Source organism: Schistocerca gregaria, chromosome 1, assembly GCF_023897955.1.
Source record: "Schistocerca gregaria isolate iqSchGreg1 chromosome 1, iqSchGreg1.2, whole genome shotgun sequence".
NCBI classification, from domain to species: Eukaryota; Metazoa; Arthropoda; class Insecta; order Orthoptera; family Acrididae; genus Schistocerca; species Schistocerca gregaria.
In genome coordinates, this window is record NC_064920.1 from 355,809,288 (window position 1) to 356,078,021 (window position 268,734).

General features: G+C 39.1%; 1 protein-coding gene across 1 annotated transcript; it reads right to left on the reverse strand.

The window, feature by feature from the left end:
• Positions 1 to 72,261: 72,261 nt before the first annotated feature.
• On the reverse strand, positions 72,262 to 219,260 carry LOC126345604 (U2 snRNP-associated SURP motif-containing protein). The gene is made up of 22 exons (XM_050002114.1): positions 219,091 to 219,260; positions 218,820 to 218,936; positions 208,000 to 208,090; positions 201,113 to 201,311; positions 195,295 to 195,377; positions 188,418 to 188,500; positions 188,155 to 188,320; positions 183,830 to 183,993; positions 174,392 to 174,460; positions 159,407 to 159,450; positions 119,586 to 119,690; positions 119,382 to 119,497; positions 116,616 to 116,724; positions 116,078 to 116,240; positions 115,765 to 115,844; positions 111,639 to 111,828; positions 107,723 to 107,915; positions 98,969 to 99,263; positions 96,674 to 96,827; positions 93,826 to 94,016; positions 90,460 to 90,531; positions 72,262 to 72,972 (listed from the first exon to the last, which is right to left on the reverse strand). Exons 1-22 carry the CDS (start codon positions 219,112 to 219,114, stop codon positions 72,678 to 72,680), a joined length of 3,003 nt encoding a protein of 1,000 aa, XP_049858071.1. The 5' UTR covers positions 219,115 to 219,260; the 3' UTR covers positions 72,262 to 72,677.
• Positions 219,261 to 268,734: the final 49,474 nt, after the last annotated feature.

Consider the following 268,734-nt stretch of genomic DNA (forward strand, 5'->3'; position numbering starts at 1 on the left):
CAGTAATGTATGATATCATTGTTTGTTATTTTTTGTAGCTACATAGGTAGCCTTCTAAACTAAAACAGCTCCAAGTGACTTGATAATATAAGATTAAATGCTAAGATAAATACAATCCATCAGTTCTTCCATAGTTTTGAGCTTTTCTGTGTTGCACGAAAGTGTTCCTTCATGATAGTAACCCAACTGAAATACATTTCATGTGAGATTCATTCCAAGAATAAAGGTGAAAATGCTTTGGTGAGTCAGATTGTGCATGTTTTGTAACTTCTTACCCGTATAGCATGAAAATTCCATCCTGTCAACAATCTTGTTAGACTGCACATTTTCAGGTTTCTAGCCATACTGACAGTTTTCTGATCACACTGTTTTGATAACTGGTCAGGGCACACTGAGGTGACAAAAGACATGGGATAGCGACATGCACATATACAGATGGTGGTAGTATCACATGCAGAAGATATAAAAGGCCAGTGCACTGGTGGAGGTGTTGTTTGTACTCAGGTGATTCATGTGAAAATGTTCCTGATGTGATTATGGCCACATGACTGGAATAAACAGACTTAGAATGCAGAATGCTTGTTTGAGCTATATGCATGGGGTAATTCCATTTCAGAAATTGTTGTGGAATTAAATATGCTGAGATCCACAGTAACAAGAGTGTGTCGAGGATACCAAATTCCAGGCATTACCTCTCCCTACACACAATGCAGTGGCTGACAGGCTTTACTTAACAACTGAGAGCAGTGGTGTTTATGTAGAGCTGTCGGTGCTAACAGACAAGCAACACTGCTTGAAATAACTGCAAAAATCAGTGTGGGGCATATGACAAACATATCCATTAGGACAGTGCAGTGAAATTTGATATTAAAAGGCTATGACAACAGTGACGTGAGTGCCTTTGCTAACAGCACAACATTGCCTGCAACACCTCTCCTGGTCTCATGCCTACATCGGTTGGACCCTATATGACTGGAAAACTGTGGCCTGATCAGATGAGTCCTAATAGGTGGTAAGAGCTGATGGTATGGGTTGAGTGTGGTGAAGACCCCTTGAAACCATGGACCCAATTTGTCAATAAGGCACTGTGCAAGCTGGTGGTGGCTCCATAATGAAATGGACTGTGTTTACATGAAATGGACTGGGTCCTCTGGTCCAACTGGACCAAACATTGACTGGAAATGTTTGTGTTCGGCTTCTTGGAGACTATTTACAGCCTTTTGTGGGTGTCATGTTCCCAAAAAAGATGGAATTTTTATGGATGACAATGCACTGTCATCGGGCCACAATTGTTCGCAATTTGTTTGAAGAGCCTGCTGGCAATTCAAATGATTAATTTGGTCACCCAGATCACCCGATATGATTCCCATTGAACATTTACGGGACATAACTGAGGGATCAGTTCGTGCACAAAATCCTGCACCAGCAACATTTTTGCAACTGTGAATGGCTGTAGGGGCAGTGTGGCTCATTATTTCTACAGGGGACTTGCAACGACTTGTTGACTCTTTATGTCATGTCAAGTTGCTGCACTACACTAGGCAGGGGGAGGTCTGACACAATATTAGAAAGTATCTTACAGATTTTCTCACCTCATTGTATTTTCTTCTTGCCATTTGGTGATATTATTTATACTTGCTACATGGATCTCGACAGACTGTTATTGTTGCAACTATAAATAAACACAGAATGAGGTAGTCATGCTATGAGTTTCAGAAAGGTTGTTACATTGTTTTTGATAAGAAGAGGATTGTCTGTCCTCCAGTTCAGGCTGATCGTCTCCTGAATTATATGTGTGTGTTAATGGGGAAAAGTGGGTGCTTTGCTTTGAGTGATCGCTACATAGAGTTCCTAAACCAATTAGCAGCAACAATGCTCTGGACTGTGCCTGACAAACTAGGTTACCATATAGTGTATGGATGCTTGCCAGCAAGTTAGCATTTATAATGCTCAGGAATTGGAAATTGACAATATTGTGTGTCTTTTTGAACCGCCTTCATGAGTGTAATGGGGTCTAGTATCGTCATTGGGTCCATATGGATTTCTTGTTCCAGTGCTGTGTTTACAGCTGATTCATCTAAATAAATTCAGAGAAAACTGGTCTCAAAGGAAAATGACAGAGTATGTTTTGATAGGGCTTTTAATAAAATTTGAATGTCAAAATGGCAATATCCAGTGCCAATATTTTTATTTTATATCATATTTTTTCACAATTTTTGATAAATACTTGAAGTTGTTCTTTTGAAAGTCTAGTAGAGCATAATTTTACTTTCAATGTGTGAAGGAACCTTACTACCTTTTGAACTTTCATCATGTTCAGTCTTTGACTGTGGGAAGCAAGTATATGTGGGACAGAAGAAGTAGTCTGATTGCACTATTGAGGGTGGGCGGTCTGAATGGAATAACAGGATTTCTGACATGAATAAATAGCACACTAGTTGTGGTTAAAAACAATTTTTAGTGCAACTCATGTGCTATTTCTTCACATCAGCATTCTTCAGAAAAAGTTGCTGGAAATTATGAACAAAAATGTAAATGGCAAGATTGGTCTTTGTGGTGGGCGTAGACTTGTGAGGGGAAATAACTACGTAATCAGCTCTTCGCACTACCAACAGAAACTGCAACATTTAGTTTCACCATGCAATTTGAACACTATAACTGTTAGGTCACTGGTGTTGGCAGAAATGAAAAAAACAGGGAGGTATCCTAAACAGATCCGATATGTGACAAAACTGAATGATGGACCCATTGGACACCTTGTATTGTCACTTACTTGCAGTTAGCATTATTAGTGAAGTGGTTGTTGCCAAGCATGAACGTGCATCATTTTCCTTTCAGTTCTTGCTCTAAGGGGGATAGGCAGGCTGCAAACTTGTTGATTTACAGAATATTGAATAATAAATCAATACTTAAATATCCGGATCTAAAAGCAGCATATTTACAATGTGCAGCCGATATTTTTATAAGCTGGTATGTTGAAATTTTTTTCGGCGATATATCAGTACTTGTTTCTGATATATGGAGAGCCGATAATGATACTCTTCTTCTTTTTTTTTAAAACTATCAATATAGTGGATTCCCAATGTTTTTAAAAATATCAACAGTCCTAGCTTTGACACCAGAAAGTCTCTCCTTCATTAATTTTATGAAAGCTGAAAAAATGGGAAATTGTTGGTCATCTAGCCAGTGTTTAGTGATTATCAGATCAGTCAATGTCACCTCTTTTTTTTAAACTATCAATATAGTGGATTCCCAATGTTTTTAAAAATATCAACAGTCCCAGCTTTGACACCAGTAAGTCTCTCCTTCATTAATTTTATGAAAGCTGAAAAAATTGGAAATTGTTGGTCATCTAGCCAGTGTTTAGTGATTATCAGATCAGTCAATGTCACCTCTTAATATCAGGATGCAAAATTGCTTTTGGAAGCGCGTAATTAGATCAGGATTGTTTTATAAAATTGTTTCATAATAATATAAATGTAATTAATAACTTTTGGTATAAACTGCCCAAAAATGTTTTGCATCCTCTGCATATCAATGAATAGACTTAGGAAGAAATGAAAAACAAGCCGTATGAAATTAAAAAAGTGACTTTACTGTGGAACAATAACAAAATAATATCCAAAATTTAGTTCAGAAGCATATATCATTACACATCTGTGTAAAAAAAGAAAAATATTGTCAGGTAACTGAAAATATCACTGCTCTCTGTACTGTGCACTGTAATACACTGGAATGCTTGCCATGCTGTCCCAAGGTGGTCAAGACCTTGCTGCTCGAGCCTCTCCTGCTTCTTGGCAATTGTCCTCCAGAAGTCATACTGTGTGCCAGAACGATTCCTGCCATGACAAATTCCAAATTTCAGCTGGTCCCAGGCATGCTCAGTTGGATTTACATCAGCAGGTAGTGGAAGTGATGAGAGGTAACTGATGTCTGTTCACAGTGATATGACTGGCCCACATTCGTGCAGAACTTACGGGACTGCATGTCTGAAATGTACAATTACATGTCTGAAATGTACAATTACACTCGATTATCTATGCTTTCTTCTACAATGATCATTTGGCTTCGAACAAATCCTGCACTCAACACCATTAATGCAGGTTCTGTTACAGGTTTTTTCTTCACCTACATTCTTCACACAGCAAGGTTCTGGGAAATATGTACTGCTGTTTCCAACAATTACAGGCGAAAGTGATTGTGTCCCAATGGTTCTATACTGTGTGAGTTGAACTGGCCTCCATTTGCTTAAAAAAATGCAGCATGCAGTCCTGTTGCATTCTCCTTGGAGTAGTACCTGTTAGCCACAGTTTGCAGGCAGTGATAACTTGCGGGTGCTGTTGATTACAGATTATCACTACAAGTCTGATCTTCAGTGTTTTACAGTAGCAGTTGAATGTTCAGACGAATTTTCTATTGTGTACACCATTTCAGTGGGCAAATTCCTGTGCTGTCAAATCTTCTTGCTGTAAAGTAACAATGAGTGTAGGGTCTAAGGTTGAAATGACTTTGTGGCATGTCGACAGAATGGACAGTGTGCACAAGCCGCATTTTCTGCTGACGATTGGAATCACAACCCCATTCCACTGAACTGCTGTGCGAATACTGGTTTACTTTCACCTCTGTTAAACAGAAGGCTGAAAGCAGTGATCATTGCACTCCTTCTCTAGCTATGTGCTCACCCAAATGGCAGCTTTCTAAGGCCGACTGGAGGCTCTACTCCTCCCTGGCGACCTTCGACAAACGACATTTCTCCAGTTGTGATGAACAAGTAGAATACCATATGAACGCTATCCTCACCACTGCAGAACATTCCATTCCTCGCACTTCATCTTTACAACACTGTTTCCTGGTTCCTTAGTGATTGAGGCATGCCACGATGCAATTTGCATGCGGAAACATGCTCGCTGTATTTTTAACCATCATCCTACGATGACGAACTGTATTTGTTACAAAGAGTTGGAAGTGCAGAGTCATCATGTTCTTTGGAATATTAAAACAGCTAGGTGGATTTCATTTACTAGTTCTTTTAACAGTTCCACTCCCTCTTCCATCATGTGGGACAACCTCCGACAGCTCTGAGGACCAAGGTTCATTCCCTGATTTCTGGCATGACAGTAGCAGGTAATGTCATGGTGGACACTATTGCTATCTCCAACATCTTGTGCCGCTATGTTGGGGAGGTTTCAAGCTCCACCCCCTATCACCCCGCCTTCCTTCATCAAAAACGAGTGGACAAGACTGGGCGATACCCAAATCTTCTCAGAATTATGAGTGCTGCAACTCCTCTTTTACTATGAGGGAGCTAGATCATGCTCTCACTTCACCCCGATCCTCAACTGCAGGGCCAGACAATGTTCACATTCAGATGTTGCAGTATCTATCTCTTGCAGGCAAGCACTTTCTGTTGTGGTTGGCAGGAGACCCAACACCGTGTTACTAGAGGAGGCCGAAAGGCACGCAATTTAGCTCACGCAGGCTGGCGTGAGGTCTGGAACAGGACAAGGAAATTAGAATGCAGAAACAAAGGACGTACCTGGTGGAATACTTAACTTTAATCCATTAAGGACGAACGTCGCTCATGACATTACATAATTCACAGTATCAATAGTCACTGATAATGGCGCCTTGCTAGGTCATAGCAAATAACGTAGCTGAAGGCTTTTGCTAACTATCATCTCGGCAAATGAGAGCGTAGAAGTCAGTGAACCATCACTAGCAAAGTCGGCTGTACAACTGAGGCGAGTGCTAAGAAGTCTCTCTAGACCTGCCGTGTGGCGGCGCTCGGTCTGCAATCACTGATAGTGGCAACACGCGGGTCCGACATATACTAACGGACCGCAGCCGATTTAAAGGCTACCACATAGCAAGTGTGGTGTCTGGTGGTGACACCACATTTTCTCCTTCGTACGTACAATTGCATCTGGGCAGAGAGCACTTTTACCAGGTGCTAGCATGAAGCCACTTGTTATAACCATACCTAACCCCAGGAAGGACAAAGACCTTTCTTCTCACCATTGCCCCATTTCTCTTACCAGCTGGTATGATGGCTCAAGTCTCACAATTTACTAACCACTGCACAATGTGGATTTCAAGCACACCATTGTGCAGTTGAACATCTTGTCACTTTGTCGAGCCATGTCATGAACGGTTTTCTTCGGAAATACCATATTGTGTCCATGTTTTTTTATTTGGAGAAAGCCTATGACAAGTGCTGAAGAAATGATATCCTCCATAGTTTCTACAAGTGGGGCTTGTGAGGCTGCCTGCCCCATTTTCTTCAGGAATTTTTAAAAGACCGAGTTTTCAAGGTACAAGTGAGTTCTGCCTAGTCAGACCCTGTTATCCAGGAAAATGGTGTGCCTCAGGGTTCCGTCCTGAGCATCATCCTCTTTGCTATTGCCATTAATCTTATTATGACCTATCCCCACAGGGCATATTCGTCTCCCTTTTGGTTGACGATTTTTCCATCTATTCTCCACAGACTTTTCTCCTCAGCATTGTCTCAATTATCTTTACTTGTGGAGCATCAACATTAGCTTTTGCTTTTCCACTGACAAAACCATTTGTATGAATTTCTGGTGGCACAATTGGTTTCTTCCAGCACCTTTACATCTTGAACCTATTGCTCTTCCATTCATTGAACCTATTACCAGGGGGTCCTGCTTGATAAGAAACTTTTTTGTCCTCCCACATGTCTTACCTGGCTGCCTTACATCTCCTCAGTGGTACTTCCTGGGGAGCGGATCAGACCATCTTCCCGTGTTTGTATGGGCCCCTTGTCTATTCGAAACTAGACTATGGGAGTTTCATTCACACATCTGTCCATTTTATACCGTCTCAATGCAGGCCATCATCATGGCATCCGTTTGGCCAGTGGCAGCTTTTACACTAGCCCAGTCGAGAGTCCGTATGCAGAAGCTGCCAAACCACCGCTGTCATAGCACAATGATTTTCTCCTCAGTAGATATGCATGCCATTTGCCTGCCGTGCCTAGCCACCCACCTTATGCCTCCTTCTTCAATGACTCCTTTGATCGCCATTGTGGGATGTGTCTCTCTTTTCTGTTACCGCCTGGCTATTGCTCTGGTAGCTTAACTTCATGCTATCTGCCACTTTCCCAGTGGGTGTGAATCCTACACCAGCTTGGCTTCGTGTGGCGGCAAATGTTCACTTTGGACAGCATTCGCTTCCTAAGGACACTACCCCAGAATCGCTCTATCGCCATAAGTTTCTTGACCTTCGCACAGAACTACGCAATAGTACCTTTGTGTACACTGATGGCTCTCAGACTGATCATAGTTTTTGGTGTGCCTTCATCAATGGCACCCACTATTTTCAGTATCGGCTGCCGAAACACTGCTCAGTATTTACAGCGGAGCCCTTTGCTCTTTATCTGGCCATGCAGTACATCCGGCGACACAGGCTTTTCAGTTGTGTCATTTGCTCTGACTCTCTTAATGTTCTTCAGAGCTTTTGTGTGCTCTACAACATACATTCGTTCGTGCAACAGATCCAGGAAAGCTTTCACGATCGCGGTGGTCTGACAGGAAACGAGGCCACTGATGCTACTGCCAAGGCTGCAGTCCTCGTACCTAGGCTTGCTAGTTCTTCCATTCCCTCCAATGATCACTATGTTGCAGTCTGTCAGCATGTGGTGTTACTCTGGCATCACCACTGGTCTTCCCTTCATGGGAACAAGCTCCAGGGAATTAAACCCCTCTCATCGGCTTGGCTGACGTCCTCTCACCATGAGGAGATCATTTTAGCTAGGTTGCATATTGGCACGGTTTTTTTAGCCATTGCCATTTGTTAAGTGGTGATCTACACCACTTTGTACTCATTTGGTAGTTCACCATTTCCAGACAGAATGCTTTATTTTTCAACCAGTTATGTTCTAATTTATGTTTGCCATCTGAGTTATTGGCTGTTTTAGTGACTGATGCACGAGCTGTCGGCCGCATTTTACTTTTTATCTTTGTAGCAATATGACAAAGGACATTTAATCTTTATTTCAGGACCTCTGTTGTCTCTATGGTGTATTTTATGGACCTTTCTCCAAGTCTCCGCTTTGAGCTGTCTTTCCTTCTGTTGATTGGGCATACCATGGAGTCGCTTTTAAAACATTTTTGAGTGGATTATATGTCCATTAATACGTCATTTCCTTATTTGCTCTTCATTTCTAACCAGTGCTCTTATATGTGAAACATGCATTATAATGTGCATGCCTTATATTTTGTGACTGTGATCTTCATGTGATGTCCTACTGATTTGTTCAACAATCTAGAAAATTTACTAGTGATAGGGTGATGGCCTTGTTGTGTCCACAGTGTTCTACACAGCTGCAATAGTCTTTGGGTTTTCTCAATAGTGAGCGCTCCAGGAGGCTTGGTACAGATTGTCTGGGCTTAGCTTTACTGAAACGGTAGGAGCTGGTGGGTGGGGGGTGGGAGTGTCCTAGAGCAGCTGTAAACTCTGGAAGTGCTTTACCAGCATCATTTGGCACAATCACAGAATGCTCACACTGATGATCTCCAGCACTCGCATTGGAGGCAATGGGGAATTCAGAAGTTGGCCATAGGAAACAAAAGGAACAATTATTTGGCTGAAATGCGAGCTGGCTAGCAGGTGAGGGGTTACACACAATACCATGGGTGTTTCAGTTAGTCGTAGAAACAGTGAGGAAACATAGGAGGCATTAATTTGATGACAGACTGTGAACATTCATTCCCTCTGTACGTTGCAGAATAATCTATATGCCACAATCTAATTTGTCGGTCAGCACCCAGACACACTAGAGTGAGGTCTTATTTAAACCTATCTGTCATTCATCATGGATTTCAAACAGTGCGTATAATTCTGTTTCAGATTTCTAAAAACTACAAAATGAACACATGAAATGTTGAAATTGATGTATTGCAATAATGCTGTGACTCTGAAGACTGCTTACAAGCGATATGAGCATTTTAATAGTGAAAATGAGTTGGTAGATGATGAGCAACATTGCGGACAACTATTAACCTCAAAAACAGAAGAAAGCTTGCAGAAACTGATAAAAATTGTTCATTCAAACAGGTGAATAACTATTCAAGAGCTTACCGAAAAACTTAGCTTGTCATACAAGTTTTGCAAAGTATTTTAACCGATATTTTGCAAAAGAGATTTGTTCACAGATTTTTGAGTGATGAACAGAAGGAAAATTGTGTGTCAGTTTGCACCGAGTTGAAGGATAATTCTTCATTCAGATGCAGATGAAAACTGAGTGTTCTCACTGAAAAACATGTGAATCTCCTTGCCTTAAAAAGGAGCGCCAGTCAAAATCATATCAAAGTCATGATAATTGTTTGCTCAAAAGGCAACACCTGTAAAAATCAAATTTTATAAGGGCATACTTCAAAGTTTGCGAAACAATGTACAAAGAAAGAGACCAGAAAAATGGGCCAGTGGAAACCATCTTCATCACAACAGTGCGCTATGTCACCCCTCGGTTTTTATTCATGAGTTTTCAGCCAGAAAGTGTTCCTCTCTGTCCATATCCCCCTTAAACACCAGATTTGGCACCATGCAACATCTAACTCTTCTCAAAAATTAAAACTGTGCTGAAAGGATAATGTTTTGATCATTTCTGACATTGAGAGGTCCATGACAGAGCAGCTGATTGCCCTTCCAAAAAAGGCCCTTCAGTCAGGCTTTCAATGTTGAGATAAGTGCATTGCTAACCAAGGACATTACTTTGAAGGAGATTAAATCAAATTCCGTGTAAGTTTATTACTTTGTTTCTAATAAAATTATTCACTGTTATTTATATGTAATTTGTTTATAATAAAATTATTCACTGTTATAGAGAGAGAGAGAGAGAGAGAGAGAGAGAGAGAGAGAGAGAGGGAAACATTCCACGTGGGAAAAATATATCTAAACACAAAGTTGTAAATAAAATAGAAAGAAACTTCCACATGGGAAAAATATATTAAAAACAAAGATTCCAAGACTTACCAAGCGGGAAAGCGCCGGTAGACAGGCACAATAAAGAAAACACACAAACAAACACACAGAATTTCTAGCTTTTGCAATCGACGGTTGCTTCTTCAGTAAAGAGGGAAGGAGAGGGAAAGACAAAAGGATGTGGGTTTTAAGGGAGAGGGTAAGGAGTCATTCCAATCCCGGGAGCGGAAAGACTTACCTTAGGGGGAAAAAAGGACAGGTGTACACTCACACACACACATATCCATCCGCAGATACACAGACACAAGCAGACATTTGTAAAACAACCAAAATAAAATGTTCAAACATATGTATGTTCTGTATTTTAATTTAAAAAAACCTACCTGTTACCAACTGTTCGTCTAAAATTGTGAGCCATATGCTTGTGACTATTACAGTGCCATCTATCACAAAGCGAAAAAGTGGTCCAACTAAAACATTCATATTTCTTTACATACTACACGAATATGTAATAAAAAATTGGGGTTCCTGTTTAAAAAAAACATAGTTGATAGCCGTTTGACCTATGGCAGCGCCATCTAGCGAGCCAACCGTAGCACCATTTGGTTTCCCCCTTCAAGCTAGACAAGTTTCGTTTTTTGTAGTTTTTTCATTTGACAGTTAGTTCGTGAAATATTTGGCCTGGTCACGATCAGTGGACCACCCTGTGTGTGTGTGTGTGTGTGTGTGAACTGCAATGGTGCAATGGTGTGAGCAAGGTTGCCCTACAGTAAGGTGGATGGTGCTGTGAAGAGCCTGAAGAATCAGTAGAGAGAACAAGGAGTTTCTGGGTGCCGTGAATTGTTCCATCTTGCCACAAAAATGTGGGGGACAGCAGGGAGGATTTTAAGCAGAGGTAGGATAGTTCAGCTGATAACATGTTGAGGTACAGACTACTCACAAGTCACCACAAGAGGTAGCTAAATGATGATAATACAACATTTGTACACTATAACTTTTAAGAGCCAGAGCTTGGCCTTCCACAGGTACTGTGAAGTACGGAAATAATGAAACAAATTTTAACTCTTCAAGCAGTGTAGTCTATGTTGTCATGCTTGTGGTAACTTCTCAATACATTAGGTGCCTCTCACAAACATGACTTCAAGTTCTATTGAATGTTGGAACAACTTCCCAGTGAGCTATCTTGCACTACCACAGGGTGTAAGGTTAACCATTGCCTAGTCTCATTGTTGGAAGGCAGAAATCGTACTAACCATTTTAATATTGAATTAAGGAAAAATAGACATATTCTGAAGACAATCACAATGAAGTACTGCTGGAGGCAGACATATAACACTCATTCCTGCATGAACAGCATATGATAGGAGTATTTTTTGACATTCACAAGTCTTGTGATACGTCTTGTGGGTATCACGTAATTATGAATGTGGCTGTCATGCTCTCTTCCCAGTTTATTGAGATCTTTTGTGGTAAAGTGCTATTTTAGGTGTAAAGCTGAAAATAAACCTTAAAATTTCCCTCAGTAGACTGGTGTTTATTATGAAGAGCGGATATTAAGTGTCATATGGTTTACATTAGGTATAAATAATGTGTCTTACACAGCTGCAAGGCCTGTGCTATGTCCTCTGTTTGTGGAATACTAAATTTTCTATTCCTCCTCCATCTTCACAACTGCAATCCCTTTAACTGCTGGGAGAATAAGTGAGCAAACCATCTGTTTTTCATATGAAACTATATGTACACTGTCTTAGGAAAAAAATTAAACACACACATGGTCAGATGTGAGTGTAACAATGCACATTATGCACCATTGGCAGGTATGTAAAGGAATGCAATTGCAATTCTCTGTGACAGGTAGAACGACCGCCAGAGTGCATTAGTGTTGTTAGTGTTTACTGTTGTTGCATATAAACGGTATGGACAGCACCTGACATTGACTGATCATTGAAGGACACTGAGATGCTGCATACTCTCTGAGAAAGCTTTATCGGCATCTGACAGAGTTTGGGTCTCATTGATGGTCTACAGTAGGCCAGCTGGTTGAATCCTATATTACTGAGATTTGTGGGGCATTTGGGTGTAACTTGGGCCTGATGATGTACTGTAAGGGAATGTAAGAGCAAGCATACACTTCGTCGAGGTTCCAGTCAGTCATGTCTGACCACCACAAGGAGGAATCACTGTATTGTGCACTAAGCATTTCATAACCCTTCACATCTGTGCCTGCCATCAGAGAACAAGTAATGAACTCCATGCAATATTCTGCATCATCCTGCACCCTTTGGTCAGAGACAAGCAACATCTGGAATTACCATCTCATGCACAGGCTGCTGTTAATATCACTACACAAATGATTGTGTTTGGAGAGGGGGGGGGGGGCAGGGGTGCATGTACTGCTGATGGATGGCATCACATTGTGTTGTGTGATGAATCACATTTTTGCACTACTCAGGATGATCATTATTGGAGTCTGTGGTAGCAATGTGAAGAGAAGGCACATTCCTCCAATGTTTTTGGAGAGGCACAGCGATGTTATTCATGGTCTGATGGTGTGAAGAGCCAACAGGGAGTGACTTCAGTTCATGGCTGGTAATTAATGAGGGAATTCTGATGGCATTAATGTGAATAACAGACATAGTTCATCCTCGAGTATTAACTCTCATGCGCAATATGGTGGTGCCATTTTTCAACAGGACAATGCTCGTCCACACATGGAACATTACTCTATAAATAAAATAAAATAAAAAAAGACAAGGTACATTGATAACTATTGCTTTGTTATTGCATTTGAAGTACTCCCGTGTCCAGCCAGATCCCTGGCTGTGTGCTTGATAGAACATGTTTGGCACCAGCTCTGACATCAATGCTGTCCTAGTGCCAGTTTCCATGATATCAAGGACCAGTTACAACAGCTGTGGGCCAGCTTGCCTCAGAAGAGGATACAATGGCTTTATGCCACCCTTCCCAACCAAATCCGTGCATGCATCCAGGTCAGAGGGGATTTTACCTTTTACTGATAACTGGGCTCAAACTGCCAAATTCTTTGTGAGTCTGACTTAAATTCGTGATAACTGAAATAACATCACATATTGCATTGATTGACTGTTCCATCATTTTTTGGTAAAATATTTTATACATTATGAATTATAACACACACTACACTGATGTAATATTCTACATCAGAATATTACACTAGTGTTGTTCGTGTTTTCATTCATAACATCAAATATCATCTCAACCTGCGAAGTTTAATTTTGTTTCATCCGCACCTTTTGGGTGCTTCACTTTTTGTCAGACAGTGTATATTTTTTAACATTCTGTTTTCCATCTATCACATTTACAAGTGAGGCATGCCATTCTCAGTTTTAAGGAATCAGGGAAGTTCCTAGGTCTCTTATTTGTTAAACTCACATGGCAGCCCACTCTGAAGGATTTAATGGTAAGTTGGCTCAGCCATGAATGATTAAAATGTGTAAAATGAAAGAAGAGATAGGCTAATAGATTGTGCTTATTGCAATTTACAAGAGCTTCATCCGGCCATGATTGGGCTATGGTTGTGTTATTTATGGATCAGTGTGACCACTGTATCTTATGCTCAACTCTTTGAACTATAAGGTTATTAGATTAGTTACTGGCACTTACCGGACAAGTCGCATATCTAGTCTACCTGCAGAAGGAGAGTCACGACTAACTGTATTGCATATGCTACTTATTGTGCAAAATCCTTAAGCTCTGAACACTACTACGATTAACTGGATTTGCTTCTGATGCTCATGCATGTATGTTCGTGAGCTACAAAGCCAAGTTCAACTGGAGTGGCATGTGATATGTATTGCAGACATGATTGAGCAGACACCACAGTTATTGATAAGGTCCAGGTTGGTTCCAAATTTCATTTACACTTCTGGCCATTAAAATTGTTGGACCATGAAGGCAGCAAACATCAAACATCAAGTGGGAATAATGCCATGTGCCTTTACTTAAAAACACATTTGATACAGTTCTGCATTATCATTTAGTAAGCAAAAAATGAGCTTGCAGAGTACTGGATCCAGTTTGTGGCTGGAGTCAAGACTTTGTAGCAGAAATAACTCTGCACATTATTCTTCACAGAACAAAATTGACAGATGTAATTTTGGGAGTACCCAATGGATGTTATAAGACAATTATGGTTGACAGTGTACATAAATGGTGTGTTGGATATGGTTTGATGTTCCATGAGGATGTTAGTGGAAGACAATGTATTCTATAGGAAGAAAGCAATGCCAAAAGACTTTACTTAAATACACCAAGACCTGCTGAGTATCAGTGATTGTGCAGAGACTGTAAGTCGACTCTGTAAATAAATGTACCATGTTGTGCATAGTTGTGGACAGGCACAGTTAAAAGATTCTTACATAAACCTTTCGGCCACAGCCTTCATCAGCAACAGAGAACCAAGCACCATTCATTCAAACAAGCAAGCAAACACACCTCATGCACACATGACCGCCATCTCTAGCATCTCAGGCCAGAATGCAACTATCATATTAGATGGAAGTGGCAGTCTGGAGCGGGTGGGGAAGGGGATCGGCTATTAGTATGTGGATCAGGAGAGAGGCGAACACTGTCTGGTGGAATGTGTAGGGACTAGAATGCCAACAAGCATTGGTGTGGGAAGGGGGTGAGGAAAAAAGGAGGGGAGCAGGGAAATAGGGTGGGTACAGAGGTGCTGGAAACTGTTGGGTGGAGGGTGTGAGGACGGTATGTTACCATAGGTTGAGGCCAGGATAGTTACAGGAGGAGAGAATGTGTTGTAAGAATAATTCCCATCTGTGCATTTCAGAAAAGTTGTTAAAGGAGGGAAGGATCCAGATGGCTCGAGCAGTGAAGCAGCCATTGTAATCAGGTATGTTGTGTTCAACTGCCTGTTGTGCCAAGGGTGGTCTACTTTGCTCTTTGCTAAGTCTGGTGGTGACAGTTCATGTGTGCTAGCTTGTGTGCACAAATGTTGTGTGTTTATCTTTTGCTGATTAAGGCTGTGGCCAGAAACTTCATGCAAATGCCATTTAACTGTGCCTATCTGCAACTTAATGTGTCTTCTTCATGGCAAATAGTAATCTATCTTATGCTACATTGTTGGTATTGCTACCTGGAGTTTCCATTGTTTCATCTTGTGTGTAAGTAGATTAAGAGATCCAGCTCTTCATTACACTGTTTGTGACAAATCACCGGAACCAGCAACAACTGAAAAATACCTTAGAGTAGTCATCCAGCAGTGATTGAGCAGTGCTGCTGCATGGTGATAGCTGTCAGTGCAGTACAGAGTGGTGCTCTCACTGCTGGAGTACTGATTATCCTTCATGTTTTACTGTCCTTGTTGTATATCGATAAAACGCATAACGCTGTAGATTAATTTGGAACTACACTATTGAATTTGCATGTAAAATTCCACTTTTAAAATATCATAAAATCTTTTCCCGTTTTGCCTTTCTCCCTCTCCCTCTCCCTCTCCCTCTCCCTATGATCTTCGTTTCATTTTCCTGTTTTATTTGTATAATTTCTCCTTTCGTTGATTAAATCTAATATCTTGTGTTATCCAAAGGTTTTCTTTGAAGTTTTTCTGTTGCCTGATGATTCCTATTTTCACTTTCGGTATTTCATTATCACAACTACCCATTTGTGTTCTGTTGTACTCCTTTCCCTTGTTTAAAGTAGGCATCTATAGTGCCTTTTGAGCCACTAAACAACGTCTTGTTCTTGTAATTTACCCTGGTCCCTTCTCATTAATTTTTTACCTTTCTGCAATTCTTTTCAGTTTTAACCTACAGTTCATAACCAGAAAATTATGGCCAGAGTCCGCATCTTCGTCTAGAAATGTTGTGCTGTTGAAAACCTGGTTCCAAAATCTCTGTATTACCATTATGCAATGTATATGAAACCTTCCACTGTCTCCAGGTGTTATCCACATATACAACCGTCTTTCTAGATTCTCAAACCAAGAGTTAACAGTGATAACACTGTGCTCTGTGCAGAGTTGTACCACACTGCTCCCACTTTCATTCTGTTACCCCAGTTGTGTTATTATTTTTCCCTTTCTTCTTTTACCCACTACTGAATCACAGGATACAATATTTTTGTATTTTATGACCTGCACAATTTTAAATTTCTGAATGTATAAAACTGGTTCCTAAGAAACCTTGCCATTACGGAACCATGCCAATTTTAGTCAAAAACTGTCTAACAGAGATGGCTGTGTGCACAAGTGCATTGTTGTGGAGGAAGAACCAGTCTCCTGTCTGCCATAAATCAGGCCTTTTTGACAAACACTGTTGTGCAATCTTTGACAGTTGATCTATTATCTGTAAAGCTCGCAAATTTTTTCAATATTTTCATTGATTTGAACAGTTGATGGACGTCCAGGACGAGGTTTGCATCAACCTACATGTCACCATTTTTAAAAGGAGCAAATCACTCACACGCTTGAGTTTTTCCCATACAGTCATCTCGGTAAACTTTTTCAACATTAAAACAATTTCAGCAGCATTTTTGTCATGCAGAAAACAAAATTTCACAGCTGCATGTTGTTTCCTTAACCTTGACATCATAAGAAATGAAACAAGAACAAAACAGCACTAACAAAAACAGTAATTGCAGATGATAACTACGCAGGTGGCATTGAACTGGCCATGAGTTCTGCTATACATACCTAGTAGTAGAAACATGTACTACACAAGCTCCACCCATGACAGTGTTATTCTGGTATTTTTTGGGTATCCCCTTATAAGTCAAATGATTTGTGTAAGTCAAGAAATACAGCGTCTACCTGGTTGCCTTGATCCTTAGCTTTCAGTATGTCCTGTGAGAAAAGAGTGCTTTGGGTTTTCAGAACCAATTCTGTTCTGTTCGAGGTACCTCATTGTGTTTTAGTTCATAATCTTCTAAGATTATACAGCAGATGGATGTCAGTATTGTTACAGGTGGATGTCAATGTTATTGGACAATAATTTTGTGGATCACTTTTGCTACTCTTAATCTAGATGAGTTTGACCTGCACTTTCTTCCATCTACTGGGCACAGATTATTGTGCAAAGGATGTATGGTATATTTTAATTAAACAGGGGCCAACACCTTTGAGAATCCTATAGAGAATGTGATAGGGATTCCACCGGACTCTGTGGCCTTGCTCAGTTTTAGCAATTTCAGTTTTTGCTCAACATCACTGACACTATATCTATTTTGCTGATCTCTGCAGTGTTGTAAAAATTCCCGGAGAAGCACTCCTTTATCATTCTTTGTAATCAAACATTAGAAATTGTTCAGCACATCTGATTTTACTTTCATACCCTCAATTTCAGTTCCTGCATCATCCAAGAGTGTCTTGCTTTCAACATTGGTGTCTCTGACAGTCTTTACATATTTCTTTGGGTTTGTGAGAAATTTTCTTCTAAGATTATGCAACAGCAGTCTCTGAAAGCTCTGCATATTCTTCCTTTGACAGATAAATACTAAATACTCTCTATCTTTCGCCCAATGCTTTTTTTTTATACTTATTGTACGGTATCCTCTGTTTCTTTACAGAGACTGTGTGCCATGAAGGATCCCTCCCATCATAAGCTCTTCTTTCTAGGTACATATTTATTGAGTGCTTGGTCAACTACTTTTCTAAACTTGAACCACAATTCCTCTAAAAGCTCATGCCCAGAGCTAAAGGTTTTGAATTCAGGACCAATTGTGTTAAAAGCGAGATCAATAGTTGGCCTATGAAGCCTAAAACCATACTGTTCTTCCTTAATGGCGGTTCGACATATGTTCTTTCTCTGCTTCAAGTACTAACATCCAGATTTTTTTGTCCTTGTCACAGCAATATTTCACCTGTCTAGTGCATGCATTTCTTGATTTTACCCTTTTTTTAAATAATGGGGTAATGAATATTTCCAGATGCTGTGTTGCTACGTTTTCTATGTTCAATTGTAGCGGCTGCAGTTAATTTCAAGTATGCATAACTTCTTCATGCATAGAATGAGCATTTCAACTCATATGGCTGTGTTTTTTATCACTGAACAGACCAATCCTGGCACAAAACATGTCCCCACACAAATCACACTGAACGGTTGGAAATTGATGGGGGTTGATGGAGATTTCTTGCTTGTCACTTGGCCTCTTTATATCTGCATTTTTCTCCATCTAACAAGTTGACAGCAGTGGTTGTAGTGTTCCTCCACAGAAAGTGGTTCACAGCATGTTCTTCCCATGTTTGTATATTTATACCAGCTGTCTTCATGATGTGTTTCAGCTGGACTTAAAACGTTTAACAGAGGTTCCAAGACATTTCCTACCAGACCAGAGATTGCCATAAAAGATTTGGCAAGGAATCAGTATCACCCATGTGATGAAAATTGGGTGTTCCATGCATAGTTTTGAATTGTAGTCCATGTACGATCTGTATCCTGATGCATGTATGTCACCTTTACCTCGTAAATAATTTTTGAGTGCCATTCCTGAAGTTGATTATTTTCATGCTCCTGCTATGCAGTGCCATGGTTCTGTGCCATTGGGCATTGTCACCTTGTTGTGATGTCGGGTGCTGGAAGAGAGCTTCAGTCACTCTGAGCTATTAAATGACTTAACAATTTTGCGTCAGCTCTTCTGTTTTATTTGCACAATGTTTTTTTTCCTGTACAACTTCAGTTGCAATACAGGGTGAAGAGATCTATCTTATTTCATAGCTCAGGACAGACTGTTACAAACATTGAAATGCATACCTTCACTACATGTTAAAAGCCTCATCTCCAGTTGTACAGAGAATAACTTTAAGTTTGTTCTTACAATGTATCTACTTTTCCCTTTAATTATAAGGTATGACACATCTATTTTATATCTCATCAGTTCATCGATCTCAGATTAAAAGACAAGGTATATTGATAACTATTGCCTTGTTGTTGCATTTATTCAAATCATTTATATGCTAGTGCTATCTCTTGTGAGGTAATGTATCTCTCTTATATTACATTCGCTGCTCACTTGTTGATCAATCTGTTAGTGCACTCTCTCCAGAAATAATTACATTTTCAAAGAAGGCACCAGACAATTTTCTCTTGGAGTACTGTGTGATCTTTATGTGTAAGTTAGTTCATCGTACCTACCTTCATTTAGGGGGTGGTTTCCGTGCTTGTGACATGGCTAACACATGTATCACTACCACATATATCATCTGAAACAGTTAACTGTATGTGCACCTTGCCATTGTAGAATAGAAGTTGTAATTATCACAATGTGGTTTCTGGAAAAGAACAGTGTCAGTGATAGAAACATATAAATGTGGAAACAGGGTCAATAGAATAGATACTCCAGTTGGAGAAAAAAAACAATAAAATTAAGAATGATGATTAAACAAGAAAATTAAGAATGATGATTTTGTTAAGTGTTCACATATTCACTTTAAAAAAATCTAGGTGTGAACTGTTTTTCAATCTACAAATAATACATATCAAAACAAAACTATCATTCTGGGTCCAACTTATGATGCCTTAAAGTGAAAAAGGGTGGAACGCATCTGGGAGAAATAAAGTGCAGTGCAACAAGAAAAGGTGAGTTTTGTTTACAAAACAAATAATTAAGAATGAGTTTATTATGATCAGGAAGAAAGAAGATAGAATTCCCAAAGACAGAATCCCATATCATCCCTAACCCAGGATTCCCTCTCTGATTGGTTCTTCACTGAGATGCTAGGAGATGAAGTGTGGTCAGCATACCCTACAGAATCGGCTTCTCTTGCCTTCACCCGCACAAGCCCTGAAAACTAATCTTAGCATACCTGTATTGTAAGTGTGATGGTTTGGTGTAACAACACATTAATAATTTGTTAAGCAGTCTTTGTCTCTGCCCCCCTACGTTGCTACTAGCTTTCAGCAGATAATCTGCCTTACAAAAAGTCATAGAAACTCAACCATAGTATACGAAAAGTAAACAATTCTCCTTAAACTTAATGTACATTATATGTCATGTATATGCCACTTCTGTCTTGTCATATACAATCAACTGTAATGGGTTCTTTATTATTTTATCTGTTTCTTATATTTACAAGAGAATTACATAAGTTTCTCTCTGGCATCATTCAGTGATTAAAATTAGGGTAAGACAGTGAGAGATACATTCGAGTTAAAGATCACAGGATAGCAAGAGTAAAGAAAACTGCTCCGGAGAAAAAGAATTGTGAAGTATTGGAACAGTTAACTTCGGTATCTGACGTATGGCAGCCCACTGATTCTGTAAAGCCCACAGATTTTCCTGTAAATTTACATTTCTGTACCATATCAATATTGATAAGCACTTTTCTAAACAAGCCTTAGGATCTATTAAGTATACAGCTTTTGGATGTGGAAGATCTAATATCTATCAACCGTATATGGTCTGGTGTATTTTAAAAAAGCACCTCCCAAAGCCCCACCATCTAGCCGCAAGGCGCATGGCCACAGAGGAGCATTCCTCTCATGACTCAGTACCACCCAGGACTGGAGCAACTGGACTACCTCTCATTGTACCCTGAAATGAGAAATATGCTACCCATTAGCCACCCTCTCCCCCACATTGGTATTCCATTGCCCACTGAACCTGTACAATACAATATACTCGCCCATCCATACACAATTCCTGCTCCCAACCCTGTGCCTCATGTCTCATATCCCTGTAATAGACCTAGATACAAGGCCTCTCCCATACATCCTCTCTCCACCACCTACTCCCTGCACCATCTATCCCATCAAAGGCAGGGTTACCTGTAAGACCAGTCATGTGATCTACAAGCTAAGGTGCAACCACTGTACTGCATTCTATGTATTCAACCCTCCAGTTGGTTTGCAACAGAGTGCCATTCCTCTCTTCTGCCTCTTATAACTTTTGTCATGTTTTATTTCATCACTTTTTATTACTGTAATGCCTCTTATACCTTATAAGCCCATTATAGACTTTAACTATTGTATCTCTCTTTACTTTAAGTTGTTCAATTAATGATTGAAGAATATGTGTGTGCCTACAGTAGCGATATCTAATGAACTTTCAGCACAAACATCTTATGGCTACTGTACGGCTGTCTGTTCTGAAGAGTAGTGCTGCTAACAAGATAGCTCTTGCATATGCTGTTATTTATATATATTTGATGATGCTGATGCTAATTTTGAGTTTAACATTTGACAGTGCCACTGTAGCTGCAATACATTAGGACATGTTTTTATAAAACAGGTATGCCTCTTCATACTTAAAGCATACAAATGTACATGTATGTCAGTAGTACTTTTCATTATGGTCTATTTTATTGTTTTAAGCTGTAGACAATCTGCTAGTGTATTTATGTTTTCACGTATTTTGTTGCAGATCTGAAGATGGTCATTACAGACTGAAACCAGTAGTCTAATGACATAAAATTTGCGATCATAGACATAAAGTAAAGAAAATTTATTCTTTATTTTGTTCTAAAATTTCTACCTGTTCTCATATGCCTGAGGTTTGACTAACTAACATCATAGGTTCATTGCGTACCTTGTTGAACTGTTCATTCTTTCCATTTCTTACCAGGCTACAGTGTTTATTTAGTTTATTGTGTAATAACATGGAATTCTCCCATGTTGTCTATGAGATATTTCTTCACACACATGCCAAAGGTTGCTTTGGTCAACTATTTTTCTTTTCTCCGCTTTTGATACTAATTAGTACTCATTCATTTTATTTTTTCTTAGTTGTGTGCCCACTTGTATTGTCTAAGCAGAAGCATGTTTTCTTTAATTATTGTGAAGATTCACAAATGCTCTCTCCTTTTTGTACCACTCATTTGTGTCCTGCACTAGTGATCCAAAATGACTTAAATTTCATCCGCACATATATAAAATGAGAGCGCACTATATTAGATGTTCTATGCTTAACTACTACCTAAACTACACTTTCACTCCTCATGAATATCTTTCATCTGCCTAAGAGGATAAAAGTGGGATTTGTAAGAATCTCGTGTTACATCACAACATGGCCTAATCCTCTCGACTGAAGAGTGATGACAGTTGCCTCAGTGCTGTTTAAGTGGCCTTTCTCAAGAACTGTAATGTTGTCACGTAGTCCTCCCATTTGATGTTCAAGATGTATCTCATTTTTTGTTGGTGGGAGCAGGAAAAGTGCCACAAATGAAATTCTGGTTAAAGTAGATCGCATCATGCAAGGAAGTGACCCACCCAGTAAGATCTTGGAACTATACTCCATGGCTCAAATTAAATGAGGTGTGCAGGTTCTAGAACTGCAACTGATACAGACTCTCATAGACTCAAACTGCCATTGAGAACTGCATCTTCATAGCTAGTCCATGTGTCATGACCTCATCCATCTCCACGGGATCATTGAGAACCACAAAAAGGAGGTTGTTCTTCCATCGATTTTGCTGTTGGGCCAAAAAACATGGGTTTCCTTTATCCTCCAGTATGACAATAAAAAGGGATGAAAGGTACACCATTAGTAATCATCAGTAGTATTCAACACCCACTGCTGGATAAAAAGGTTGCACTACTGTCTTCAGCTATGTCCATCTTAGAATGAAATTTTCACTCTATAGCGGAGTGTGCGCTGATATGAAACTTCCTGGCAGATTAAAACTGTGTGCCGGACCGAGACTCGAACTTGGGACCTTTGCCTTTCCTGGGGTACTGGCGGAATTAAAGCTGTGAGGATGGGGCGTGAGTCATGCTTGGGTAGCTCGGATGGTAGAGCACTTGCCCGCAAAAGGCAAAGGTCCTGAGTTCGAGTCTCAGTCTGGCACACAGTATTAATCTGCCAGGAAGTTTCATGTTCATCTTAGTTTCTGCTGGACGTGTTAAACATTATCTAACCACTGTCAATTGGGTTGTGATGTTGGTCTTTCCTTATCTCTTGGAATTCAGCATGTTAGTTTCATGATGAATGATGAAACAGTTTCAAGATTTCATCACAAAAGCCTCTATGTGTATTTGTTACTACTCAGTATCCATTACATGTTCCAAATTCCTTCAAAGAGATACTGAATTAGTATGTCTGCATGTTTGGTAGTGCAGTATGGGAGTTTAGCATGTAAGACTTTTTTTATATGGTGGTGGGAGGGGAGCAGCTATCCTCCTCCTTAGCTCCTCCCTTGTTATGCCCTTGCAAGTCTTGTATGTTAATTACAATACCATGTTACTCACTCTTTCCTCTACAATCTTGAACCCTCACTTCTGCTCCCAAATACTCAAAACTCATTTCTCTACTTTTTTATGATTTCATGCTGCCTGCAACTGTCAATTTGTAGTTTATTTTCCACATTACTGCACAATTATCGATGTAGACCATTTTCTAGTATTTATATGCATTTGTATGCTGTGCGATCATCAGAAACCTGCGATAGTAAATATTGCCATACTGGTCTCTTGTACATGTTGCATTATGATCAAACAGCTAACAAACAAATCTTTAAAATGGCACGAGGACAAAATTGTGCAACAGTGTATAAAGTAAATTAAACACTGACAATTGTAGGTGGCATAGAATAATTCTCAAAATTCTTTGTACACTCCTGGAAATGGAAAACAGAACACATTGACACCGGTGTGTCAGACCCACCATACTTGCTCCGGACACTGCGAGAGGGCTGTACAAGCAATGATCACACGCACGGCACAGTGGATACACCAGGAACCGCGGTGTTGGCCGTCGAATGGCGCTAGCTGCGCAGCATTTGTGCACCGCTGCCGTCAGTGTCAGCCAGTTTGCCGTGGCATACGGAGCTCCATCGCAGTCTTTAACACTGGTAGCATGCCGCGACAGCATGGACATGAACCGTATGTGCAGTTGACGGACTTTGAGTGAGGGCGTATAGTGGGCATGCGGGAGGCCAGGTGGATGTACCGCCGAATTGCTCAACACGTGGGGCGTGAGGTCTCCACAGTACATCGATGTTGTTGCCAGTGGTCGGCGGAAGGTGCACGTGCCCGTCGACCTGGGACCGGACCGCAGCGACGCACGGATGCACGCCAAGACCGTAGGATCCTACGCAGTGCCGTAGGGGACCGCACCGCCACTTCCCAGCAAATTAGGGACACTGTTGCTCCTGGGGTATCGGCGAGGACCATTCGCAACCGTCTCCATGAAGCTGGGCTACAGTCCCGCACACCGTTAGGCCGTCTTCCGCTCACGCCCCAACATCGTGCAGCCCGCCTTCAGTGGTGTCGCGACAGGCGTGAATGGAGGGACGAATGGAGACGTGTCGTCTTCAGCGATGAGAGTCGCTTCTGCCTTGGTGCCAATGATGGTCGTATGCGTGTTTGGCGCCGTGCAGGTGAGCACCACAATCTGGACTGCATACGACCGAGGCACACAGGGCCAACACCCGGCATCATGGTGTGGGGAGCGATCTCCTACACTGGCCGTACACCTCTGGTGATCGTCGAGGGGACACTGAATAGTGCACGGTACATCCAAACCGTCATCGAACCCATCGTTCTACCATGCCTAGACCGGCAAGGGAACTTGCTGTTCCAACAGGACAATGCACGTCCGCATGTATCGCGTGCCACCCAACGTGCTCTAGAAGGTGTAAGTCAACTACCCTGGCCAGCAAGATCTCCGGATCTGTCCCCCATTGAGCATGTTTGGGACTGGATGAAGCGTCGTCTCACGCGGTCTGCACGTCCAGCACGAACGCTGGTCCAACTGAGGCGCCAGGTGGAAATGGCATGGCAAGCCGTTCCACAGGACTACATCCAGCATCTCTACGATCGTCTCCATGGGAGAATAGCAGTGTGCATTGCTGCGAAATGTGGATATACACTGTACTAGTGCCGACATTATGCATGCTCTGTTGCCTGTGTCTATGTGCCTGTGGTTCTGTCAGTGTGATCATGTGATGTATCTGACCCCAGGAATGTGTCAATAAAGTTTCCCCTTCCTGGGACAATGAATTCACGGTGTTCTTATTTCAATTTCCAGGAGTGTAACTGTGGATCCTGATTCAAAGAAAATTATTTCTGTGTGTTTATTGTCCTGCTAGTGCTTCTATGTGTTCAAGTGTGACACACACACACACACACACACACACACACACACACACACACACACACAGATATATTCCAACCAGTATTAACAGAGATGTCACTATTTTTCTGTAGCTCACAAAAAATGATCACATTATAAAGATGTCAGAGAGGTGCTTCATCTACTCGAAGCATGCTGTCTGTAAAACTCACAAAAAGATTCAGTAGTGAACCAAGTGAAACATAGTCATAGCTTTGCAAACACAGTATTTCCTCAGCACTTGACTGGTAGAACTACTATGCAACAAGTGATTGTGACACAGTTTCTCTTTCATGTATGTGTGCATCTTGTTAATATGAATCAGAAAATCTCCTGCCATGTATTCACACCACAAGCAATTTCCAGTGGTTGTTCCTGTAAACAAAAGACTCCAATCTTTAATAATTTATTAACAATTAATTAATTAATCTGTAAAGTAATGGAAAAATAATAATGTTAAAAGAGAACATTTTCATCTGAAAATTATCTATACTTCCTGCAAGCAACATGTAACAACAAACTCCCCAGCTCGTGGTCTAGTGGCTAGCATTGCTGCCTCTGGATCACAGGGTATTGGGTCCAATTCCTGCCAAGCTGGGGATTTTCTCTGCCTGGGGACTGGCTCTTTGTGTTGTCCTCATCATCATTCGTAGAAGCAGCTAGATTGGACTGTGTAAAGAGTGACAATTTGTACAGGTGCTGATGACCACACAGCTGAGTGCCCCACAAACCGATCATGATCATCATTTTAACAACGCAGTTCACAAAATCTCTCTGATTTTTCATCTCTTTCCCTGCAACACTTGTGTAAACTAAAGCCGAACTCAATAGTGAGGTCAATACTGATAAGCATGCGTCCAAGCATGGACTTTTATGGTAGCATTAATTAGCTGTGATGATATCAGACATATTCTTGTTGGAGAAAAGAGAAGATCTAAATCAGGCTATCTGTGATTGCAAGCTTGATGTACTACAGTGCAACAACTTAACTGGCACAATTCAACAATGGAAAATCCAGGATGGAATGTAATAATATTATGAAAAGGATAATTGCTACTTACCATACAGTGGAGATGGTGAGTTGATGATAGGCACAATAGAAAAACTGTTAGAAAATGAGCTTTCAGCCATTGAGGCCTTTGTCGGACATAAGAACATACACACACTCACACAAATGCAACTCACACAAATGCAACTCACACAATGTGGTCATGGTGCGTGTGTGTGTGTGTGTGTGTGTGTGTGTGTGTGTGTGAGAGAGAGAGAGAGAGAGAGAGAGAGAGAGAGAGAGAGAGAGAGAGAGAGAGTTCTATCTCTGACAAAGGCCTGGTTGACCAAAAGCTCATTTTCTGACAGTCTTTTTGTTGTGTTTGTCTGTGCCTAAACTGGCATGACACAAATTTGCATGAGGGCACAGCAGTAGAGTTTAAAAGTATAGGAGCTGCTGAATACATAAACTTACTGGAGCAATATACAGCTCATTTCTGAACAAACCAAGCACATCTATCAATAACTTTTTTCCCAGTTTGAAACACCTCATCCCAAAAACTATAAAATAATACTCAAAAATGAGTGGTAATGTGTCATGCACCATAGGAACTTTGAGCTAATTAATTTCAGCTACCTAATATGGTACATAAATAGGGACAGGACAAATATATTTTATATAATAGTCAATTTCAGTGTTATTTTCTGACAACTTATTTATCACATTTGTTTTTTGTTTTCCATTGTTACACTGAAAATGAAAGTTTACAGATCAGGTGCCAGTATTTTATGTTTACCACACATTACACACATCATTTAGTTATATTGTTGGTAAGTAAAAGAAAGCGGAAAGCAAGGGGAAACTACAGCCGTAATTTTTCCCGAGGGCATGCAGCTTTACTGTATGGTTACATGATGATGGCGTACTCTTGAGTAAAATATTCCGGAGGTAAAATAGTCCCCCATTTGGATCTCTGGATCTCCGGGCAGGGACTACTCAAAAGGATGTTGTTATCAGGAGAAAGAAAACTGGCATTCTATGGATCTGAGTGTGGAATGTCAGATCCCTTAATCGAGCAGGTAGGTTAGAAAATTTAAAAAGGGAAATGGGTAGGTTAAAGTCAGATATTGTGAGAATTAGTGAAGTTCGGTGGCATAGGGGTAATGCAGGAGTAGGATTAATAATGAATAAAAAAATAGGAGTGCGGGTAAGCTACTACAAACAGCATAGTGAACAAATTATTGTGGCCAAGATAGATGCGAAGCCCACACCTACTACAGTAGTACAAGTTTATATGCCAACTAGCTCTGCAGATGATGAATAAATTGATGAAATGTATGATGAGATAAAAGAAATTATTCAGATAGTGAAGGGAGACGAAAATTTAATAGTCATGGGTGACTGGAATTTGAGTGTAGGAAAAGGGAGAGAAGGAAACATAGTAGGTGAATATGGATTGGGGGTAAGAAATGAAAGAGAAAGCTGTCTGTTAGAATTTTGCACAGAGCATAACTTAATCATAGCTAACACTTGGTTCAAGAATCATAAAAGAAGGTTGTATACATGGAAGAATCCCGGAGATACTAAAATGGTATCAGATAGATTATATAGTGGTAAGACAGAGATTTAGGAACCAGGTTTTAAATTGTAAGACATTTCCAGGCGCAGATGTGGACTCTGACAACAATCTATTGGTTATGAACTGCAGATTAAAATTGAAGAAACTGCAAAAAGGTGGGAATTTAAGGAGATGAGACCTGGATAAACTGACTAAACCAGAGGTTGTACAGAGTTTCAGGGAGTGCATAAGGGAACATTTGACAGCAGTGGGGGAAAGAAGTACAGTAGAAGAAGAATGGGTAGCTCTGAGGGATGAAGTAGTGAAGGCAGCAGAGGATCAAGTAGGTAAAAAGATGAGGGCTAGTAGAAATCCTTGGGTAACAGAAGAAATATTGAATTTTATTGATGAAAGGAGAAAACATAAAAACGCAGTAAATGAAGCAGGCAAAAAGGAATACAAAAATCTCAAAAATGAGATTGACAGCAAGTGCAAAATGGCTAAGCAGGCATGGCTAGAGGACAAATGTAAGGCTGTAGAAGCTTATCTCACTAGGGGTAAGATAGATACTGCCTACAGGAAATTTAAAGAGACCTTTGGAGAAAAGAGAGCCACTTGTATGAATATCAAGAGCTCAGATGGAAATCCAGTCTTAACCAAAGAAGGAAAGGCAGAAAGGTGGAAGGAGTATATAGAGGGTCTATACAAGGGTGATGTACTTGAGGACAATATTATAGAAATGGAAGAGAATGTAGATGAAGATGAAATGGGAGATACAATACTGCATGAAGAGTTAGACAGAGCACTGAAAGACCTGAGCCGAAACAAGGCCCCGGGAGTAGACAACATTCCATTAAACTACTGACGGCCTTGGGAGAGCCAGTCCTGACAAAACTCTACCATCTGGTGAGAAAGATGTATGAGACAGGCGAAGTACCCTCAGACTGCAAGAAGAATATAATAATTCCAATCCCAAAGAAAGCAGGTGTTGACAGATGTGAAAATTACCGAACTATCAGTTTAATAAGCCACAGCTGCAAAATACTAACACAAATTCTTTACAGACGAATGGAAAAATTGGTAGAAGCCGACTTCGGGGAAGATCATTTTGGATTCCGTAGAAATGTTGGAACACGTGAGGCAATACTGACTTTATGACTTTCTTAGAAGAAAGATTAAGGAAAGGCAAACCTACATTTCTAGCATTGGTAGATTTAGAGAAAGCTTTTGACAATGTTGACTGGAATACTCTCTTTCAAATTCTAAAGGTGACTGGGGTAAAATACAGGGAGCAAAAGGCTATTTACAATTTGTACAGAAACCAGATGGCATGGAAGGGAAACAGTGGTTGGGAAGGGAGTGAGACAGGGTTGTAGCCTCTCCCCGATGCTACTCAATCTGTATATTGAGCAAGCAGGAAAGGAAACAAAAGAAAAATTCGGAGTAGGTATTTAAATCCATGGAGAGGAAATAAAAACTTTGAGGTTCGCCGATGACATTGTAATTCTGTCAGAGACAGCAAAGGACTTGGAAGAGCAGTTGAACAGAATGGACAGTGTCTTGAAAGGACGATATAAGATGAACATCAACAAAAGAAAAATGAGGATAATGGAATGTAGTCAAATTAAGTCGGGTGATGCTGAGGGAATTAGATTAGGAAATGAGACACTTAAAGTAGTAAAGGAGTTTTGCTATTTGGGAAGCAAAATAACTGATGATGGTCGAAGTAGAGAAGATATAAAATGTAGACTGGCAATGGCAAGGAAAGCGTTTTTGAAGAAGAGAAATTTGTTAACATCGAGTTTCGCTTTAAGTGTCAGGAAGTCGTTTCTGAAAGTATTTGTATGGAGTGTAGTCATGTATGGAAGTGAAACATGGATGATAAATAGTTTGGACAGGAAGAGAGTAGAAGCTTTCGAAATGTGGTGCTACAGAAGAATGCTGAAGATTCGATGGGTAGATCACATAACTAATGAGGAGTTATTGAATAGAATTGGGGAGAAGAGGAGTTTGTGGCACAACTTGGCAAAAAGAAGGGACCGGTTGGTAGGATATGTTCTGAGGCATCAAGGGATCACAAATTTAGCGTTGGAGGGCAGGGTGGAGGGTAAAAATCGTAGAGGGAGACCAAGAGAAGAATACACTAAGCAGATTCAGAAGGATGTAGGTTGCAGTAAGTACTGGGAGATGAAGGTGCTTGCACAGGATAGGATAGCATGGAGAGCTGCATCAAACCAGTCTCAGGACTGAAGACCACAGCAACAACAACAACAACAACAACAAGTAAAAGAAACATTTACATTGAAGCTGATAAATCTGATCAGTTAAAGAAAAAATAATATTTCAAACATTAAAAGGTTTTCAAAAGAAGACATTGTCAGGAAGTCCAGGTTCCCTGCTGAGGGACTATACTGTCTATCCGTCAACTGTTCAGTATAGGGCAAAAATAGCTACTCAGAGTCCATATCAAGACATGGAGGGTGAACTGCCTAAAATCAGCAAACATTTGTTGCTTCAGGAGGATGATGGTTCAAACCCACATCCAGGTTTAGGTTGTCTGTGATTTCCATAAATCAGGGCCCAGCCAATTTCCTTCCCCATCCTTGACACAACCTGAGCATGTGCTCTGTCTCTAATGACCTCAACATTGACAGGATATTAAACCCAATCTTCCTTCCTTCCTTTTAGACATTTGACAATGTCTACATTTACTGTTAGCATGAAGTTGTATCTCCTGTAAATACTAAATGGATGTGTGTACCTGCATAATGTCAGCATTGCTGGAGTTCATCATCATCATCATCATCATCATCATCATCATCATCATCCTTGGGGTGAAACAAGAATATAGGGCGGTCAACACAGATTTGCCTGCATCCATGGCTCCAAGATTTATCAGTGTACTTTGAAAGTGCAAGACATTATGTTTGAAGTTTACCTTCATCTCCAAAGTATTTGTCTCTTCATATGGTCAAAATGGTTGCTTGTTTTATCACCAAGAATTCCTTCCCCATATAAATGAAACCATCTTCAAGTTATTTTAATTTTCAACAGAGTTTGTGCGAAGTAGGATATTTTGAATATTCATTAACAGAGCAGCATGTTCTTTTACAATCATGGGCTCCACAATTGAATTTCTTTCATCATTAGCATGTGAATTAACAAATCTAATATCTGCATTTAACAATGCCCACTTCTCCAAAATTTATTCAAAATGTTCAGCCATGTAAAATGGAAGATAAAGAGTACTTGTGCGTTAATACTGGAAGAGGAAAACCCCCCAGATCTCTCCTCTTTGCCTTCAAAACCTTCAAATAAAGGCCTTCTTGTTCTTCTGCTCATAAGAGCTCTCTTAAAGTTAATTATTGCAGTGTTCAAAATGTAAGCTGTAGAGATGGGCAGTCTGCTTCTAAACTGATTCAAAGAGCTAGATCCTTCAATGGAGAGTAATCAGTACCCAGGAACAAGGAATTGTAGCTCTTTGGATATAAAATCTCTCTCCAGTAACAACAGTGAGCAGAATGAAGATTTTAGGGTTATATGCTAAATAGCATCCCAAGCAATGTGCTTTGTTAGTTTTGTGGTATAGAGCATAATAGTAAGAAACTTCTCCCAAGTGAGAGAAAAATATGGTGTAGATGATGTGTATGTATGTAAGCATTTATGTACCATACTAACACAAAAAGTTTTTGTCAGTCAAGAAAAGAACAGAAAGGTCACTTCTTTAGAATGCTGGGTCATTGCAAGGAAGCACGTCATCACCTTTTATTTCTGCTCATGATTTGAAAACACACCTTGCAAGTAGCTATCATGCTGGCCCGTGCAAGAAATCACCTTGAGAGGGGATGTTCTACAGAGTAGAAGCACTTGGCAGCTCACTCAAAAGCAAGCGAGCTGCAAGGAAGTTACTCATGAGAGCTGGTGAGCTAGTCTTCTATTCACTGCTCTTCTACAATCTTCTCTCCCCTACTGCCCCAAACTCTCCACAGAGTGTATCAAAATGCAACTCAGGAGTCAACCTACATTTGTACTCAGCTTACTCACTAATTCGGCTTGCATTGCTTGTAGCTTGTTAACTGATTCAGCTCACAGTTCAATCTGATTCCTTCTTGAACCAGTGCTCTACATTCACATTCAGCCCACCTTGAATACTGCTATCTTATAACAACAACAACAACAACAATAATAATAATAATAATAAATAGGAATAGATAATACAAATATTAAAGAAGAACTAAAAGAAAATTATAGACAAAGACTAACAAAAATACTGAAAACAGAATTGACAGCAAGAAACAAAACAAAAGCTATAAATACTTATGCTATAACAATATTGACCTACTCATTTGGAGTAGTGAAATGGAGTAACAAAGACCTAGAAGCACTCAATACACTTACACGATCACAATGCCACAAATATAGAATACATCACATACATTCAGCAACAGAAAGATTCACATTAAGCAGAAAGGAAGGAGGAAGGGGATTTATTGACATACAAAACCTACATTATGGACAGGTAGACAATTTAAGAAAATTCTTTCTAGAACGAGCAGAAACTAGCAAAATACACAAAGCAAGCACTCATATAAATACATCGGCTACACCACTGCAATTTCATAACCACTTCTACAACCCTTTAGATCACATAACATCAACAGATACGAAGAAAGTAAACTGGAAAAAGAAAACACTACATGGCAAGCACCCGTATCATCTAACACAGCCACACATCGATCAAGACGCATCCAACACATGGCTAAGAAAAGGCAATATATACAGTGAGACGGAAGGATTCATGATTGCAATACAGGATCAAACAATAAACACCAGATATTACAGCAAGCATATTATTAAAGATCTCAATACCACAACAGATAAATGCAGACTTTGCAAACAACAAATAGAAACAGTAGATCACATCACAAGCGGGTGTACAATACTAGCAAATACAGAATACCCCAGAAGACATGACAATGTAGCAAAAATAAGACATCAACAGCTTGCCTTACAACACAAACTTATAAAACAACACATTCCCACATACAAGTATGCACCACAAAATGTACTGGAGAATGATGAATACAAATTATACTGGAACAGAACCATTATAACAGATAAAACAACACCACATAACAAACCTGACATCATACTCACCAATAAAAAGAAGAAATTAACACAACTAATCGAAATATCCATACCCAATACAACAAATATACAAAAGAAAACAGGAGAAAAAAATTGAAAAATACATCCAACTGGCTGAGGAAGTCAAGGATATGTGGCATCAGGATAAAGTTGACATTATACCAATTATACTATCAATTACAGGAGTCATGCCACACAATATTCACCAATACATCAATGCAATACAGCTACATCCAAACTTATATATACAACTACAGAAATCCGTAATTATTGATACATGTTCAATTACCCGAAAGTTCCTAAATGCAAAACAAATACCGTACAGTTAAAAGGAAGTCACACTTGATCAAGGTCCACGTCATTTTCCACTTTTGACCAGACATAATGTCTGAGATAAAAAAGAATAATAATAATAATAATAATAATAATAATAATAATAAAGGTATTATATCACAGTATTACATTATACATATATTCATGAAATCTAAAGAGACGTCTAAAGTTCAAGCATCCAGCATCCCCTCTGGAATGGTGTGGGTCAGTAAACCACTGAAGCTCGCAATCAACTCATGTGTTAGGTCACTTAGTCAGTCTGAGGCCATCAGAAACTTTTGTTGTTAATTTAAAATTTAAATTTTCACCTTCAATATTCAGACGCCAACTATTGTGGTCTACATGCCAACAGAATCATTACCTCATCAGAAGTTGTTTGCTCTCGTAAAATATGCTGGATAACAAGTCCCCATATGCCACAAAAGCAACCAAGAAGAAGTGTGGGAGAGGAATCATGTTGGGTGCAGAACACAGTCACTGTCAAGTGATGTGTTGACATCCTCTCTGGCTCTGGCTGCCAGCTAAGCATGACATACTTTCTCTCCTCTTTTACTTAATTACTCTCAACCTTTATTCCATGGCAAACACACCCCACCTGCCCACCTTCCAGCAGCCGAACCAGCCTTGCTGCAGCTGCATGCCATGCCATGCTGTGCCCACTGAGTCGGTAGCTTCCTCACCAGTCACACTGCCTATTGACTGCTTGCTGCCTGGTCCTGCAGTCTGCTTGCCATTCAAAATTGCAGTGCTGCCTCATCATGGCCAACCTTCCTGCACTTGTCATAGTCTGCCTTTTGCACTGTCTAGGGGTCTGAGGGTGCACTATTTGTTGCTCGGGTCACCTGCATCATGCTGCATTGACAACATCACTAGATGGCATAATTGATGCAAGTGTCACTAAGCAAAGCTTTGCAACTGCCAACCAATCTTCTGAGAATGTAGCAGTCGCTGGAGAAGAAAAATTGTATTTTACTTCTAGGTGCTGAGCCTGAGAGAAGTGATGTAGCTTCTTTGCTTGGTTATAATTAAATTATGTTTCGAATCTTGAGTGGATAAAATGCCCACTACACACTCATAAACATAGGACAGTTCAGAGATGAGCAGTAGTGATTCACTCAGAACTTTTGAAGACCAAATAGTGGCTCTTATTCTTCGACATACTGAATTGCTGCAACAGCTACAAGCCAAACAATGGCAACACCTTCCCAAAACATACATTTAAGCATTCTGGCAACCCCTGGTGATTCTATAGGGTGGGTTGATGGTCCTTGCCTTGTGTCACAGCCCAGTGTAATAAACAGATTTTCTGCAATTACTTTCATCCCTCCATTTGCATGGGTTGCCTTTGAGAACTTTGCCTCATTTCTGCAAAATGTGTGCAATGTTGGCTAAATTTGCTCATGGCTCAATAGGTTTATGTTAAATATTTCACATTTAAAGTTGGTAGCAGATGCAAGAACATAAGAACTCTGTTCAAAAAATTCCGGAACTTGACCCACAAAATTTATCTTCTCTTACCTTTTACTTACTGTGCATAGTATCCTTCAAAATACTCTTCTCTACAATTGAAACACCACTCCCAATGCAGTTTCCACTTCCAGAAGTAGTCTCGGTATGCCTCTTGCTGGATTGCGTGAAGCACTATCTGCAAATTTTCTTTTATCTCATCTATCATTGCAAATCATCTCCCTTTCAACGGGATTTTCGCTTTGGAAATAAAAAAAAGTTCAACAGAGACCCTGCCTGGAAAGTACGGATGATGAGGAGCATGTGATCTCATTTTTTGTGCAATGATCACACACCAGCAGGGATGAATGTGCAGTTGCATTATCATGATGCAAGAGCCAAGAATTGTCTTGCCGCATTTCACACTGTTCCCTTTTCACATTTTCTCGCAGGCATCACAATACATCCCAGTAGCATCATCAATTAACAGTTTGTCGCTGAGGCATGAATTAATGATAGATTAGTCCTTCAAAGCCAAAGAAAACTATCAGCATAGCATTGACATTTGGCCTGATATGACCAGACATGACAAGGTGTTTTGGACTTGGAGAGCCTTTCTCTTCACAGATTGTACAGCAGTGGTCTTTCTGGCCTTGACTCATGAGGTGGCATGGTAAGAAATTGGCGGCAACATTATGCATTCCAAGATGCTTTGTGAGGATTTCATTACATGATACAACTGAAATGTTACAATCCCCTGCATTCTCTCAGTTAGTCCATCCTTGATTGGCACACACAACTTTGTTGGCATTCCTGACAGGAGCATCCTCAGTAGATGTCACAAAGAACGTGCCGAACAAGGATCATATTTAGCTCTGGTCTGGCCATTTTTAAACCATGTGAACCATTTGTAACAACAAGTATGGATTAAGCACTCATCACTGTAGGCTTCCTGCATCATTTGGTGTATCTCTATAAGGTTTTCTCATGTTTCACATAAAAATTTAATGCAGATGTGTTGCTCCTCTAACTCCGCCATCTCAAAATTCACAAACTGTATGACACAACATTCTGCTCAATACAGCAATGAACAATAACTAACAAAAATAGAGTGATGAAGCTTCCAGCAGTTACACATTAAACACAGCCATGCGCAGGGATGCACACCATTGGCACGAAATTGTGAATGTTCCGGAATTTTTTGAACAGATCTCATATGTTGAATCGGTTGAGTCTCTGGAAAATGGAGGCAGTTTTGATGTGTTGACCAAAAGGTTATCTGACCATTACTCCAACAAAAAGAGTGCAAGTATTTATTGTGACAAGCTGTCCACACGTCATCAGCAGACGTGGGAAGATTATGAGTTTTGTTGACAGCAGATGAGTTGTTTTGTCATGCCAATGTCCTGGGGTGAGACAATGAGAGAAATGACAGTCTACTTGAAGAAGCACAGACAAGGGCTGTGTAGATATGTTTACCAAAGAAATCAGTTTGCTGGCAATCACGAAGATTTTTTTTGCAATGAGCCAGTCATCTTTATCTCAGTCTACATATACTAAATGTAAGTAGAAAGAGGCTAAAGACTCAATGACTTTCCCAACTTCACCTCAGTTTCTCATGGTGTCACCTGCCAAAGGAGGTCAGTATTTTGCTACAGTTAATCCATTTATTATTCAGAAAGGTGTTGTTGCAGTAGCAGGCCCAGTGGAATTCTGCTGTCCCTTGCATAATGGGACTTGTGATTTTCAAGCCTACATCTCTTCACTCCTCCATGGCTATTCTGTTCATGTTGAGGCCTATCGTATACTGAATTCTGGGGAAATCCAAAATTATCTCTCTGATCAAGGTATCACTGCAGTCCATTGGGTAATGAAAAATGTTGATCACACTTAGTGGCTACATGCACTCTTTTCCTCACATTTGATCAAGTAGTGCTGCCATCAAAGATTAATGCAGGCTATGAAGTCATCACGGCCTTGATCATACATTCCAAACCTGGTTGCTGCCAGTGCAATGTTATAACCACACTCATGTATCCTGTCAAAAAATGGCTAAATGTGTTACTTGCAGAGATGCTGATGTGGGAGATTGCCTGCCTCCATCTCCCTGCTGTATGAGTTGTAATGGCAATCATGCCACCTCATCCTGTGAGTGTCCCATGTATCTCAATGAGTGGGTCACCCAGGAGATCTGGGTGAAGGAAAAAGAACCCTACCCCATCACTCACAAGTTGGTGGCTAGTTGAAAGCTCTGCATTTTACCATCTGGCACTTATAGTACCGTTCTTGCTATGCCTTGCTCCACGAGGGACATGGCCACACAGAGTTGCGACCTTCAATTCAGTATGGCAGTTGTGAAATTGCCCAGTATCACAGTAGCATCCTCCATCTCCTCCTCCTACAGCCGTGCAACAGGCCACCAAATCTTTGCCCCCAGCAGTGATATCACCTGCTACACAACCGGCAGGCCAAAAGAACAAAAGGAACACTCTTGCAAAAACTTTTTATGTCCCTTCATCCAACAAATGCCTGAGTCCTTGTCTGACAACCATAATGGCTCCAAGAAATTGAACAAAGGCAAATGGTCTTCTCCTTCACTGAATTGGAGAGCCTCTTCAGTGGTGTCGCCATGTGATACCCTTACCTGGCTGATTTCCATTTCACTGGTGCACAACACCTTTCATTTTTCTGCTCTGGAATTTGCAGGCCAACCCAGGGAGAAAGCTGCTGCCTTTGTAGATTTCATGGAACAGGATCCTTCAGCTTCTGCACCCTGTCGCAGTGTTTCTTCTAAGGCTGGCACTAGGCAGCTGCTGAGGTGACTGTCCTTTGTTTCTTCCCTCCTCCCCTTTCCCCATTATGACTCTTCTCCAATGGGACATTCATGGCATTAGATCCATCAAGGAGGAATTATAGCTGCTCTTGGAATTGCAGCATCTACTTGTTTTTTGGCTCCAAGAAATGAAATTGCTTCCTGTGGCCACTTAGACCTCTCATATTTCCTTCCAGTCGTCTTTGACCTTCCCCCTGAGGATGGCATTCCATCTCATGCTGCTCATTTGAGATGACATCCATAGCCAACCCATCTCACTGAACACCCAGTTGCAGTCTTTCCTTTCCTTCCTTGTTTCACCTTTTCTCTTTGTAATGTCTACATCTCTTCTTCCTTTGCTGTCAGCAGGACAGAATTACTCCAGCTTATTGGTCAGCTCCCTCACCCCTTTTTGCTGCTAGATGATTTCAGTGCCCATTATCTCCTTGGGGCTCTTTGAGAACCTGTACGAGAGGTTCCATCTTGGATGATCTTATCAATCAAATCAATGTCACCTGTCTTAACACTGAAGCACCCAAATTCCCTGCAGACTGCCTGCACACTTATTCCCATTTGGACCTTTCCTTCTGCACTGTCCAGCTTGCCCATCATTTCAAGTGATCTGTTCTTTCAGACATGTACCCAAGTGGTCATTTCCTGTGTGCTATCGATTTGCTGACTCCTATACCATCTGCATGTAAATCCAATTGGCAGGTTTCTAAGGCTGCCTGAAGATCTCACTTCTCGCTGGCAACTTTTGACAAACAATATTTCTCCAGTTGTGATGACCACGAGGAGTACCTTGTGAATGTTATCCTTACCGCCATAGAATGTTCCATATCTCACACCTCTTCTTTACCACACCATGTCCTGGTCACCTGGTGGTCTGATGTGAGCCATGATATGATTCACGCATGGAGGAGGCATGATATGACTCATGTATGGAGATGTGCTCTCCATTTTTTTAACTTTCATAATATGATGGTGAACTATATTAGTTATGAACAGTTGTGTATTCAATATCATCACATTGTTTGGGATAGGAAAAAAGGTAGCTGGATTTCCTTTACTAGCTCTTTTAACAGTTTTGCTCCCTGATGTGTCATATGGAACAACCTCCTTCGGTTCTCTGACACCAAGGTTCATTCCCCAATTTCCAGCCTGGCCATAGCACATGATATCATTGTGGACCCTATTGCTGCCTCCAACACCTTGGGCCACTATTTTACGGAGATTGTGAGCTCCGCCCACTGTCACCCAGCCTTCCTCCCATGAAAGTGAGTGGAGGAGGCATGTGTGATATTCTTCTTGAATCAGAATAATGAATGCTACAATGCCACCTTTACTGCAAGGGGACTTGACTGTGCTCTCATCTCGTCTGTATCTTCTGACCCAGGGCTGGACAATGTTCACATTCAGATGTTGCAGCACCTTTCTCTTGTGGGTAAGCACCTTCTCCTTCATGTATACAACTGTATTTGGGAAGATGGCATGTTTCCCAAACACTGGCATGAAGTTCTGGCATACCTATACCTAATACTGTAAGGACAAACATCTTCCTTCTTGCTACGACCCCATTTCTCTCACCACTTGTGTTTGGAAGGTGATGGAATATATGATTCATGGCTGGTTGGCGTGGTGGCTCAAGTGTCTGCACAATGTGGATTTTGTGCACACCGTTCCTCAGTTTACCTTCTCATTACTTTGTCAACCCATGTCATGAATGGTTTTCTGCAGAAATATCAAGCTGTGGCCATGTTTTTGGAGTTGGACAAAGCCTACAACACTTGCTGGAAGATTAGTTTTCCCCCACATTCAATACACGTGGAGCTTCCAAGGCTGAGTGCCTCATTTCCTTCAGGAACTTGTAAAAGTCCGATTTTTCAAGGCATGTGTGGGTTTGGCCTTGTCAGACCTCTGTATCCAGGTGGATGGTTTGCCTAAAGACTCCGTTCTGATTGTTGTCCTCTTTGCTGTAGCCATTAACCCTATTATAGACTGTCTCCCTCCAGGAATCTACAATGTCTTGATTATCTTTACTCATAGAGAATTGACAATGGCTTTTACTTTTTCACTGACAAAACTGTTTGTATGAATTTCTAGTGGCACAATGGGTTTCTTCCACCATCTTTACATCTTGAACCTGTTGCTCTTCTGTTTGCTGAAACTACAAAATTACTGGACTCATGCTTGATAGGAAACTGTCTTTATCCTCCCACATGTCTTACCTGGCTGCATGCTGTACCCTTAATGTTCTGTGTATCCTAAGCAGTACTTCCTGGGGGCGAATCGTACCATCCTCCTACATTTGTACCAATACCTTGTCCATTCAAAGCAGAACTATGGATGTTTTGTTTACTCCTCTGCATATCCACCCATTGTATGCTGTCTTAACATAATCCACCATCATGGAATATGTTTGGCTACTGGCACCTTTTACACTAGCCCAGCTAAGAGTCTCTATGCAGAAGCTACTGATTTACCACTGTCAGACTGGCATGACGTCCTGCTCAGCAGATATGCATGCTGCTTGTCTGCCAAGCCCAGCCACCCATCCTATACCCCCTTCTCTGTTACCTCCCAGATTTCGCCTTTGGCTACTGCTCCAGCAGCTTATCTTCACACTACTTGCAACATTCCTGATGGATGTGAACCCTTCACCGCCATGCCTTTTTATGGCAGCCTGAGTTGATCTTGGACTTCATTTACTTCCCAAGGACACTACTCCAGATTCAATCTGTCACTATAAGTTTCTCTACTTTTGTAGGCAACTTAGTGGTAGCACCTTTGTACACTGATGGCTCTAAGACCGACCGTAGTGTGTGGTATGCCTTCGTCATTGGCACTGACCATTTTCGGTATCGGCTTCCAGAACATTGCTTGGTTTTTACAGAAGAGCTCTTTGCCCTCTATCAGGCCACCCAGTAGATTCAGCAACACAGGCTATTGAATTGTGTAATATGCTTCAATTCTCTCACTGCCCTTCAGAGCCTCTGTGTGCTGTACACAGCCAATTCTTTAGTCCAATGGCTGCAGGAAGCTTCCATTTGCTTCCTGTTGAGGAAGCCACCATGATGCCCATGAGTGTTTGTGGTCACATTGTTATGATGGGAAATAAGGCTGCTGCCAAGGCTTTAGCCCTTCTACCTCAGCCTGCTGCTCTTTCATTCCTTCTGATGCTCTCCATGTTGCTGTCCGTCAGCAGATGGTGTCACTCTGGCTCCACCTCAAGGCAATTAAACCTCTCCAATGACTTGGCCAATCTCTTCTTCGCCCTCTCATTGTGAGGAGGATCATTTTAGCTAGGTTGTATATGAGGCACTGTCATTATAGCCATTGCCTATTGTTACTTGGTGATCATCCACCACTTTGTGCTCATTGTCATCAACTTTTGATGGTTCGCCATTTCCTGACCCAAAGCCCTTGTTTAATCGCTCACCATCCAGTGTACATTTGCCATGCATGCGCATGCTCACACACACACACACACACACACACACACACACACACACACACACACACACATTTTAATGTTTACTTTTTCATGATATTCACTGCTCGAGCTGTGAACACAATTGGATTTAAATATTTAAATTAATGTTGGGAAAAAAAAGGCAGGTCATTACATTAAAGTGCATAAAGTTGGTCAAATTTACTTTCATTGTGCTGAAAGCTTTGTTGAAGGGGCCTAACAATAGCATTCTATGATCATGTAGTGTAGTAACTGCAAATGATTGTTTCAAGTGATGTCACTCCATTCTGGAGTACACTTTTTCCGAGTGGGCCGAAACTGCTTCAAACAAAATACAGAAGCTGCAAGTGCTACAGAATACAGCCATGTGGCAAGCATTACATGCTTCTTACTGCATCGGGGTTGCCTAGCGTCCCACAAAGTGTGCATCCCATCATTCCTCTAGCAATACAAGACACTGGCAACCAACTGTTAGCTTTCCTGTCATACATCTCAAAACAGGCACATCTGGGCCTTAGGGTGTGTTACAGGAACAAGGCCTGGAAACATAGGTGTGCTATAGTGGCTGTTAAGACACTGAGGCCACTCACCTCCTATTGACATGGGAGTTGGGAGTGTGACTTTTTCGTTCCTTACAAATATAGTTACCATCACATAAATTGGTGATCCTTAAAGTGCTGATCTTGGACAAAATGCAAGGGTTGTTCAAAAATGTGGAAACACCAAAAACATAGAACATTACTATACCCTGTACTATGAAAGGGAACTGTTGGCATTCAAAGTAGCTTCAGTTGTCTCGGAATGGATAAATATAGGACCTGTACGGTTTTCAAGGGAATCTTATATCACTCTTTTTTGCTAAATTGTGGCAAGTTCAGGTAATGACGATGGAGATGAGCAGTGATCATGCCTTCTCTTCAAAGTAGACCACAAAGGCTCAATAACACTGAGATCTGGTGATTGTGGTGGCCAGGGCAGAAGCGACAATTCATCCTCTTGCTCACAAAACCAGTTCTCGATAATGAGAGTTGTGTGAAGAGAGGCCCGATCATCTTAGAACATGACTTCACCACTGGGGAACAAACCTAACATGAACCAGATAACTCAAAATGGCCACATAATCCTTGGCAGTAATATCATCTTGTAGAGTAACCATGGGTCTGATGGAATACCTCGACATGGCTGTCCAAATCATCACCAAACTCTCACAATGTTTCACTTTTGGGCTGAAACCTTGGCTAAAAGTTGGAAACAGTACAAAACAGGACTCATCCAACCAAATGTAAATCTTCCATTGCTCCACAGTCCATGTTTTATGACTCTGGCACCACTTTTTCTGTTATGGGCATTTCCATTAATGATGAGTGGTTTTGGAATTCCAGCTTACCCTACAATACCTAGTTTATGGAGCTAACTTCATGTTGTTTTGGTACTGACAGAGTATGCGAGAGAGACACTCAGTTCTGTCTGTCACAATCACTCAAAACACACGTTCATCCACATTGTGACTAAGTGAAAGATGTTATGAAATTTCCCTGATGCAAAAAATTTTTGGGTTGGTACCTCTTGAAACACCAAATACTTTAGCTCCCTTCCTTACGAAAGCATCTACCATAAGAACACCAACCACTTGCCCACTTTCAAGTTCACTTAGCACCGACACAATGCATTCACAAGTACACAGAGTACTGTTCAAACTGTGACTGACACTTGCAATGTATTGAGAATATTACAGAGGTGCCATTCATTCTCACATAAAACAGCGCAATCTGCTGGTTTGGTTAGAATCTGCATTTATTTTCAAGCATGCATTTCTTGCAATATTTCCATATTTTTGTCCAACTCCTGTACTTCCTGTCAATGAGAAATTGGCTGATACAAATAAAACCATAATGAGTTAAGAAATCTTAATGGATATAAATGATACAAACTTACTTAAGATAGTGTACCACAGTGTGTTTGCAGCTTGGACGTTTGGAATGAAATGCACACTTGGCTTGCCTGTGACATCCATCTGGTGGGTAAGATGACAGCGTAGTGCATGTGATTATTGACTGTCGGTGGGTTCTGATTGTTCTCAATAAAGAGTTACAGAGAATATGTGAATAGGAGAGTGTCTACGCATGCCTGCTGCTGGTTTTAAAATATAAAATGAAAACAACCACCTATGCAGCTGTCCTTATTTAGTGAATTTTAACTAAGATTTGTTTAAATCTGACAATATTATGAAAAGATGAAGGAACTACTCACCAAACAGAGGCAGAAAACACACATAAAAGAAGGCTATAATTAGGCAAGCTTTCAGAACCAACGGATCCTTCTTCAGACAGGAGGGTTGAAGAGGAAGGAAGAGGGGTGAAGGAAAAGGGACTGGAGACATCTACAAAACGGGGCAGATTTCAGAAAAGCCACCCAGAACTGCAGGTCAGGGGAAACTTACGGGACAGAATGAAAAGGAAAGAATGGTGGTTGTAGACAGCACCAAATGAGATTTGGAAAACTAAGAGATTAAAGGTGGAAGACAGGATAATATATGTGATAGAGATTACTGATAAAGCATCATGTACAGCTTAATGAGAGTTAAAAGATGAGTGCGTTATACGTAACAGAGGTGGGAGGGGGGGTGGGGGATGAAAAAAGACAGGTAAGAAAATGAAAGATGTAGAAAATTAAAATGGAGTGAAGAAAGGGGTAGTTACTGTGAAGAAATGCTGAAACGGAAGAAATTAATGTATATTAGGCCAGATGGGTAGTGAGAACCAAGGACGTGTTGTAGTGCTAGTTCCCACTTATGGAGATCTGAGCAACTGTTGTCTGGGGAAAGAATACAGTTGGTGCATGTGGTGAAACAGGACACTGAGTCACGACTGTCGTGTTGTATAGCATGCTCTGTAATAGGACATTGTGTGTTGCTGGTGTACACCCTGTGCCTATACCCATTCATTCTAACTCATAATTTGGTGGTAACCATCTCAATGTAAAAGGCCAGGTAGCGTTTACATAACAGCTGGTATATGACGTGTCATTTCACGGGTGCCTCTCCCTTTGATAGTATATGTTTTGCCAGTTACAAGGCTGGTATAGGTGATGGTAGAAGGATGCATAGAACAAGTTTTGAAGGGGGGATGGGCACAGGAGGTGGAGCCATACAGTAGGGAGATGGGTGCAGAAGGAGCATAGGGTCTGACAAGAATATTGTGGAGATTGAGGGCAATCAAAAACTATTCTAGGTGTGGTGGGAAAAATCTCATACAATTACACCAATAACCTGACCAGTGCTTTCCTCTCCCACAACTATCCTGCAGACCTTGTCCACAAACAGATCTCCCGAGCAATACATTCCTCCCCGTCCAACAACAATATTCCTACCCTCAGACCACACAGAAGCATCCCCCTTGTCACCCAATATTATCCTGGCCTCGAATACATCAATAAATTACTCCGCCAGGGATATGACTTTCTCAAGTCAACCCCTGAAATGAGATCATCCCTTGACAAAATTCTCCCCACACCACCCAGAGTTGCCTTTCGTCGTCCCCCTAACCTCCGTAACATCCTTGTTAAACCCTGCAATATTCCCAGACTACCTTCTCTACCCAGCGGTTCCTACCCCTGTAACCGACCCTGCTGCAAAACCTGCCCCATGCATCCCCCCACAACCACCTACTCCAGCCCCGCTACTAGGAAAACATACACAATTCAAGGCAGGGCCACATGTGAGACTACACATGTCATTTATCAGCTGACATGCCTGCACTGCACAGCCTTTTACATTGGTATGACAACAACTAAACTGGCTGAGCGTATGAACGGACACAGACGAACTGTCCGCCTAGGAGATGTCCAATACCCAGTAGCGGAGCATGCCCTCCAGCATAATTCTAGGGACCTAGGAACCTGCTACACTGTATGTGCCATTTGGCTTCTCCCACCCAACACCAGTCCCTCTGAACTGCGGAGATGGGAACTTGCACTCCAGCACATCCTTTCATCCCGCCATCCCCCTGGACTGAACCTACGTTAAACAACCTCACTCCCATTTACTTTTCAGTCTTCTCCTCTTTCCCTTTCCTCTTTAGCCATTCATGCTTCTTTCCATCCTACATCTTTATACTATACACCTCTTTACTTCTGTATGCATCCTCTTTGGTTTGAAGCTGGCACAGTACCTGCAGTAGAATATCTTTGGCTTCCCTCAGACAACCATGCCTCCATCCTTGCTACCTTCCCTGTTTTCCTTTCCTTGTTGCTTCATAACCTGGGTTGTGAGTAACTAAATCCACTTTCCCTTCTTCCCTTTCTTTCCCCTCTCTCCTCCCTGATGAAGGAACATTTATTCCGAAAGCTAGGAACTTAAATTTTCGGTTGTTTTTTTGTGTTTCTATCGGCTGTACTGAGCTGAGCTAAGTACTGGCCAGCCCCTCTATCTCTTTGTTAGTAATTGTTTCAAATCTCATACAGAATGTATCTCATTTCAGGGTATGACTTTAGGAAGTAATTCCTCTGTCAAAGTAGCTGATTAATACATTCTAGACCAGGACAATTCTGAGTGACTAGTGATGTGCTCTGAAGTTGTTTTTTGTGAAATCAGTAGTACCAGGATGGGATGTGGTGGCATGAGAAATCTGCTTTTGCACCAGGCTGGTGGGGTAATTAAGTCCAGCAAAGGCTGAAGTGAGAATGGTTGTTTTGCTGTAAACAGTCTGCTGTAAACAGTTTGCCTCAGATGCCAAGTCTGTACCCCTGATCTGTTTGTATGTCTGCCCCTCAAAGGTGAAGTAATTGTTGCTAAGTATAAAGTTGATTAAGGTGAGTAGAAAGGATGCCTTAGGACTGGAATCAGGTGAGCACTGACTAAGGAAATGTTTAACAGCAGACAAATTGTGTACATGGGGGATGTTGGTATAGAGGAAGATGGTATCAGTGGTGACAAGCAAAGTATATGGTCATTATAACTCTCTGGCCCAGGGTTATATATATATACACATATATATATATATATATATATATATATATATATATATATATATATATATATATATGTGTGTGTGTGTGTGTGTGTGTGTGTGTGTGTGAGAGAGAGAGAGAGAGAGAGAGAGAGAGAGAGAGAGAGAGAGATTAAATTCCTTTTGTAATCTTCGTCTCAGAATCTAATTCCCTGCTATTTCATAATGTCTGTCCAAGCTTCCCACTAACCTTAGTTGTACAAGTGTTACAGACAAGTAATACTGTACTTTACTTGCCTACTTGCCTTTTGTGCTATCCAACTGCTGTCTGCCGTGGAGAATGAAGCACTCGCCATATGGCTGTGCCACTGCCAGATCTCTGTGTCCACTATAGGCCTTCATTCTATGGCTTTGCCACTACCATAATGCCATGGATGTCATCAAGGCCAGTCGCAAAAAAATACAAAGAACTACTTGTGAAAATTTTCATTAGCTCATCTGGCAGTTTTGTCCAAATAGGCTCACATTTCCCTTAGCTATTACACCTCTAAAGTGGGCCACCTACCAGTGTACACAGCTCTACAGAAAGGAAAAGATGTGCAGGCCATCTAGCCACTATATATATATCAGAAACTTATGTTGTTAATTTAAATTTTTTTACTTATAGTTTTATCTTCAGTACTCAGGCAAAGACTATTGTGCCTTATGCGCCATTCAGGAGCATCATCACACTAGATGCTATTAACTGTCATAAAATACACTGACTTACAAGTTGCCATGTGCAACCAAAACAGCCAGTAACAAGTGTGGGAGAGGGGTCATATTGGCTGCAGGACACAGACAGAATGTTATAGTTGTGCGCCCTAAAATCACAAAAAAACAACAACAAAAACAGACAGAATGTTAATCAGTGCATAGATGTTCTCTCTGGCTCTGCCTGCCCACTACACATGAACAAGTCTTCCAGATATGCATGGACATACATCCTCTTCTCTCTCTTCTAATTGCTCCCAGGCATTGTTCCACTAGAAAAACGACATATACCAGGACCAGTCTGATTGACAGTGGTCTATCTCTGTACCCCTGCCCAGAGCCAATTGCATACAAAAATTTCAGAATATACTGAGATGATCTTAAGTACGTTTTTCATTCAAAAGGACAACCTCTTTGGATGCCCACAATAATCACAATTCTAAAAGTTACTTCTGACACACAGCACAGATTATTCTTCCGCAGAAATTTGAGATATCCTTTGTTATGAATCGTCCTCATCAATGTCAGCTTCCACTCTAGATTACATTCTCCTTCTAGGAAATCACAGTGAGTCAATCTGAACCCAGCCTGCACTTGCCATTGTGTTCCCAACTTTTGTGATGCCCTCACCTTAACCAATTTTTGTTTCAATAACTAAAAAGTAAATATTTTAACACTACAAATGTGATCACTTTAAAGAAAATTATGGCATTAGACATAAAAAAAACCATAAATACATTTTGCTCAAAATATGAGTCACAAATTAAAGAAGGTAAAACCCATTTATTTTGATAGAATTAAAAAAGATATGGCTGCTGCAAAGGCAACGATGGATGGACAACTATAAATAATAATAGTTTCTGTACACTCACAATATGTTTTATAGACGAGAAGACTGTTAAAGTTGTATCTTTTAGAGTATGTTCAGTCTGAAGAAAGACACATTGCAAATATATTTTAAATCACATGCAGGCTGTTATCACCAAACATATCAATTTGACCTATATTTTTCAAAAAGAGTTGATTTGTTTTAAGTAGACTTTCTGAAATATAGTAACCATGAACCATGAACCATAGACCTTGCCGTCGGTGGGGAGGCTTGCGTGCCTCAGCGATACAGATAGCCGTACCGTAGGTGCAACCACAATGGAGGGGTATCTGTTGAGAGGCCAGACAAACATATGGTTCCTGAAGAGGGGCAGCAGCCGTATCAGTAGTTGCAGGGCTAACAGTCTGGATGATTGACTGATCTGGTCTCGTAACACTAACCGAAATGGCCTTGCTGTGTTGGTACTGCGGACGACTGAAAGCAAGGTGAAACTACAGCCGTAATTTTTCCTGAGGGTATGCATTTTTACTGTATGGGTAAATGATGATGGCATCCGCTTCGGTAAAATATTCCGGAGGTAAAATAGTCCGCCATTCGGAAATCTGGGCGGGGACTACTCAAGAGGACGTCATTATCAGGAGAAAGGAAACTGGCATTCTACGGATCGGAGTGTGGAATGTCAGATCCCTTAAACGGGCAGGTAGGTTAGAAAATTTAAAAAGGGAAATGGATAGGTTAAAGTTAGATATAGTGGGAATTAGTGAAGACTTCTGGTCAGGTGAATACAGGGTTATAAATACAAAATCAAATAGGGGTAATGCAGGAGTAGGTTTAATAATGAATAAAACAATAGGAGTGCGGGTAAGCTACTACAAACAGCATAGTGAACGTATTATAGTGGACAAGATAGACACGAAGCCCATGCCTACTACAGTAGTACAAGTTTATATGCCAACTAGCTCTGCAGATGACGAAGAAATTGTAGAAATGTATGATGAAATAAAAGAAATTATTCAGATAGTGAAGGGAGATGAAAATTTAATAGTCATGGGTGATTGGAATTTGGTAGTAGGAAAAGGGAGAGAAGGAAAAGAAGTAGGTGAATATGGATTGGGGGTAAGAAATGAAAGAGGAAGCCGTCTGGTGGAATTCTGCACAGAGCAAGAAGGTTGTATACATGGAAGAAGCCTGGAGATACTGACAGGTTTCAGATAGGTTATATAATGGTAAGACAGAGATTTAGGAATCAGGTTTTAAACTGTAAGACATTTCCAGGGGCAGATGTGGATTCTGACCACAATCTATTGGTTATGAACTGTAGATAAAAATGGAAAAACCTGAAAAAGGTGGGAATGTAAGGACATGGGACCTGGATAAACTGACTAAACCAGAGGTTGTACAGAGTTTCAGGGAGAGCGTAAGGGAACAATTGACAGGAATGGGGGAAAGAAATACAGTAGAAGAAGAATGGGTAGCTTTGAGGGATGAAGTAATGAAGACAACAGAGGATCAAGTAGGTAAAAAGACGAGGGCTAATAGAAATCCTTGGGTGACAGAGGAAATATTGAATTTAATTGATGAAAGGAGAAAATATAAAAATGCTGTAAATGAAGCAGGCAAAAAGGAATACAAACGTCTAAAAAATGAGATCGACAGGATGTGCAAAATGGCTAAGCAGGCGTGGCTAGAGGACAAATGTAAGGATGTAGAGCCTTATCACACTAGAGGTAAGATAGATACTGCCTACAGGAAAATTAAAGAGACCTTTGGAGAAAAGAGAGCCACTTGTATGAATATCAAGAGCTGAGATTAAAACCCAGTTCCAAGCAAAAAAGGGAAAGCTGAAAGGTGGAAGGAGTATATTGAGGGTCTATACAAGGGCAATGTACTTGGGAACAATATTATGGAAATGGAAGGGGATGTAGATGAAAATGGAATGGGAGATATGATACTGCACGAGGAGTTTGACAGAGCACTGAAAGACCTGAGTCGAAACAAGGCCCCAGGAGTAGACAACATTCCATTAGAACTACTAACAGCCTTGGGAGAGCCAGTCCTGACAAAACTCTACCAGCTGGTGAGCAAAATGTATGAGACTTGCAAAATACCCTCAGACTTCAAGACGAATATAATAATTCCATTCCCAAAGAAAGCAGGCGTTGACAGATGTGAAAATTACCGAAATATCAGTTTAATAATTCACAGCTGCAATATACTAACACGAATTCTTTACAGACAAATGGAAAAACTGGTAGAAGCCAACCATGGGGAAGATGAGTTTGGATTCCATAGAAACATGGGAACACGTGAGGCAATACTGACATTAAGACTTATTTTAGAAACTAGATTAAGAAAAGGCAAACCTACGTTTCTAGCAGTTGTAAACTTAGAGAAAGCTATTGACAATGTTGACTGGAGTACTCTCTTTCAAATTCTGAAGGTGGCAGGAGGAAAATACAGGGAGTGAAAGGCTATTTACAATTTGTACAGAAACCAGATGGCAGTTATAAGAGTCAAGGGACATGAAAGGGAAGCAGTGGTTGGGAAGGGAGTGAGACAGGGTTGTAGCCTCTCCCTGATGTTGTTCAATCTGTATTTTGAGCAAGCAGTAAACGAAACAAAAGAAAAATTCGGAGTAGGTATTAAAATCCATGGAGAAGAAATAAAAACTTTAAGGTTCGCCAATGACATTGTATTTCTGTCAGAGACAGCAAAGGACTTGGAAGAGCAGTTGAACGGAATGGACAGTGTCTTAAAAGGAGGATTTAAGATGAACATCAACAAAAGCAAAATGAGGATAATGGAATGTAGTCGAATTAAGTCAGGTGATGCTGAGGAAATTAGATTAGGAAATGAGACACTTAAGGTAGTAAAGGAGTTTTGCTATTTGGGGAGCAAAGTAACTGATGATCATCGAAGTAGAGAGGATATAAAATGTACACTGACAATGGCAAGGAAAGCATTTCTGAAGAAGAGAAATTTGTTAACATCGAGTATAGATTTAAGTGTCAAGAAGTTGTTTCTGAAAGTATATATATGGAGTGTAGCCATGTATGGAAGTGAAATGTGAATGATAAATAGTTTAGACAAGAAGAGAAATAGAAGCTTTCAAAATGTGGTGTTACAGAAGAATGCTGAAGATTAGATGGGTAGATCACATAACTAATGAGGAGGTGCTGAATAGGATTGGGGAGAAGAGGAGTTTGTGGCACAACGTGACTAGAAGAAGGGATCAGTTGGCAGGACATGTTCTGAGGCATCAAGGGATCACAAATTTAGTACTGGAGAGCAGCGTGGAGGGTGAAAATCGTAGAGGGAGACCAAGCAGATTCAGAAGGATGTAGGCTGCAGTACGTACTGGTAGATGAAGAAGCTTGTCCAGGATAGAGCAGCATGGAGAGCTGCATCAAACCAGTCTCAGGACTGAAGACCACAACAACAGGAAAATGATAAGAGAAGACCCATCACCAACGAGTTTCTACTGTGATAAGTAGAAATTCTTCAGTATATGAAGAATCGAACAATGAAAATCCAAGATGGAATGTAACAATATTATGAAAAGGAAAGTTGCTACTCACTATATAGCAGGGATGCTGAGTCGCAGATAGGCACAAGAAAAAGAGGAAAAAAAGTGTGTGTAGTTTCAGTCGCCTGAGACTGCAGTCGTGTGTATGAGTTGCATTTGGGTGTATGTGTGTGCGTGTGTGTGTGTGGGGGGGGGGGGGGGGGGGTCTATTGACCAAGGCCTTACTGGCCAAAAGCTTTATTTGTGACAGTCTTTTTGTTGCATCTATCTGTGACTCAGCATTGCTGTTATGTAGTCAGTTCAGGGAGAATTTGATGATACCATCCATTAGCTCTAAGGAAGCCCCAAATGGGGACCTGTGGCAATTATCTGAGACCATATACCTAAAAGCAGTGATTCCTTACATGTGTGGGAATCCAGATAACTGCTGTACACCACCTTGGGGTTGTAGTCAGGATTGGAAAGCTTTTAATTAATATATGCTACTCAGATGTACAAAAAGGAACAGTACCAGTTTATTTGCTCAAGGGGATTACATGGTGATGATTGTCAGGGGGAATAGAGAAGACCACTCCAGTAGCCCCAGATCTGTCTCGAAGGAGGAGGGAAAATATAAAGATAAGGGCACTAAGCCATTTAGCACCTGGTCTATGTGGCAACTCAGAACCGAACAGAGAGACTTTTTTCATTGAGGCTCCAAAAGCCTTCAGTCTCACACCTTAGGTGATCCTGTAACATATTTTGATTGCCAAGGCACCTTTGCTGTTGACGATTCTGCCTATTCTGGCATGAACCAGTTGAATGTTGTCACAGCTGCTGAAAGGTGTTGGATTAAAAAGTTGGTTTGTTTGTAAAATTTAAATAATAAAAAATTACTCCCATTCAGATTAATGCTGCTCAGTTGGTTCTGAAAAAATTATGTATCCCATCTACATCAGTGCCTTCCCTTTCAAAAGGAAGAGACACAAACTCTAAGAGAAGAAGTGAAATCACTTCAAGTAAATTTGGTTGAATTTCACTTATAGATCATAACATTGATATATTCCTTCTTCTTATAGAGATGTATATTGTCATATTGACTGTAAATGTCAATTGTAGATCATTTCAAGAAGTAGACAATTAATTTCAATTATATACTATTTTATTTTCAATGAAAACATAAGAATAAGTTATTTTAATTATCCAACTTGATAAAAATACTCAGATTTTTTGGAGATATTTTTAGTATTTACTGAAATCAAAATTCAGGACTTTCGAAAATTATTAATCCTCTTCCTGTGTTCTTCCAAATATGTTAAAACCCCAGATTAAAAAGATGAGGCTTCTCCTTACATTTGTTTTAGTAAATGAAAAGTGAAAAGAGAATCATTAAAAATAGCTAGTTCATTGCAGTGTGTGAGTGGTTCTAATTTGATCCCTGAAAAGAACGGCTTTGGTCATCTCTAGTTGTTGTTGTTGTTGTTGTTGTTGTTGTGGTCTTCAGTCCTGAGACTGGTTTGATGCAGCTCTCCATGCTAATCTATCCTGTGCAAGCTCCTTCATCTCCCATTACCTACTGCAAATTACATCCTTCTGAATCTGCTTAGTGTATCCACCCTCCACGCTGCCCTCCAATGCTAAATTTGTGATTCCTTGATGCCTCAGGATATGTCCAACCATACGATCCCTGCTTCTAGTCAAGTTGTGCCACAATCTTCACCCCAATCCTATTCAATACCTCCTCATTAGTTACGTGATCTACCCATCTAATCTTCAACATTCTTCTGTAGCACCACATTTCGAAAGCTTCTATTCTCTTCTTATCCAAACTATTTATTGTCCATGTTTCACTTCCATGCATGGCTACACTCCATACAAATACTTTCAGAAACGACTTCCTGACACTTAAATCTATACTCGATGTTAACAAATTTCTCTTCTTCAGAAATGGTTTCCTTGCCATTGCCAGTCTACATTTTATATCCTCTCTACTTTGCCACCATCAGTTATTTTGCTCCCTTACTACTTTAAGTGTCTCATTTCCTAATTTCATTCCCTCAGCATCACCTGACTTAATTCGACTACATTCCATTATCCTCATTTTACTTTTGTTGATGTTCAGCTTATATCCTCCTTTCAAGGCACTGTCCATTCCGTTCACCTGCTCTTCCAAATCCGTTGCTGTCTCTGAAAGAAATACAATGTCATTGGCGAACCTTAAAGTTTTTATTTCTTCTCCATGGATTTTAATACCTACTCCGAATTTTTCTTTTGTTTCCTTTAATGCTTGCTCAATATACAGATTGAATAACGTCGGGGAGAGACTACAACCCTGTCTCACTCCTTTCCCAACCACTGCTTCCTTTTCATGCCCCTCGACTCTAATAACTGCCATCTGCTTTCTGTAAAAATTGTAAATAGCCTTTTGCTCCCTGTATTTTCCTCCTGCCACCTTTAGAATTTGAAAGAGAGTATTCCAGTCAACATTGTCAAAAGCTTTCTCTAAGTCTACAAATGCTAGAAACGTAAGTTTGCCTTTCCTTAAACTTTCTTCTAAGATAAGTCGTAAGGTCAGTATTGCCTCACGTGTTCCAACATTTCTGTTGTTGTTGTTGTCTTCAGTCCTGAGACTGGTTTGATGCAGCTCTCCATGCTACTCTATCCTGTGCAAGCTGCTTCATCTCCCAGTACCTACTGCAACCTACATCCTTCTGAATCTGCTTAGTGTACTCATCTCTCGGTCTCCCTCTACGATTTTTACCCTCCACGCTGCCCTCCAATGCTAAATTTGTGATCCCTTGATGCCTCAAAACATGTCCTACCAACCGATCCCTTCATCTAGTCAAGTTGTGCCACAAACTTCTCTTCTCCCCAATCCTGTTCAATACCTCCTCATTAGTTATGTGATCTATCCACCTTATCTTCAGTATTCTTCTGTAGCACCACATTTCGAAAGCTTCTATTCTCTTCTTGTCCAAACTAGTTATCGTCCATGTTTCACTTCCATACATGGCTACACTCCAAACAAATACTTTCAGAAACGACTTCCTGATACATAAATCTATATTCGATGTTAAGAAATTTCTCTTCTTTAGAAACGCTTTCCTTGCCATTGCCAGTCTACATTTTATATCCTCTCTACTTCGACCATCATCAGTTATTTTACTTCCTAAATAGCAAAACTCCTTTACTACTTTAAGTGTCTCATTTCCTAATCTAATTCCCTCAGCATCACCCGATTTAATTTGACTACATTCCATTATCCTCGTTTTGCTTTTGTTAATGTTCATCTTATATCCTCCTTTCAAGACACTGTCCATTCCGTTCAACTGCTCTTCCAAGTCCTTTGCCGTCACTGACAGAATTACAATGTCATCGGCGAACCTCAAAGTTTTTACTTCGTCTCCATGAATTTTAATACCTACTCCAAATTTTTCTTTTGTTTCCTTTACTGCTTGCTCAATATACAGATTGAATAACATCGGGGAGAGACTACAACCCTGTCTCACTCCTTTCCCAACCACTGCTTCCCTTTCATGCCCCTTGACTCTTATGACTGCCATCTGGTTTCTGTACAAATTATAAATAGCCTTTTGCTCCCTGTATCTTACCCCTGCCACCTTTAGAATTTGAAAAAGAGTATTCCAGTCAACATTGTCAAAAGCTTTCTCTAAGTCTACAAATGCTAGAAACGTAGGTTTGCCTTTTCTTAATCTTTCTTCTAAGATAAGTCGTAAGGTCAGTATTGCCTCACGTGTTCCAACATTTCGACGGAATCCAAACTGATCCTCCCCGAGGTCTGCATCTACCAGCAACATTTCTACGGAATCCAAACTGGTCTTCCTCGAGGTTGCTTTCTACCAGTTTTTCCATTCGTCTGAAAATAATTCGCATTAGTATATGGCAGCTGTGGCTTATTAAACTGATAGTTCGGTAATTTTCACATCTGTCAACACCTGCTCTCTTTGGGACTGGAATTATTATATTCTTATTGAAGTCTGAGGGTATTTCACCTGTCTTGTACATCTTGCTCACCATATGGTAGACTTTTGTCAGAACTGGCTCTCCCAAGACCATCAGTAGTTCTAATGGAATGTGTCTACTCCCGGGGCCTTGTTTCGACTCAGGTCTTTCAGTGCTCTGTCAAACTCCTCATGCAGTATCATATCTCCCATTTCATCTTCATCTACATCCTCTTCCATTTCCATAATATTGTTCTCAAGTACATTCCCCTTGTATAGACCCTCAATATACTCCTTCCACCTTTCAGCTTTCCCTTTTTTGCTTGGAACTGGGTTTTAATCTCAGCTCTTGATATTCATACAAGTGGCTCTCTTTTCTCCAAAGGTCTCTTTAATTTTCCTGTAGGCAGTATCTATCTTACCTCTAGTGTGATAAGGCTCTACATCCTTACATTTGTCCTCTAGCCACGCCTGCTTAGCCATTTTGCACTTCCTGTCGATCTCATTTTTTAGACGTTTGTATTCCTTTTTGCCTGCTTCATTTACAGCATTTTTATATTTTCTCCTTTCATCAATTAAATTCAATATTTCCTCTGTCACCCAAGGATTTCTATTAGCCCTCGTCTTTTTACCTACTTGATCCTCTGCTGTCTTCACTACTTCATCCCTCAAAGCTACCCATTCTTCTTCTACTGTATTTCTTTCCACCATTCCTGTCAATTGTTCCCTTACGCTCTCCCTGAAACTCTGTACAACCTCTGGTTTAGTCAGTTTATCCAGGTCCCATGTCCTTACATTCCCACCTTTTTCAGGTTTTTCCATTTTTATCTACAGTTCATAACCAATAGATTGTGGTCAGAGTCCACACCTGCCCCTGGAAATGTCTTACAATTTAAAACCTGATTCCTAAATCTCTGTCTTACCATTACATAACCTATCTGAAAGCTGTCAGTATCTCCAGGCTTCTTCCATGTATACAACCTTCTTGCTCTGTGCAGAATTCCACCAAACGCCTTCCTCTTTCATTTCTTACCCCCAATCCATATTCACCTACTTCTTTTCCTTCTCTCCCTTTTCCTACTACCAAATTCCAATCACCCATGACTATTAAATTTTCATCTCCCTTCACTATCTGAATAATTTCTTTTATTTCATCATACATTTCTACAATTTCTTCGTCATCTGCAGAGCTAGTTGGCATATAAACTTGTACTACTGTAGTAGGCATGGGCTTCGTGTCTGTCTTGGCCACTATAATACGTTCACTATGCTGTTTGTAGTAGCTTATCTGCAGTCCTATTGTTTTATTCATTATTAAACCTACTCCTGCATTACCCCTATTTGATTTTGTATTTATAACCCTGTATTCACCTGACCAGAAGTCTTCACTAATTCCCACTATATCTAACTTTAACCTATCCATTTCCCTTTTTAAATTTTCTAACCTACCTGCCCGTTTAAGGGATCTGACATTCCACACTCCGATCCGTAGAACGCCAGTTTTCTTTCTTCTGATATTGACGTCCTCTTGAGTAGTCCCTGCCCGGACATCTGATTGGCGGACTACTTCATCTCCGGAATATTTTACCCAAGAGGATGCCATCATCATTTAACCATACAGTAAAGCTGCATGCCCTCGGGAAAAATTACGGCTGTAGTTTCCCCTTGCTTTCAGCCGTTCGCAGTACCACAACAGCAAGGCCGCTTTGGTTAGTGTTACAAGGCCAGATCAGTCAATCATTCAGACTGTTGCCCCCTGCAACTACTGAAAAGGCTGCTGCCCCTCTTCAGGAACCACACGTTTGTCTAGCCTCTCATCTGGTACCCCTCCGTTGTGGTTGCACCTAAGTACGGCTATCTGTATCGTTCAGGCACGCAAGCCGCCCCACCAACAGCAGGTCCTTGGTTCATGAGGGGAGGTTATCTCTAGTATGCAGCACTAAAGATGACTTACATGGTCTCCAATAGCAGTTTTGGAAGATTATTTAACACTACAATAGTGAAGCCATAGTCACCATATATAACTTTTTTTTCTTTAAAAAAGAAAGGATTACATTACCAGTGTGAACAAACTACGCCATCATTTTCAAATGTAAAAGCATCAGTTGGAGAATATATAATGGGAATTATGACAATACATCTGACAAAAATTACAGGAAATAATGACACCAGGCAACTGAGGCAATGGTCGTGACTCCAAAAGCCTCAGGTGATCCTGCAATGTCTTTTGTCAGGTGTATGGTCATAATTTCCATTATACATTCTCCAACTGAGGTTTTTACATTTGAAAATGACAACATAGTTATTTGAAACTGGTAATGTAACCCTTTCTTTTTAAAGAAGGAACATTTATAAACTGTGACTATGGCTTCACTATTTTAGTGTCAAGCTTTTAAATTATATTACAGTCACGCTCCTTGTGACAATCATGTCAGAATATAGAGTTTTGGAAGAGCTGATTCATTTTCTTCACATATCCTCATTGGACACCGATGAAATGATATGGCACTGAACAATGAAAGTTAAGGTGTTAGGGACTGCCAGTATCACAAAATGGCAAGTGAAGTGTTAGGATGGAGGAACTAACAGGGCTAGAGTTTATTACCAATGAAATCAAAATTCATTATGCATGGTAAATTCTACACATTGCAGAGAAACTGAAAGATCAAGAAAAATAATATACAAACATTTCAATGCATGAGCATGAGTGATCAAATATGAGGGTCGTCCACAAAGTAAGTTCTGTTTCTAATTCTATCTGCGGCAGTGCCACGATCGCAGTTCCAAGCATGCGCGGCAGTTACTTTGGTTCAAGGAGAAGACATGTACACCATTTTCAGATCCCTGCTGCTGACATGTGCTTTGTAGTGCTCCTTTATAATGTCATCCGTAATTGAAAGTGCCGCCGCATGTGAAATCATATCTATGATTCGTTTTCTATATACAAAGAAAGTTAAACCAAAGGAAATTCATCAGCAAATCTGCGAGGTTTATGGACAAAATGCTATCAGTGATTCAATGATTAGAAGATGAATCAGACTGTTCAATGAAGAACGAAGTGGACACCCGTCTGTGGTTACTGTGAACTGGTTCACACAATTGAAGAGAAGATTAAGCACAACTAGCGACTTTAATCTCTTCTTACACCTAAAATCTGTCCTTGTGGTCAACACTTCAATGATGATGACGAGTTGAAAGAACATGTTACCACGTGGTTGAATACACAGGTGGAAACCTTCTATGAATAAGGCATACAAAAACTTGTTTAACAGTTGTAGATTTTTTTGCAATAAATATCTTTTCTGTATCTGTACAAGTTTGTTTTGTATAACCAAACAGAACTTACTTTGTGGGCATACCTCGTATATATACACACAAACCCACTATGCAATGTTTAGAATGTGATGATTATTTTTTTTGTTCATTATGTCTTCTTTTCTATTTGCCAAATAATGACAAAAAACTATATTTATCTCCGTCAATAGAGCTGACTTCCACTACTGAAACAATTCTCATGAAAACTTTGTTTAACTATATATCTCCTTATTTATGCATAGTCTTGGCATTTTATTTGGCAATTTATTGTAAAACCTAAATAATTTTTCACTTTCAGATCTTGAGCTTTTTTTATGGGAGAGCGTTTGAAGGAAAAATATCAATTCTCATCAACCTTTTCAACATGTTATGAAAACAAGGCAGAAGACACAACAGCATAAAATTCAGTACTGTAACATCCGTCGGCAAGAATATGTTAACTTCCAATGCTAGCAGGAGGTGGTGACAATCGATTCTGTGACATCCTGTATCAACTGCCCATAAATGTCTGTCTGCACTGACAATGAGAAAAAATGTCTATCACACTTGGTTAATTTCTCACTATCATCACAATAAGATAAATGACAGGCAACAGGATCCATTTATGTCGGAAGTAAAACTGCCAGTGTCACCAGGAAAGCTAACTCTTCTCCCACTGATCTTGCAACATGTTGTCTAACTCACAACTACAGCATTAATTCTTCACACAAGCAATAAACTCTCATGTTAAAGTTAATAGGTGACCCTCAGCCTTGAGTAAAGGGTCAAGATACAATTTCAGTACCCAGTATTAGCAATCTGTTGCCCTTGGATTTACTAGATTTTTATATTGGATGGGGAAAAATTCTAAACATCACAAAATTTAGTTAAAAACCAACTATTTCTCATTATGGGCTAAAAATCTGACAATTTTGTTTTATTTGTCAAGTTATCATTCACATGAAATATCCATGTCCCTAGCTATGACTCAAGCTATAACCCAATAAATTAAATAAATAGATTCCAAGACACATTTGCTTTAGTGCACTGAACAGTAACTAATAGAAACATAAAGGACACACTGTCACAACAGTAAAGACAAGACAGTGCTTAAAGTGCTATATGAACATCAAAACTGTATCCTCTCTTAAAACAAAAAGTCATTTGCATAGGCAGTAAAAGTTCCTGTAAAAAACGAATGAAGTATTAGCAAAAAAAAAAAAAAAATAAATAAATAAATAAATAAATAAAATAAAATAAAAAATAAAGAGAGAGAGAGAGAGAGAGAGAGAGAGAGAGAGAGAGAGAAAAGGTTCAAATGGCTCTGAGCACCATGCAACTTAACTGCTGAGGTCACCAGTCGCCTAGAACTTAGAACTAATTAAACCTAACTAACCTAAGGACATCACACACATCCATGCCCGAGGCAGGATTCGAACCTGCGACCGTAGCGGTCACTCGGCTCCAGACTGTCGTGCGCAGAACCGCACGGCCACTCCGGCCGGCGAAGTATTAGCAGTGATAATAGGTATCATACTTAACTATCAATCTCCTTGGTAACAATAAGATCATTTATGAAAAATGGTTCAAATGGCTCTAAGCACTATGGGACTTAACATCTGTGGTCATCAGTCCCCTAGAAGAATCCAGATTGTGTGTGTGGTGAAACAGGCACAGAGGTAACGACTGTCATGTTGTGAAGCTTGCTCTGCAACAGGACATTGTGTGTTGTCAGTATACATCCTCTGCCTGTGCCCATTCATTGTAACTTATAACATAATGGTGGTCATGCCTCCATACAAGGCCGAACAATGTTTACATATCAGCTGGTATATGACGTGTGTCGTGGCTCTCCCTTTGATAGTATATGTTTTGCCAGTTACAGGGCTGGTATAGATGGTGGTAGATGGTGCATAGAGCAAATCTCACAGCGGGTATGGTCACAGGGGTAGAAGCCACAGGGTAGGGAGATGGGTGCAGAAGGAGCTTAGGGTCTGACAAGGACATTGCAGAGATTGGGATAGTGACGAAAAGCTACTCTAGGTGTCGTTGGTAAAATTTAGACAGAATGGAACTCATTTCAGGGCATGATTTTAGGAAGTTTTGGCCTTGTCGAAGTAGCTGATTAACGCATTCAAGACCAGAATAATACTGAGTGACAAGCGGTGTGTTCCGAAGTTGTTTTTTTGGAAGGATTAGGACTACCAGGATTGGATGTGACAGTCTGGGAAATCTGCTTTTCAACTAGGCTGGTGGGATAATTATGTCCAGTGAAGGCTGTTTGTTACTAGGTTTAATGTGAACAGAAGAGTGTAGCTGGTCTTCAGTAAGGACGAGATGAACATCAAGGAAAGTGGCATAGGATTCAGAATAGGACCACACAAAAATTAACTGGGAGAAGCTATTTAGGGATTCCCGTCATTAAACAGGCCAGCCTCGCCATGATTCAATATATCAAGGATTTCATCAATGTACCTAAACAAAACCACGGGCTTAAGGCTTATGGATCCCAGGAAAGCCCCCTCCAAGTGACCCATGAAAAGGTTGTCATAGAAGGAGTCATCGTGGTCCCCATGGCTGCACCCCTGATCTGTCTGTATGTCTGCACCTTAAAGGTGAAGTAGTTGTTGATAAGTATAAAGTTGATTAAGGTGAGCAGAAAGGACATAATAGGTTTGGTATCAGGTGGGCACTGACAGAGAAAATGTTCAGAAGCAGGCAGACTACATATGTGGATGTGGATATAGAGGGAGATGGGAAGCAGGGTGTGTGATGGGACTGGGACGGCATAGATTTTAGATGATCTAGGAAATGCTTGGTGTCTTTAATAAAGGAGGTAATTGATTGATTCATTAATTGAGAGGGCTGATGGGACCAAACAGTGAGGTCAACTGCCCCGTGATTCTGAAGTTACTCATAGAAATATTGAAGTTAAAACACACACAGTAAAAGGTATAAAATGTGAGACCAAATCTAAAAACTGGAAAAAAAGGTGGTCTTTCCATGTGGGAGTAGTCATGGGATCCCAGACTGAGAAGATACAAACAGAGGTCCCAACCTCTACCACAACCACGACCACCCTGCCATTGCTCCGGGAGAAAAACAAAACCTTATATCTGGAAATAAAAACCACTTTCATGGAGGAAACTGAGGACCAGTTCAACCATCCAAGAATCATCTGCTAATATTACAATTACAGAATCTGGAAGACTATACTTAGCACGAAGAGCCAAAAGGAGGGGACATTCCACCAGCATGTGAGATACTGTCAGTCTGGCTCCACAACCACATTGTGGGGGTGGTCTGTTATGCAGGAGGAAACAATGGATGAGCCTGGCACGACCAACGTGTAGACAGCATAAAACAGTGGGGTGCTCCTGACAGGACCAGAAGAAAGAGCGCCAAGCTGCAGTAGACCCCCTGATTGCGTGGAATTTATTGCTATGAGCAGTAGTGGACCAGATGTCATTCCAGTTTTGGGCAAAGAGAGATTTGACATAGATTCACGTATCCACAGCTGGAATCATGAAAGGGAGTGGGTGTTTAAGTAACTGCTTCTCTACCCAAACAGACAGCTTGTTCATTTTCTGGTATATGCACATGACTTGGGACCCAGAGAGAGACAACTGAGCAGACAGTATGGTCAAGAGCAGAGAGGTCATGGACTGCAGAGACCAAAGGGTGACTAGAGTAGCATCGGTCAGTAGCCTGCAGGCTGCTCATTGAGTCTGAACAAATTAAAACACTGTGGAGGGAGGCCTGAGAAACAAAATAGAGGACTCTGTGAATGGCTAGAAGCTCTGCTGTGAACTCACTACATGATCCTGGTAATAAATATTGTTCTAATAATTAGGAGACATGAAAGTGTATCCCAGCTTATCGATTGTCTCAGAACTATCAGTGTAGAAGATGGTGGCATCCTGGAACTTTCCAAGGAAGACATATACAAAATGCCTGAAAACCAAAGGGGCAACAGAGATTTTAGGACCCTGGGACAGTTTGGTCCTAATCTGTGGTCTAGGCACCACCCAAGGGGGGTGGGGATATGGGAGGAAATAGACAGAGTGCATTCCAATGAGTGGAGATGGAGATCCTGACAGAGGGAAGTGAGACGCGTGTCAACCGGCAATCCCACCCATGGGCAGTTGTCAGGAGGGAGACACCGCTCGTTTGCAAAGAGGACAGGGTACATGGGATATTCAGGGAATTGGCAAATGGCAATTGCATAAGAAACCATGAGTTGGTTCCATCGTATTTGTAAAGGGGGAAGCCCCACATCTGTGAGGAGACTAGCAAAGGGACTAGTGTGAAAGACACCATTAGCCAGACGCACCCCCCAATGGTAAACAGAGTCAAGTAGTTGCAAAATGGAAGGAGCCACTGAGTCATAAACCTGACTACCATAATCTAGTCTGGACAAGACCAGAACACAGTAAAGATGGACAAGAGTGGTACTGTATGCAGCCCAAGATGTGTGGGTCAGCAGGTGGAGAGCATTAAGCCTCCACATGCATGTACTCTTTAGGTGGTGAATATGGGGCAGCCATGTCAGCTTTTTATCAAAAATAAGGCCCAAGAAATGGCACTCGGCTACAAAATCAAGAAGCTGGTCGCCTAAATAATGTTCTGGATCGGGTTGTACTGTGGTTAGACAACAAAAGTGCATAACCCACTTGATGGAGTCATCAGCTTTTAGGGAACACAGAGCATGAGGTTCTGCAGAGGACAGGTTAGCGTCATGTTGTAGGGACCTGAGGAAGGGTTGTGAAGCAATGCTGGATGTGAGGAATTCTTGGAAGGCTTGTAAGGTATGATTTTGAGGTAGTGGTGGTGTGTCAAGTAAGGATCATGGTTGGAACTGTTCAAGGTAGGGTTCAATGTCAGGTTTTCTGTTGGATAGCTTTTGGTATTGGGTTTCAATGTGGTATTTCCACTTAACATTAAGTGTGAAGGGAAGCAGGTCCTTCATCAAAACAGCATGATTAGATGCAGGTTTAGGGCTGAAAGTGACGCTGTTGGATAATACAGATAATTCAGGAGGAGAGAGTGCTTTAGATGAGAGGCCGAGAACACTGTACTGTTGTGATTGGTTCTTGTGATTATGATTTATTCTTGATCTGGGAGGCTATCGGATGTTAAGGAAGTTGGCCATACTCGGCTTGTAGGAGATGAGTGGTGGTTGATGGTGTAGCTGTTTAGAGAGCTGCAGAGGGACAGGAGAAGTAACACTACTGTTGAGGTAGTTTAGAAGAAGGTGGGATAGGTTTCTGAGGTGAAGTCAGGCATGTTGTTGCAGTTTAAAGTTGCCTTGGCAGATGGTATCATTTAGAACTGTAAGAGAGTCTGGTGCAAAGCAGGATTAGATCCAGAAACAGCGACTTTCGAAGTTAGGCCTTTGCCAGTAACTCCAAGGGACAAGCAGGTTTCAAGAAACAGAATTTGGGACTATAGTTCCCTAGATCATCTGAAATCCCTACACCAACAACCACATGTACATGTCTGCTGCTGAACATTTCCACAGTCAGCTCTCACCTGATTCCAAACTCTATGACATCTCTCTTACTCACCTTAATGAACTTTATACTTACCAACCCCTACATCATATCTGAGGAGCAGATATACAAACAGATCAGGGGTGCAGCTATGGAAACCAGGATGACTCCTTCCTATGCCAATCTTTTCATGGGTTGCTTGGAGGGAGCTCTCCTGGTATCCAGAAGACTTCAGCCCATGGTTTGGTTTAGATACATTGATGACATCTTTGCCATGTGAGCTCATGGTGAGGCTGACCTCTCAACATTTCTGGAATCTCTAAATACCTTCTCCCAGTTAAATTTCACATGGTCCTAATCTGAATACCATGCCTCTTTCCTTGATGTTGATATCATCCTCACCATAGGCCACCTACACACTTCTGTTTACATTAAACCAACTAACAGTTGTCGTCCTTTTAACATGAAAAGTCCCCTCCCATAAAGCCTTGCAATTTGAGACAAAAATTGTATTTGTTTGGATGCAGACTCTACAGCAATATACCACCATTCTCATCTCAGTCTTCAATGGATGTAATTACCCCACCAGCTCAGTTCAAAATCTTGGTACTGCTGACCCCTTCAAAAAAACAACTTCGGAGCACACCATTTGTCACTCAGTATTATCCTGGTCTTGAATGTGTTAATCAGCTACTTGACTTCTTAAAATCATGCCCTGAAATGAGATCCATTCTGTGTGGGGTTTTGCCTACCACACCCAGAATAGCTTTTCGTCACCCTCCCTATCTCTGCAATATGCTTGTCAGACCCTATGGTCCTTCTGCACCCACCTCTCTATACTATGGCGCCTACCTCTGTTGCAAGATTTGCCCTATGACTCTCCTACCATCACCTATACCAGTCCTGTAACTGGCATAACATATACTATCAAAGGAAGAATCACCTGTGAAACGCCACAGTTAGTTAGTTACGTGTTATACCTAAATATTTCTATTATCTATCCCATTCCCTTAAATGGCACAAAATGCATGTTATACCTCCAGATTTATTTACTCATATTCAAGAATTCATCTATGGTATAGAAGATGTCAAGGAGGTATGATTTCAATTTGTTTTTGAAACTACCTGTATTACTGCTGTCTCTCAACACATTTCATTTCATCTGGTAATTTTTCAAAAAGTTTTATGTCAGCATATTTTACCCCTTTCTGTGCCAAAGATAGGTTAAGTAAAGGATAGTGTAGGTCTTTCTTTTTTCTAATGTTGTAATCCTGAATGTCGCTGATGATTTTAAAGTGGTCCATGTTGCTGAGAAAAAATTTCATTACTGAGTAAATGTACTGTGAAGCAGTTGTAACAATTCCTAACCTTTTAAACAGATGCCTAAAAGATATACGACTATGAAACCCACACATTGTTCTAACTACTTTCGTTTGAGCAGTGAATACCTTTTGCCTAAGTGTTGAGTTGCCCCAGAATATTATTTCGTATGACATCAGAGAGTGGAAGTATGGAAAGTATGTTAGCTTACTAATTTCTACATCCTCAAAATTGATCAATTATTCTGATTGCATAAGTTGTTGAACTTAGTGACTTAAGGAGATCCAAAATATGAATTTTCCAATTAAGATTCTCATCTATATGTACATCCAAAAACTTAGTATGCTCTACCCTGGCTACTGACTTCTTTTGATGTGTTATGTTTATTGAAGGAATTATACTTTTTGCAGCAGAAAATTGGATGTACTGTGTTTTTTCAAAGTTCAGAGCAGGCCCATTCGGAGAAAACCAATTAATAACTTTTCCAAAGACCTTATTCGTATCATTTTCTAATCAGACTTTCTTTTACTGGATTAATAATTATGCTTGTATCATCAGCAAACAGTGTCAGTTCAGCATCATGTTTCACATAAGAAGGGAGGTCATTCACATATATCAAGAACAGGAGGGGACCCATGATCGAACCTTGTGGAACACCTAATGTAATTTCACCCCAGTTTGATGAAGTGGCAAATTCTTTGGAATCACTTGAAGCATATCAAGAAGCGTTTTGCTTCCTGTTCTGTAGATATGACTTAAACCACTCGTATGCTGTTCCATTTATACCATAGAATTGTAATTTCTCTAACATAATGTCATGGTTCACACAATCAAATGCTTTGGATAATCCACAGAATATTCCTACTGGTGACATTTTACTATTTAAAGACTCTATTATGCGGACAGTGAAACTGTATATTTCTGTCTAAGTGGAACAGCATTTCTGAAATCCAAACTGTGATTAACTAAGTATCCCATTACTGTTGAGATGACTAACCGCTCTTGAGTACATTACTTTCTCAAAGATTTTTGAAAATGCAGTAAGCAAGGATACCAGCCAGTAATTATTGACATCTGTGGTTTCCCCCTCTTTGTAGAGAGGTCTGACAATGGCATATTTTAACTTGTCTCGAAAAATACCCTGAGTCAGTGATGCATTATATATGCGACTCAAAACATCAGCTGTAATTGCTCCCCATTGTTTTAATAACTTGTTAGAGATGTCATCTACTCCAACAGAACATTTATTTTTCAAAGATTTAATAATTTTCCTTATTTCACAAGAGATTGTTAGATGGAACTTAATTTGACTAAAATTTTTCAAAACAGACTCTTCCATGTACTGCCTGGCTTTTTCTTTTGAACTATTCTCACCAATTTTTCTCCTACACTTGGGTAAGAAGTGATTGTTAAATACATTGGCTACCTGTCTACTGTTGGTTAAGATGGTCTCATTCTCTTTAACAGTAATACTACCTACCCCAGTGGTTACTTTTTCTGTCTCCCTTCTAACAACATTCCACATTGATTTGATTTTATTGCTGGAGTTGTTAATTTCTTCTCTAACATACATATTCCTTGATTTCCTTACAACTTTTCTCAGTATGTTACAATAATTTTTATACTGTACAACTACTTCTGGATCATTACTAGTTCTTGCTGTCTCATACAGTTTTCCTTTTCTTTCTGAAGACACTTTAATAGCTTTAGTAATCCAAGGTTTCATTGAAAAGTTTGTGATGTTACATTTAGTAATTTTCTTCGGAAAACAATGTTCAAAAAGAGATATAAATTTATCAAAAAATATGCTGCGTTTATCATTAGCATTTGGCTCATTATATACATCTTCCCAGTTCACATTTCCTAAACTTTCTCTGAAGTGATCAATAGATAATGAGTGGAGCACCCTCACACTTTTACTTAATGGTTTCTGAAGTGTACGCCCCGTTAGGTTTTGTAAGTTAATCAGTTATGCATCATGGTCAGATAATCCATTTACCACAGGGAAAGCATGTGTTTGTTCTACATCCTCTTGCTGCACAAATACATTATCTATTAGAGTATTACTGTATTATATGTGTAGGGACATTGATCACTGATTCTAAGTTATATATTCTTAACAACACTTCTAGTTCACTTTTCCTATCAGAATTGCTTAGAAAGTTAACACTGAAATCACCACAGATTAATAACTTCTTCTTTTTGTCTGACAGACAGCATAATAGGCAGTCAAACTTTTTTTATGAATAGCTCCCAATCTCCTAGTGGAGACCTGTACACTGTTGCTAATATCAACACAACATTATCTAGATGAAGTTCACATGCACAAACCTCAAAGTGCTGATCAACACAAAATTAGCTTACTTCAACAGTTCTGTATTTATACCCTTGTTTTATGAAAATGGCAACTCCTCCTTTATCCATACTAGATCTACAAGTGTAAGATGCTAAATTATACCCATTTATACTGACATTTTCCATCCCCACAGTTACACGGTGCTCAGACAAAGTATATCAATCTCATTCTTATTTTTTGAGATCATTTAAACACATTATCAGCTCATCTACTTCATTTTTTATTCCCGATATTTTGGTGAAGTAAGTTGATACCACCCTTAGCTTTATCCTTATTTGCTGTGGATGAAGTTTCTTTTCTTCTATTTTCCTTGGTTGTTGTCTGTCTGGAATTTGGCTTTAACCTACAAAACCTATCTGCCTGGTCCCAATAACCACAGGGATAACCCCTTGTGTGACTGTGGTCCCCCTTACAGTATCTGCTAATAGAGAAGCTAATTTATCTTTCCCCTTCCTATTAAGGTGCAGGCCATGTGTAGTGTAACTGCACCTACCAATAGCATCAACTGGAATAACACTCATATGAGACTTTGCCGGTGTCTGGAGCATCCTTTGCAGCTCGGTGTTAACACGCCTTACAGCAGTGTTTACCCAGGGCTGATCATGGTGCTGAGACCCCCAACCCAACATTCGTGTGCCCAGTTTCTGCTTCTATTTTGCCCAGGTCACACCTAATACTATATCTTGGATTCATAGCCAGGCTGTTTCCTGCTCCCCCAACTATAATCACCTGATGTTCCTTCACAATTTCCTTGCATAGCTGACCTAAGTTTTCTGTCACCTGGCTAAGGCTAGCACTTGGTTTCACAAAACTTGTGACCTGGTACTCTGTCCCTAATTTCTCCTGAATCTGTTGGCCCACACCCCTCCCATGACTGCTACCTATAAGCAGAATTTTTCTTTTCCTATTCTTTTTTCTTTAAGCTATTATTCTGCTTCAACCTACATTCAACTACATCTGAATGAGGCCCTTCCTCCACTAGTACAGGTAGCAAGCCAAACTGATTTGCTAACTGAATTTCAGAAGTTTTATCAATTGTTTCCCTTTTTTGCCCTTTGCTTCCTACCTTTTCCCAGTGCCCAGAGTCCTTTTCCTCCCTTCGCTTACATAATTCCAAATTCGCGATTTATAATTCAGCCTTAACGGCACAAATCTTTTCTTCCTGTTCCATGATTTTTCTGTCCTTTCTACATAACCTACAGTGTCATGGGAGAGCCTAATTATCTACCCTCGTATCCTCTCCGCTGCACTCGCCCCAATGAAACCACAACCTACCGTCTATACAGAACACCCCCTCTTTCAAATTTCTACGGCAACCCCCACGCTTGTCACACATGGTTTGATAGTAAAACGTAACACAAAAGCAGAAAATAACTTCAACAACACAATAGTTTCGTAACCTGTACTAATACGCAACTAAACACTTAATGTAAACAAACTTATGAACTTGATTCAGAAACTTTTAATTAACCACACAGATTCTGGACGAGAGACACGAATAAATTTAACTTTGAAGTGCTAAGTCTAGTAAAAAAGAAAAAAAAAAAAACAAATAACTACGCTCGTACGAAATTTACGCTTAAGTATGTAAACAAACTCGCAACTGCCGGTCTTTATCTCATACATCAGCCACATCTCATACACCAGATGTTATGTGAACACTCTTTGGCCTTTTACATTGACATGACCACTACCAAATTATCTGTTAGGATGCATGGGAATAGGCAGAGGTGTATACAAGCAACACACAATACCTTAGTGCAGAGTGTGCTCTACAACATGATGGTTGTGATCTAGGTGCCTGTTTCACCACACACACCATCATCTGCATTGTTCCCTCAGACACCAGTTTCTCAGAACTTCACTGGTGGGAACTAACACTACATGTCTTTGGTTCTCGCCACCCACTCCGCCTTAATTTACATTAACCTCTTCCATCTCAGCATTTTTTCACAGTAAATATTCTTTTCTTCATTCCCTTTTAGTTTTCTACATCTTTCATTTTCTGACCCATCTATTATTCACAGTCCCTCTACCACCTCCGTCACATACAATGCATTTAGGTTTTCACTCTTATTAACCCATGCATGATGTTTTAGCAGTAATCTCAGTTTCGCATATTACCCCATTTTCTATTCTTAAGCTCTCAGCTCGTTTTGTGCAATCCCCAAAAACAATCAGTTTTTTCTTCTCATACCATCTGATATGTCTCCTCTGATCTGGGGTTCTACATTACTTTTTCGAACTCTCCAGTCCTTTTCCTTCACTCTTCTTCCTTCCCCTTCAACCCTTCTGCTAAAACAAGGAGCCACTGGCTCTGAAAGCTTGCATAAGTGAAACAACCTTTCTGTGTGTGTTCCCCTGCAGCTGCTTGGTGAGGACATGTTTTTAATCTATCAAATTACATTACAAAACTGCAAGACTACATTTCATTCTCCTCGCCTTCCATTAATCAGTCAAATAAATGTACAATGATTGAATCCTGAATCCTATTTCTTTCCTTATGATGGCTCTTGTGTGACACGTGAAATTGATTTCAGTTCTTAGGAAATGTACCACCTTCACCATGGTAGAAGTAAGCTGGTTCAGAATAAATATTCAACTTCATAGGCTGCTCTGCTAATGTACACCATCCTTACTGTTCATTTTCTACTTTCCATTTGAGACTGTGCATGCTGTATTGAGTAAGTAACGTTAAGCTGGTAAGACCACAAAATAATTGCCATAACTAAGGGGACTGGTGTAATCAGATAAGAAATACCTGAAGAGACAGAGCTGAACTGTTATATTAAGTGTGACAGATGCAAGCTTTTATTTAGATTGATAAATTACTAGAAAGGATTACAGTAAAACCCCTTTTTAATGAATCTGTCATTACTTAAATATTTTATCTTCAATCACAAATTCACACGACTTGGCCCTAATAAATTATCACATACTTTTCATTAATTCAGAAGAAATTGTTTATATACAAAAGTTGTTTTATTCAACTAATGGCATAGATAAATATGGCCAGAGGCAAAAAATCTTTAAATATTATCCTTTATCTCTTGGGGAAAAAAATGTTTTCTTCTTCTACAACAACTGACACTAACTTGCAGCCAGCATTTGTAAATCTGTCCAATGCAATCTGTTAGGTTACAGTATTCTACGCAGCACCAAACGAGTATGTGGCCTACAAATATTCATTTTCATTGTGTCCTTTCTTTAGTGGAGTAAATGGGCTTCGACACAACAGCCATTCAGTATTTGGCTTTCATAGGATGAGTTATGCCCAGGGCTAGAGGCTGCAGTACAGTTAGCAGGAAGAAATACCACATCATTGTTCTTGAGGAATGTCATTACCTTTGAGTGTGCATGGTGTCTGTCAACACTAAGAATGATTTGTCTTACTGCTGCATCCATCTTGGCATCTATACTTCAGACAAATTTCAGTAACAATGCACGAATTGCTAACAAAATTATAGGTGGACAATAGTGATTTTATATTTTTAAATCACCTGAGAGTTTAAAATTGTCCCATTATCAGTGGCAGTAACTGTCATCACTATTGACACACTGTAGGGTCATTAGTCATTCTTTGCTTCTATTGTCTTTGTTCCATTTTCTGCCCTGAACAGAATAGGCTTAAGTTTTAGAATGCACTTCAGGACAGTTTCTCAGTCATTCTATCACAACAGATTTTTGTCCATGGATACGTTACCAGTTCTCACTTCATGAAACTATTTTATTAATAATGGCCTTACGGGGCCAGTATGCAAAGTGATTTAATATGAAAACAGAAACTCTGTGAGTCATGAAGCAATACATGGAGGTGTAGTGAAGGAAATAAGCAACTTCGGATCTATTTTTTAGAAATAATTACAGAAGCAGCACAGCAATCTGCAGATTTCTTTTTGAGGTCTTCCACTGTCACTTTATCATCATGAAAATTGCAGTGAACATTGCACTGAAAGTAGGAATTGAGAGAACTGAGGAAGAAGCCTGAATGTAGACACTCACACTTCTGTTCACGTAACTGTATGTATTTTGACTTAACTAGATAACTGAAATATGATGGTGTCAAATTGTGTTCTTTACCATGTGAAAGAGTTTTTAATATTCTATCTATCTTCAGTACCACAAATAATTATCAGCTTCTACCGGATCTTACGTGTTGTTCTTTGTCTACACATCTACACATAACTACAATTCAACACAATGTGATCAATTTGTGTAGTTGAACTTATATTTCTGTGACGTCAGATCACCTACATGAATAAGTTGGCATTTGTTTGAAATTACTGATGTACTGGCAATATGAGTTGTTGTGAATTACAAACATTTTCCGTATCATTAATTTAATGCAACTCATTTGAAATTGAATGGGATAGTTGCAAACTCTTGAATATGTTAGCAGTTTTACTGTAGCTGGATTTCAGTATGCAAACTGTTTAATATTTATTCCTTAAATGTGGACTAGTTCTTAAAGCAAAGTTTGTTGAAACCGAATATCAGTAATATGGCAATTTCACTCGGACCAATGGAACTTTTCATTACTTCCTGTGATTGCAGTATTTGGCTGATTAATTGGCAAAAAGTACTTGTCAAAATATCTATATTGACCAACAGCTTGTTGTGTGCGACCCTTACCACACTGTACAACTTTTTCATCGGACACAGGTCACGTGGAGGAATAATAATTGTGAAATATTGTAGTTTTATCTAAGACTGCAGGGAAACTAGACTGACACTCAAAATCAACTTTGTCGTATACTTCTTCAGTCCCAGAGGTACACAACCTGGATGAAGCTGAATGCCTTATATAAGATTAACAAAAATTAATCTAAAATCCTCTTGGAATCTTGTATAAGAGAAACAAGATTGACATCAATAAAACATCCAGAACTGCTTAAATAACTTAAACCTCATGAGAGAGAGAGAGAGAGAGAGAGAGAGAGAGAGAGAGAGAGAGAGAGAATTGCCACGATGATCTGTAGCCCTAAACTATACAAATAAGAGAAATGAAGAGAAAGATTTTTTCAAATCTCCTGTAATATTGTGTAATTACAAAGAAACAATAAAAATCAATTTCAACCACAAAATACATAATGTGGCAATGTCTTTTATGTAATTACAGTGACAGATACATGTAATAACTTGCTAATAAATACATCTCATCTCTCATTCATATTTACACTTCCATGCAATCCACAAAAAAAAACCTGCAGGATTCTCCTGCAAATATTTTATACAACTTTTTTTTCTATTGGCAAAAGACACGCACAGTCTTCTGACACTAAAAGTTCATAAATGACAGACTGGGACCATTTCCTCCAATAGTGGAATGCAGCAATAAGTGACCCATATCACAAACTGCTATTACACAAAATTCATTAATTGTCAAATATATGTACAGTTTCAGTCCTTAGTATTTTCTTACTAAGAAAACTGAGCAATTGCCCAGCAATGACTGACGTCCTTCAAGAAGAGCAATTTAAATTTAATATTTGTGTTTGTGCTTGTGTTTCCGAGGAGGTGAAGAAGGCGATGTGGCACGATGTGAAGAAACTGGTGAACCAGAGCCACGTCGTTTACGAGGTGGCGTTGACGGAGATGAAGCTCTCCGTTTGCTGCTTCGGGGTGGGGAAGGGGGTGATGGTACTCGGTGCTTTGTGCGGCTGCTTGACGGTGAAGGAGGAGACGCAGGACGGCTCTTTTTGCTTGTTACACTGTGGGGAGATCGTGAACGCCTTGAAGATTTTCGGCTACTGGAGGCAGGACTTCTACTCCGTGATCTGCAGATTTATTATTTATTTAGAATATTGCATAGTACAGCACATGAATTAATAACACATAAATAGTATACAAAACAAACATTAACTATGCATATAAAGCATAGAGGTAATAGGAAAATAAAAAAAAAGGATATAAAAATACATAAAATACCCAGAACTACTGCCAAATCCTTATGTTGCTGATGTACTCTATTGTCTTTTCAGTAGCATGCAAGATTTTGGAGGGGTCACCTGTTATGGCTGTTAACAGGCTATTTTCAACAATATGGTTTACGGTTCACCTAGCAGCTCCACAATAACAGTGCAACAAGCCATTTTCCCCACCCATTTGGGAAGTCAGCACATCTACCACAATCTGTATTTTATTTAGTGTAGATCAAATAGGTACAAAGATGATGTGTACTAGAAATACTTGGGTAACATAAGAAATATTGAATTTAATTGGGGAAAGGAGACAAGAGAAAAATGCAGTAAATGAAGCAGGCAAAAGGGAATCCAAATGTTTCAAAAATTAGATCGACAGAAAGTCCAAATGGCTAAGCAGCAATGGCTAGAAGACAAATGTAAGGGTGTAGAAGCATATGTCACTAGGGGTGATATCACTACGGGTAAGATAGATGCTGCCTACAGGAAAATTAAGAGACCAGACCTTTGGAGAAAAGAAAACTACCTGTACGAATGTCAAGAACTCAGATGGACAACCAGTCCAAAGCAGAGAAAGCAGAAAGGTTGGAGTAGTATATAGAGGGTCTATACAAAGGAGATATACTTGAGGGCAATATTATGGAAATGGAAGAGGATGTAGGAGAATATGAGATGGGAGATATGGTACTGCATGAAGAATTTAACAGAGCACTGAAAGTTCTAAGTCCAAACAAGGCTCGAGGAGTAGACAAGTACTGATAGCCTTGGAGAGCCAGCCATGAGCAAACTCTTCCATCTGGTGAGCAAGGTGTATGAGACAGGTGTATATCCTCAGACTTCAATAAGAATATAATAATACCAATCTAAAGAAAGTAGGTGTTGACAGGTTGAAAATTACTGACACGAATTCTTTACAGACAAATGGAAAAACTGATAGAAACTGACTTTGGGGACGATCAGTTTGTCTTCTGGGAAAATGAGGGAACACATGAGGCAAAACAAAAAATCCTACGACTTGTCATAGAAGATAGGTTAAGAAAAGGCAACCCAACATTTGTAGCATTTGTAGACTTAGAGAAAGCTTTTGACAATGCTGACTGGAATATTCTCTACAGGGAGCAAAGGGCTATTTACAATTTGTACAGAAACCAGATGGCAGTTACAGCAGTTGAGAGGCACAAAAGGAAAGCAGTGGTTGAGAAGGGAGTGAGACAGGGTTGTAGCCTATCCCCGATGTTATTCAATCTGTATACTGAGCAAGCAGTGAAGCAAACAAAAGAAAAAATTGAAATAGGAATTAAAGTCTACTGACAAGAAATAAAAAGTTTGAGGTTTGCCGAAGACTCTTTAATTCTGTCAGAGACAGCAACGGACTTAGAAGAGCACTTGAACAGAATGGTCAGTGGATATAAGATGAACATCAACAAAGGCAAAATGAGGATAATGGAATGTGGTTGAATTAAATGAGTTTTGCTATTTGGGTTGGTTCAAATGGCTCTGAGCACTATGGGACTTCTAAGGTCATCAGTCCCCTAGAACTTAGAAATACTTAAACCTAACTAGCCTAAGGACATCACACACATCCATGCCCGAGGTAGGATTCGAACCTGCAACCGTAGCGGTCGTGCGGTTCCAGACTGTAGCGCCTAGAACCGCTCAGCCAGCTCGGCCGGCTGCTATTTGGGCAGAAAAATAGCTGAGGATGACCAAAGTAGAGATAATATAAAATGTAGACTGGTGATGGGAAGAAAAGCGTTAGTAAAGAAGAGAAATTTGTTAAGACTGAGTATAGATTTAAGTGTTAGAAAGCCTATTTTTTAAAAAGTATTTATATGGAGTGTAGCCATGTATAGAAATGAAACATGGACAATAAATAGTTAAGACAAGAAGAGAATAGAAGCTTTTGAAATGTGGTGCTACAGAAGAATGCTCAAGATTTGCTGGTTAGATCACATAATTAATGAGGATCTACTGAAAAGAATTGGGGAGAAGAGAAATTTGTGGCACAACTTGACTAGAAGAAGGGATTGGTTGGTGGGACACAGTCTGAGGTATCACGGGATCAACAATTTAGTATTGGACAGAAGTGTGGAGGGTAAAAATCGTAGCGGAAGGCCACGAGATGAATACAGTAAGCAGATTCAGAAAGATGTAGGTTGAAATAGTTACTCGGAAATAAAGAGGCTTACACAGGATAGAGCAGCATGAAGAGCTGCATCAAACCAGTCATTGGGCTGAAAATGATAACAATAACAACAAAAGCTCAGATTTTACAAGACTTGGTGAATCTGGGCTGTGTGGTGTAGGGATGCGAAAAGCCAACCAGTTAAAACTGTTACCAATATATTAGTTCTGAGTAACTGGTATTTGAACACTAAGTAAAAAAAAAGCAATATCAATTAACCACAGCAGTTGTGTTAAAATTTTTGGTTTCTAAATAAACGAGCAACAAACACGTGTCATAAGATTTGGTACACCATTTCTGAGACAATGCAGTATTGTTACCATGTGGTGTGGCCTATCAGATGATATGCGTGTGTGTGCAGTGTGCAAGACCTGCCCCCACCTGGTCTACATAGTAGTTTCTTATTGTTTTCATCCGACATGGAACGTACTACAGAATGGCACCATCTCTAGACTGGGAATATTTTATGCTCCTTTTGCTTTAAAACATTAAAACTTACAATTAATTCACAGTTTATGACAAAAACAGGAAAGTAACAGTTCTACTGTCTGTGTCTATGAAATACGCTTTATCTGCTTGTAGACCCTGAAAATGGACAAATTAAAATGAAAAACAGAGTTCTTCAATCTCAGTTTTGAGCCTTTAGCAGTGACTATTCATAATGCCTAAACAGTGGTATGATCACCAATTACAACATGATATTTGACCAGAGTTTCAAAAAATGAGAATCACCAGGAGATTATTGGTGATTTTTTGCAGTATTCAACTGGTTATTCAAAAATCATCACTTTTTGTGAAAGGCAGCGAATGGCGGACGGAATAAGTTTTCTTTTATATGGCTAAGTTACCTTTTATTGGCTTACTCAATTTAATATTTTGACTTTTATGTATCTTGAAACTGAGGGTTTAAAGATTTTCAATCTTTGTTTGATTTCTTCGTTTACTACAGGAATTAATACGAATAAAACACCAAAATTCGATTATTTCAGAGACTGGTTATTTTAAGTGGTTTTAACGTAAGGTTAAACTGGAATTTAAAAAGCTTATATAATCAAAAACTGATTGTTTCAGTGATAGCCCGCATCCCCATATTGGTGGTGAGGCCGAGGCTGTGGGCAAGGGTGAAGTGAGGAATACTATGAAAAGCACGGGAGGGACAAGGGGAGGGTCTGTCTGGTCAAGTCCTCTTTCCAGTGGCCAACTAGGCTGAGTCCATTTTCATCCAAAACTGTTACACTCTTGAAGGGTTTATGTCTGCAGTATGATTCTCTCACTCAGGGATGCCTTGATGGATTCGTACAAGATAGTTATTCTTGAGCTTTTCGAGTGAGTGATTTATCTCATCACCAATGAGGAACAGCTATACTGCTTACTAAGGGGTTGCCTTTATTGTGCCTGTAATAGGGCACACAGTCTGATTTAGGTGCAAATCAGTACGACTAGTGCGAGTACTTACTATTGACCCCAACTGGAGCACAACAGGCCAGTACTGCATAGATTAAAGCTGCAGCTTAAGTCTGTAACATGGCATCAGAAGATTTCCAGCAAATGGCACCAAGTTTCTACAAGACGTTGTTGTGAGTTCTAAGTTTGGGACTTAAGTCTTTGTGCCACTGGGTTGCAATCTTCAACGGCAAAATCACACTCCACTAACTTTCAGGTCCATCGTCAAAATGTCTTCAGTAGTCTCTATATCTTTAAAACTTTCTCCCAGGACCCAATTGTCAGCATACTCAAACTTCTGAGAGATGGTTTTGGGTGTATCACCTATGTGTAGGCTCGATAACAGGGGGGCCAGAACAGATCCCTGTAAGACACCATCGTTCAGCTTCATTTTATGGCTCAATCTACTACCCATAATCACTTGGGAGCATCTATTAGAAAGCATGGCACTGGTCAAGTTGATGGTACTTTTGCAGTGGATATCTTTCATGAACCTGAGGAGGAGGAGATTACTGTTTAACATCCCGTCAACAACAAGGCATTAGAGACGGCGCACAGCTCGGGTTAGGGAAAGATGGGGAATGATATCATCTGTGCCCTTTCAAAGAAATCATCCTGACATTTGCCTGAAGTAATTTTGGGATATCATGGAAAACCTAAATCAGGATGGCAAGCTGTGGGTTGAACAGCCGTCCTTCCGAACGCAAGTCCAGTGTGCTAACCACTGCGCCATCTCGCTCGGTTTTCATAAACTTTAATATCATACCACCCCAAAACCATATTGTATATTACTGTAATGTCAATAAATACAGCAGATGTGTTTGCCAGCCTGATTCTCCGAATGTTGTTAATGAGAGAACTAGATCCAGGCAGCACTGACAAGGTTGAAATCCTGCCCGTTTAGTTGGGATATGTGTAAATAACTCAGGGCTAATTCTGTTATACAGTAATCATTCCAAATGTTTGTGAATCTTGCTGAGCAGTGAAACTGATTTATAATTTTGTGGGGAGTCATTTGTTTTTCCTTGCTTTTATATGGTGATCATCTCAGCTCTCTTGAATTGATGGGGTAACACTGCATGTCCACAAGGGATTGGTGAGAAACCTGGAAAGCCACTTTCTTGTATGGTTACGAAATGTATGAGATATTCATGTAATTCAAATTTACTCTTCCACATATAAATACAACCTAATTTGAGAAATTATGTGAAACACAAAATGTGACTTTTCTGTGTTACCTGCAGACTACAGATTTTTTTCCTTTAAGGGATGAAATCCTGTATTAATCACACGTTAAGTTAAAACACTAAATGGAATGAAATTATTATTAAAAATGGGGGAAAAACTATTAAAACTAATGATGGTGTTATAAACAAGGGATATGTTATCCCTGTAATCAAAGAACAGGTTTATGTGCCCATATGTTGAATTTCAAATACATTCAAATTAGACAGAGAGATATCTTGATGATATATTCATGAACCATGGAACTCCTGATGGGGGGGGGGGGGGGCAGTGGCCTTTTCAGTTGTTGCAGGGCAACAATCTGGATGATTGACTGTTCTGGTCTTGCAACATCAACCAAAACAGCTTTGCTGTGCTGGTACTGCAAATGGCTGAAATCAAGGGGAAACTAGGGCTGTAAGTTTTCCCAAGAACATGCACTCTACTGTATAGATAAATCATGATGGCATCCCTTGGGTAAAATATTCTGGAGGTAAAATAATTCCCCATTCGGACCTCTGGGTGGGGACTACTCAGGAGGATGTAGTCATCAGGAGAAACAGAGCCGGCATTCTACATATTGGAGCTTGGAATATTAGATCCCTTACTTGGGTGTGTAGGTAAGAAAATTTAAAATGGGAATTGGACAGGTTGAAGTTACATTAAGTGGAAAATAGTGAAGTTCGGTGGCAGGAGGAAAACAACTTCTGGTCAAGTGAATACACGGTTGTAAATACAAAATCAAATAGGAGTAATGCAGCAGTGGGTTTAATAATGAGTAACAAAATAAGAATGCAGGTAAGCTACTACTAACAGCACAGTGAACGCATTATCGTAGCCAAGATGAGACACGAAGCCCACACCTACCATAGTAATCAATGCTAACAACTGGTTTAATTATCATAAAAGAAGGTAATACATGTGGAAGAGAACTGGAGACACTGAAAGGTTTCAGATTGATTATGTACTGTTAGACAGAGATTTAGGAACCAGATTTTAAATTGTAAGAAATTTCCAGGGGCAGATGCGGAATCTGACGACAATTTATTGGTTATGAACTGCAGATTAAAACTGAAGAAATTGGAAAAAGGTAGGAAACTAAGGAGATGGGACGGGATGAGTTGAAAGAACCATAGGTGGTTGACTTCTTTATGGGTAGCACTACACGACGACTGACTAGAACAGGGGAAAGGAATACAGAAGACAAACGGGAAGCTTTAAGAGAAGTAGTGAAGGCAGCAGAGGATCAAATAGGTAAAAAGACAAGACATAGCAGAAAGCCTTGGATAACACAAGATATACTGTCTTTAACAGATGAAATAAGAAAATACAAAAAATGCAGAAAATGAAAGGGAATACAAACGTTTAAAAAAGTTAGACTGACAAGAAGCAAAAAACTGCTATGCAGGAATGGCTACATAACAAATGTAAGGATTTAGAAGCATATATCGCTATTAGGGAAAAGATAAATACCGCCTAGAGGAAAATTAGAGAGGCCTTTGGGAAAAACAGAAGCAGCTGTATAAATGTCAAGAACTCAGATGGTAAATCAGTCCTAAACAAAGAAGGGAAAGCTGGAAGGTGGACGGAGTATATAGAGGGTCTATTTAAGGGAGATGAACTTGAAAGCAATGTTACAGAAAGGGAAGTGGACATTGATGAAGGCAAGATGGGAGATATAATACTATGAGAAGAATCTGACAAAGCTCTGAAAGATCTATGCCGAAACAAGGCCTCAGGAGTAGATGATATTCCATCAGAACCTGGGAGAGCTAGCCATGACAAAACTCTTCCATCTGGTGTGTGAGATATACAAGACAGGTGAAATACCCTCAGCCTTGAAGAAGAATGTAGCAATTTCAAATTCAAAGAAAGCATTTGCTGACAGGTGTGAAAAATCACCAACCAATAAGTTTAAAAATCATCAATGCAAACTACTAACATGAAGTCTTTACAGAAGAATGGAAAAACTGGTAGAAGCAGACCTCGAAGAAGAGCATATCGGAGAAATGTAGGAACATACAAAACAATACTAACCCTACGACTTCTCTTAGAAGGTAGGTTAAGGTAAAGCAAATTTACATTTATAGCATTTGTGGACTTTTTAGAGAAAGCTTTTCACAATGCTGGCTGGAATACTCTCTTTGAAATTCTGAAGGTGGCAGGGGTAAAATATAGGGAGTGAGATGCTATCTGCAACTTGCAGAGAAACCACACGACAGTTATAAGGGTCAATGGGTGTCAAAAAGAGGCAGTGGTTGAAAAGGGAGTAGACAGGGTTGTAGCCTATCACCAATATTATTCAATATATGCATTGAACAAGCAGGAACCCAAAGAAAAATTTGGATTAGGAATTAAGAAGAAGAAATAAAAAGTTTTAGGGTTGCCGATGACATTGTAATTCTGTCAGAGACAGCAAAGGACTTAGAAGAGCAGTCTAACAGAATGGACAGTGTCTTGAAGGAGGATGTCAGATGAATGTCAACAAAAGCAAAACAAGGAGAATAAAACATAATCAAATTTAAATCAGTTGATGCTAAGGACATTACATTAAGAAATGAGACACTTGAAGTAGTAGAAGAGTTTTACTATTTGGGCAGCAAAATAACTGACGATGGCCAAAGTAGAATATAAAATGCAGACTGGCAATGACAAGAAAAGCATTTCTGAAGAGAAATTTGTTAATACTAAATATAGACATAAATGTCAGAAAGTCTTTTCCAAAAGTATTTGTCTAGAATGTAGCCATGTTTGAAAGGGAAACATGGACGATAACTAGTGTGGACAAGAAGAGAATAGAAGCTTTCGAAATGTGGTGCTACAGAAGAATGCTGAAGATAAGGTGGATAGATCACGTAACTAATGAGGAGGTATTGAATAGGATTGGGGAGAAGAGAAGTTGTGGCACAACTTGACTAGAAGAAGGGATCGGTTGGTAGGACATGTTTTGAGGCATCAAGGGATCACAAATTTAGCATTGGAGGGCAGCGTGGCTGGTAAAAATCGTAGAGGGAGACCAAGAGATGAATACACTAAGCAGATTCAGAAGGATGTAGGTTGCAGTAGGTACTGGGAGATGAAGAAGCTTGCACAGGATAGAGTAGCATGGAGAGCTGCATCAAACCAGTCTCAGGACTGAAGACAACAACAACAACAATGGAATAACGCTTAAGATTATATGGGCTGATCACATAACTAATGAGGAGGTACTGAACAGAACTGGGGAGACAAGGAATTTGTGGCACAACAAACAACAAGGGATCGGTTGATGGGGCACATTCTGAGACATCAAGGGATCACCAACCTGGTATTGAAGGGAAGTGCAGGTGAAAAAATCATAGCGTAAGACCTAGAGATGAATACAGTAAGTAGATTCAGAAAGATGTAGGATGCAGTAGTTATTCAGAGACAAAGAGGCTTGCACAAGATACAGTAGCAAGGAGAGCTGCTTCAAACCAGTCTTCAGACTGAAGGCCACAACAACATATTTACTTTAGTCCATACTTAATGAACAGACAGAAACCTATTCAGGTGGCACTATGAGTGCTGTACTCACACACAAATAGAAATCAGGAAGATATGGCCAGAGAAATGTCAAAGTGTCACCATTCCATTTCTCTACCTGTTACTTCATCATCAGAAGTCAGCTAACAAAATTTTGTTTCACATGAAAGAAATAGGATGTATTACAGTTTTCACATGATGGTCCAATTAACTCTGGCATGGAATAAGGGATCAATATATTTCACTAAGCTAAGGCAGCCAGGAGACAGTAAACTGTTTGATTCTGAGACTCATAATATCAGATACACTATATGAGCACAATGTGCCATATGGTGCTGTACAGGTGTTTGTTATAAGACTTTAAAGGTCATTCACTGTTGGCAGTCATCCAATCCATTTGGCTGTCAAAGTGACAGTTATGTGTGATTTAAGTGACGTGTTTGATAATGGTGAAGTCAGTCTTCTTAAACACCAGGAAGTGTAAATGTAGGTATAAGAACAGAAATTTAAAAGAATGGAAACTTTTTGTAATACATGTAATCAGATGGCGAAACAGATAGTTTGAAGCTGTATCCTATTTGGAAAGTTGCTTGCACAATATTGTAAGGTTTTTCAAGTAGTCCAGTTGAGAGCTCAACATACTTAACACTATACATAGTGTATCCTAAACTAGACAACCTGGAAATAAATTTTTTAGTCATATGTGAAGGACGGTATTAAGAATCAAGAGAAAGAACATTGCATGTTCTAACTACATTATCACTAGACAGATGCGAATACGTGTTTGGCAAGTCAGCTAATTCTGCAAAAACCAAACATGCTATGCTTAAAAGCAAGGGTCCAAGCCGTATTGGGATTTGAGGCTTTCACTCAGATATTTTATCCAAGAAATGTAATTTAAATAATAATCATAAAGAGGCTCCTCAAGTTGTGACACTTTTATGTTTATCAGATGTAACACGGCATTGCATGCAAATTTTAAGAAACTTGTTAAGAAGCAGCTAAAAGAAAATGCCAGAAGTTATGATAAATGCAGTGCTGTCCCACTTTTATATTCCCGTGTTTTACATTTTCCTGCCATTTACACATTTTTTTCCAGAATCCTGTCAAATTTCGTCTGTTCAAAATGCACTGAAAACCTCGATTTTACATTTCTGAAATTTTTGTATTTCCCACATCATGCCTGGCACCTCAACTTTGAAAAACTGAGTAAAAGGAACCTTTTGATTTTTGTACAGGTTCCGTAAGAGTACTCTCTCTAAAATGGGTAGTTCAAACTGTGTATAATTCACTAAGATTGGGAGACGCTAAGCCTCCGAGCTGAAATACTGAACAAATACTTAACAAGTGAATTTAATCAAATGTTATTTTTGTGTATTGTTATCAGCTGAACAAAACATTACTATAAACCATTGTTAGATAATGAAACACATTTTAGGCCTATTTTACCAAAACACAATTTTCTTCTTAGTGTACAAAATTTGCATACATATTAAAAACAAAGCTCAAGTGCAATATATTTTAATTGAAGCTTGGTTTATGGTTTGGAGGTATCATAAATATGCTGCATTCCGTGCACTGTTCTTAGATGATGTCATAGCAAACGCTAATAACTGAGCGAATCTATAGTGTTTTTGCCAATGAAGATTCTCGTTTTGTGATTACTGTTCTTTCTGTTGAAGCATTAAAGTTGCGATTGGTGGGTTATTAGTGCATTTGTGAAGTTTTGTTTTGATTTTTGTTACTGTTATTGTATCCGAGTTGAGAGGTCAAGACATTTGCCATGACCCCCTTTGATGAAATCTTCTTGTGCTTCCATTCGGGTAGATGCGTTGAAACTCCGTGACGTTTCGGTGAGTGTCATACTCATCATCTTCTGGCGAAATGTCGATGGACCGCGGATGTCCCTCCCCACCCCTTCTACTGGTGCTGGGCTGGTGGTGGGGGGGAAAGTCGCACGAGGCTGCGTGACGCCGGCCGCCTGCCACGTCAGTCTAGCTTAGAATTGCGGAGCATTAGCAGCTAAGCACGATCCCAGTATATAGCTGCTATTGTAGGCTTCCACGGGGAACTTAAATAGTAGTCCTCGTCCTTGTTGACGAGATTGTGATGTAATCTTATTTCGACTGATTCCTTGATGACACTCTCCCAGAAGCCATTGGCTCTGCAAAGCATTTTCGTTTCTTCAAATCGCAAGGTGTGTCCCTCATCGAGGCTGTCTTCTGCCAAGGCCGATTTGTCCACGTGCCCCAACCGTATGTGTCTAATGTGTTCCTGGCAGCGTTGCAAGATGCAGCATTGTGTTTGATCAATAGCCCACACTCGCATGGTATACTATATATACCACGAACTTGTAGCTGCTATTTGTCCTTCACTGAGCCCAGTAACTCTTTTGTTTTTTGTTTTTGGGGATGGTTGAAAAATTGCTATGTTGTTGTTTTTCCTCATTATTCTCACAATTTTGGCTGACAGGGAACCAATGTAGGAGATAAAGACAAGTTTCTTTTCCACTTCCTCTCCTTTGTGGAAGGTTGTGTCATTCTTTTTCTTCCTCAAAGCACGTCTAATGTGCGCTTCACTGTAACCATTCTGACGAATCACATCCTTAAGGTGCTGCAGCTCAGCTCGAAGGCTGTCTCTGTCACGGATGGCCCCTGCTCTGTGAACCAGCGTCGTTAGAACAGTGTGCCGCTGCGCTGGGTGATGGGAGCTCTAAGCCGTGTGGGTCTTCTTTCTGTATACTGCATGTCCTAGTGTGCCACCTGCTTTTCTCCTTATAAGGATATCCAGAAACAGAAGACATCCATCTTGTTCTAACTCCGTTGTGAGCTGTATGTTTTTGTGAATGCTGTACAGGCTTTTGTGGAATTCATTCAACACTTCTCTTCCATGTTCCCACACAATGAATGTGTCATCAACGTAACGGAAGAAGTGTCTAGGTTTAAGCTGTGTCGTTCCTAGTGCCAACTCCTCAAAGTGCCCCATATAGACGTTGGCAATCCCTGGAGCAAGTGGTGAACCCATGGCTACCCCATCAACCTGTTCATAAAATTCTCTATCATAATTGAAATAGGTTGTGGCGAGAACACGTTCAAATAATGTTACTATCTTGGGCTCGAAATGATCTGCCAACAGTACCAAGGCGTCCTGAAGTGGTACACGTGTAAAGAGGGATGTTACGGCAAAGCTCACAAGTAGACCATCTTCCTGCAGCCGCATCTGCTTCACCGTGTTTATGAATTCGACCGAATTCTTCACGTGATGACTGCAGTGGCCCACTATAGGCTAGATGCTTTGCTTCTCTGTATGTAGGTGCATTAATGTTGCTCACCACAGGGTGAAGAGGCACCCCATCCTTGTGAACCTTGGGCAGTCCGTATAGCAGTGGAGGTGCTGGGGCCCTGGGGTAGAGTCTTTCACATCTTCTTTCATTAGATCCGATTGGTTGAGCAAAACTATGATTTTCCTTGTTACCTTTGGTGTTCGATCTTTCTTCAGCTTCTTGTAGGCCAAATCCTGCAGCAAAGCATTTATCTTCTGATGATAGTTGTCAGCAGACAATAGAACTGTAGCATTTCATTTATCAGCCGGAAGGACTGTGGTGTATTCATCATCTGTTAGTGCTCGTAGTGCTTTCCGGTCTGCTAACGTCATATTTGGTTTCAGAAGCCAGGATCTGTCAATTATTCTGCATGTTTCACACCTGATTTCTTCCGCTTTTTCCACATGCAGGCCACGGATGGCTTCTTTACGAACAGGTTGATGGGGAAGCCATGGGTTCGCCACTTGCTCCAGGGATTGCCAACCTCTGTATAGAGCACTTTGAGTAATTGGCACTAGAAATGGCTCATCTTAAACCTAAACACTTCTTCCGTTATGTTGATGACACATATATTGTGGGAAGAACACGGAAGAGAAGTGCTGAATGAATTCCACGAACACATGAACAGCATTCACAAGAACATACAGTTCACAATGGAGTTAGAAGAAGAGGGATGTTTTCCATTTTTGGTTATCCTTGTAAGGAGAAAAGCAGACGGCCTGCTAGGACATGCAGTATACAGAAAGAAGACCCAAACGGACCTATATCTCCATGCTTCGAACTCACATTACCCAGTGCAGCGGCACACCGTTCTAACGAAACCGATTCACAGAACAAGAGCCATCTGTGACGAAGACATCCTTCCAGCTGAGCTGCAGCCCCTTAAGGGTGTGTTTTGTCAGAATGGTTACAGCAAAGTACACATTAGACGTGCATTGAGGAAGAAAAAGAATGACACAGCCATTTACAAAGAAGAGGAAGAGGAAAAGAAACTCACCTTTATCCCCTATACCCAACATTGGTCCCCCGTCAGCCAATACTGCGATAATAATGGGGAAAAACAACATCAAAACAATTTTTCGACCACCTCCAAAAACAAAAGAGTTACTGTGCTCGGTGAAGGACAGATTGCAAATACAAGTTCCAGGTATATATAGTATACCGTGCGAATGTGGGCTCCCGTACATTAGTCAAACACAACGCTGTATCTCACAACGCTGCCAGGAACACATTAGATGCATACGGCTGGGGCACAAGGACAAATTGGCTGTCACAGAACACAGCCTCAACGAGGGACATTTGAAGAAACGAAAATGCTTTGCCAAGCCAGTGGCTTCTGGGAGAGCATCATCAAGGAATCAGTCGAAATAAGATTACATGACAATTTTGTCAAAAGGGACAAGGGCTACCATTTAAGTTTGGCGTGGGACCCCGCACTAGCAGCTATACATCGGGACTGTGCTCAGCTGCTAACGCTTCCCGATTATAAGCTAGACTAACGTGGCAGCAGGCGGGTGGCGTCGCTTGGCCCCAAGCAGTAACCCCCCCCCCTCCCCCCCCCAAATCCCACCTCACCGCTGGTAGGAAGGGTGGGGAGGGGAGGGACGGCCGCCGCGCGCCATTGACCAGCTATATACAGAGGATGGCCGCACTCCATGGACACTTCGGCAGAAAAGGATGAGAATGACACTCATCGAAACGTCGTGGATTTTCGATGCAGCTACCCGGATGGAGGCCCGAGAAGATATCTTCAGCAGTATACACCGGGAAAGCCTACATTCACATGACCTCCTTTCTTGTATCAGTTCTTGTTCATCTTCATGTGATACAGTATTTTTACCATTCTGTTACCAGATCTTTCTGGCCAACAGAGAGAAAAGACAGAAAATCTTTTACTATGGAGGTGGTCTGGATTTTGGAGAAAGTGGATTCCTTCCATGGAACACGAGTAGAACTTGCATGCGAGTTTCAACATTTAATATCATGGCTGAATTCTAATACAGAAAACAAAGAAAATATCATATCTAGTGCTACAGAAAGTGGACCAAATACCAAAAAAAAAAACAAAAGTATGTGGGCTACTTGAAATGTGATAATTTGGGTGAAATGGAAAAATGGTGGTTTCAGACATCAAGGGCAGCAGATACTCCAGTTGTTGACATGCTTTTAAGGAAGAAAGCACTTAAAGTGGCCAACATTCTTGACATTGAGAATTTCTTCAACTTCTATGCCTGGAGTGACAGGTTTAGAAAAAGGTGTAATGTCTCTTACAGAACTGTCTGTGACGAATCAAATGATGTAGACAGTGATGCTGTGCATCAGTGAATAAATGGAAAATTACAAGCTTTAACTCAAAAATATGAAGCCAAAAAACACTGACAGAGGTTGACTTTTTTTTAATGTGTCGCCAAAGAAAACTTTGTGATTCGAAGCAATAAATTCCATGGTGGCAAACACAGTAAACTAAGGCTAACAGTGATGTTTGCAGCTAATGCTGATGTCTCTAAAAAACTTGTTGTTTTATGAATGTATGTTCACTTCCAACTTTGTATTTTGCCAACCAAAAAGCTTGGATGACCTCACATCCTTTTAGAAAGCAGTTAATTGTGCTTGATATGAAAATGGGAGTTCAAAATAGAAAAATGCTTCTTTTTGTTGATCACTAACCTCCACAAGCTCCTGATATAAACTTATCAAATGTGCAGTTAGAATTTTTCGCAGCTAATAGCACAAGCAAACTGCAGCCCATGGATTTGGACTTACACACTCCTTCAAATCATTTTATAGGAAGAACCTTAGCCAAAGACTTTTGTCTAAGATGGATCTCACATCTAGCAGGATTTCAGTGCTGAAAGCACTGCATTTTTTTGCTAAGTCATGGAAGGCTTTGAGGGCTTGTACAATAAAGAAAAGCTTTTTAAAAGCAGGATATGAGGTGCTGGTTGTCAAACAAAAAGAAGGAGGAGAAGAAGAAGAAGAAGAAGAAGAAGAAGAAGAAGAAGAAGGCTTGCTTCCTGGTGTATGGGATACATCTCACCCAAAGCGCGTTTTTAATGAATTTCTGCAGGTAGATGACAATGCTACAAATGCAGACAACAGAGCTGTAGAAAAACTTCCAAGTAATTCCAGACTAAGTATTAGAAGACAGTGTGCTCAGGCAACTGCAGCAGTGGAGGTGCCACAAAGATACAGGGTAACAATTATTGAACTATATGAAATAAAAATTGTCATAACTTCTGAACAGTTTGTGTTAGGATATTAAAAGTGCACAGTTGGTTGCAGGGCATGATGGGAATTAGTATGTGCAGTATGTTTCGGTTTAGCAATGAAGCCCACTAGGGTAGGATCATCAATGAGCAAAACTGGTGCATTTGGGGGACTGAGAATCCGCGTTTCGCTACCAAGAAGTCTCTTCACTCTCACTCTCAACAGGTGACTGTGGTATGCAATGTACAGTCACCGAATTATCAGTGTGATATCTTGATGGCATGGTGATTACCAAACACTATGTGAAGATTTTGGAAGATGATTTCATTCCCATTATCCAGAATGACCCTGATTTTGACAAGATGTGGTGCATGCAAGACAGAACTCGACCCCATTGAAGGAGGAGAGTGTTTGATGTCCTGGAGGAGCACTTTGCAGACCGCATTCTAGCTCTGGGGTATCCACAGGCCACTCGTATGGGCCTCTATTGCTCACCATATTCTCCAGGTCTGAACAAATGCAACTCCTTTTTGTGGGGCTATATTAAAGACTAGGTGTACGGCAGTAAACTCAAACCATTGCTGAGCTGAAAACAACCATTCACGAGTTCATCGACAGCATCAATGTTCCGACATGGCCATAGCCCAAATTCGAATATCTGTAGTGACATTTACATACTGAATGAATTGTGCACATGCTATAGTTTGCAACTAATTTCAATTTTTTTTTTCATACAGTTCAATAACTGCACCCTGTATTTTTCTTCTATTGAAGGTGTGAAAATAAGCTCGACACTCTATGAACTGTAGAAACAGATTGACAGCATACCAAATTATTCGAAAATCTATTAGTGACTTCTTTTGTTGAGAATAATAACTGTTACAACTGTCTATTTTTTTTAATTGTAAATACTGAGTTGTTATTAAAATTTGAATAACATTTCTATTATGGAGAGCTCTATTTTCCAAATTATAAAATATAAGCACAAACACAAGAATCAGACTGAAGGAAGGCTCTCTCACAATGTTGTAATTGCCATTGAATAAGCAGAATCAGAAAGCAGAGCAATGCCAGCAGTTGCTTTTCACTGGAGATTTGAGGTAAGTACTAGAAACAAGACCTTGCACATTATTATATATCAATAAGCATTGTGAAACCTCTGCTTGGCTTTACCAGAGCATTTCTTCCTCTGAATATGGTAACCCTATATATCAGATACTATATATAAGTTTATAATACATTAGCTTCAATTTATGCACTGCTCTGCGAGTAAACAAAATTCTTAAGTGCTACATGATGCTATGATTTTCTTCGCCTTCTCTCCAAAGCCATTACTGACTAAAACCAATAAGCCACCTGCCACATCATGACACAGAGCATGTGATGATGCAACCTCCCTACAGGAGTATTGCTCCCCATGCCATGACTGACACTCTGCTTGTGTTGTACACAAAACACCCTGTATTTTTTCCATGGAGTTGTGCTGATTCAGATTAACTTAAAGGTGGAACACTTTCATTGGTTGGCTGATTTATTTGGAGGAAGGCACCAAACAATGAGGTCATCGGTCCCATTGGATTAGTAAAGGATGAGGAAGGAGGTCAGTTGTGTCCTTTCAAAGGAACCATCCAGCATTTGCCTGAAGTGACTTAGGGAAATCACGGAAAATCTAAATCAGGGTGGCCATACAGGGGTTTGAACCATTGTCCTCCCGAATGTGAGTACAATGTGCTAACCACTGCACCACCTCACTTGGTGGAACACTATCTTTTAGAATGTTTGAGGTCTTTATAACAGCAAAGGAAAGGAAATTAAAGGGTGATGAGCAGTAGACAACAAGTTTACATGAAATAGAACAGAAATTTGAATTAAGCAACCAGTACCCTTTTCTCAGGAGCCATCCCAGTGTTTCAGAGAAACTATGGGAAGCCAGATCTGGAATGCTGCAGGAATATCTAAACATCACTTTCTCCAAATATGAATCCAATGCCTTACACACTGTGTCACCTTGCTTCATATTGTTATTGGTTGGTTGGTTGGTTGATATGGGGGAAAGGACCAAACAGAAAGGTCATTGATCCCATCGGATTAGGGAAGGGGGTGAAGGAAGTTAGCCGTGCCCTTTCAGAGGTATTTGCTTGAAACAATTTAGGGAAATGAAAAACCTAAATCAGAATGGCAACACGTGGGTTTGAACCGTCGTCCTCCCAAATGTGAGTCCAGTGCACTTACCACTGCACCTGCTCACTTGGTGATATTGATATTGATGAACAAAATTTCATATGCAGAACTCACATGGTATTAGGATGCTGCTGATACAGCTCTAACAGGTGCATGGATTTTTTAAATACTAAATATGAACAATACAAGAAAGAAATAAACATGTACCATGTTATGAAGATATTTCAGCTTTCCAGATATTAGTAATTATTGAGACGGTACTTGTAGGAATTCTCACCTGTAGCGTTTTGTAGCAACTGGACTGTCAGAAGAACTTCGAGATCTTTTTGATTTGGACCTCGAACTTGAACTGTGAGAGATTGAAAGAAAGCTGTAAGTATATGGAGTGTAAAGCCCACAATTATTCTTAATTAACACCAGCAAATTCCATATTACGTCATCTAACAAGCATTCTAATCATAATGTTATGTCAGCCTTTTTTATTTTGCAGTTATTATTGTTTCAGAATGGTGAAAAGTATTAATTTCATCATATTATTTCTTAATAGCAACATTAGTTATTAGTACTTTCTTAGTGTATAAATTCTTCCTCTATAATTAAATAAAAATGCCAGATGTGTTTTGCTTCTTACTATAATCAAACAGTGTGGCCAGAAACAGTCTGGAACACTTGTAAGGGTGTTGAGGGATGGGTTGGGTTGTGAAATAGTTGTTAAGAAAACAATATATGATATGTTGTCATTTTCAAGTTAATCAGCATTGAAGTCAGCCAGCCAATCAGGCCCTTGTGTACACAAATTCAAGGACCCCGTCAGAAACAGTGTTGACAGACAGACAAGTCCTTCGTTGGGAATGGGATGGTAGAAATGATCAAACCCGAGCCAAAGGCATAGTAATCTTGTATGCTATTATCTACACTATGTGAACAACTGACACTAACTGTATCTGGTGGGCTGCTTGAATCTGCAAGCACAATGGCCTGATTGGCTAGCTTCATTGCTGATTACCTTGGCAGTGGCGCAATATATCGGTCTAACTTCAATGCTCAGCAGGGCCAAAACATATCAATTTTTTTCTTAGCAATTATTTCTCAGTAGAATCTATCAAGCAACACCTGTCCAAGTTTTTCAGGCCGTTTCTGACCACCCTGTAGATTAGGTGTGTTCTCAACATGTTCATACATTAGTTTCTTTTGGTTATTTTTAGGTTAAAAACAACTTTCTGGTGCAGAAGCTACTCTAGATTTTTAAAAGCTTTTTTCTTCCATTTATAATTTTGCATGGGCCTTTTCAAATCTGTGCTGCAAAGTAACTGTTTTTAGTTGTTCTATACAGGCAATGATGTCCTATTCTTGACTTTTGTGTGCACATTTCACACACATACTTCATGTTTTCAACAATATGGTTTTAGGAATGTTTATTAATTCTGTGTTCACTATTGGTAGTATTACCAAGTGCTGTAGTGTGTTTCTTTACCATCATTTTTCATTGTGTGGTAGCTCTATGCAGTTCAGTTAATGTCGAAGTAGAGATGAAAAACTCAAAGTAATTGTAATTGAATGTAAAAGTGAACACGGTTTAATAGTAAAACATTAACCCTATTCTGAATGTTTTACCAAAGTTCACATGGAAATAAAATTAAGCTATTACTGCAAATAATGCTACAAAAGCATGAAGGGAGTTTAAATTAAATGGTGCATAGCACACTTTTATTAAAATGGTATTGGAAAGTCCTGAGCGTAATGTAAACAATGGAAACGATAAATCAGCTTCTTACTGTGAAGTTGAGGCACTGATCAGCAGACAGGCACACAAACAAGCCAGAGACGCACACCGAATTCAGATTTCAAAGTTTAGCTTTCAGACAATACCCTTCTCCAAGGTTAATAGACATGCATACACACAAGCAGCTACAATGTCCTAAAACTGTTAGTTGACTGGGATGAGATGTGTTGCATGAAGCAGGTGAGATGAACAAGTGATTCATCCAAATCAAGTCTTCACAGCATCTTTTCCCCAAACCACCAGGACAATATGTGTGTCTTTACGTTCATTAGCCCTGGAGGATGACACTGTCCCAAAGATGAGCTACAAGCTCCAATTCTTGTTTACATGCCAGTCTACTTCTTAACAAATTAACAATAAAGTGAGTGGTAAACATCGAGTATCTCTCCTAAGAATCATCAGGTGCATTTTCTTTGCAAAGAAATGCTGCGCACTATGTTTTTCATGCCATGCCCAGTATCAACAGAAAGTCTCAGTTTGTTTCTCCTTACAAACAAATTTATTTGTAAAGCAGAATTTTTGGAGCAGTCCCAAATTAGTTTAGTGCAAGATTCATTTTACTGATACATTTCAACAGGAACAGTAAAACATGAAAAATAACCAGTACTACAGCAGCGACAGCACTACCCTAGTCCGAGCTGACTGAAGCACTGCTCAATTATTGCTGGAGTATGGGTTACTCTTTGTATTTTACTATTCCTTTTAACACATATGGATAAAATGAACATTGCACTAGACTAATTTGAAACTGTTCTATCCAATGGGCACATGAACCTCACACATTAAAATAAGTTTGTTTGTAACAGGAAACAAACAGCTTCCAGTTTTCTGGAAATAGATACATACAGGTCCTACACGATTTTTAAGGGAATTTTATACTAGTCTCGCAGCAAAATAGTGGCAAGTTCATGGAGGTGGATAGGAATCATACATCCTCCTCTCCAAAGTAACCACAAAGCCTCAATAATAATGACATCTTGTAACTGTGGTGGGCAGGCGACATGTTGCAATTCATTCTTGTGCTCACAAAACCAGTGTTGGATGATGTGAGCAGTGTGAACAGGAGCCCTGTCTCCATGGACCACAGCATCTCCACTGGGGAACAAACATTGTACCATGGGATGAACCAGATCAGCCAAAATGGTCACATAATCTTTGGCAGTAATATGACCTTGCAGAGCAACCACAGGACTCGTGGAATACCATGATGGGGTCATTCAAATCACCATTGAACCCCTGCCAGAACACGATTGTTCTGACCACGGTTGATGCTTGCAAAATACAGAGGATGCTGCACAAGTACTGATCTTGGTCAAATACAACAGTGCAACCTGCAGATTTGGCTTGCATCTGCATCTATGTTCACTTATGCATTACTGTGCCGTGTCATACTTTTGAAAGTATTTGCATGCATCACTGCACTGCTATATATAAAGTACCTGAACAAAGAGCTGAAACTGACCGAAAGATATGATGACATAAATGAAGAATGGCATATCTCAGTTATGGCCACAAAAGTAGCAAATGAGAATACAGAAGTAGGGAGAGAGGGGAATTAACAGAAAGGAAAAGAAGGCAGTTAAATAAAAAATGGAAAATACTGGATGGAATAAAATGGAAAAGATAAACTGCTACACCATATATAGGACAAAAATTGAAAAAATGGGAGGTTCCACCTAAACCTAAATTGGGAGTGTGGCCAGGTATAACAGTGGTGTCAGCCAAAAAGAAGACAGTTTCTGTATAGTAATTCTCAATCCTCAGCAGTGGGACTCCAGTCCTCAGAAAAAAAGTGTACACTAAGCTGGCTGTAATCATTGTTAATAGCCTATTATCAGTAAGCACATTATATTTACTTACGTCTCTCTGTGATAATAATTCTCATCTGGTGAAGAGCTTCTCCTGTTACTGCGCTCAGACCGGTTTTCCCTGCGTCTCCTGTCAGATGAGGTCTGACGTTCCCTCTCACGTTCTACAGGAACCTCCTGAACATCCTTATCAGCCTCTCTTTCATCTCTTTCTGTCTGTCTCTCTTTCTCTCCTTTCTCAGCCTATAAAAATCGAAAAGCACTGTAAGACAAATTATGAGTATCATCACACCTTAAACACAATACTGATAAACAGGTTTGTCCTTAGATAATTAATCACTCACAAATCTTCCACTTCATTGGAACATTCAAAGGAGGTGTATCATTACCATTAACTTCTCTGTCATTCTTACAGTCATTTAACCAATCAGTGAAAATAGAATAAAATTTTATGCAACACACACATCCTGCAAATTTCACTTATTCAATCTGGGTGACATGTGAGGACTTTAAAATTAACCTTTCAAATGAGTAGAAGCCTAATGAATTTCCTGTAGGTTCTATCACAACTTGAGCATACATCTGCGTTAACTCCAAACTGCAAATTTACAATATAGGATAAAATTAATATTCATATAATAATGTGAGAAGAATATTTCCCTAAACTTATGGTCCACAGATAGAATGACAACTATTTATCAGGTCAAAACAAGTGGTAACAAAGTCAAATGGAAGTGAACACACAGAGAAAACATAAAAGACAGCTCAGTTATTATTGTATTTAACTAACTATAAGATGAGTTTTTCTTCCTAAATTTGTCATTCGAAAATTACAAGTAAATTCAAAGCTTAAACTATGTTATGTGAGGTGGTCAGCATTTTTATTCTATGTAATAGTTTTGTCTTGCATTTACAGATGAAGCTTTGGTGACTGAAGTCTTGTGCATATTTAATTTGAAGATTTAGGAAGTTTGGGAGGAGGAACAGTGTTGTCAGTTTCACAAACCACTAAGATGAATGAGGGAATGGAGTGGTGACTGGGCAGCAAATTTTGCTATTCTGCCAACCACAGAAATGTATTTCACACACTTTGGTATTTTATGAACATATACCTTGCTTCAACTACAGTTTGCTTTGATCCAATTGTAGTTGGAATTGAATTGACTTTAAAATTGGACAAATACTCAACAGTAGTATATGTTTCTAAAGCAGACAAATTTATTTAATGATAAAAACATATGTTTGCACAAACCAAAAGCATAAGCTTCACCAATGGCACTACAGATGCTACTGCTTTATAGCACTGTTTATTTTCAAGGTTGTCAATAATGTTGCCCTCAATAGGTACAATTTCTGAGCTGTTAGGAGCTGGGCAAGACAACACATTTTTGTCATAGAGTTTGCTTATATTGTCAGTACTGGAAAAACTGCAAATTGTAGCAATCTATAATGGATGCAAATCACAACCATGACCCTGTTGAGAAATGTGTATCTATGAGTTTGTGGTTCACAACTGGCTCATGCATGCAATGCGATGACAATTTTAGGTTAACGTAATTCCTGAAGCAGAGGCCATAAACAATTGTGCAACAGGGAGAAAATTTGGTGTTATAGAAGTGGATGTTCACGGAGGATAAATTAAAGAGTGCCCGTTCTAAATGCCAAACTTAAGGTTTCAAGAACTGGAGTAGCAAGTTGGTCACCAAGTGCAAGAGAAACGTAATGAAGACGTCTTGATTATTGGAGAAATTATCCGAATGAAGGCACTGGAGATACAGAAAAATTTTCCAACTGAATGCATTGCAGAATTAAAAGTAAGCACTGGCTGATGCATGGGATGATGATGAATGCTGGGTTTACATTAAGGCAGAGAATAACATTAGCTCTGCAACTTCCCACAGCTTTTGGTGAAAAACTAATATCATATCTGTATCATAATCATTATAAGAAATGGGGCATGACTATTTGCTGGGCCATATGAACAAGACCAATCAGATGCCTGTTTGTTTAGTTACCCCTTCAAATGTTGTTATCAATGCCAAGAGTGTAAAAGTATTCCTATAAGAAGTTCTGGCACAGAAAAGGCCACAATAATAGTAATGAAAGTGAAGCTAGCAGAAGGAAGGAAGTTCCTCCCACATGTGATTCTGTGTGGGAAAACCATACCAAAACCAAGACTGCCAGCAGGGCTAGCGTTTAAGATACCAAGAAAGGAGATAAGTGACAAGTGGCATGATGTTAAATTGGTTGAAGGTTGTATGGAACAGAATACCACGTACTTTGCTTAACAGAAGGAAAATTGTCAATGCTAAATTCTTATGGGGACATTTCAACCAGGAAGTTAGTGGTCTGATATCAAAGAACAATGCAGGTTGAGTAATAATTCCTTATGGCATGACCTCACAACTTCAAGTAAGGGATGATGATGACGTTGTTGAATATATCTTTTAAAGCATACCTGTGACAACTTTACAATGAGTGATGTCTTCAAGGAGACCATGTATTCACTCCAGGAGGAGAGGCGCTCAGGATAATACCTATACTGGGTAGTGGAATTTATCGCCTGAGGCAGAATCTCAAATGAATTTATAATCAAGGGATTCGAAAAGGGTTGTACATCCAATATTATGAATGGCTCACAAGGTGACATAATATGGGAGGAGTGCCAGGAAGGAAGAGCTAGTAGTAGGCTTACAACAAATATGATACAAGTGATAATGACTAAAAAATAGTACTACAACTAACTAATCCATTTCTTTTTGTTTATTTTACCACTAAAATGTAGAACATCAATAAAAGACGTAAGTTTAGAATAGATATGTTAACAAAACTATTTGTAATTTTGAATACATTTATACATTTGCTTCTAGACTTCTTACCAACTTCAATGGCAAACTCACCTTTCTTAATAATTTTCGCCTGTAATGTTCCACTTGCTGTTGAATTGTCCAACCACTTTTGAGACTTCTTTGACCACATTCCAATTCATCCTGATACTGTACAGCTTTCAATTCAATTTCTCGTAGCCTGGCTCGTCTTTCTTCATTTAAATCTCTGGTGTAGAAAAGAACATTGGAAAAATAGCTTAGGTGAGACTGCACTACAAACAAATACAAAACTTAGACTCGCATGGTCACAGTATTTGTTTCTCTTTCTATTTTTATTCAAGAGGCAATAAAATGAAAAGCTTGGTTGGTGTAATGCACACAATGAGAAAAACAAAATCAATACAGAATGATACTTACGCTGGTAGCTTTCTCATTTTCATGCACTGTTACAAGAGGATGAAAAATGTGTTTACTATTCTGTATCAAAATGTAAAAGACAAATTGTAGAATCACAACACACACTGGACTCGATGAGAGAAAAAAAAAAGAGGAAAAGAGAAAAAAAAAAAAAAAAAAAAAACCACAAGTTTGCTGCTTCAATGTAAAATACTTTTCTTGAGACTGTTTCGGGATTTAAGAATACCAAACACAGAAAAGTTTCTATTACAAAGTGAAGAACAAACAACTTAAAAGTGCAACATGATGCTGTAAGAAAAGAAAATGAAGATGTAAGTCACAAGAAACACAGGAGTTCTCGACAAAGTTAACAGCCCCCACCCATTCCACAAAGTGTAAAAACCAGAATAATATTCAACAGTTGTCACCATTCAAGAAATGAAATTATGAATCGAACTTAATATGCTCCAAAGGTTCTTTCACTGTTTAAGAAACTACATAAAGTATGCAGATCAATAATACCATGAATGAAGCTTTGGAATCAATTTGAAATTATTTTTCCCTCTAGGACTCTCAATGAAACATAATTTCCCTTAATCACTCTTTTTTTTAAAATGTGGTTTCTTTCTGTAAAACAGTTTCCGGCATGTGTGTGCTGCCCATATTTTTAGATACCTCTTTTAAAACAGTTGAAAAGAAAAAAAGATTTATGTATTTGTTTGCCAGTTTTCACCATTGTCCATAATGCAATTTAAGGCAACAGTGGTAAATCTATGTCCTAACTGAAATAATATGAACCCACTATTAACTTTTCTGGTTCTGGCAGAAGGAAAAACAGTTATAGAGGGGAAAACAAAGGATAACTGCAGAACAAAGTTAACTATAGTTTCATTTACACTTGACCGACAGAGTAGATGGAACATCACTCAGTATCTTAGTTTACCACTATTATGAAAAGGAAAGTTGCTAGTCACCACACAGCGGACATGCTGGGTCGCAAATAGGCGCAACAAAAAGACCGTCTTTTTTGTTGTGCCTAATTGCGGCTCAGCGTCTCCACTATATGGTGTGTAGCAACTTTCCTTTTCACAGTATTTTAATTTACCATAGACATAACTATCCTATGGATAACTTAACACTTCAGATAAAAAAAAAAATAATTTCTAACCAATGCATCTTTTATTTTTTTAATGTTTTATCTAAAACCTTTTCCTCTTATAAAATCATATACATAGGATTTTCCACAGAAAAAAAATCTTGTTCATTTTTACATCTTCTTCAAACTAATGTATCCTCTACTTGTATAATGAGATAGTCAAATCCAAGTGAATTCACTGTTAATTGCTATTTGAAAGCATCCCCAATTGACATTTTTACAAAGAACATCATGAATCCTAAGATACTGATTTCTGAAGCACAGTATTGGAAAATATTCACTTCACAATACTGTGCTTCAGAAATCAATATCTTCACTGCTAAAATGACCATATTCTAATAACAAACAATGGAAACACCTGGTAGGAATATCAACAATGTAGGAAAAGATAGGTTGCAATGTACCGTAAAGAAGACACGTCAAGTTGCAGATAGGCACAATTATATAAAGTGTCTTTTAATCGTGTGTCTGCAACTTGTCATGTCTTCTTCAGGTAAGTAGCAATCTATCTTTTCCTACCTTGTTCATATTTTAAATATATCTGCTTTCACTGCTACCATCAATTTTTACAATGCTTTGTGAAAGAAGCTACTTTGTGTTTCATTTGGTCCAAAGAATACTACCACAAAATGAAATAGCTAATTATATTTAAGACTGTACAAATTGTTTTGTTAAAAACTTAAGCACAAGGAATGTCTTTACAACTAAAGAAAGTTTTTAACTGGAAAGGCATGGAGCAAATATCTTTTCATTCTACAAGACCTAGTGATTCCAAGATAAGAACTAAAAATTGTAGAAATAAAAATTTACTATACCTTGACTCGTAGTTTGAATAATCTCCTTCTTGAGAATCATCTCCACCACCAGGGCTCTCACCCTGGTCCTCACTTATTTCCTGGTGTTCTGGTGGTTCAGTCTGTTCCAGCATGTCCCACTTGCTGGTGGTCATTGCTTGAGCTTCAACCTGTTCAGGATCAACTGTTTCCCAGCGGGATGGTACAAATCCTGCAGGCATGTTTGGTTTATCTTGTTTCATTGAATTAATTGAAGGATGTGTATCAAACTGTCCAATATCCTCTTCCATGGGCTGACCGTCAATATCATCATCCACTGAAAAAAGATTTAAGAAACCATATTACTTGCAGAAAAAAAGTTCAATTTCTGTTGATAACTAGTTAATTAACAAAATTTAGTTATCTTATAGATGATGTGAACATGGGGGCTTTCTGAGCCCCTCACCTCTCTCACTACTGATGCCATTGTGGGGTTTCTGTTACAACAGATATTTCTATTCTTATATAACTGATATTAATTCTGACATTAATACGAGACACTGTTTAAAGATTTTTCTTGACTTTTGCCAGCACGAGTGACTGTCACAACAGTGAACAATGTGTTCCAAATGTGAACACCAGTCACTCGTGCTGGCCAAACATCAGGAAGACAGTTAAACAAACAATGGCAGAGGAGCCCAAGACAGAAGCCAAAAGTCGGTATGTCATAAGCAGCCACAAAAGCCTCAAGAATTTTGTATTAATAAGAGACTCTCCTTCCTAGTTTTTATGTTAAAATCATATCGAGAGACTATCCATCTGCTTTCATGAACGTGTTTATCAATAGTATGTTCAAACATCTTCATAAACAAATGGTAACGTCAGATTAACAAGTGTCTCCATACTCCAGAATTTTTTAACTCTGCAGCGGAGTTGTGCACTTCTTTTGAAAATTCCTGGCAGATTATAACTCTGTCCCAAGGCACACTGCTTTAATCTACCAGAAAGTTTCTCAATATTGTCTACTAACAACTATTTACAATCACAACTTTGAAATAAAGTGATCAGTTTGGTAGTGGAAATGGAAACAGTAAACGAGTGGAAGAAACTTTTATTAATAAAAACATATGCCATTTAATTTTGTACATAATGAGAGTAATACCACATTCATTAAGAGGTGTGGCCTAAAGAGCTCTCTGAATAAAGTTTTTGACAGCTTATTCAGTAAGTGTATTTTGTCCCTAAGGCTGATCAAAAGCTAAGAAGATTAGCAATTTGATAACGTATCTGATGAACATGACGAATCATAAGTTTACAGTGTTGACTGTTTTAAATTTTTTTTAATTTCTGGGGTTGCCACTTGAAACACCACACCATCTGAAGCACTTGCAACTAATTTCTACCGAGCAGCATACAGTAATCAACCATCAATTTGGTTATGTATTTAATACTGTATTTTCCAAGGTTCACTGTTTGATTAATTTTGAAGCACAGTAGAAGTGTATCAATCATGACCACACTTGTCCCAAGGTAAAAAGTTTCTTTCAGTATCTAGATAGTGGGCAGAGGCAGAACTATAGGCTATTTTTCTAAGTTAAAAGTATGGTCTGGATTGTTATTATTCTGGGTAATTATAACACCCAAATAGCATTTTTGGTCAATACTATCACAAAATATCTGTTACTTTTAAGTAATTAAAGCTTAAAAATCATAAAATTAAGATCTGGTCACATGATCAAAAACACACTATGGTGACATCACAGACTAGCACAAAGGCAAAAGATACACATGTGTTAAATGGTGCTAGCCAAAGTTAATAGGTATTTTCTGTACTTTTTCTGTAAATGGTTCACCTACTTAGTGATGAAAAGTGCAGTTACAACTTTTAAGTAACAATGGAAAGGAATTTTGTGAACAATAATGGAGGAAAAGTTCAAAAAGTTGATGCATTTACAATGACCCATTTAGAGGGTAGTACGTGCAAGGATGGGCATTTTTTTCCCTGCTCCATGCAACTGCATTAAACTTGCTCAAAGTGGATCCATATCTTATATCTAGATTGTTGATTATCACATTCATGTGAACTACATTTTCAGAAACTACGATGAGCTTAACCTGTAAAACGTACCCGCGTCCATTGTCACTGAAGACGTGAACGATGACCCAAAACACAGTAAAATTCTTGACAAATCTCAGTATTGACTTCCTCGTATTCAAGACCGTCAGCAGAGGTAACAGTGTGGGTCAGTTCTGTGGTGCAACAGGTAATGCGTATGACTGGGTCACAAGATTCCAAGTATGATTCCCGATATCATAAGTTTTTAAAAGCTGCAAGGTCGTAAAATTTAAAAGTGTTACATGAAATATGATAATAGTTTTGGCACGAACTAACTGTGGCAGTTGTTTGTACGGTTTTTCATTAATTTTAGTAGAGAAACGGACAACTGAGGATAAATGAATTTGTGTACACACGAATGCCAACAGTACAAAAAGGTGTAGGGGAATGAGGTTTTGTATGTCCGAATAGATAAAGCATTCGCAAAATGCAGGTAACATACACGTAAGGGGTGGGAAGTTAGTGAGTTGAAACTTATGTCAATGTCTGAAGCATACTTTCTTCATATTTATGTACGGCGACGAAACTTTTAAACAACAATGATGCCAGTCAGACAGTATGAAAGTAAACAGGATCGTTTCCAATAAAGTAAAAAGTGTGTGGCCACATTAAAAAGCTTCTTAAAGGTGATGTGTGTTAACAGTGATTGTAAATGTAAGTGCGTGTAAATGGCAGGAAAAACTCAACAACACTGAGTTTCTGATCAGTTTTGTGAAATTTTGCAACTTAGTTTTCTTAATGAGAGGACTGTTGAGTCATTTACAGTTTTTGTTTGGGTTGGATTTGAACCACTGACCAACAGGTAATGTTTATAATTTGTCACAATCCATTGCTCTATCAGCAGGGTTACTGAAGCTTGCATGTAGTATTGGATGTAACTCAACAGCCAGTTCTCCCAATTTTCACTTGAGTGTAATTTCAGTGAGCTATGCTGAATAGTTGTATGTTACAATATTGGGCAATGCAAGAATGTGCTATCATGTATAGCAGCGATATACATTTGAAACGAAGACTTAAGCTAATGAGACTATTGATGAGGTAGTTGGCAGAAATAACTGAATTGATAGAAGTCGATATACGATGATTTGGAATCGCTATGCTGATGCTATCAATTTTAGCTGGCCACAATCATGATGTTTATTGTTTCTCACGTATTATCGGATAGGATGATTTCAATCTCAGTTACACTAAACATTTCAGCAGTCATTAACTGTGTGTGTTACTTCTGTTTTTATAGATATGGTTGCCTCAAACACAATATTATCTGCCAATTACTGTTGTGGTAGTGACCAGAGAACAATAAATGCTGGTCAGTGTAATCTGATAATCAATTCCGCTCGCACCGTGATTATTTCCAATCTGAAATACTTTCTCGAGCAATTTATTTTTGTGACTTCAGATTGTGGTGTACAATAGAAATAAGGGAAACAAGCAACCCCTCAGGTCTGGTGCGTGAAGTCTTACATGAAAAATACTTGAGTTTTGTGTACAATCTGAGTATGCCATTATTCACAGACCTTAGGTAGTGAATAAAACAGCAGATTGAAGTCTTGTCGTTGTTGTAGTCTTAAATTCAAGCAGAATTATAGAAGTGACAAGTATACTTCCCGAATGTGTGGTTTTTGCATGTAAATATGCTGTATTGTGTTTCTTTGGCAATGTCTGTTATATAGTGCTAACTGATTTATTGAGCTTTGTTTCAAAATAAGTTGACATAAAAATGAGAAAATGATAAAACAGCTACTTTAATACTCCTTGCTTGCTATGCTAGTTTTTTCATTTACAATTTTTTGTGTAAGATTTATGAATTAATGTTGAAAGTTAAGTTTCACAGTGCACGATAAAAACACATACTCTGGGCGTTGGCACATCCTATTAGTTGCTATATTTGTAAAAAGAGGTGGTTTAGTTTTTCATTTATCAAAATGTTTACTGCACTGTACAATTTTTATTTCATGTCCGACATAATTTGTATAAGTGTGTTTTATTGCTGTGATTTAGCATGTTAAGCATAGTGCTCATTGCGTTGTAGTTGCTGTAACAAATTGATTACATGTTATTTTATCGTTATCGGTCTATAGGTCCTGCCAAACTTTGCACAAAATCATATATTAATGACCACTACAATTCACATCAAGATACTGTCATTGTATTCACTTTTACATTTATAGGCCAAGATACACCAGTAACAATAAAATTTTCATGTGTTTAAATACAGTAATCAACTCCATGATGCAGCAGTTCACACAGGTCTACAGCATCATACTTAAGATGCCATAGTGCAGTAAGAGAACTTGCTTGATGAAATTACTTGCTGTAACATGCCGTGAAAAATTAATACTCACTGTTACATGTAATAAAACCATGTCAAGTTCCAACAATCATTTTATACTGAATAGAATGAACTCGTAAAAAAGGAGACCTACTAATCTAACTTAACTGCCCAAATTAACTTCCAGCCTACGTCAGACTATGATATTTATTTTGTGATTTGTGTTTTATGATAGTTTTTTTTCCTATCAGTTCTAGAAAGTGCCCTGACCACAAAAAATGCCCAAGTACAACAGACAGGATGGAACGCTGTGTTTTCATTGTCCTGTTTCAACAGCCGGACTTCGAAGACTGCAAGCTATTCCCCACTTCAGTGAAATTCCTAGATACAGTTAATGCAACTAACTGCTCTTAAATAATATTAGACATTAAGTGATAACACAGTTGCGTAAGAAGCTTTATGGGTATTAGTGTGTGACAGTGTTCCATACATGACTCTGTGATGCTGGACAACAGCTATGTCCGACTTAAATCAAGTAGTGACAATGGTAAAATTGGCTTCCTTAAACACTCTGAAATAAATATGTCCAGTTTCTAAAGTAAAACAGTGAAAATGTAAAAGAAGCCAAACTTTTTCCCATATCAGTTGTGACTTGTTGGAAGAGCTGGTTTTGAAGCTGTGTCTTATTTGGAAAATTACTTTCATGAGAGTGTCAGTTTTTTTTCAGTTGCGAAATATGAAAGACACTTGCAACAGTGGTGCGAATTTTTCAAAAAAAAATTAATGGAGAGAGACATGAACAAAATTCATAAACACATGGTGTTTGTTAAGGATCATACCAAGCCACTTATGGATCTGTTAATATTACTCAAGCAGTCAAAATATCCCATATGTCACATGCTGTATCCTAAATTAAACAATCTGGATTTAAAGTCTGCAGAAGGACAATACTCTGATTCGACAAAAAATGCGCTGCAAACTGCTTTGGAGCAAGCTGCTTGTAAGGACATCTTTTTTAAGGCAGCCAATGCTGCCAAAAGCAAGCTTGCAGCATTCAGAAGCAGGGATCCTAAGGAATTTGAGGCTTTGGCAAGGGCATTTTATCCAAGAAATATCATTCTGAATAGTGCTAAAGATCCTCAAATTGAGACACTTGTGAGTTCCACAACAGTAGCAACACACACTGTGTCTGGTGGGTATGCATGTTTCAAAGTACTTGTTGGGAAGGAGCTGAAGGAAAGTGATAGAGTTGATGTGATCAATGCTTTTAGCGTCATGTGGACCGAAAGTGAGTATGAAATGTTTGCCAAACATTGTTTGGCTTTATTGTGGACACCCACAAACAAAGTTAATAGTGAGTGAATTGTGTCTCATTATAATACCGTTGTAACCTGGATGTAATCTAAAAGAAAGTAGTGCAGAAATTTGTACCCTCCTGTCTTTTGAAGAACAGAATTTGGCGTAACCGTAATTGTATTACTGCTGAAATTTGTACTCTATAAGCAATAAAAACACACATTTTAAAAATTCTGTTGTAAAATACCAGTTTTCTTTCATTCCTCAAACACATTAGCTGTACAGTAGTATTAAATGAGACATTTGCCAAGAATTTGATGTAACAGTGAAAAATCAGATTATTTTGTTGGTCTAATTTTTGCCAAAAAATATATGTTAATTTGGCTCAAATAGATGCAAATCTGGCTAAAAATAGACACTAATTTCATAAAAAAAATATAAGCTACAAATTCCATTCCCTAATTATTCTTAATATCTATGATGGTAAAGGCCACAAAATGAGTTACTTAAAACCCAGGTTCATCAAACCAGTATTTAATACCGTCTGCTGTCTGATCTGCAGCACTGTCAGCCTGGAAGACACAAACCCCTAATGGTAACAATCGTATGACACTGCACCAGTTAACATAAAATGGTTTTGCAGACATTAATGACCATTTTTACTTTACTCTTCTTCAGCTTTATATCCTCTCCTGGTCCTACTCAACGATCTGTCACAACCTACCTCCACACACACGTGTGTGTGTGTGTGTGTGTGTGTGTGTGTGTGTGTGTGTGTGTGTGTGTGTGTAGGGGCAGTCACCTCTCCCCCTACCCCCGGGCCATTTCTGGATTTCCATTTTGGTAAGGTCAGCCACCACAATGTCAATCCATCTTGCTGTTGGATGGCCTTTCCTTCTGGTAGAATACACTCTTCATTAATCTTTCTATTGTATAATTTTCTGTATTTAATGATTATATCTTATTCTCCAATCCTCTGCTCACCCAAATGACCATAGATCTTTCATTAAAATACTCTTAGGTTGTTTATGTCAGTTTCTGTCACTGTTCACATTTTTTTACTCAAACATAGCAACTAGTGATACAAGGAAAAAATGTATTTTAATTCTGTTGTTCTTGTAATTAGAGAATTCTTAAACACCTGTTAGTTCACCACACAGGCTTTATTCCTATTTGGACCCACCCTTCTTTAATACAGTGTTTCATGTTAATACCATTGGCTAAAAGGTCACCTCAATAATTTAAGCAGCTGACCTCAAAATCTTTAGCTAGAGACTTTATGAACACGTGGTGTTCATATGGCCTTAGAATTCGACATTATCATATATTTTGTCTTCTTTCATTTATAGTGAGTCCAATATCTGCACCTTCTGTTTCCATTATTTGATACATTTCTTTAAGAGTTTTTGTAACTCTTGCGACAATTGCAATATCATCTCCATATGCAGATATCTTCCTGAATTTCATCATTATGCATGTTGCACCTCTATTGTGTATGTTCTTCTTATATCAGACTAGATGGTGTTAAGTTTAATTGGATTGCAAAAAAGACCATCATCCTGTTTCAGCCAAGATGAGAAGATAGACCACTAGCTTATTTTGTTATTTATGTTTGCTGTTGTCTTTGTTCTGAATATTTCTCTGGTATGCTGTTCTGCAGCTATAAATAGTAAAAAATGCATTGTAATGATAGTACACTAGAGTTGCTATTTTATACCTTTTTTTTTTAAATTTATTGTTACTGGTTTCAAGTAAGGCTCATTTTCAAGTGGTACGCAATGACACTGTGTATGTTACTCTGAAAAATAGCATTTATGTACTATAGTATTGTGTCCAGCTTGAAAATGAGTCATGCTCAAAACCAATAGCAACAAATAAAAAAGCATCTCTGGCGGATTATCATTACAATGTATTTTACTATCTATGCAACCTTCAGTGTTAAATAATCTTAATTTGGGAAGTTTCTTGTGGTGGCCATTTTTGCAGTAGCTTTACACTAAATTGCAGTAGTTTGCAAGAAAAATACACTTTGCAAGCTGCTTTTTAATATTTTAATTTTATTTATGCACCCAGCTGTAAACTTGCCAAAACTGCAATTTTGCATACTAGAAATGTTCCATAAGTGGCCCTCTTTTCACATGATATGTGTCCAGGTGGTAATCAAGTTTGTTCCACACTTTGCATAGCAACATCCTGTCAACAGTTGTCACAGGAGCAGTGATGCATTCAATTTGCTGTCCAAGTGCTCTTTTTAATCTGTCATTTAGTGTGCAGTCTATACTTTTAAAGATTTTTAGTGTGAAATTTGTTTGCTGCATCTGACTTCAATTTTTCAATATTAATTTTGTAAAATGGACTTTTTAGTTTTGTAAATTATCGTTTGATCACAAACAATAATATACTGATAAACTTTGATTTAAAAATAATTGTGTTTTCAGTTTCTTTCTCCGTTTATTGATTGTTATGGATTTTGTGTTCCTATTGTTTTTGTCATTCTTCTTTTTCATGTCTACTATAGTTCTACACATTTCTTTTTTTGTATTCAGTTAACATTAGGCCCAGTGGTCATATAATTAAAAACAGTAACAATGAAAATAACAGCTGTTAAAGGCTGCATTGTATGATCAAAAGAAAAAAAGAGACATATTCTGAAAACAGACAGTTTTGTTTTTGTTTGTGCTGATTGACTTACGGATGTGTGAGTGGAATATCTGAAGCACCCTGGGAATTTCCAAATATTTCTTCACTTAAAGTTTACGTCATCTAAAAAGCAGTAAGAAACTCTGTATGAAACGGATGAGACTTCACTCAATAAAACGGAAGAATAAAACACTGCAAAAAGAGGAGGGATGATGTACCTAGGAAGGAAGAAGTACATCTGGTATCAATCATATACATCTTTGAACAAAGATGCAGACCACCAGCAAAGAGCCAAATTAAAAGATTTTTTTTTAAGCCAGCAATGAATATCTTTTTGGGCTCCCTGTTCCTTCCCTCAAACCTCTTTTTCATCACAAGAAAAATCAGTTTTGAAATTTCAAGATAAACGGACATTTTACTTCTAAGGTAACCACATTAAAAAATTTTAATTTTTTAAGATGAAAAATCGTACTCGGAACTCCATCAATGTCCTCTTCAATTGGTGGTGGCCTATGTTTCATGGCTTTTAGTAATGCTGCACCATCAAGAGGTACACCATCTAAGTCCTCCACTTCACCTTCACCACCGGACATAGGTTGCCCATCAATATCAGCTTCCCTTGCATTGTCCATATCATCATCCATATCACTCTCGCCCCGTTCAGACTGCAAAAATATCAGACATTAGTTAACCACAGAATGTTGACACACCATTAAATAAAAAAAATGCTATTTACCAGAAAATGAAACAAAGGCCAGCAACAATACATACATATATCTCAGCTTTCAAGAAAACTGAGTGCGGAAAAAAGACTAGATAATTCATGCAGTAGATGATGGGAAAACAAATCACATAATGCGCTGTTACAAAAACAACATAGTACGCTAGTACTAAGTATAATGGGATTCAACTTCCATTGCATTTGGTTATGTACTGAAAGTAAATCAATAGTAACCATTCAAAGTGAAACTATGTCAACACAAGGATGAAAAAAATGGTGCAAAATAGTGGTGAAAGCAAATATTTTTGAAGCATATGAGGTAAATACAGGGTCCAATGACATTAATGTGATTACCGCTTATGTTGAACATCAACATGCAATAACCACTCACAGATGGCACCTGGCACCACTAGCAGTGAAGGGCATATAGAACATATCAGGGGAACACAGAAGAAAGTGTAGTCGTTGTTGTAAAGTGGAAATTGAGTGATTTAGCTAACTTCCAAAAAGGCATGATCATTGTCTTTCAGGCCAAGGGTGGAAGCACTTCCAAAATGGCTAAGTTTCTAAATTGTTTGCTTGCTGTCACGGTTAAAGTAGAAAACGAACTGTGATGCACCATGAACCATAGACGACAGGGGTGAACAGCAGCTGCAGAGATGTGTGCAGGAGAATAGAGGTGCAAGTGTTGAGCAACTGACCGTCCAGATGAAACAAGGAGCTACAAACAGTCTCTCCTCAATGGCCTTTCAGCAAACAATGCTGTGTATAGGCCTTCAAAGAGGGTGCTTGGATCATTCACCCATGGAGACTGCAACGAAGGTTGGAATTCGTATGCCAACACTCAAATGGAGGTCCACTAAGTTGGGAAAAGTTGGCGTTTTTAGACGAATCACATTTATGCTTTATCGGGGTGAAACATCTGAAAGCAAGCACTCTGCAATACTTGCCAGAAGGGGCCTGGGTGTAAGAGGAGGCATTCTGGTCTGGAGAACATTTGTGTGTAATTCCCTGGGTAATATCAGAATTCTGGAAGCACAATTGATTAACACAAATTGGCATCTAACCTTGGGGATCAGCCCCCCACCCCTCCCCCACATGCAATTTGTTTTTCGTTGGCATGATGGTATCTACCAGCAGGATAATGCAATGAGTCTCATAGCTTTCAGTGTACGTGCATGGTTTGAAGAGCACCAGGATGAGTTTACCGTAACCTACTGATCACCAAACTCCTCAGATATTGATTGGGCTGTTCGCGCCATGTACCCTCAACTGAGAAACCTAACGCAGCTGGACACAGCACTTGGAGTCAGCCAGCATCCCTGTCAGTATCTTCCAGGGCCACACTGACTCCCTTCCTGCATGTCTCACAGCAGTATATGCTCCAAAAGGTGGTTATTCAGGCTTTTGACAAGTGGTCACATTAATGTAACTGGATAGCATAAAATCATCAGCCCATCACCTCTTGGATCTCTATCTCCATTTTACACATGTATCCTCTTGGATCTTTATCTCCATTTTACACATGTATCCAAGAATGTTGCTTATGCTATGAAATACTTGTTTTTATACACACTTAGATAGTTATGACATCATCATCTGCTAGGCTTAGTTATCTTGTTCTTCCCTGAATATAATAAAATACTAGAGTGAAATTTTCACTCTGCAATGGAGTGTGCACTGATACGAAACATAATGACAGAGTGTAAGTGTGAACAGCACACAGTTTTAATCTGCCAGGAAGATTTATGTTAACATATTGTCACCAATACTTCTCTCAGATATACACTATGTGACAAAAAGTGTCCGGACACCTGGCTGAAAACGACTTACAAGTTCATGGCGCCCTCCATCAGTAATTCTGGAATTCAATATCGTGTCGGCCCACTCTTAGCCTTGATGACAGCTTCCACTGTTCATCAACTGCTAGAAGGTTTCTTGGGGAATGGCAGCCTGTTCTTCGCCAATTGCTGCACTGAAGAGCAGCACTGATGTCAGTCGGTGAGGTCTGGCACAAAGTCTGTGTTCCAAAACATCCCAAAGGTGTTCTATAGGATTCAGATCAGGACGCTGTGCAGGCCAGTCCATTACAGGGATGTTATTGTAGTGTAACCACTCCGCCACAGGCCGTGCTCGATTGTGTTGAAAGATGCAATTGCCATCCCCAAATTGCTCTTCAACAGTGGGAAGCAAGAAGGTGCTTAAAACATCAAAGTAGGCCTGTGCTGTGATAGTGTCACACAAAGCAACACGGGATGCAAGCCACCTCCATGAAAAACGTGACCAAGCCGCAACACCACCGCCTTCCAATTTTACTTTGCAAAAACAGACATAATGTCTTATGGGATAACAGCAATCAGTGATTTTGTAATGTTACTTAAAAACCATCTTGATTGCAAATTTTTTTATTTATATGACCGGTTTCGGTTCATTCAGAACCATCTTCAGATCTGATATTTCAGTTACAGGAGTAACCTGTCCAAATCCAGCGATTTTCACATGCTACATGTGACGAGACACCGAGTAAACGGCAAAGTATGGAATGGAGACGTCCAAATTCACAGTGCAAGAAATAGTTTGAGATCCAAACATCCACAGGAAAACTGATGGTTACGGATTTTGGGAGGCACAAGGTCCAGTACTTGAACATTTTAGGGAAAGGGGCACAACAATAAACAGTGTATGTTATAGTGTGATGCTTACTGCCAGGCTACAGTCTGCAATTCGAAGCAAACACCGAGGATTGCTACCAAAAGGTGTTGTGTTGATGCACAACAATGCCCGTCTGCATACTGCTGCCCACACTGCTGAAATGCTCCAGAAACTCAAATTTGAAGTACTGGATCATCCTCCATATAGTCCTGATCTTGCCCCTTCTGACTATCACTTGTTTGGTCCACTCAAACAGGCATTAAGAGGCCGTCGATTTGCCTCGGACGAAGCAGTGAAAGAAGCGGTGCATTCCTGGCTCACAAGCTCAACCGCGAACCTTCTTTCAGGAGGGTATCAGGAAACTCGTACAATGATGGACCAAGTGCATTGAAAAGCAAGGAGACTACATTGAAAAATGATGTTCTTGTAAGTTTCCTACTTGTTTACAAAAGTATTTTATAACTACTTTGAGGATAATAATAGACTTACCCTCATATTATTTCTGTTTCACTATCATTGTTTTTGTTAAATAAATGCTGTTCCTTCAATATAATATGTTATGTGGACCTAAATAAAATATTGTAGCTTTTTAGAGCCTGTCTCTACAGCACTTATTTCATCAGCATACAGTGTGGATGAAAATAAAATTCTGATCTGACATGGACAAATGACATAATAGTTGCCATCTTTTGTAAAATTTAACACGCTTGATTCTTATCAAGCAAAAACTACAAAAGAATATTTGGAATGTTTGTGTGTATTAACTGACTAAGGTCAATAATTTTCTCAACAGAAATACTGTGTGTGTCATGACAGTATATCACTTGACAATTAAATTTACACAAGCACATAGCCAGGTGATACTTTCAGAACAAACCAATTATGCCAAACACATATTTGCTACGCTGCCTTTAAAAAAATAAAAAATAAAAATAAAACGAATAAAATAATAAAAAAATAAACAAAAACAAAAAAGAAGAAGAAGATAAGTAGATCACAAATATAGGGCACTTACTGTGTTTGAAATTCCAAGGAAAACATTCTGTAATCTAATGAGAAAGTCCTTAGGATACACAGCCCATTCTTCCCAAGCTCTGAACATCTGCATGACACGAACTTTAAATCCTTCGGCTTTCAGTCTACTGTCCAAGTTAACATATGCTGCATGAACATCTTGAAAGATCTGAAGCAGCCTGCTTTCCAATCTGAATTAAAATTCAAATAAGCAAGTACATATAATACAAATTACATCAAATAACGAAATTTAGCAAGAAAATTAAACGTTAATACAAATAATGAAAATTTATTCAAAAAACCTTCCTCAGTCTTCGCAACAAAAAATGATCTACAGTAAAAAGCTGCTAGAAGATGAGCATGTTCTTTTGCATACGACGACGAGCATTCAATAAAAAATGCAACTCTTTTTTTCTCAGCCAATTTCAATTGAAGAAATGAGGAATTTGTTGTGAGACACCATGAAATATTCTCGTTTCAGTCCCTACAGTTTCATAAGGTTCCAATAAATGGAAGTGCTATAATGTAGCCTACAAGATGGTATCTGTAACGGAGGTATGTTTCAGGCAAGAGAACAGTCTTTTGATGGAAAACCAGAACATTTCAAATATTAATAGGTGCTTGTACAATGTCTTTGGAGACCTGGTAGTGAACAAAAGCACGGTGAGTCATTAGGCAAGGTGTCTGTCAACATTGCAGCAACCCCATACAAACCTGTCCGATCTCTTAAGTACCAGCTGGCCGCACACAGCTGGGACTCCTGCAAAGTTGAAACGTGCTTTGCGGTACTCTAAAGTGTGTGCCCAATGGGTTCCTCGCCGCCAAACAGAAGACCATACAGGCAATGAAACATGTATTCATCACTTTGAACTGGAAACAAAATGGCAATCCATGAAGTGGCACCACACTATCTCTCCCCCAAAGAAAAAGTTAAAAGCCGCATCCGCAGTAATGGTCTTCCGAGATTCTGAAGCTATTATTCTGCTCGATAACCTCCTCCACTGTGCAATGATCAATTCTGAAATGTATTGTGGTATCCACAGGAAATCTGCAGGTTGGTTTCCACAAAAATGCCAATGAACTTCTCTTTCTCCAAGACAAAGCAAGGCCTTAAACAAGCCTGCACACCCGAGAGGAGTCACAGAACTTCACTGGACTACTCTTTCTCATCCACCATACAGCTTGGAATTCACCTTTTCCGCCTTCCATCTCTTTGGCCCGATGAAGAATGTACCCCACAGGAAGCAGTATGTAGATGATGGAGAGCCTATTGCTGCAGAAAGACATTGGCTCTGATGTTGAACACTAGAGTGGTACCATGCAGGCATACAGGCACTCCCAGTAAGGCAGCGTAAGGCTTTCACACTGACTGGAGATTTTGTTGAAAGACAGGGTTTTGTAGCAACAAGAGTGAGGAACAATATAGTGTATTTTAATCTTGAATAAAACCAACATGCTTACAGAAAAAATTTGTTGCATTACTTATTGAATGCCTCTCGTATATACTTTGACACACACAAAGAACAAGTGAGTATGCAAAATATAAAATTTACACAAAATCATTCACTTCACTTTTTTTCCAGATACTCTCCTCACTGATCGCAATACACCAGAAAAGCCTGCTTTATATGTTAAAATAGTGGAAATGTTATGAATATTTTACTGAATTTTCAGTCTTTCCAGTTTTACATAATTTTTGCCAGTCATTCTAAGTCCTTTTTGGGCCTGTTAAGATATTTTTTAGGCCGTTTTCTGTCGCTGCATATTTGTATGGTTGTAAGTTACACACTACACAGAGACAGTGCATCATAAAGTTTTATTGGTGAAAAAATGCTGACGAAAATGTCGTTTGATGACCTCAGAAGCCTTTGATGACCCTAGAACCATTGTTGTGTGTTCACTGTATCAGTTAAAACTACATTTACACATCAGAATGGATATTTTGTGCGTAGGTATGGCAACTTTGAACCTCTGTATCTCAGTAATGGATAATGATTTATAAAAAAAGTTTTAATCTTCCATGAGCATATCATCTTAAGAATGTATGGTAAAAAAATTGTATGGTTTGCTATACAATGAAATTACAGAAGTGGCCATTCCCACAGATGATACTTTTCATACACTGAAAAAAATTGTTTCTTTAGAGCTTTCTCACGGACCACTCATGTAGTGCGAAAGAACCAACTGATTTGCTCACTTTGTCTGGGCTGGAGGATACACGTAATGTTTAAATTTTGCCCTTATAATGTAGGATTTGTACAGTATGACTGTTCTTCCAATAAGTATACAAATGGTTGCTAGACCAATGGCTATCCAAAACACTTGACTTCTTATCTCTTGTGATCAATGGAACTGGAGACACAAGCCATGAAAAATTGCATTTTTGTCCATGGCTTTCTGGCCCATAACTGTACATTGCACTGACTCATCACACAGGTCTCTGAAATTGACATGAACTGCAAAATGAAATCTCCGCCTTTAATCAAGTCCTCTGGGTTTTGTTTATTGCTAGGGAATATTGTAATGGGTGAAGACCAACCTTAGTATGAGTCTGTGGGTTTACATTTGTACACAATACTAGAAGAATATACGAGATTTTCTTAACAGAATCAAGCCTACAAGTTGGTTGGTTGGCTGATTTGGGTGGAGAGGACCAAACAGCAAGGTCCCATTCGAGAAAGATGGGGAAGGAAATTGACTGTGCCCTTTCAAAGGAACCACCATGACACTCGCCTGAAGCGATTTAGGGAAATCAAGGAAAACCTAAAACAGGATGGCCGAATATGAGTTTGAACCATAGTCCTCCCGAATGTGAATCCAGTGTGCTAACCACTGCACCACCTCTCTCTGTTCTCTACAATTTTATTCATCTTACACGTGTCCTATTGAGGACAGTTCTGAAGCTTTTGCTGGACATGGATTACCTCAGTATCACTTGGAAAGTTCATAGAGCCATGTGCTGTGTATGGACAAGCAGTGTCCTGTTGAAAAATGGCACCACAATACTGTCACATAAAAGATAACACAGGAGGACACATGACATCCGTGACATGTCGCTGAACTGTCAGAATTCCCTCCATCACTATCAGCCATGACCTGAAGTCATATCCAATGGTTCTCCACACCATGACACCAGGAGGAACACTGCTGTGTCTCACCAAAGCATTGGAAGAAAGGAATCTCTTCCCAGATTGATGCCTTACTCATCGACAGTGTTCATTCACGATAGTGTATAACCGCAATTCATCGCTGAATGCATTGCAATGCCGTCCATCAGCAGTCCGTGGTTCTGGTCAAGCCACCACTCAAACAGAGCTGTTTGTGTTGTGGTGTTAATGGCAGACTATGCATGAGATGGTAATTCACTAGCCCTGGTGCTGCGCATCTCTGCCCGACAGTGTGGGATGACACAGAATGTTGCAGCAAGTCCATTACGTGTTCTTGGATGCCAGATGCAGTTATGAAGGGGGTACACACATTCTTGGTGCACAATGCGGTGATACCACCTAATGGTGATCAGAGATGGTTGATTGAAACCTTGATGACTAGTGTGCTTGCCCTCATGTTCACATGCAATCCAAGATTATATTAAAATGCCCCTAAATATGTATAAGGCACGATTTGACCAGCCAGCATAATGGAGGTACTCAATACAGCCCCTTTCAAACTCTGCCAGTGAAGCACTCCCCCCCCCCCCCCCCCCCCCCACAGCAACATAAATAATGCCTTCATTCCAAAGAAGCTCTTGTGAGTGTTCTCAAACAATCTTCCCAAGGAGTCTTCTTAAAGTGGAAGAAAATGAATTTGTGTATTCAAATTGAAGTTTACTATCTGAGAAGAAGTGCAAGTAACATGTAATACTTACTCAAGAGGTCTCGTACTACTGCTGTGGAAAGACGTTTTATCACATAACTGGCAATTCATGAAACTTAGCCTAGTGCAATACGTAATTGTAAGGCAAATGCATTGTTGCAGTGTTTTTAACTGATGCTCATGTACATACTCAACACCTTTTCATGATACTTATTTTTCAAAATATCATACTAACTAAGCATGACATTAGTGCGCTAGCTTCACACAGTTTCTGTACTACATTAGTATCAGTGTAAATATTATTATTAACTCACCCTTTTCGATAATATGATGCATTGGTTATCTTAACCCCACAGTTGTGCAATATATCAGAAATCAAATACAGGCGAGCAATCTGTAAAACACAACATTAAATTTCTTCATTTACAGACAAATAGCAGCACCAAACATCTCTTGACTTATTTATTAATGAAACCAGCATCTGAATTTCACATCACGAGTGTACACTTATCTTTGATGGTTGAGTGCTGGACAATACACAAGCATAATATGCATCCAAGAAAATACTACAATATATATTCAAAATTTATGAACTAAACTACTTAAATTGCAGCTAATCAAATTTACCTTTTTTGGAATAGGTGTCTGCAATATTGAAAGTGATTCTGCTATGCAATCACATATTTCTTCTGCAGCTTCACTGTGTTCAATACAAAATACCATGGCTTCTGCAACCTTCATGCGTTCTGGAGTCATATTGCGCAGTAAATCTTCAAGCCTGTCCCTCTGACTGAAATCAAAATTTGAAATATTTTTTGATATTATCCAAGATTAAACAATGAATATTTTGTGTATTTTCTCCCCATTATGTGTGACATTTATATGAGTACCAAATTCTAATTTTGAGCTACTTAATCCTTCTTTTAGTTTAATAATCACAATTAATGCTTCATCGATATGTTTTCAAATATATAAACACCAGCTCAAGGGAGGAGGTCAGTACAACCGTAGTTCAGAAATGGGGATTGTTTTCATGGGAAGTAGTATGGCTATAATCCATTTATTTTTCTTCACACAGAAATGAAATTCCCAACACATTTGCAGAACAAGAAATAAAAAGAAAGAAAGAAACCATTTTAAAGTTAACAGAAAATAAAACACTCACGTGTTGGAAAGGCTTCCCTTTCTTGGTTCTTTTTCTTCTCCTTCAACAAGCTCATCTGGCATGCCCTGTGTATATGGATTCATAGGTGGCGGTCTCCATATTGATCCTCCTAATGAACATGAAACTACTATGATGAACACACAAATTACAAGGAACAAAGGACACACAAGCACAGGTAAAATCTCTTCTATCACCAAATTTACAATTTCCAACAATTGCACAAATAATAATTTTCAAAAGTTAGATTCTTGCATTATTATGCACTGACAATTTTTTAAGCCCCTATACCCACAAAAAAGAAAAAAAGTCTTACGACTCTGTCTTGATGGATACCAGCTTATCAGAAACTCTGCGAATTTGTTTTGCTTTGAAGTTCAGTACCAGTGATAATGAAGATCAATGGTATGCGTTCATCCAATGGATACAAATGGGAAAGCTGCTGCACTGGCATGACTTTTAGTACGGAAATGGCCAGCAAAGTGTACCAGAAAAGCTACAATTGAGGGGAATTTTCTAAACTAGTAAAATTACAGCAGATCTATTTCACAACATTGAGTATGAGGAATCTCAGTTAGATCTTTGCAAAAACAAACTGTTGGCTTTCAAAGGGCAGACTATGAATTTAATGTGTACGAAGGACAACAGGCTTACATTTTAAGTGGATAAGACTTTGGTTTCACAAAAAAGACATTTGGCATGGGTCCAAGGGGAAAGGTGGTCTGAAAGTACCTACAGGTCATGTTGATCAAGACGACATGGCACATGCTGGTACCATAAATACCAAGAAATGCATTAGATTTTTCATTACTGCAAGAGTTGTCACACTTTTTCCCAACTCTGAATTAAAAAGGCACTGTTTTCAATGATAATTTCATTAACTGGTTACCCCCAGTGGAAGGAAGGTTCATTATTGCAATAGGTAATGCTACCAGTCCACATAAGTTGACAAGCTGCTATCTTTAAAGTGATTGAAGGTATAATGGACTGGTTGTATAAGAAAGGTGTTTCATTCTCCCATGCTGAAACTAGGGATGAGCTTTCATCCAAGCACATGAGAAGTGCAAACTTTCATCATAGTCCTCTCATTGAACACAGATTGAGCTGATATGACCCAAGTTAAATTGAATATAGTATAGAGAAATATAATGCAACAGGAGAATGAATTATAATACGATCGAGTGAAAGCACTGCCAGTTAACTTTAATCTGAATCATATGGTGAACAAATTATTTATGGTATCTTAAATATAATACTATTGATTTTATGCCAAATGTACATGTTAGTACAATACTACACTTTTTCCTTTATTAGACAAATTGTATATAATTTCAACATGCTATACACAATTTAGTAACATAATCAGTACAATGCTTTTAAATTCACTGTTCATACTGTCAAGGTAATTACATTTTTCACTCTTACTTTTTTTTTTTTTTTTTTTTTTTTTTTTTTTTTTTTTTTTTTTTCCCCCCCTGTTCTAAGGTCTCCAGCATCGTATGTGGAGTGATGGGTGCAATGATGTAGAATTTGACAGGGTTGCAAACATTAAATTTTTGGAAGATGTGAATTATTTGCTCTTGTTTTATGGTACACACCCGAGCATCCCAGTTTCCTAGTCAGTTAATGTGAATCCTTGCACCTTTTGCAAACAAAATAAGTTCCGAAGCGGTGTGATACAATGATGATGTGTCACATTTTACAACAATTGATTTAGCATTTATTTAACAATTTCATCATCAGAAATTTCTATGAAGTGCAAGAGAACACAAATATGACAGTTATGACCATCTCTACAAAAGCAAAATTTCTTATAGCATTCTATTTTATCTGCAAGGCTTTTTCCACAATTTGAAAAAGAAAAATGTTTTTCCTGAAAATATCTTGTAAACATGGGATTTTATTTATTGCAACAACTACTTATGGATGTCATTTTATTGCTGACAACTAACTTTTTTTACGTTAATAGTATACAAAATTATCACACATTTTCTGTGCTCTTGAGGGAATCTTGAGGTACCTACTTTCATAATGATATCTATAATGGTGCAAGAAAGTCGGCTAAAACCAACAATTTCATTATTTTTTTCTATAAAAGTTCCACATTACTGGGAAAAAATGGTTTATGGTGCTGTAACTTATATTTGTAGTAATATTACATCATCTAGTAGCACACACATTATTGTAATAATGTGTAGTGACTTGTGATGAGTGATAGTAAATTAAATTGTTATTGCACGTAATGTGCAAAAGTTTTTTAATGAATACATATGGGGATTAAAGCATACAGCGGATGATTAATAAAAGTGGCATGATAGCAGAGTTCTTTGAAAAATATTAACCCGTTCAGCAGAAGTTACTCTTTCACACAACATTTTGCAATTAGCACTACCAAAACCAATTGCTGTAGTCATACTGCTGTTGACATATATACATGTAAGTAAGGAAACTGTAAACTAATGCAAAGCAATTACAGAAAAATACAATCATGTACATGTGTTACTGCTTGTGCTATATAGCAGCTGTCATGTTTTGTTCATAACAAACATTAATGAAGTACTTAAAAAAAAATCACCTTTTCTATTACTTTCCATGCCAAACCTTGTTCAGAATACAAAAACAGCAAGAAGGGGGAAAAAGGTGCTCTTTAGATCCACAACAATTTTAGCCTTCTACTGTATATGCATTAGCATGGAGAGCTGCATCAAACCAGTTTCAGGACTGAAGACCACAACAACAACAGTATATGCTGTTGGTGCTAGTTCTCACCTTTAAACATTCGAAATTCCTGTGTTCTCCAACTGAGCTGCAAATCTCCTTGTAACATTGAAAATAATTTCCATCGATAATACACATGGGCTGGGCTTTGATTTTCAAACAGGAATCTGTAATAAATTACAAATTTTGTAACGCCTTGGTTAGACTACATGATAGATGGATAACAATTTATATTGCAACACAAAAGTAACCTACCTGAACATGGAATTGTTGATTTCTCGATTCATGATCATAGCTTCAAACATTGGACCTTCCCGTATCACAAACTCAATCATGCGATGTATCAGCATTAGGAGGTTCCTGCAAGGTAAACAAACACAACATAGTTGCCCCTCCTTCCCAGATATGGATGCTTTTGGCAGAAAGAAGTCTATTAAATCTTAGAAGTAATCATATCATTTGAGATTATTAGAACACTTTTTCTGCCCCTATAATTTTCCCTACTGTATGAAATATGGGTACAAAGAGATTTAATATCATCATTTTTTGAGTTGTTTATTATTATGTCTTAACAAAAATGTGTGTGTATGTTTTTATTTGTTAAGTTTTTTGTGGTTCATGAAGTGTCATACCTCCACTTAGGTTAATATTTGTAAAAGACATTTTTTTGTTCCCTTATTCAAGGCATGCCTCAATATAATTTGCTTTGGAGCACCCTACCAACTGTCCAGTCATTATGCTCCTGGACATGCTGATACAGTCTTTAACTGCAATTGTTGCAGATAAAATCATATCCTAGCCTGCTCTCTCTCTCTCTCTCTCTCTCTCTCTCTCTCTCTCTCTCTCTCTCTCTCTCTCTCTCACTCACTCACACTCACACACACACACTCACACACACTGTCGCAATGTATTACACAAGTCTGAATGGTCAGTGTAGTTGTGTGTGTTTCTTGAGGAGGGACGTCATCCAAAAGGTGAGCTCTTTTTGCGATCTTGTTAATGTACCTATCTACCTGCCTCAGCTATACAGCATGTACTTAGTTTTCCCCTGATGTCTTACTACCACAAAAATACAGGAACAAAGACTAGGGATTGATGTACCATCAACATCGAGGCCACTGGAGATGGAGCACAAATTCAGAAATTTTCAAGGTCGCGAGGGGGAGGGGGCGATTATATATATATATAAAAGAATTAAGAATTATCGGCTGTGTTATTCCAAAGGGAGCCATCAATGGCATTTGCCTGGAGTGATTTAAGAAGATCATGGGAAACCTAGATGGCCAGGTGCAAATTTGAACTGCTGTACCCCTGAATGTGAAATCAGGGTATTAAATGAAAATACAGATATAGTATGGTGTTGTTGTTGTTGTTGTTGTTGGTGGTGGTGGTGGTGATTATATACTTCCAGAACTCATCAGGGCACTGCTGTAACTTTATATGAAGAAAAATCAAATAATAAATAGCACACTTTAAACTGAGGCTAACATAGTGTTAGGAGGTTTTTTCAAATTTAATCACATATTGAGCCTCTCAAAGGTGTCGCACTGTTCAATACTAGCCATTTCTTATGTACAGACATCTACACTGTTCAAAAACTAGAGTAACTTTTTTTTTTTGGTTGGAAGAGATTTAGTACACAGTATTGTTCTTCATTTTTAAGAATGCTGTATTTGAGAATATTTAAAGATTGCTGTTCTTCGCACTTCAGACTTTCCCCACTTTTCTCGTTTGTCCTTTCTGCTCTATTACACTTATTCTTGTAAATGCATTTAATATTACTCCTTTGGTTGATTACATCCATAATTATGCTTACATGTTCTGCCAAAAACTATCAAGAGCCCTGCTACCACCATCGTACAACATATTCTCCATTTTTTCCAATAATAGTGCACCTATTCCTACAGGTATTTGTGTAGTTCGTCTCTTTCTAATGTGTTTCTTTTCTCTCTTGTATTTTGCTTTAGTAAGTACAATTTTGTAGCTGCTGTCATATTATAACATATGGAATGCGAAATGGGAAGCAGAGGAAGGATGACACTGTCCATGAACCTTCCTGAATAATCAAAGCTGTGTGCCAGATTAAGACTAGGAAATCAGAGTTTCAAGGCTCGATCCAACATAAAGGTTCACGTTTGAAAAGATTATATTACTGAGTGAATTTTTCGTTCCACTTCTGTTATTACAGTTCCCAATCAAAGCTTACAAAGTTGAGGACTACTTGTTTCCTTATAAACACTTTTAAATCTATTTCATAGTTCCAACGTAATGAGAGAAAGTTAACTACAAAGAAAGTGACCTCAAAATTTTTTTGCAATGCTTAAGGATGTGTGGAGTGTAACTGGATAAAAACTGGGGTGTACAAGGTTTATATATCAGTTATCATATAGAAAATAGCTGTAAATGAAAAGTGACAGAAACATTAGCACAGTGATTGGCCTCCAATCAATTTTAAGCTTTTAGTAATTTTGAAAAGAAGGTTGTATATTCTTATCCATAAACACAACAGGATCATACTACATTTTACTGGACAACGATGAGAAAGTACAAAGACAGATACTTGTAAGCCACACAACATCCAGATATGACTATCAATGTGTTGCCTTTAGTGAATTAAGTAGTAAATGTATCATGACAGATTAAAATGTCACATTAGGTGGATGTGTGGTTTAAAATTAGATGATGAAAGCATGAAATAATATAGATACAAAAAATAAAAGAAGTATGGGAGTGCATAACACACAAGCAACTTAAAAAAAACTAAGCGCACTGTCTCACTGCAATACATTTGGCTCAAAACGGGTTACAAATAAGGCTAGAGGCAATTTTCATACCTCAACAGCAACTAAGTATTATGAGAGAGCAGAGCAGTTGATATAATATCTTCCACTTGGTTTCTCCTTTGCTGTATCATTGTGTTTCTTTAGTTCTAGAAGACAGTATTTTAAATTTTCAACAGGTTAGTCTATGTTTCTGGCAAGTGAATACTCTTAATTTTTGTATCTCTAAATATCATGTTTTAAAATTTGAAATGTAATTACTTGTATGATGCTTACAAACATCACAACTAACATCTCTTAATAGTCCATGAATAATTTTACAGCATTCCAAGACCACACTTAAAAACAAACTTGATTAGCACACAGGGGGAAAAAATATATAGCAGCTGTCACATACCTGGCATGCACCAGTTACCATCATGAAATACTAATGCACAACAGTCTGAAAGACATCAAAGTCCCAGAAACAGCACAGGTATCACCAAACTACATATTATTTTGACACCTCCATTTTTGTTTAGAACCATTGCATGCAATTTCTTTCAAAGAAAATTTTGGGTGAAGGTAAAATGTTTGCTACAAACAATTTGCCTCATTATCAGGCAACCTTGGTTGAGTCTGCTTCTTAAAGTTAATGCTGTTCCTTGGGATGACTTCTAACATATGTTGCAGGTAGTAGGAGCAATAATACTAAATGCAATGGGTGTTGAATAGAGCACACAGTGACACTGTTATGTCCTTCCCAATCACGCATCCTTCTTGAATCACAGAAAAGTGCATCAAACTGGAGGACAGGCGAGGAGAAAACGTTTTTACTGATGAACATCCACAATTTAACAGTTGTACAACTGATAAAAAAAATAATCAAACAAAAATAAGCAGTATTTATGTGTAATATTTTGTTGTAAACTTTGTGTAACTGCTTCAGAATTGCACAAAATATTAAAGAATGCATTTTGTGAGAATAGTCCAGTGATTACACAAACATAAATTGCAATAACAGCTAAACACTGATGACAATGGTCATTTGATACAACTACGAACTGCTATCACACTAGAACATTAAAATGTACTGATACAGGGTTGAGAGATGTTCTGTGCCCAGATCCAAGAGGATATGTAAGTTGACAATTTGGCAACAGTGGTACAAGATTGACAGAAGCATGGCGGTAATGTAGTTGATTGATCTCCATTAGAGCCTAAATTTCTTTGAATTTACCGTCATGACCATTTCGCAAGACATATGTGGGATAAAACATGTTGCATGACTTTTCTTAGATCACCTACTTTCAGAATTTTAACAGGATGCACAACACTTCTATTCCAGATTTCCCAGTTAAAAATACACCTTCTCCTGGGTGAAAACACACTTTTTCCGTGTTAAGTGACAGTATATTTTCCCTTGGAATTGCAAAACTTACCAATCCTTTGAATGTTTAAGCGTAGAATTTCCCTGCACTTTAGAAAACGAAACTCAGGGAAAAAGACGCGTTTTGGAAATATCTTTGTTGTGCAGCAACATATACGCTGCGTCTTTTTGTATTACGAAAATATACATTGGAATTCCACTAAACACAGCATGCTACTTTCCAAATCATTGAAATTGAGATTGTGATGCGCTTTTGTAAGTCAGTCATAGAGCATGTCACATGATCTCGGCAGCCGATGACATTGGATATTCAGAGCATAGGACATGTGATGTAGTCAGCCAACAGCAACATCACTGTTTCGACGCGCAAGTCACCGAAGTGGCGTCAAATCGAAAGACTTGCACACGGCGAACGATCTACTCGACAGGAGGCCCTAGTCACACGACAACATCACTGTTAAGCAGCATGAACACAGAAACAGGAAAAGTTAATAGTTTAAATAAATATACATAATGCTGCTACAAGAAAAGCAAAGCTGTCACTTATAATATTGGTCTCTAAGGTTAATAAGCTGCAGGAGAAGCCAAGCTTTCGCATATAATGTTGATCTTTTTTGGGCGTGTTACACTTTAAGATATATTACACAAATGTGCCAGTAAAAAAATCAGACATAAATGTCTGATTTTCAGGGTTCAAAATTCTTCTAAATGGCTCGTCAACAAAGAGTTGATTTTTAAATGAGAGTCTAACGCTGTGTGGTTTAAGAAATTAATGGTACATTCTCACACATAGATTAACTTACGTAAAAGGATATTGACTTTGGGAGTAACGCTTTTTAAACCACCATTCGCAATATTTTCCTGTGACCTGTTAGAAAGAGGTTCGTTTCACCAGTTGCCAGAGTGTGCAGATACCAGGCGACACCACACTTGCGCGGCTACCAAGCCCGTATGTTAGTATGTGTAAAACATTAAAAGATCATACATTATGTCATAAAAGAAGCAAGACAAACATTTCGTTTCAAATACATTAACTGCCTCTGCGTAAAAGGTTAATAAAAGTCAGATTTCTTCAGCAAACAGACAAAAATAAATTCATTGTTCTACAAGGAGATTAATTCTTGACTGTCAGAAAGGTGGACATAAAATAAAATCTGAAACTAATAACGTATTTTAGCCTTCCGTAAATATGTGCATGTATTTTAATTCTCTTGATAGCTCTCGGCCACAGATATCCATTTTGTATCATTTTACATGAGAGTAAACGAAGGGGAAACAACAAAATGACTAAATGTAAACACAGGTAACGTAGAGACTACCCCCTATAACTGAGACTGCTCTGCGCGTCATCCCCGGATATTTGCAAACCGGGTCAATACTGGAAAAAATTGGATTTTCAAAAATATGTTCATCTTGTAGTGCACATCTTTCTGAAAAGTCTGAAACATAAAACATATGTGTTCAACGAAATGTAAGACATGTTATTTGGTCTTAAGTGTGCCAAAGTGAAGTGCCACGCCTCTGTAATAGCATCCTTCTATCACACATCACTGTATTTCGCTCTGTGGAATTGAAACGTGTATATTTTGTGATGGATGCCATCAAACTATGTTCAGGGCAGTGGAAATTAAAATGTTCTGTGGTGCCTCTCCTGCTCCCAGTCGGCCGGTTTGACATCCTGCCCCTCTTAAAAATACCCACAATCTATACTGGATGGGATTATTTGTACCTGGGAGAACAAGAACTCTGCAGAAAATTTGCACTCTATATTGCCTACTGGCTAATAACTTGCTGTTTTGTGTGGCATAAAATTAAATATAGGATGCATAAAACCACTAAAGACAAGAGACAAGCAATACAGTACACATTTCTTCAATCCTTAGCTTCTAGCATTTTTTTTTTCTCTCTAACCTTGAACAGCTTTCCTTTCCTTACTGTGAAACAATCTATTACCTCATCAATGTTTGTCAAATGTTTTGCTACATGAAAAATCGAAATGTCGTCTAATACTCAAAAAGCTGTTAATACAAATAGTACTCAAGACTGGTGTGGTTTCTTGATCTGATTACGTCCTTTTGTCACTGTGTGCTAGATAAAACAAAATAGGCCTCTATAATATTTCAGCAATTGTAACACACACCAAATAAATGAAACTGTTTTGACGCAAGTTGTCATTTTTATACCACGACAGAATATAATTCATTAAGTACCTATATCAAATGCCTATGAGGCCTGCTACAGGCAAAAAGCTTTCTGTTAGGAAATAGTTTCACATTTCATTCACATGCTCCAGTTTTTCAAGTATGAGATCGAAAAGTAGTAGTAGTAGTAAGAAATGTTTATATAAATTAGGAATCGTCAAATTCTTCCATAATTTGTGTGATGTTCTCGTTTCTTCTCCTTCCTCATTCTAACAAACAATCTTGTCATCACTAATTCTGTAACTATTCCTACCATTGTCAAAACTTATTTCAATTAATTTTCTTGGATACACCGAGAAGATAATACGTAATCTTTCTTGCCTGTTATTCCTGCTAGTCATTTATTTCCACTCTGGTAGTCCGAATCTATGCATTCTGCTAGTAATTATAATAATGCTGATCATTCACAAACCCAATCATCCACATAATCAGACAGCGATTGGCATTAATCCGTTCGGCTTTATTCCGATCAGCTCGTATAGCCCCGTCCCCCTTTGTCTGCAGAAAGTTTATTTCTAGATGCGACAAGGATTCGCCTGACAGACACATCACGTACACTATGCGGGCATCCAAAAATCAATTTACGATTCATTCAGAAATCAACTTAAAATGTGTTCAAAAACCAACAGGGATGCGTTTCAAAATAATATGAATAATCGATAGACGAACGTGCGCTGGATGCTAGGCGCTTTGTGAAACAAGATCTTTTTCCCTCAAGAATATGAATTTGGCAGCCCCTTTTCCCAGTAACACTTAGCTGCTTGCTGCGACTGCTTGCACAGCCAACAGCCACATTCCTGTAGCCAGAAGCGGGAGAATCTACTATTCAAACACAACTCAACTGCGCATGTGCATGAACCCGCCCGTAACTGCTAAAACAACCTTTACAATTTATTTTTGTTTTTTTTCTCTCGTTTATGTTTTATTGTTGAAGTATTATTCTGCAGTGGTGGGATACAGTAATATTCTTTGTTAGAGTAATGGTTCTTACCAGTCAAAACTACCAAAATTTAACTGAAAACTAAAACTAAACTAAACTAAAAATAAATTCCTGGGTTTTTCCCGGATCTCCCGGGTCGTATACACCCTGTCAGTTCACTTGATGAAGATGGTAGAACTGTATAAATAGCTTCCAGAACACAAGGAACACATGGCATCAACCTGGACACTGTTATCTATCATCTTTTGGATCTCATGGAAGAAAGTGAGCTGAGTTTTGAGTATTGTAATATCGCTATTCGTGGAATCCATATAGACATTTTTTGGTTAAAAAAATATATATATACACAAGCATAAAATATGTTCCATAAATCCATAAGAAATTTTTGTCAAATAACAGGCCATCAGTTATCTACTTCTGTCAAACAACTTTACAGGAATAACCAGCAACTTTTTCGGATTGTTGGGAACACTTTGTTGCTACAGTGAGCTATTTAAACTGCTGCTAAAATGAACTTCTTTCACATAATCAGTTCCAGTTGTCTTTCCTAAGTCATGCAATTTTCGCCGATTTTTAACCGTGCAAGCAACTCTCTTGATATTAGTAATTTTGGTGTTTGTGCGTAATTGAAAGGACAAACTTTATTATGACCATCTGTAATGAATAAAATTCAGATGACTAATTCAATATTTCTATCTTCTCTGTATACTCCTCAGTTTTGGTAGTAATATGATCACTGACTGTATCAACCAGCATCTGTAGTTGAGGTGACTGACTCGGTGATACGCTGGTGGTGGATGAAATTTTCAGTGCCAGTATTTGGTCACCAAGGTGAGGAGAGGTGTTGACATATAGTTTCTGATTGCCTATCATTGAGCTAATGTCTTGGACTAAATTCCACACTTTTCTGCAGTCTCATGAAGTGAGAGCATGTGACAGTGTAGATGATTATCTGTCCATCAAATGGGGACGTTAAGCTTGGAGGCTCCTTTCATACTATTCAAGGAGAGTAGGCCATGTGCCAACACTGGGTTTCACCTGCTCCCTCCTTTCGTCATCACCACCATCACCACCACCACCACCACCACCACCCACCACCAACATACACTACACCATGCACACACCCATTATGTACTCACCTACTCTCTATAAATACATATAAGACACAACCTTCACATATCTGCAAGGAAAGGGACCAGTGCACATGGAAGAAGTGCAACCTTTCCAACAGGCAGTTGAACTCACTCCTTGGGCAACCAGCAACGCCATATGGCATTTACATTTTTTTTTACCAACTACAGATGATTTTGATTTATTTAAATCATATTTTTATCTATTCACTGACTCTACATAATACCTACTCTTCTTAAGACTCTTGTCAGGTCAGTAAAGATAAATTTACTTTCAAATTCACAGAATGCTTCTTGCACCTCTTCTCTGACAGCAAGTATTTTAATACACAAAAAGAAAGATACCCAAAGCCTTAACTATGTGAAATGTAATCACATCCACTTTATATGAAGCAATAGTCATTAGCCGCATCTATGAAAGGGAACTAAAGATAATGAGAATATTTTTCTTGTGGAAGTAAGGGCAGTACTGACAGATCCCCTCCAAGAAGCTTATGGTATACACTGAATTGGATGAAACTTATCAATTCTTGCTGGCTCTAGGCCGACAACACTACTTCCTATCACTATATCTTTTCAACCACAAAATTATTTTATTCAAGTGAAAACATCAAATTCTTTTTCCTATTACAGGAATCAAAGTTGCAAACTAAATGGGTATGACCCCAAAACCAACCAATACCAAAGTTTTACCACTGTTACTGAATAAAGTAAAACACATGAGAACCAATGTGAGTAGTTATTGCTGTAAACATACACGCATATTTCAGCATGATTTTGTTGTTCTAGTTATCACAATTAACCAACATTCCAGCTATCAAGTAATAACATGATTGCACAAAGCAATGCAGAAAAACTGCTTGCATTCTGGTTAACAAAGAATTAGTTCCTTCAACATCACAATGCTTCTATCAAACTGTGTGGAATGCCTGGTTGTATTTGGGCAAAAACACAATCAGAATGGTTTTGCAGCAATCATAGTTGCCATATCTGGCCCCTGTGACTTTTTCCCGTTCCCCAAAAATGGAAAAAAGACAAAAAAGGAAGTACTATCTGGTCATATAGGAAATGCTGAACATATGTGGAACGACACAAAAATCGCCAGAGAAAGTACATGTCGGGAGTTTTGATAACGGTAATTATGATTTTCGTCAATGAGCTAAACACTGTGGTAAGTGTTTTAAGCCCAAAGCACACTATGTTAAAGTAGATACAATTTTTTAAAAATTTCTGCGAAATACAGAAGGAAAGATGGTACACCCATGATCTGTAGAGTAAAGTGGACTACCTAATATGTGATCAGGACATAAAGAATACTGTCACAGACGCAAATGTAGTATCTTTCACACACAAGGATAGTGATTACCATTTTTCAGTAGTGAAGGTTACACTGTGGGGGAGAAGCAATGGCACGAAGTAGGGGCAAAGTATAGGAGCAAAGTGCTGTGGAGACTGTGTGTGCGTGCTCAAAGATCGCTATGCTAGCTGTGAGGCCCTGCAGGAAACCTAAAAAGTGACAGCCAATGGTGCTCTGGTGAAGCTACAATACGCCTGCACGCCTGTACTGGATAACCCATTTGCTTCCAACAATCAAATGAGCCTTCAATCAAAATCAATATTGAAAGTGATAAAGCCTTCGAGCAGATCTGCTAGGTACAACAATTAATGTGGTACCAATGTGTCCAAACAAATATGTAAGAACTGGGACTATTACTGTTGTACCCATAGAAAAAAAAATGCAAGAATCCTAGAAATCACAAAGATAATGACAGAAGGGAACACACTGACAATGGGAATAAGTGAGATAAGAAAGAGAGGGACTGGTAGAAAGGTTCTGGAGAAAAGATATAAAATGTGGTGGTCAGGAAGAGACAAAAGAAGAAATGGTGTCACAGCAAAATGGTAGCTAATGGACTGACGAACAAAGTACTTGATGTGGAAAATGTAAGCAACAGAAATTAAACTTAAGATAATGACAGAAAGAAATAGTCCTGATGTACTCCGGGTTTATTCCTCCCAAATAGGGTGTAAAACAGAATACAAGGAATCGTTTATGACTAAACTGGAAGATACTGTAATATCAAACAAGACTTTAATGCTAGAGTTGGGAATGATAGAGGCAGGTGTGAAACAGTCAGCAGGAAAAATGAAAAACTTAAGGATGTAACATAATTGGGAAAATTATTAAAGAAGCAGATGCTTTCAAGTATCTGGGAAATAACTGGACCAAGAAAGGAAACATCAAAGATGAAATTCTGAAGAGAATAGAAAATTGTTCAAAATTTTATTACTGTGTATCGAACATAATAAGAAATTGGAAAATACCTGACAAAGCAAAGATCATGATGTATAAGTCATATTATTTGCCAGTTTTGACCTATGGATCAGAATGTTGGCCTTGGACAAAGAAAGATCTGAGCAGAATACAAGCAACAGACATGCAGTTTCTATGAGGTACGACAAGAGGGGGCAGGATACGGAATAAAATAATATTAAACACACTGCACATCAACCCCCTAAAAGAAATTATGGAGAGTAACAGGCTTGAATGGTTTGGGCACACTGAAAGAATGGAACCAGAAAGACATCTGAAAAGAGCCCTAGAATGGACAGAATCTGGACAATGAGTAATCGGAAACCACGAACTGGATGGAGAGACCAGGTGAGCGAAGATGTGAATTGGAGAGGACTGCAATGAGAGGAGATGCTAAATGATAGACTGTGGGAGAAAAGAGGAGGAGGAGGAGGAGGAGGAGGAGGAGGAGGAGGAAAAGCATATAGAGAAAGCCAGAAGGGAAGGATGAGAATGGAAGTTGAATGAAGAGAAGAATTTTAGACAATAGTCAACAGCAATGTTCCAAGGAACAAAATGAAATCAATAGAAGAGGAATGGGATAGATTCACGACAACAATAATGGAAGCAGTAGAAAAAATATACGGAAGACCCAATTTTAATAAAAAGTGGAAGGAAACACCTTGGAGGAAAGACAGAGTATGAGAGGAAGTTGCAAAGGAAATAAAAATGTCCACATATAGTTTCAGGACAGAAAAGAGGAAACAAGTACGGAATAAGCAGAGAGAAAAAGGGATGGTTAAGAGAGTGATAGCAGGGGTGCAGAGAACATGGACAAAAGATTGGACAAAAATCATTGAAGAAGACAGTGGTGGAAGTAAGAAGGTTATCTATGGAATGGTTAAGGCCATGAAAAAAGGCACGATGAAAAAGTCTGGATGGTCAGTAAAAGGTAAAGGAGTATTTTGAAGAGTTACTAAACCCTAGTGGAAATATGTATGAGCCAGTGGATAGAGAAGAAGTTGAGATGAACCAAACCTGGATGGAAGAAGACGAAGCAATAGAGACCATCAAAGGATGAAAAGCACCTGGAATAGGTGAAGAGAATATGGAGACGGTGGGAGCAGCTGGTGCTGTTGCACTGCAGCATTTCTATCGGGTTATGAGAATAGCATGTAAAGAATAAAGGATACCCGAAGATTGGAAAAAGGGAATCATTTTTAACCTTTGAGTGAGAGTGCCTAATGTATAAAGTACACCAACTGCAATTAATATTGTCACCCACCATTCCACTGTTTTCTTACAATTGCGAGCCCATACACTTTCTTTCATTATCACTTCAGCAGTAAGCTGCGTTATGACACGTCCAAGTGAGCACAGCAGTAATATTAAATAAAGAGTGGGCTTGGTGAGAAACGACTTACAAACCCTGCAAGAAAATGCCCAGACTATAAGATAGCAGCACAATCCCATGACGAGGAAGATGTCTACAAGATAATTGGTAGTCAAATAAGCATTTGGTGGGCATCTGATGGAATTGTGTCATTTAATTCTTCCAGTGGGTCATTACTATGGGGTAACACTTGTGCGCAGCAAGAGAGTGATATAATGTAAGTTTATTTTATTATTGTTAAATGAAACTGTGATTTAGTTTATGTCATATAAGTTTATTTTATCATTGTGTCACTAATATAAGATTTATCTGTGATTTTGCTCATACATGTTTAAGCTGATAACACAGAGATAGCTATTCTTTACGCAACATTCAGAACATTGTAGATGAGGGCTCAGAGAGGAACAATATTGATTTCAGTCAGAAAGGTGAACAGTGGATCTAATTTTTAGTGTAAGACAGCTTCAAGTCAGACACTATGTATATGCTAAGAATTTAGCAATATACAATATGAAAAGAAAAACAATGGTATGGTAGAAGACAATGTTTGACAAATTTAGTAACAGTGTTCTTGGCCACTTGAGAAGTTTACTATAACGTGAAAAGAAGTGACACATGGGAAACCCCCAGAAAATGGGAATTGGAAGGCTGACTATGAAAAGAATAAAGGCAACATACCAATGGATTGTAAGTTGGGTAGAAGTAGGAAGAGAAAAAGACAGCTGGTTTCAGCAGAAAAATGGGCTGAAACAAGAGAGTGCAGTATTCCCTCTACTTTTCATCACCATTATGGACAAGAAAAAAAGACAGGTGTGGCTACATTAATAGGAGATGAAAATATGAAAGCAATAGTATTTAGAGATGATTTAATGGGGTGAGGAAATGCAAGAGGAGAGGAACAAGAAAGGCTACATTTATGGAAGGAAGTGGTAGTACAGTACGGATAGAATTTCAATGCAAAGAAGTGTGAAGTGATGGTGGCACGAGGAATAAGAACAGAGCAACAACAGATATAAGTAGTTAAGGGCAAGTACCAAATAAAGTTGTAAGATTAAACTACCTGCGGAGCATAATAGAAGACAGTGGGAGGAATGATAAGGGATTAGTGAAAGGGGAATATAAGCCCATGGTTCCCTGCAGTGTAAGACACCTGGCCTGGAGCAAGTTGTACCACCAAATGTACGCAAATGTTATACCAAGCATATTATGCTTCAATGTGTATGCGTCAGCAACATGGGTAATGAAGAAAAGGTATGTGAGCAGGATACAAGCTTGCTAGTCACAATTTCAGGCATGCAGAACAGTGCTTACTAGAGTGGATAGAGTAAGGAATGAGATGATGAGAGATGTAATGAAAAAGAAGCCCTTGCACGAGACAATAGAAAAGACAAGATAATAACAGAATGTGATATGGCAGGATGCCAAGATGGGTCCATGAAATGATAATACACTGTGTGTTCAAAACTATCTGGACACCTGGTTGAAAATGACTTTACAAATTTGTGGCATCCTCCATCGGCAATGCTGGAATTTAATATGGTGTCGGCCCACCCTTAGTCTTGATGACAGCTTCCACTCTCGCAGGTATCCATTCAATCAGGTGCTGGAAGGTTTCTTGGGGAATGTCGGCCCATTCTCCATGGAGTGCTGCACTGAGGATAGATATTATGTCAGTCGGTGAGGCCTCGCACAAAGTCGGCATTCCAAAACATCCCAAAGGTGATCTATAGGATTCAGATCACGACTCTGTGCTGGCCAGTCCATTACAGGGATGTTATTGTCATGTAACCACTTTGCCACAGGCTGTGCATTATGAACAGGTGGTCGATCATGTTGAAAGATGCAATCACCATCCCCAAATTGCTCTTCAACAGTGGGAAGCAAGAAGGTGCTTAAAACATCAATGTAGGCCTGTGCTGTGATACTGTCACACAAAATAATGAGGGGTCAAGCCCACTCCATGAAAAACACGACCACACCATAACACCACCGCCGCCAAATTTTACTGTTTGCAGATGATGTTCACCGGGCAGTTGCCATACCCACACCTTGCCATTGGGTTGCCACATTGTGTACCATGATTCATCACTCCACACAACGTTTTTCCACTGTTCAATCATCCAATGTTTACACACCGTATACCAAGCGAGGCATTGTTTGGCATTTACTGGCATGATGTGTGGCTTGTGAGCAGCCATTCGACCATGAAATCCAACTTTTCTCACCTCCCACCTGTTGTAGTACTTGCAGCAGTTCCCGTTGTAGTTTGGAATTCCTGTGTGATGGTCTCCTGTTCAACTGTCGGCTGTCTCTGTCAGTCAACAGACGAGGTTGGCCTCTATGCTTTTGTGCTTTACATGTCCCTTTATGTTTCCACTTCATTATAACATTGGAAACAATGGACCTAGAGATGTTTAGGAGTGTGGAAATCCCACGTACAGACATACGATACAAGTGACACCCAATCACCTGACCACTTTCAAGGTCCGTTGAGTTCTGCCGAGCGCCGCATTCTGCTCTCTCACAATGTCTAATGACAACTGACATTGCTCATATGGAGTACCTGGTAGTAGGTGACAGCACAATGCACCTAATATGGAAAACGTATGTTTCTCGGGGTGTCAGGAGACTTTTGATCACATAGTGTAGGAGGCAAGACATCTACAGCAATACCGACCGAGACAGAGTGGACAGGGAAGAGTGGTGGGGGGACTGGTAAAGACGGAGAAGCTTATGTTCTAAACAAACCTATCCAGGGGCTGGAAACTGATGATGATGATGATGATGATGATGATGATGATGATGATGATGACGACGACGACAGTGTAATTCTGGTTATTTGCTGTGTGTGCAGTCACATGGAACAAAATTATATCTAGAGAGGGCATCACCATTCAGGCATTCTCCATACCATGTGCCACTCATTTCTGATCTGTCACAATACAGATGGTACTCAGAAACTGGAAATCATTTATACTTCTGGCATGAGGCCTTCAAATAGTGTGCTCCATATCCACCTATAGAAATGTTAGCCGCCACTTATGGCGCTGATACTTGGAACTACTTCCTCTTCTCCAAAATAGAGTGAACATAGACATCATTCTGACAGTTGTGGATAAATACAGATGTGCAGATACACTCAGCCAGTTCGCATAGTTGCTGTTCATCATCAGCAGTCCAGACTGAACTTCTATACATTAGATAACTCTCTTCCGATGTGTTAGTTTAGATCAGCATGTAGAACCCTGACTACACAGCCACACACCATCCTTCACTAAGCTGAATATTTCATTGAACATTGTGTTGCTTACTTTGCTTTCTATGTCTGGGTAAGAATATTTGAATTCTCTTTTTCTCTGTGCATAGGTCTGCTTCCTGTCTATCTCACTGGCTACTTTGTATCTGGTATCTAGTTGTGCTATGGCTGCAAATTTGTCAATTTTGTGGTGATGTGTAGGGCTCAGACAGGCAGTGACAATCCTGACAGTCTCATCTAAAGTGACATCTACTCTCACCTGGAGTGGCAAGATGCCTCCCATATTGGAGCCACATATTCTCTAGTTGCAAAATAGGGTCCAATTACCAATGATTGAATGACTTTAGGATGTGTTCCTGGTGGTGATCCAGTCAGTTTACTTATACATTCTTCCTTACACATATTCTTTTCTTTAAGCTTGGTGCAATGTTTTTAAATGACAGTATATGGTCTAGGCTGACTGTCAAGTATTTTGGATTGGTGTCATGATGTAGTCTACACCCTCTCCATTGTATTTCAAAGTGTCTTGTGGCTTCTCTGTTACTCAGGTGAATGTATATACTTCTGATTTTTCTGGATTAGGTTGCAGATGATTTTCCTCGAGGTTTCCAAACCCTCTGCCAGGAAAGAAGTCTCTGCAAATGGTCGTTGTACAGACAACACACAGAGGTATAGCCTGTACATGTTGAACTAGTGTCAACAGTAATCCTTCCACCACTGAGAAACATCATCAGAGAAAGATGGCAAACACACAAAATTTTTGAGAGCTAAAATTGTGACAACTTCATTAAACAATGAAAGACCATCAAGACAGAAAGAATTTTTACAATCATACAAGTGCGAACAACATTCACGGGACGTTTCAGCATGCAAGGAACACAAAAGGTATATGATCAAACGCCAAAAATTGAAGAGATAAGGTACCAGAATGCCCTAATAAACAATATGTTCCTGCTACTATTTTCTTAAGACCAGATACAGAGATTAAGTCAACAAGTACCATGGACACACACAACACTGAAACTTTAACAAATGAGCTACAGTCATGTACTAGTCAGCGTCCAAACCACATAATATTGACTTTACATCCCATAAACCAAATAATTTTCATAAGCAACACATCAAGATTGTACTATGGTATTTTAACTACCATATTGTCACCTGTGGATATAACTCAACTGATAAAAACGGGAAAGAAATAGAAAGTTGGGCAAAAAGAGAGGACCTGAAGACTGTTATAAACCTAAATGAAGACCGTCATTTAATAGTGATGGATGGCAGAGAGGGAACAATCCTGTGAATATCTTCATTACTGAGGACAATGTTGCTGTAGGTTTATGTAGTGGTCATAGTTAGTCAGCTGTATTAATTGAGTTGCAGACAATTTAGTTGTCAGTGAAACATTTGGTTATTATTTTTATCTGTTTTCATGTCCCAGAATGCCAACAGAAACTATCAACCAGCTGTCAAATTACTACACGACTTTATTTTATCATTATAAAAACAGCAACACTGATAAAAGGATTCACGAGGGATGCAATATGTACATCACGCCCAGATAGATGCAAGTATACAAGTACAATTATCTCTATACACAAATATTGTACCAAGCAAGGTGGTGCAGTGGTTAGCCCACTGGACTTGCAGTTGGAATTATGATTGTTCAAATCCACATCCAACAATCATGATTTAGGTTTTCTGTGATTTCCCTAAATCCCTTCAGGCAAATGCCGGGATGGTTCTATTGAAAGGGCATGGCCAACTTCCTTCCCCATCCTTCCCTAATCCGATGGGACCGATGGCCTCACTGTTTAGTCCCCTCGCCCGAATCAACCCACCAACAAATACTGTAAAAGCAAATAAAATTTACCAACTGTAATATTAGCAGATTACTTCACAATCGCAATACTGCCAAAATAGGCATATTGTGTGAAATATATATAGCAGCTAACTTGGATGATTCACTTTAAAATGTCATATTAGGACATGTTTCAAGCTAACTGTGCAAAATAAATAAATAAATTTACAAGCAACATTTTTCTTATAGAATTCCTAACTATGCATCTCACTTGTGGATGTCTATGAAATATCTTTTCTTTCATGAATGATCTCTAAACAGAACTACAGTTAAATATCTGACACACTAGGTTAGACGTAAGTCCTCAGATTTACTGATGTATTTTGACACTAAAACCAGTAATTGTCCTTCCATTACTGCAATCAATATAGATAAATGAAAAATTCATTTGCTGTGTGGGTTGTATTTCTTCACTAGAAATGGTGTCATTTGGTAAAATATATTACCTTTCATATTCTGATGCACTACACGAATAAATAGCTATTATCGCACCATCCCGATTCTCAAGCAAATTTTTTGTGCCACATTAACCTTCTCAGCATTACTTTGCTCCAAATAAGACCTCTTGTTACTCTAAACTATCAATGCCTGGATTTCCTCTCACTTTACCATGTTATTCTTCCTTCTGACACGGTACAGTGTGACTTTTTCAATTTAATTTAATCTGATTTTATCAAATTCTTTCTCATAGGAATGATCATTTTGCTCTAAAAATTAGTCTTTTCAACCCTTTTGTACACCTCACTAGTAATTATAAATCTTGGCTAGGTTTTTTCTTTATCATGCTTTTTATTCCTTCAGCAATGAGATCTGCTTCATACAGTGGAGATGCTGAGTTGCAGACGGGCATAACAAAAAGATTGTCATACAATAAGCTTTCGACGACACATGACCAAAGTCCCTGGCAATTGAAGCCAGACTTCAGCTGCCAAAGATTTTGCGTGCGTGTGTGCGTGTCATTTATTTTTGACAAAGGTCCTGTAGGCCAAAAGCGTATTGTGTGACAGTCTTTTCGTTGCGCCTATCTGTGACTCAACATGTCTGCTACATGGTGAGTAGCTACTATCCTTTTCATAATGTTGTTGCATTACATCCCGGATTTTCCATTGTTAGATTTGTAAGGAACTAGGAAATTTCAGCTGCAGTAGGGCCCACAAGGGGTTATTTTTCATTTTATGGCCCATACAGACTATGCCATAGTAAGTGAATTATTTCTTTCTATTTTCAGTAAGGATGAATCCTGGAAGAAATTAAGAGTGTATCTGTCATGCCATTCCTGGAGGTACTCATAATTTTCTACTTTAATTTGTTACCTCTTGGCAATTATGCGATCATATTTCCTCGGCTATGCTACAGGACTTTAATTGTGAAATGTCTTATTACCACAGAGTAATTTTGGATCCACTGATTTTATCATTCGGAATTTTATTCATTGATTCACAAGGATGAATGTCAACTTAGAGTTCACAATGGTTCTTTTGGTCTGAAGTATCTTATTATCCCCATGGTAGTAAAACCACTGAAAGGAAATTTTGAGTTCAGCATTTTGTTGTTGTTATCATTAGAAAGCAAATACTAGCTTGGTTGGAGAAAGGAGGAGGAGGAGTAATTGGCCTTGATATTTACATGAGAACCTTTCCAGCACTTGCCTAACATGATTTAGGAAAACATAACTGGATGACCAGATCAGGATTTGAATTCCACCTTCCCAAACTGAGCCAATTTGCTCAAAGTGCCTGTAAGTCTGAGTTCTGAATACTGGGGTTTATGTGACTGTAACATTCCTCGCACATTCAAAAAGAAAAAGACCAAGAGCATGTACAGTAGAGGCTATGACAAGAGTAATCAAGTATTCAAAAATTGAAGTCGTAGTTGAAGAAAGAAAATTAATATTACAAGTAACAACCACACCATTTTAACACTCGGACATAGGCAAGGATGCCCTAGTGAACAGGGAACATTATTTTAACATTAGTTAATACAACATGCCTGTAGGAGCTAAAACAAAATATAAATATTTATTTCCAGATAAGAGTATGTTTGTAAATGAAAATATAATTACTGTGCAACTTACTCATTTGTTGTGAAATGGATTTTTTTGAGCCACAGGAGTATTGGTTATCTAGTTCATACAGCATTTACAAATGAAGAAAGGAAGACAATTAATGAATCTGCCAAGCATTGCTAAGACTTCTCATGTAACATGACAATTCTTTCCGAAAACTGGACAGTTTCTTGCAAATGAATGAACAGTATTGAGATTCCAGGCATGTATTTTTACAAATGGAAACATGCCTATACTACTACTTCTTTTGTTTTTGATTTAACAAAATTAATTTGTTTTGTGCTGTTCAATGATAATGAAATGTAAATACAAATGAATACAAAAATACTCAAATACTAAGCATTAGAATGACTAAATAACTGAAACAGAAAATCAGTAACTAGCAAGCAACAGACTTTACATCATTCAATGCCCACTGATTCACTCTAATTTCTCGATCCTTTAAAATTCCATACCCATTTTTAAATTTTCAGAGCTTCACATGACTAACAATATATTGTTCATTTGATTTTACACAACACACGTCCGAACAACATCGCTTTGGTTCATTCCGAGAGGCCTGGACGCTTCCCTTGTTGAAAGCCTTTCCTGGCACAAAGTAACAATGCGGACATGATCGAACCATGGTATTGACCATATAGACATGGTTGAACCACAGACAACACGAGCTGTGTACCTCCTTCCTGGTGGAATGACTGGAACTAATTGGCTGTCAGACCCCCTCTGTCTAATAGGTGCTGCTTGTGCATGGTTGTTTACATCTTTGAACGGGATTAGTGTCATTTCTGAACAGTCAAATGGACTGTGTCTGTGATACAATATCCACAGTCAATGTCTATCTTCAGGAGTTCTGGAGACCGGAGTGAAGCAAAACATTTTTTGATGTGTGTATGTAGGAAATCTAAATTATTTCTTCCTGTTCGTATACATCTTCGACCAGCAAAAAAAGGTGTAAAAAAAAAAAGAGAGAGAGCATGTTGTTCATTAATCTTGCACTAACATTCTTTGCTTCTTCTCCTATAGGAATGTCATTGTGTTTGTCTTGGAATATGTTCAAAGAATATGCAAAAGGTGGACGCTAAGGATACTGGTGGTCTGCACCCAAGACTCAGAAATTTTGTTCATATCCCTATCTTTACATTGCATTGCATTGCAATTTTCACATCTAATGCTCTCTCCAAAACCATATTTACCACTCTGGATGATTTAGCATATGATTCACCTAACAGTCCCTTCTCTGATACGGATTTTTCAAGGCCATTTCCACTTCTACTTTTCCCATTTCTTCTTTGCTCTTCCATCTATTCTTCTACTAAACATTGCACAATCATGCACAGTTTGTTACTGAAATTTACCATAAGCAATTTTTTACACATCATCACTCCAAATCTGAGGCTCCTTTTGGTGGAATGTAGGTCATATGAATCAGGAAATGTAAAGCGGCCAACTAAAGACAGAAATATCTAAAAACTTTAGCCAACTAATTTGCTTGAATATTTTTTAATGCAACCATAGCGAACTCAACAGGTCAAAATCCAAGTGGATGTTATAACAGAGTTTCATAAATGACAATTATTACTGAAAAACTAAAGACATTTACGTATGTATTTGGGCATATAAGCCAAACCATAGCAGATGGAACAATCCCCCCTCCAATAGTAAATTTGTACTATTTAGTTCTGGTGAAGAATCTGTACAAGCTCTTTGGTGTCAGCCTGAACAAGTTATTCAACAGATGTTGGATGAGTGCACAGTGATCTAAATTATCAAGCATACTAGTTCTCTAATATACTTTATACAGAATATTCAATACGGGTTTCCCTGCCTTTAAAGAATGAACATTTGGTATGAACAATCCACCAATGAAGACGAGGTTCGAGATGGAGCACAAACTCAGACTGAGGAAGGCTGAAGAAAGGAACTGGCTGTGATCTTTTCAAAGAAACCACCCTAGCATTTGCCTTAAGCCATTTTAAGAACATGTAAAATTTAAATCTGGGTGGCCAGGTGGTGATGCAAAGTGTCATTGTCCTAAATGAGGCAAGATGATGTTTTCTATTGTTTATTTCATCAGCTATGTGCTCCACTGAGTAGCTGCGGAAAACTTAAGTCACTCACATTTCCAAGAATGATGAATATCCAATTTCCAGTACTACATAAATATATTCTTCACATCAGTAATTTGGAATAAATTTTCTGCTGTTAAATTATGACTTTTCTTCGACTGATAAGAATTTCACGTGGGTTTGACATATTTTCCAAAAGCTATGCCCATGTGAAACCAAGTTCACTCACTACTCATCAGGTACAAAATGCACCAGGTAAAGCATATATTCTGATCTTTAACTTTTGAAATTTGACACATAAGTACAATATGAAGACAGAAAACTACCAGGAGGCGTCCGTAGGTCACGCAGCGTGTTTCCCAGCTGTTGTTACTGCGTCTGCCAGTTGTCGATATGCCTAATTGTCAGACAACAATAATTTGCCTGTGCTCCATATAGTAATTGGCTCAGAGTTCAGTTTTTTGTTTTGAGTTTCGTGTCGAATTTCCAATCGGTATATGATACAAAAAGGAAACGAGTGTTTCTTGCATTCAACGAATCATATGTGGAATGTCGGCTTAAATACACATTAAAATTTCCCGATGTGCATGTTCCCAATGATTCAACTACAAGCAGATTAGTGAAGAAATGTCCTGAGACTGGATCTGTTTCACACAAATGAAGACCTACAGAACCTACTGTTTTAACCGAAAATAAATTAGATGACATAGGGGAGACCTTGGAAAGAAGTCTGAGAAAATCTCTGCGCCGTTTGGCACTTCAGACTGGTGTGTCAAGAGCGCCTGCTCGCAGAACTGTGCAGAAACTGAAATTGAAACCACACAAAATAATGGTAATGCAGCAACTGAGAAACTCAGATACCATTGGTTAACATTGTTATTGCAACTGGCTGTTACAATCCATGAATGATGGGGAAGTTAATCCTGAGATGCTTTTTTTTCTGATGAAACATGGCTGCATTTGTCAGGGTACATAAATTCTCAGGACAATCGATGTTAGAGCTTTGAAAATCCTCATGAATCACATCAACAACCTCTCCGTGATGTGAAAACAGGAGTGTGATGTACAAGTAGCAAAAAGATGAATTATTGGGCAAATCTTTTTCCATGAAACAATATGTTCTAACAGGAACGTAGCAATAAACTACATCCTTCTCCCCCCCCCCCCTCGCCCCAAGAACCAACATCCAATGAAAATATGTACAGTTATTTCATGCAGGACAATGCAAGACCACACATCGCCAATGTTTTTATGATAGCAATACGAAGTTTACTTGATGATAGTACAGTTGACTGGCGTTCTATTTCTCCAGATCTAAATCCATGTGATTTTTATCTTTGGGGAATGTTAAAAGACAAGGTGCACACAACCAATCCCCACATGCTTGCAGAGTTGAAAGACTGGTCTACTAGTCATTTCCCAGATTTTGGCAGCTGAAATTCGTCAAGTGTTTGCTAATGTGTTCAGAAGATTTCAGGCTGCTCTTATCACACAGAGTAATCATTTTGAGCACCTGCTGTAAATAAAGGTAAGTGTAAGTTACTGAGATGGCAATGTTGTTTATACTTAACTCAAGGGAAGATCATGCAGCGCTGCAGATTAGTGTCCGAGAGTCGGATGGGTGGCAGATGCGGAGATAGTGGCTGGTGGTCATACAACGCAATCTGCGGACCCCTCCTAGGTATCTTTTGTGAGACACCCTGTATTTATGACATATCGAATCAAATATTTCACACTATTTAGTAAACAAAAGGCTATCATTCACATCATAGCTTCCCTTTTTGAAACCCACTGAACTGCTGGAGTAGTAGCCACTTAATGTATCATCATTTGGTTTCTGCTGTGGTATTACATTATACTTGGAGCAATATAACAAATCGCCAACTGTTTGTTTACAGAATTGCTGCCATAACAACAACCAATTAGAGAATGAGCATGGTCCTGCCTTCCCTTCTGTTCATTGTCATCATATTACTCTGCTCCCTCACGCTCCAGTTACAACAGTCAATTTGCAGACAATGATTGTGAACATACAGTCACGATTTGTTTTCATTATTTGAATTGTTTTTCTGAGTGATGTTTATTTTCACTACGTCTGGAACAAGTTGTAGAAGTGTACAGAAAAGCGATAAGACTATTACTATCACACTAAACCACCTAAGATGCTGCTTAAGAATCTTCTGCTGGAAGAATTTGGGACCAATCCACCTATTGGTAGCCAATGCACTGTGGTAGCATGCACTATTGTCTCAGAAAGGAAAGAGGTGGTTAGGAAGGGGTACAGTGTGATGCAGTGGCAATACATACTGTTGACCAACAGTTCTTGGAGGTAAGTATAACGGAGTTGTACATCCGTTTGCACAACTAATTAAATACACCAGACACAAAAAACCCTTTCCTGCAAAGGAACTGCACAGTTTAATGCCGATGCCAGCATTATGTATGACAACCTACTCTGTAAAGTGGAGAATGTACCGCTTAATGTACAATCTTTAGTTTCAATCTGAGGCTCTCTGTACTGGCCTCGTCATTTATGTTGATGAGTCATCATTTGACACAGATATCAAGATTTCGGCACAGGCAACCATCTGGCACATGTGTGCTTGTTATACTGTATAGTCTGCAGTTAAATACTAATACATCTTCTGGTAAGTACGCGAGTTCTTGAATGAGATACTTGAATTTTGTATCAATCTTCTGCTGTCCCAACAGATTATATTAGTACAATCTGCAGCTTCCCCTTTTGGACACCAACTCTACTGTAGCAAAACCATTCACAAATGAAAGATCCAAAAGCACATCTGTACACGAGACATATTCTTTTCAGTAATTTATCTTTAGTTCAACCACATTAAGCTTTTTACAAGGGCAAGCTAAAAGTAATGCCTCTGATTTTTTTGTGGTAAATCGAAAGGTCTTTAATAAAACTAACATTATTAACATTCTAAATCTTTATTCTACTTGTCAACATATTTGCGATCCTCTGCCCTTAGAGGGTTCCAAAATGTAGAATGTAACACTGCAATGTGTAATATAACTTAGCTAGGGCGTGAGAAACAGCGTGTTGTAATCAAATTCGAAGAATTTGTCCAAACATGTAGCACCCTCCCCTTCCAGCATGACAATGCCAGACCACACACGAGCACTGCAACAATGTGACACCTTGGATTCACTTCTATGGATCATATTCCCTACAAATCTGACTTGGCCCCATTCCATTTTCATCTGTTTTCAAAATTTGAAGAGCTTCGAAGACATCACAGTGACGAAGAGGTGCAAGCAGAGGAAATTTGGGGTTCCGTCAATAAAGTCAAACAAACTACAGTGATGGTATGAACAAACTGACCTCTGGGTGACTGTTGTGAAATAAATATGTAAACATGAAGAATAAAGATGAAGGGTGTTAACAAATTTTGTTTTACTTAAAAATTTTTTAAGAGGTTTAACATTAAAATAATCAGAGGCATTGCTTTTCAGTATGTCCTCATATATTTGTTACCTCTCTAAACAACCATGATGGTGAAGAATGTGTAAGTAATGATATACCCAAAAACAATGTCATGTTCACTGTTACTATAAAGAATTAATAGAGAAACTTTGTAAATAATTATAAATTGCCTGTTAGATTTAGTCTCAGGATCTTTGGCTGTTGTTTGTTTAATGATTTTTTCGATGTTTCACAAGCACTAGGTGCTGGCATTCACAGTGGTCTTTCCTCCATTGCTGGTGGCTGATTGGAGTCGGTTGGTTGGTTTTGGGGAAGGAGACCAGACAGCGAGGTCATTGGTCTCATCGGGTTAGGGAAGGACGGGGAAGGAAGTCGGCCGTGCCCTTTGAAAGGAACCATCCCGGCATTTGCCTGGAGCGATTTTACGGAAATCACGGAAAACCTAAATCAGGATGGCCGGACGCGGGATTGAACCGACATCCTCCCAAATGCGAGTCCAGTGTCTAACCACTGCGTCACCTCGCTCGGTTGATTGGAGTCGAGCTTGTGGTTGGAGGTGTATGTAGTCACTGTGCTAACATCCTTTGATGGAAGGAGGAGGTTACCTGCAATACCTGTTTATTTCCAACACACAGGTTCTTGATGTGGATTGTTCTGGGAAGCCACCGAAATTCATAAACACAACAACAGTTTTAACAAGAAAAAAGAAAGTCTCAAGATAAACAGGTTCCGTATTCCTGTTCTGAAATAAATATCTGCTGCAAATAACAATGGCGAAACTATAGCAGGAAGGAGCAGGGAAACAATCTCTGCAGGCATTACCGAGGAGAGTCCAGATAACATCTGGCCAAAGGTTCAATTCCAGTCTGCCATCAACAACTAAGCGTGAATCTTTGAGAATGCCGGCCATTCATGCTGATAAATCAGAAAAATCATTAACCAAACATGGGCCAAAATACTGAGACAAAAGCCAACAGGCAAGATGTCATCAATGCTCAAAAATTTATGTAAATTAAGGTAATACCTCTACCACATCAATATTCTTTACACGATATGTCCAAAGCAAATTGCAGAACAGATGAGTGGTAGTTTAAAAACAATTTATCATAACAGAAGACATACCCATTTAACACTTGCAAATGTCTCATCACAGACCTTGTAATCATCAGATTGCCCATTCTTATGGAGAAACAGGGAAGTTGCCATTGGACAACAGATGTTGCAGGCTACGCTACAGTGCTAGTTAAGTTACCCTATAGCATGATGTAACAGAATTTGCAACACTGCTGTTTTTGTTGGTGAATAAGGTTGGTTACTGATCAACAGTACTCAGCCATAGAGTTGTATGCCATGAGGTTCACCCCACAGAAATCTGTAATGTCAATTGGTTGTGGTTTCTCAAGAACAGTTTCTCCTGCGTTTTCAACAAATGAATGCTGATTAGCTCCAGTAGAACAACATGTGAAGTTTATTTCCACTGTTGGGATACGTGGAATAAATAAGGAGTGAAAAGTAATGCTTACAAACATTTCTCGCCAGCTAATGTCTGAATGTAGAATGTATGGCTTTAGGATTTTCAATAAATACTGAATTTATGCAGTCACACACTTTATACACTTGTCATCGCATCTCTATGCACTGTGTTGCCATGCTGTTTGTCTGATATGGATTAAGGGGGGAAATCCTCCTTTAACCTACCTTTACATTCAGAATATTTTCATATGCAAATATAATCGGAAAATTTTTCAATTATTCTCAACTTCTTTGAATTTAATCTATTAATTTACTGACATATATTTCACATCAATGCATTAAGCAAACTTTCTAGAGTAGATTGACATTGGTCACAAAAAGTTCAAAGCCCTCTAGATTAATCAAGACTATAGCCAGCACAGTGATTTAGTAGATCCGGTTTCTTGCACTGCTGTTTCGCTGCTGGTAATTGCTGGCAAGTAAGACCATTCTCTCAGATCCCTGCATATCATTCATCAACAGCAGCACTTATAAATCTGCCTGATGGGAAGCAGCGGCCTTAAGCTGCAATGGCAGAGCTGCAGCTAGTACAAGTAAACAGGCATGTTTTGCTGCTTAATTACCATTTTCTGTATCAGGCTGCTCCTGTCTAGAGTTATAATGAACATACACAACCAAAGCCAAAAATATCACTACATCATATCCAAATTTTGAGTGATCTATAACAGATAGAGAAAATTCATAACTGTCACTGACGAAATAAACGATCCTATAACAACTCGTGTAACATGAAAAACTCTAGTACTGTTCTGTCTGGTGCCGACACCATGGACATACTCTCCTCTTACACTAAAGTATTTGTATGGAAATGAGGGGAATTATAATGATCGTAAATTTTTCACAGTTCGACCAATACTTATTTAAGAAACTTATTTAAGAAACATTTTTGCTTCCTTATAAGCCTTTGTGAAAACTTCCTTATACACATTATACTTTTATATCCATTTCAATTAGTTTACATTGAGCACCATTTTATCTACTACTGACAGCTAAATATCAAAGATGCTGCTAAACAACAAAAATGTGTGACCTTAAAATTAATGTCTTCAATATGCTGCCAGCATATCTACTGTTGGTACAAACAATTATGTTTTTCTCAGATTTAACATCTTACTTTCTTTCAGCTAAATAGGGAAGGGTGATAAGGGAAAGACAATGAAAGAGATTAGTGCAGTATAATAATGTTATTTTTACATTTTTTTATTTGGCATTTAAAACAACAATTTCTTAGTACCATGAGTTCTGACCAAGCTTTACAGATTTGCTTTTGGGCACGGCACTGTCAATGCCATACAATTTGCATTTAGTAGTAAGATTTAAAAGAAACAGTCTGTGTTCTACAAATTGTTTGTCATCTAGACAGTGATAACGTTCAAGTGAGGATTTCAGCCAGTTTACGTAGCCTTTTCATGAAGCTGTGAAGCTCTTAGCTACAAATATGTGTCTCTTAATAGTTCAGACAACAAAATGATTCAGTTCGTTTATGACCAAAGTAGTCACCAAAGTAAGCTATTAAACACCATTCAGAAAGTAAGTTCTTTCTGAGATGAAGAAGATATTCCCAGCCTCAAAACCACTCCCTTTTCAAACAATAGTGTTTACGAATTCTGTGTTTTCAGAACCCTCCATCAGTTAAATAGTTAATGTTAATCATTTTCATTTTCAAACTCACAATCATTTAGTAAGATAATTCAAATGCTGTTATTCTCACAATCTGTAGCGTCAGGAGACTCCATGATGGAGTTAGTAGTGACTGTCTGGAGCAAGCATTTTAGTCCTCTTATTGATCGGTTCCAGTCGTAGCTTTCTTTCCAATAGTATAATGAAAACCAATCCTCTATGGCATCCTGATTCAACAAGCTCACCAGTAAAACTGTTATACTTCCAGTTTGTTCCTCTACATAAAACTGAATAACAACATTAACAGTTTTTATCAGTCTTACAACACAGGGAAGTGTTGTGATTTTACCTGTCTTTTTATCAATTGTATGCATGGAATTGAGAATTTCTTTTACACTTCTCACTGTTTCCAGTTCTACTGGACATTTTTAACATAATGCACACATATTTGGGTTATAAAGATATTATAGTCTGGTATTCACATAGAATGTTCATGAATTCTATTGGTTTTGCTCCCTGCTGTATTAATCTACAATTCTTTAATGCTATGCAAGTTCTGATTGCTCGAGCAACAGTGTGACTAAGGACCTAAACTGCTGTTTTCACATTTATTTTCTGTAATGAATCTGGCGACAAATGACTGCTAGTGAGTTTTACAGACATGCAAGTGTTTTCAATCCTCTTATCAGTGTCTTTGAATGAAATGACAGAACTTTTGAATGTGAAGACACCAAACAGATTATTGTGTTTGCACATGAATAAATGTGGGACACCATAACAAATAGTGAAATTTTTCTGCTCATTTAAAAGGAAATTAGATCTTTCTGGAGTAACCTGCAAATATGTCACCAGGCTTGATTTATTGCTCCTTGATCATCAACAAATAAGCTTGACTATGTATGCTTACTGTAGTAACATAAACTGTACATTCAACGTATCAATAAATTCTAATCTTTTACTCCTAAATACGCCATTGTCTCCAGTTATTGCAAATATCTCTAATAATTAAAGTAAGTGCATGATTTTTCAACAGTGAATTCCTGCCAATATCACCTGAGTTCTCTACATCCTCTACTAAATCTAGATCTTTTGAGTATTCCAGATGCTGCATTATCAATCTCTTATCAAAAGATATTACTTCCACCCTTTCTAAAGGGGGGCAGTGCTACCAACTTATCACAAAGTTCATTACAAAGCTCTTTGTTACAGCTTGTAGAAATTTTTTCACACAAATCCATCATCTAGTTGCAGAATTTGGAGTACAGATGATGTTCGGGATATATGAACAATAATTTTGTATGCGAATGTGTATGGAGCGAAGTGTGGTGCATGGAGTGCAATAAACCTCTATGACAACTTTATATACTCTGTGGCATTACCTAACTTTGTACTGTAAATGTGCTGTTCTATGTAAGGGATGTTAAAATATAGCTTGTCTTATTTCTGAATTTTTTGTATTCAGAATTATTTATTTTGCTGTGCTAGTTTCCACAGGTTATGGACCAAGGCACCAGAGCATGCTTTTGCAATAAGTATTCTGACAGATACAAGGAAATATCATTGGAATAGTCCTGGAAATGTGCAGTAAAAGCTATTGGGAGGAGCCGATTGTGACATAGTTTAATTCACTGCAAGTAAAAGTAATTATGAAAATAAGTGCACGACAAATTCCACAAATAGAGAGACTCGTAGGTTGCAAGAACTAGACTACATGGAAATTTGACTTAGAACCATACTTACACTTGGACAACTTATGGGGTGTAGCGAATGGTACACTGAAGCCCATTGAGCAAAATTACGCAAATAAGGACCAGAAGGCAATATCCAGCTGATATTATCAACTGATCCAGTGAACTTTTTTCACATAGAGAAAGCAGTGATGTACAAGAAGTTTGTGATAAGTTACAGAGTGCATTTGAAGATTGTGGCCCTACAAGGAAAGTCGGATTACTCTGTGAACTTATAACCACACAGCTGGATAACCGCAAGAACATGGACAAGTATGTCATCAAGATAATATCCACATTAAATCAATTAAGAAACAATATGTTCCAGATTTGCTAATGAATGGGCAGGCAAATTGCTGTTTCTTTCACACCTGTAAGTGCTCCACATTTCTGTGACATTTCTCTCAGTTCTCCCAGTAAGCAACTAGCTTCACTGTGTGTTTTCCTTGATGTTCTTTCAATTCAGAAGGTGGCAGCAAATTTAACTGCTATAGCACCAGTATCAGATGTAAATTTTAGAGGAACTGCTGTGGACATGAACTGCAGTTTATTTTCTGTTCCTGAACAATTACCTGTTTTGCAGCTCACCTGAGTCCATGCCAGCACCATGGCATTATCTCTGACAATGATAACTTTATAAATATAAAGTACTAAAATTTGCAAGCATTCAGAGCCAGAGGCTCCTCCTCCTCCTCCTCCTCCTCCTCCTCCCATGAAGGCATGTCTTACAGCTGGTCAGGGGTATGACTCATAGGATAGGGAGAGGGGTGCAGAAGGAACACAGCATCTGAAAAGGATACTGCAGAGATTGGGAGGGCGACAAAAAGTTATTCTATGTGTGGTAGGCAAAATGTCGGACCGAATGGACCTCATTTCAGGGCATGATTTTAGGAAGACTTACTCTTTTCGAAGTAGCTGACTAAGACATTCAAGACCAGGATAATACTGGTTGCCAAATGGTGTACTCTTAAGTTGTTTTTCAGGGGGATTAGAGGGCCAGGATTGGACTTGATGGTCCGAGAAATCTCGCTTTTGAACTAAGCTGTTGGGGTAATTATGTCCAGTGAAGGCTGAGGTGAGAATGGTGATGCATTGCTGCAATGAGTCTGCATCCGAACAAATAAAGGAGAGTGGCATAGGATTCAGACTAGGACCATGTGAAATTTAATTGGGGGAAGGTATTCAGAGATCCCAGGAATTTCAAATCATCATGAGTCCATACGGTAAAGATACCTTCAATGTATCTAAACCAAACCATGGGCTGAAGACTTGTTGATCGCAAGAAATCTCCCTCCAAGCGACCCATGAAAAGGTTGGCATAGGAAAGAGCCATCCTGGTTCCCATGGCCATACACATGATCTACATCTATAACCATACTCCGCAAGCCACCTGACTGTGTGTGTCTGCCCCTCAACAGTAAAGTAGTAGTTGGTAAGTATAAAGCTGATTAACATGTGCGTGAAGGATATCATAGGTCTGGAATCAGGTGGGCACTGACTTGAGGAAATGCTCAGCAGCAGACAGATCACATACATGATGATGTTAGTATAGAGGGAGGTGGTATCAATGGTGACAAGCAAGGTGTGCGGTGGGAGTGGGATGAGCACAGACTTATGATGATCTAGGAAATGGATAGTGTCTTTACTATTGCTTTCAGCCATAAACCTGCATTTAATCATGCTACTTTGGTGAAGGACCTACTTTCCTTCACATTTAATATCAACTTTGCAACCCAATTGCAAAACCATTCCCATAACAAATTGAACACTGCTTTGAACAGTTCCAATTATGATCCCACCACTACTTCAAAATCATTCCTTACAAGCCTTCATGAATTCTTCACTTCCTGCATTGTTTCACAACCATTCCTCACATCCCTACAACATGACCTCAACCTGTGCTCTGCAGAACTCCAGGCTCTTCAGTCTCTAAAAGCTGACGACTGTCATTATCAAGATCCCACCCTTGTGATTCAAACTGACCCGCAATCCCTCCTTCAAACTTCAGGCCCCTCAGAAGGACTAATATTTAAATCCACAAAACTTCTTACCCCACCGAAACCACACAGCACCACGTTTTACCTTCTTCCCAAAATCCAAATCCCAATCACTCAGGGCATCTCATATTTGCTAGCTTCAAAGCATCCACTGAACATACATCTGCCTTAATTGACCAATACCTGCAAACCAATAGTAAAAAGACTTCTCTCCTATATTAGAGGAACCAACCATTTCCTAGATCATTTGAAATATGTACCCATCCCACTCTCACTACACATCTTGCTTGTCACCATTGATGCCATCTCCCTCTATACCAACAACCCCACATACATGACCTGCCTGTTGCTGAACGTTTCCTGTCAGTGCCCACCTGATTCCAAACCTATGGCATTGTTCCTCCTAACCTCGATCACCTTTAAACTTACCAACTACTACTTTATCTTTGATGGCCACACATACAAAAAGGTCACATACAAAAAGGTCAGGGGCACTGCCATGTGAACCAGAACCTTCCAATGACAACCTTTTCAAGGGTCACTTGGAGGAGGCTTTCCTGGGATCTGTAAGTCTTCAGCTTTTGGTTTGATTTAGAGACATCTTTGCCATAATGGGCTCACGGTGGGGCTAATCTGTCAAAATTCTTGGAATCTCTGAATACCTTTTCTCAATTAAATTTCACATGGTGCTATTCCAAATCCCATGCCACTTTTCTTTATGTCGATTTCATCCTCACTTCCCACAGAGCCTTGGTGGTGGTGGTGGTTAGTGTTTAACGTCCCGTCGACAACGTGGTCATTAGAGACGGAGCGCAAGCTCGGGTTAGGGAAGGATTGGAAAGGAAATCGGCCGTGCCCTTTCAAAGGAACCATCCCGGCATTTGCCTGAAACGATTTAGGGAAATCACGGAAAACCTAAATCAGGATGGCCGGAGACGGGATTGAACCATCGTCCTCCCGAATGCGAGTCCAGTGTGCTAACCACTGCGCTACCTCGCTCGGTCACAGAGCCTCGGCATTCGAGGCCAACATATTAGTTCCAATGCAGACTGTTTACAACAACACACCACCTGTCTCACCTCAGCCTTCACTGGACATAATCACCCCATCAGAGTAGTTCAAGCGCACATTTCTGGGCCATCACATCAAATCCTAGTGCTGCTGATCCCTCCCTCCAAAACAACTTAGGAGTACAACACTTGCCACCAAGTATTATCCTGGTCTTGAATGCATTCATCAGCTACTTTGACGAGGTTATGACTTCCTAAAACCATGCCCTGAAATGAAGTCCATTATATCCAACATTTTGCCAACCACAACTAGAGTAACTTTCTGTCATCCTCCCAATCTCTGCAAAATCCTTGGCGGAACCTATGCTCCTCCTGCACCCATCTCCCTACCCTATAGCTCCCACCCCCGGAAGTGTCTCCACTGTAAAACTTTCCTTATGCATCCCCCTACCACCAATTATACCATGCCTGTAACTGGCAAAACATGTACCATCCCTTGTGAAACAACATGCCGTATACTAGTTATCAGTTAGGATGAATGGGCTCTATAACATGACAGTGATGACCTCACTGCCTATTTCTCCACATGTGCTATTCTGCCCCGAGACATCAGTTTCTCAGAACTTCACAGGTGAGAGTGCCACAACATCAGCATTTTCTCACAGTTACTTATCCTTTCTTCACTCTCTTTCATTTTATGGCCTGTCTTGTTTTACCACCGTCCCAAACCCCTATAATATACAATGCACTTAGATCTTTGTTCTTATTAAATCATGCAAGATGTTTTGCCAGTAACCTGTGTCTTGTGTATCACCTTATGTTCCACCTTTGCACTCTCAGGTTTTCGAAGCTCATCAGGTGTAGCCACCAACCATCAGTCTTTCCTTCTCATCCCCCCTGATAAGTCTCCTCTAACCTGGGGTTCTGGGCAACTTTTTTGAACTCTGCCCTTTTCCTAAACCTCAGCAGTCCATTTCCTTCACTCCAACAAAAATTTGCACACTTATTTTGCAGCGTGATTCCGCACATACTAGCAATACAAAAATGTGTCTCAAAATTTCGTCCTGTGCTTACTACAGGCAGTGAATGGATGTTAAAGATACGCAATGTGGCAACACTGTTATCACATGTACTACCTTTGTCAGGATATTGCAGAAGTGCTGTGCATTTGGGGCAATGAATAGCGTTTTGGGTTGGCATGCAGGAGGTTGGAGTCTTAATCATTACACAGCGATTAAGTGGGTTGTCCACAAAACATTTGCAGTTACATAGAACAGACAAGGAAATATAAATAAAATCTTTTTCATTGTTCATCTTTTAATGAAACCTTTTGTGCATCTTCAACACAAACTGTTTCGCACCACTGCATCTACTAGATTCCAAACTTGCTTTGTGCGTACCCTCCCACCAATGGTCCCATCGATTAATACAAACTATTATTCTTGCCACATTTAGATCCATTACATTTCATTAGGGCCTTACGTCAACAGTAGGGCTAGCAAAGTGCTTTGCAAATAATTTCGATGGGTCCATTTGGGGAGCACATACAAAAAACAGGTTTGAAATCTACTAGATGCAGTAGCACGAAACAATTCACACTCACGACACGCAAAAGGCTTCTTTAAAAGCTGAGCGATGAAAGTGACTGTACTTCCATTTTTATGTTTGTAGTATGTAACTGCAAATATTTTGTAGAAGACCCTCTGTAATTGCTGTATGATGATAAGACGCCAAATACCACACCACACAGAATACTTTTAGCAAATATGCCTCAAGCCACAATGGAATTTACAACCTCCTGCGTGTCAACCCAAAACGCTATCCACTGCACCAACTGCACAGCACTACTCTACTCTACCTCCTGATAGAGGTAGTTACCATACATGTGATTACAGTGCTGCCAGATTGCCAATCTTTAATGTCCATTTACTGCCCGAAATATAGACAACACAAAATTTTGCATCAGACATTTATGTATTGCTAGTATGGGAGGAATCGAGCTGCAAAGTCCAATTGTGCGATTTTTTTACAATTTCAGAGAAATTGAATAATTTATTCAAGGGGAAGAGCTTATGAACTGAGCAAATCCATAAAGTATAGGTCCACCTCTGGCCCTTGTGCAAGAAGTTATTCAGCTTGGCATTGGTTGCTAGAGTTGTTGGCTGTCTCCTGAGGGATACCATACCAAATTTTGTCCAAAGGACACGTCAGATCATCCAAAACTTGAGCTGGCTCAAGGGCACTGACCTTAATGCTCAAAACATTCTCAATTGGTGAGATATTCAATGACCTTGCTGGGCAAGGTAGCGTTTGGTACGCTCAAAGACACATAGTAGCAGTTCTCACTATGTATGGGCAGGCATTATCTTGCTGAAATGTAAGCCCAGGATGGATTGCCATAGAGGGCAGCAAGATGGGGTGCAGAGTACCATCAACGTACTACTGTGCTGTTAGGGTGTCTTGGATGATAACCAAAATGGTCCTTCTATGAAAAGCAATGGCACTGCACACCACCACTCTTGGTTGCAGGCGAGATTCTGATCAGTATGCCATGACTGTTGGGCGCATCTCCATGTGCACCTTCGCCAGTCATCAGGTTCAATTCGAAGCAGAACTCATCACTGAAGAAAATTCTATTTCAGTCAATGTGATTCCAGGCTGAAGACATGTCTAGACACGTCCTAGACAGCAGTGGTATACCAACCAGACTGTCGATCACCATAAGGCTGACAACCAGGAGTGGTGGTCTGCGATGACAGTCTTTCCATAGCAGGACACCTTTGATTGTGATCTGCAGCATCCTTACACCACAGTGGTACATAAACAATATTCTATGCCGTGATTTGCTACCGTTCACAGCAAGCCATCCTTGGCTTATGTTCTAGGATGATAACTGTCCACACATGGTGCGAGTTTCTACTGCTCATATTCAAGCTTGCCAGACCCTAGCTGGGCTAGTGAAGCACCCAGATTTCTCCCAATTGAGAATGTTTGGAGCTTTATGGGCACAGCTATCCAACCAGCCCAGAATTTTGACTATTAACACACCAACTAGACAGAATGTGATATGATACCCCTCAGGAAGACATACCGCAACTCTATTAATCAATGCTGCGCCAAGTAACTGCTTGTATAATGGCCAGTGGTGGTCCACAAATTACTGACTTGCTCCATTTGTGAAGCTCTTTCTTTTGAATAAATCATTCTTTTTTTATTGTAATCATTTGTCTGTACACACATATCACTTCTATCTACTTCCATCTCATTCATATAATTTCTTCATGGTGCATCATCATTTCTTTCTGTCTTAGAATGAATATTATTAAACACGTATACATATCTGCCTCCTTTTGAGTAGTCAACTAGACGTAAAACTGACTTGATTTATTACAAAATTTAACACACTTTGCTTGTTAAATTCTTGGAATGTAATCTCTCATGCAAAGTTATTTTAAGACTGGTCAACACTGAGTGAATTAAAATCAGAAAAAAGAGCATTCTCTCGGGTGCAAATTGTAGAGGAGTATGAGCAAATAGCATGTTTGGTTTGCAGGTGTTCATGCAGTTACATTTCACCTCTGACACTTCAGCAAAAGTTCAGATACATAAATTTTTAATCTTTTCTTCTGGGTAATTTTATTTGCTTCTTAAGTAATACAAATCAAACATACACAAAAGTTATCTCTTCTTAGCACATAGCAGTTTCATAAGGGGAACCAGCATTATAGCAAATGCTCAAGTCCACATTTGCAGCTGTTTGTGTGACAAGGTGCTCATCATATCATGTTCTCTTCTATTTTCTCCAATGTAAATACTTGTAGAACAGACACAAAGTAAACAGCAGTAGTGAATCATTGACTTTCGCTCTAGTTATAAACACAGAAATTAAATCATATAGTTATTGTGCATGAACTGCAAGTGCTGTATGATAATTAACATGTAAGACCAAATCAATTTAGACAAGACTGAATGCTTGGGTTCCTTATTGCTGGTTACTCCTAAGTCACATATTCGCTCTCCTGAATTCAAAATCCACTTCTGCAATCTTTCTTCAACTTTGATAGTATATCCGAACAATTTTAGTTCAAAATTTATCCTCCTCCTCCTCCTTCTTCTTCTTCCACAATTGGTATTGTCATGGACTTTTGGCATTAAGACCTGAATTCTAGCAATGCTTTCTCAAACACAAATGTACTTTGCTGAAAGTTAAAAGCTGAATGGGGTTCATTCCATTAGGCCAAGGTTGCAACTCATATCACTGTACATAGTGCCATTGAGTGGTTGTGTCCGCAAGTTAAGGGAATGACTGTCAGCTCCTTGAGGTGCACGGGTTGCTTGGTGGATTCAAGTCTTCAGTCAATCTGGTTATTATTTAGGAATTTGGGGACATTCAAAAATCGCCCTATTTCCACTGTTAAGTTTTTCTTCCCTTAATAAACAATCTGTTTACCAAAGTTCAGAGTACCTCAAACCCTACACACAGAAAATGTAAACTTGAAACGAAAATATATCAGTCATAACAACAACAATTATTATTATTTAAGCATGGATAGGAACAAAGGAACCCACTGCAATCCCACTGGTTTTTTATTAATTACTCTTTCATATCCAAATTTTGGCTTTAGATATCCATCTTCAGTGTTAAAAGACAAGGAAATTACAGAACTAAAATTAATTTACATAAAACAATTAGCAAAACACCATGTTATCTAATAGCAATGATCTATTCCAGTTAATATGCCATGTGTAATCATCAAATGACTTTATTGGTGCTCAGGCAGAAGGAAACTGAGGGGGTTGTTTACAATAAGAACAGCAGCCTCAGTTTGTGTCATGTAGTGTAAATACCCAGTTGCAGTCAAATACCATTTTTAATAAATAACATTTGCATGTCATCTTCAAATTACATCATGCAATGATGATTTACAATGTGTTTGTTCATATGTTAGTGGTAAACCAATCCACCAAATCTTATGCAAAAGATCATTAACAGGTTCATATAAATGTAATATAAGAACTCTTGCATCACAGTAGAAATAAATTAAAACCTTTTTGAAGACTGTCTTGATAAAATATACCAATTTGAAATTTGCCAAAAGCTTTAAATCTAACATAGTTGCTTGTATCCGAGTGATTAAGTGACCCCTTTGATAATTGATATAAAAGAAGTATAAACAATATAATGAAAAGTTGCCACTCACCATATAGCAGAGATGATAAGTTACACCCCCCCCCCCCCCCCACACACACACACTTTCCAACAGTCTTTTTGTTGTTCCTTTCTGCGACTCAAGCTCATGGTCTTGCGGTAGCATTCTCGCTTTCCGGGCACGGGGTCCCGGGTTCGATACCCGGCGGGGTCAGGGATTTTCACCTGCCTTGAGATAACAGGGTGGTGTTGTGTCGTCTTCATCACCATCATTCATCCTCATTATGGTCGGAGGACGGCAATGGCAAACCACCACTAGGACCTTGTCTAGTATGGCGGTGCGGGCCCCCCATCGTCCCCTAAGCTCTGTCTAGGAGTATGGGACATCATCATCATCATCATCTGCGACTCATCATCTCTGCTATCATTATATTGTTACAGTCCATCCCAAAAGCAGCATACAGCAGTTCATAAAAATAATTTTTATGAAGATCTGTTGACATCAAAGTAAAATACTGAAGATCACCATGACAAGGCTAATTTAACCAGGTTCAGGCCAAACATCCTCTACTGTCACAAATTTCTTACGTAATGTATGGTGTAGCTCCAACTGTGGTATTCTGCTTGCAAAGAACAATGTAACAAAATAACTGTATACCTTGCCACTAAGACTAATAGCTGAATAATGTTTTACTTGTTTGATGGTAAACCCAATATGACATAAAAAAGTACTAACAAAATGGGAAACAAAATGATGCATTGATAAAAATACATTATGTTCTGACATACTATCATTTCCAATGTTTTCATGTTAAAGTCAAGCCAAAGATGATCTTCAAAATTTTTTAATTTATAATGTGATGTAACGATTCTGTCTATGTCAAATGTTTGGACGTATTAATGAACTTTTGCTCAAGATCTGGTATATAGTTTCACCACTAATATATGAACAAACACTTAGTAAATTGGCTTTTCTCGATGTAATTTCAAGATGACATGCAAATTTTATTTATTAAAAAAGGGTTTTAAAGTACTATATTGGAATGCAACTGGGTACTTATACTAAACGACACACACTGAGGCTGCTGCACTTGTAAACAACCAGCTCAGTTTCCTTCTGCCTAGACAACAGTTAAGTCCTACAATGACAGGCACCACTGTGTGTTTGTTGGATGGCAACTCACATAGATGATATACTAACTATAATGGATCACTGCAATTGGTTAACATGGTGTTTCACTTACTGTTTTATGTAAATAAATCTTGATTCCATATTTCCTTATATTTTAACACTGAAAATGGCTATTTACCGCTGATGTTTAGATATGCAAGAATAATAAATGAAAAACCAGTAGTATTGTGACTGATTGCTGTGTTCCTATCCTTCCTTAATTAAACCAGTGTCACTATGCATATCAATTCCTTATGAAATCCAAATTGGTTAACAATCATTATGTCGCATCAGAATCGTGACCATTATTTTCAGATCGCTGAAATCAGCTTGTTTATTGATTTAGACAGGAAGGCAGAAAGAAGGTAGTTTATTGGAGGAAAAATTGAGTATATAACCTTGCAATACAACTTCAGTGAGCACTACATCTAATTACAATGAGTAAATGAATATATCACATAGTGATGAGTAAATGATATGGTTACGCATATTTAACTTTTGAAAATGTCTCACCTATTCAGCTGGAAGACAACACAAAAATAAATGTGGAACTCCAGTAAACTGACTTTCTAGCAGCACATGTAAATAACCAGTATCTAGCACAAAAGAGAGAATGAGCTGCTCATATGACAGCACCAATCAGTAGAATTACTTTACTGATTTTTAATTTTTCATTAAGTGAGTCATCATGCGATAAAAGTTAACCCCAAAAATGTCTTAAAATACTTTATTAATATTATTTATTTGTATTTTGCAGGCCGCTTATTTACAAACCAGTATAATAAGGGTTTATGATGAAAGACAAAAATCATCAGATTCAATCAAATTTCTTGAAATTCTAAGATATTACTAAAATGGAGTTAAAAATTTTGTAACTCAACAGTGTGTAATCTACTCTTTAGCAGCACATTAATCAGAGTAAGAGAATAACAACTATTGAGAATACAGATATTTAAACGACCTAGAAAGATTTACCTGCAATTCTGAAAGTGATGTTTTCCCCTTTTCAACTCTTTACTTACCTATTATGTGTTAAAAGAAATAAACTGGGTTTTGCCTGTGTACATTACCTTTCAGTCGGGATAACCACTTTGACAACAGCCTGGGATAAAATCTGTGAGGAGAGCAGCAGCATCATCAAAATACACACTCATACCCATGAAACACCTGACTGCAACATATGTGAATTCTGAAGGTAGACAGACTTCAGACATACAAATTCAATGACAGCATGTATTGTAGGAAATGAAAAAGCCTCCAAACTTATTTATTTATAGTTTGAAGCATGATTTTATACTGAGAATACATCTGCCTCCAGATCACATATGTTGTGTGGCCATAAAACATTGTTTAAAAAACAACTGGTAAGAAGATAAACAAAAAAAATTAACTGTAAATGGAAATGTATTTACATGTGCAATGCATTAAAATTTCTGATCACCTAGCTGAAAAAATGTGGGTTACTATTTAACTATACTGCAACATTTTGCAAAAATAAAATAATCTTAGAAGGCACAGTAGCCTCAATGAATAATTTCCTTTTATGAGCTTTGTTCAAATAAATACTTGGAATTTATTATGAATAAAAGAACTTTCAGGTCATTACAAATTACATAATGAACAGTGTTAGTAAAATATTCAGTGTCACTGATTAAAATGCTGAAACACATTTCAGTCATAATTAATAACAAAATAATTCCAAGCATCAGTATATTTGCAGGAATAACAAAATAAATTGCACGCTATGTGCAAAGGCAACAGCTTTTGTTCACCTTTCTCTTGTATTTATTGTTCAAAGTGGGGATTTTTCTGTCCGACACATTATATGTCAAATGGAAAAGCATTACACATACAAGAAGAGATAGTAAATATTTTGTTGACAAGAGATTTTCAGACTTTGTTCTCTCATCTTTATCTGGATAACTTTTTCCATTCATTAGCGATTCAGAATACTGCCGAAAGCAGGGAAAATCTGCCAGTTACTTCTCTAGCACTCTGAACTAACAATACAATACGTTTAACATGTATTTCTACCTTACAATCATGTCCATAGATAAAATAACAGTGTTACTAATGCCATATGGCAGAATAATGGTCATTTCACTGCAGACACTTAAGCAGATTCCATAATGGCATATAGATTGCAAATTCAAAGCAGTATTGTTGGCATGTTACATACAAAGAATTTCGTAATATCTTTATCATTAATTTATAATGTTATAAATGGGAATCTATGGTGCTGCTGATATTTATGTTCTTTACTATCAGTTTTTATGAATGGTCTTTATTCTTGTTCGTATGAGTGTGCTTTGAATATTATACGTTTACATTAGTATAGTAAAATGTTTTCTAGTGTGCTATTTCAAACTGTAATCGCTTTACTGAGCATGAAACTGAAAAACAACAGGTCACAAGCCCATACCATACTGTCCAGCCAATAAATGCAGTTTATTATAAAATTATGAAAAAAAAACTAAGTTCAATTATTTATTCAAAGCTGGAATTGTGGTCTTAAGTTCATTACAGCTTATAGAAAAACTGAAATCAATAGAGAACTATAGCATGTGGCAATTTGCAATGAAAATATATCTTCAACATGAAATGGTATGGGAATGCAGCTCAAGTGAAGTAAAAGACAAGTTAAAAGTGTATAATGCTAGTGTCAGTTGATCCAGCAGTTTACATGCACCTACACAACACAACAACCACAAATAAGCCTGCGACAACTTAAAATGGATATATGAAGAGTCAGGATTTTACAGAAGAACTGGTCAGCTGACAATGCTTCCCACAACTTGACTGAAGGACTGTACATCAGTAGAAGAATGTGTATACAAAACAATTTCTACTTCTAGTAAGTTAAATGCTTTGAATCTGGAAGAGAAATATGAGTGAGTAGGTGCATTTTATTGGCATAGTTACCATATGACTAAAAATCAATGGTTATGAGACTAGAGAATTCCATTACACCTACAACTTGAGACACTATTAAAACTAAACTGTTGCAGAAAGTGAAGGATGAACAGCATTGCAGCTCTCCTAGTGAACAAGAAAGATAACAAAAACTTAACACACAATTTCCTGAAAGAAACTTAGTTGCTATGGCCATATTAAAAGAAACTGCCACAGGAAAACCAAGGCAACTAACAAGTCTTTGGAAGGGGCTTCAAATTACAAGACATTCTTCACTACAGCGGGTAAAGTCATTAATAATGATTGGAATATTGACTCTGATGCTTTAGTACACATGTTCAAACAAATTTATGCAGATTGGTGTTAACGTCACAGATGGTAACGGCAAAAGATGAGAATTTAACTACTGATGGAAATGGCAGCACTCATATTCAAGCACAAGTTAAAAAGAGAGAGAGAGAGAGAGAGAGAGAGAGAGAGAGAGAGACAAAAATTAGAACAACAAATGTTCTTTACATGCCAAAGTCAAGCACAAATTTACTCTCTGTAAGTAGTGGAAAAAAAAGAGACATTTCATCACCTACGATAAATGAGACTGTTGCATTTACAATAAGGAAAAGAATCTATTAACAACACCCATGCATGATAATGGCACATAGAAAGTGGCCCAGCCAGATAATTTATTAGTAGAGGCAAGTTTGTATTACTATTAAATGACTTCCACATGCAAAACAGGACATTTAAGCCGTGGCAGAATGGGAGCTTTGCAAAAAGGTAAGGCCAACAGCAATAATTACATGGGAACTATTGAGCCTCCATATGTTATGTGCCTGGAAGATAAACAGACAAAATTACCTTTTCAAAATTCCGAGTTGAGAGCAAAATGTATCCTTGAACTAATACATTCTGACTTGCTTAGGTCAATGGAAACAAGAGCGATTAGAGATTTCAGATATATCCTGACTAATAGATGATTATCAGAGGGAGATATTTTTGTTTACATTAAGTAAAGAAGATCAAGTACAGGAGACCATTAAAAATTTCAAGAAGCTTGCGTAAAAACAAAACGGTAGCAAAATTAGTGTCTTGCGCACAGAAAATGGGAAGGAATATGTGAACTATGAACTGCCAAACTTCTTAAAGAATGAAGTAATAATTCATCAAACAATAGTGTCCTACACACTGGATCAAAACAGAGTCGCAGAAAGGGATAACAGAATATTAATACGAAAAGACTGATACTTATTTTTGATGTGTGCTTACCAAAAGCGTATTGGAGTAGGCCACTCTATAGCACCTTAACAGATTACCTACACAATCTTTAAAAGGCGGGACATCAGAAGACGCATTTACTGGAAGAACCAAATCTTAGTCATGTAAGAATATTTAGCAGCAAGGCCTTCAGTGATCTACCAACAGCAAGCAGGCATAAATGAGATAAGAAGAAAACTGAATGCACACTGGTAGGATGTTGTTAACAGGGCAAGGAATATCAGATATTTCAACCCAACCAATGAAAATTAAGCAAGAGATGTGATATGCCAAGAAAATACTGTTCAGAAGAATGATGACATAACACTGCTCAAAAAGTCTCTGGAGCCAGAAATTATTCCAAAAATTAAGCAAGATGAATCAGAAATAGTTGAATCTGAGCCCATTACTGATGAGCATCATGAAGATTCAAGAAGTATTTTACCAGATTAAATCATCTCTGATGAGAGAAGCTTAGAAAATTCAAATTTATCAGATGCAAATATAAATGCTGCATCCTCGCAGCAAAACTGATCAGAACTTCATTCCAAAATAGATACGGATGAATGATTATGTGACCTATTACTCTACAGATATGGATAAATCAGATTCACCATCATTAGAAGATGCTTACAAAGTAAAGAATCAAACAACTGGCTTGAGGAAATTAAAGGATTGCAGTCACATATTGAAAATCATACACAGAGAACACTATCCTGCCTTCAGGTACAAAGCCAACAGACACCAAATAGATTTTAAAAAACCAAAATAAATCTCCAAGGATGCATTTAAGGATACAAAGCGAAGCAAGCAGTTGAAGAACCCTCACGAAACAAAGGGTTCAAATTATGAAGAGATGTATGCTCCTTGATATGTATGTTTTGGTTTAGCTTCTAAAAATGATGTAGACATAGATCACTTGGACATTTTTAGGGCATTCATACAAGGCGATATGAATGTGTAGATTTTTGTCAAAATCCCCGAGACAGATTTTAACACTAGAACTGTTAAGGACAAATGTATCATAAGGTTTAAGAAAGCAGTTTATGGATTAAAACAAAGTATTTGTCACTGTAACATTAAGCTATATGCAACAATTTTATAACTTTAACTTTTGAAGAAGTACAGTACATCCATGCGTTCATTAGAAGAATAACGGAAATAACACATTAACTGTTGTTGATGACTTGTTCACCAGTAATAACCCATAAGAGAAAGAAAGCTTCTAAAAGGAACTCAATGAGCAATTTAAATTACAAGGGCCAGGAGAGGTGTCATGTTGCTTGGATATCAGAATATTAAGAGATTGCAAAAGGTTACTATTATGGATTAATCTATCTTTTATAAAGGACGAATATTAAAAATAAATATAACATGGACAACCAACAGTATCAACACCTGTGAATAACAACCACATACTTACAATGGAAAATCCAGGACGTTAAGTAACAATACAATGAAAAGGATAATTGCTAGGAACTATCCTTTTTGTTATACTGTTACAATCACGTACTTACACTAGATATGACACTCAAGACAAATGAAGAGAGAAAATGTTCCCTATAGAGAAACTAAACACAGTTTGATGTATGCGCAGATGGGAACCAGAGCTGCAATTGCAGTCACTTCAACAGTGCTCCAAGTGTGCCTCATTGGCAGGCAGTTAAGAGGATCAGGAGACACTTCAAAAGCACTGAGAACTTTAAGTTGTAATCTTCTAGGGAAGAAAAAACAAAAGCAACAACAACACAGGTTACAATGATGCAGACTAGGCAGCAGACAAAGAGGACAGGAAGTCAGTCAGTATTTTTCTGTTGAAATCACAAGGAGCTGTAATTTTCCGGCCTAGCAAGAAACAACCCACAGTTGCTTTACCAATACTGAAGCTGAATACATGGGCCTGGACTCAGCATGTCATGAGGAACTTTGGCTACGGAGGTAAAAAAAGAAGTATCTTCATGCCCTGAACATGATCCCATTAAATGTTATTGTGATAGCAAAGATGCAGATGGTTTGTCCAAAACAAGTGGCTATTGCAGAAGTACAAAACGTACTGATATCAGACACAATTTTACTCAAGAAAAGATACTCAGCTCAAGTTATAGAGGAACAAATCCCAACGCAGCAGGTGCTCAGTGACATGTTAAACAAGTTACTAAATGATTAAGGAATACGGATTGATAGTATGAAGTGTTTTAATTAGATACTGATTCTAAAGAAATGAGAATCTATGCCTCTGCTTATATGTATGTTCTACACTTATTCTTTATTCCTTTCCATAGGTGTACGTTAATAACATGTTTTCTTGTGTGCTGCTTAAAACCTTGATTGCTTTGCTGAATATTAAAGGAAAAAACATTTCAGATTTCTAACACATGTGAAGCATACTACCGCATCAATCTCAAAAGTAAGTGCAATGCCAAACACCTACTTAGCACCTGCAACACGAAAAGGACAATATGGCTCACAAAATGCTTATTGTGTAAAATAAATGTTGTTGTGAGGGATGGGAGTGGAGCTAGGAGGAAACAACTTTCAAACTTTTCGTCTTTTTTCTACTGTAAAAATTAGTCATCCTTGCACAAAGGCCTTCATCTTTTCCAGTTCTATCATTCCCTAGCCCTCACCACTTTGATCTTACATAATGTACCCATTCACACACATGCCCTACTAAACTTCCTATACTCCTTTCAAGAGACTGTTTTACTTTGTAACATTAATGTCCTGCAATCCACATCCTCCTACAGTTGAAACACTACTGCGAGCATTATTTGAGGAATATACCTCAGTTAATTATATTCTACTCTTTCCTGGTTAAGTAACTACTCACTGTATTCATTACTCCCCTGCTGACCTCCCAAACCTTGTACTGTTGACCTGCTCCACTTTCCAAAACCCCAAAAATCCCCTTACCATCCGTAACAGACTGCTCCCAAATGCCCTCTCCAAACTCTCATCACTGCACACTGCACCTTTTAATAATAGTGACTCTTTAAGAAATCTCAGACTTCTCAAAATGTCTTTTATCTTCAGCCCCACAACTTGATTTAACCATGCTATACTTGTAAAAGACAAATCCACTTTTCTTTGAGCATTATCTTCACTGAAAGTTCTGCATAGCTCACCACAATGAGCAGTCAGTCCAAATGTCCAAATTACACACTCAAACTTTTCTCTAACAGTTCACATGTCTTTCATTCATGATCTCCCCCCCCCCCCCCCCTTTTCCAATCCAGTAACTCAATAATCTCACTTGCCTCTTCCACAAACTCCTTTTCTGATTAGTCCGATCTGAGGCTATGAGAGCAATACGATCTCAAGAACTTAATACAAATCCTTATATAATGATTCTTCTTACTGATAAAGAGAAATCCAACATAATCTTCAACTTGTGATCACTCCAAAACCCAATATTTTAACCAATTTCCTTTCTCGCATTGGCAATCCTTTCATACACCGACCCTTTACTTCGACCAAATCAAAGCTACACTACCCTAATTGAAAAGATCTTCCTCATCATTGTCCCACTGCAGTTGGTCTTAATATACTCACACGATCCTCTGCCTGATTGACAAGCATTTCCAATCGACCGGCACGGTGTCCCTTTACATTTAAGACAGTAATCACTTTCATAGGCATTTTTTCCCCTGTTTCTATTCATCACTACCAGTCTCTGCATTTATCACTGCAGACATCCAATACCGAGACATAACGACCCCCCCCCCCCCCCCAATCCATAAGTAAATAAATTCCCACAAGTTGCTGCCACAAAACACCATGTTTCATGTTTTAGAGTTGTTGAGATTCAAAATGCACAACCATAATTATTCTGAACAATTATTATTTCTTGTCTGAAGACCAAATCTACAGTGATAGGCACACATGTGGCACCTACCCATTGCTAACGAGTGTTGCCTCAACTGTATGTGTGACTCCTAAGAGTTGAGGCGGTGGGCAGTGTTTTTGTATTTACATTAGGAAAGGACCAAAAGTTTGAAAGTGTCATTCTTCTAATCTGTTAAATGTGCCATCATTCAACTGGACAAGAATGGTTGCATTTTCTCTGTTTTTATGTTTAATTCTGAAATTCACCCCTTACCATAATTAAACAGTTCTGTTTCAGTTATTAATTCTGAACAGAGAAAAACTTAAAATATGAATTCTGATATAGATGTTGATCCCAAGCTTGGGATCAACATCTTAAACAAATTCAAGTACGGTATAGAGATGATGGGAGAACAAAATCTTCTATCAGCACAAAACTAGTACTACAAAAAGCTACAATTAATAAAACAGAAAATATGAACATAAAGTGATACGGGACTGATTTTACTGTAAAACAGAAAGTAAATGAAATATTCCAATTAATTTGTACGATCAGCTGTAATGAACTGTTCACCTCTCAATTACATGGAATCACGGAAAATATTTGTGCAGATGTAGGGGCAAGAGTAGGAAGATGAGGTACTTACAAAAAGAGTGTTTAAAGAAGACAACAGCAGAAAAAGGAACAAGGAGACTAAGTTTAAATAACATAACAACAACAACAATAAGCAATGCAAAATGTGCAGAGAGGAGATAGTAAGATAAATGAAATTAGCAATTATTTTGCACAAGCAAAAGTATTTCCCACAAATCGAGGACAATACCACATTGGGGTGACTTGCACAGTTCAGTGGTACAGACAGCCATACCGTAGCTACAACTACATGGGAAAGGAGAGATAAAACTAACATATTCTCCCCAATGAAAGAGTGGCAGCGTTTTCAGTAGTTGCAGAGGCAACTGTCTTGATAACTGATTGATCTGGTCTTGTAACATAAGTCAACAAGGCCTTGCCATGTTAGCACTGTGTACAGCTGAAATTAAGAGGAAACTGTAGCTATTATGTTTCCCATGAAGCTTTACTGTATGGCTTAATGACAATGACATCCACGTGTGTAAAATACTGCAGTTGTAAAATCTATTAAAACAGTAGACAAATTAGAGAATTTAAAATGGAAATGGATGGGATGAAGTTAGATATAGTGGAATTAAAGAAGTGCTGTGGCAGAAAGAGTGTGAACTCTGGTCAGGCGAATAGAGCTTTTATCAACACTAAGTACAATGGGGGTAATGCAGGAGTATCTCTAATAATGAATAAGACAAAATAAATGTAGGTAAATCAACTATAATCAGCATAGTGAGCTGAGCACATTATCACAGCCAAGATAGATATAAAGCCAACATCCACTACAACAGTACATGTTTAGATGTTAACTAGCTCTGCATATGAGAAGGAAAAATAAAAGCAGAACATGGATTGGGGAAAAGAAATCAAAGGGAAATTCATGGGTAGTATTTTTTAAGTGTTTAATTTAATTATTGTATACATGTTATTTAAGAAGAATGAATGAAGGTAGTATATATGGAAGAAACCTGAAAACATCAGAAGTTTCAGATAGAGAACAGAAAGTTAGATAGAAATTCTGAAACCAGTTTTGAAAACATTTCTGGGGCTGGTGTGGACTGTAACCATAATTTATTGGTTGCAAACTGCAGAGTAAAACTGAAACATTGCAGAAAGGAAGGAAATAAGACTGCTGGGACCTGTATAATTTGAAAGAGCCACACATTGCTAAATGTTTCAAAGGGAGCATTAGGCAATGATTGACTGAAACGGGGTAAGAAATACAACGGAAGATAAATAGGTAGCTATGAAGTGGAATGGTGAAGGCAGCAGAGGTTCAAATAGGCAATAAAAAAAGGCCTAGCATAAATTCTTGGATAAGATAGTGGCACCAACATGCACTACATGTAAGACTATGAGGATATGAGAAATAAGGGCTGATACAGAGGAATTTAGACAGAAATGAAATAACTATAAGTGGTACAGGGTACCCTCCACCACATGCCGTATGATGGTTTGCAAAGTATCTAAGTAGTGTAGATAACACAGGAGGTATTGAATTTAACTGATGAAAGAAGAAAATATGAAAATAAAGCAAAAGAAGCCTGTGAAAGAGATTATGAATGTCTCAAAAATGAGACTGATAGAAAGTGTCAAATGGCTGCGGAGAAACAGCTAAAGGACAAATGCTAGACAGCAGAAGTATGTTTACCTAAAGGAAAAAAGATGCATGCAGCCCCCAGATGATTTGAAGTGCCTTTGGACATAAGAGATGCACCAGTATCAATTTCAAAAGCCCAAATGGCAAGCCAGTACTAAGTAAAAATGGGCTAAGAAGACAGTATTATAGAAAGGGGACAGGAAGTACATGAAGATGAGATAGGTTACATGATACTGCGAGAATTGTTTCACAGAACACTGAAAGACCTGAGTCAAAACAAGGTCCTTGGAGCATATGACATTCCATCAGAATTGTAGAGATCTTTTGGGAATCTAGTCACAACAAAATTATTCCACCTGGCACGCAAGAGACAAAATAGCATCAGTTTTCAAGAAGAATATAATAATACCAATTCTGAAAAAGGCAGGTAAAGACAGGTGTGAATTTTACTGAACTATCAATTCAATATGTTGTGCCTGCAAAGCACGGACAAAAATTATTTAAAAAAGGAATGGAAAAATTGGTAAACGATGGCCCTGAGTAATAACAGTTTGTGTTCTGAAGAAATGTAGGTGCATGCAATGGAATACTGATCCTATGACTTATTTCAGAAGACAGATTAGAGAAAGACAAAACTACACTTAAAGAATTTGCAGATTTAAAATAATAATGTGCCACTGTCTACTACAGTACACCCTTTAAAATTCTGAAGGCACCAAGACTCAAATACAGGGAGCGAAAGGCTGTAGATAATTTGCAGACACCAGACTGCAGTATTAAGGACTGAAGGACATGAAATGGAAGCAGCAACTGACAAAGAAGTGAGACAGAGTTGTACCCTATCCCCAGTGTAACTCAATTTGTACAGTGAGCAAGCATTAAAGGAAACTAAGGAGAGCATTGGAGAGGGAATTAAAGTTCATGGAAAAGAAATAAAAACTATGAGGTTTGCCAATGACATTGCAATTCTGTCAGTGGACGGAAGCAAGCATGTTTGCTGCCTTGTAATAGTGGCAAGTCAGTGGAAAAGATGGATTTTCCATTCTCTGTCTACCCAACTTCAAGGTCAAACCAGGTGCATATTCTGTGCGTACTTTGCACAGAAATAGTTGCACAACTGAGAAACACAAAAATTAAATATTGATATAATTTTGTGATTTGTTCATAGCATTATGTAGAATGATGTAGACATAAAAAATACCAAGCTTGAGCAAAATCCAACACTTAGTTTCCACAGTAAACACGGTTTTTCAAACTTTCACACTGCAGGGGAAAAGATGTATAAACAATTGGAATTTTGAGATTATCCAAGTTTTGAAGTTAAATAGTATGTATAAGACGTGATAAAATTATCTTCCATACTTTGAGCTTTTTATAGAAATATGAATTTTGAACTAAAAGGACAGAAAATCTTAATAGTAATAATAAGCCATATGGTTAAATATAAGCCGGAGTTTGGACACTACAGCACTATATCCCACATAAGAAATAATGACAATGCACCAAACTACAGTGCATTTAATGGATTTTACAAAGGTACAGCAATAGCAGAAGAGACAGTTCAGAGGGTAGAGTCCACTCAAGGTTCCTTGGAAAAAATTGCAACAATTACAATTAATCAGATATTACAGTAAAATTAAATGGAAATGTTCTTTAAGTACAGATCGATAGTTTCACAGGCAATATGATATCAACTGGACAAGTCATTAATTATTTAGTTGGAGAGAAGGTTCTTTGTAAGAACAGAGGAAGGGATCTATCACTTTAGTAGCAACCATTTCGTTTCACAGTCCACTTCGGACAAAACCAAGGATACATAAGCAACACTGAAGCTGCCACATGGTTCATTCACTGAAAGTCTTTTGCCAAAGACATGTGTCACTATCAAATAGGCCAGTGTCAAGTTCTGCAATGGAACTTTGTTGTGGTGTAATCTGCAGTTGCAATGCTTGAAATGCCTCTTTCATGCTGGTCAAAAATGGTTTGTGTACTGCCCCTCATATTCTAAATGTATGTGGCACGTGAAGTAAAGAAATTACCACTTTTATGTAAGCAATAAACAGTTTTCTGAATTATTAAAACTATTTATTCGTTACAGAACAGTAATCAGTAATCAGAACAGTAATCAATAATCAGCATGAAATGAAATTCTCTGATCTGTCCCAAGTGCTTTTTAGAGGAGTAAAAATTGATGGGTTTTACATAGGATCTTGTGCCTGTGAAACAACAGAATTCTATATATGTGCTGTTAGTAAAGACAGCAAAATTTTAATTTGTCATCAGTATTTCCTTACTCAGTTTCAAATGAGAGAGTATGACTTTTTCAGTTTAGGTGAACTGAAATGTGGAGAAGTGGACTGTAGAATGTAAGTACAGTATCATGTTTTCGAATCAATTTACTAGCTCTTGTGGCACAGTCGCAGGAACAACCTAACAAACCCATCACTTTACTACAAGGAATAACTGAATGGACTGAACAGTGTCTTGAAAAGAGGTTTTAAGATATCAACAAAAGAAAAAAGAGGCTAATGAAATGTAGTCAAATTAAATCAGGTGATGCTGAAGAAATTACACCAGGAAATGATACACTAAAAGCAATAAATGAGGTTTGCTATTTTGGCAGCAAATTAACTGATGATGGCTGAAGTAGAGAGAATATAAAATGCAGGCTGCCCTGTAGCATGAAAAGCATTTCTGAAAAAGAGGAATTTGTTAAGATCTAATATAATTTTAAATTACAGGAAACGTAACTACTCATCTACAGTTAGTGGGGTGTAGTGCACAGAAACACACAACAGAAAACTGTTTATTATAGCTTTTGAGTTTTGCTCCTTCCCTAGCGGAAGCGCGCATGCTCTCCCCCCCCTCTCCAACAAACACACAGGGATATGCACAGGGAAAGGGAACTCCTTTGGTCTTGTTGTGCAGTGAGTTATCTGTGGAAAGATCCGGCTCAATGCACCATTCCCCATCTACATCTGACCGTGCAATTGCTGTCGATAATCCACAGTCAGTCTCACAGTCTCACCAAGGCCACAGGCTTGTGCGTTTAACTACTTCGGTAGTTGTGTGTGTGATTGTGTGTACTTTCACGGGAGAAAGTGCAAAAGTTCAAAAGCTAGTATAACAGTTTTCTTGCGTATTTCTAAGTGGCTCACATTAGTCAACTGTGGGTGAGTGGTTGTCTTTCCTTTGTTTTACATATTATTACATCCAGGAATTTACAATGCTGTAATGTAATTTTAAATGTTAGGAAATCTTTCCTGATGGTATTTATCTGAAATGAAGCATTGTACAGAAGTGAAATGTGGACAATACCAAATTCAGACAAGAATATCAGTTTTAAAAAGGTGGTGCTTTAGAAGAATGGTGAGATCAAGTAACTAATGAAGAGCTCCTGAACTGAACTGGAAGAGGGTGTGTGTGTGATATATCCTGAGCCATGAAGATTCATCAATTTGGTAATGGCAGGAGCCATGGAGGGTAAGAACTGTAGAGACCAAGAGATGAATACAGTGAACAGGTTGAAATGGATGTAAGCTGCAATAGTTACTTGGAGATGATGAGGCTTTCACAGGATAGAGTAGTGCAGAAAGCTGGGCCAAACCAGTTTTTGGGCTGAAAACACAGCAACTACTTTCTTAGATTTTCTGAAATTTGCAGAGTAAAATATTCATTCTGGAAAAAAATTCACAGATCGTGGTCATGGACAAGCTTTTCTCTGCTGATTCCTTTCTTCTAAGGATGCCAGTCTAACAAGGTATGAAACAGAGCAACCCTGTGATGAATTAAGAAAATAGGAAACAATGGCCAATGAAATTCCTAGTCAAACTCTAAGCCATCTCCACATAACTCAAAGTGGTGTTAGTGGAATGCAATGGTCCTGGTAAGATTCTAGTTCCATTATGTAACTGAATGCTATCAGAAAGTATTGTTATAATATACATTGTTCAATAACATTAATGTGACCACCGCCTATGTTCGACGTCACTGTGCAATAACCACTCACACACGGCATGTGGCAGCACTGGCATTGGAGGGTACATAAAGCATGTTGGAGGTCAGAAAATAGTGCAGCTGTCGTCGTTGATGTGGAAATGAAGTGAGTCCTCTGACGTCCAGAAGGATATGATCACTGGATTTTGGGCCAAGGGTGGAAGCACTTCCAAAATAGCTAAGTTTGGAAACTGTCCATATGCTGCCATGGTTAAAGTATACTGCGCATGGCAAAATGGTGCTATCCAAAACTGAGGCAATGTCAGTTCTGGAACACCAAGGGCCATAGGTGACAGGGGTGAATGATGGCTGCAGAGATGTGCATGGGAAAATAGGTATGCAACTGTAGAGCAACTGACCATCCAGATGAATCAAGGTGTTACTAACAGTCTCCTCAGTGACAATTACTGCATAATGGCCTCTGCAGCAAGTGCCTGGTTCATGCACCCATGCTGACTGCTGGAATTTGCACATCAATACCAAAACTCGACATACACCGAGTGGCGACAGATGGCCTTTTCAGATGAATCACGTGAAAAATCTGAAAGAAGACAACCTGCAACAATTGCTGGAAGGATCCAGGCCAGAGGAGAGGGCATTGTGGTCTGGGGAATGCTTTCATAGCATTCCCTGGGTGATCTAGTCATTCTGGAAGGCACAATGGATCCTTCGGGACCATGTCCACCCCTACATGCAACTTGTTTTTCCTCGGCATTATAACATCTACTAGCAGGACAATATAACATGCCACGTAGCTCACAGTGCATGTGTGTGGTTTGAAGAGCACTAGAAAGAGTTTGGCCACCGATCTCCTCAGATTGAAAGCCAGTCAAAAATCTGTGGGATCACCTCAATTGGGCTTCCGCATCATGTATCCTCAACTGGGGAACTCAATGCACTTGGCCACAGCACTGGGGTCAGCATGGCTCCACATCCCTGTCCTCACCTTCCAGAATCTCAATAACACTCTTCCAGCATGTATTGAGCAGCCTTTGCAGCAAAATATGGTTATTCGGGCTTTTGCCAAATCGTCACATTAATGTGACTTGACAGTGTAGAAGCTGCCACAGAGAGAAAGACTCACTCTTAAAAGTTGTTGTTACTGTCTTTTGTATGTTTATTTCTTGTAACTGTAGCAAGATTTTGCCTTAGGATGACTACTTATAATATCTGTTCTTAGGTAAAATTCTCACAGCTTATGAACTTGTCAGTCACTCTCATCAGACTACAGTTTCACTTCTGAAACAATCATCATCATTATGTTTATCATGATTTAATTCTCTTTCTGCAATAAAAGCACTGTCAAGTCAAAGTAATAGTCTTCAACGGGAAACTAAAGTTCAGTAAAGCCAGCACAGAATAGACAATAAATAGCCTAAATCTGGACAAAAATGATACATTACTGTTGAGAAATTAGACTTATAAATTGCATCAAGTAGTATGTACAGAAGTTTGGAGGAAGTGTTAATTGGAACTGTGTCACTTAAAAAGTTATGTACCCTGAATTGAAAGAAAAACTTCAGCTAATGGTAAACATCTGGTAAGTAGCAATGGGCAGATTTCCTTTGACTAATGCCCTCAAATTATCTTTTCTGTGGAAAATGCTTCATAAATACTGCCTGTAAAGAATTCTTCATAAAATTTGTTATTTTTCAGTATACTGCAAAAGATAAGGATGAAGAGTTGTTGAAAACATCTCATCAAAAATTCTACCCCACCTGAGAGAGGGCAGGTGACAGTCTCTCATTTGTTTGAACAGTCCAATACTATTGTTTTCCCCACAACAAATCTAAATACTCAGTAATATAATCCAAAGAGCTTTGTACAAAGTACTGTAGATGTTACCTTGTCCAATTCTGCCTTCTGCTCTGGCTCAGTTGGATAGGGTTCATTTGGTCGCAGCAGGTGCAGAACCTGTGAACACCAAATTTGTATTCTGGTCTAAAATGCACTACTATCAGAAAATTGCAGCATAAGCAAGATTGCAATATATGAATGTCTTAAGTGTAACCTACCACCACAACAAGATAAACAAGCAAGCGTGTTGTGAACAGCATACACCTCTTTCCCACATAATGCTCTATCTAATTAAAAATTTTCCTAACCTGCCTTTCAGTACCCTCACATGATCTAATGACGAGAACTCTAAGACTAACAGGAGGCTACGAAAAAAGTCAGTTTTTGTAATTACTTAGCATGTTTTGGGTCCTCATGAAGAAATCATAGATCTCACCAAATTAGTATCACCACCACCTCCTACAGTTTTGCAATGATGAAGAGAATTAATGACTGAAATAATCTTACAGCACTCAACTACAACCTTAGAAGTAGATATTATTAGTGAATTCTGGTTCTCAAAATACACATTTCTAGAATTCTTGCCATCACTTCATACATATAAGTCGTCTTACCAATCAGTTTAAATTAAACATAGCAAATATTACACCATTAGTATCAATATAGCTACTAGAAACAGAAACATTTTGCATAAACAATAATGCAAATTCAATGTGTTTTTTGAAATATTGTGAAACATGGCATTTTTCGCTTTCCTGTGAAAGAATGTTGTAAATCTGAATGCAGTTGTTTACTAGTTTGGCACCTTATGGTTACTGAACACTGAAATTAAACTTTGTTTCTTCTGAAGGCCGAAGTCCACGTATAATCTTAAGATGACAGTTGACTTTCCACATAAGAAATAAGGCTCTAGATTTTAAGTCAAATGAAAATAGCCCACTTACAAGCATAAATAGCTGCTTTCAAAGACCTCAATTCCAGTTACAGTTTGTCACCAATATCGTATTTCTGGGCACTTTCCCACAACCAATAGTACCAAAAATCAAATGTTTTTGATGGATCTTTAATGTTTGCACTAATTACATTGCCTATTTTCACAATAAACAAGTATAAATATGAAAAACTTGGAAAGTTCTGGTAGAATTTAAACACTTTTGAATTAAAGCTGAAAGCAGAGGTATTGGATTGTTGACAGCCACACACGAAAAGAATGAAATCCCACTAGCTTTGAGAATAATTCTTTTACAAGCTAGAGTAAAGCATGCACATGCCCCCCACCCCCCACCTCACATACACAGCCTTATGTTCCTACATGGTGCTGGCCAGACAAACAGTCAAACATAACTTCAGTTGGCATGTCATTTCGCGTGCTCATAAGTGTGGGCCTATGAGCTCGCTACCTGTCACATCACTAAACCCCAAACTAATGAACCTACTATTATGGAAATCCCACGTTTAATGAATACTTCCATCAGTCCCAGAAAAACTCCCATAAAGACAATGTCATTTCTTCCTGCTTTTAACAACTCCACTTTAAAAAATGTCTGCTTTATACGAACTAACATAAAACATTTTGCAAATTGTTGAAATCCTCGTTTTACATAATTCCTAATGTGTTCAAATGAGTTTCTGATTTCTTCTCATTTCACATACGTTGTATTTTTTTAGTGTGATGCAGTAAATGGTAATCGATTCATCTGGTTGACACGTAACTACGCCAAGGTAAAACTGCTCAACTTCCCTTGCACAAATGCAAGCAGAAGCATTGAAGGAATCACCAGAAGCATTGAAGGAATCAGAAATCTGTTTCCACGTCACTTAGGTCATGTGATCTGACATCAATGCCACCGAGTCCACAAAGTGTAGAGTGTATTTGTTCGTTTAATGAAAGGTCGACATTATCAATTCTATTTTTATAGAGATATGAGCTGCAAATGTAAACAGCTTACAGTTCAACAAAAGCTGATGAGCATTCACAATGCCCATGACAGTCTTCATGGAAATTTTTCCAACACAGCAAGAAATACATTTTAATGCCGTCTACATGTGAGGTTTCTTCAAAAATAAGAAAGGTTCTGAAACGCCAAAGCTATGGAATGATTAACTTAAAAAACATCATAATCTGTTGTTTCAAAGTGTAATTGTACACGGTGAGGCTTAGATCACAGAAATTATAAACTATGGGAAGAACACTACAGTGCCATGATTGATACAGGGTTATGAGCCCAGATACATTTTCAAAGCTGATGAAACTGACATATCTTTTATAATTTACTTCCTACAAAATCATACTCCATTAAAGAAGAAAAATGCCATAGACAGGGAGGGGCGGGGGGTAAGGAAGTATGGCAATGTTACTGTGTGCCAATAATAATTAAAAGTTGCCTCCACTATTAATTACCAGTATTTCGAAAGCATAAAAAGACAGTACTTTCTTTCTACTATGAGTACAACAGCAGTCCCTGGAGACATTAGAAAGGACTTTTTCAGGTGTTCAGATGCCAAAGACAGGTTCAGCAGGAAGGAAAATTGTATGTATTATTGACCTACGGCCCTGTACATACCAAGGAAACAAAATTTGCAAGGAGAATAGATATTGAGTTCCTTCCTGTGAACCGCAGGAGTCATTTGCTGTCTATGGATATGAGCATAACACAAACTGTTAAAGCCAAATGCAGAGTAGCAGTTGTGCAGAAGTTGATTCAATTCTTTAAGAGGAAGAGATGAGGCTCAGCACTGCTGTGCATATGTTTGTGGTTGCCTGGAATTCTGCAACATAAAGACCATACTCTTTATTTTTTTTTTATGACAAAGATTGGCTGTGGTACATCACTTGCTGCTGAAGACAATATAGTTCCAGAAGAAGAACAGTATAGCAAAACTGATAATTTTGAAAATGGAGCATTCCAGGACATTGTGTTTGTTTCAATGATGACATCCTGACTTCCATACATGAAACCGATTAAAGTGAAATGCTTCTATGTCAAGCAACACAAGCACGAGCTGGCAGTGACAATGATGATGATGATGATGATGATGATGATGAAGGAGAAGAAGATGGGCAGTATTGCATCAAGTTTTGCTGCTGCAGTGCAAGGAATTGACATTGTCAGAAATTTCTTTTCCTCCCCTAGAGTAACAACTTCTTTCACCACAATATGCTGGAAGGACAGAACAAATAACACGTCTTGCTAAAAAAAAAAGGTGTGTTCTGCAAAAAATATAATAATTGCATATTTACTGCATTTACATTTTGAGCACAAGATATTAGTAGTTTTGTAATTAAGTAGTGATCTATCACCTAAACGTGCTTTGAATATGATTGTGGGTCACTCTTTCCACAGACTGGCAATAAAACCCATTTAAGGAAAAACCACATTTAAGGAAAAAAATACTTGGGTCACCAAGAGATTCATTGAAACAGGAGTTTTATTACACTATAATTGTCACTTGTTTAGTATGGATGACTACATAAAATTGAAAAGCGTCTCATTACTGAACATAATTTTTCCACGAAAAGACTCATTCCTTAGTGTGTCATCATAAACTGCTTAACAAAAATAACTTATTTTTTGAGTGGTACACTGGTTTAACTTCCTGCTCCATCCAAACCTTTTTCATGTTTTAGGAGCTAACTAGCTAGAACATACTGAAAAGAAACATCAAGACTTTTTCATGTTCTATATAATATAACATAGAAGAAGGAAGCTTTCTTCCTTTTTGGTTTTCTCCAGCACATACTGACTTGCCAATTAAATGAAAATAAACATGTAGCCTTGTATGTGTGAATTACAGATAATGGCTGTTCATAGCACACACAAAATTTTTAAAAAATATTTTGTAGTCTGAAGTAAAAATGTTGAAAGCATGTAACATAAGTAAATGCTTATCCAGGCACTTCACATGGCCTTCAAATATTTGTCAATTGGGGAATGTTTCTCATAGAAAACTATGACCATGAAGATCTGCAACAGGATGACACATCACAAAGATGTATTATCAATATGAAAAATAGGTACATGAGAAAAGTTATACTATGTAGAACAAAGGAAACTGCAAAAGAAACTGTTCTAATCCAAGTCAGCACATAAAGCTTCAATCAATGAATAAGTCACAGAAATATGGTTCCAGAATGCGTACCATATGCTCAGAATCTACTTTTGTGCCGAGAATCAGTGTAATAAACACTAATTCATAAGTTCATATCTTTGTTTCTCACTAAGTGATCTGCTTCTAATGGTCTACACCTGTTCTGTGTTGACATATAAAAATTTCCATTTCTGATCAAGAGCAACACTCACAGCCATCTGCACTAGTTCCCGACTGCAACATTCTACACTGAAAATCATTACAATTCAGAAAATGTATCTACGGATGTTTAGAAAGCCAAGAATTAACTTCCTCAGAACAACAGCACGGATTTCGAAAACATCTATCATGTGAAACCTGAGTTACACTTTTCTCATGAGATACTGAAAGTTTTGGATCAAGGCAATTAGGTAGATGCTGTATTTCTTGATTTCTAGAAATCATTTTACTCAGTACCATACCTACACTTGTTGTCAAAAGTACAATCATAAGAGTATCAAGTGAAATTTGTGACTGGACTGGATGGAGAGTCATCATCAGATGTAGATGTATGGGTGTGCTACATGGAGGTGTGCTGTGACCCTTGCTGTTCACGTTGTATATTAATGATCTTACAGACAATATTAATGGTAAAATAAGGCTTTCTGCAGATGATGCAGTTATCTATAGGGAAGTACTATCTGAAAGAAACAGTCAGATCTTGATAAGATTTCAAAGTGGTGCAGAGATTGGCAACTTGTTTAAATGTTCATAAATGTAAAATTACATACTACACAAAATGAAAAAGCATAGTACCCTTTGACTTTAATATCAATAAGTCACTGCTGGAATCAGCCAATTCTCAAAAATACATTGATGTCACACATGAAATGGAATGATCACATAGATTCAGTTGTGGGTGAAGCAGGTGGTATGCTTCAGTTTATTGGTAGAATACTGGGGGAAGTGCAATCATTCTGGAAAGGAGATTGCTTACAAACCACTTGTGTGACCGGTTGTAGAATATTGTTCAAGGGTGTGGGATTTGTACTAGATAGGAATAACAGGTTACAATGAATGTATAAAGAGAAGGGTAGCACGAATGGTCACAGGTTTGTGTAATCCAAGGGACACTGTCACAGAGATACTAAAGGAATTGAAATGGCAGACCCTTGAAGACAGATGAAAATTATTCCAAGAAAGTTATTAATAAGGCTTGAAGAAACAGCTTTAAATTATCACTTTAGGGGTATACTACAATCCCCTATGTATCACTTACATACTGTTCATGAATATAAGATTAGGATAATTACTACAGGCACAGAGGCATTCAAACAATTATTCTTGCCACACTCCATACTACAACCCCCTATGTATCACTTACATAGTGTTCACGAAGATAAGATTAGGATAATTACTACTAGCACAAAGGCATTCAAACAATCATTCTTGCCACACTTCGTACATGAATGGAACAGGAAGAAAACCCAATAGCTTGGATGTATCCTCTGCCACGCAGCTCATGGTGGTTTGCAGATTATAGATGTAGACGCAGAACAGTGGACCTAAGATCATCAAACTAAGACTAAAGTATACATGGGGCCAATCTCAAAAGACGATTACTGGATGGAAACATAAGAACCAGCCCCTGGCCACCTTGAAATCTGGAAATAGCTTAACAGATTGCAACAGGAACAAGATTTAGAGCAAATCTCCAAAAATAGGGATACCCAACACCATCAAACCTGTGCAACTGTGGCGAGGTCCCAGTAACACAATATGTGTGTGCCTTCCAGTGCAGCCTTGAGCACTCAGGAATTCAGAGAAACTGACAATATCACCCAATCCTGGGCTAAATTGGCCAAACTAATATGTTCTGTTTTGTACATATTTACTCATTTTTTTCAGTTGTTTTCCCTAAGTGGTTTTAAGTATATCTGTCTGTTCCACTTTCATAACTTTCACCCCCTTTTTTAAATTTTAATACGTAATTTTTTGCTTCTGAAAAATAAAACAGAGAATTAAGCTTATCCACTACAGATATTTTAGAACCCAGGAATGTTAATTTAATGTAACAAAGTTACATAAAACTGCAACCAGTCACTTTTTTAAATAATTATGTTTTATTAGATGAACTGGTTACAGAACCTTTTCAGGTTCATCTTCAGATGGTTTCTAGAGGTTACATCATTGTTTCTAGCATAATGCTGGGTGCTGGCTCTGTGACAAGAGGATGGAACACACACTAATGTATTGCCATGACTATTGTTTATTTGTTGATATGGATGTAAATTTAGTAAACTAATTCATATAGCAAAATTAAAACAACCAACTGTTGAACAACCACCCACAAACACGCAACCACATTTTTAAGTCTGCCTTTCCTAGGGAAGATTTCTCACCAAATTGCCAACCTCTTCAAGACAAACATCATAAAAATAAGATTCTTCACCAACAACAAAATACAAAATAAAATCATACACAGCACCAAAACTACACTCATGCTCATAAATTAAGGATAATGCTGATACATGGTGAAACAATGCTCTGATGGGCATTTTGCAGGTTTAAATCACCTCGAGGTATAACTATGCGGTGTATTTGACCTGCAGTCATTGCATGGTGGCACTGGCAGCAGACCACATACGCAGAGGAGTGTTGGTGCATGTCAGAGTATGGTGCAGCGAGTAAGTGTACAAATGTCTTCTGTCATGCTAACCGTAACTGTGTGTTGAAAATGGCTCAAAGAACACATATTGATGACGTTATGAGGGGTAGAATACTGGGGCGACTGGAGGCTGGTCAAACACAGCAGGTCGTAGCACGGGCCCTCCGTGTGCCACAAAGTGTGATCTCAAGATTATGGCAACAATTCCAGAAGACAGGAAAAGTGTCCAGGCACTACAGTACAGGATGTCCACAGTGTACGATACCTAAAGAAGGCCGATATCTCACCATCAGTGCCCGCAGAGGGCCACGGAGTACTGCAGGTAGCCTTGCTCAGGACCTTACCGCAGCCACTGCACAGTTGTCTCCAGACACACAGGCAATAGGCGACTGAACAGACATGGTTTATTCGCCTGGAGACCTGCAAGGTGCATTCCACTGGCCCCTGGTCAGAGGAGAGCCCATAAAGCCTGGTGTCATGAACACAGAACATGGTCATTGGAACAGAGGTCCCAGGTTATATTCACAGACGAGTCCAAGTATAGTGTGAACAGTGATTCTCTCTAGGTTTTCATCTGGCGTGAACCAGGAACCAGATACCAACCCCTTAATGTCCTTGAAAGGGACCTGTATGGAGGTCATGGTTTGATAGTGTGGGGTGGGATTATGATTGGTGCATGTACACCACTGCATGTCTTTGACAGAGGAACTTTAACAGGTCAGGTGTATTGGGACCTCATTTTGCACCAGTATGTCTACCTTTTCATGGGTGCAGTGGGTCCCACCTTCCTACTGATGGATGATAACACATGGCTCCACCGAGGTGCCATCATGGAGGAGTGCCTTGAAACAGAAGGTATCAGGCAAATGGAGTGGCCTGCCTTTTCTCCAGACTTAAACCCCGTCAAGCACGTGTGGGATGCTCTCTGTCGACGTATCGCTGCATGTCGTCAAGTCCCTATGACACTTCAGGAGCTCTGACAAGCAGTGGTGCAAGAATGGGTGGCTATACCCCAGCAGCTGCTCGACCACCTGATGCGACGTATGCCAACCCGTTGTGTGGCCTGTGTACATGTGCATGGTGATCATATCCCATATTGATGTCGGGCTACATGCACAGGAAACTGTGGCGTTTTGTGGCACATGTGCTTCGGGACGGTTTTCTCAACTTATCACCAATACTGTGGACTTACAGATCTGTGTCATGTTTGTTCCATATGTCCCTATGCTATTAGTGCCAATTTTGTGTAATACCACATTGTGTGGCACCACATTCTGCATTTATCCTTAATTGATGAGCACGAGTGTACTATACAACAGTATCAAAATCAGGTGTTTACAAGTTCACTTGCAACTCATGTCCAAGCTTCTACACTGAACAATCTGGTAGAAGCTTCACAACAAGATTTAAAGAACACATAGATTCACTCCGTCGTAACAAGCTGAATAAATGAAACTTTGCCTCACATCCTGCCCAACACAATCATTCTACGAACGACACAGAACAAAACCTCCAAATACTTCATTTTGCCAACAAATGCACTATACTTAACCTTCTTGAAGAAACTGAAATACTTTTCTACACAAATACAGCATCTGACTACTTAATCAATGACCAAACTGAACTGAGAAACAATGTTTTCCTCCAGAACCTTGAAGATTTACTAGTTCAAAACGAGTAACCACTCAATCAACCCTACATTGCCTCCCCACCCCACCCCCTCCTTACTCCCCCCTATCCCTTTCCTTACATCCTAACAACATTGGTGTCAATGCAAATATCCTACCACAGAATAAAACCTGTACCATATCTCTAAATGGTAAAGCCCTCTACAGTACAAACACTATAACTTTTCTACATATTACCTTTAGCTACAATAAACAGTATCTACTCTTTTTAATATAACAGATAATATTAACGTATGAAAGGAAGTAAATCAACAGTCCATTTGGAGGTTTGTTATTATTATTTGAAATTTAAATATAAAAGTCGTGGTCATACAAAAAGTTCTACCTCATTACAAAATTCAATAACTGTATTACCAAACACTGGGCATTCAGGTTAAGGCCAATCTTAATTAAAATATTTGCTACAAACTGACTGTATTATACGTAAATATACAAATAGAAATAAGACATCTGATCACTTGAAGTTTGTTCCTGTAGTAATTCATTTATTTATTTTGTGCTCTTATGTTATTGCCAGTCTGCTTAAAATATTTGGCCTTATATCGACTTTAGTACACGTAAAAAAGAACAAATAATGTCTCTATGCAAAGTAGGCCTATACCACATCTTTTTGTCAACATCTTTGTTACAAGCAACAGTTGTACAGCACATGCTGGATGCTGGCAAAGTTTCACTGTCAGAGTGTAAATTCATATAGATGGTATAAAAGTGTGCAAACTGCAATACAAACTGGCCATCAAAATGGAAGCAGACAGATGGATACTAACGGAAAAAATCCGCCCATACTGTCGCAGTAAGTAAAAAACTAAATTTACATCCATACTGAAGGATAAACAATACTCATGGTGATACGTTAAAGTGTGTTCCATCTTCTTGTCACAAAGACAGCACCCAGCATTATGCTAGAAATAATTATGTAACCTCCAGAAACCATCTGAACATGAACCTGGAAAGGTTTGAGAACTGGTTCATGGAATAAAACATGATCATTCAAAAAAGTAGCTGGTTGCAGTTCTATGTAACTTATTTACAAAACAGAGAATGCTTCAGCATAAATCGTACCTTGTGCCTGTCCTTTTTGTGCGGCTGAGCATTGAAGGGCAATCCAGATGGTGGTGGTGGCATTGTTAATTCCAACATTGCTGGAGGGATATATATGGGGTGTGGTGGTATAGGCACAGCTTTTCCCCAACCCAGTTTCATTTCATAAGACATAACATCCTTGCCTGTAAAATAAACACACATTCCACATGAACTGAAGTACGATTCAGACATTGTCATATATTGGGAGAACTCAATATTTCAGGGAAATATCAATCAAAAGATATAATTAAACAGTTTCTATGCATAAGTCATAACAAAGTTAATACATTATAACACATGTATTGTTCCCAAAAAGTCTACTATGATAATTTCAACACCAAACTGATGAAAGACACTTTTAAATTCTTTATCTTCCCACAACTCAATTTTTATTTTTGTGTTCCTGGAATCATTTGTGCCACCGAGAGAGGCCACACATCAACAACAGGTTTCAAATTTACTAAAATCCTTGTGCATGCAGTGAAATATCATACGGTAAAATAAATAAAACACACTTATATTCTCACCACAACACAAATGTCTCCAAAACTGATTGCTGTTTCTTAGGGGGAATCATTTTACTTATTGCATTTGGATGGGGTAATTATCCAACTTGCTACTGCTTACATGAAGGATCCACAAAGGATGGCGTAGATGCTATTCACACTGGAGTGGTGAATGAAGTTTGATGAGAATATAGTGAGTGGCATCTACACCGGGAACCAGAAGGCCTATATATGGATACATTTTGAATCACAAATGGAACATGCAATTACAACAGCATAACACACTGGCAATAACAGAACACCACACGGTTTGTGGGGAGCCAATAAAGATACATGGGAATTGCTAATCAACGACAAATGGCACAAGATGGTACAGCGGAAAACAACAGAATGTGGAACATCATACACTGCATCTGTTCATTAGGCACCATTTCAACAAGACCGTGGGGGCACCCACATGGGTAACTACAAGGAAATGTCTGGTCTCGGAGGTGACTGCCTAAAAGAAAGCACTGCCGTTGCTAAGAGGTTGCCAATGAAACTATGGCACCGTAAAAATCGCTCAACTCAGGAACTAGTACAGAAGAAGAGTTCTGTGAGATAGCTGAAATATCAGGACATACTTTATGTATTAAAGTATGGAATAATATATTAAAAACAAAGATTCCAAGACTTACCAAGCAGGAAAGCGCCGGCAGACAGGCACATGAACAAAACACACACACACACACACACACACACAGAATTACTAGCTTTCGCAACCGATGGTTGCTTCTTCAGGAAGGAATCGTCTTTCCCTCTCCTTCCTGAAGAAGCAACCATCGGTTGCGAAAGCTAGTAATTCTGTGTGTGTGTTTTGTTCATGTGCCTGTCTGCCGGCACTTTCCCGCTTGGTAAGTCTTGGAATCTTTGTTTTTAATATATTTTTCCCATGTGGAAGTTTCTTTCTATTTTATTTACAAAGTATGGAATAACTTAGACAGATTTTTCTGAACTTTTAGAGTTGATATAACTTGTCAAAAACAAAATTTGGTTGCTTACATAACTAAGGAACTATTTGCTATGGTACATTAGGCTCAATAGTTTTTAGATCTTGAGCTCCATCATAGTGTTGTAACAAGTTTCACGAAAATCAATGAATTCAGTAGTAGTACATGGGGGAGTACTACAGAAATATTCCTGTTCTCTGTCATAAGGCAATAACAGACGAACTGCAGAGACTCATGTATAATGAAGCAGTGTGAACTCAAATGGGTTCTACTTTGAATGTAGCCACCAGTAACTAATCATAGTAAGAACAAAAATTTAAAGAACATGACTCATTTCTTTGATGTTGTATAGAGTAGATGACATTTTTGGGAGGAGTACACAAGCTCTTCGTCTACAGAACTTCAATTAATAATGTATTACACACACCATCAAAATGTGGCTAATATGAGGGCAGGCCATGTCATGCAAAACTTCAAGTGTGCACAAAGTGCTGCATGGGTGTGGCCTGTGGCTCAGCCAGTCTCAATACTGCTCTGTATGTCTTGGCTAATTTAGCTGTATGATTTATTCTTTTTTGTTTGCCACAACTTTCTTCAGTTGGCAGAACCATAGTAGTAGTGCTGTCTATTCCCCGATATTTTCTTGTGGCAAGAGGAAGTTCAAAGACGCAATAGCTGTTTGCACAAAAAGAGACAATCTAGTGAACTAGTGTCACAAGCCTTTAAAAATGAATGGAAATCACATTATTTTTTGAAGAGAAGGGACAGAATTATCAATATCTATTCTCCAATCACATAATTAATCGCTGCTACAAATTAGTTACAGAACATTGTTCGAACACCATACAAAAATAATTTAAAGGTTTAGCTGATCCTGAAAGAGGAAAAAATGTCAATGTCCAACAGACAATTTTTACAAGATTCATTGTTTCGAACATCAAAAACCATTATTTGCCCAATTTGCAGGCACTGAGCATGTGATCGAAGTGTTGATACAAATAGTAAACTGAAGTCACACACATTATTATGCCGTCAGTTTCAACAGTTTTTGGTGTCACTGAAAGAAGAGTATGGAGATCTTATACATTACTGTGAAATATATTTGTTAAGTCAAGGGGAACGTCAGGACAGATTTTTCAATTTAAGGCCTGCTATTGGTGTAATTTTGAATGAAAACAGAAAACAGGTAGCAAAATTAGAAGATCCGTAATTGATTGTGGCCCTCGCATTTTTAAGGGACTTGACTGCACAGGACTGTAGTAAGACATTTAAAAAGAAAATCACATTGTGGAAGGGACAACTTCTTAAAAAGAACACACTCAATTTTCCTAGCATTAAAGAAAACATGAATTTTGAGCAAGTCATTGCTGTGTTTAAATAATTACTGTTTGCCATTTCAGCACCCCTGTGCACTTGCAGATATGTCAATGAACAATCTGCATTGTAATTTCCATTTAAAAGATTGAGTGGGTACTTTAAAACAGTCCAGGAGTTCTACGAAGTTTCCTCAGAAAGGGTTCCCATGTCGCCATAATGAAGCTGAACATATGTATGTAAATGGCGCTTTTCACTTATGTAACTAAATATGTCATGATTATATGATAGCTTGAGTGAAAAAAATCTGTGAAATTATGTCTGTCCATGCATTGACAATTTGTGACACGTACAAATGTTACTTTGTATCCAGTGAGCCAAAATATTTTAAAATAATAGTGAAAAGCATTTTGTTTGTGATCCACGTTGTTGAGAAATATGTAAGTGAAACCAAGCTGCACGCAAACCATTCGCTGTTCTTTTCACAACTGAACTGTCACATAATGTGGTGTGCTGCCGTTTTCCCATCCTCCCACTGAGACAGCATCATGCAGTAGTGGTAGAAGTGTGCAGTCAGACGGGAGAGACCTGCATGCATGCAAAACCTCTGCATATTTAGAGTTCTTGGCCATCCCGCACTTACAGTAATAGATACTTTGCCAATTTTTAACTTTATATCTACATGTTTCATGGCATTTGGACTTCTTATATATAAAAAGAATGAAAACAATCAATTATTGACAAAATTATTTAATTGCAAAGATAAAATATCGACTCACCAAGCTTTCGGAGCCAATGGCTCTTCTTCAGGCAGAAGGGTTGAAGGAGAATGAAGAGGGGTGAAGGAAAAGGACTGGCGATGTCTGGGAAAAGGTGTCCATTTCGAGAAAGTCACCCAGAACTGTGGGTCTTCCACCTTTAAGCTGTCAGGTTTTCAAATCTTGCCCAATGCAGTCCTCAACAATCAGTCTTTCCTTCTCATCCCGTACAGTAAGTCTCTCCTGACCTGCAGTTTTGGGTGACTTTCCCAAAATCTACCCCTCTTCCTAGACCTCTCCAGTCCTTTTCCTTCACCCGTTTTCCTTCCATCCAATCTTTGTGCCTGAAGAAGGAGCCACTGGCTCCAGAAACTTGCCAATTGCAACCATCTTTTATGTGTGTGTTCTTGTGCTGCTTGATAAGTAGATTTTTTACCTATCTAATTAAATAATTAAAGGAGACGAGTTCAGTAACACCAATTCACCACTAATGATTTTGCTCTGTCCTGACTAAAGTGTGGTTAACCCTCTGACAAAAGGTCCAATTTTCTGCAACTAATACAGAAAAGAATATGGGATGTACGTAGCAAATGCTGTCAACCAAGAAACATTATGCTATTACCATAACAAGATGCACAACAATTCAAAAACTTAAAAATAAAGTAGAATTAATGCAGTCCACAACAGAACAAAATCTTCTCCAACTACTGATTTTAAAAAAATGACACAATACATACCATTTAAACACTTCAGTGCACGCTCACCGTCCTTCCTGTTCATGAAAGCGACGAAGCCACAGTTTCTTCCACGTGCTTTTTCTTCATCAGAACGAGGCCACATAATTTTTATGCTTGCCAATGGACCATACCGCCCAAATACTTCCATCAATTGCTTTTCAGTAATCTAAACAGACTCTTCAGCTCAACATGTGATCCAAATTAAGCAGGAGAAATTTTGTTTCAATCTCAGAACACTTATTTGTAATTATCCTCTTTCTTACCTTTGGATTCAGGTTGCCAAGGTATAAGTTGGTGGTTGTTGGATCCCCATTGTCATAAGACCCATACTTTGCATCATCTGGAGCTGTTAACACCATAAAGAAACATGTTTAGATTAATCAATAGGAAGTAAATCATCATCTCCTAGTTTAAATCTAATATATGGACATTTTTGAACAAAGTAAAACATAAAACACGGTGTCCCTAAAATCCCACTCTCATTTTAAAAAAACCCATAACTGGATACTAATAATGTTAGCAGCTTTCAAAGTTTGCTTTTTTTAATCCTCTATTGCAGATTTGAGATGGAGCTCATCAAAATGATGACAGATCAGGAGATGGTACAATGTGTCATCTGGCACACAAAATGCAAAACAGTGACAATGGTGCCATGTAATTATCAACAGCCGAATGAAAGAACACGATGGGCAAAAACAGCATAATGAGATGGTTCAAAAATTTCAAAGAGAGAGTTTCAGACAGTCTCATTGTGCCTCAACAGGTGTTGACAGGATGCAAATTGCATTTCAGAGCAACATCAGGAGTCAATTTGTCATGCACCTCACAAATTGCAGGAAGCAAGATCAACTGTCCATAAACGGTCGCACTTTTTTGTGTACAAAGTGCAAATGGTCCAAGCACTGCAGTCAAATGAGTGTCCTCTGGGGGCATGCATTTTCCATTTCCCCATCGGGCCTCCCTACATGCTAAAAATGACTACCTGAAAAGGTGTCTGTTTTCAGATGCAGCAACGTTATACATTTTTGTACATGTAAATCACTATACCAGGATTTGGGACTCCAAAAAACCACGTCATCCGTGAATAGTGCGAAGATTATGCAGCCATTCACCATTTTCCAGATTGAAGGTGCGCCCCCCACAATGGAGTTTGAATATGTTGGATCTGCTGAATGACACATTTCCTAAGAAGTGGATGGGCCCCGATGGCCCCATCACATGTTCCCCGCATTTTCTGAATATACATCTATTTAAATGTACACAATACCAGTCAAAGGCATAAATGAACTAAGTTTCTTGGGGACTCAGGTTGATAATTTTTGCTTTCATATCATCTATCCAATCAGTTATGGTAAATGACAGGTAAGTCTCCTGAAGATTTTAACCTTTTACTGTTGTTTTTCTTATAACATTCAGTAAGATTAATAACTTGTGACTATGCTGGAGGAGAGTATGTGTCATTTTAGGCCAGGAAAAAAGCTTCAAATAGTCTTGACCAAGATGAGTGAATCCAAGTGTGCATGTCCTGTTCCTCTGGCTGATTGCAGGGCTCTGAGTATCGGAAATAGTTTCCCGAGGAACTAGTGTTTGCGAAAGTCAGCAAGGGCAGGCCAACTGTGTGATTCTGTCACACAGCTGGTGCGCACCTTTACCTTCACAGTCTGTGTTAAGTCATCATGATTCCTACAGAATCACCAAGTGTTACTAAAGGCACCTTCCTGCAGGCAGACATAAGAACATACTGCTGTAGCTACGGCGTGCATCATGTGCTACTTTGGTGTTCCATCATTGTCATCCAATCAAGTAAGTTTGTGATAGTGCCTTGGTGTGAAGGGCAAGACCAATGAGTGGGACACTGCAATCATCCAGTACCAACTCTCTCACATTTGGTTACATTCTGCAAGTTATGGGTGGGAAACTTCAGCAGGAAGGCACCTGGTACAGCTTCAACATGGTGCATTTGCTGAATTTTTGAGTAAGTTTTATACTTTGCATTTGTGCTATCTGCTTTCTGAGCAGCTCACAGTTTGCGTGATCTGCTACTCAATGTGTTGCAACATTAATTGTGCTGTTTCATAGATCTTCAATCAATTTATTTTGCAATTGCACAAGTTAGGAGAGCTTATCAAGTTTACCATGCAGTCTTCCAGATAGTTTTAAGGTATCATCCAAAGTGTTAGAAGTACATCATGCATTTAACCATATAGTGAGCCAAGCTTTGCTGTAAATTTTACAAGAATTAATGTTTGGTTCACTATTAATTGATCATCAATCATTTTCATTGTGACTCGTGTCAAACTTTTGAGTCTATATATAAATATTGTTAAACACACACTTGCCTTGCATTTCTAAACTTAGTTGTTCTACACCTGGTCCTGATTAGGCTACTCTTAAATAGTAATCAGTCACTTGTTCATCTAATTTGTAATCTCATTGTAACAGTATAACCATTACAAAATGAATGTCCACACTTTGTAGCATTCAGATTTATTGATCAAGATTAGAATTAATTTGTTTGAGTAATGTCCAATGAGCACTGTCCTTGCTTATACAGCATCTCAGTGTTGAGTTCTCATGTATTTTTGCAGGTGGTGTTGTTAATTTGATTATATGATGTCTAATAAGCATTGCAATTGCTCACATAGTATCTCAAATGTGAATTCGTAAGTGTGATAGGTAGACAGCTCACACCACTGTCAAGCCCCAGCACAACACAAAGCAAGAAACTTTTAAAGTTGTGCCCTAATTTCTCATAGTGGAGTACCCATTAGCAAGAGTTGCTGGGCAAACAAACTCGTGTTTCAGGACTGTTAAGGTGAAAGGTTATTCACATCAGTCTAGCTGAAATTTTTAAATAACTGACAATAAAAAGAAACCTTTATAAAATGTGTGTAGGGATAGGCATTCAGAGATATTAGAGCAATTAAGAAATTGGGAACACGAGTTATTAGTTAACTGGACAAAATATAACTGTAAATGTTGTGGAAAATAAAAATCATTGTGTTAAAGTGATTAATTGTGATTATTACAATCAAACTTCAAATGACGTGTATAGTGGGAATGACTTTCCATAAATTGGTATGCCCCTGCTACATTTTCTAGTACACCCTTCCCTGGGAATTTTTCCCTACTAAATCAGACATACATTAAGCCACTGCACTGTTTGGCATCTACGTGATTAATAACAAGAAATGTTGTTTTTCCTTGTAGTGCTACCCACAGATTCTATTTCAAATGCCCATATTCTCCATTCTACATGTACTTCATGGATCTCTTGTAACTTGGATTGAGACTAACCTACTATCCCTTTTATTAATACTTCATCCAACTACTGTCTCTTCTCATACCTGAAGGATACTTTGATTTAGAAAGATAGGGTTCCTGTAAGTGATGTGCAGTTTTACAGGGTATGGGGTACATGAGCGCCATCTCCGGCAGTTTATACAGGAATGTAACTGTCATGTAGAATGTATGTAGGACAGGGAGGGGAAAGGCATAAGTAGGCTACAGGCAGGGGAAGACGAGCACAGTGACAGTGTGCAGGGACTAGACTACCAACAGGTAACAGGTCAGCGGCAGGAGGCTGTGGGGCTGGGAGTTGTGGATGGGGAGGGGAGGAAGGGAATGGAAAAGGAGAGGAGCAGGGAAGAGAAACGACGGGTGGATGTGGTGGCAGAGGGCACCACCGTACGCTCAGGGTGGGATAATTTCGGGAATGGAAAATGTGTTGGAAGGATAACTCCCATTTGCACACTTCATAAAATTGGTATTGGAGGGGAGGATCCAGAGGGCTTGGGTTGTGAAACAGTCATTGAAATCAAGCATTTTCTGTTCATCTGCATGTGGAGCCACAGGGTGGTCTACTTTGCTCTTGACCACAGTTTGGCAGTGGTCATTCATCCCAGTGGATGGCTGGATGGTTGTCATATCAACACAAAAGGCTGTGCAGTGACTGCAGCAGAGACAGTAAATGATATGGCTGCTTTCACAGGGGGCTTGGCATCTGATGGGGTATGATAACCTTTTGACAGAACTGGAATAGAAAGTGCTGGGCGGGTGGACTGGGCCTGAGTCGTTCTCATGGATAAGATCCCTATGGTAAGAGGTTGGGATTGGGAGTGGCATCGGGATGGACTAAGATATTGTTGAAGTGGGTGAATGATAGAACACCACTTTAGGAGAAGTGGGAAGGATCTTGGGTAGGCTTACCCTCATTTCAGGGCATTATGATATGTAATCAAAGCCCTGATGAAGGCTCAGTAGTTGCAGTCTGCAATGGCACTGGGTGACAAATCGGGCACTCCTTTGTACCTGGGGATGTGTGAGGATTATGAGTGTGTGGGGAAATGGTCTGGGGAGATTTGTTTGTGGACTATATCTGGGGGAAAGTGCATGTCTATGAAGACCTTGGTGAGGCCTCAGCATACTGGGATGATATATATGCCATAATACACATGCACATTTGTGCAGCAGCTCTCAAAGCAGAGGGAGACGGTTTGCATGGTTGCGGTGAAAAAATTTTCACTGCCAGTATTTGGCTAGCAATAGAAGAAAAAGTGGCACAAAATTTCTGTTCACCAGAAATCACATTAAAGTCTGGAGTTAAAATCCAAAGCTCTCTCTGCTCTACCATGGAGTGAGAGCATGTGACATTGTTGTTGGTGATCCATGCATTGGATGGAGGCATTAATCTTTATGGTCTCTTTGGTACTGTTATGGAGGAGCAGGCTACCTGCCAATAGTGGGTTTAATTTCCCCTTCTCACCCCCCCTCCCCATCCCCCCACCACCACCACCACCACCACCACTATAAAGTATCTTTGTTGTATTTTGCAATTTTTTTGTAGGTTTACTGCTTTCCATTACTGCAAAATGTGTGTTATTTTACTGCACCTACTACTGCTTTAGCCGTGCTCGACATTTTAGAGTCATCTTTGCCCCCTGATGATGCTTTCTGAAATGTTGATTGTTGCTACATGTACATGATTAGGGCAGCACCGAAGTAGCGAGTGAACAGTTGTGTCACAACTGAGTCAGCATTTATCGGCTGCACTCGCTAATGTGTTACGATTAATCATTTGTGCCACACTCGTATGGTTTTAAAGTTTCAGTGTGGAACAATCAATGTATTGTGACATAAGGGACACTGCTAAAACTGAGTGTATTTGAACTAGTTTCAAATGACTAGTAATTTCAGTAATAAATCATACAGTTGCTGATCCACTAACATAACTTACATAATAGAATGCTTCATCATCCACTTCCTAAAAACTACCAGCAAAAGGAAGTATATAATTAGATCTCTGGAATGAAGAGGAGGTAAGCAGCATCCAATGTTACAGCACATCAGCCCATCACCTTAAAAAGTCTGAAGCACTGGCAAAAAAATATAGTTTTCCCAACAAAAAAAAAGGCCTGAACAGCACAAATGTATAAACATAGGCCCAGATATTTTTAAATGGTGTCTATGTAGACAACTTTCAACCACAAACAAAGCACCTTAATACTGAGAACCAATTTAAAAAAGTTTCAGATGAAGTGAAACTGTAGTATGTATCAAGACTAAATTTTCTGGGAAAATTCAAATGCCATTATACAGAAACATGAAAACTGAGAAATAGTGATTACTTTCCAGTGCTAAAATTTGTTGACCAAGTTGAGAAAATAAACTACTAGTTTCACAAATATTTCAAACACACCACTTTCAGGCTGAAAATAATTTTGCATTGTCATTATTGTTGAGACATGACCATATGCTATTTTGGTTGCAACGGAAATAAGAATGCTAGTATGCAAATTTGTCATCACAAGAGAGAGTTATTACAAATGTTAAGTGTTTTAACTGTGTGCCAGAACAAGACTCACATTTACAACCTTAAGTTTCATTGTGCAATCCGTCTTCACAGCTTCAAATGATAGTGTGATGGTGGGTCCAGACTCTTATTTCAATTTCTCAGACAGTGAAACTACTGGCTTTGGAAATTGAAAATGTGAGAAAGTGTCATGATTTGCAGGTGGGTAGCTTAGTCAGTAAGAGCACTGTGGTACGCTTCTTGGTTTGAGTCCAAGTCCTGGACATAGTTTTAATGTGTCAGTAAGTTTCAAAACAAAGCACACACTACCATAGTGTGGAAGATTCATACTGGATGAAATCTAAAGCTTAAACCAAATAAATATTCAAATGAGACATTTGAGAAATGATTAGAAAACCAATACACCTGGAACAGTCTGTAAACATTTATATGCCTGTATCAGAAAAACAAAGTGAATTAAGGACAGTTGGTTATGGGACAGCTATCACAGTCACAACTAATCAGAGAATGTGCTTTGTCATGTTAATTCATTTCAGCATTGCCACTCTGTCCCCTTCAGCACCAGTTGACACTACCTTGTAATGTACCTATTTTGATTCACTTACATTGTGTGCTTTGTTTCTTAGCAACATGTTTCTTTCAGGCAAGAGATTGCTTGAAGATAGCAGTAAAAGTGTGAAAAAAGTATATGGTTATTATGACCCCATATTGCACATTAAAAGGGAAGTGTGAACGTATCCAATGTAGAAACATGCAGCTGTTGCTACAAAAACTAAATTGCACACATGGGTAAAGACAAATCAACAATGATGACCCTTTCCTTTGCCAATGAAGTCAACTGCAAATTTGTTATTTTAACCCAGGGGTGGTGGTGGTGGTGGTGGTGGTGGTGGTAGTGGTAGTAGTAGTAGTACATGGAATCATGTGATTAATTATGAGTTATCATCATCCATCTCATACTAAAATTAACAAAATCACTAATGGACTGAAAATTGCCCATGAAATAAAAATGACTAGTTCTGAATTTAATTTCACAACTTCGACATCTGAAAATTAGTTACCAATCAGAACCATTTTGCCAGAGGAATCAGATGAATAAGACAATGTGCACTAATTTAAAAAAATAATAAAAAAAGCTGGAAGAAAAAATATGCTTTGGAATAACAACATTGGTCTCACAGGCCTATTGCTAACATTAAATATTTATTTTTATTCATATTAAATGATAGTTTAACAAACCTATAAAAAACATTTTAGTGCAACATTAATATTGAAGTAAATTTTTAACTGACACAGATAATAAATATTAACAAATTTAAAAAACATACCAGCCTTCGTACTCTGAACATCTTCAAATGTAGATTTAATAACACCCTTATACTTATGTCTCTCCTCTCGCTCTTCTTGGATCCTTGGAAGAAATAAAAATAAAAATAAAATGAAACTGATGATAAAATACAAATTCAGAAAGCTTAAAAAATGCAATAAACTCTTAATTTACATATCTTCCTGCAGTTTACAGAGCAATGCCCACTTCTTAGTCTGTGCCGAGCATCCACAACTACAATTGTTGGGACTACTGTTGACTGCAAGAAAGGTCATTTGCATAGTTCCACCATCTCATTTTTTATTTTGAATAATCTGTAACTTAAAATATCATTTTGTATACTGTCTTACTGTGTTGTGTCCCATATTACTTTTGCTGGTTACTTACATTGTTTCTTGCAATTGCTGTTTTCGAGTAGGAAACTTAAATAATAGTGTAATACGAATGGATACGTCAAATCAAATGATTAGTTATTATTCTTTCAACAGATGGCATTTCAAAGGAAGGAAATAGCCGATGTTCTACTTCTTTGTCATTTATATCATTAATGATTTTATATGCTTTCAAAAAAGATAAATACACGGAAATGAGAAGGCAAGGGGGGATATGCTCTACCTCCGAGTCTGCTGTAGAGGTAGGGAATTACTTGCCAGCAGAAGGGAACAAATACTGAGAAACTGCTCTTTCTCCAGCTCTTGCTGAAGCAGACAGTAGCTTACACTTCCTGAAAAATATTCCACCTTGAGTGCATCCTGTGCTTCTATTTCACAATTTCTTCTCTTTAATTTGCAATATTTTTGTATATTCTGTAACTGCTGCAAAGATGTACAAACAATAACAATTAAACATGCCAATTGCCGAAGTTGACAGAGACTTGGCTACTACAATGAAAGTATGTGCATGAGAGCAACTGCAAGCTGAGTAGCATTGCAGTCAGTATTGAAACTGGATAATACTAACTAGCTAGCTACAAACAAGAATTAGTGTAGCAAATGTTAGGAACATAATTCTTGCAGTGTGAAAATTGATTTTGTAAAAAGTCAACAAATGTAGATGACGTCTGCTAGAGATAATCCATAGATTGTGTAAAACTAGGCTAAATTCCAATGGCTTTTCAATGCAACAACCAATCATGGAACAGAAAATTGTACAAAAGTATTTTCATTGTACCACATGGATCCAGCACCAGAACAGCATTCAGGTATCAGCGGAGGATAGGATTAATCTGAATTTAATGAGAGATTGAGCTAGCATTATAGCCAACTAATAAATGAAAGGCTGCAATTCCAGATGTCAATGGTCCAATCCCTACTCAGTCCAATGATTTATTCCTGTCACTTACTTCTTCTGTCTAGGTGCAAAATGCCACGTTTAGGAAAATGTAATGACAACACGAGACATAAGGATGAACGGTGCTGAAAAGAAATTTTCAGGTGGTGTTGACATACGATAATTTTTGGCCACAGGAGTATTCTGAAACACATCACAGTAATGTAAACTTTTTGTAAGATCAATTCTTACAAAGTTTTTTCCACAACAAAAGCCAGACTCAGTAAAATATTTTGTATGGCTAGTACAGACAATACATTATAAAACAATCGCATTCATAAATGTACAGGATTTGAACTTCTGTGTTTACAACTGATTCAAACTTCACAAAGCTACAATTCTTGATATATGTATCAAAATCTCAGATGTCCATTAAAATTTATTCTGGGACAGCTCCACTTACAATTACTAATTTCCCATAGAGGGTATGATGTGGCTTGTCTTTCCTAACACTTGCCAGGGAATAAGGAGTTTTGACATTAAAAAATAGTGGATACCACACCATGTACAAAAAAATAACTGAGCAGCAGTTTGCTCTGACAACGTTTGTAGTTGATAACTGAAGGATGAACTAAGAAAATCTGTTTAATATAAGAATTTACACTCTATAAATGAAGACATGCACAGAAAAATGGGCTAACCCTCAAACATAAAAGCTTAGAGATAAGTGTTGCCAATGTCAATTCTGATAGTTCCCATACCCAGCAACAGATGGCAACACTTATCTCTAAGTTTTTATATTTGAGGGTTAATCCTTTTTTTCCACACGTCTTCAAATGAACTTTCTTAATTTTTGATTTGATTTGGTACTACCATATATTACTGGTGCCAAAGAAAACTGTACAGGCACACCTGGTAGGCATGAGCCGAGCTCGATGGAGGAGAATATACTACTGGTAAAGCAACACAGCAATGTCAAACAAATGTGTAAATACATATTTAAGTATTGAACTGTGTTGGAAAAACATATATAATTAAATATGCATCTACAATCACTGAATTTTTTAATTGCACACTCATAGATTCCCATTTATTGTGTCGTTCTTTTTTACATTCATGGATTTGGCCTTTTGAAGAGTTCCACTCCAGTCATGCCATCTTTTGTAGTGTGTAGGTAAGAGACTCATATCCTCAAGATTCTGCAGTCTTCCACACATTATTCATATGTCCTTCATTTTTTGAAGACTGCAGTATCTTGTCTGTCCTAATATACTTCCTAAAGAATTTATGGTGATGTTTTAGCAAATTATGCCATCTATGCAACTATCTCGTAATATAGACTCTAAATAATTTACGGTGATGTTTTAGGAGAGTAAGTTTAAATTATATAAATTAAAGGAAATCCGTAAAATGATACAGCTTCAAGATTTACAGTTATCAGTTACATTAACAAGCACTGTGGAAGGATTTAGACTGTATGCAGCACTTTGAGAAAGGAGAACTTCAAGAAGATTATTTTGAAATAGTAAAAGAATAAGAGGTAGTTTAACTGAAACTGCATTTAGGAGAAGCAGCACGACTTTAACCATACGATATTGAGCTGGTGAAAGGGACTGAGGGAGTAAAGAAAGAAAAGGTTACAACATACAAAACAAACATATCACCTTTTAGCATTATCGCAAAATTTGTTAGGATACTATTTTTTGCATCACAATATTTACTGCTTTGTGATCTGTTCTAAATACTGAAGTGAAGAATAATTAATGTCTTGCCACGGTCACAGGAGTGTGTGTTGGGACATCTGTAGCGCGCGCGCGGTGTGTGTGTGTGTGTGTGTGTGTGTGTGTGTGTGTGTGTGTGTGTGTGTGTGTGTGTGTGCGCTATTGCAAGAAACAGATTGACTGATTGATTAATTGGGGGGGGGGGGGGGGGATATGGGACCAAACAGGGAGGTCATCAGTCCCACGACTCCGAAGTGAGTTACAGAAGTAAGAGGGTGGTCAAAAGTGGACAGATCCAACCATGGGAGTCAGATTATGAAACAATGAACATTACACACACACACACACACACACACACACACACACAGAGAGAGAGAGAGAGAGAGAGAGAGAGAGAGAGAGAGAGAAGGTACAGAAGGTGAGACCAAATCTCAAAACTGGAAAAAAGGGGGCTGGTCATGGGGTCACATACGGAGGAGACTAAAAGAAGTCAAAACCACAACCAACATGCTCCTACTCCAAGACTGATGGAGAACCTTATATCCAGAAATAAAAACCACATTCATGGAGGAAATTGAGGACCAGTTCAACCATCCATGGATTGTCTGCTAATATTAAATTTAAGGCATCAGGAAGACTGTAACACGAAGGGCTGAAAGAAGGGGACATTCCACCAGTATTGGAGATATCGTCAGTCTGGCTCCACAGGCACATTGTGGGTGTGGGTCGTTACCTTGGAGGAAACAATGGGCGAGCCGGGTATGACCAAGGCATAAATGGCACAAAACAGTGAACTCCTTCCAAGAGGAGTGGAAAGAAGAGCACCAAACTGCAGTACACTTCTTGATTGTGCGGTGTTTATTACTATGAGCAGTAGCACTCCAGATGGCATTCCACTATTGAGGAAAGAAATATTTGATATAGATCTGCATATCTGCAGCTGGAATCATGAAAGGAAATGGGGGTTAAGTATCTGCTTCTCTAGCCAAATGGTCATCTAATTAATTCCCTGGAACACTCACATGACTTGGGACACAGAGAAAGATGACTGAACAGGTGGCATATTGAAGGGCAGAGAGAAGGCTATGGATAGCAGAGTCCAAAGGGTGATGAGAATACTTCGGTCGATAGCCTGCAGGCTGCTCATGGAGTCTGAACAAATTAAAACACTGTGGAGGCCTAAGAAACAAGAAGGAGGGCTCTTTGAATGGCTAGAAGCTCTGCTGTGAACACACTACATGACCCCAGCAATAAATGGTGCTCAAAGTCAGTAGGAGATGTGAAAGCATATCCCACCTTATCAATAGTCTTGGAACCATCAGTGTAAAAGATGGTGGCACCCTGGAACTCTGCAAGGGTGGTACAGACAAGGCACCGGAAAATCATAGGAGTGACAGAGACCTTATGACCCTGGAACAGATCAGTCCTAGTCCATGGTCTAGGCACCATCCAAGGTGAGGGGTTGTGGTGTTATGGAAGGAAAGACATGGGGTGCAGTCCAGTGAATGGAGGTGGAGATCCTGACAGAGGGAAGTGAGAAGCATGCCAACTGGCAATCCCACCACTGGGGGGAAGGGGGGGGGGGGGGGTCAGGTGTGTGCAGGGGGAATCCCCACTTCTGTGAGGAGACTATCAACAGGACTAGTACAAAAGGCACCAATAGAGATATGTACCCAACAAGGATGGACAGGTTCAATGAGTTAAGGAGCTGCTGAGCCATATACCTGCCTACCATAATCTAGTCTGGACAAGACCACACCACAGTAAAGATGGAGAAGAGTGGAATGATCTGCACCTCGAGATGTGTGGGCCAGGAGGTGGAGAGTATTAAGTTTCCACATACATGTAGTCTGTAGGTGGCAAATATGGCGCAGTCATGTCAACTTGTTATCAAAAATAAGGCTCAAGAAACGGGACTGTGCTAAAACATTGAGGAGCTGGTTGCCTAAAATAGTTCTGTGGCCCGACGACAAAAATGCTTAACCCACATTTTGTAGGGAGACAGCTGGAAGCCATGAGCAGTGGCCCACACAGAGGCCCGTCGAATGGCGCCTTGGAGCTGGCACTCAGCAGACGTTATGAAGTTGGAGCTGCACCATATGCAAAAATCATCTATGTACAACGCCGGGATAACCAGAGGCCCAACAGAGGTCGCAAGCCCATTGATGGCAATGAGGAAGGGTATGACACTTAGCACAGAACTCTGTGGGACACCATTCTCCTGAATCTGAGGGACACTGAACGACGTATTGACTCGAAAACGGAAGAGCTGGTAAGATAAAAACTCACAGATATAAATCGGAAGGGGACCACGGAAGTCCCAGTCATGGTGGATAACTAAAATGTGATGGCACCACGCCAAGTCATACACCTTATGTAGGTCAAAGAAGACCTCAACATGGTGCTGGCAGTGAGTAAAAGCCTGTCGGATGGCTGATTCCAACTGGAGTAAAGATAAAGTTGGAGATCGCCCTGCCCGGAAGCCACACTGGTACAGGGACAAAAGGCCCAGAGATTCCATCACCCAACATAATCTGAAGTTGACCACCCATTTGAGCAGTTTACTAAGTACATTCATAAGGCTAAATGGGTGGTAGCTGTCAAGAGAAGTTGGGTTTTCCAGGGCTTAAGGATGGGGATAGCTATACTGTCTTGCCATTGAGACAGAGAAGCATCCGTGAGCATCCGTGAGCCAGGTTATGAAAAACGCATAAAGCAAAAGAGATTACGAAAATTAATATACATCCATGTATTGGTTAATCACCAGGAACAGTAAAAAACAGCATGAAATAAAAGTGTAAGTTCTGGCACAGTGACAAGTATACTCACAGTTTTAGTTCTTCTTTGAATAGTTCCAAATTACTTTTTTTCTTTTCTCTGTCTCTCTTTTTGCCAGGTCTATCTGGTTTCCGATCCCCAAGTAATCTCGCATATTCCTGTGCTCTCTCAGCAGTAGAAGATTTTTCAGCCTGTTCAGATAACCTAGATTGAGGCTTATACAGTTTTCCTTTCTCTCGAGTATCTTCCTCTGCAATTAAAAAAGTATAACAAATTAAATTACTTCCATATATATTCTAGAACTGCATTGTATCAGCCACATAGAAAAGATACGAATTAAATTTATAAATAACAATCCAGATTGCGAAGAGTATGTACTATATTCTTATGCATATGCCCCCAGAAGTAAACATACTTCTTAAACCCAGGTATGGGATGGGTGACTAATATTATGCTTCTACAGGAAAAACATTTGGAAATCTCTCTCTCTCTCTCTCTCTCTCTCTCTCTCTCTCTCTCTCACACACACACACACACACACACACACACACACACACACACACACACACACACACACACACAATATTTACAATATTTACTACTATTAAACTGACTGTTATAACAGTTAGTAAAAAGCATCAGGTGTGCATGTGAGGATAGAACCAATAGGAAAATGGAATGAATTGTGAACTCTGTAACACGTCTAAAAAAATATGAGGGACATACAAGGAGAGAGACACTCTACAATAATACCTAACTGAAATGGGGGGGAAAAAAGGAAAAAGAAGAAGAAAAGTAAGAAAATATTCAAGTCTCTTACACCGTATTCAGACTGAGCTTGCAACAAGTTTCCATCAATGTTTCAAACCATGTTTCTGTCTACTAATTCATGGCCAATGTTCGCAACAAGTTGCACACATGTTTGGAAATGTAAAGAACACACACTGTCTGCCACAAAAGCATATGGAAGGCCCTTTGTTCCTTCAAGTAAGCATTCAACTTGTGACAAACTCAGTATTTTTTTGTGAATTAGTTAACTTATGGCCATGTTCTTGACTATACTTCTGCCTGAAATACTTCCTTGACAGCCAACATCCAGATGCAAAAAGTTGTAGCAGCTGTCAGTGACAGCCAGCAGCACGATGCCAAATGGCCCTTTTAAGTCATAAAATTCACTCCCATTAGCAACAGGGCACTGTAGGACTATATGCTTCCCATCAATCACTCTCACACAATGGAGAGAGTGACGTAATTGTGAGAGCACATAAGCAATTTCATACCAGCTGTTTTAAACACCAGCAATGATTTTGGCTTTGTATGATTTACCAATAGGAAATGGTGATGCAGATGAAGTTGCTGGCATTTCCACATCATCTCCTCACAAAAGAAATTAAAATGAGTGACAGGGAAGCAAAATAGCTAGAATGATGCTTCCCAATTGCGTAAAAAGCAGAAGCAAAAGGGTACCTATTAATGTTGTGCCTATTCTATTCTATTCTATTCTGTTCTATTCTATGGCCATAAGTGGCAAGCAACTGAGGATACTGCCAAAAGTACAGAGGACAACGACCAAACAAAAGCTAAACGAGGGCTAGCTGCAGGCCAAATTAGATTTTTTACAAGACAACAGTACAAAGATTAGAGTTTAACACCCCTTCAATAGCACCATCATTACAGACAACACATAAGCTTGGATTACGAAGATTGTGAAAGTTTGGGTACGGAAACAGGCTGCACCCTTCCCTAAGGGACCATCCTGGAGCCATGTATGGAAGTGAAACGTGGACGATAAATAGTTTAGACAAGAAGAGAATAGAAGCTTTCGAAACGTGGTGCTACAGAAGAATGCTGAAGATTAGATGAGTAGATCGCATAACTAATGAGGTGGTATTGAATAGAATTGGGGAGAAGAGGAGCTTGTGGCACAACTTGACTAGAAGAAGGGATCGGTTGGTAGGACATGTTCTGAGACATAGAAGGATCACCAATTTAGTATTGAAGGGCAGCGTAGAGGGTAAAAATCGTAGAGGGAGACCAAGAGATGAATACACTAAGCAGATTCAGAAGGATGTAGGCTGCAGTAGGTACTGGGAGATGAAGAAGCTTGCACAGAATAGAGTAGCATGGAGAGCTGCATCAAACCAGTCTCAGGACTGAAGACCACAACAACAACAACAATTTCCAAAGTGGAATGACTGACGCACCTATCGCCAACTACCATTCTACATTCAACGTCTGTTAATTACCTTTGTGAGGCCATAATCACATCGGAAACCTTTTCACATGAATCACCTGAGTACAAATGACAGCTCCATCAATACACTGCCCTTTTAAACTATTGGCAAATGTGCATATCGCTGCCCCATGACTTTTGTTACGTTAGTGTATATGGCAAATAGACCCGAGAAGCATCATATTTATTTACACAATTCCATATTGTGCTAAATTCTAGATTTCCAGCACCTACTGCAGAATCAAAAGACTGAGTCTGAGCTTTTAGACTCCACAGCCAAGAATAAACTTGGGCCTAATAATATTCAGGGATTTTAGCTCAAGAGAAAAAATCCAACTTCAAAAAATAAGAATCAACATTGGGAACATTACCTTACAAAAACAGGGCTTTTGGCTAAGCTTTGCTCAAACATCTGTTTTCCTGTACTTCAAAGAGTATTCCTTGTACCTGAAAATTATCCAGTGTGCTTCTGCTTCTTACTCTAAATGTTCCACTTCTAGTTTTCTCATGGTTGTTCTCAGGAAGGCATGCTCATGTAAGACAATGTTCAGCCCGTAGCTCTTGTTTAGCTGAGAGTTCTTTAAGAGAAATGGGCATTTTGTTGAAAGAATTTAAGATTTTACGCAGAAACATTATTTAGAATATGCTGATTAATTTGGTGTGCAACTTATTAAATTCCGTTGACTCGAAGCATGTAGAACATTTTTAGGAATTCATAAATCATTGTTCAGTTAAAATTTAATATCTTGTGAGCTATAAGGTCTAGAAGGCTGTCATTTGATTAAAATTATAGTGGAAATCTTGCTGCATATATTGGTAGGACTGGCATAACAGCTGTGATTCTTATTTATGTTGTGCATGTAATGTTCCTGGTAAAACATGTGTAACTACTTCATTCTTTGTGTTGTTGTGTTGGTATATAACTGATCTTGTGTGTTAATTACTATGTTTGATAATGAAAGGAGCAAAAAGGAAATCACAAGTTGTATTTTATGTGGATGGAAAGTAAACATCACTGAAGGTGCTGTGGGGCGGCGGGTGGAATAATTGCTAATGTTCCTATTATTTATTTAATGCTGTTGTTCGCTGTTCTCAACACTGGCTCTCTAACTACAATATTGTCAACCAGAAAGTGATTAGCAAAACGTGAAGTATGTAATTAGAATTCCTAGTGCCCACTTCATTTGAGAAATACATTTATAGCTACAGCTTATAGCTCTGAGGAATTAAGAGATTGTATGGGATTCATAATCAAACACCATTCTCTCTAAAATGTTCACTATATTCTGAAAGTCACAGACCAAAAAGAATCCACACAATCCAACTACCAGAGCAGTTCAGAGTCTAATGCGCTGATGCCACTGTAACTGTTCAAATTAAATGTTTAAGTGAATGCTTGCCATAATTTGACAATAATGTCCATCAAACGCCACACTAATAACGGTAGAATGTCTGTCCTGCAGCAGCACGAGAAAATACGACATACGCAAACTTAAGATAGATCATTAACGTCATCCCAAATTAACACTTCACTCGAAAACGATTTCATGGTTACGCGTATCCTGAGTTACTTATTACTGCATCTGAGGCTGTTTATATGAACGATAACGACGGGACGCAACTCCCGGCACAGGCGGTGCGCTAATCAGCATCTGGAGAGAAATGGGGCCTTCCTTCCCTCACGCAGCGTTCTTACATATAAAGCCGCGGTGCGGACAGCTAAGGGAACGCCTGATCAAATCTGCTCTCCCGACTAGCCGCTGGGCTAGTAATGCACCACTTTAAGTTATCGAATAAATCACTGTTTCCTTTGCAGATGGCCGATGTAGCTTTCAATTTAATTGTGCAATCAGTACACAGGTAAGTAATCATAATAAAAGTCTGATGTGGCTAAGTCAAATATTTTGGGTGAGAGAATTAATTTAATTACACTACACGCAGTAGAAGAGCTCTGAACTTGCTCTTTGGAGATACGCTATAGCTATAGTTTTATAGTTATTCTGTTGAAACTTCTCACATTTTTATGATTATAGCGGATCTTCCTTCTACTTAAATTTAAACATCCTACCTTTATTTATTCGCGTACTTAATCTATCTTGCTTCCTTAATTTCTAAGACAAAAACCAGAAAATCATGAATTTCAACTAAAATTTTAATTTGTGAGATCCAGAATACTGTTTCTACTAAATTATTATGCAAAAGGAATCTAAATATAAATTTTCTGTTGCACCAACGCTTTTTATAGAAAAATGTCCAAATTTTGAAAATGGTTAAAGTTATTGAACTGATATCCAACACATATTGATTTTGTATTACTCCTGACATGCTAGAAACGTTTCAGGTTATTTACTTCATTTTTAAGTATTGCACAATATTTATGATGTCAGAGCTAGTTACGGCGGACTAGGCTGGTACACAATGGAAAGACTGATGTGAATTTTATAAGGCGTGAGTCTGCTGCTTCCCTACAATGCCTCTAAAAGATATCAGTTAACTCATAGATTGACAGTTTCATGAGAAAACTGTAAAAGCCAGAATAAATTTTTTTACTTAATAAAACTGCAAAGGTAATGATTTATTTGAGTCATAAATAAGGTATATTTGTGGACTGGGTTCATTGGGAAAAGGCCTGTTGCTGGGAAAATATTGTGAGTTGCAATGAATCTGCCATGCCACACTACAAGAATACCAAAACACAAAGATGTTTTACTACACAAAATGGTAAAAGCAGCAGAAAAACGAATGGAAACAGCAATGCAGGAGGCTATTAAAGAAAACAGTGAGAGGCATTACATTTAATGATACTTGGAAAAGGATCAGCCATCAGTTTTTGAATTCTCGTGCTGCTGCCACTAGTACTGACACAGATAAGGCCCTAGATGCAGAAATTTTATGCAAAAATTGAGATGGATGTAATGCTGCTAAATCAAATGCAGGCTACAAGACACAGCATGAACCAAAGTGCATTACACCGGCTCTAGTGAAAGAACAGAAAATATCTCAGCTGTAAACATTATGCATAAGGCCTCTACAAAAACAATAAATTTACTATGTGCAGTTCATTGGAGATGCTGACACTAGCTGACTCAAATCTGTTGTTAACAGCAGGCCCTAAGGCAAGAAGACACCTGAAAAGTAGGCGTGTGCCAACAACATACAGAAAAGAATAGGCACACAAATTTAATGGAGTAAGCAGGAGCAGATGCTGCTGTAAGGTGGCAGCACTATTAGGGATCATCTACACGACGATACCGTCAATCAACTATTAGAATACTATGGTCACATCATAAAAAGGAATGAAAACAACCTTAGTGGTATGAAATAGGCTATGCGGGCAATTTTTTCCATAAAACATCCACAATCTTTGTTCGGGTTAATGGTTCTTGTCTTCAGTCGAAAGACTGGTTTAATGCAGCTCTCCATGCTACTCTATCCTGCGCAAGTGTCTTCATCTCCGAGTAACTACTGCAACCAACACCAACCTGAATCTGCTTACCGTATTCATCTCTTGGTCTCCCCCTTCAATTTTTACCCCCCCACGCTTTCCTCCAGTACTAAATTGGCGATTCTTTGATGCGCCAGAATGTGTCCTGCCAACCAATCTCTTCTTTTAGTCATGTCGTACCAGAAATTTCTCCCCAATTCTATTCAGTACCTCCTCATTAGTTATGTGACCTACCCATCTGATCTTCAGCATTTTCCTGTAGTGCCACATTTCAAAAGCTTATAGTCTCTTCTTGTCAAAGCTGTTTACTGTCTGTGTTTCATTTCCAAACATAGCTACGCTCCATACAAATACTTTCAGAAAAGTCTTCCTGATACTTAAGTCTATACTTGATGTAACAAATTTCTGATACTTAAGTCTATACTTGATGTAACAAATTTCTCTTCTTCAGAGACCCTTTCTTGCCTTTGCCAGTCTGCACTTTATATATTTCCTATTTCAACCATCATCAGTTATTTTGCTTCCCAAATAGCAAAACTCATTTACTACCTCCAATTTCTCATTTCCAAATCTAGTTCCCCAGCATCACCTGATTCAATTAGACTACTTTCCATTATCCTTGTTTTGCCTTTGTTGATGTTCATCTCATATCCTCCTTTCAAGACACTGCCCATTCCATTCAACTGCTCTTCCAAGTCCTTTGCTGTCTCTGACAGAATTAAAATGTCATCGGCAAACCTCAAAGTTTTCTTTTTTTCTTTCTTCTCCATAGATTTTAATTCCTAAATCACTGCTCAATATACAGACTGAATAACATCGGCGATAGGCAACCACCCTGTTTCATTCACTTCTAAATCACTGTTTCCCTTTTGTACCCTTCAATTCTTATAACTGCGATCCGGTTTCTGAACAAATTATAAATATCCTTTTGCCCCCTGCCACGTTCAGAATTTCGAAGAGAGAATTCCAGTCAACATTGTCAAAAGCTTCGCCTAAGTCTACAAATGCTAGAAATGTAGGTTTGCCTTTCCTTAACCTATGTTATAAGACAAGATATAGGGTCAGCATTGCCTTATGTGTTCCAACATTTCTACAGAATCCAAACTAATCTTTCCCGAGATCAGCTTGTATCAGCTTTTCCATTTGTCTGTGAACAAGTAGTGTTAGTAATTTGCAACTGAGACTAATTGAACTGACAGTTTGTTAAATTTCACACCTTTTCAACAAAAAGATAATACACATTACAAATTATGTACTTACGCCTTCGCCCTGCATCATAGGTGCCAGCTTTAACCCATACCTTTCCAGACTTTGGTGCTTCTTGGAAGGTTGCTACAAACTCTTCAAATGCCTGAAACAATTCAATTCCCAAAGAATTACTGCTGTTAAGATGTAGTAAGGCATAATAAAGACCAATCATCGTAAACAAACACCACATAACAAAATTCATAGCTGAATTCAAAATTTAGAAAGTAAGAAACACTATTTTAAACAGAAAACTCTACACCAGCCTACTGCTGAAACAATCCCACCTGGGACGTGTAGGTTAAACACACAAATGAGAAGGTACGTGGGAGCGGGCGGTGAGAGAAATGTTATCAATTTTAATTACTAAATAGGTCCTGCAAGGCAGAGCAAAATGATAGCGAGCAAGGTAATGGAAATTTAAGACGTATATATTCCTTGAGAACAAAGTTTGTTGCAGTGACATTCTTGGATAAATGGTCCTCGAATTTCTTCCTGCGTCAGATTTATATGTTATCTCAAGCTTTCAATAAGACTCTCTACTGTCATCCCCAGAAGGTATCTGTAGGCTGTGTAGTACTTTATTTGATTAGCCATTTTATGTCATGAAGATGTCATTAAATCACTAAACTTCCATATATTACCACAGTATGTCGATGGCTCTGGCGCAAGAACGTCAACTGCAATGCTGATTTTGTTAGGTGCTGGATAACTCAAAAATTTACTTCTCCCTAGCATTTCAGTGCATCAACAAGGGTAATTCCGCTGCCTTGTTTAACGGATTCTTGTGTCACATTATCCCAGCAAGTAGACGGAAGGGGTAAGACTTCAGTTTCATTCAACAAACAAAATTGTGTGTGTGTGTGTGTGTGTGTGTGTGTGTGTGTGTGAGAGAGAGAGACTGTTCACCAGCTGTTGCCGAACTCATGATATTTAATGTGGCATCAGTACCACAATGGAGGGGTACCTGTTGAGAGGCCAGACAAACGTGTGGTTCCTGAAGAGGGGCAGCAGCCTTTTCAGTAGTTGCAGGGGCAACAGTCTGGATGATTGACTGATCTGGCCTTGTAACAATAACCAAAACAGCCTTGCTGTGCTGGTACTGCGAACGGCTGAAAGCAAGGGGAAACTACAGCCGTCATTTTTCCCAAGGTCATGCAGCTTTACTGTATGATTCAATGATGATGGCAACCTCTTGGGTAAAATATTCCGGAGGTAAAATAGTCCCCCATTCGGATCTCCGGGCGAGGACTACTCAAGAGGATGTCGTTATCAGGAGAAAGAAAACTGGCGTTCTACGGGTCGGAGCGTGGAATGTCAGATCCCTTAATCGGGCAGGTAGGTTAGAAAATTTAAAAAGGGAAATGGATAGGTTAAAGTTAGATATAGTGGGAATTAGTTAAGTTAGGTGGCAGGAGGAACAAGACTTTTGGTCAGATGATTACAGGGTTATAAACACAAAATCAAATAGGGGTAATGCAGGAGTAGGTTTAATAATGAATAGGAAAATAGGAATGCGGGTAAGCTACTACAAACAACATAGTGAACGCATTATTGTGGCCAAGATAGATACAAAGCCCACACCTACTACAGTAGTACAAGTTTATATGCCAACTAGCTCTGCAGATGACGAAGAAATTGTAGAAATGTATGATGAAATAAAAGAAATTATTCAGATAGTGAAGGGAGACGAAAATTTAATAGTAATGGGTGACTGGAATTCGAGTGTAGGAAAAGGGAGAGAAGGAAACGTAGTAGGTGAATATGGACTGGGGCAAAGAAATGAAAGAGGAAGCCGCCTGACAGAATTCTGCACAGAGCACAACTTAATAATAGGTAACACTTGGTTCAAGAATCATAAAAGAAGGCTGTATACATGGAAGAAGCCTGGAGATACTGACAGGTTTCAGATAGATTATATAATGGTACGACAGAGGTTTAGGAACCAGGTTTTAAATTGTAAGACATTTCCAGGGGCAGATGTGGACTCTGACCACAATCTGTTGGTTATGACCTGTAGATTAAAACTGAAGAAACTGCAAAAAGGTGGGAATTTAAGGAGATGGGACCTAGATAAACTAAAAGAACCAGAGGTTGTACGGAGTTTCAAGGAGAGCATAAGGGAGCAATTGACAGGAATGGGGGAAAGAAATACAATAGATGAAGAATGGGTAGCTCTGAGGGATGAAGTAGTGAAGGCAGCAGAGGATCAAGTAGGTAAAAAGACGAGGGCTAGTAGAAATCCTTGGGTAAGAGAAGAAATATTGAATTTAATTGATGAAAGGAGAAAATATAAAAATGCAGTAAATGAAGCAGGCGAAAAGGAATACAAACATCTCAAAAATGACATCGACAGGAAGTGCAAAATGGCTAAGTGGGGATGGCTAGAGGACAAATTTAAGGATGTAGAGGCTTATCTCACTAGGAGTAAGATAGATACTGCCTACAGGAAAATTAAAGAGACCTTTGGAGAAAAGAGGAGCACTTGTATGAATATTAAGAGCTCAGATGGAAACCCATTTCAAACCAAAGAAGGGAAAGCAGAAAGGTGGAAGGAGTATATAGAGGGTCTATACAAGGGCGATGTATTTGAGGACATTCTTATGGAAATGGAAGTGGACGTAGATGAAGATGAAATGGGAGATACGATACTGCGTGAAGAGTTTGACAGAGCACTGAAAGACCCGAGTCGAAACAAGGCCCCTGGAGTAGACAACATCCCATTGGAACTACTGACGGCCTTGGGAGAGCCAGTCCTGACAAAACTCTACCATCTGGTGAGCAAGATGTATGAGACAGGCGAAATACCCTCAGACTTAAAGAAGAATATAATAATTCCAATCCCAAAGAAAGCAGGTGTTGACAGATGTGAAAATTACCGAACTATCAGTTTAATAAGCCACAGCTGCAAAATACTAACGCGAGTTTTTTACAGACGAATGGAAAAACTACTAGAAGCCGACCTCGGGGAAGATCAGTTTGGATTCCGTAGAAATGTTGGAACACGTGAGGCAATACTGACCCTACGACTTATCTTAGAAGCTAGATTAAGGAAGTGCAAACCTACGTTTCTAGCATTTGTAGACTTAGAGAAAGCTTTTGACAATGTTGAATGGAATACTCTTTTTCAAATTCTGAAGGTGGCAGGGGTAAAATACAGGGAGCGAAAGGCTATTTACAATTTGTACAGAAACCAGATGGCACTTATAAGAGTCGAGGGACATGTAAGGGAAGCAGTGGTTGGGAAGGGAGTGAGACAGGGCTGTAGTCTATCCCCAATGTTATTCAATCTGTATATTGAGCAAGCAGTGAAGGAAACAAAAGAAAAATTCGGAGTAGGTATTAAAGTCCATGGAGAAGAAATAAAAACTTTTGAGGTTCACCGATGACATCGTAATTCTGTCAGACACAGCAAAGGACTTGGAAGAGCAGTTGAACGGAATGGATAGTGTCTTGAAAAGAGGATATAAGATGACCATCAACAAAAGCAAAACGAGGATAATGGAATGTAGTCGAATTAAGTCGGGTGATGCTGAGGGAATTAGATTAGGAAGTGAGACACTTAAAGTAGTAAAGGAGTTTTGCTATTTGGGGAGCAAAATAACTGATGATGGTCGAAGTAGAGAGGATATAAAATGTAGACTGGCAATGGCAGGGAAAGCGTTTCTGAAGAAGAGAAGTTTGTTAACATCGAGTATAGATTTAAGTGTCAGGAAGTCATTTCTGAAAGAATTTGTATGGAGTGTAGCCATGTATGGAAGTGAATCATGGACAATAAATAGTTTGGACAAGAAGAGAATAGAAACTTTCGAAATGTGGTGCTACAGAAGAATGCTGAAGATTAGGTGGGTAGATCACATAACTAATGAGGAAGTATTGAATGGGATTGGGGAGAAGAGAAGTTTGTGGCACAACTTGACCAGAAGAAGGGATCAGTTGGTAGGACATGTTCTGAGGCATCAAGGGATCACCAATTTAGTATTGGAGGGCAGCGTAGAGGGTAAAAATCGTAGAGGGAGACCACGAGATGACTACACTAAGCAGATTCAGAAGGATGTAGGTTGCAGTAGGTACTGGGAGATGAAGAAGCTTGCACAGGATAGAGTAGCATGGAGAGCTGCATCATACCAGTTTCAGGACTGAAGACCACAACAACAACAACAACAGTACGCTGTGTAGAGTTCTGAATGGTATGTATTGATTGACCTGTAACTGCTACCCTATTCACAAGGTATTTTATGAATGTCAAGAACATTAAGTCAGGGACTGTCAAACAATGGAAAATCCAGGATGGAATGTAACAACACCAGAGAAGGAAAGTTTCTACTCACCACATAGCGGAGGTGCTGAGTCGTAATAGGCACAATAAAAAGATTCACACAATTATAGCTTCCGGCCATTAAGGCCTTTGTCAGAAATACACACACACACACGCCTGCATTCTCAGAGAGCTGACACCAAACACAGTTTCAGCTCTCTGAGACTGCAAACGTGTGTGCAAGTTGGATTTGTGTGTGTGTGTGTGTGTGTGTGTGTGTGTGTGTCTACTGCTGACATGGGCCTCAATGGCAGAAAGCTATAATTGTGCAAATCTTTTTATTGTGCCTATCGCAACTCAGCGTCTCCGCCATATGGTGAGTAGCAACTTTCCTTCTCTGGCGTTGTTAAGACAGGGACTGTCTTTAACTTAGTCCAGCACCTATGATTTTCTTGAGTGGTTGGATAATGAATTGAATACCATGTCTGCCAAGGATTCTGCCTATATTATTTGTTGCTGCTCCAAAGAAATGAAGAAATGCTGTAAGCTAATCTATGTTTAATTTAAACAATTTATTTATTGGACTAACTTGAGTGTTCGATATTCCTCGTCTGCCTTGACCTGTGACAAAACTGTGTTGAGTCGTGTAACGTCATGGTGGCACAGTGAATTTGAAATGCACTGAGTCTGCAGAGGGCACAGTACAGTATGCAGTTTTGGTTAGTTTGGGGTATAAAGGGATCAAACTACAGGGTCATTAACCCCTTTACTGTAACAAAAGCAAGGTTCAAGGTACAAAAACAACCAACACCACACCTAAAAAGAAAACAAATGGAACAAACAAAAAAACAGAGAAAATATACACCACAAGAAAAAGTAGAAGAAGGCATTAAAATCGTAGAGCAGATGGTCTGGGCTGGCTGATCACAATAAAAGAGGTTGGTTGGTTGGTTTAAAAGAGGGGATAGGGACGTGACCAAACTGTGAGGCCATCGGTCCCTTGTTGCCAGTAGAACAATTACCCAAGGGAAAGAAGAAAACAAGGAAAACATACAGCACAGTAACAGGAGAAAGCAAGAACGACAGGAGGACAACAAACACTAGAATGGACAAAACAGGACAAGAAAACCACAGAGACAAGCAAGAAACAGGGAGAAAAAATAAAAACAAGAAAGCAGATTACCATGAGCATAAGAAAGAAGCCAGCCACTCTGAACTCTGAACACATTAAAACCTTCATCTTAAAAGCCCCAGGGTGGTGGACACAAGGGACAAAGGACATGCACTAAAATTCAATGAGGACTACAAATAGTTTCAGAAATTATAGTTTCATTTTACAAATACAAGAAAAATAATCAATAATTAAACAATGGTGCAGCTGTTATTTAACAACGGGCTACTTGAGTGTCTTGCAAAGAGAAAGTCTTTATTTTGTGTGTGTATATTAAGCCAATAGTTTCATTCATGAACATCCTTAGGTAAAACAGTGGCATGATATAAAATGCCTAATTTCCTGATACAATGTTGAACTGCAAGTGTCAGAATATTAAGTACAATATTCCACTTTGTGGGCTGCACTTGTCACCTGTCCTCCAACATCCACCTCTCAGTGCTTTAAATAATGACAGTGCCTTTCTGTCTCCTTAGCACATGTGCTTATAGAGTTCTACACGAACAAAGCAACTTGGTCTTCTTTCCCTCCTCATCAATGCCTCGCTAATTTTATCTCAACAATCAATCTCTACTAAAGTGAATTACTGTCAATAGATGTGTATGCTTTTGTTTTAATTACGCACACTTTGCTTTATTATTTCAAATTCTACTAATATATGCCGCATAATTTACATGAATAATAGGGATTGTGAGGATACAGTCTGAATTCTTACTGCTCGCACATAAGCAATCAAGCCATCATTCTTCCCACCCTCCTTACATGAATGGAACGGGAAGAAACCTTTCCAACTGGTACAAGTGGGTGTATCGTCTGCCATGCACCTCACAGTGGTCTGCAGAGTACGGATGTAGATGTAGAACGTGAGAGATAGTATGCACTTTCCATTTTATATACACACATCAAAAAAAGTTTTGCATCACCCCAGTTCCTAGAACTACTGAAGATAGGCGTTGACTGTGAATATTGTATCAGACACAGTCCCTTTGATTATTCGGAGATGTTACTAAACTCGCCCAAAGATGTAAACAACCATGCATGAGCAGTGACCACTGGACGGAGGGGTCCAACAACTGATCAGTTCCAGTCATTACACCAGGAAGGAGGTACACGGCTTGTTTTGTCTGTTGTTCAACCATGTCTGCAGTTCAATACCATAGTTCGATCACATGTGCATTGTTACTCTGTAGCCAGGAAGGGCTCTTAGCGAGGGAAGTGTCCAGGCACCTCAGCGTGAACCAAAGCGATGTTCAGACATGGAGGTGATACAGAGAGACAGGAACTATCAATGACATGCCTTGCTCAGGCCACCAGAATACTACTACTGCGGTGGATGACCGCTAACTATGGATTATGGCTTGTGTTGAATAAGAACCCTGACAGCAAGACCACTATGTTGAATAATGCTTTGTGTGCAGCCACAGGATGTCGTGTTATGACTCAAACTGTGCGCAATTGCTGTACACATCAGTACCTCTAATACCCAGTAGCACAACGTTGTAGATCCCTCAGGGTGATTGGTGGGTCACATTGTCCGTAAACAGACCTTTTCAATCCATCCCAAGCACATTTGATAGGGTTCATGTCTGGAGAACATGCTGGCTACTGTACTCGAGCAGTGTTGTTATCCTGAAGGAAGTCATTCACAAGATATAATGGAAAACGAATAGTGTCCCTTACATTATTTATGTTAATTGTTAGATAGCATAGTTTAGCACAATTTTAAAATTGTAAAGTGAAGTGTGCATAATTAGTACTGAATACTTGTTTTGTAAATTAAACTGCCTTTTGCTGCTGCTATTTAGTTTATTTCTCCCATACGCGTTTCGCCTTTTCTTGTTTTAAGGCATCATCAGTGGGATAATCTGAAGTACATCGCTTCGGTTTCCCGAGGACAATTGAGGCTCATCTGCTCCAATTCCAGTAGCTGCAGCTCACGAAACTGTCGGCACTGTCATCTTCGTTGAGTCCATAGCACGGCAGAAGCACCGCGGACGTCCCTGAGCTCATGAAACCCCCGAACATGTAGTTGTACTACAGATCTCTCCCAATACTGAATAATTTCATTCTAACCATAGCTTAATGAATTAGATTTCAAACCAAATGCAGATGAGATACAGTCAGCTGTATGAATAGCTGTAAAATAAAATTTATTTCCGTATGTTCCACTTGGAGTATCACCACAAAATTTGGCACACACATTAACAAATAGCTCACAAACAATGTTAATGTTTAAAAATTATATGGTTTGAAATTGCCAAAATTTTTGTTCTTGAAAAATTAGAATTTTAATGAACTTGCTCCACCAGTATGCTGCACTAAACTGAATAAAATGGTATAAAATAATGAAAAATCAAAGATGCAATGTTACAATGTTAAGCCTTCCATGACCACCTGCAGCGGCCCCACATAATGCCATCCCAAAACATCAGGTAACCTCCACCTCGCTGCATTTGCGGGACAGTATGTCTAAGGTGTTCAGCCTGAAGGGGTTGCCTGCAAACACGCCTCCGACGATTGTCACCGAGCGAGGTGGCGCAGTGGTTAGCACACTGGTCTCGCATTCGGGAGGACGATGGTTCAATCCCGCGTCTGGCCATCCTGTTTTAGGTTTCCCGTGATTTCCCTAAATCGCTCCAGGCAAATGCTGGGATGGTTCCTTTGAAAGGGCACAGCCGACATTCTTCTCTAATCCCATGAGACCGATGACCTCGCAGTTTGGTCTCTTCCCCCCAACAACCCAAAAAAAATTTGACAATTGTCAGGTTGAAGGCATACGCAACACTCATCAGTGAAGAGAAAGTGACGCAAATCCTGAACAGTCCATTTGGCATGTTGTTGGACCGATCTGTACTGCACTGCATGGTGTCACAAAAGATGGACCTCGTCATGGACGTCAGGAGTGAAGTTGTGGTTGCGCTGGACAATCTGGACCAACAGTGCCTTGATGAACTTGTGTATAATATGCCACGATGAATACAGGCATGCATCACTGCAAGAGGTATTAGAGGTACTGATGTGTTCAGCAATCTGAACCACCACCTCTGAAGGCCTCGCTGATAGTTGTACAACATGCAAAGTGTGGTTTTCATGAGCAAGAAAAAGGCCGGAAATGATGTTTATGTTGATCTCTATTCCAATTTCCTGCACAGGTTCCGGAACTGAGGTGATGCAAAACTTTTTGGGATTTATGTAATTCTCAATTTACTGTAGGCCTAGTTATAGGGCACACATGCACATACAGTGTTGTCTACAAGCATGACCTAAAACCACTGTAGACTAAAAGTTATATGTATTGGCCAAAAGCTCATTTTGCGACAGTCTCTTTTATTATGTCTATCTGCAACATGCTATATGGCGAATATTACAGCATAAATTTCAGATGTGTTCTATGTCAAATACATTGTGATATAGGCCTATGGCCATTTAAAAGTTTCAATATGTGACAAAAATGTACATTTTGGAAACTTTAAAAATTAATAACTCAAAATCAAAATTTCCAAATTTTTTGGTATTATGCTTGGTAGATTAAATATCAAATATTACAAAATAGTTAATGATCAAGGCTCACATGGAATGACCCACTATGAAAAAGATACTGAATGCATGTAAACAAGATAAACACAAAAAAATAATAATTTGGCACCTGCTAATGCACATCACCACAAACCAAAGAAAGATCCAGTAAATAAACTTCAAGCATCAAAATAAGATGGTCATACACCACATTTCTCTCTTCAACATAGCTTTTCCAAGGCTATCCAAACCAGGCCTAAAACTCCTCCACACAACTCAGACTGAAGAAAATTTTCAGGATATAACTTGTCCTTCCTGAGGAAGGATACGGCTGTGGAAATCTTCAACATTCCACTCTCATCTTTTTTTTTCTTACAGATCTCATGAGTATGTGTCAACATTCCACTCTCATCTTTTTTTTTCTTACAGATCTCATGAGTATGTGTAAGTTTTAATTCTGTGGGCACTAGAGATACAAATGATTTATATACAATCATGCTTCATTGACATACTATTAACTCCAGAGATAAGTCCTCAGTAGTCTTGCATGATTAGTATAGTTATGTATAACCTTGGAGTAGAAATAATGACTAACAAACCTTCATGTCCACTAATTCAGTGTACTCTTTGCCTTGTGCTGGTAAACAAATAATGTGACTGACAGAACAGCCCTTATTTCATGCCATCCAATACCAGATATAAACTGTGCATTATTGTAGTTGATAGGCCACACTGTGTCAGCCGTTTTGTACGATCTGCTGCACATGTTACACCAGTACTAGATATTCTAGTTGCAACACACATATTATGGGAATAAGTTGTTTACATAAACAGTGATTAATTGCAGGGCATTGTTTTAGAGCAATTGAAGACAATTTTTTCTACATATGAATGACTCCAACTAATCTCTACTGCAATATATGTCTCCTATATAGTCTATTTACAAGAATGCCACAATTGTGTGGTTATCCAACAAATAATGAAGATATAATGGAACATTCAGTATTGGTCTCAATGAGATTACAAATATTGTGTTGCTCATTATAACAACATTACCCAGCACTAAGACACTGCAAATCTACAGTATCTCCAGAAATACAGGTCACAAATGTGTGTCTATCCGCTGGTAGCTTCTAGGCGCTGCAGTCCAGAACCGCGGGACTGCTACGATTGCAGGTTCGAATCCTGCCTCGGGCACGGATGTGTGTGATGTCCTTAGGTTAGTTAGGTTTGAGTAGTTCTAAGTTATAGGGGACTGATGGTCTAAGATGTTGAGTCCCATAGTGCTCAGAGCCAATTGAACCGCCTGTAGCCTATGCATACTTTCAAGATAACCAAGCGTGCGCTGAAATTTTACGTCCAAATTTACTAATAGACTAACACAACATGTCGCGATCGTCGAGGGATTTGAGTTGAAGGTAAGGGGCTTAATGTTATTCAGTGTGGAGAACAATAAATAACATTTATCTTCATTTATAAATACGTCAAATACCTGCAGTAACCTTGTAACATTTCCAAGTCTCTTCAATATTTCGTTCGGCGTTACGTTATCAACAGATGAAATGAACACTGAACTTGGCGAACACCAACTAATATTGCAAATAATTAACTGGAAGTACAGCCGCACTTATATAAATTGATTTTTCCAAAAATGGTTGCCAAGTACGACCGTAACAAATCAGTGAAAAACTTGTACGACCCAAACATTTAGTGCGTCAACAGTATCAACTCAAACCACTTCCGAAATTACGATCATTTATTTGTTTCGTGGATCTTATGCGAGTAAAACATAGAGCATAGAAGTCAACATTTTAAACAACGGGTTGTTCTTGTAAACATAACAGTTTATTCAAAAACAATAACAATATTAAGTTTACTTTTTTCTAGTACCTGAGCGGCAGCTACTTCTTGCTCCTTTTTTCTCTGCTCCTCCAGCTCCTTCTTGGACAGCTGACGTTTTCCCATTGAGCCGATTGAAAAAGCTTTAAGTTTCTGTTCGGCGATTTGCTGTATACAGAGAAACACAAACACTTCAGACGCGGTCACTAGCAAACCTTACTTTAACACAGGGCATGCCGCGATAAAACTACTACGCATGTTCACCCTGCGTCACACATATTACGCATAACTTGGAAATCAATTGTATATCTCATTCACCCACCTTCATTATCGACTTATCAGCCATTTTTTTATGTTATCCTACTAAAATTTCTTATCCACTTAACCAATGATCGCAACTAACTACACAAAACAATATTACCCCAAAGATCTTTAGGGTACACAGAACTTCCTCATCTCACTTACAACAGCCATCAATTAGCCCTCTACACACCGCGAGCGTCACAGTCTCATGAGATACCGCGCGCGAACCCGGTTGCCGCGTTTCCAAAATAGTACCATTCGTACGTTTTTGTAAGTATCGTTTCTAGTATAATGACAGTGTTATACGAGGACATAAAATGTCACAGAAAAATAATATTTATTTTAACACCGATCCAATTTAGGGGAAAAGATAAATGAATATGTAACTATGATTTATATTATAATAGCAATACTTTTGCTTTCAATAAAGTATAATATTGAACAATTACAGTATATACATGTATTTCTCATATTAATTAAAAACTAATGATATTACAAATTACAACATAAATAAATATGAAAACACTTAATATCAATCGGTCTGCACTTCTTTTTTAAAAGGGACACACTGCCATTTGATAGTTTAATTGTTAATTTAAGTACTTGAATAAATAATAAAACTGTCAAATGGTGGTCTGTTACTTTAACAAATATTGTATGACTGTTGTTCAGCAAAATATAAAAACCGCTCTGTGCTTCCATTTCCCATCTTCTCTAAGATGAGAGCAATCACAAAGTACTTGGCATTTTAAGTGATTCTTACATACAATACGTTTGCACTTTGCGTGTCCAGAAACATGCAATAGGCTTCTTATCCTTGTGTGGGTCACTTTCCTGGCACAGATCTACTGAACTAACCAACTAATACTGAATAGATAACACAATAAAATGAAAAAATATATATATCCTTTTGCAAATTCTGAGGTTTTGCATGGTCTTTATAGTGTTATTCATATGTTGCATGACACTCAACATAATGTCAATCTCACAGTTGGCCATAAATTATATTTATGGTTTAAATTAAATTTATTGCCAACTTTGAGCTTGAGTGTTAAAGGCATAAAATCAAGTACCTGGAATTTGCATAAAAGGCCAGAACCTTAGTTGTACTTGAATAAACAATAAAACTGTCAAATGGTGTTCTGTTCCGTTAACAAATATTGTATGACTGTTGTTCAGCAAAATAAAAAAAACCGCTTTGTGCTTCCATTTCTCATCTTCTCTAAGATGACGTCATTCACAAACTACTTGGCATATTAAGTGATTCTTACATACAAAACGTTTGCACTTTGGATGTCCAGCATTGTGCAATAGGCTTGTTATTCTTGTGTGGGTCATTTTCCTGGCAAAGATCTACTGAATCAACCAACTAATACTGAATCGATAACACAATAAAATTGTATATATGTATATATATATATATATATATATATATATATATATATATATATATATCCTTTTGCAAATTCTGAGGTTTTGCATGGTCTTTGTAGTGTTATTCAAGAAGCCTGAAAGCCATATTTTCCAGGAACTATGTGTTTGGTCTATATTAAACTACATCCACAATATGTGTGCATCTTTCCTACCATGTCCAAAAATCCCCAGAATATTGTCAGCGGCCACCTTTTAGTTTTTCTTGAAGTGAAATAAAGTGAACACTGTTGGTCAACTGTATCCATGCTCCCCTTGTTATGGTAATATCCCATTACTGCGATAGGTTTTTCCCGTTTCTGTGACTATTTCCTCGCAATCATGCCATGTAGATAAAAGGAGGACACATTTTTTTTCCTCTTGGGCATACAGGAAACCACAATGCAATTCTCCTGGAAACCAAATAGCAAAGAGCCCCTTTCTTTGCAATTCAGATCCAGAAAGTCTGAGGGTATTTCTTTTTCATTGTACAAAGAAATGTTACACCATTCTCCAGAAGAAACTGCGCCAATGGATAGTCACTGCAGTAACTGCCAGTGGTCACATTTCTGTGAGAATCTAAAATGGGCTGCACTAGTGGCTTGATTATCCTGAATAATGTGTCCCATGTAAAGTAAGGATCTTCCCTTTGTTTGCCACAGTATATATCAGAGCTGTGAACGTAATACGTTCTACTGTTGCACATGTCATACAATTTCAGGCCATACTTCGCCAGCTTGGCAGGGTTGTTTTGAATGAAACTACACCAACCTCGAAAGGAAAGCAGCATTTCATAAATGGTCACAAATTCCGACAGGGGTAATTGTTTTTACAATTACTTTCAAAATCCCTGTATACCTCTCCAATGGCTGCTAATTTATCATACTTTTCTCGTATTCCCCTGATCAACCTCTCATCAAACCTGATGCTACTGAGTAGGAACATAAATCTGTTACAGGATAACGCATCTCAACAAGCCATCAGCCCTGTTCCATTATGTTTCCAAGCTCTTTGCGTATTGGTGCAGCTATTTTCGTTGAGACCGATCAAAAACAGAATTCCACAAATAGCTTTTGTTTTCAGAGAAGAAGTAAACCTAGAATCTTTTTCCCTCGTATATTGAATTGTACATCTCCTTTCAGAAATACATAAGTTTATGTAACCAACAATTTTGTGAGTCATATTTGTAGGAATTAATCTCATAAACATGTCAAGTTCTGAGGAAATATGCGTTCCCACAAGGGTCGTCCTGGAAATAATTTTATAATGTTTTTTTTTTTTTTTTTAAATTCAGTTTTATTCGACAGAGATAAGGGATTGCCTATCCAAAGCGTTTTCCCATCTTTTCCGACGTAAAAACGGACAAATGCTTTGAATATTATCTAAGGGAGAGGAATGTTTGTCCCTGGATTGTTCCAGACTGCTACTGTGCCAATACACGTTCACACTTTCTTTCTCCACTTTACTGTCATCGGTGAAATCGCATGGAGGCTTTACCCTTTCACCTTTAACCTCAGACCCCCCACGAAGTATTTGAGGTATAACTTCATCATGTACACTCCTGGAAATGGAAAAAAGAACACATTGACACCAGTGTGTCAGACCCAACATACTTGCTCCGGACACTGCGAGAGGAGAGGGCTGTACAAGCAATGATCACACGCACGGCACAGCGGACACACCAGGAACCGCGGTGTTGGCCGTCGAATGGCGCTAGCTGCGCAGCATTTGTGCACCGCCGCCGTCAGAGTCAGCCAGTTTGCCGTGGCATACGGAGCTCCATCGCAGTCTTTAACACTGGTAGCATGCCGCGACAGCGTGGACGTGAACCGAATGTGCAGTTGACGGACTTTGAGCGAGGGCGTATAGTGGGCATGCGGGAGGCCGGGTGGACGTACCGCCGAATTGCTCAACACGTGGGGCGTGAGGTCTCCACAGTACATTGATGTTGTCGCCAGTGGTCGGCGGAAGGTGCAAGTGCCCGTCGACCTGGGACCGGACCGCAGCGACGCACGGATGCACGCCAAGACCGTAGGATCCTACGCAGTGCCGTAGGGGACCGCACCGCCACTTCCCAGCAAATTAGGGACACTGTTGCTCCTGGGGTATCGGCGAGGATCATTCACAACCGTCTCCATGAAGCTGGGCTACGGTCCCGCACACCGTTAGGCCGTCTTCCGCTCACGCCCCAACATCGTGCAGCCCGCCTCCAGTGGTGTCGCGACAGGCGTGAATGGAGGGACGAATGGAGACGTGTCGTCTTCAGCGATGAGAGTCGCTTCTGCCTTGGTGCCAAATATGGTCGTATGCGTGTTTGGCGCCGTGCAGGTGAGCGCCACAATCAGGACTGCATACGACCAAGGCACACAGAGCCAACACCCGGCATCATGGTGTGGGGAGCGATCTCCTACACTGGCCGTACACCTCTGGTGATCGTCGAGGGGACACTGAATAGTGCATGGTACATCCAAACCGTCATCGAACCCATCGTTCTACCATTCCTAGACCGGCAAGGGAACTTGCTGTTCCAACAGGACAATGCACGTCCGCATGTATCGCGTGCCACCCAACGTGCTCTAGAAGGTGTAAGTCAACTACCCTGGCCAGCAAGATCTCCGGATCTGTCCCCCATTGAGCATGTTTGGGACTGGATGAAGCGTCGTCTCACGTGGTCTGCACGTCCAACACGAACGCTGGTCCAACTGAGGCGCCAGGTGGAAATGACATGGCAAGCCGTTCCACAGGACTACATCCAGCATCTCTATGATCGTCTCCATGGGAGAATAGCAGCCTGCATTGCTGCGAAAGGTGGATATACACTGTACTAGTGCCGACATTGTGCATGCTCTGTTGCCTGTGTCTATGTGCCTGTGGTTTTGTCAGTGTGATGATGTGATGTATCTGACCCCAGGAATGTGTCAATAAAGTTTCCCCTTCCTGGAACAATGAATTCACGGTGTTCTTATTTCAATTTCCAGGAGTGTATATTGTCCCTATTGCTAGGAAAGTGAAAGGGAGCAAAGACATAATTATGCGTGTTGCACGAATCGCAGTATTCAGCAACAGTTAGCACAAACAACGGTAAAAGTATGTAAATAGTACATGATTGACGATGTGAGAAATGGAGTGCCGTCTGTGCGATGTTTTCAATTCGATGGATAGTTTCTCACTCAGTATACAAGGAAAGAGGAGACAGACAGAAGCAATATTTGGGGAAGGGCGAACCTCGGAATTCCTATAAGCAGAAAGAGGGAGGACTAAGGATTGACACAAACCTCTGCTAACACTGCGTTTGGAGCGCACTCTGACACAGTGCGCTATTTAGAAGGTTGACTGAGAAGTTCTTTGATATATTCGATTGGATTTCCATACAGAGATTCACCAAAATGGTTCACACATACTCTTGAAACTGACAGACAGGCAATGGTTTATACAGACGGCTGAAAGGAACATTAAGGGACGATTATACAATCGACTTTCCATAAGCCAAAAGAATGAGAAATGTTAGTGCTCTGAAGACAGCTGACTATCAACATTGTTCAGCGCTCTGTAAATATTTTAGATTACAAACTTCTGATTTAGTGTGCTTTTGACATTTATGGGACCTGGTAAAACGTTTGCAAATTTGTTCAAAGAGCGCAGAATTATCTATAAATGTGAGTTATCATATTATTTGCTATGATATTAATTAAATCATGGTTATTAATTAAATTAAATTTTTAAGATATGTTGCAGCCAGGTATGTGCAATCTACAAAGTATTTATATGGGTGATCAGTGGCACTGTACACTGATTTTCGTTTCAAACTTTTGAAACAGCTTTGAAAAAATATTAGCTTGTGTATGTAGTGCTTTTGATGAATGATACAAATGATTTACTGATATTTTAATAGCTCTGTAGGCAACAAAATAAACCTACATATAAAGTTATGCGGAGTATCAATATTTTAAACATAGCTGCAAAACAGCAATGGTTTCACATAATAAAATTATAAACAGCCGACCAGTTGCAATGGATAAAGAAATTCTTTACCTAGGTTTCGACAAATATAAATTTGTCTTCATCAGAAGGTAGCAATTTTACATTAGTAAGAACTAAGACTAATGTACCATCGCCGTTTTTACAATCGATGGCATAGATCCATGTGTCAAAAATAAAGTATAGCCCAAGAGTTAGGGTTTGTCACGTAAATATAAAATAGCTCATGGATCTTGCAGAGCTCGATAGTGAGCTCTGCAAGAGCAAGTCAAGGAATCTGCAGCCTACACGGTCACAGAACCACATGAGCCTCTGCACCAAAGAACCACAATCGGTTCTATCGACGATGCTGCAGATGGTGAGCTCTGACTTAATCTCGGAAGCTAGATTGGCAGTCTTTACCATTTCCGCAAGCTGCCCAAAACCACACAGAATCTGCTCAGATCCAAAGCGACACGCGTCACTGGTACCGACAGGAACCACCACCTGCAGTTGGCTGCACCCTGTACTCTTCATGGCATCCAGAAGCACCCTCTCCACATCCGGAATGACACCCCCCCCCCCACCCCCCGCGAATGCACACAGAGTTCACACTGGCTTCCTTCCTCTCCTTGGCACCCCTGTTCCTAAGGGGCCCCATCACCTGCCTAACATTGGAACTCCCAACTATCAGCAAACCCACCCTCTGTGAGTGCCCAAACCTTGCAGGTCGAGAAGCTTCCTCTGGAGCAGGGTGGACGACTGCATCCAGCTCAGAGACTTCGTCAGCCACAGATAACGCCCGAAACCCTTTTCATCAAACGAACCGGGGATGCCCCATGATTGGCACCTCAGAAAGTTTTTTGCTTCCTGCCAGACTTTGGAATGATCTCCCACTTGACCACAGATGAGGGGTCAACCTCAGTGCAGGCACTACCCGTGGAGGTTACAGCAATGAACCGATTGGAGGACATGTGGGACGTGCTCGACGTCCCTCGCTTCCCTGTGTCCGATCCCCCACAGTGACGCCCCTTGGCAGCAGCCTCAAGCTGTGTGACGGAAGCCAACGTAGCCTGAAGCTGTGAGCGAAGGTTCGCCATCTCAGCCCACATCTGTACACAGCAATCATAGTTCCTATCCATTACTGCAATCTCCTGTTTGAAACTCGTAAAAATATGTAACAAGCGAACGGTGTATTCGCCTTATTAAGTAGCACGAACTAGTGGTGCGCTCTCACTGACGGTCTAACCGACTCTGAGCTGTTCTAACCAAAGCCTGCACGATACGAGAGTCGATACAACGGTCGATAGCAACGGCGGTACTGTACACTACACTGTTACTGAAATAAAAGGTTATGCCTTGTAAGCACTCGAACACGCAAGAAATTACAAAAATAAACTAGTAACTAAACAGATAACTGAAAATAAGTCGCTCCTGTTTGGAGCTCATAAACATATGTAACAAACGAACGGAGTGCTCTCCTCATTAGTAGCAGGAAACTAGCGGTGCGCTTTCGCTGACAGTCTAACTGACACTGAAGTTGCTGAAAGCTGGTAGCTATAGAACAGGCGAAAATTCCTATTTGTCTGGCTTCAGTATATGGTTGGAAATATCTGATGCTTTTATATATCACCAACAACTCTCTGTTGTAAATACCCCATTTTGACTGTCGGAGTTGCCACCCAGTGCGTTTGTAAGTGTTGCCTATGTGCCAGCAGTAATTGGCAAATGACGATTGTAAATGTTTGCCATACCCAGGAAACACCTAAATTGTCTGTAGTCTGTAGGTTTGGGTAGGTTGTGCAGCATGTCAGTTTTTCCAGTAATGGTTGTCTTCTGTGGGCTGAGTCTGTATAGCCGAAAAAGTTTACCTGACTTTCGCACATAGGGCACTTGTGTATCAAACCTCTGTCATACCTCCTGGATACGTTTATCATAACACTGCACATCCTCTGAGAATATCAAAATATCGTCCAGGTATGTGTAACAGGAACGGAAGTCCTGGAGCTCCTCATCAACGAATCTCTGCCAGGATTGGGCCACATTTTTGAGTCTGAATGTCATCAGCTGAAGTATCCAGAATCTGGTTGTACACATTGCGACAATCCAGTACCGATAACATTTTCACACCTGTTAGGGCATAGGTAAACTCTTGAATGTTGGGTACAGGGTACTTATCCAAAATCATTCTTGTGTTCAATCAGCAGTAGTCACAACAGGGACGCCATGTTCCATCTTTCTTGCATACTGTATGGAGAGGGGATGCCCAAGGCCTTTCTAATCTTCTGATTACTGCAACCTAAAGCATCTCACCAGAATTTACTTTTGTCTCCACAGATCATTTTGGAGCTAATCTGCAGACATGTCTTGGTACTGGAGGACTCAGTGTGGTGCATATACAGTGCACTATACAGGATGAGGCAAAAGTCTGGCTACATCTGTACAAAAATCTGATGGTATAAGGAATCATGAAGCTGTCTGGTAAGGATGTCTGCAGGTGAGTGTGCAACTTATAGGAGCTATGGTGGCAGTGGCTGAATTCGCCATCTTGGATTGGGTTACGTATTTTCAAATGGGTAGGAGGTCATGAGGCACATTGGGAGTATACACGTGAAATCTGTTTTAAGGGATATCTCTTTGAGTAGGAGTTGTGAGCTCTTAAGATTCAGGACACTTATCAAAGTTGGCATTACATCATATGTTCAGTGCGATCTCCATTGCGTTGGACACACAGAGTCTTTTTTGCCAGTTCTGCTGCACACACGCAGGACCTGTTGGTCAACAGAGGCACGTGCCTTCTCAGTATGCCAGCAAAAATGGGCTATGTTCTTGATTTTTACCTCATACACAGTTGATTTCAAATGTCTCCACAGATAAAAGTCAAGAATCATATGATCAGGGGACCATTGTAACCATTCGATAGGGCCCCTCCTACCTATCCACTGACCTCCAAGCTGTTCATACAGAAATTGGCTGACTTCAATAGCGTAGTGGGGAGGTGCAACATCTTGTTGAAAGAAAGTTGGGATTTCACCCTGAAGATTCAACAGCATTGGAAGTACACAATCATGGAGCGTGTTAAGATACTTCTCTCCTTTTAAGGTTCCGTCAATAAACATACCTGTGATTCTTGTGTCCCAAGTCCAACACCAAACTATCACTTTTTAACCACTAGCACCTTTAGAGGGATCCACGCACAAGGGGTTTGCATGTGACCAGTAACGATGATTCTGCTTGTTTACTTCCCCTAGCACATAAAAATTTGCTTCGTCATTGACGATGTGCAACACATGCAGGATTGAACACTGACTGAAACCAGATAGTGTTGATAACCATCACATACTGTGATATGGACTTTTCACAAACGATGCCACAATTGCTGTTCCAGTCTCCTCATTGGTGACTGTTCTTGGATGTTCACTGCATGGCTTGTCTACCACAGAACCTGTTACACGAAATCTGTCCTATAACATGGATCTGTCACAAGTGAAATGTCATTTCTTTGAGGATGCCAGGAACTGAAGTCAGCAGCAAATTCTCTGGTATTTCTTCCATCGCTCATTAACACGATATCCATATGTTCCTGCTGCATAAGTGCTATCACTGTGAATCACCTGCAACAACAAACAGAATTGATTACCTCATTGCAATTTCAAACTTCAACAGATTGTACCTCATACACAAATAAATATATCTTAAAACAGATTCCTATATTGTATTCCTGAGCAAGAGTCAGTTCAAACTCATGTGCCTTCCCAATTGAAACATGTAACACATCAAGGTGAAGGCCTTCAAGATGGCCACTGCTGTCGTCATAGCTCTTGTAAGATGTGTACCCACTTACAGACACCACATACAAGATGTTGTTACAATTCCTTACACTGTTAGACTTTTATAGGGGTGTATCCTGACTTTTGCCTCACCCTGGATTGTGCTTCACTACTAGAGTCTTGATGGTTTCTTACTGCAGAGACTGTATACCTAAGCTACTGACTACTCCCATTAGAGCCTCTGTCCCACTGCACAGAGGGCCTTTTACCATGCCCCTATTTGATCTGGTAAGAAGGCAGTTATTTGCCAAGTGCACAGTGAGTGTGAAATAAGGCAAAAAAATCTGCGCCTAAGATAGGCTGTAAAATATCTGCCACTACAAAGTTCCACTATTAACAGGTAGACAAACCAATATCAATCACGAGCTGTTTATAAGCATACCTGTTTATGCTTAAATTGTTAACTGCAAGCAATTTGAAAGGCTTGCTCGTGTCCTTCATAACAAGCTCGAGGCCCACAGTATACTCTCTTCCAAGCTTGTGTCTGTCAGGAAACTGAGACCTGAGAGTCCATCAACCACTTGTAATCCATGCAATGTTAGCTTATTCTTTCAGAAAGTCGCAGAATGGCATACAAGAATAGTGTTAAGCATGCTTCCACGGGCCTTATCTTGAATGTGTGTGTTGCTGCATACAACTTTCGCTTGGTTCTTCATTTTTTTGCGGCATGGTTAGTGAGTGTAACTGCCCACGGCAACTACAGTCTGCTCCTGTTGTAATTTGGGAACCCACAAGGTTTTCTGCATCTCATAATCCATGGGCTGAACCACCTGTGTTAACAGCAAAAATCGTCAGTGTGAGCCTGATCCCATTTGAAGTGTGACTGTGTGATGTTACTGTCGGAAGTTCGGCATTCCAAGTCTTGCAACTGAGTAGCCATTTTTTCCATCGTGGGTTTCAGCTATCCGATCCCCTCAACGCTGCCTGTCTTTTGCCTGTAACTGGCGGCGGCACTGCTTAACTTTGAGTCTTCTATCCTCCCCGATAAGTCACCATCAGCTTCCAATGCAGAGAGGTCTGATGATGTGCGACTGCCGGGTAGCAAAAGCTGTGTGAGCTATTTGCAGTATCTTGTCAAGAGACTGTCCTTCATACGCAATCGATGTGAGCTGCACTTGATGACAAAGGAGTTGTCGTCAGGCGTGTAGCAATAATTTATAGGATATTATGCTTACACCAACTATAGCGTGTATGTGTCTCCAAACCTCAGATGGACCTCTGACCCCGCGTTTGTCCTGGCACATCAACTGGAAAGCTCGCTGTAGAGGTAATTTCATGCAGCAAGCGATCAATGAGGTTTTAAGTGTGATGTATCCTTATTGGAGCGGGGGATATAAGATCACATTGGAGACTATCGCTGTTGCCCTTTGATCCAGGTCGTTAATTGTGAGAGAGAATTTTCCATGGACTTCAGCTATGAGTTGTTGCTCGAAGATATTCTCTAGTGCTGCAAACCATATGTCTACTTGTATGTGTGTGAACTGACGTTCTTTTAACTGCAGTCATGGCGTGGTTGATAATGACGCGTTCGTTCGCGAAAAATGTGTGCATGTTCACGGCTTGACTGTTATTTCCAGAACTTGTAAATTCATGAAATTCGTCCTGCTATCGTCCTTCGGCGTTGCAAGCTCCAAAACCTCAATCTCTTGCTTTAGCCACCGAATGCCAATGTTTATGGCTTGTGTAAGGTTTTTAGCTTCTTCCATATTTAGCTTATCTGCGGCAGAATATCATCATTGTGAGAGCTATTCTTATTTTTCTAGGGTCATTAATTATGTAGGTAACAGATTAAACCCACATATATTTTATTTTTTTAACTCAGAACAGTATACGCAATAGAATATGAGTCAAAGAATACGTACTTCACCTTCGAATAAATACATCACCTTCTAACACCCACTGCATTTGCACGGTCTGAACATAGCAACATAGTGCACATCATTGATTACTTCTGCGATCCCACAGGTCTATAATATTCTAACACCATAGAAGCTCATGATTAGCCTAGAATATTGAAGTTTTGTAGCAGCAATGTTCAGTAGTTGAAAACACTTTTGTAGCTGAGTTCAGTATACTCTTACATAATATCCAGCGATAGTACATTAATACCATCAGATTCAAAAACGGTTTGGTGAGAGAAACTAGACATATTGGTTGGTTGTGTAGTCTCTTAGAGTATAATTTAATTTCTGAGACTGTTATGATAACTTAATTATATCAGATAAAAATGTATTAAATTGCTTGGTAAATTGGCTGCAATGGTGGGGGCTAAGGGAAAGGTAAAATCTAGTATCACACTGTTCCAATCAGAGACAGAAGTCATTTTACTACAGTAAAAGTGTTGAAAGTTTTATTTTGCCTGTGTAGTTCTCTTTGTGTCTGAAGTGAGCAGTGAGCTCTGTGCTACCTTAATGGAGAACTCTGATGTATGAACATAGAACTGAGCTATATAAGCCGATTCCTGTCGTCTGCATAGTCCACCATATTGTAGTTAGCAAAAATTTCCATTGGTCTGTAAGTCATAAGGCTTTATTTCTGCTTATGAAAGTCAGTTTATTTACTATATCAGTGTCTTAAGTAGAGAACAATCTGATTGGTATTATTTTCCAAATACGCATAAACCAGAATAATCCCTTTTTTTCAAATAAGCTACGAATTTTTCATTCTCTCTTGTGGTGTTGTTCTTGCTAATGGGAACAGAAAATGCACTGTTCCAGAAATACTTCGTGTGAGTTTTATCTTTACCATGTGTATCCTACATCTAATAGATAAGTATTTGTAACATTATTGCCAGAAACCATTTTGTGTCCCCTTGTATTATGACAGAGTTTTTTTGCACTACTTATCTCTACAGTGTATCATAGTGAAATCTGTGTCTCAAGAAATTTTTTTGCCATATATTTTTGTAAGTACCGACTCAAATGCAAAAAACTAACACCAATATATGTGGAGCTACTTTTCAGAACGCATTGTTCCAAAAAGTAAATTTTTCAGGAGAAGCGAAAAACATATACCGCTATAAATATTTGATTAATTTTTATGAATTTTACACCACATACACAGGTAGGGCTGTTAATCAAAATTTGTTTAATACAAGGAAATTGCTTTTTTTGCTTTCCAGCTATGAGCACTTAGTGATGGATGAAATATGTTTCATTGGATTCTGTTGGACAATCTGCCATTTTATGTAAGCTGTTTTGGCCATAATGCGTTTTGATTGGATTTCAGTGACATAAGACTGGTAAAAATAAATTTTATTATTTGAAAATATATTTTTTACATTCAGAAAACATTAACACCAGAAGTATGGACAAAACTAAAATGTGTTTCATTTACAATAACAAAGTTCACAATATTTTTCCCAAAACAGGCTCCTCTTCTAAACAATCGTGTATAGTAACTTGGTCAATAAGTACGTTACATGGAAGGCTGATAGTCTGAGTGAAAAATTCAAGCATTTCATTTTTCTCTCCAGTTGTATCCATATCTGAAGCTTAGTAGTTTTTCCACATTGTGTTTCTTTTCTTGTTTCAACCTCATCAGTGGTGACACTTTGGAGATATTTGATTCTTTGTTCAAGCTGTATCCACGTTTACCTAATGGCAAAAAATGCTTTGAAAGATCATCAAAATAGTAGGTGAAGTCTGTTTTGATTTTCACATCAGTTACCCTTTCACCTGACATATATTTCATCAAATGGGTCCTTTTCAAATCACTGATCCCATCTACAGGCCTCAAAATTGTACTTAGTTCATAGAAATCAAGTATTTCACAGTCTTTCCCTAAAATCCTTGTTTCACCCTCTTTTGCATAAAGATCCTAGTACATGTTTGGTTTCAATATTACTGGAATTTTACGAAGTTTATTTTCTACTCGTTCAGATACTCTGTTGGAAGGTAAAAAGGAATGTCCTCAAACTGGAAAGCAGAGAAGTACATCAGTCATATGCACTGGACATTCTTTGAAAAACCAGAAAGCAATTGCATGAATAACATGCTGATTTTTGTTTTGGCCAGCATATCCATTTATGAACAATCTGAGAAATGTGACAGATATGTCAATGGTCAATTTCTTTAAGAAATTGGTGATGGCTGAGGAAATTTCTTGTGGCCCTATACCTGCCTGCATTTAATTCCAAATTTAAAATGTAGATTCTGTACCCACCACATTTGTTACACAAAAGGAGTACAGAGATCTTTGTCTTGCAAAGTATACCTCGCCAATAGATAATTTTGGGAGAGGTTTTATCTGCTGTAAATCATAGGCAAATGTCAGGCTACAGTCATACGTTTGCTTCATTAATTTGTGAAAATCCCTAGTTCTTAATTTATGTGAGCCAAGTTCAATCATCAGCTTATTCTTTGTGTTGATGTCTGTAGCACTTTCAATTTGGTGATACATTCTATGGCAGAAGCTACAGGTATCACCTGCTGGAGTCCCAAAACCTTGCTTAAATTTTGTATTAAATATTTTTGTATAAAATATGTTCTTCATTTTCAGATCACACGTAACTGAATTGTTATACATGACGAAAAGTTTGTTTATACTCAGGTCACTTGGTAGATAAAGGCGCTGGCTCTTACTTCTGGACTAGTGACTCTCCCTTGCTTGTAGATGTGAAATGAATTCAGTTATCTTTTTCCTTTTTGCACCATACTTTCCAGTTTTATGATCTCCTCCTCTCTTGTCTAGCAGTCCTTCACCTGTTTCAATGCCATAAGCGATGGTATGCACCCTTCTTTGAGCAAAGCCAAAAAGCTTCCTGAAGAAAGCAGCACACACAGAAACCCTGTCGCCTTTTGAATAAACCTGAAAAACATTAAAGGTAGCAATTACAATATTATTCCTCTAACACGTTTTATCAGAGTAATGAATCATAAATTTGACGTTTTTTTACTTACATGATACTGCACTGTTAGAGCAGTCAGTTTATTTTTCACTGCTTACATTGAGAATGAAGGAAAGCCTTTTATCTTGTTTCTTTTTGTATGGTTTAGCAAAAACACTACCCTTCTAGTTTTGTGTAGACTGTTAACAGGAATCGAGCAACAGCAAAAGCGTCCTAGTTTTCTTGTTACACGATTCATTTAATCTCCAACAGTCACAGATTCATTCGCTATAAGACTGTTCATCTTAGCAGAACAACGTTTTTATGTCTGACTTCTAGAAATCTAACAGACAAAATGATAAACATTTACACACAACAATGCTGTAATACTGAAAATGAATAATAACTGATCATCGACAGTCAGCTATAGGGTTTCGCTTTACGCCAACAGTCTTACATTGTAGCCAATATAGCTTAATAAAACAAAATAAAGGCTTGTGTTGGACCTAATGCAATTTGATTCAATCATTCTAGAGGACAAAATGCTATTTGTTACACCTGCTTTTCCAGTGCTCTTTTTGAAGGTGTTAAAATACATTTAGACGTATTTCATATGTGTGTAAAAGAGAGTTCTTTGGTCTAATAGGTGAAAGCAACAGATGATGATGGGACATGACTTGTATATATGTATATATATATATAATGTAAAGGAAATAGTTACTGATGCACAGTTAAATGTGGAGAGGAGAATTGAAATATTGATGCATGCACACTTGAACCAAGATGGCTTAAGTGTTAAGGCAGAAAAAAATGATATTATAACAGGGAGAAGTGACTTTCTTTGTGGTAACAGTTGGATGGTGTAAAGTGGAAAAGAAAGTCATGGTACTGAGACAGTGGGAGAAGTTTTAAAGAGCAAACATTAGTGGGATGAATAAGTTATAGGTGCTTACCAGGGTGTCATTGTTGAAATGAATCTTCAGATTTTAGGAAGAGTCAACTAAATCTGAAATTATCAATAGGAAAGATGCAAGACAAATGAGAATTCATGAGAATAAGACTCAAAGCTGAAGATTTAGTAAAGAACATTGGCACAGAAGACGATAAGAGGGCTAAGATTTCAAGATGTTGAAAGGATGAGAATTGAGGGTAGTGTTATCACAAAATGCGAGTATACACTGCTTTAACAGTGACTGCACACAAAATACACACTAGTGTTATTTTGATGAATACAAGTAAAAGGGGAGAGAATGTGAATTACAGTGCGGACCCTGGTATAATTAAAAGAGTTTGTTTATTGAATTTCGTGTTTGAGGAGGTGGATAGTGAAACAATCAACTAATGTTAAAGAAATTTACTGCCAATACCAAAACACATGTTAAAAATGAAAGAGGCATGTTAATAAACATACTTCATGCTATTTAAATAAATCTCTACATTGTCCTCCATTGTTGTGCTTGAAAACAGTGTGAATCTGTGCATCAGACCAATAAGTCCTACCATCAGACTACTCCTGAACATTTAAAGAGGTTTTATCAGCAAGATGGAGGTACAAGGTGAAAGTTGAAGTTAATAGCATGTTTTTTAAAATTTACTTGTTTGTTTAGTTTTGATCCTGTAACATCTTATTCAAGTATAGTACAAGTCAGACATTGACGAGACATCTCGTCATCATTATGCATCTTTCTATTTCGATAAGAACATCTGAAGCATTACAGATCTAGCGACTGTTAGCTACTGCAGCAATTACATCTCAAGTGATGGAAGGTACATACTCTAGGCAGCCATTTTCTCAACACATCAGTGAATGTTTAAACTGGAATTAAATAATAAACAATAGGCTTTATAAATAGATACAGTGTGTTACATTTATCTGATGACCAGCTGCACGAGGTTGTGCAGACAGGTCACGAAAGCCGCGTCTGCCAGTCGAATGTGTCCTGCAGGACCACACTATGACCCCTTTCTTCATGGGTTTTAGCCTGAAGGCCATACTGACATAAGCTCCTTGTCCGCCAGTGTCGTTCGAGAAGTGAAACAGGCATCACGAGGGTACCAATGAAGTTTGCGAACGCAACAATGGCAAGAGCGAGTTATTCAATTTCACAATCAGTGTTTATTTACGAATTGTTTGTGTGTACAGAATCCGTTCATACAGTTCGGAGATTGTTTGAACAGAAGTTTCCAGGTGTTCGAGCTCTGAGTCATGATGCATTTCACAAATTAGTGAGTAAATTTCGTGAAACTGGAAGTCTTCAAGACAAGAAGCGCAAACGACGGCGTACAGTGCCCACAGAAGTTGTTCTCAATGACATTGCCACACTACCTGGAAAATTCTCCTAAAAAGTCTCTTAGACATCTTTCGCAGCAAACACAAATATCGTGCACCCCTGTACAAAGAGGCGCTAAGCTGTCTGGGCTAAGACCCTACAAAGTATCAGTAGTACATGAACTTTGACCTCGTGATCCCGCACACAGGGTGAAGTTTTGCGAATGGGTTTTAAAACAAGTGCATGATGGTGGAATGGATCCTTACCTCATTCTGTTTTCAGATGAGGCTTGGTTCCATTTAAACAGGTATGTTAATTCCCAAAACTGTCGACACTGGAGCGCATATGAACCTGTTGTGCTTCATGAGGTACCCCTTCATGATCGAAAAATAGGGGTGGGTGCGCAGTTAGAGGTGACAGAATAATAGGCCCAAATTTTTAACGACACAGTTATACGTGAAAGAAATGTTCAAAACATTTTGCGACCTTTTTTAATGAACTGAGTGAAAGAGAAAGAAGTTTCGGATCTTTTCAGTAGTATTCGTCAAGGGCTCACAAGGCCAATATTTCTTTGCACAAATTTCGTGATGAGTTCGATGAAATCGTGATTAGTAACAATATCTGGCCTGTTAGAAGTCCTGATTTAACTCCATGCGATTTTTATTTGGGTGATGTATTGAAGAAGGTCCAAGGGTACACAGCAAATCCTCACACAATAGAGGAACTGAAGGATAATATCTGTGAAACGATTAATTCAATATTTCAGAGGGAATTACATGGTGTGATTAATAATTTCTTGAGCAGATATCACAAATGCGTGGAAAATCATGGCAGGCAGTTGCAGCATCTCCTTACATGACATGGTAAGTTTGCTTATACTTTCAATGTAGTCATGTCATGCCACAGCAGTAGATGGGCGACACAACATCTGATTGCTGGGCAATGGAGCACTCACTGCCTGGCATCTACTGCACCACTCAGGCAGTCATCAAATAAATGGTACATGCTGTAGGTAGCCATAAAAGATATAGTGAGAGAGACAGTTACTCAGAACAATAATAATAAAGCTACGTACCTTCTTGTTTACATTCAGGCATGGACTTCCATCCACAGCCGATTATTTAGCATTACTATTTAAATCGAGTAGGAAAGTCATAAGTACTTGATATTGAAGCGCTAAATTCATTTTAATTCAACTTTCTCTTCTTTTAGTGAGGATTTATGTTAAATTTTTTTTTGTTAAGATTTGTCCATTTGCATCATTTCATCAATATAGCTCTTGACATATATACATCCATACACAGTAGTAGTAATCTTAATGGAGACACTACATGTAACTGTTTCTTTCTGACCATTACTTTTACATTCAGATTGCTCAATGGAAGAGACGAATTTAGAGCAGTTTGAAAGTTTTAATGTTACACAAAAAATTCACTATAGCCACAGTGATATACAGCTCTCCCATCAACACTGAGATGTAATTTACCTACCTAAATTGTGGTATAAATATTATTGTAATTTTATATTTCTTGTCTGTTTTATGGTTGTGTAACTATGCATGTGTGTATGGAATTAGGTAATGTATTATCCTCAATGGCAACTGTGAGACCAAGCCACATATTACCCAAATGTAGGTATCTGCTCAGATATGACTCATTTTGAGAAAACAATACTAGGTGTGAAGGTAGTATTTTTAGTGTTGCTCAAAAAAGTGTTAAATAGTATTACAGGGATAATCTAGTGTTGATCAGATGAGCAGACTGTATTTGTATTGTCGTATTGAGAGAAATTAACTGTCACATTCACAGTATATGGATCTATGATTTTGCATGGCAACTTAAATGTTGGCAGACAAAGAATCACTTCAGATGCCAAGCATGTAAAAACTTATTTCGCTTTATGTGTGTATTGATAAGTCAATGAGTTCTTACTCCATTTGTAATTTTATTCTCAGCAGTCAAATGCCCTGATAAGCAATGCCAATTTTGCTGAAGTGTCAATGTAGTTTGGCTCTTGCATCTCATGGAGTCATTTCGCATTACAGTAGAACATATGAGTGAAGTGTACGTGCAATACAGAAGAATCAACTGTCTGATCAGCCTTTCAATATTTGGATTTTTTGAAATGATACAGCTGAACTGTCACCATTTTGCATTGGTTTGAAAACAGTTCATTTTGTGCTTATGTACAGATCTAGAACATCAGATTTAATATGTTCATGTGGATACAGAATCGAAAAGTATTCTCTTTACAATCTGGTGATGCATTGTGACCGCCATACTGAAATGCAGTGAGCATCTTTGCTGGTATGCTCAGAAAGGAATAGTCTGATATCCAGTTTCGATGGAGATTACCAGCCAAGATAAAGCAGAGAAATTTCTCACATGTGTCCCATCTACTGAAAAAAGTAAAGAAATAAGTAGTAACTAATGAAGAATAAAAAATCCTGGCCTGATAGCCTGTAACAGAGTGATGGATGGTCTCAAATGACCAACTGTACATGTAATATTTCTGTGTTAGAAACACTGAATTACTAAAAGCACAATAATAATTGGTGAGTTACAATTTTATGTGTTGGCTACATTATTTAGAATAATCTGAAGATCAGTTCTTCTTCAGGAACAAGATATTTAACAGCACTGGATAAAATGAAGGTGGTGACTCAAGTCCACATCCTGAACTGCAATATTCACAAGGAAGGCTAATTATTTTTGAAGGAAAAAGTTTAATGGTAATATGTATTAATAATTGCTATGTGATCTCGAAAAATATATACTCAATATGATGAAGAAGAGTAGAGAATAAGCCGGAATAAAAAGAAAGATAAAAACATTAAAGTCAAAGGAGAAGAGTGATACTAAACATTTGTAAAGAGCAACGAAAGGTTAAATGATGCAAGTTCACAATTTATAACTTGTTATAAAATGTCTCTCTTACGTTAGTACATTCGTTTTGGTGTGTATAAAATAAGTGTCTGAGGTGCCTCATATTTATTGTTGTAGTATACAAGCGTAATTAATGTAAGAGTGAGCACATGCATTGTTATGCACCACTAGTTTCTTTTGTATAAACTGCTTGGCATTGGGTGAGTGCAATTTTATGTTGGCAGCAAATACTCGAATCTTTGAGCTAGCTTAAGTAGTTTCTCTCTATGATTCCTTTTCTTAATTTGCGTTCAGGATAATCTGAATCTGTAAATATGGTCATTGCAGAACAATTTGCCACTTTACTTGCCATATTACAGACTGTAAACAAAAGCTTGAGATGGTAGATAAAACTGCATCTTTGCAAAGGACCATCAGTGAAAAACTGGCACTTTAAGAAGAGATATCTGCGCAAGCAAACTTAGCATGGAAAGTAAAAGCTTCATTGACTAACGAAGGTGAAATGCCAATACAAAACTTTAAAGAACATGGGGAACAGGTCGGACAAAATCTTGTCAAATGTAGCCAATATATTTTTTAAAATCGAATTTGACAAATAAAAAACGGAAAACAGTAGAACATTTGGGCATTGGTGTGAAATTAAAGAGGAAATTTAAAAAGATCTTTCAGCACAACGAGACAGAGAACTTCATTTCATTGAAGATAAGTTGACTGTCAAATTGGCAACTGTTCAAAAGCTGAGGAGATAAAATTATTTAACTACGAATTCTGAAAGACCCAAAGAAAGATCCGGAGTTAGCTTCAAGTCGTTCAGATAGAAGGTAACGCTTTATAGCTACATGTCACGAATATGATACAAACGTACCACAGGAGCCACTGCTGAAAAAGAAAATTTGCAAATTGGGCTTGTAGATTTTCCACAGTTCCATGCAAGCCAAAAATATTGTGTCTATGTGACTGAATAAGGAGAAGAAACAGCTGATCAAATCCTTAATGCAAGGACAATATTCCGTGAAGTTCCTTGGTGTATCGCCAAGTAGGTGGGACAGTTTGTAACCAACTTATTTTGTCGCCAGTTACTTGCAGCATAATGTCAACTAGAAATGCAGTCAAACATAGCAAATTATTTGGACATAGAGATATATAGGGTGTTACTAAAAGGTACGGCCTAACTTTCAGGAAACATTCCTCACACAGAAAGAAAGAAAATATGTTATGTGGACATGTGTCCGGAAACGCTTACTTTCCATGTTAGAGCTCATTTTATTACTTCTCCTCAAATCACATTAATCATGAAATGGAAACACACAGCAACAGAACGTACCAGCGTGACTTCAAACACTTTGTTACAGCAAATGTTCAAAACGTCCTCCGTTAGCGAGGATACATGCATCCACCATCCGTTGCATGGAATCCATGATGCGCTGATGCAGCCCTGGAGAATGGCGTATTGTATCACAGGCGTCCACAATACGAGCACAAAGAGTCTCTACATTTGGTACCGGTGTTGCGTAGACAAGAGCTTTCAAATGCCCCCATAAATGAAAGTCAAGAGACTGGCGGTCAGGAGAGCGTTGAGGCCATGGAATTGGTCCGCCTCTACCAATCCATCGGTCACCGAATCTGTTGTTGAGAAGCGTACGAGCACTTCGACTGAAATGTGCAGGAGCTCCATCGTGCTTGAACCACATGTTTTGTCGTTCTTGCAAAGGCACATGTTCTAGTACCACAGGTAGAGTATCCCATATCAAATCATGATAAATTGCTCCATTGAGCGCAGGTGGAAGAACATGGGGCCCAACCAAGACATCACCAACAATGCCTGCCCAAACGTTCACAGAAAATCTGTGTTGATGACGTGATTGCACAATTGCGTGCGCATTTTCGTCAGCCCACACATGTTGATTGTGAAAATTTACAATTTGATCACGTTGGAATGAAACCTCATCCGTAAAGAGAGAGAATTGACACATTGTTGGATGAACCATTCACAGAAGTGTACCTGAGCAGGCCAATCAGCTGCTGATAGTCCCTGCACACGCTGTACATGGTATGGAAACACTGGTTCTCCCGTAGCACTCTCCACACAGTGACGTGGTCAACGTTACCTTGTACAGCAGCAACTTCTCTGACGCTGACATTAGGGTTATCGTCAACTGCACGAAGGATTGCCTCGTCCATTGCAGATGTCCTCGTCGTTCTAAGCCTTCCCCAGTCGCGATTCATAGGCTGGAATGGTCCGTGCTCCCTAAGACGCCGATCAATTGCTTCGAACGTCTTCCTGTCAGGACACCTTCGTTCTGGAAATCTGTCTCAATACAAAAGTACCGCTCCACGGCTATTGTCCCGTGGTAATCCATACATCAAATGGGCATCTGCCAACTCCGTATTTGTAAACATTGCACTGACTGCAAAACCACGTTCGTGATGAACACTAACCTGTTGATGCTACATACTGATGTGCTTGATGCTAGTACTGTAGAGCCAGCATGTCAACACAAGCACTGACATCAACATTACCTTCTTTCAATTGGCCCAACTGGCGGTGAATCGAGGAAGTACAGTACATACTGACGAAACTAAAATGAGCTCTAACATGGAAATTAAGCGTTTCTGGACACATGTCCACATAACATCTTTATTTGTGTCTGAGGAATGTTTCCTGAAAGTTTGGCTGTAACTTTTTGTATATATATATATATATATATATATATATATATATATATGTGTGTGTGTGTGTGTGTGTGTGTGTGTGTGTGTTCATACTGCAAAATAGACTACCAATAGAATTTTGTGAAAATCTTTTGAGTGTACCTGACCATGATGTCAAAGAGTCTCTTACTGTGATGGACAACTTGTTGCAGGAAGAGAGATGATCGATGAGCAATCAATATAAATGCATGTAGGCAGGCATGAGGGGTGTAGGCAAGATGGCAGTGGCTCTGCAAATAGGAGACACAGTAGTGATGTGCCTAGGTCACATTAATACAAGGGTGCACAGAGCAGAAGTGGAGCAACCTTTGTGACTGCACCTTTCAAGATACGAGTGGTGCCGATAATCCGAAATTGACTGGATAAATGGATGAAAATGAGGATGACACAAATCACCCACAAGTTAGCCAGGAAGGATAAACTAGAAAACTAAGGATGGCCCGTGAGTGCACTGAACAAATGATCAGTGATATGACAAACGATAGATTATGCACTACCAACATGGTGACAAACTTGATATGCAACTGGTTTGCAAGTCTGGGAGCCAAATTAAATCAGTAGTAAATCAGTCACTAATTCCCATTCTTATTGGAGTCATCCTCATATGACTGACATGAACAGAGACCACAGTGCCCTTTCTCTGCAAATGTGGGGCAAATTGAAGAAATGCAGGAAGATTTTAGTGTTACCACAATGAAATGATAGTTGTCGTGTAGTACCTGGAATAATGGTAGATTGTATGTTACAGAATGACTTTAGCAGGAGAGTCACACACAGGGTACAACTTCTCCAAAGGCAAGTTAATAATGCTGTAGAAGGCCATTAACTAAATCCCCAACAGCTTACAAAAATTTTATAGGCAAGTTTAAGTGTGTGGTGTAAGGGGCTTCAAAAAGAAGCAAGCTGGATCCTGAATTTACTAACTGGTGACAGGAGGGTAATATCGTGGTGTGTGTAACAAGGTGTGGTTCTGACCAGAGGGTGGAAGCTCACAGCCCATCACTAGAGGGCACGTGTGCACACCACATGACTATACAGAGCTAACAGCAGCATGCATGTATCGTCCAGTGCTGCCAGTCGCATAGCAAACAGTGACATGAAAGGGCAACACAAGGGCAAATAGGTGTTGTTCGTTTTCTGACAGCAGAAGATGTAGGAGGAACGGACATTCGTCGACAAATGCCGCAAATGTACAGCCAACACTGCATGTCCCTTGCAAGGGTCAAGGCGGGGCACAAACACTTTAGGGAAGGATGGGTGTCTTCCGCCGATGATGCATGGTCTGGAGCACCACACTGCATTACTGATGACATCATCCGGCTGATGGATGCACCCATTACCCAGGACCGCAGAGTGACGTTGAAAGCCATAGCCATTGTGGTCGGATTGTGTGTCGGAAGTATTCACACTATCATGAAGTAATGATTACTGCACATGTGCAAAGCATGTGACTAATGGGTGCCCCATAGTCTTCAACGACAGCAGGAAACATGTCAAATGGCCCACTGTCTTGCTCATCAGCAGAGCTATGCTCGGGAAGGGAATGCATTCCTGGCACGAGTGGTGGCTAGAGATGAGTCATGGTATCACTTTCAACCAGAATCAAAACGACAGAGTCTCCAGTGGAAGCATCCAGACTCACCACCACCAAAAAAAGCCAAGGCCATCAGGCAAGGTTATGCTGACGTTTTTCTTTGATCAAGATGGCCCCTTTTTTATTCATTTTTTGCAGCATGGGACAACAGTAAATGCCCAGCATTACTCAAAAACCTTGATCATCCTTCGCCAAGTCATCAAATCAAATCAAGACGACTAGGCAATCTCACCCATGGGGCCATTCTCCTCCACGACAATGCAAAGCCTCATACAGCCAACATAGTCGCGGCACTCCTGCAGAAATTCAAAGGGATAGTTCTCGGCCACCCTCCATACAGTCTGGACTTCTCTTCCTGTGATTACGCCATTTTTGGTCCCCTTTAGGACACAGGGTACTTATACATGGTGGAAAATTCTGTAGTCTTTCCTGATTACATTGATATATACATTATAGGGTTTCAAATGAAAAATGACCTCTATATACCAAATTTTAAAGTTCCAGTCATGTATGCCACCACACCCCCTTTATTTCTTTATATTTTTATCTTTACAGTTTTACCTTGGTAACAAAACTGGAGTGTTATAGACTTGTGCAAAAGAGGATGTGTGCTAGATTGAGGAAGCTACAAACAGAAATGAAAGGAAAATTGCTACCTGATGGAAAATCTGTCTGGCCAAGGCAGATTGACAGAAACTGAAATAGGCCTTCTTCAGAGTTATTATGAACTGGGCATTAGACGAACTGCATCTCTGAATGACGTTTCATCAATGAGGAAAGCTGTATGGTCCACCTACTTTCATAAGTTGTCCACAGATGACCACCCTGTTCACAGACTTTACCAAAAAGGAACAGATTCCTGTAATGGTTACCAAAAAGCAAAAGAACATGGTCAAATATACCATCATAAGCATTCTCTTCCTGAGCCTGTTATGAATAAAATAAAACCAACTTTTAGAGACCTGAGTGACCCTGTTTTGCTTAATAAATGTCTTCAGGGGGCACTCAGAATACAAATGAAAGTTTCAACCATTGCATATTGGAAAGATTAGCCAATAATGTTTTTGTAGGAATAAATACATTAAAAGTTGGTGTACTAGATGCAGTGATATGTTTCAATGTTGGAGTGATAGGAAGGTTGGAAGTCCTGAGAAATTTAGGCATAAAATGTGTCTCTAATATGGAAGATCAATTGCTTGCATATGACGAACAATGCGTGCATGAAGATGAAAGATTCGCTCTTCAAGTTACCAAAGAAGCAAGAAGTGCTAAAAGAATGTCAAGAGAAAGCTTGAAGATGAAGAAATGCTGCAGGATGAAGACTATTCTCCAGGAATGATATGAGGCACAGTTTAATTGGACTCACATGTTCATTAGCAACTTCCCCCATATTTGTATTTTTTAGAATTCAGGTACAAATATTTCCTAAAGTTTATAGATCATTGGTCTAACTTTTTTCTGTAACTTGTTATAGTCCATACTTATGTAGTAGAGCAAAACTTTATTGCAGAGCAACTAAATTACAGAAAAAATAACATTTTTATTAGGAAAAAATTATAAAAATTAAAATAGATGGAATTAAAAAATTAAAATAGGTGGAATTAAATAGGTCTAGTACCTCAACCATCATGTCACGCATATCTCGTACAAACTTGGTCTCTTTCAAGTGTATAACATTTGATTAAATGGTACCTCAATTTAAGGAAGCATTTAGGAAAAATTGCATCAATTTCTTTGTATTTTTTTTAATAGCCATAAACAAGTTCAAAAATATTAAAAATATTTCTAATTTGTTTAGAAAGTGTGCTTCATTACCTGATATCAACAAAAATCTGCAAAACATATAAATCATAAGCAGTGACTAAAGGAAATAGGTGTTGATTTTTACATAATATTGAGCCACAAAAGTACTCTGTATCTTTTAAAAGGCTCTGAGGGGCAAACGGTTCACCTCAGAAGATGATGTCCAGCTGTATGTGCAAAACTCGTAAACAGTGCAGCCCCAGGAATTTTATGAGACAGCCATTCAGTGCCTTGTGTCACAATGGGACAAGTCTCTCAACAACCAGGGTCAACACTTCTAACATACAGGTACTGGTTTCTGTAATTATGCCTCTGGCTCGTTTCTTTTTGAACGCCCCTTATGTGAGCTTATGGAATAAGTTCAAAGATATGTGATTGGCTCGAAGATTTCTTAAATAATAGAATCCAGTATGTTGTCCTCAATGGAACTGATCATCAGAGACAATAGTATTGTCAGGAGTGCTCTAGGGAAGTGTTATAGGACCACTGTCGTTATCTGTATACATAAATGATTTAGCTGACAGGGTTTGCAGGAATCTGCAGTTGCTTGGTGATGATGGCGCGGTGTACAGTAAGGCGTCGAAGTTGGGTGACTCTAGGAAGATACAAGACAACTTAGATAAAATTTCCAGTTGGTGTCATAAAACGCAGCTAACCCTAAATGTGGGAAAATGTAAGATAATGTGGCTGAGTAGGAAGATAAAATCTGTAATGTTTCAATACAATATAACTGGTATCCTGTTTGACATAGTCAAGAGGTTATATACCTGGGCATAACGTTGCAAAGTGGCATGAGGTGGAACAAGCATATGAGAAGTGTGGCACGGAGGGCCAATGGTCGATTTCGATTTATTTTAGAAAGAGTGGTTAACCTGTAAAGGAGGCTGCTTATAGATCTCTGACACAACCTATTCATGAGTAGTGCTCTAGTATTTGGGATCCGTACCACGTTGGATTGAAGGAAGACGTCGAAGATGTTCAGAGGCGGGCTTGCTAGATTTGTTACTGGTAGATTCGAACAACTTGTAAGTGTTATGGAGATGCTTCGGGAACCCAAACTGGAATCCTTGGAGGGGAGGCGACGTTCTTTTTGAGAAACACTGTAGAGAAAATTTAGAGAACCGGCATTTGAAGCTCAGTGTCGAACGATTCTACTGCCCAGAATGAGATTTTCACTATTCAGCGGAGTGTGTGCTGATACGAAACTTCCTGGCAGATTAAAACTGTGTGCCAGACCGAGACTGGAACTCGGGACCTTGGCGTTTTGTGATCAAGTGCTCTACCATCTGAGATATCCAAGCACGACTCACGCCCTGTCCTCACAGCTTCACTTCTGCCAGTACCTCATCTCCTTCGCAAGAGAGCTTCTGTGAAGTTTGGAAGGTAGGAGACGAGGTACTGGCAGAAGTGAAGCTGTGAGGAGGGGGCGTGAGTCGTGCTTGGATAGCACATATAGTAGGGCACTGGTCCGCGAAAGACAAAGGCCCCAATTCAAGTGTCGGTCCGGCACACAGTTTTAATCTGCCAGGAACTTTCGATTCAACTACCGCCAACATACATTGCGTGTAAGGACCACGAATATGAGATACGAGAAATTAGGGCTCATATGGAACCTTACAGACATCCGTTTTTCCCTCGCTCTATTTGCGAGTGGATCAGGGAAGGAAATGACTACTAAAGTGGCCGTCACGATATTAAGAGTCCTCAAGGTCATAGCCGCTGCCTGCCGTCAGCAGGGGTTGCCGGCTGTTATTCGCTTGCTTCTCGGCTTTGTTGCCATGTAGGTACCGTCAGCGGTGTGGTAGGTCAGAGCAGCTGAAAGCTCAGTGTTAACCGTGTTATATCGAGTGTTTACGTCTTTAGATAGATGCTTTGAGGTGTGTTCAGTGGTGAGCAACAATGAACCAGCAACGGCCTACGTGTACACTACTGGCCATTAAAATTGCTACACCAATAAGAAATGCAGATGATAAACAAGCATTCATTGGACAAATATATTTTACTAGAACTGACATGTGATTACATTTTCACGCAATTTGGGTGCAATGATCCTGAGAAATCAGTACCCAGAACAACCACCTCTGGCTGTAGTAACGACCTTGATACGCCTGGGCAGAGTCAAACAGAGCTTGGATGACATGTATAGGTACAACTCCCCATGCAACTTCAACACGATACCACAGTTCATCAAGAGTAGTGACTACAGTATTGTGACGAACCAGTTGCTTGGCCACCATTGACAAGACGTTTCCAATTGGTGAGAGATATGGACAATGTGCTGACCAGGGCAGCAGTCGAACATTTTCTGTATCCAGAAAGGCCTGTACACGACCTGAAACATGTGGTCATGCATTATCCGGCTGAAATGTAGGGTTTTGCAGGAATCGAATGAAATTAGAGTCACAGGTCGTAACACATGTGAAATGTAACGTCCACAGTTCAAAGTGCCGTCATTACCAACACGAGGTGACCGAAACGTGTAAGTATTGGCACCCCATACCATCACGCCAGGTGATACGCCACTATGGCGTTGACGAATACACGCTTCCAATGTGCGTTCACCGCGATGATGCTGGAAACAGAATCTGGATTCATCCGAAAAAATGACGTTTTGCCATTCGTGCACCCAGGTTCATCGTTGAGTACACCATCGCAGGTGCTCCTATCTGTGATACAGTTTCAAGGGTAACCGCAGCCATGGTCTCCGAGCTGATAGTCCATTCTGCTCCAAACGTCGTCGAACTGTTCGTGTAGATGGTTGTTGTCTTGCAAACGTCCCCATCTGTTGACTCAGGGATCGAGACGTGTCTGCACGATCCGTTACAGCCATGTGGATAAGATGCCTGTCATCTCGACTGCTGGTGATACTAGGCCATTGCGATCCAGCACGGAGTTCCGTATTACCCTACTGAACCCACCAAATCTATATTCTGCTCACAGTCATTGGATCTCAACCACTGCGAGCAGCGATGTCACGATACGATAAACTGCAATCGCGATAGGCTACAATCCGACCTTTACCAAAATCGGAAACGTGATGGTACGCATTTTTTAACCTTACAAGAGGCATCACAACAACGTTTCACCAGACATCGCCGATCAAATGCTGTTTGTGTATGAGAGATCGATTGGAAACTTTCCTCATGTGAGCACGTTGTAGGTGTCGCCACTGGCGCCAACCTTGTGTGAATGCTCTGAAAAGCTAATCATTTGCATATCACAGCATCTTCTTCCTGTCGATTAAATTTCGCGTCTGTAGCACGTCATCTTCGTGTTGTAGCAATTTTAATGGCTAGTAGTGTAGTACTCCTCCGGTCGGTGTGCTTATGTTGTTGTTGAAGTCTTCAGTCCTGAGACTGGTTTGATGCATGCTAGTCTATCCTGTGCAAGCTTCTTCATCTCCCAGTACCTACTGCAACCTACATCCTTCTGAATCTGCTTAGTGTGTTCATCTCTTGGTCTCCCTCTACAATTTTTACCCTCCACGCTGCCCTCCAGTACTAAATTGGTGATACCTTGATGCCTCAGAACATGTCCTACCAACCGATCCCTTCTTCTAGTCAAGTTGTGCCACACACTCCTCTCCTCCCCAATTCTGTTCAATACCTCCTCATTAGTTATGTGATCTACCTACCTAATCTTCAGCATTCTTCTGTAGCACCATATTTCGAAAGCTTCTATTCTCTTCTTGTCTAAACTATTTATCGTCCATGTTTCACTTCCATACATGGGTACACTCCATACAAATACTTTCAGAAACGACTTCCTGACACTTAAATCTATACTCGATGTTAACAAATTTCTCTTCTTCAGAAACGCTTTCCTTGCCATTGCCAGTCTACATTTTATATCCTCTCTACTTCTAACATCATCAGTTATTTTGCTCCCCTAATATCAAAACTCCTTTACTACTTTAAGTGTCTCATTCCCTAATCTAATTCCCTCAGCATCACCCGAGTTAACTCGACTACATTTCATTATCCTCGTTTTGCTTTTGTTGATGTTCCTCTTATATCCTCCTTTCAAGACACTGTCAATTCCGATTAACTGCTGTTCCAAGTCCTTTGCTGTCTCTGATAGAATTACAATGTCATCGGCGAACCTCAAAGTTTTTATTTCTTCTCCATGGATTTGAATACCTACTCCAAATTTTTCTTTTGTTTCCTTTATTGCTTGCTCATTATACAGATGAATAACATTGGGGATAGGCTACAACCCTGTCTCCCTCCCTTCCCAACCACTGCTTCCCTTTCATGCACCTTGACTCTTATAACTGCCATCTGGTTGCTCTACAAATTGTAAATAGCCTTTTGCTCTCTGTATTTTACCTCTGCCACCTTTAGAATTTGAAAGAGAGTATTCCAGTCAGCATTGTCAAAAACTTTCTCTAAGTCTACAAATGCTAGAAACGTAGGTTTGCCTTTCCTTAATCTTTCTCCTAAGATAAGTCGTGAGGTCAGTATTGCCTCACGTGTTCCAATACCTCTACAGAATCCAAACTGACCTTCCCCAAGGTCGGCTTCTACTAGTTTTTCCATTCGTCTGTAAAGAATTCACGATAGAATTTGCAGCTGTGGCTTATTAAACTGATTGTTCGGTAATTTTCACATCTGTCAACAAAAACTTTCTTTGGGATTGGAAGTATTATATTCTTCTTGAAGTCTGAGGGTATTTCGCCTGTCTCATACATCTTGCTCACCAGCTGGTAGAGTTTTGTCAGGACTGGCTCTCCCAAGGCCGTCAGTAGTTCTAATGGAATGTTGTCTACTCCCGTGGCCTTTCAGTGCTCCGTCAAACTCTTCCGCAATATTGTATCTCCCATTTTGTCTTCATCTACATTCTCTTCCATTTCCAGGATATCGTCCTCAAGTACGTCGCCCTTGTATAGACCCTCTATATACTCCTTCCACCTTTCTGCTTTCCCTTCTTTGCTTAGAAGTGGATTTCCATCTGAGCTCTTTATTTTCATACAAGTGGTTCTCTTTTCTCCAAAGGTCTCTTTAATTTTCCTGTAGGCAGAATCTATCTTACACCTAGTGAGATAAGCCTCTGCATCCTTACATTTGTCCTCTAGCCATTCCTGCTTAGCCATTTTGCACTTCCTGTCCATCTCATTTTTGAGACGTTTGTAATCCTTTTTGCCTGCTTCATTTACTGCATTTTTATATTTTCTCCTTTCATCAGTGAATTTCAATATATTTCTTCTGTTACCCAAGGATTTCTACTAGCCCTCGTCTTTTTACCTACTTTATCCTCTGCTGCCTTCATTATTTCATCCCTCAAAGCTACCCATTCTTCTTCTACTGTATTTCTTTCCCCCATTCCTGCCAAGTATTCCCTTATGATTTCCCTGAAACTCTACACAATCTCTGATTTAATCAGTCTGTCCAGGTCCCATCTCCTTAAATTCACATCTTTTTTGCAGTTTCTTCAGTTTTAATCTACAGTTCATAACCAATAGATTGTGATCAGAGTCCATATCTGCCCCTGAAAATGTCTTACAATTTAAAATTTGGTTCCTAAATCTCTGCCTTACCATTATGTAATCTATCTGATACCTTCTAGTATTTCCAGGATTCTTCCATGTGTACAACCTTCTTTTATGATTCTTGAACCAAGTGTTAGCTATGATTAAGTTATGCTCTGTGCAAAATTCTACCAGACGGCTTCCTCTGTCATTTCTTTCCCCCAATCGATATTCACCTACTATGTTTCCTTCTCTCCCTTTTCCTACTCTCGAATTCCAGTCACCCATGACTATTAAATTTTCGTCTCCCTTCGCTACCTGAATAATTTCTTTTATCTCATCATACATTTCATCAATTTCTTCATCAACTGCAGAGCTAGTTGGCATATAAACTTGTGCTACTGTAGTAGGTGTGGGCTTTGTGTCTATCTTGGCCACAATAATGCCTTCACTATGCTGTTTGTAGTAGCTTACCTGCACTCCTATTTTTTTTTATTCATTATTAAACCTACTCCTGCATTACCCCTTTTTGATTTTGTGTTTATAACCCTGTATTCACCTGACCAAAAGTCTTGTTCCTCCTGCCACCGAACTTCACTAATTCCCACGATATCTAACTTTAACCTATCCATTTCCCTTTTTAAATTTTCTAACCTCCCTGCCCGATGAAGGGATCTGACATTCCACGCTCCGATCTGTAGAACGCCAGTTTTCTTTCTCCTGATAACGACGTCCTCTTGGGTAGTCCCCGCCCGGAGATCTGAATGGGGGGCTATTTTACCTCTGGAATATTTTACCCAAGAGGACGCCATCATCATTTGACCATACAGTAAAGCTGCATGCCCTCGGGAAAAATTACGGCCATAATTTCCCCTTGGTTTCAGCCGTTCGCAGTACCCGCACAGCAAGGCCGTTTTGGTTAGTGTTACAAGGCCAGATCAGTCAGTCATCCAGACTGTTGCCCCCTGCAACTACTGAAAAGGCTGCTGCCCCTCTTCAGGAACAACACGTTTGTCTGGCCTCTCGACAGATACCCCTCCATTGTGGTTGCACCTACGGTACGGCTATCTGTATCATTGAGGCACGCAAGCCTCCCCACCAACGGCAAGGTCCATGGCTCATGGGGGGGGGGGGGGGGGGGGGGGAGGCAGTTCATAAAATGACAAAACGTTGTCGTGCTTCTGTATCGACTGTATATATAAACAGTTCAGTGACATCAGAACAGTTCTAGTACCTATTCTGATTCTCCGAGAAGAGCATAGAAATCTACGACGTTTGACAAGTTTTACGAAAAGCTAGAACGTAGAATTGTACCAGTATTACTTTAGTATGACAGAGGATAATATCCGATGGCTAAAGATATACAGTGTAATGTCCGTCATAAAATTGATTATTCTGGCCAGTCACTTGATTGCACTGTCTTCTCCGCCCACTTGGTTTTTAATTCAGGAACTGTAATGATGGAGAGGGACAGTGGAGTAGTAAGAATGATGTTTTTGTGTACCAAGCACATAGTGCATGCTGAGAAAAATAGGCTTACAGCAAATTTATATAGAACTTGGGTTTCACAAAAACCTTTCGAACAAATACTCATCATTTCGATTTGCAGCTCCTTGTGTTGACCACGTTTGCAGTGGAACTTGTAAAATGTCAATACACAAGTAATCCAGAAAAACCACGCACACCAAGTGTAAAGAATAAATAAAACGGAAACCCAATGATGATCGCACAGTGGGACTGAAACATTTTTGGTACTGAGAAAAAACGGTGTTTTGTATAACTGGAGGACCTGACATCCTACACTTTCGAACAAATATTTTCCTCGATTTCAGTGAATATATTGGCTTCAAAATGAGTGCCATTATTTTTGCGTAGCGTATATTGGCATTTTGAGTGATGAATGGAATGACGAAGAATATGTATCAGCAGTCAGTAAAATATTTTTGGAAGAAGGGAATATTCTCGGTCATATTAAAGCGAGCCGTCCAAACAAAACTCTTGGCGACGGCCAACAACGACTCGCGCCCTGCTGCGCACAGAATTTCGCGGATGCAATTTGTTTCTGTACGTGATACGGTACAATAATGATGTCTGAAATGTCACCAAAAAAATTTTGTAGTTTTTTCAACAACTTTCTCCCGCAAAGTTTCTTTGCAGTTCTACAGAACGAAAATTCTTCAGAGACTACATTTTTCGCTACGCAGTCGGCACAGTTTCACACCTCTTATAACATTTTCAGAATATATAATTATATTATAATATATATTATAATTATAATTATTATATTATTATATTTTCAGAATACTTTTATGTTTCCGAAATAAAAGATGCAGCATATGAATCTGTAAACTTTCGGGATATTCATTTTTTCAGTACAATTACATTAGTTCAAATGGTTCAAATGGCTCTGAGCACTATGGGACTCAACTGCTGTGGTCATTAGTCCCCTAGAACTTAGAACTACTTAAACCTAACTAACCTAAGGACATCACACACATCCATGCCCGAGGCAGGATTCGAACCTGCGACCGTAGCAGTCGCACGGTTCCGGACTGCGCGCCTAGAACCGCGAGACCACCGCGGCCGGCACAATTACATTAGTGATTCTGTTACTACCACAGGTTGAAGTAAAAAATTATTTTCTTCCAAAATTTCTTGTAACATTAGTTTTCATTTTTTTTCCTAGCAGCTAGTGAGGATTTTCTTTTGGAAAGTACACCATTATATTCTAGGCTAAAAATAGAGTTGCCCAATTTGATTCAAATGGCTCTGAGCACTATGGGACTTAACTTCTGACGTCATCAGTCCCCTAGAACTTAGGACTACTTAAACCTAACTGACCTAAGGACATCACACACATCCATACCCGAGCCAGGATTCGAACCTGCGCCATAGCGGTCGCCCGGTTCCAGGCTGTAGCACCTAGAACTGCTCACGCTACTCCGGCTAGCGTTGCCCAATTTGTTCTTTTATTTTTACGAGCATTTGAAATTATCACTATAAAAAGTGGCAATGCTGTAACACGGCGAGATGGCCTTGAAGCCGTATTTTCGTGCCAGCCACTATAGTGGTACAGGGTACCCTCCATCACACATAGTATGGTCTTTTGTGTAGTATCTGTGCACATGTAGATACAGATGTTGATCTTTCATCGACCTTACACTGGAACTATCGCGGCACCACCCCCAGTGTGGCGCACAAGGCTAGCTGGACCTTTCTTTGCAGAAAACATTGCTGCCTCTCCTACAGCAGTCGACCCCAATGCTGCACCACACGGCACTGCAACCAGATCGTAAGATGAAAGACGCTGTTATTTAAGTTGTGTGTGTGTACTGTGGTGAGATGTTTGGTGATGGAGAATTATGGCATTGCAAAAAGTATGTTCATGTCCTGCAATATTAAAATTTTACTCATACGTTTTCACATGTGTAAAAGATTCTGAGTCTTTTTAATGATGCATAGAAGTATATTCTGCAAAATTCGGTGCTGTTCGCATAGAAGATTGCGCTCTCTCTCAATAGTGAGTGTTGATTTTGTGACTTCAGTCTGATTTTAAAAAAAGCCAAAGATTAAATTTCTGTGCTTATCGCAAATATTTGGCTGTTTATTTTCAAATGTGTCGCGATTTCCGAGGGTGTGTTTCGGTAAGACCTAAGAATACAGCAATTACACATTTTTGCTTCACACAAATATATGGCTGTTTTTTTTTTTCAGAAAATGTCACAGTTTCTGATGGTCCACTTATACACCTTACGTTTTTAAAATTCGATGCGGCCACGAAACTCGATAGTACCCAACAAGTTGCTGGACAGGTACACGTCATTGTAACATTATTGCCCAGTAACTTTAAAGTAAAACTAGCTTCTCCTCTGGCAGTTGTCGCTGCCGACATGTAAGAAATGAATCAAGGAGGTTGGGATATAAAGAAATGGCATTATTCATGCAGTGAAAAGCAACTGATTCGTGCCAGATGGCTAAGAAGTCCGCTGTATTGGGAAGATAAAGGCGAGAGTTTCTCTATTAAAGCCCTGTATGGAACTTGAATTCTACAATAAATTTCAGTAACTAACAGCGAATACACTGGTCAAGAATCACAAGAGGAGGAAGTATACTCGGAAAAGATCGAGAAATACGGGAAGAGTTCAGTCATGGTCAGGCAGAGGTTCTGAAATCAGATATTGGATTGCAACGCGTACCCAGTAGCAGATATTGACTCAGATTACAATTTAGTGATCATGAAGGGTAAGCTGAAGCTTAAGACAATAGTCAGGAAAAACCAATATGCAAGAAAGTGGTATGCAGATTTACTAAGGAGTGAAGGAAGAGCGTTCTACTTCTCTGAGGCTATAGGCTCTATGATAATGAATAACTCAGTATGCAGTTCAGCTAAAGAGGAATGGACATCCCTAGAAAGAGCAGTCGCAGATGTTGGAAAGAAAAACATAAGTACAAGGCAGGTAACTGTGAAATAACCATGGATAACAGAAGAAATAATTCAGTTGATCGATTAAAGGAGAAAATACAAAAATATTTGAGGAAATTCAGTAATACAGCAACAGAAGTTCACTTAGCAATGAAATAACTAGGAGTTGCAGGGTAGCTAAGGGGAAATAGTTACGAGAAATTGAAGATATCAAAGAAGAAATGGTTGCCAGAAGGACTGATTCAGCATACAGAAAAGTCAAAACAACCTTTGGTGAAATTAAAAGGAAGGGCTGTAGCATGGAGAGTGAAATGGGAATTCTGTTGTTAACTGCAGAGAAGAGAGCAGATAGGGGAAAACAGTACATTGAAGACCCCTATGAGAGAGAGAGAGCTTGTTTGATGGAATAGAAGAAGGAGGAGGAGTCAATACGGAAGAGATAGGGGATCCAGTATCATAATCAGAATTTAAAAGAGCTCTAGACGACTTAAGATCAAATAAGGCTGAAGGATAGGTCAGATTCTATCAAAGTTTCTAAACGACTGTTCAGCTTGGCGTGTCGAGTGTATGAGACTGACTATATACCAACAGACTTTGGGAAAAACAATTTCCACACAATTCCGAAGATCGCAAGTGCCCACAAGTGCTTAACAGCTCAAGCATCCAAGTTCCTCACAGACATAATATACAGAAAAATGTAAACAAAACTGATTATATTTGAGGTGAAAATCAGTTTGATTTCAGGGAAGATAAGGTTACCAAAAGGTAATTATGATGTTGTGGTTGATAATGCAAGCAAGACTGTTGAAAAATCAGTACACATTCATAGCATTTGTCGATCTGGAAAAAGCGTTCGACAATGTAGTACAAAGTTCTAAGAAAAAAAATGAGTAAGCTATAGGGAAAGACAAATAATGTGCAATATGTACAAGAAACGAGAGGGAACTAAGACTGGAAGACAAGCATAAAGTGTTCAGATTACAAAGGATGTAAGAAAGTGATGTAGTCTTTCGTCCCTACTGTTCAATCTATACGTTGAAGAAGCGACTGAAATAAAAGAAAGGTTAAAAATGCGATTAAAATTCCGGGTGAAAGGATATCAATGATAAGATTTGTTGATGGCTGGCATTGATATCCTTACTGAGCGCGAAGAATTACAGGATCTATCGAATGGAATGAACAGTCTAATGAGTACAGAATATGTATTGTGAGTAAATCGAAGAAAGATGAAAGTAATGAAAAGTAGCAAAATAACAACAGTGAGAAGTTCGACATAAAAACTGCGGGTTACAAAATAGACGAAGTTAAGACATATGTTGTTTAGGCAGCGAAGTAGGCCATGACGGATGGGGCAATGAGGACATAAAAAACGGACTAGCACTGGCAAAAAAGAGCATCTCTGGCTAAAAGAAGTATACTAGTATCAAACCTAGGCCTTAATTTGAGAAATAAATTTCAGACACTGCACGTTTGCACCACAGTATTGCATGGTAATAAAATATGGACTGTGGGAAAACCAGAAAAGAACAGAATCGAAGTATTTGAGATGTGGCGCTGCAGAAGAACATTGAATGTTAGATGGCTAGACAAGGAATGAGGAGATTCTCTGCAGAATCAATGAGGAAAGGAATATATGGAAAAACACTGACACAAAGAAGGGACAAGATGAAAGCACATCTATTAAGACATAAGGGAATAATTTCCATGGTACTAGAGGGAGCTGTAGTGGGTAAAAACTACAGAGGAAGACAGAACTTGGAATACAGCAAGCAAATAATTGAGGATGTAGGTTAAAATTGCTAGTCTGAGATGGGAAGTTTGGCACAGGAGAGGAATTCGTGGCAGGCTGCATCAAATGAGTTGGAACACTGAGGACTCGAAAAAAAAAGAAAAGAAAAGAAAAAATTGAACTTGCTCTCTCAGCTGAAAGTCTGTGAACCGATACTCACTGCTGAGGATATACTTACTGTCATGAAGGAATACTCATCATCAAACAGCAAACAACATAATTTGTTGATGTGAAATTTTCATTTGTTATGCATAGGCTACATCACAACAACACAGCCAATTACTTTACTCCTGTTTTGATTGAATCAAAGTATTAGCTGTAGCAGCTCACAGTAAAAATGGCATAAAATCCTTCCAATCATTTAACTACAAAGATTTTCGGAATTTTGGCACTGAAATGCCGACTTTTTGTCACAGTAGCAGTGAATGAAAAATATTGGTTGAGCTCCTGTGCATATTAGCAGTCCTGCTAAAATGAAAAATGTACACTTAATTTCAGTTAAACCCTTTTTTTCTCCTTGCTTCTCCATTGATACATTTTTTCTAGGAATGTTTAGGTCATTTTACACATTACCAATATCATTTGACAATTTTGAGTAATCAGGAATACGCATTTCAGTCGTGATTGTAACTGTGAAAGGAAATGTCGACAAATAATGGGGTGCACAGATTATCCATCTGTTTCGTTTTTTTACAAACTACCAACACTTCAATATTTTCTCCCTTATATCCTTATCTCACTTCCTCAAGCAAAATAAACATACACCTTATTAATTAATGTATTTTATCATAAGTGCTTCAAAGATATTTAGTTTAACATATTTTCGCTTAATTGGTTCCTGGAGGCAAATTTATTCATCTGTCTCAATGAATGAGCCATTCTCTATTGTAACTATTATTTCACAGTGGAGTTTCAGGGTAATACCCAATGATTGTCTAGTGACAAACAATTTCTCACATGGGCATTCACGTTCAAAAACTTGTTTACACACGTAATTATAACATCACACACCATTAATCAAACGGAACTGTGTAGACATATAGATTTACCACATTTATTGCTGCAACAGAACAGTTACACCACACAAACACAAATGTCATCATTTGCAGGAGTAATTAGAGCACTTCTGCACTTTGCAGTGTGACAGAGAAAGGAGGACAGTTATTCCTGCCCATTAGAGAAGTTACGCAGACTTCATTGGTAACTGTGCTCTCTATATATCTCTGATGGGAATGCATGATATCAAGTTCGATGAATGGCAAACTTGTGGAAACGATTTGAACATATTTAGCTCTACTTTGTTGGTTCCTAGTCTTTTCATTGTTGTGCCTTGAGCCACAAGCTTTCACTTGTGCCGTACATCCAGAACTATATGTTGTAACCATAAAAGTTTGAAGCCGGTGAGTGAAAATTTAAAAATGAACAGTCCATATTTAAATTAAAATTTTGATTTTAATTAAACCATTTCACTGCAGGAAGTAACTGCTGATAAACCACTTCTGTTTGGACATATGTAGGCAACAGAGTAAACGTTTTTACGTAAATTTACTTTTAGATACTGTAACACGTACAGTGATAAGCCAAAATATTATCACCATTGCCCACTGCGAGGTTGGATGCTGCCTGATGACATTGCGGAAGCGCTATAAAAATTGACGCAGGTGGGGGAAACGTTTCTGCCCTTTGGGTGAATCGCATTTTTGCTGCAGTAGGTCGTTGGTCGTCTCTACAAACGCCGTCATCGAGGCGTCGAGGGCCAGCAGATATAACACAGTGCCGTCCTCACGTCTCGTACAAATTTATTCGCACCGGCAACGCTAATTCGGATTACTTGGCTTGTCGCCGGCGTCTCTTGGACATTATCGGAAGATCATAAATTGTTAAGTTTTACTAATCTCATCGTTAGTTCTCATAAGTTCTCAACACTGTTCCTCTAATTTCATGAAATTTCGAAGATATATATAAGTAAATACATACAAAATTTGTTTATTTCGCATATTTGTTTATTTGCGTTGTATTTGGTACCTAGTATTTCTCTTTCATATGACATGCAGCATTTGTATGGAGTGTAGCCATGTATGGAAGTGAAACATGGACGATAACTAGTTTGGACAAGAAGAGAATAGAAGCTTTCGAAATGTGGTGCTACAGAAGAATACTGAAGATAAGGTGGATAGATCACGTAACTAATGAGGAGGTATTGAATAGGATTGGGGAGAAGAGAAGTTTGTGGCACAACTTGACTAGAAGAAGGGATCGGTTGGTAGGACATGTTTTGAGGCATCAAGGGATCACAAATTTAGCATTGGAGGGCAGCGTGGAGGGTAAAAATCGTAGAGGGAGACCGAGAGATGAGTACACTAAGCAGATTCAGAAGGATGTAGGTTGCAGTAGGTACTGGGAGATGAAGCAGCTTGCACAGGATAGAGTAGCATGGAGAGCTGCATCAAACCAGTCTCAGGACTGAAGACAACAACAACAACAAATGACATGCAGCAAAACAGTCTCCAGGATGTAACGGATCTCTACAAAACTTACACATTAAGTTTGTTGTTCTTCTTTTTGTTTTTTGTTTTTAGAACATACATGGCAGTTTCTTCGTTTTCGTTTATTCGTTTCAGAAATAAGTATTAGCTGGTGTTGCTTTATGTGACTGGAAGGTCTGTCAACCGGATCGTGATGAGATGTACGCGATGTAGTGGCAGCAGGTACATGGTCTTTTATCCACGAATCAGACACTTTCGATAAAAAATCGTGAAATCGGAGACTCTTGCGTTCTGTATTGAAACACTGTCATGGACGGAATGCATTAAATAATACGCAGTTAAAGAGGCACATGCAAACCTTTCTCGACCATTTTATAATTTTTCTGTATCTAGGGTATGTAATGGGTAATGGGGTTCTATTTAATTTTGTTGTAATGGTGTGTACGTGCTATTGTAAAAGGTACGAAAATGTAGCAGCAAGAATAACAGAATTACTTGAAAGAAAGAAATAATCTCTGATAATTCTTATTTATGTGCTGCTGGGTCCGACTACAACGAGTTTCAATAATTCTTTATTTGACATTAAAACGTATGCACCAAATAATTAATATATCACACCACAACCTCTACCCATAACAACATTGGTGTAGTAAATATTTTTATTTAAAGTCACTGATAAATTATTCTGAGTAAAATTAATCTTACTCAACAGCCATAAAATTATTTCATTTATATTAGTCTGAGATTGTTCTACTGAATGTAATTTTCACTGTTAGAATAGAAAAATACTAAATTTTTGTGGCTTCTTGTCCTCGGAGTTCAAATATTGTAATAACGATCGAAAGAATTAGTGTCTGATTATTTCTGCAGTTTAAATTTGTCGCTCTGTACGCTCACGTAATGGCAGCAGACAAAGCACAGTCTAGGCTGCTGCGGACACAAAACTCATAGTTGGTTATTTAATTACAAATAAAAGTCTGTACACTAGAATTCCATGTAGTAAATTTTACGCTATATTTTTCCTTTGATCACCTATGACTACTCTCTTCCTCTTCATACATCATAGGGAAGAAGAACAGAAGAAGGAAAAACTCCACAGACAGTACAAAGCCAATACATTCTTTCAGCGATGTTATCTTTTGTTATATGATTATTCTGTTTAGGAAACTGGTTATAATTTAATAAATCATATAATTGTTATTTCATGATGTAGAAGTAAGTCACAATATAATAATAAGTCTTTTCTCGGTTCTCACATTTAGGCTTAAAAGTCATTTCTGGAAAAATATTCGTTAATTCATAAGTCTCGAGCACTGTCTGATACACTGGCGACACAAAATATTACATTGCAAGTAATAACTAAAATATTGGTCTGCCTGATCCACTCCTTTCATGTATTTGTTGTAGTCTAGTACACTTACAGTTCTTTTAATTGTGTAATTGCTCTTTCTACATTTTCTTTGTGTGTCAGTCAAAGTGGCATTATGTATTGTAGAGATCATTCATATCGTTTTAGTTTTCGAAGCTCTCCACACCTGTGCGAGTACTTCAACTTTCCGTTGACGACAAGCTTCAAACGCATTGACTTTTGCGCACTTCAATTTTTCCGAAAATTCTGTATTTTGCCGTATCGTTCCACATACTCGAATTTTCTTTTCAAGTAACTTTTCTGCAAGTTCTCCACTGATATCATAATTAACCATGTAGAAGTGATGCCAGTTTCCATAAGAAGATGTCACTAGTTCCAACAGTGTTTTTCCTAAATGCTGTCCAGCGCCGGAATATATCTTGAATGAGAAAATGTATCTCATACTCGATTCACACAGCATCTGAATGAGTACGCCATATTTCGTAATTTTCGACGGATTGTTAACTTTAAAATTTTACCGTTCATGCCATGGTGTCATTTATTCATCAATTGAGATGTTCTGACTTAGGTAAAAAGTTTCTTTAAACCTTTTGGAAAAATAATCAGATATGAATTGCACTTTGAAAAGCCTGTCGGCATTTTCCGATCTATTGTTGTTGGCAGAAAAATGTAAAAATGATAATATTTGTCTGAATCGGTTGCGGGACATCGTTTTGCGAAATATTGGTGTGTCTATCAACGGACTCATTGACCAATAATCATCGAGCCTTGCTTTTTTTTACAGTTCCCATAAGCATAAGTTTGGGTCCCAATAACGTCGACAAATTTGACATTTTATCCAGTTTCCTTCTATTGCACTTTTGACTGTAGTACTTGTTGGTTTCGTTGCTAATATTTTCCAATAGATCGTTCCCAACATATAATTCTACGATATCCTCGACGCTCTGTGTATCTTTGGGAAATATGTTTAGACACGGACATCGTTCAAATTTATTATTGGTTCTCGGTAAATCAGTCTGACTGGACACTGTACACTGCCTTCTTCATCTGATTCATCCGAATCAGTTGGCAACCGTAGCGTTCGCCGAATTCTTCTTGGGCGTAATTCACTATCTTCCGACTTTTCTGCTTCACTGATAAATCCAGTATCTTCTTCCCAATCGGCCAAGTCGTCCGGAACGTCAGACAAGACGTCCGCGCAGTCATAGTAAATAATCGTATCGTCTCTTTCGTCTGCCATGATAAAAGGGCACAAGTACTTATAAAAACAAAAAACGTGTTGACGTGTGTAACTTATTGTTAACTAAACAAAACATGGACAGAATGCAAAAGATATTAAAGTGCTATCGCCGGTCACTGCGCGATACTATGCACACGGCACCACTGTGGTGTTGCCAGCTGTTGACCGCTATTTCGCGCACGACACCACTGTGGTGTCGCCGGATTGCAGAGTGACGCTGGACCGATAAATGTATGTTTTCAAGTCATGGTAATCCTAAACTGCGGTAGCCATTGAATCAGACGAATTAGAAGAACAGCCATTACATCTTCAGTCGGTACAATAATTGCATTTTCTGAAGCCATTGTTGCGTTTCCTTTCTTGGAAAATGAGGCTCTGTCAACTTCATACTCGTTATTTACAAACATATTATGAAAAATAACAATAAGCCCGCGCAATATATGTAAATTAGTGTCTTTTTATGTAATAGAAGGGTGCTGTGTTGTGGCATTGTGGTTCGCTCAGTAAGTGCTACCTCTACGATTGTAGAGGCCTCGTGTTCAAACACATTCTGATGGTAAAATTTTTGTTCTTTATGTGATAATGTCAAACAATTGTGACGTATTATGGGGCCAAATTAAAACTCCAAAGTTAGTTGTAAGATCGGAAGAAGAATGCAAGGGCATACATGAATTGACAGGGGTGTTCCGGTGGCAGCAGTGTTCATTTATTACAATGCCCTATAGTTTTATGCATTATTATCCACAGAATTTCTTGCAGGGGGAGCGGGGAGGGACAAGACTTTAAAATTCACATTTTTTATGTAAATTAGTCGATCAGTTTCCAGACATGTCAAGCCATAAGAACTAAACTTTATAGGTTGCACAAAAACCTTATTGTATCCCTGAGAACTGGTAGTTATCCACTCAATGTATGAATAGAGAACCTCGGCACTCCAGATTTCCTGGAACAGGGCGGGAAGTGTCTTCTCTTGTCGACTTCAACAACCAGACTGAAATGCATGGCAGAGAGTGCGTCCCACTGTACCACATAAGTGTTTCTTCCCGTTTCATTTATGTGTGGACAGCGGGAAGAATGACGCCTGAACGCCTCTGTGCACTCTGTAATTAGTGTAACATTGTCTCCACGTCTCTGAAAAGTGATAAAACTGGGCGTTGAAAAATATATCTGGATCCTTCACTTAACATTTGCTGCTAAGACTTTACAAATAGTACTGGATAATTAGAATTTTTCTTCAAGCGTCTGCCAGTTTATATTTTTCTGTAGTTTATTGATGCTGTTCCACAGGTCAAACAAATCTGACGTTTTTTCATTCAATATCCTCCGTTAGTAATACATGCTATGGGTTCAGAATGGTTCAAATGGCTCTGAGCAGTATGCGACTGAACTTCTGAAGTCATCAGTCGCCTAGAACTTAGAACTTCTTAAACCTAACTAACCTAAGGACATCACACACATCCATGCCCGAAGCAGCATTCGAACCTGCGACCGTAGCGGTCGCTAGGTTCCAGACTGTAGCGCCGAGAACCGCAGTGCCACTCCGGCCGGCAGTGCTATGGGTTCCACACACTTGAGCAATATTATAAAATGGGACACAAGAGGGTTTTGTAAGCAGTCTCTTTAATAATTTTTGAAACGCGCTGGTTTACAAATATAGAATTAATTTCCTTTTGGATTTGAGCCCTCTATTTTTCGAACTCTGTGCTGTCTAACATAACACTTTCTATTCCATATTAATCAAGTGTTATTAGAAATGTTATGGAGCATTTTTGCTATCGAACGTCAGTACAAAAATTGGGCACAGTTTAATCCTTTCATAGGCGCTCGCTTTCTAATACATCAAAAAAAAAAAAAAAATGATGCTTCAGTATGCGTGTGTTTGAAAACTTGCGACACTGCTTCAGTACGATATTGCAGTACCTGTGATATTCCGAATTACAATGCAATGATCTTTCGATTATGCATGCATGTCCGAAGGAACAGGCACTGTGGCGACTACAACTGTTATGAAATACATGGTGTACTTAGTCTGGGACACTTTCAATTATTTATTGCACAAGAACCAAACATTGTACAGATACCATACATATGTCATTTCGAAGAGAAACCCTGAAAGTTTTTAATGTATACCGCCACAGCGTAGTTTGGTGATGATGATGATGATGAGGTCCCATACTCCGAGGAGTGTAGGGGACGATGCGGAAGACCCCCACCACCGAGTAGGCAAGATCCTAGTGGAGGTGGTTTGCCATTACCTTCCTCCGACCGATATGGGGATGAACGATGATGATAAAGACGACACAACAACACCCAGTCATCTTGAGGCAGGGAAAATCCGTGACCCCACCGGGAATCGAATCTGGGACCCCGTGCGCGGGAACCGAGACTGCAACGCAAGACCACGGGCTGCGGACAGTGTAGTTTGGCAATTCGCCGACAGTCAGCGCTAGTCACAAACATAGCGAGTTAAGTTGCGGAGCGAGGTTTCTGTGTGTTGGAGTTAAACAAAAACAAGTGTGCTACAGCTGTTCAACGGATGCTAGAACCAAGTACGGTAAGAAGCCACTAACAAGGAAGACCATTTAACAACTGGCACAAATTCGTTATGACGGTTGCTTGTGCCTGGCATATAGATGCAGATGTTCCAGAGTGGGTAAAGTGAATGTGTAGCATGTACAAGGAGTCCAAAGAAATTGGTGACATGTGGCAGCGATGTTTGATGCCTCAAATGCAATCAGACTCTCCATTTATCATTCAGCAGGATGGTGCTCCACTCCATTTTCGTCATGAAGTTCGTGTGTACCTGAACACAGAGCTGCCAGATCGATGGATCGGCCGTGATGCAGAAGGGGACAGATGTTCCATGAAATGGCCTCTATGATCACCAGATCTCACTCCATATGACTTTTTTCTGTGGGGACACATTAAAGATTTGGTGTATGTACCACCTCTACGACATGATGTAGTAGAACTCAGGGAGAGAATATGGGAAGCAATTGCCACAGTCGACCGTGTCATGCTGGGACGAGTATGGCAAGAATTTGATTATCTTACTGATGTCTGCCAGGTCACTCATTATCATACAATGTAAGCTTTCACGGTATTGTCTTCACTTAAAACTTCCGGGCTGATAGGCCGTGGTCGAAGTATAAAACTCTCTCCTGACGTATCGTCTCCGACTGCGGGAGACATCCTCGGAGGTAAAGCGGCGAACTGCGAAGAGAACTCGAGGAAGCGCTGATTACATAGGCAGTACAGAGGGCGCCACTGTCGATCACGTGGCGTCGGCTATGAGATTGTCTCTGGTAACGCCAACATTCTCGATCGAAAGTAATCGATCGTCACTCTTGCGGTGCAACGCTGACATCCAAATTTTATCCAGTTTAACACCTTCGTCTTTCCTGTTAAAATTATTACGATGTTTATCAATCTCGATAGCCTCTCTATACAAACGTGCATAATAATGCGAGGTTTTTGATATGACGCTCGTCTCATTGAATTTTATTTCATGATCACCTTCCTTGTAAACGTGGCGAACTCCACGAGATCGACAGTGGCGCCCTCTGTGAAACGTCCCCTTAGAAAAATTATACACGATTGTTCTTAAACTGACACACAATAGTTTTTAGCGCAACGCAATCAGACTTTCAATAATCCCTACAAGAGAATGGTCCTGACTAACATTAACCTATATGTTTCACAAATCACTTACCTCACAAAAATCTTCGTTACTCGAACTACTGCAATACAGCAAGTGCCACTACTGCCAGCTAACTAAAAGATTCAAACTACGGAAGTCACTAACTACTGATAGGCACAGTTAGCAAATGAAATATTTTAATAGAGAACCAACAATGTATTTACCTTTATAGTCATAATATATATATCAGTTCATAACACCAAATCTTACAAATTTCAAAACGCCGCCATCTCTCTCCCCACGTCCACCACCACTGGCGGCTCACCTCCAACTGCGCAACGCTACACGCTGTTAACATCCAGCTGCCGCTGCCCAACACTACAATGGCAGACAACAATGCAAACCAGCCACAGACTGCACACAGCACAGCCAGTGATTTTCTTACAGAGCGCTACGTGGCGTTACCAATAAAAAACCTAAACATCCTACTTACATATCCCCCATGCTCCCCACAAAAAAAATTACAAATTGTTTTGGGCAGTGGCCAATACAGATTTGAAAAATTTTTTCATAATTACAATAACAAAGAAATGAAATGCACACACTTATCGATACAATGTTGGGCAAAAGCTAAAATTTTCTCACAGTCCATAAATATAGTCCTGATCATTCATCAAAGTAAAATTGCATTGTTTTTCTCAAAGTCTGAGTAGTAAAAGAAAATGCACATGGAAGTAGTGGATTTCCATGCAGTCTTGAAGAAGTAGTGTTGTCCTTCCAACGGAAAGACAGTGCTGACTCTTGACATGCAGACAGGTAATGGGCCACAACAGAGCAAACCCACAGCAGAGTTAGTCGAAGTTTTGAAGAATATTGGTAGGTAGGTCAACACAGAGTAGACCTCTTGTAGTCCTGGTAGAGATTACGGTATTGGTGGGCCACCAGAGATGCAGACTCACTGTAGACCTTGTAGAAATAATGGTACTGGTGGGTCATCAAAGGTGTAGACCCACTGTAGTCCTTGTAGAGATGGCCAGCAGCCATCTGTTTGACTGTGCAGGCGCACAATCACCATTGAAGAGTCTTGCGGATAATAAAGCAAGTCCATAACCACCACTTGTGCACTCACAAAAATTGTTTTTGAAATGTCCTTAGAACCAGCAATGCTGTTATCCAGTCCCTTACTGAATTATTAACACACATGCAAACACTATCAGTCCCTACTTCTCACATATTGTCCATACACTATGACCAACAGAAACGTGTGCAGTGAAATGTAATTCACAAGTTACTTAATTTGATGAACTGGTGTCAATTTTATAACATAAGAATACAATAACAAAGGTACAAAATACATCTTTAAAGAACATAACAATACAGATAACATTTGCAGTAGTACAGGCTTTACAAAAGAATCGAAACAGCAAATACATCAGTGTTACAAAAATTACGACATAAGTACATACATGAAAGATCAGAATAACTTTTGAAACAACAACTTCACATATGAGCAACAAAACAGAACAGATAAATAATGTCTACACATCTTTACAAAGTAAATAACATATTATCAGAAAAATTCTACAACGTAACTCTCATCAGATATACACATAAAGACAGTAAGAACACAAATACCCAAGGGTACACAAACACATAGTGGGATAACACAAGAGGAAAGGGCAGGGTTTGTTTTCAGTGTAACATTTGGTACTGCAGTCCAACCCAAAACTTTGTTTCATAGATGTTTCGTCTTATTTCAACATTTGTTTCCACCAAAAAAAATCCTATCCAAGCATGCTTTCTGTATTTATATGTTCACATATTTCTTACCTCATTATTTATTTTCCAGTATCTTACCTCATCATTTATTTCCAAGAAAATCCTACCTATACCTGCTTTCAGTACATTTTTCGTACAACTTCTCAATGCATTTCTTCCAATTCATCACAACTCGTTCTCTCATATAGTCTACCCCTCTTAAGCTAACTTAAATCTACTGAGCTCAGATGCTAAACTAAGGGACGAGGCAATGCAGCAGCACAAAACAATTAATACAAACAACAATGAAATAAAATGGAAGTTGTCAAAGCAAGCAGCAATATTAAAACTAATATAAGGCAATGCGCAGCAAACAAGAAAAATAAATCCGTAGTAAAACTGGCTTAACAGAGTAATACAAAGTGAAATTCAGTAGCACTATGCCTGGCAAACAGCAGCAGCAAATACAATAACTTATATCTAAACATGACAAAGCTCAAGCAGAAAAAATATTACAGTAAAGACAACAATGCAGAAAAGGAAAATGTATATTCACATATTAATATCTATGTCATTAAAGTGGTGCACCACAAAAGCTAATTCTACAAAAATTTACCAAGTAGCTGAAAAGAAAATTATGTATGCAGTTCCTGTGAAGGGAAGTCTTTTTGTGCTCCTTCGTTTTTCTAAGTGCACCATAAAGTTATTATTTACTGGATCTGTAGGCATAAAATATCTATATTAGTACATCCATTAAATTTTATTGTAACCAATGCTGCAGTGCAGCTAAAAACTAGATATTAAACAAAATAGGCAAAGCAAGGAGTGAAACGTCATTCGCTAGCCATAAGGCATTTCATAATGCAGTAAACAATCTTCCAACTAGCAAGACAATAGACATGAAACGTTGCTCATCATTTCATTTCAGTAAATATCATAAATTAAGAACTCTACAGTGTAATCATGTTTTCAAGTTTGAGGGTGTCGTATTTACGATGCATTATACAAAGAAATGTCAATAGCGAGGATGATGGCTTTTTTTTCCCCTGTGCCTCTCAAAGGCACACACTAATGGCTTTTTTCCAGGCGTCTGTCGCGCAGCTGGGTGGCCACGACCCATTACGTGCAGGTGGTCACTTAACTTTCTTACCGAAATATTTACGACAGCAGTTTCCGCTACAGTGACAGTCTCATATAAAAATATTTCACAGGTCAAGAATTTGCATTACAAATCTGTAGAAACCAAATCCTTTAAATGAAATAGTGTCCAAAAAAGTTTCGCCAGCATAGTGATACATTCACGCATATACAAACATTTCGTAACTCTTAAAGAACGATTCTCGGTTTCCAACATCCTTTTTCACAAACCAGAGTCCCTAACCACTACTCATTATTCCTTACCTTATTACACATATACATATTAGTCGACACTTCTTCAATATTTCATCATAACAGATACGTAGCATAACCAAATAACTCATATAGCATCAGCTTAAACATACCTCATCAGCAAAATTCACATCGCCATCGTAATAATAACATCATAACACCTCAGTCAAATCTCAAAAACGTCATAGCTTTCTGCAATAATTTCAAAACCTAAAAAAAATTCTCTGCTCATGTCAAAAGTGTCATCTGCCTCAAACGTATTTTAAAAATCATGATCCCATACTAAATACATCGTTCAAAGCTCTCATAGTATCACATTGGTTCCGAAACAATATGAAAATTTCACAAAGTACAGACAAAATACAATTACATAAGTGAGAAGCTATCCAACTGTGTAATTACGTAAACATCTGTCACTGATGTAGTAAAATAAATATTTGTCTCTCTCAGTTAAATGATCAGATAGCTGTGTAATTTATGTGTTAGAGAAATATGGTACCGATGCGTAAAGTTGTATAAGCAAATACCATATTAGCTAGGGCTCCTTGTGCTTGCCATACACATGGTACACAAAGTAGGCGTGTGCCCCCCCTGAGGATTAATGTAATTATACCCTCAGGTGTGGCAGATTACAGCAATGGAATGAAATGTATCACGGAAAACCTTTGTATCATTGTACTTCAAATATCTTTAAAAATAAATGTTTTAAGTACAAAATTAATCACTCAAATACGTGTACTGTAGCGCTAAACTGTGCGTCTTCTTGTAACATAATCTCTGTGGAAGTGTCGTAGTTATCGTCCTCCGAAAGCT

Bases quoted from the DNA above. Each gene is read 5' to 3' on its own strand.
- LOC126345604 (XM_050002114.1), bottom strand. From the start codon at position 219,114: ATGGCTGATAAGTCGATAATGAAG. The intron at 218,937-219,090 runs GTGGGTGAATGA...CTCTGTATACAG, and splicing joins CTGATAAGTCGATAATGAAG to CAAATCGCCGAACAGAAACT. The intron at 195,378-201,112 runs GTGAGTATACTT...ATTTCTTCCAAG, and splicing joins TTCAAAGAAGAACTAAAACT to GATCCAAGAAGAGCGAGAGG.